The sequence below is a fragment of the Vanessa cardui genome, chromosome 16 (genome assembly GCF_905220365.1).
Source record: "Vanessa cardui chromosome 16, ilVanCard2.1, whole genome shotgun sequence".
Lineage (NCBI taxonomy): Eukaryota > Metazoa > Arthropoda > Insecta > Lepidoptera > Nymphalidae > Vanessa > Vanessa cardui.
The window spans coordinates 828575-1116932 of NC_061138.1; the positions used below are offsets into that span (position 1 = coordinate 828575).

At 31.9% G+C, this 288358-nt stretch overlaps 2 protein-coding genes across 2 annotated transcripts; one reads left to right on the forward strand and one right to left on the reverse strand.

Annotated features, from left to right (window-relative positions):
- Nucleotides 1-92311: 92311 nt before the first annotated feature.
- LOC124536363 lies at nucleotides 92312-93406 on the reverse strand. Its single transcript, XM_047112894.1, has one exon. The coding sequence runs from the start codon at nucleotides 93404-93406 to the stop codon at nucleotides 92312-92314; it is 1095 nt and encodes a 364-aa protein (XP_046968850.1).
- Nucleotides 93407-121039: 27633 nt separating this feature from the next.
- On the forward strand, nucleotides 121040-238677 carry LOC124536456 (protein embryonic gonad-like). Its single transcript, XM_047113002.1, has 3 exons — nucleotides 121040-121831; nucleotides 179152-179229; nucleotides 236548-238677. The coding sequence occupies exons 1-3, from the start codon at nucleotides 121784-121786 to the stop codon at nucleotides 237469-237471; spliced, it is 1050 nt and encodes a 349-aa protein (XP_046968958.1). The 5' UTR covers nucleotides 121040-121783; the 3' UTR covers nucleotides 237472-238677.
- The last annotated feature ends 49681 nt before the right edge of the window (nucleotides 238678-288358 follow it).

Genomic DNA, 288358 nt, shown 5'->3' on the forward strand with positions numbered 1-288358 from the left:
TTAATGAATCCTTATTACACAATGCCTGTATTGGTACTAGCTCACTCACCCTTTAAACCGGAACACAACAATACTGAGTATTGCTATATGGCAGAAAAATATATGAGATCAATGATCTTTTAGTAAACAGATATGTTATTAACGCCCAAAAAGTGAAGACTAGAAAACGTCCTAATTGGGACGTTTGCCTTTAGATTTTTTACGTAGTAATACGTTATAATAAATTATAATTACGTAGTAATACGTTTTGCGTAATTAAAATATCTAGTTGTCCCTTTTACTTATTGCTTTTGTCAAGCTATCCTTTTTACTTTTAACGAAATGTAAAATAAACTAAAATAAACGGTCCCCGGCGCGGCACACTTTTATCTGTTGTTTAGTATGGGTATAACATATCTGTTTATTAGAATATCATTGGAGGAGATGCTACCTTCCCAGTCGGACATAGATAAAGCCAATAAAACTTTATTAATTATAATATATAAAACATGTACTCATCAAGAAGCATAATATTGTATGTCGCTCTTAATATTTTATAAGTAAATACGAACTTCTTGTAAAAAGACTTATCTTTGAGAATGATCTTTAGTATCACAAAACTTACTTCTTATTTATCACTTATTCCATCGTAAATAAAACTGAAATTTATGTATAAAACGGTCATAAAATCCAAATTAATTTTAGTATTTATTTTAGCCTAAGGCAGACCGGTAGCCAGCATAAGACATGTCAGTAGCTTAATATAAAATCTTATGGTAATTTTCTAAGTAGAGGCGTGTACGCCCGCGGCGCCGTGCGTGTCACATTCTCGTTACTACACTGAAAACGTTGGCCAGAGGTAATGATTTGCTAGGTTTCGGTAATGACTCCTAATTGGTAATGATTTATTATACAACTCATTGCTTATATAATTAATGGGTAGGATTAATCGAATAAGTTCATGTTACTTTATGATTTGTGAAGTTCGTGTATTTTTATATTTCGTGTATTTTAAGCTTATAATTTTTTTTATGAGACAACATCACATACATTGCTCTGGTCCCATTGTAAGTAGCTAAAGCACTTGTGTTATAGAAGATCAGAAGTAACGACGGTACCACAGACACCAAACCCAAGATAACATAGAAAACTAATTATAATCTACATTGACTCGGCCGGGAATCGAACCCAGGACCTTGGAGTGGCGTACCCATGAAAACTGGTGTACACACCACTCGACCACGGAGGTCGTCAAAGTCATTAGAGATGGACTATGCTTAGAAAATGTGATATAATCGTCATTTCACAGTGGTCTTATAAGTCGGTCTAGATGGATGTAAGCTATTTGTCCGGGCTCTATTCCTGCCATCGAAATATCCTTTAAGGGTGGCAACGCAACAAGCTTACAAGCAAGTGGTAATGACTTATTGAATCACTTATATGAATCAGGTGAGCCTCATACTCGTTTGCCCCATATAACATAAAAAAACAAGTAACTAAATTTTGATGTTATATCTTCATGGACGGAGGTGATAGAAAATATAGCGAAGATCTTCAGATGTGTCTGAATTCAAGAAGGGAAGAAGTTCCACATCTCTTCTAAGGGGTAAGAGGACTTAGGTTAGTAGATATGCAGTATGTTTTTATTATAATTTTAGTAAAACCAAAAAAGTGCAAAACATTAAAAAAATAATCACACGTTATGCTTTTTTGGAACTGGTTCAAAATAATTTGCAAGTTTGCCCCACACATTTACATCTGTGTGATATGTAATTATTATGAAATAAATAAGGATGTACATATAATTAATTTACCTTATCTCAAATTCAAACTATTGAACTCTGACACGAGCAGGAGTCCTCGCATCGTGCGTGTCTAGCTGTTATTTATTGGTTTGATAATCTGACGACACGCGGAAGATTTCGTCGACAATTTCCCAACTCCGTGATTTATTGGAAAGTTACGGCGTAAGAAAAACAAAACGAAGAGTTACTTTGAATCAGCTCTTACTCAAAGAACGGTGTGTGGGAAAGATTTTGCAATTAGTCGGTTTAAATATTGCTGAATAATATTACTATGACGACACGAATTTAAAGCTAAATTGGTGCAAAGTACTAGTAAAGATACACATCGATTATTTTACGTACAATTTTTCACATATATTGGTGCAAGTTTTAGCTTATTTAAAATACATTCTTATAAATGTGGGACGGTAGCAACAATATGTACTGTATATTTTCCTCTACGCTGCTCCAATGCGGTTTGGTGGATTCAGATTTTAGCTGTTTAGACGCATGCAGGTTTCCTCACGATGTTTTCTTTCACCACCGAGGACGAAATAAGTTACAAACACATATTAAGAACATGAAAATTCAGTGATGCTTGCCTGGGTCTGCCCGCCATTATCAGTTAAGATGTACGCGTTTTTACCACTGGATCAATTGTTACAATGCTGAGTAAGAGAAATCCCACCATTTAAAAACATTGTTTGGCTGTCAATATGAAAGCTGATACAATCACATCCTGTGCTGGTTAAGATACTCGTGGTACATTTTCATCCAACAGAAGCTGAACAATATAATTCCTAATAATATTTTCCTTTATTACCGAGCTCAAGATATTTTATTAGTAAAATTAATTAATTAAAGTTATTAATTTCGGGATATTTACCATGTTTTTTATTTTTGTTCGGTTATGTCGTGAACAAGACATTCGTAGACAATGTCGAAATATCGAGCTCCACCGAACAAAAATAAAAAAAACATGGTAAATATCCCGAAATTAATAACTTTAATGATAAAAATAACCATGTTAATTTAAAATCTTATATAAAATTAATTAAGTCCAAGGTTTGAACCCGCAATTCGAAATTTAAGATGTACTTACTTACATGTAGGTACTATGTTAAGACATATTTACCGACAAGCATCTAGAATTGCTTCTCGATATATGTCTTGGTAAATTGAGAGTGACGTAACAAGGCTTATGATAAAAATATTTAAATATATATTTGATAATATGCAATTATTTATGTATAAAGTTTAATAGGATATATGCATCTAAAATACTAGGTAATAGCGTGTGTGGAAGATTCAAGTGATCACAAGTACATTACCACAGGTATTTTAATTGAACAGTTATTTAGCTTTTATACTAAACTCACGTTAAGTATATTCTACTGGATACCGTATTATTAATTCTTCTCAAAATTTATTTATTATTTTAATATTCATTTATATTCGTAATAAAAAATATTTGGTTTGGATATCGTTCGATGTTCGTATCGATAATATAAATATTATTTCTAAATAATATTTATATTTTAATTATATATGTATATTTATAACTGCACTCATAATATTTATTTAAATTTAAAAATATATCTTAATAAATAGATAAAAATATATAATGTCGATAAAATATTTCCTAATACAGTTTAATATTGCAAACACGAGTATGAGCTATAGGTTTATAAGTATGTATGTAATTTATCATAATTTCTAAGCAGCAAATCTCGTTACATTAACGGAATGATATCGGTAACCGCGTTAGTCGGATCGGCGGCGCGCGCGCACATCACTCTAATAATGATCAATGATCGCGAGGCGTCGGAAAAATGCCAAATATTCCATATATCACCGATGCCTTCAATATTGACAGGCGCATGATGTTTGAGGCCAGAGATCTATGATGAAATAGACACGAACAAAATACTTTTAGAAGTGTTTTTTTTTTCAGTTTAAATATATTCATTTATTTATGAATTATATAATGTAATGGTATTATGTCAATATTTGGTCCATCCTGGGTAGTAGTCTCCAAAACAGTGAGCATTAAAATTCGTCTAAAATAATCTACTCAGATAAATCTAATTTTGGAGATTTTGTAAACTTTTCAGAATAGAGTGAAGGCTTCATCCATTATATAAAATAGCTCTACTATTTTACTGATTTAGTGACAAGATTGTAATGCATCAATCCAATTTTAAGAAATATCATTTTATTGTGTATTTCAAACAGACAAAAAAAAGAAATCTTAATATTAGATAGGATTCAAATTGGTTGAATTTACACTCCAATATCTAGGAAAGCAGATAAAACTGCCCTTCCCCTGGGGCCATTTCAGTTGTAACGGATTTGCTGTTCCATTTTCCTTACGGGAGAATACTATAATAATTTTATCAAAATACAAATTAACTTAAAGACTATCTATGTTCAATGTAAGTAATACATTGCGGTTCAAATATTACAAAAAATAAATGATATGATCACTTGCATTAAGTATGTGAGCAGTGTATATTGAAATAATTTTGCTACCGCACTCGTCTAACTTTATCGCTTTTATCAGCATAGTGTATTTTGCATGTACGAGATTACATCGTCAAATAAACTAAAATCGACCTCTCACTTACGAATGTGTATTGAACATTAAGCTACCCCATTAAGGCGCAGTGCCTGTGTACGTTTCATTAGATGAGTATCTTTGACCCATCAGACATCTGCATAGGTTAGGTTATCAGGATAATAAATGGCTTTATTAGCTGGCAATACCTGGTCTTGTACCAATTTCGTTGGAGCGTCAATGGGAGATCTATGAAGGGAATTCATTCGTTATTTAAAGTTGAGATAAGATGTTATTTACTTTTATTTGGTATATCATTTATGGTTAGTAGATAAGCATTTTAAACAAATTGTTTCATGGTTTTGACCTACATATATGAACAATTTCATCTCACGACAGATTTACATCTTAACGCTTGCTATGATAATTATATCTGAATAAATACTCTGCTGACTCGATAAAAATTGTATTAATCTTCTTCCTTTAATGCACTTATTAAAATAAAAGGTATATTCTGTTAGTTTGGCTACAAATTTATTTCATAAGATATTTATGAGGATTATTTTCACGCGATCTGAATGTTATAAAGCTATAGGTAAACGGATTGCATCAAAATTAAATAACCAGCTACAAAAACTATCATTTGGGCTAAAGATTTTCATTGTGTTCTTATTTACATGATGTATATACGAGTCATTAAATTAATGTCAAATTCAATATATATTTTTTAATTAAATATTAAAATGCAGTCTATCAAAGACGTAATTCTATAAAAAAATCTCGTACACGAGGTCGTGTAACAAGTCGTTTGGCGATGTTACGTAGATCGCTTTGATTACTATTTGTAACGTGTATATTAATCCAATTGAACTCACCTGACGGTGTGATTGACGTAGCTTATAACGAATCTATTTTATTATTGGGTCGAATGCGGACGCAGCAATGAGAGATATCATTTCATAGATTAAAATATTAATAGATACTACTTATTGAAAAAAATATATTTGTAATTATTTAGTCGGTGCTACTATATTATATAGGTACATGTTTATATGTTTTAAATTTAACTATTACTATTCCTAAAAATTAAGACATTTTTATTCACAAGTTATTGTAGATCTATTAAATTACGAAGACGCGCCCTTCCTATGTAAATTATCATCTGTGTGTATTTGTATGAGTAAAGCATGTGCGCACAAGCTGTCTTAGTGTGCGTGATACGACGAAGAGTAAAACATACAAAATATATTATATTCGTTGAGTTTATTGTATTAAAATACAGATTAATTAACGTGATGCACCTTCGTTAGTGAATAGGTCTATAAGAGTCAATTTTCGATCACAGTAATAAACTTTAATTAGCGTATGATTGGTTAAATGATGCTCTATCCCCTTTTGTCCAATGTCAAATTAATAATGACAGAAAAAGATAAATTATCAGAGTTTACATAAGGTCGTAAGTGATCCGAATTACTCACGAAATGATCATGCATAGACAGCCTTTTTTATAATTGGTCAACTCTTTGGCACTTATGATAGAGTTTAAGTCATCGGATCGGATCCAAGGTCATCGGATTTTTTTTATTCAAATGAATGTAAGCGTAGTGGTTTGTTTTATTTGCATTATTTAACCATAATCGCGTTATTCAATCAATTTAATTAATTATAAATTATAATATAATGCTTGGTATTTGTTAATTATATTTTATTAATAATATTGTGTTTTATTTATCATAATTTAGCATTGAATTGAATAATAATGCCATTACACTCTTGAATTATTATACCGCAAATTAATCAGGAGTCCATCGGTTGTCAATTGACCGCAGATCGTGAGTAAAGTTCGTGGTCCAGTGGCTTGCTCAGACATCATGCAGATATTAGAAGAAAAAATGTCTGACATAAGAGAGGAAAATGTTTCATGTAACCTTTTTTTAAATTATATAAGTAAGTGAGCCAGTGTAACTACAGGCACAAGGGACATAACATCTTAGTTCCCAAGGTTAGTGGCGCAGTGACGATGTAAGGAATAGTTAATATTTTTCACAGCGTCATTGTCTATGGGTGATGGTGACCACTTACCATCAGGTGGCCCATATGCTCGTCCGCCAACCTATACCATAAAAAAAAAAAGCGGGAATACATGAGCCACCTGATTGTAAGAGGTCACCACCGCCCGTAAATAATGGCGAAAAATTTTAATTCCTTACTTTGCTAATTCACCAACCTTGGGCTGTTTTTGTTTTTGGTATACTATATATAATATATAAGTGGAACCTTCCCAGAGGGATTGCATAAAACCCTTCCAAAAAGTACCTTGCTCATCTATTGTATTAATTATAATCATACTTGGTATGGCAAGTTATTGGAATTTTTAAAACCATCTTTTTCATATAACAACACATACACATAATTATACTATTTTTTTTATAGTTCTTGATAAAGGTTATCGAGCCTTATATATAAATTATTTCACTTTTATACAACAATCCCAACACAAATTACTCATATAGCTATTAAGCCTTGAGCCACGATAAAAGATAAAATATCTATCTTTTCGTGTGGCATTTTGCTTCAACTTATCTTTGGACATTAAGCATAATGTTATAATCCAATGAAGTGCCATATCTGCGTTATAATCTCGAAAGTGATATTGACAACAGCCGCCAAAGCGCTTGACCCGAACCTCTGATCTTATTAATCGATGCCTCTCATTAGGAGATTATTAGTATGGCGGGGGTTTGGCACAGTTCTCACGTCGATCTAACAATGCCTTTAAATTATAATAATTTGTATGATACGTTTTGTAAGCAATTATACTCATTTTATAACGGTACTCGAATTGATTATTATTGTACTATTGATTTTTCTAAATGAGGTACTTTTGTTATTTTATAGATTAAATATAATAGAATATAATTTTAATAGTGGATAGAAAAAAAGCCTTGTGAAGCATTGCCCTCACTTAAAGCAAGACACAAAAAATATATAGAAACGTTACGTTTATCTCGTTCAAAGTAATTGACCTTAAAATGTTAATAATACCATGTTTAAATCAGTTTCACAATCTATTCAGCCTGCCTGCCTCAGAAGGGATCTATGATTTTCTTGGTGATAGGGCTTTGTGCAAGCCCGTCTGGGTAGGTAGCATCCACTCATGAGTTATTCTACCGCCAAATAACAGTACTCAGTATTGTTGTATTTCAGTTGGAAGGGTGAGTGAGCCAGTGTAACTACAGGCTCAAGGGACATAACATCTTAGTTCCCAAGGTTGGTGGCACGTTGACGATGTAAGGAATTGTTAATATTTCTTACAGCGTCATTGTCTATGGGTGATGGTGACCACTTAGCATCAGGTGGCCTATGTGCTCGTCCGCCAACGTATACCATAAAAAAATGAGGGTGATAAAGCTATTCTAGTGTGAATCTTGCGATATATATGCAGCCAAGATGTTTGTTACTTATTTTGGACGCGCTTATAGTATCGCTCGCATAAGATTGGCCAGTCTCAAGTAGTGTTCAAAAATTTCATCCAAAACTTGCAAGCTGTTTATTTCAATCAAGTAGCAAACATCCAATCATACAACGTACACATTTATAGAAGGACTTAAAATAATCTTAAAAATACTTGTTCGGTCAACAATTTGCGTCCAAGTATCAAAATTAAATTGTCAGACCATGACTAAACTACACATATTTTGTCACAAGACATTTATGATAATTTGTTCTACTGTGCTCACAAATTTGGGAACTAAAATGCGTAGTAACACTGACCCATTTACCCATCGAAATGGAACACAAGACTACTAAGTACTATTGATTGGCGTTAGACTATGTGGTGTGCTACGAGAGACCAATCAACTATGCAGGACATATTATGGTATTTGTATAAACGCAGGTGCACTCTTTATTCCAAAACTGTCATAATGGGATGAAAAATCCAACACTACCGGAAAAAGTTCAGGCGTTAAGTAGCAACGGCCTTGCGTGTTTTATGAGGCATGGGTGTTCAAACTCCCAAATGCTAGACCAAATAATTAATAAGTGATAGCTGTATGTAATATATTTTTACAAAATGACGATTCAAAATTCATAAACGCTCACTTGAATAAAATCAATTTAGAATTTTTGATTATAATCGATTAATGGTTCCCATATTTTACTACAAATTGCGAGCTGAGATGTCTCAGTGGTTAAAACGCGTTCATCTTAACCTAGGGATAGCGCGTTCAAACCCAGGCAAACACCGTTGAATACTCGTGTGCTAAATTTGTGTTTATAATTCATCTCGTGCTTGATGGTGCAGGAAGACATCGTGATGAATACTGCATGTTTCTAATTTCATAGGAATTCGAATTCCACCAACCTGAATTGGTACAGCGTGGTGGAATATGTTCCATACCTTCTCCTCAAGGAGAGAGGAGGCCTTAGCCCAGCAGTGGGAAATTGGCTGTTGATGATAATCATTGATGACTACAAATTGCAATATAAACTATACAAAATACCCTATGGATCCTGGATCTAGAGATTATAGACTAAATTGATTATTATTTCGGCCGTTAGAAATACGTACAACCATTATAAATGTATATAATTCACACCAAGATAATCTTAGCTATTATTAGAGTTAAAAAAAGGTAACAAAACGCCACGCTCCCCACACTCAACAACAAAAGGGCCCGTAACAAAAAAACGGTGGTCGTCCGAAGTCAAAATATTTTGTTTCTTAGAATTTAAGCTATTGTTTCGTAGCAAATTTTTAATTCCGTCCTGTTTTATACAGAGCGTTCGAAATTATTTATCATGATATTTTAACTGATTATTTGATTTTCTTTTTCATAATAAAAGATGAGATAGTAGTGCTAAATAAATAAATAGCAGGATTAGTAACAACAAGCTTTTATATGTAACATTCGTATTGTGAGGTCTTAGGTCATGACAGCCATAAAGATGCATTGTCATATAAGTAATTGAACCAACAAATTTAATCTCAAATCCGTAGGATGAAAGTAATTTGTTCTAATTAGGCAATAATTTATCAAAATAATAAAAAAAAACTAAAATCAAAGCACTAAAAGATATAGTTCACCGCAACCAAAAAAATATTATTATTATAATTTATTTTTAAATAACGGTCTGGATAGTTAGATCTATTATAAAGTCAAAGGTAATTTTAGTTTTGTAGGATACATTTTGATTTGACAGCCATAATTTTATGTAATTTTTAATACACGCTGTATAATGTATTATTTTAATTTTCGGTGCGCATCTCACGCTGATTTGAATAAAGAAAACTATAATGAGTCGTAAATATCATATAATCTGTCACAAATATGAGATGGTTTTGCTTGTCATTGGGATGCCTCGTGAGAATTGGGTTCCGTAGAAAATATATGATAAAAGTCATTTTGTGAATTATCCTGTTTGAATTTAGAATGCAAATATAAAATATGGCAACCATATTGTTGTTTTAATTGTTAGAAGATGGAAATTCGACTATAATACGGTAAAATAGAGGAGGTGGTTTAAAACATGGGAATGTTAATCGTCAATCGAGCTCTTATAAATTTTCGAATTATAATTTCTTTAAGCTTGTGACAAGTGAAAAAGAAGCTATTACTTTTATCTTGTTGATAAACGGAGTCATTTTGCAAGGGCTGAAGTTATACATTATAAATATTGGACAACATCACATACATTACTCTGACCCCAATGTAAGCAGCTAAAGCACTTGTGTTCTGGAAAATCAGAAGTAACGACGATACCACAAACACCCAAGACAAAATAGTAAACTAATGAACGTTTCCTATATCGACTCGGCCGGGAAACAAACCCGGGACCTCGGTTTGGCGTCATGAAACTAACACACAACTCGACCACAGAGTTCGTCTATATTAATGAAGATATACTAAACGTCTTATTGATATAACTTATTGGTATAAGTTAGTATAACGTTATTCTATGAAAAATCATTTTGTTTCAGAGAAGTATGAAAGTGGGTACCGTTTAGTTTTACCACAGAGTTTATTTGTGTAACTAGTCTGCGGCGGTTAGACAACGACATTAGATAGAAATGAATATTTTCACTACGCGGATCGACACCTCTTGATACTTTATATTATAAACTAGCGACCCGATCCGGCTTCGCAAGGATGCAATTCTGATACTAAATATTCTATAGAAAATGTTTATTTACTACATCACATTAGAAATATCTGAAATGATCACTCTATCTTATAAAAGTAACCGCATTAAAATCCGTTTCGTAATTCTAAAGATCTTGAAGAATTTGAAGAATAAATTGGATTTTTTTTTCTGTAAATACATGTCATTCTAATTCGCTGCTAACTACCGTAATTTAGTTACGATAGAGATTTTAGTTTGTGTTTCAAATCCATTGGTTGATCAGATTTGAGTCCGTGATATTTAAATTTTATTAACGTATTCCATCCATGTACTAAAAATTTCTGTTCCAAATAAATCAAACTCAAACTCAAATTACTTTTTTCAACGTCAAGTAGCATTACACTTTCTTATTGATGGTCAAATTAAACTCTACCACCGGTTCGGAAAAACACCCTTACCTGAGAAGAACCGGCGAAAGAAACTCAGCACGTCTTTTTTGTTTTTGTCATATTAATTACTATAGATATATGTATATGAATAGAAACAGCCAGGAGGCGATGGTTTCATTCCTCAGTAATTTTAATTAATATATAAAATAAATGGAGCCGAGATGGCCCAGTGGTTAGAACGCGTGCATCTTAACTGATGATTGCGGGTTCAAACCCAGGCAAGCATCTCTATATATAAGTGCTTAATTTGTATAATATAATTCATCTCGTGCTCAGCGGCGAAGGAAAACATCGTGAGGAAACCTGCATGTGTCTAATTTCATCGAAATTCTGCCACGTGTGCATTCCACCAACCCGCATTGGATCAGCGTAGTGGAATATGTTCCAAACTCTCTCCTTAATGTGAGAGGAGGCCTTTGCCCAGCAGTGGGAAAATTATAGGCTGTTACTTTACTTACTTTACATAAAATAAATGCCAAAATATCAAGTTGTTTTAATCTGTGTATAGTCTTAATCTCATTGCGGCTTTGTCGCCAGTAGCTCGGCGCGGAAGTGTTAAAATGTAATCTATTTTAAACATTTGTCGTGGCGCTCGCCTCCTGCGTCTCGGTAATGACGTGCGGTTCGCAACGGTTACATCGAGTTAGTATAATTACCTTGCTTGTATAACTATTCGAAATGTCGCTTATGTCAAGCATTAAAGTATTGTTTAATTGGGAGAATAACGACAACAAAATGAAAAAATAAGTTAACTCTAGAGAAAAGCAAAATGATTGAAGAACAACAAACAACAACATCCTGTAAATTTTTCCCTGCTGGGTTAACGCCTCCTCTCCCTTTGAGGAGAAAGTTTGCAACATATTCCATTACGCTGTTCCAATGCGGGTTGGTGGAATACACATGTGGCAGAATTGTTATTAAATTAGATATATGCAGATCTTCCTTCACTGGCGAGCACGAGATGAATTATGAACACAAATTAAGTACATGAATATTCAGCGGTGCTTGCCTGGTTTCAACCCGCAATCATCGGTTAAGATGCACGCGTTCGAACCACTGGGCCATCTGGGATCATTATCATCATTATTAAGGAATACTATACTATAATTCAATTGGTCGAAAAGAGTAGCAACGATATTTTATCGGTTCTTATTGGTAGAATGTCCTGATTCTGAATTTAAATTTACTGGAACAATAAATGTAATTCGAACTTTAAAAAAAAAAAGATTCAAACTTTATTCGGATAACTTAAAATATTTACCATAAAACCTACTTGCACTAAGCAGTGCGCCAATCAGCCGTACAAGCAGTCTGACCTCCCAAGATCTACACGAGTCGAGATACAATAATAAGGCAGGTTATTCCAATTCTTCTCACGGTGACCGCTAAAGACTTCACAGTGGATTTCCTCATCCCACAACTAAGTAAACCACTATGTAACGAACTCTTATAAAGGAAGCAAGTTTAATTTTTCGATTGAATTTTGAGGGGAGAGGGGTCAGGTTTGTTTGGTCATAACCTCGCTAACAGAAGTTTTATGTGTCATTAATATGGTTAACACCGTGAAGGGTTTCCCGTGTGAAGCTATTCTTAGGACGCTGTGTTGTGGTAAGATGTCTGTTTAGCGTGTTATATTAAAATTATAAACAATCGAACGGTTTAGTTTGAAATTTTGAAAGAATTCGTCATGTTCATAACTTTTTGGGACATAGTTAAGTGAAAATATTTTTATTAAAGTTTGAGGTAGTTATCAATCGTAAAAACCAGTCTCGTGATTACGAATAAAATCGTTTATGCCTGGATGTGTTTTTCTAATGTATTTCCGTTTTTTTGCTTCTAATAAAATCGACGACAAAGTAAAATAACGGAAGCTTAAAACACCTTATCTTCTTAAATTTGTTGGGCCCGACTTGTCTGTCTGATACATTTGAATTATATATGTTAATTATAAATCAAGGATCACGTGTTAATGAATTTTAATTACGTTTTTGTATCGCGTCGTTTATGTCCTTTTATTTCATGAGTAATAGCCTCCTGGCTATTCCATTTCATATTAATATATGAGACAAAAAAAAGTTTCTTTCGCCGGTTCTTCTCAGGTCAGGGTATTTTCTTTTCCGAACCGGTGGTACTGTTTCAATTGACCATCGATAAGAAAATGTAATGCTTCTATATTGAATAAAGCAATTTGAGTTTGAGTTTGAATAATAAACCTATTCCATTCATAGCAATAAAGACATATAAACGCAATTCGAATTGACTTGATAAATGATTCGAGGTCTTGAACAATATCAAGTATTAATTATAGATTTGTGAAAAAAGTTTTGATTACCAACGTTCAATATTGTATACAAATATAATTTTATTCTAGAACTTTATATAGTAAATAATTTAACTGATCTATCAGCAAAGAGGTTTATTATATACGCCTTTGATTGAAATCTAAGGTGATACATTTTTTGACGTTTCATTGGCATGGATTTCAATTTGGACAAAAAAACCCACACATAATATGATACGTGTAAAGATTTATGTTGCAAAAACGTTTTAAATAAATCAAAATTAAAGTTCAATTCGGTTCCAAAGCCAACGGAAGCCAGTGCAAATTTATATCGAATTAAAAAAGGTTACGGAATGCATTTCAATTATATTATTTCGGGACGTTAATAACATCGATAAAAACGAGTCCTTTAACCTATATCCTGATTTACCTGACATCATCTAATCAAACTTAAATTGCTTGAAAACGATCGAGACCGGACGATTTCCAGGCGTTTTGGACTAATTACAAAAAGTTTGAGGACCTAAAGAGTTGAGGCAGTGCAGACAAAAGACAAACGATATCGATTATTTTATACGAGATATGATTTTACTGTCAGTCATATATATTTTTAAATAAAGAAGTTGTTTTGTAAAATAGTTTTGAATATGTTGTAACTTGGCTTTGACACGCTGCCTCATGTCTAGATTTACTCCTTATGATTGCGTATTAAGTATGAAACTAAAATTTCTGATCTAAGCTTTGCTTGCAGAGGGGTATCAGTGTGTGTGGGTGTCTTTGGAGGGGATGTTTATTTCAGAATGATTTAAAAAAAAACTATGAAGTTACTTATAATGCAATAAACAAAAATTGTACCCTTATCTCAATAATAATTGATGGAAAAATTACTTTGTTGTTGTTTTTTTACCTATTCATAATCAAGTAAAATATAAGACAGTTTGTCTAATGTCTGTGCAGCCTGAAACACAAAATGCAATAAGTTTTTTGTGAGACACGACTTGATTGAGGAGAAAAAATCAATTATGTCCAACTCGTGCCATTTAGACTGCCTTTTTTTAATACGACTTAATGAAAAATTGAGTTGTATTCGAACGTGACTTTTATAGACCTTTTATTGCACAACTCGGTATTGAAATTTTTTTTTTTCGATATACTCTTAGTAGTTTGTGTGTTGCTTTACTGGCTTTTAATAATATTCTACTACTACTACTACTACTTTAGTTCAAGTAATTAAGACAATAGAAAGAATATAGATATGTTTCACATTCAAATATAGAAAAGTTATAATCTCTCTAATAATTCGTAACCATTTTGCATTATTTTGAATTAGAATTAAATTAAAATATGGTACAGTTTAATGCAAGCTACCAGATTAGGTAGCATCCCCTTATATGTTATTCAACCATAAGCGATAACCCAATGTAATAACAGGCTTATGTAACATAATCTCTTAGACTTTATGCCTGCGCAATAAAGATGTAAATGGCTTATATTTTTTAAAATCCGTGTTTCTTATGTCCTTATAATACTGGCTCACTGACCCTTTAAAAGAGAATATGATTCTGAGTCGAGATGGCCCAGTGGTTAGACCGCGTGCATATTAACCGTTGATTGCGGGTTCAAACCCAGGCAAGCACCGCTGATTTATGTGCTTAATTTGTCTTTATAATTCATCTCGTGCTCGGCGGTGAAGGAAAACATCGTTAGGAAACCTGCATGTGACAAATTTAATAGAAGTTCTGCCACATGTGTATTCCACCAACCCGCATTGGAACAGCGTGGTGGAATATGTTCCAAACCTTCTCCTCAAAGGGAGAGGAGGCCTTTAACCCAGCAGTGGGAATTTACAGGTTGTTGTTGTTGTTGTTGTTTGTTGTTGATCCTGAGTATCACTTTGGTTATATACACCGCTTTGTATCATGTATAAATTACATATATAATCCTAAGATTATTTATTTATTGTAAAAGTACCACCAACAACTTATCACTACACATTTAAAATTAATACTTGATATGGATGACATTCAAGATGATACATCTTTATAGGTGTAAATAACATCTTATAGTTAAAACTATTATAGGTAGGATATGTGAGTAATGACAGGTAAATACCTACCTAAATGATCCTGAACAAAGCTCTACAACGAAGTAATTACCACTTTTACATATTATTTTCCTAGCAGGATAGGAAGATTTATCTAAAATTATTAAGAAACTTTTAATGTTTTTATAAAGTTTTATAAAAAAAGTTGGAAATTAATTTTTGGAACTAATACAATATATTCTCATCCTATCATTAGCGAAGAGTTTGAAACCATATTGATTAATTATAAAAAATAACACCTTCTGGTATCTGCTACTGGTCGGATCAATATTTAAGAACAATATTTTCCTTAACTTGTTTATCAATTTTAGCGATTACAAAAACTACGGTGTAGTACATATATGTATAGTCAGAAATGGGATAGATTGGCTGGTATACCGATATTATTCAATTGAGCAATTTCAAGACATCAAATTCAATGCAATATCAGTATTTATTTCCTCGTATCCATGGTGATAGAAAGATTACTTTACTACGTGTTTAAGGGAAGACTTATACTACGTGTTTAAGAAGGCTACTTGGAGGTATGGTTTTGTGCAAGGCCGTCGGGGTAGGTTCATCATATTCCCACCACCACTCCACCCACCACACAACACAACCATCCATTCATCATATTCCTTTGGTGGTGGTTGGTTTATTCCGGTTGGTGGCGAATTGGCGATTAAAGGAATGGTTGATGTTTCTCACAGCGCCATTGTCTATGGGCGGTGGTGACCACTTATCATCAGGCCCATATGCTCGTCCGCTAACCAATAGCATAAAAAGGGCAAGAACAGTAATCCTCCAAAAGAATAATAAAGCTCATTCTTGCTGTCCGTGGTAGTCGTCTTCGCGTTTGGACTCCATTTCCACTTACCATCAGGTGGAGTGGAGTTTATTCCTAACCGGATAAAATAAAAAAAGAATAAAAAATCCTTGTAGCAGTTCAGGCGTTAATACTATAGACGTTAAAGTAGAGAGCAAAGAGATATATATGTCACTCATTGTAAAAGTGGTGTAACTCCAGATTTTAAAAAAATGTATTTTTTTGTTGGATTAAATCACATTTATTAATACCTGTCACTATAAAAGTCAAACAACTCCATAATATCTACCATAGTGCAATTGAAAAAAAAATTGTTGACTTTAATTTCTTTTTTCCTGTTCCACTATTTTGTTTTCTGATTTTATTAGTGTATTTTGTGACATGTCTAAACTAAACTTTTGTATTTCACACTTGTTTTAGATACACATATAGACAATAATGATAATTTTAATGAAGAAAAAACCCAACCAAATCTTCAACTTGAACCTGGGCCATCTAGATCTAGGAAAAGGTCACTTAACATAGAAAATTGGGCAGTTAATAAAAGAAAGATGCTACGTAACAGTGGAAAACATTATTTGACAAAAACCGGTGTAAGAATAAATGAAAAGAAGTTCGAAAATGTTGACTGCGGGTGTCCTAAAAAATGTTCTACACTGTTTACCGTAAATGAAAGGCAAAGTATATTTGACTCATTTTGGAATTTAAAAGATTTTACTTTGCAAAATTCATATCTATATGCATTGATTCAGAAAACTACAGTAAACAGAAAACGCCCAAAAGATCAATCACGTGCAGGGAAAAATGTGACCTTACAGTATTTTTTAAAGTCTAGTAACAAAACACAGTTAGTGTGTAAGAAATATTTCCTAAAAACGTTTCAAATTAGTGATGGGAGGTTGTATCGCTGTATTTCGAAAGATGATGTCTCTCAATGTAAGGATAAGCGTGGTACAACTAGTTCGCGAAAACTTGATGATTCCGATATCGTTGCCCATATTCAAAGTTTTCCTGCTTATCAAAGCCATTATACACGAAAAAATAATCCCAACAGAAAATATTTAAATCCTGGACTAACTATACGTAAGATGTATGATCTTTATAAAGAAAAATTTCAGACTGAAATGATTGAACCTAAGAAATTAAAATATTATATGAAAATATTTAACACCAAGTTTAATCTCCATTTTAAAACACCGCGACAAGACACATGCAAGACTTGTGACGACTTAAATTTGAAAATACAAGGAACCGATGATGAAAATATTAAGAACCAGTTTATGGTTCAAATAGAACTTCATCAACGAAAAGCAGAATCAGTTAGAGAAAACCTTCAGATAGATTCTAAAAAAGTTGATGAAGCATACATTCTTACTTTTGATCTACAGAAAGCTTTAGCCTACCCGAAATTAAGTACCTCAGTAGCATACTATAAAAGAAATCTTTATTTATACAATTTTGGAATACATTGTTTTAATAATAATACAGCATACATGAATGTCTGGGATGAAGTTGAAGGTGGGAGAGGTTCTCAAGATATTGCTGTATGTCTGACTAAACATTTAAATAGTCATGCGGCACTACATAAGCACGTTATAATGTATTCAGATTCTTGTACAGGACAAAATAGGAACATCAAGACAACCCTTTCTCTTTTAAAACTTGTACAAGATTCTGATACTAATATTGACACGATAGACCACAAGTTTTTGGTTTCAGGACATTCATACCTTCCCAATGACGGAGAATTTGGAATAATAGAAAGTGCTAGCCGCCGTTATGGACAAATTTATGGCCCAAACCAGTGGATCGAAATAATAAAAACAGCAAAACGCAAGGAACCTTACTTTGTTGTTACAGAAATGAAAAATCCTGGATTTTTAAGCACTGCTGCCCTAGAAAAAGCTATTACTAATAGAAAAAAAACAACTTGTGGCTACAAGTTCAACTGGCTTAATATTAGATGGCTAAGATTTGAAAAAAATAATCCTTTAGAGTTTCAATTTAAAGAAACATTGAATCCCGACATCCCCTTTTATAAAGTGAATTTGCATAAAAATAAACAAGGACGACAGCCCTACTTGTACAATATTCGACAAGACCCACTTTATACATCACGAAGACCAGTGACCAACGCAAAGAAGAAAGACATGCTTGATCTTTTGCCGTATATTCCACCAATTTACCACCATTACTATAAAAACCTTCCCGTGGATATGCCAACTCGTTCAAGCACACGAAATGCCGATGAGCGTTCATCCGACGACGAAATTACTTACGACTAATAGAAAAATGTCAGTATAATAGTGAAGTAAGTCCAAAAAAATAAATTTAAGTGCATTTATTAAGTTAGTTATTGTATTGTTTTCTAAATTACTAAAATTATTATAAACTTTACTTTGTAATGAACAATTAAAAATAGAAAAAACTACCTAAATACTTTTATTTATTTTCCTATACATTAATTTGCAAAAGGCTAATTATCTCAATACTAATGAATATGGAGATAATTCACTTTTACAATAAACGACACATATATGCAGTTCGTGGTCAGTTATTCGCTGACCGAAACAATTCAAATGTGATCTCCTACAACCTTATTGGAATATAATTTCAGATGCAAAAGATTTATTTTAAGACGATGGACAACAACAACAACAGCTTGTAAATTCTCACTGCTGGGCTAAAGGCCTCCTCTCCCTTTGAGGAGAAGGTTTTGAACATATTCCACCACGCTGTTCCAATGCGGGTTGGTGGAATACACATGTGGCAGAATTTCTATGAAATTTGTCACGTGCACGCGTTCTAACAACTGGGCCATCTCGACTCTCGATGGACACTTTATCTCATATTCAAATATTTTTCCTATCATCTCTTTCCTTTATATTTGATGTATGATTTTTTTAATAATAATTAAGTATCTACACAAAGTTATCTTTCGTATTATAATATAGTTTTTATATGTAGATCTATTTATTTAACACAAGATATACAAGAACATATTTTTTTATCTTTGTTTTGATTCGATTACCAAAATATGTTTCAATGTTATAAATATCGAAGTTAAATAAAAACAGAGGTCACATCATTGCTTCGAATTTAATATTTTAATTTTGTTTCGAACACGCTTCCTATAATTACATTAATCTGTCTAACGTTTTTATCGCACGTCCTCGTTTATTGATAAATAAAGTACTGTCAAAATTAGTCGTGATCAATCCCTATTATACAAAAATATAATATAATTCCATCTATGTTTCAAACGCTTTAGACTTTAATTGCTTGTGTATTTCATAGAGTGCAACGTTGAGTGTAAACATTGAGGAACATTGTATTGTATGTACATTGAGGAAACTGAAGTCAGTATTTACATCGTACAAGTATATTGAATTAGTAGATAGTAGGTACATATTTGATAGACAAATATATGCTATATTTATTGTATTGGTTGGCGGACGATCATCACGATCACGACCACCTGATGGTGAGTGGTCACCATCGCCCATAGACAATGATGCTGTAAGAAATATTAATTATTCCTTACATCGTCAATCTGCCACCAATCTTGGGAACTAAGATATTACGTCCCTTATGCCTGTAGTTACACTGGCTCACTCACCCTTCAAACCGGAACACAACAATACTGAGTACTGGTATTAGGCGGTAGAATAACTGATGTGTAGGTGGTACCTACCCAGACGGGCTTGCACATAGCCCTACCACCAAGTAGAGAAATAGAACTTAAAGAATTTCAAAGTCTTTGCAATTTCTGTCAATGATAGCTTAGTAGATTCACGTCAAAAGGTAGCTTGAATTTATTCCTCTCGTGATGTACCTAGATATATTTTACTTGTTGATATGACCGGCTAGTTACAGAACTAAACAGTAACAGTTAGTACTGTTGTTTGATGGAAGATAATCGGTTCGGAGGGTGAGCAAGACAGTGTCAGTATAGGTAATGATGTTACATCTTTGCTTCTAATTTTTATTAAATATTAACCATTTCTTATTTTCTTATAAGAAATGGTTAATATTTCTAACTCTCTGCTACCCTGTCTGCCTAGGTGTATAATACAAAAAAGGTCTTTTTGCGCTGGATACCACTTACTTTACTGCCTAGGAGTAATTTTGTATTAAGCACCCAACCTTCCCCATAAAACTCCCCCTTTTATTTGAAAATTTACAGACTTTAGTTTTATTTTGCCAAATCATCTATACATTTTTGTTTCAATTATTCATAATTAAAGACTGATTAACCCTCTCGGTATCCAAAGTTGATTCGGTACTTTAAAATTATCGTTAAAAACATTCTAACGCTTATGTTTTTTTAGTGTGGCAATACAAAAGGATACAACATAAAACAGACAACGAAAACTGCTATTAACAAAAAAATTATCGTTAAAAAAATTAGACGCCACGCATTCAAAACGTTGTACTCCAATCCAAATTCGAAATTCGAAATCGTATCGCGTCCTGACGTTTCCTCTACGTGCCGTTTCCGCTCCGCGCATGCGCACAACGAATCCCTAATCGCGCGCTTTTACATTATTTTTTATTTTTTTTTTCTCTGTGGCACCGATGTCTGGAGGATACATTTTTTTTTCTATAGCTCCCAACTATGCTATGTGTATCCTGTTCTTTTGATTGATGGCAAGGAGATAGTCTGTGGAAGGCCCCATTATAAGGTATACTCCGTGTCTTGATAAATTAGTGCGTTGTATTCGAGCCGCGTCCGCCATTTTGGTTCTTGCCGCGTCAATTTTATGTTTTGTTTATTTTAGGGTTGATTCGAAATGTTTTTTGTACCTGTTTTTTTAATATGTAAAAATATTAAAAATAAAAAAATAGATTTAAAAAAAAATATATTGTTATTTATCATCCTTTGTATACATTAATATTATTTTTAATATATTACATACAAGTTAAATTTGTTCATTTTGTAATGTCGATGTATTATTATATTACAAGTAATTACTACAATTTTATTATATTTATAATCTGTGAGCCACTTCTATTCATAGACTAATCTGTAAGCTCTTTAATATGTATCACGCCCGTGATTGACCGTTGACTGATGACTTCATTGCGCCCGCGCATCGTATCAATATGTAAATAAGTTTCTATACATTTTTATACGTAGTTGCTATGACTTAATGTTCGTAATGTCTAATTTTACATTTTGTTAGAGTGCGTCAAAAAATAGATTATGTATACTATATAAATGACTGACTTTGATATGTAATATATAAAAACGGTTTAAGAATATCGTATGGATATGGACGGATATGATTTTAAGATTAAGTATATATATTAATTTATAGTATTTGTATACGTAATCGTAATCGAATTCAGAATGCGATACGATTTCTCTATGAAATAGGATTGCTGACAGGCTTTTATGCCATCAGCTGGTAAATGGTTACCACTGTTACGATCACAGGGTAGTATCTACCTGGAAGGGGTTGCACAAAGCTTCACCAACGAATGAATATAGTTACAATGCAGGAATTATTTATCCCGTAGTTAGGCTAAGGCATGATATTAAGTATTAGATATTGGAGAACAGAACCTCTGGATCTAAGGCCTTATGTCAAGTCACTAAACCAATGAGACAATCAAAACTATAATACTTATAACGCACAATAACTACTTAAAATATCATCACTCAATTTTCAATAGGCGTCACGACATAATTATATAAATCAATGTCTTCATTTACGTCACATTTATATGTGTTACATTATACATAGTAGAATTGTCTATGTGTGTGTCTCCTACTATTGCTCACAATTGATGACAAGCTAAACGCCCACTGGGATTCGTTACACTTTATTCAAGTAGGCTGATCAAGGTACTTTATAATATAACAACATATAAATAAATGATTTAAAAAAATAATAATTGAAACACGGTATACCACATAATATTGTTTCATTTAAGATTTCAAAATGATGTTGAAATTTAAATATTAACGATCGATTTTACACGCTTCATTTTATAATATTAATCTGGGGTCTCGTCAGTACCATTTGCACATAATTCCAGACCGCAAGCAGCTTTTAATTTGTGCTCATTGCCAAGTCACTATAATTATAATATAAAGAAAACTATTGATACAATTTCTAAATGTTGATTTATAACTACAAAATAATTTGAATAGGACTTGGCTTCTATGAGATATCAAAACTTTTTACGATGGAAAGACTGCATCGAGAGAGTGGCATTTTTTTACATTTAATATTTTTGGTGGTATAATAATTATGTACATCGTATGACACCTATAAATTGGTATTTTAATGTAATTCAGTTAGTGATAATTATGTACTTATTGACCCTATATAGAATTGCCTTTATCCTGTCAAATTTTATTTCAAATCAAATCATTTTATTCAAGTAAACTTCACATTGAATCGTTTTTGAATCGTCAATAATTAAATACTATTACCGTTTCGGAAAGTAGCCTCTAGCGAGAAGAAACGACAAGAAATTCGCATAGTTGCTCTTTTCAAATAAACCAGTTTACAATGCTGCTCTTTAAAATGATTAGGGTCCTGTGATGGTCGGGCGTAATTTATGTTGTGATAACTCAAGGCGTTTTCTTCCAAAAAGTACTCTTTTAATGAATAGTAAGATTTATTTAACTCGTTAAGGGAGTTAAAGGAGGTATCTTGAAATCTAAGCAATTGCTTTATATAACTAGAAACCAAATAGAAAACTATTTTATCTTAAACTATTTGGTTCCAAATAGTTCATTCAATACTTTTAAATATCACAGAACGAATCTGAACCACATACCATACGATTGCAATAAGTCTATTTCTAATGCTGTGTTCCTCGTTACTATGCGAGACACAAAGCACCCGCTGACGATAGCGCACTTTAAATACAGAACAATATAATGATCTATATACGAGGTGTACACGAGCTAGTCGCCGCGTCTTGAATCATTAAATAGGATGTGTTTGAATCAAAGAATAAAAGAGAACACTCTGATTCATAGATGTAAAACTATGAAAGGGCTTAGAGTAATTATTTTACAGAGATGGAAAGTAATTACTATGAGTCTTGGAATTTGTGAAGCGTACTACTTAGTAGCGCTTTTTATTTATTTCGTGTAAATAAGTCGATGTGTTATTTTTATTGGAAACGCTGGGTATGATATTATTTAAAAAAAAAAAAAACAGAACTGTTTCTTTTAATTGTCTTTAAAAGTATCTTAGTATCGAAAGTCGTTTAATTGTTGTTTTTTTAACGAGGAAATGCTACAAAATGAGTACCGAAACAAAAAGGTTTTCATGTAAATAAATTAAAACTAGTTTACGAATCCAAGCCTTAAGGGAGACGCTCTGAAATAAATTGGTATACTGATCAAATGTTTTCCTTCACTCTTGTACACCAGATGATTTGACCACTCTAGATGCTTGAATATGTCAATTTAATAAGCAGTAGTATAGGCGTTAGTATATTATTAAACTTGTACAAAAAAAAAACACTTACTGTCTCTCAGAGGCATTTACTCGATGGGCATCAATCATAACATTGATATGATGTCACATTTGTGTTACAATAATATATTCATTGTCAATAAATTCTAAAACTTATTCAAATGTACCATCACAGGTTGTAAAGATAGAATCTTCATAAACGGGATTTCCGGTGTCCGCCCTCCGGCCTATAAATATGTCGCTAATTTCTCGGGAACTCTTGGATCATGCCTTATTTGCCTTTGGTATGAATTTTTTTCTATTCAATTGTTCGCTGATATTGTACACGTTTTGTTTATTAATAAGGTATCTAGATCTGACGAATGCTTTATATTGTTGCTGATTATTAGAAATATAAGAAGATATTTAAATATTATTATTATTATTAATCATACATACATATGTATTATTATTTAAGGCTGCTATATATACATAGTAATACGGAAATATAATAAATATATACACAGTAACTGGAAGTTACTGTGTATATATGATATAATAAATGACATGACACTTGTGACTATAGAAATAGTCACAAGTGTCATGTCATTTATTCGTAATCTGTGATTTATATTTTTTCACACATATGTAATTACCAATATAGGCTTAGTCTTAGTCTGGTTCTGTGATAAAGAAAGTGAAAAAAAGAAAATAAGTTGAGGTTCTGTAACTTAGTTAGCCATAATAACGACCGACCTACCACAATCAATAAAAACAAACTTCTCTTTGAACAGCATGTATTTTAGAGATTAAATTATTCTATATCATAAAATACTGATTTTTTCAATCTGTAATATTACCGTTTATAACTAGATATTTTTAATTATCAATCTATTTAATGTAATATGTTTCAAAAAAGGTTGTTTCTGATTATTGAAATTGGAAACGGATTCACATAAATTTAACGTTTTCGAATCAAATATTTTACGACTTAACTTTGTAGTTTATAACCGTATAGCAACAATAGGTTGGCGGACGAGCATATAGGCCACCTGATGGTAAGTGGTAAGTGGTCACCATCACCTATAGACAATGAAGCTGTAAGAAATATTAACTATTCCTTACATCGTCAATGTGCCACCAACCCTGAGAACTAAGATGTAATGTCCCTTGTGCCTGTAGTTAGACTGGCTCACTCACCCTTCAAACCGTTCAAACCGGAACACAACAATACTGAGTACTATTATTTGGCGGTAAAATAACCGATGAGTGGGTGGTACCTACCCAGACGGGCTTGCACAAAGTCCTACCACCAAGTAAATTTTGTGATTGTGATTTAATTATATTAAATAATATTTTTTCGAACAAAAATAATTAAATAAGTTACTTTAAAATAGATTTAGTAAGCTTAGGAGACAGTTACTATCGTATATATCTACAATTTCATTAATGTAGTATTGATAAAACATATTTTGCATGGAAAAATGTATTGCAGATTTTCACAGTTTTCGGTCAGCTAAAAAAATATTGAGGCCAACATTATTTGCACATATTTTCATGATGAGTATATGCCATAATTTCTCTTATTTGCCTTTCGACACTCACAGTTGAAATAGGATTGCTCCAGTACTGACTGATTTTTTACACATTATTTTCCAAACTGTAATTATTTGATGAATAATTAACTGTAACCGTCATACAAATTTATTGATTATTGTTATATCGTCATACAAATATATTGTTTATTGAACTTATTGCACTTGAAAAATAAACTACTAATTATTCGTTCAATATATTGAAAATGAAGTCTTAAAATGAATGAAAATAACAAAATATAATTTAACGTTTAAATGTCAAAAAATACACTGAATGGATTTATTAAACATGATTATTACAATCAAATCGTACTCATAAAGCCTAACCTATACACTTGATACGGTAATGACTACAACCTCGTTTCCTTAACCTCATTAAGTTAACTAACTTGTCAGGACCTGACTTTAAGCGGTGATATACTAATAGCCTGTTTAGTATTGGCCGTCGTACGTATCGTGTCTACGGTCTTAGTTTCATGCGCATTTGATTTGGATCGGCTGATCTATTCTAGGAAACGTGTCATCAAGTCATAGTTTAAACAATGTGTTGAGTACATTATGACAATGATTATTTATTCAGATGTGGCAATATTAAAAATACATTTTAATATCTATACTTTTTTTAGATTAAGTGAATTTTCATTTTGTGTTTATCACACTACGGTGAAGTAAAGCTTCATAAGTTAATGTGTCGGATGATAATCTGTCACATGTAAATATATCGATCAGCATTGGAGCAGCGTGGTGGAATTAGCACTATGCATTATCTTCAAAAGGAATGCATCCAATAGTCTAGGAGGCATATAACGCGTTTTTTAAAACTAATATTTTTTGTAACATTATTCTTGAGGATAACAAATAAAAAAAAATATTAATACTTGTCACTTCATAAATTTACAGTAGCAGTTCAGATAGTCATTGGTTTATTTTCAAGATGATCTTTTGTCATATCAAATTATAACTGATTTCATGTTTCTGTTGATAAATTTTCAGTGACAATCCGGATTCTGGAAGATGGAAGTATGTACGCTGCCGTGCGTTGTAAATCATGTCAAACCTTTGGTCATCACCAGTCTTTCCACTAGTGACAGTTTTATTATCCTATCGGATTATCACAATAAGAGAAGTTGGTTGGTCTCCCTTGTGATTGGTTGCCATTGCCAAAAGCAGTCAAGACGATATAATCATAATCACGGCCTCTGAGAGACAATTGAAGCATATGCATGAAAGTATTTTTACTTAATTGTGTTACATATTCATTGATCTATAATTGTATTATGGATCATCTGTACGAGGTGCGTGGGCGCCATTGAGGCGTGAGCGCGCATTTGTATTGATTGTGAACCAATTGTATCAAGAAATTAGTTTAGCTTACGTAATTAAAACGTTGGATGATCGTTTTAATTAACGATACGTGGTTTTATAATATAGTTATGATGTCATTTTAATGTTGAGGATAAGAAAAACGATTGAGGATGTTATTTTAATAACTATATGACTTAAAAAAACTTAACAGAAGGTTATAAGTTCATACCCAGGAATTAGTGAATTTGCATGAGCTTAATTTTTTTTATTTCTGTTATCATGCTGAAGGGTGAAGTAAAACATCGTTAGGAAATCTATATAATATGTCTGATAAAAGTTGTATGTTTACCATCATTAAAGAATCATCATCATCATCATCATCATCGGTATGATGTAATATGCTCTAAATTATTTTCTCTTAAAGAGATTAGGGAAGATCTTTTTTTCTTATATGCTATTCTATTTATCGATAAATATGATTACAATATCCATCAATTTCATATTTAACTTTTTTAAATATATGCAGATGGTATGCAGACTAGCAAATTGGTCACCTGATGGTAAGTGGTCACCACTGCTTACGACAGTGCCACTAATCTTGGACATTTACATATTTTAGTTATCGTCCTGTAGGTACTGATCACTTAACCTTTAAATTAGAACACAATAATACTTATTTATTGTTAGATGGTAGAAGGATGAGTTATTGTGTGGCTTGTAGAAAGCCCTACGTTCGAGAGAAATTTCTAGTAATTCCACAGTATATATGTATATAAAGAAAACTTTCGTATTTATAATATTAATACGAAATAATTTCAACTGAAATAAACGTCAAGACGTCAAACTTCATAGAATAATATATTTTAAAGAAAATGTTTTCACTATCTAGGCATCATAGTTAACGACTGTTAAAATTTAATTACCGTGTCAGTATTGCCATAGCCTATAAGCAGTCTATCCAGATTATATATTTTTAAATTCTTCATTGTTTTATGTCGTAAACGAATTATACAGGGTTATTAGTAAGTCGACGTATTCCCGTTAGGAGATGATAAGGGTGACTATTTGCTATAATTTTAACCCCCATATGCATGGTACAAAAATGGTTAGTTTTACGTCAAACTACCAATAACTCTGTATATATAATGTAAATATTTTTTTAAACTGACATTCTATCTAGTCTAGCTGTCGCTCATTCACGATCAAACCACTGAACCGAATTTGTTGAAATTTGGTATGAAGCAAACTTGAGCTCCAAGAAAGGACATCTGCTATTTTTTTGCCTGACACATGATAACCAACACCGTAAAATGCGAGCGAAGCAGCGGGTGACTACTAGTCATATAAATCTCTATTGTGTACATATCTTTTACTATATGATTATTATAATAAACACTTCTGTTGATGTTACGGCATAAAAAGCTTGACTTTATGTTACGAAATTAGTGGAGATCGTGCAGGAGGCTTTTCAGATGCAAAATGACCTTGGATATGCCAAAACAATACTGGGAAAATTGCAGATGCTTTACCAGTCCTTAAGAAAGAGTAGGTTATGTGTTATGGCTATGTTCTTAAAAGTTTGCAAATAGAAATTGCCTTTAAAATCGCGCTGTTGTTGATTGCACCAAACAATATATATTTAAGAAATGATAAGACTGCTCTTTATAATAAGCTGTGTCGGGACGTACTTAAGTGTACTTAACAACTTGGACACTAAATTTCATACAAAAATAAGCATATTTAAAACCGCTAACGATCGTTTTGTGGTAAGAGAAATAATTACTGAGAGCTGACACTTTAGTTTCCATCGGTACTTGCTCATTCAAAAACTCTCATTTCAATACTTTATTCTGGCATACATTATTATATTCTTAAGTTCTTTTTCGCTGTCCATAATTAACATGAATTAAACACTTTCTAAGCCGAGATGGCCCAGTGGTTAGAACGCGTTTATCTTAACCTATGATTGCGGGTTCAAACCCAGGAAATCACCACTGTATGAATATTCATGTGCTTAATTTGTGTTTATAATCCTTCTCGTGCTCGACGTGAGGAAACCTGCATGTGTTTAATTTCATAAAGATGTGTATTCTATCAACCTGCATTGGAGCAGAGTGGTGGAATATGTTCCGAACAATCTCCTTAAAGGATGCGGAGGCCTTAGCCCAGCTGTGGGAAATTTACAGGCTGTCGTTGTTGTTTGTTGAAACACTTTCCAATGTCTATCTTTTGGAAACTACGTCATTTCCATTCCATATATCGCATATTAAGAGTCTCAAATCCAAAATTATCATCATTCAGATACAAATGTCAATTAAATTCTAGAAATCGTTCATCATTTATCAATTTAAACTAATAACTTCGATTCGCGAGTTTTTTTTTATTAAAACATTTATTTCATGGACGATGCAATATTCATTTAAATATCAATTTTTGAAATAGATTTATTGCTCGAAACTACACAAACTATCAATCAACAGTGATTCCCACTAATTAGAAATCAAATTCGCAATTATAAAAACGTTACGGAACGATAGACAGTAAAAAAAACTAGTTGAAAACATAATATGTTATAGCGATATCATTTCCGACCTTTATCGTTAACAAATTGATACGTTAACAAATAAAACAAGAATTCATACGGTCAGCAAAACAAAATATCACGTTATAAAAAAACTTTTTATATTGTTAGTTTAAAAAAGAATTCATGATCAATTTCATTAATATTTTAAGGCTACTGGGGTCGCTTCTGACCTATCGTACTGAATTGTGTGCGTTTACGTTTTTATGCATTTCCTTTATTTGGTACGGTTGACAAAATAATACAAATAATTGCGGAGTAAGCATGGTATAGGTTTTGAAAGTTTCATTTGTCTTCTTGCTAATGGTATATATACAGATTAAAACCAGTCGATTTGGCGTAATATTTAGAAGCCTTTTCTTTACTATATTTTTCAAAGTAGTTTTAAAATCGAACAGAGATAGGTTTTAAAATGCATCTCTCTAATTATTAAATTGTTATTTTTGCGTCATTAAAGTGTTATTGGTTGGCAAAATCAACAGGGAATTGCCTTTTAAAAAAATATATATCAGAAATGTAATTGGTAAATAAAAATATGCAATGAATAAGTCATAACTTAGAGCGTTAATTGATTAAATTTAAGAATCAATTTCGAATCATACTTTTCTGTTCGCCGTACGTAAGTCGTGATGGTAGGCACCATATCGTGACCGCCTTGAGGTCGCAGACGCTTCCATCCGATTAAATTAAGAATCATCCGATGACGGATTCGGTTTGTTTATTGAATGAGTTTCGAGTACTGATGATCTAATTTCAGATGATTCGTGACGAAATAATATAGACCTAATAATGTACAGACACGTTATAACAGTTAATGTCGAACATAAACGGTTACTCGCAATTAATTATGTAATTAAAACATTATTATGTCTGCACGAAACAAATGTTTCTTAACTGTTTTATATTTTTATATTTTGAGTGTTTTTTTTATGTCATATTGAGAAATGGACTGGCAAATACTCCTGTTCATGGTAAATGGTGACCATATATAAGTTATTATTAATATATAGCGCCACTGCTCTTGGGAACTAAGATTTTGTGTCCCTTGTGCTTTTACTTATTGTGCTGACTTCTCACACTTAAACTGCAACACAACATTGCTGTAGAATATATGATGATGTGTATGGTAATTATAAAGATGGGTATAATTAGATTTGTCATTTTTTTTAAATGCAAGTATTAAACTTTTTATACTGCCAAAATGAGCAAGATTACTTCAATGCGTTTTAATATATGGATTACACTAACCTTTATTGTGGAATCTCTTCACCAGGTTTTAAAACACTTTATTTTTTTATCATTTTAGTGAAATATTTATTTAATATTTAATTTCTTTATGATTTCCATGTGCCTTTGTTGAAATGGTAAGAGATTTCATAAAAAAGTTATTTACAATATTTCTTGCGTAAAAAAAAAAACGTTCAGTTTATCCGGCATTGGATTCGTCCTCGTTATTCAATTTATCCTTGTCTAAATATCTCAACTCTGCTTGAGGAAGTTCGTGAAATAGGTCATTAGGTCTGGCACGATTCACTAGCGATTATATCAACAATCTTACGTATCAATATAAATCATAAAACAGGAGGTCAACAGTATATTTATAAAAGTGTAAAATCGTTAGTTTTTATTCAAAGCCATGCCCCGATAAGATACACTAAATTTTACAGCTGACTACTTACCAGTTACCCATCACCATTAAATAGGTAACAAGTAAGTCCTAGCTATTTATGTGTATTCATATTTATTGTGTCAGTATTATTATTAATATATATACTACTGTTTAAATTATTTGATGAGCAAAGGTATGCTCATGGGAAAACAATTAGCTTATTCAATAACGCTGTTTCAATGAGGCTTGGATACATTTCATCCAACACATAATGATTTCCTCCTTCTAATATCCTCAATATACACATGAAAATACAAGGATACTCGAATTTGAACTAGCAAACTTCGGTAACTATTCACGTGTTCTGTAACTTGGGCTCATCTAAGGTTGTATATTATTAACTAATAATCCTATTAAATTACCTTACGCAGTTTCCTCTCATATCGACTATTTTGTAATTATATGTTAAACGCACGCTGAGATACGTCAAAATGTTTATATATAAAATCTTAATTTCAGAGGCAATTTAATAGCAATTAAGATATTTATTACGAAATATTTAGTGTTAATATAGGAATCGAGCTATCAATGAATTTATTTATAAGAAATTTAAGAAGCGGGATAAGTTTGTAGTTATTTATCATTGAGCCGAGTTGGCTCAAAGGCAAGAACACGATTGCAGGTTCAAACCCAGGCAGGCACCACTGAATATTCAAGTGGTTAATTAACGGCATGGCGGTGAAGGAAAACGTCGTGACGAAACCTGCATGCGTCTAATTTCAACGAAATTCTGCTACATTTCAATCCACCAACCAACATTGGAGCATCGTGGTGGATTTGCTCCACCTTCTCTTCAAAAGGGAGAGGAGGTTTTAGCCCAGCAGTGGGAAATTTACAGGCTGCTGGTGTTGTTGTATTACTGACAGGTTTCCAGCCCAAAATATCCAATTGCTCAAGAAATACTTTCACTACATTCGGGAAGAAGAAGGTTTTTAGATTGCTTCACAAATTTATAGCATATATATATTTTTATATGTATATTACATAGTCATCATCATGTAATATATGTCATGATTTACAACACAGTGGTCCAATCGATTAATATTTTCTATGACATACCGTTGTAGAGAACTCTTTATTTTTTGGCTCTGTCTTTGAGCTTGGAGCGAATTCCAAGACTCTGCTTTAAGTTAGATTGGTGGGTACACATGCTGCAAAACTGCACTGAAATCAAACAAGCAAATTTCCTCGCAATAATAAGTTAAGATGCACGATTTCTAGTCACGACTCATTAAAATATTAGATGCAATTATATTTTTTAACTTGTTTGTCTGATATATTTTTTTTTCTATCTTTTGCTTTTGTGTACCTCTGTAATACAATAAGCTGTTTATACTAAAATTTATCTTTATGTATCTAACCTATATATCTATCTATGTATCATAAAAAAATCGCTGTCGAAGCTAATCAGGATATTGAATTTTAATATTATTTCTGTTCTTTTTGGAGTTTTTTTAATTAGTGTTTTTTTATTCGAACCGGTAGCTTTTGGTAGTCAAAATCTAACTTTAATATTTCATTATTTATAAACAAAAATATACCTAATGGTTTTCCCTTTTATCGACCGATTAGCGCAGGTAATGGATTTTATAAACGTATTCAATAACTCTTAACTAAAAACGAGTGATCTTTTTATTAAAGTTGGGTATTTGGTGAGACTTTTTCATTAAAATAAATATATTATTTTATTAATGTCATTCGAATAATAGAAAATACTTCGGAATGTCTTCAATTCATACTAAAAAATTTTTTTTTACGCTGAAATTAACGCATTTTAATTATTTCTGTACTAGTAGTCGCTCGTGGATTCGCTCGCGTTTTATTAGGTAACATGTGTTGTGCAAAAAAAAGTAGCCAAGTTTTATCAAATTTGGTTCAAATTTTGAACGTTATCGCTTCGTACTATTTGGAGGTTGTATTCACTTTTGTTACGTCAGTTTAATGTTCAGAACGCTTCATCCTACTTTTATTTTAAAATCTCAAACAACGGTGCCATTTTGTAAGCAATGACTTACACTGATAATAATACATATATCACGTTGATAACTAACCTAACCAATTGCCTTGATCTTGTGGTCAGTTTGCCAGATCTCTTAGCAATAATAAATAAAATAAAAATATTACATATATATATTTAAAGTTCATGCCTTGAAATCTTAACAATCTAATAAATATTCATTATTTATTTTTGTAATTCCTCTTAAATTTGCAATGAATGTATTATTAACGAGACGCTTGTCATATTGAAAGTAAGCCAGTGGATTAATGTCAATAACAAAAGAAATCCGTTATCCAGTAGTGACATTAATGAGCGGTGACTGTCCGAATTTACAACGAAGCCAGACCACCGCAGTATAAAGGAAACTCCTTGAAAGAATCATATCATTTCATTATGTCAAAAAATATAACAGTTGTGTGACCAAAGCTTAACAAATAAAAACTCGGTCCCAAAGTCGAGTGATCCTTGAAGTTATTTTTTGGAAATGAAGCGCGCTGAGTTCCGATTTGTTCGAGGACTCTCTGATGGGCTCTCGAATGAGCAAACAAAATACCTTGGGTCAATAGCGTAGAATGTGTTTTGGATTTCGACGTGGATGCGAGAAAGGATTGGATCGGCATTTATTGTAGGGCATTTGTATTATGAAAAATTGACTATTCCTTGTGAATGTTGATAAGATGTATACATTACGAATTATGCTTTAAATTTTATACAAGCCTTATAAATGACATTTATTAATGTTCTTCTTTAGCTAGCTACAAATGAATACATATTATTAACTTCAATGCTTAACAGGCAGGTAAAGTAAATAAAATAGTTTTATTTCTAGAAATAATATTCTTACTTGCTGTTACTGTCCACTTATCATAGAACTACTGCCAAATAGTAATCTATAATAATATTATAAATGTGAAAGTACCTGCGTCTGTCTGTCTATCGCTGTTACACGACCAAACCAATGAACCGAATTTGATGAAATATCACTTGGTGGCAGGGCTTTGTGCAAGCCCGTCTGGGTAGGTACCACCCACTCATCAGTTATTCTACCACCAAATACTCCGTATTGTTGTGTTCCGGTTTGAAAGGTGAGTGAGCCAGTGTAATTACAGGCACAAGGGACATAACATCTTAGTTACCAAGGATGGTGGCACATTGACGATGTAAGGATTAGTTAATATTTTTTGCAGCGTCATTGTCTTTGGATGATGGCGACCACTTACCATCAGGTAGCCCATATGCTCGTCCGACAACCTATACCATAAAAAAATTGGTGTAAAGCAAGCTCGAACTCCAAGGAAGGATATGGGCTACTTTTGTTACCTAACTCATGACAACCAACCCACTGAAATGGCGAAGTCGCGGTCGACAAATAGTATTTAATATATTTATGTTGAATGGTGAGTGAGCCAGTGTAACTACAGAGCCGAAGGACGTTATATCTTAGTTCCCAAGGTCAAAGCAATGTAAATAATGCTTAATATTTTTTACAGTGCGAGTGTCTACGTGCAGTGGTACCAGTTACCAGCTGGAAGCCTATTGCTTATTAAAATTATATAAAAATAATTAATAATAGAAACTTATGTCGTGTTCATAGTTTCGTAGCTCCATTTTCCGAATAAATTCGGTGTGCGCGTGGGCAATGTTATCTTAGAAAGCAGACTGGAATTCAACGTGTAATACCGGAATCCGAATTACAAACTATGAATAATAAGTACTATTATACTTGAAAATAAGTCTCACACAATCAGATATCGAGGCTAATTATTTATTTATTAACTCGAACATTCGAATGTGGATTATTTTAATCCCGAACTTAGTGGTTATAAGTAAAATTACATGAAATACTATATTAAGTTAAATTTTAACTTAGACTAACATATTATGAAGAAACTGTGTAATTAGTTTTGGCTATAAAATGAAAGTAAGACAAAACTTTAAAATCATTAACAATAAAATTATTTAACTCTGTAAGGGAAAGAAATATCGCGGTACCTGTAGAATGAAATTCTGCCACGTAGAAGTTTTCCTCGAAAGAACACGCCCGACTTCTTCGTCATTAATGGCACATTAATGGATAGTTATCCATTAATCTTGTATTATTAGATAGCTTTCATTTAATCTTGTTTTAAGCAACATCAAGAAATAATTCCCAAGATAAAAATATTAATATTTTTTATATGTTTGGTATTGATATTTATCGTCGAATTTAAATAAATCAATACGAGACAACATCACATACATTACTCTGATCCAATGTAAGTAGCCAAAGCGCTTGTGTTATGTAAAATCAGAAGTAACGAGGATACCACAAACACCCAGACCTATGACAACATAGAAAACTAATGATAATCTACATCGACTCGGCCGGGAATCGAACCCGGGACCTCGGAGTGGGGTTGAAATGAAACCCATGAAAACCGGTGTACACGCCACTCGACCACGGGGGTCGTCCAAAATGGAACCAAAGTGGATACTTACTTCCGCTTATCGTATAACAATTAAAAGTAGAAAAGTCCATTTTAATTTATAAATGGTAGAGTTATGATTTAACAAACAGAAAATATACAACCGAATCTTTCTTTGAAGTCGACAAACGTGTGTGAAATGAAAGAAAAAATTTAAGTAATATTGTGTCCAATCCGCAGTGATGGATGGTTACGTAAGCTGACACCTTCACGAGAAAAAAATATCCCTCTACTTTCACAAGTTTATCAGCATTATCATTACATAGTATGAAACAAATTCGCTTACCGCTCTCTGCTTCTATGTATGCTTAGACCTTTCAAATTACACAACGGATTTTGATGCGGTTTTTTTAATAGATAGAGTGATTCGAGAGGATATTTTTTGTAACATAGACAATATATTAAAGAAAGATGTCGTGAATAAACAAATTCTGTAGTATATTTAGTATCAGCAGTGCACTCGTGCGAAGACGGGGCGGGTCGCTAGTTTTACAATAATATTGAATTACAAATAATTTACTTAATAAACGTTCTGGTTATTTCTATTAAAAGTATGAATATATAAACTTAACGTAAGATGGCAACATTATATCGAGCTGCTTATGAGCTAAACCCGTTCCTAATTGTAAACTTTTATATCTACATGACATTTTACTGTTAAGGCCACAGCTATGAGTGTTTTGGAAATGGTACCGGCGATAAATATTGATTGAAATTTTAGTAAGATTATTTTAAATAAAAAAATAAATATGAGACAACATCACATACATTACTTTGATCCCAACGTAAGTAGCTATAGCACTTGTGTTATGGAAATCAGAAGTAACCACGGTACCACAAACACCCAGACCCAAGACAACATAGAAAACTAATGATAATCTACATTGACTCGGCCGGGAATCGAACCCGGGACCTCGGAGTGGTGTACTCATGAAAACCGGTGTACACACCACTCGACCACGGAGGTCGTCAATTTTAATACATAAGTCTGTCGAATTACCACCCCTTTATCAGATATTCGTGTTTAGTTTGTAGGGTTATTTGGCCAGTAGAGGCACAAGGAATATAACATTAGAATGTTACGGTCATCATCTCTCGCTTGCCATCAGGTAATTCATATGCACAGCCCTTTACTTATATCACTAAAAATTTTAAAGATATATACACCAGTATAATTTCATATTGATGTAATGTTTATGAGTATTTGAGCATCGATTATTGACGATTTACGAAAGGCGGCAGGCAGGAGTTGGATGCGAGTGGCCGGAGAAAGAACACAGTGGCGTGCACTTGGAGAGTATGTCCAGCAGTGGACAAACATGGGCTGATGATGATGATGTAATGTTAATATTATTATAATTGTTGAGGTTAGTTATATTAGAACAAAGAAAAACAAAACAGTATATAAAATGAACAAAAAATCTTACTTAAATATGTGCCATATTTTCACATGCGGGTTTTACTAAGTATAACATTAATTGTTAACACAAATAAAACACTTACATGGAACGTTTCTTTGAGTTTGCACTCACAATGATTAATTGCCATTAACGTGTTACAATAAATGTTACATCTCATGATCTCAGTAGAGATGTATGTTATAACACTGAGGAGGTATGCCACTTCCGTTAAATATTCTGTTCTTTATTTGAACCGCAGGTCACAAGTCGACCTAGCCGAAACGAGTGTATTGGAATCAAGTGTTATTTTATGTTTGTTAAGAAATATTTTCAACATACGAGTATTATTACGACGCTTCTTACACTATTAACTATTACAAACACGGTACTTGTTTAATTTGTGCCCTAGATATGGATGGTATTTAAAAAACTAATAGTATTATTATAATTATATAATCAAAAATCTTTATGGATGTAATTATTCTTTTGAATAAATGCGGAAGAAGCTCTGTTTGTTTGTTACGCTATCACGGATAAACCAATGAACCGATTTGGATAAAACTAAAAACAGATTGATCTACTTGGAAGGGATGATTACTTTTTAAAACTAAAATTTCTAAGAAGTCATAGGGCTCTAGTATTAGTTCTACATATATGTTTTAACGACAGTATTTATAGTTTCATCGATGATATTATTGACATATAACCACGTTGTATGGATATATATGTATTTATCGTTGTTTTTTGTATATTTGAAATTAATTTGGCACAGAAATAAATTGCAGTCTGGAATAGTATCTTGCAGCTTCGCATGTGTAATCGAAGTCGGTAACTAGTGAATAAATTAATTTATCGAAAGTACTTTTACATTGTCATCCGTTATTTCAAGCTGTGCACAGGCATACATATATCAATGGAAACTTTGAAGTATACAGTGTGTTTATTTTTTTATTTATTTCCTGATGTGTTCTCTTAATTTTCATATACAATATGTTTCTATGTAATTAATTTGACAAAAAAGGACCCGTTGACACGGTGGTAGAGTTTAATTTGACCATCAATGCTTCAACGTTGAATGAAGAAATTGTTGAATTTGAGTTTGAGTTTAATATAATATGTATGTTGAGTGACACATATATGTATTTATAGTGGTGCTTGCCTGGGTTTGTACCCGCAATCATTGGTTAAGATGCACGCGTTCTAACCACTGAGCCATCTCAGCTCATAATAATAATTAGTAATATATTTATTTCACCCATACTCTAAGTTGATATATTTTCTCATTTATATTCTCATAGTCAACATGTGTGGACGAAGCTTATCGTGTTACGTTTATTGTTCTAAACTCAAGAGAACTTCGGGATAACGTACACAATGGGAAGATGGGAACGAACTCACCGCACATAGGAACACAAGTCAGTCGGCCCCAACAACGATCATTTTCATCTTAATTTGAAATTTATTAAATTTCAAACAAAATTTAAACATAAATAAAATTTGCTTATGTAGCTGTATGTTAAGTTAAAGTAATAACTCGAAACAGAGAAATGAGAGTAAATGTAAATTGTTATTTTTATTTTAGTTACTCTTATGACGTCATCAAATTAACAATAAAACTTTTAAATCGTGTAGTAATAAATAATCGGCTTCTAAATAAAGTCCAATACAAAAGTTTGTATATTAATTAAAAACTTTTTAAATCCATATAAGTCAATGATTAAACGAGTCTGCCACTGGTGTTACAATACGTATTGTTAAACAAATTTATTCCAATAATATAATATGCAATAAATAAATATGTTATATTGTATTAAAACTCATAAACTATCGTTCGTTTCCAATAAATTCATAAAATTGCCTTATTAGTTACTTCAGTTGCCACAAGTACTGCGTGGTTTGTATCTGGACTCATTGTAGTATTTCATTTCAATGGATGGTAGACTAAGCGTTTCATTGTATTCCATCCATGTGACTCTGCATATTCCCCGCTACATTTATCATATATTATACCAGCAATGAATATTCCTGTGTTAACGTACTGCGTTTAATTTATTAATCGTATCCCTTGACCTTTGTCGAGATTTATGGGTCGGCCTTATCCATTAACACTTTTGATGGGCTTCAACTTGTTTTTAATTAATTTTTGGCGATAAAAGACTGAGCTTTTGGTAGTCCAGTATGTTTAAAGTCAGATGTTTTATATTGCGCAATCATTTGCGAACTTATACTGTGTAGTATTTTGATATCGCAAGTCTATTTACATGTGTTTGATTTATGAAATAATTTTCATGTTTTCATGTGTCATTTTTTCTTTAATGACGTCACAATCACGATGATCTCAACGCGGTACCTGAGTCACAGTCTTATGTTGATTACTGATAAAGGCAATAAAGCCTTAAATGAGTCCTATGCTCGAACGAACTATCGGATTATGAGCGAATGATGAGAGCGCCAGTGTCTTTGCACACTGTACCAGAATATTTCCTACGCATTTTCTTGTGGAGCTGAGATGGCCCAGTGGTTAGAACACGTGCACCTTAACCGATGATCGCGAGTTCAAGCCTAGGCAAGCACCACTATATATATGTGCTTAATTTTTGTTTATAATTCATCTCGTGCTCGGCGGTGAAGGAAAAAATCGTGAGGAAACTTGCATGTGTCTAATTTCATCGAATTTCTGCCACATGTGCATTCCACCAACCCGCATTGGCACAACGTGGTGGAATATGTTCCAAGCCCTCTCTTTAACGAGGAGAGGAGGCCTTATCTTAGGAAAATTTACGGGCTGTTACTTTACTTGTGGTCAAGAAGACATGATCTCTAAATTTCAGGTAGAAATCACTTTTTTGGGAAGAAAACGGTTCGGTTGGTATGATTGATATTTGTGTGAGTTTACTCCGAGAAGTTCCAATTCATATCCTTATTAAATAATCAGGAGCATTCTTCGACATCTAACATAAGTGATTCAGAATATTTCATCACATAACATCACATCATGATGAGAATTCAGAATATTTCATATTATTAACATTTTATCGAAAATACCAAATCTAATTTTCCAATTTCTTATATATTTTGCAGTTAATCAAACGTTAGCGCGATTCAGAAACCGTTTTATATACACATAAAAGGTTCACTTAGTACTGAAATTTATGTAATCCAAATATTGATACGTAATCAACAGACTCTTTGATAACAGTTAGCAGTTTTATACGATATTGCATTATCTTTACACTTAAAAGTTTATGTGTATGTAACTGCCAAAGGCTATTTTATTCGAGTTATTTTTATCTCTTTATATATTGCTAGTGATCCTCCCCGGTTTTGCATGAGTGCTATTTATTTAAAAAAAAATACTATTATGATATAAATATATTTTATATATATATAATAAATAATGACATTAAAATCTATATGCGTAAATTATAAGCCGCGCGAAAAGATGGCAAGAAAGCTAGCAGCATTTCAACATCAAACCGCAGATCTGATTCTCTGCAGAAAAAAATAACCAATCAGTGGAGGCGAGGTTTTAAGTATAGTAACGTAAAAAGTAAATATATAGGACAAATAAAAAATCTACAGGAGGAGCAGGATCTGGATACGTTGCTAGAGAAAGACCACAGTGGCGTGCACTTGAAGAGGCCTAAGTCCAGCAGTGGACAAAAATGTGCTAATGATGTAATGTGAAGTGATGTGAAAACATCTACATTAAGCTACAACTTTTTACCCGTATTTTAGAATTGATGCCTACGTTTCAAAGATTACATTATATAGACACGAACAAATTTCACTTCTTTATAATATTAGTATTTATAGATATTTTATTATGAGAAATAAAATTAAAATTATTGAAGTTTGTAACACTATTGAACACTTTATAGTACAAGTACTATTACAGTAAGTGGGAGTTGATCAATTTAGGAATTTCATTATCAGTTCCTTTCTCGTTTGATGACATAAGTGCATTAGGAAGTATAGCTGTACGGCTTATTATACTCATTTGTTTTGAAGGTATGTTTTTGTTGTGTTTTCATTATTGGCATGATTTTTAGAGTGAACTGGCGGAACATGGATATGCCTTCTCAACTGTCGATTTATTTCACTGTCTGTTATATAACAAAAAATGTAAAGAGAAGGCAACTTTGTTCCGTCTTTGTGTCTCATGACACCTATCTTTTTAATTTAGTCCTTCAACATTTTTTGTCGTTAGTCATTTCTTGTAGTTGTAAATAAACGAAGTAGTCAAACTCAAACTCAAACTCAAATAACTTTATTCAATATAGAAGCATTACACTTTCTTATTGTTCGGAAAAGAAAATACCTGAGAAGAACCGGCGAAAGAAACTCAGCGGGTTTTTTTTTGTTTGTCTCATATATTATATAAATAAACAATTTAATATGAGATAAAATAGCCAGGAGGCGATCGTTTCATTCCCAAATAGCCAGGAGGCGATCGTTTTATTCCCAATCTTTAGTACTCAATTTAAACATAGGATATATGTTATACCTGGCACGTACAACCAATCCCTAAAACACGAGCGAGGCCGCGGTCTACAATTAAGATATAATAAAATAATACTTTCACAGTTCACTTTCATGTTACCAATGACAGTTGCGTCATGTTAAAATTTCGTTAATGCGTAATGATATTTCTTTTGTTTTTATTTAATTGTTTTAATCATTCGAATCTTATATTTTTCTTAACAATGAATTAAGGTCGAATTTCGAATAGACCAATGGGTGACCGTTAGCATGAACATAAAAATATACAAAATTTCAACGTACAATTCTAAGCTCGTTAATATTTATGTAACTTACTGAATTATGCTTATATATAAGTACATATGGAGTGTGGATGGATCCTGCGATCGGCTAGCGGTACCGCGGTGTTACGACCTTGCACACTATTGTAAAATAATGAATGTATACTATAGTTATTCACTCATGTGATGTTTGGACGGGTTTATGCGAGATAGAGCATGATGTAAATGTCAGTACGATACATATTATTTAATATGATGGATTCTATAATAGGGTATAAAAAATATTATGATTAATAATACTGATAACAGTATGCCATTCAATATATTTTATTCGTTATATGTTTGCTAGCTCTTTTGCTAAAGTATCATGTGAAAATATTTACTTTATTTATTTTAGTAATTTATTGACTGGCCCTTTTTTGACGCAGTAGAATCCGTCAGAAGTTTCGATTTCCCACAGGTGGGTATTTTTGATTCTTGTTCACTAAAACCACTGTGATCGATTTACAGCATGGATCTCAGAGGCTGCGGAATCAAGTTGAACTAACGTATGCGGGGCCAGTTGAAGCCTCCACTCAATGGAGCGCTCCATATAAGGCAAAGGTGATCTCGCCCCCTCGCTAGTAAATAGCTACTCTATCCATGTTTTATTCGTTTAATTTATTTTATTAATTGACACCGATTTTTAAAATCAATATCGAATTATCGATACAATTTATTTATTTATTTACTGGCAACACCTGCTTCGCATTGGTGCTTTGTTACAGCCAGCTATCCGACCGTCCATTTTGTAGCGAAAGATTAAGTATTTTGGTTTCACATAATTTCAAAATCTAATTGTCGTCCAGAGATTTACAGTTTTAAGAGCTATTTATTTTCGACTTGTAAATTAGTTCTAAGTTCATGAGCATGATATATATGCAAGTGATACCATTTAACACTCAAGAATAATGTAGCTGTGTATAAATGAAAAAAAGAAAAAAATATATATATGTCTAACATTTTTTTTAATATATTTAAATCAATATATTATAATCTACATATAAGTCTATCCCACTAAAACTATGAAAAATCACCACGATACTTAAATCCAGAAAAACAAAGATACAAACAAAATTTGATGAAACATACATTTTAGTACCCAAAAAACAGTACTTAAATTCAGAATGCAACATTTCTAAGCAAGGTTGCGGAGATCATCTATGATATAATGAAGGTATACATCGATAATGTGACTTATAGCTCATATTGTCTGCGGTCAGTATTGGAACGTCGACGCAATACAACGTGGACCTCTCAGGTCACGGCGCGACCTGCGCATCTGAACACATTAGTGCGGCCTACTAGGTACGCAGACTCAAGACGAGATAGTCGTAAGGCATTAAATTTGCTACTGACTTAGTAACGTTTTTGATTTTAGAATTAAGTGATTAATAATTGTTTGGATTAATTCGGTCGTTGAATTTCACCTAAGGGGATATCGATGTCAGTCAGTCAGTCAGTAGAGTTCGATTTTTAATTTATCTTCTGCTAGCGTAACCACTCTGTGGAACCAGATTTCACTGGCGTGGTTTTGTAACAGTACAACTTGACAGCTTTCAAGAAAAGACGAATTCAAAGCCTTCAGATGAGCATCATCGCCCAAGAAGATCTGCTTGTTCTTAGGCGGTGATAGTTACTTTCCATTGGGTGATCACCCCACCCGTTTGCCACTTTATAAAAAAGAAAAATTAAAAACCGCCGTCACTCCTTTTGAAAATGGACACTTGGAATTTCTTACTTGTTTTTTAAAAAGGCTGACTTTGTATATTACTTTCCTTCATCAATAATCAATTGTAGATTTAGTAAATAAAATTTCAGTTATCATGTTTTTCGAAGTGATATGATCTTTCAAATGTACCGTGAGACTGTTGGTGCAATTATTAAGTTCTTTATTCTTGATGGGTTTAAGCACAAGGTTACACGTATATTAGTATGAGCCGATATAATATCTATGTATATACAACATGTATGAAGGTAATGCGTATTATATGTATATAACATCGCAAACATTAGACAAGACTGTCGCAACAGATAAATGTATTAAATGATATCAATATTTTTTTATTCTTTTTTCAAAATATTTTAATAACTTCTACTTCTAATAACAATTATTACTTCAATGTTAAAATATGGTTCATTTCACCAAATAAGCAAATCATTATTTTAAGTAACACTCTGTATTTTCTGTCATGTAGCTTAATTTAAAAAATTAGAAAATTAGTTATTATTGTTTTGCTGCAACATAAAAAGGGAAAATAAAGGAAAGATAAAGTTTTAACTTGATTCTGAAGATAATTTAGATTAAGAATAACAATGAATGTTTATTTTAAGTCTATTTAAATACCTTGGATATACAAAAAACACCAATATCGCTATGGCCAAATTTTATATAGTGATCGCATACATTATTATAGTGTGTTTATAATCTTAATTTGAATGTTCAACGTTATTTGTATTTAAATTTATTTACATTATTATAGTGTGTTTATAATCTTAATTTGAATGTTCAACGTTATTTGTATTTAAATTTATTTTGTTATTTTATCATTATCTTATTTCTTAAGCAACGCTCGATGATTTTGATGATGCATCATAATAGGAAGTCAAAACTAGTCTTTTTTTAAGTGAAAAGCTTTACAGAATATGAAGTGTTTTATTGATAAATAAACTAAATAAAACCTAGTCAATTTATAATAATTCGCATTATTAAAAATAAATATGATAAACGTTGACTTGTCGTTCGTCTGCGGTGAACTTAGCAGCAATAAAAGCTACGAGCTTTTAGTTTAAAGCCAGCCGTAAATAAGCGCGTCCATTGTATTTATGTGTTATGTAATTTGAACTCCGCACCGAGGATCGTCTTAGACGCATTGCTCAATAATTTCGTTAATATAATTCCTCGGCTGCTAATGAAAAACCTTTTAAATGACATTCAGAAAATATATTTCGGGGTCACTAAATAACGACAAAAATATGACTGCTATTGTATAGGTTTTAAGGTTCCGTCGTCAGAAGTCATATTAAAAGGTTCACTTGATAGTTAGGCTTTGTGCAGTCCGACTTAATCAGATCAATATTACTGTTAAACACCATTTAAAAATAATTTACACCGTCAATACGCCACCATGGGAAAAACATTGCTATATCTCATGTGCCTGTAGTTACATGACCTTACTTAGTCTTTAAAATAGAATACAACTATTCTAAGTATTGCTACTTGGTGGTATAATAAGTGGGTAAGTAACCTAGGGGCCTTGCCCAAAGCTTAAATTAGCTACTAGTTACTTTTAAATAATTATATCAGTCATATGCATTAGATAAAAATATTTTCTGTGTAATATTAGTTTTTTTCAGAGCACCGTGATTAAATAAGTTCCATGCTTTAGCCGACTTCAATGAGATATATTCAATTATTTTATAACTATTTTATAATGTCACTATCAAATTCCCAATACCTATTCATACAGGAAACTTCATTCGATTTCTACCGTTTTCATAAGGGCTTAAGCACCACTTGGTGTGATGTAGAAATAATTCAATTAAAGTTTAATATTATAATTTTTCCATCGATCGATGTACATATACATATACATACTAAGCTGTCAATATAATACCGCAGTGATGTCGAAACCGAGTATCGAGTATCGAAAACTTCATCTCGGATTTCACTTATTACCATCACAATCGTGAAACGATAATCAGCTTATTTCGAGAGTTAAACAAACTTACGCACATCCGTATAATTAATATGATACTTTGTTAAACTGTTTGTTTTTTCACTTAACCTATTCTAGATTTTAGTGGTTCCGTAGAGGTTTGTTTACTTTGATTTTTGACGAGTCTCCAATTTGTTATGATAATGATTATGAAGTTTTTTTTTAAGTGTAATAATAAATGTAATTGTTGTAACAAATAAGTTGTTTTCGAAAATGCTATTAAGAAACATTCAGCTTACTAAATGTCAAACATATTCGTATTTAAAAAAATGATTAAACTGCACTACTTAAAAATTGTATTGAAAAACGTTAGTGTAAAAGCCAAGTTATAGAACTGTACACATAGATCTTATTGCTAAGAAAAAATTACTACCATACAACAGAAGTTCAGCCGAAAAATCTTAAAAATTAAATTGCTATATAAATTAATATATAGAAGTATAAAAACAAACTCTCGAGGACATTTTTATTAGAAAAAATAATAAGCCAGATCTAAACATTATTAGTACTTCATTATGCGGTGAACTCAATATTTTATCTGTTCGAATCCTGGGCGGTTCGTTAGTCCAGTATTAAACAAACGATACTGTTATTATAGATACTCTGTTATCCTGGAGCTGACACAATGAAAGGAACAAGTCACTTTTAATTTCACTGACACCACAACCCGTCGATAAGATCGGACACGTGACCTTTGCTCGTAAAATTCGGTCGGGCTGGAGGTCGGGTGGGCTTTTAAACGAGCTGCTCTTACGGAATGCGAGTTTCTTGCCGTTTATTCTCGCTAGAAGCTGCTTTTCGAAACGGTGGTAGTATTTAATTATTGACGATTCAAAAACGCTTCATTGTAAAGTTTACTTGAATAAAATTGATTTGATTTGATTTGATTTGAATTTAATGTTATATACTTAAACTTCAAGTTACTACTGTGACCACTGTTTTAATTTCTGGACGACGTTTTATAAATATTTGATCTTATGTATATACTAGTTAAGCGTCTTGTTTTTGTACGGCTAAAATTATGAATTTAACTGGGGAAAGCTAAATTCAAAACGAAAAGTCAAATTTGTATTTAAAAAAATGCTTTCTTTTTTAGAGTTTATAAAATAAATCTATGGTCCAAAAGTATACGCTGATTGCCATTGGTTTTTACTATTTAATAGTTTATTTATGTCAACAAATTATTTTATAGCTATGAAACACAAAAGAAAATTGTATGTATTTACTTTTTTTTTTTAATTTTATTGGACATATCAATTGTATCGTAAAGGCCAGTCAGTTGTGAACTAAGAAGTCTGCTACAGTTGTAAAATCTAAATTTAAACCGAGTAAAAGGTTTCAATTTCATTAGCTGTTCCTTTGATAGTTTGTAGCGAGTTTTAATCGCTTACTTCGTGGCTCTATTTCTAATCTAAAATATAGAAAACAATATCAATAACGATGTAGGGCGGAGCCGCCACGCCCTACACGAATAAATATTTAATTAAACATACAACGGAAAAAAAAATATCCGGTTAAGAAACACAAATAAGCTTTTCGTAACCAAATATGTTTATTTTTAAGATATATCTTTTAGTCATGTTCTAATTTTGATCCAGATTTCTTAAGGTCTGTACAGTATGATTTATAGTTAAACTGTTAAGAACAATTACTTTTGTTCGCAATAAAAGTTGGGATTTAATATACATGTTCAAAAATTATTTTTAATTTTTACTAACGAAGCCACGTTGCTAGAAGAATTGACGGCCGATTGGGACGACGAGTTCTCGAGTGGTGATCACAGCTTGGAAGACGCAGTGTGGTTAGGCACGAGGTTGTCCAACGAACTGGTGATGGTCGCGGCGAGCCACTTGTTGTGAACTGTACAAGACCGGTGGTTGCGGCTATCTTTGGGGGACACCTTTGTCCAGCACAAACGTCCTACGGTTGAGATGATGATGATGACCAACGAAGGACTTTATGCTGGACTATGTAGGTACCATCACCACCATTCGTTATATATATACCACTAAGTAGCGATATTTAATATTGTTGTTTTCCATTGTTGGTGACGCACTGAAGATGTAAGCAGTTAATATAAAGACTGTATTATTAACAGCGCCAATGTCTGAAGCCGGTGGTGATTGCTTACCATCAAGTAGGCCATCCAGATAATTATTTTACATATAAAAAAAAACTTTTCATATTTAGAAAAATAATGATGATGATGACTGAATATAATGATAAATTTAAAGTAAGTTAAGAATTAAATATCTTATTTCACACATTCCGGAACTCTAAAGGTTCTCAATGTATACATATATTAAGACGTAATTATATTTTCTTTTTCACCAATGGTAGATACACAATAACAGAACGCGTGCATCTTAACCGATGATTGCGGGTTCAAACCCAGGCAAACACCATTATATATGTGCTTAATTTGCGTTTAAAATTCAACTCGTGCTCGGCGGTGAAGGAAAACATCGTGAGGAAACCTGCATGTGTCTAATTTCATCGAAATTCTGCCACATGTGCATTCCACCAACCCGCATTGGAACGACGTCGTGGAATATGTTCCAAAGCCTCTCCTTAATGGAAGAGGAGGCCTTATCTCAGCAGTGGGAAATGTACAGGCTGTTACTTTACTTTACTTTTTGTGAATGTGAAATAATGGTCCATACGCAATAGCAAGTTTGTTTTAATTTCAAGAAAAAGTTGAAATGCGATTAATTTTTTAATATTCTAATTCATGTCAATTTATACCACGCAAGTGTTTGCATATATAAACATATTATGTAATTTAATTCAAATGTCATATCCATGCTCATCATTTTCATCCGTTTTTAAAGATCCGCAAGCAGGCAATTATTCTATAGGATAAGAATGTATTACACGTAATATTACGATTATATCATTTTTAATATGTAATATGTATTAAAGATAAGTATTTTATTATGTATTTGTTAATATTTAACCATAAAGTATATTTATAGATGATATAATGGATTAGATCACATACTCGAAGCACGTTTTACGTCAATACCGGAGCTTCGTATACTTGATAACCGTCTATGTAATTATCTTTATAAGTTGCGATATCCTCGCGAAAATTATTAACAACATAATTGAATCCATTATGCATTATTGAAGCGTATAGATTAAATTATATGAATTTATAACTAATTTTTCTTTAACAAAGTAATAATTTGTAAATGTCCCAACTCCCACAGCTGGGTCTGTAGCGAATTCCTAGAGGGTATCGCGTGGGTTGGTGGATGTATTTGTTGTATATGTTTACTTGGTGGAAGGGCTTTGTGCAAGCCCGTCTGGATAGGTACCACCCACTCATCAGTTATTCTACCGCCAAATAACAGTACTCAGTATTGTTGTGTTCCGGTTTGAAGGCTGAGTGAGCCAGTGTCACAGACACAAGGGACATAGCATCTTAGTTCCCAAGGTTGGTAGTACATTGACGATGTAAGGAATAGTTAATATTTCTTACAGCGTCATTGTCAATGGATGATGGTGACCACTTAGAATCAGATGGCCCATATGCTCGTTCGGCAAAGTATACCATAAAAAAAATCAGATACACGTAGATATTTTCAAAACGAGCGTGAAATACAACCTTTATTCCCTTCCGTACCCTTGAATACCGGTGTTTACACTACTCGACCACGGAGGTTGTCAAATTATTCATAAATCAAACTATTCTTTATTCAAGTAGGCCCATAAGTACATTTAAATCATGTTACAGTGTTGAATTAAAATTAAACCTATTACGAATTCACAAAGTAGATTCTACCGTGAAGAACCAGCTAACCACTTTGTAGGAACTATCTTCCAAAATTTTTATAACAGAGTCAGTAAACAACAATATACATATCAATCATAATGTAGTTTCAGGTCTATTTCAGTCCGGATATAAAGTTGCGATTATCTGTTAATAATAAATTGTTCTATCTCCTGGGTCAGGCTGGCTCGTAATAAACAGTTAAAATAGAAATGTATTAAAAAATGCCGAATAAGATAGTTAGTATACCTAAAAGATAAAATTTTGCATACTTTAAAAGTCTTTACAAATGTATGTATCTAAAGAAAACTTACAGATTCTAAATGTAAAATACTTACATAAAATATAAAGAATACGCCCGTTATAAATGGCTAACTAATTAGTAACCTAGTCTGTATATTATCACAATTTATATCTAAAATTTGTTCACGAGAACAAGACATTCGTAGATTATGTCGAAATATCGAGCTCCACCGAGCAAAAATAAAAAAAAAGGTAAATATCCCGAAATTAATAACTTTGGTAATAAAAATAACCATGTTAATTTAAAATCTTACAATTTATATCGTTTAAAAAACATCTAAGAAAGTAAATGACATCCTTAAAAAACAGTATAAAAATGTTAGCATGTATTTTTAAATATAATAAATAAGCACGATATAGGTGATTCGATGCATTCAAGCATATATACGACACAAAAATGCGGAAGCATTCCAGTAAACGAAATTATCACCTTCTACGTAATGGAATGTGTTACAGTAGATTTCAAGGTATATACATGTGCTCACGGACCGCGGGGTCGCGGGTTCGTTTCGCGGTGGGCGTGTATTAATTAAGCGATGCACCACCCTCTGCGAATTGAACTACACTACACGAGTCTATAATGCTGTTATAATGTGTGGGAAAATATTTTATTACCGTGTACCATTCAATGAAACTATAGATTAAAATTACACATCGTGTAATATCTGGAAGAGTAGTTGTCGAAGTGAATACAAAACACCGAATGAAATGAGTACTACTGATAAAAACTAGCGAGAAATTCAGTAGGTTTTAGTTTTCATAATACATAGATAGTCAAAATTTATTGCTTATATAAGGGATTCAACGGTCATAATTACGTTTCTTCATTAATGACATTTTGTATTGTGTAATAAGATTGTATTTGTAGAAGACGTGCTTAATTTACTGTCAAAATTAAAATTAAAAATATACACACGAATATAGATATTTCCAGAATTTAAAGCGACCACAACTTTTGTATGTAGATTGTTCCAAGAACGAACAACAAATTCAAAAGTTACACGTATCTCATACTTGAATAAAATCCTTACAACAACAACAGCCTATAAATTTCCACTGCTGGGCTAATGGCCTCCTGTCCCTTTGAGGAGAAGGTTTGGAACATATTCCACCACGCTGCTCCAATGCGGGTTGGTGGAATGCACATGTGGCAGAATTTCTATGAAATTTGTCACATGCAGGTTTCCTCACGATGTTTTCCTTCACCGCTGAGCACGAGACGAATTATAGAGACAAATTAAGCACATGAAACAGCGGTGCTTGCCTGGGTTTGAACCCGCAATCATCGGTTAAGATGCACGCGTTCTAACCACTGGGCTATCACGACTCATATAATCCTTATTCAGATAAAATATATATACAGGGAAATACTGAAAAAAGTTTTGTATATATGGTATTTTACGACACGTACACAATATATAGGGTACGACGATAGGTAACAGGAAGTTTAATTATTTGATACAGAAAAGCCGGAAGCAGGTCTTTAATATAGTAATATAATATAGTAATAGTGTATATGACACTGAGGAATTAATGTCACGCTACTACTATTTTTAGTTGTGGAATACTTTAAGGTTGTAGGGCTTTGTGCAAGTATATAAGTACAACGGATATAAGTTCTATTGGTTCTCTAGGTTGATGGCGCATTTTCGATTTAAGAAAAGATTAATATTTCATACAACACATTTTTCTATGGACGGTGGTAACCACTTAATACCGTATGGCCTAGTTGCTCGTCCTACCTATGTAGTAAAAAAGTAAGAGAAAGAATATAATATAATAAGGAAATGGATATGCTGTTCCAGGAAGAACAAGTGCAAGTATGAACTAATAGTATGATTATCTGTATTTTCAGGAACAAAAGACATCAACGAAACCAACGCAACCCAAATAAATTTGATAAGAGCCTGAATTTATTATTTAGAAGTTCTTATTATTACACATTTAATTTACATATAAAATATGTTAATTTTAATTGTAGATTCGAATTTTATTTTTATTTGATTTCTTGGACTACAAGTTTCGGCTGGAGAAATTGATATAAATTATAGGCTTCAACCTTAAAGAGCTTGTCTTCATACGGAGTATACTTACTTCTTATTATTCAACATTTTAATAAGACATAAGATAACTAAGTATAACGATAAGATTGAATATATTTTTAAACTGATATAATTCTCTACGAACTAAAATAAAGTAAAATGTATGTTCAAAATAATTTAATTTAATTAAAATTTAATTTAGAAATAATTTGATTTATCTTACGACGCTTCTTTTTAAGTCTGGGTGTTTTATTTACTGCCGTATTGTAAGGAATATTTCGTTAGTATTATATTAATTTCTTACAACATACATGCTAACAATTCCACTAAAACTATAAATGTGAATAATTGATTCGTTTGATACTCAATCACCCTGGAATGACGGAACAAATTTGGATGGGCACAGAGACAGATGAAATATCCCAGCAGCCTTAAAATCAGCCCAGTGAACACTGGGTTGTAATGATTAAATAAGAGTTCTTAACTCACTTGTATATGCGTCTCCTGTTCTGTTAATTAACAAATCATAATAAAATGCATCCCCGGATTTGAAGTAACGATAAAATTCACGTTCTTTCTATGTCATCCCGTGAACGTTTAATTATAAGTTACAATTTTAATTACATTTGTTTTCCTCGTTCTATTTCCGTAATGTCTATTACTGTGTCTTTCATAAAATTTACAATGTATTGATTAAACTGAGATAACTTCCGAGCGTTTAATTAATTATTAATTATTATTCAAGGAATATTACGTTTGCTATTATAACACCTATTATAATGGGATTTTAATGAATAATTGCAATTACATGTTGCATTATTTGAAGTAATGGGTATTAATTACAACGTAGGAGTTCTTCTCGAACGTGTTATTATTAAATAAACATAATATTATTATATTATGATCGCAGTTGGAAATTATTCAAATTATAGTATAATTCTTTTGCTGGTTCTTTTTTTAAAATATTTTATTTAATTAAAAAAAAATATTATCGAAGTTAATTGTGAGTTGTGACAGTAGTAGTTTGTTGAACTGTTACCGATAATTCCATGAGCTTAATCTTTAGGTAGTTAAGAAGGAAAATAGTAATATAATCATTTTTAAAAGTAATGCTATTCATCATTCAACATGTGATTGATTCATTGAAGCTTTTTCAGGTGACTTTTGATCTTTGAATAGATTAAAAAAATATATGAAACAGTACTAATAACGTACAAAATACACAAGTCCGATTCGAATAACATCAATCAAAATCAAATCAAAATCAAAATAAACTTTATTCAAGTAGGCTTTTATAAGCACTTTTGAATCGTCATTTTACAATTAAGTGAAGCTACCACCGGTTCGGAAAGTAGATTCTACCGAGAAGAACCGGCAAGAAACTCAGTAGTTACTCTTTTTTAACATTTAAAAAATACAACGTCATGTTAATTAAATACAATTATTTCAATTAATGTATCCTGCTTGGAAGTCAACAGGTATTAACTCCACGCTTTTTTATCATCTACAAAAACATATTAATGGTATATAACACAAGCTGTCGAGTCACGCGCAGTGTATAAATAAATATCGTGCGAACTGAGCCATCACGCGCAGTATGATTCTACGTTGTAATCTAATAACGACAAATTAAGGGGAAGCACATAAAATATAAATATATAAAACTTAAAATTAATAGGTCTTATTTAAGAAAAAGAATGTTAATAAACGGGTAAAATTAATTTGCAAATTATATAACATATTTATATTTTTTATTATGAGTACAAATACTATTTTTCTTTATGATTTTAGTAAAATTTTAGAGAATTTGACATTTATTTATACAAGTATTTAAAAAAAAACTAATAGGTGTCGTGCATTTGTCGATAAGGGGCAAATATTTTTTGTTGAGTCATATTAATTCATTATGCTACCTTAATTCGACATGGTATATACTAGAACAGTTCAGGTATGGTAGCTATATTTTCTTTGATTATCAAACACGACATTGATTATAAATCTATTTAAGAGCAAAAAAATTGCAACAAACATGCTATGAGATGTTATGACCACCTGATTTGTCATATTTTTTCGTCAAATGCAAAAAACTCAAAATGCACCTTCAATTGAAATAGATATATTACTTTTACTAGTTGAAAATGTTTTCAATGAGACTCATTCACGAATAATTTCTTATTTTATTCAAGAAAACATACTACTTCCCCTTAAAAACGATGATACGAATAATCTCAGAGCAATGAGTTAGAACAGAAGCCGCTCCGTAGCCTCCAATTATTGTGGCCATCATTAAATAATAATAAAAATAATATAATTCAGTTTAGTCAAGTAGACAAATGATTACTTTATGCGGAATTGTCGAGAATGGGGAGTGCGAATTAATATTTCTATCGATATCGATAAAAAGCGAAATAAACGTAAATTAGTGTATAGATATTGCAAAAGCGTCATTTGTGTGGGTGGCACCGATATAAGAATAAAGAAGATAAATTTGTCTGGGGTATAGAAATTGGAAGTATATACATATATATACTCTAATGTAGCTCGAAGAGTATGTAAAGCAATTGTTTATGTACCTTAACCCTTTGTGATCATGTTGAATTTGGCATCCCATCGGATTATGAGAGTGCTCATGTATTTGTACTAACACCTATGCACTATAACGCACTATAATATATATCGTAATTGGCAAGCCTCCTGTGAAATTAACCGAACGAATACTTCTGAAAAAAAAGTTTTATCATTGGAAAATTTATACGTGAGTTTATCTGTACAGATTTTTCATACTATGTAATTTAAAAACACAATATATTGATAAAAAAATTATATTCAAAGCGAGTCTTTGATAAGAGAACTAAGTTAAAAAATAAGTATTGAAAATATAATTGAATGTACGTAACATCCAAATGTTGTCGATACTGCCCATCACTATCCCATTACCCCGGCGCCGTCTGTAATCCGGTCTCGTTTTATTTTCGCAAATAAGCTGCGGTGGGCTGTTGTTTGCGCTGCGAGCATACGGTAGCCAGGGCTCGACTTTTGATTGTGAGTCTGAATAGATGTATTACTATTTGTATATAATATAGCGATTGTTTTTTGCTTTTAAAGTTAAATGTCCTCTTCTTATCCATCTAATAGACTGTTCTTCGAGAGTTTTAGGTATTTTATTTAAATAAAAGGTAACAGATTCTTAGGTCTAAGGTAAGGTCAGATCAAGGTACGGATTAGAATATTAAAAGTTTTGGGATTCCCATTAATAAATTCACCACCATTCATTCCGACTTAGCACCACCTACCCAACTTTCATACAACCTCTCTCCTTATTGGGTTGTCTGGAAGGAATGGCTACCTAGCCATAAGACCGCCCGTTGTACTCTACAATATTATATATAATAATTGTAACATATTATAATGTGTAACATGTGGTGTACAATAAAGTATAAATAAATAAATAAAATAAATTCACACTATGAAAATAAGCCTTACTCAAGTAATAAGCACTTTTAAATCGTCATTTCACTGAACTATTATCTAAAGGCATTGGATTGAAGAAAATCATTAGTTACCTAGTCTTTTGTAATAGGTATTTGCAATACAAAGTTATTAACAGTTCAAGAGGCCAGAACTTAACAATATTCAAATTAAATCAAATCAAAACAAACTTTATTCAAGTAGGCTTTTACAAGAACTTTTGAATCGTCATTATATAATTAAGTGAAGCTACCACTGGTTTGGAAAGTAGATTCTACCGAGAAGAACCGGCAAGAAACTCAGCAGTTACTCTTTTAAATGCAATTATTTAAATTAATATATCCTGCTTGGAAGTCAACAGGTATTAACGCCACGCTTTTTTATCATCTATAAAATCTTGTATCGTTTTTATTTAAACTTCTGTCACTCGGAAAGCACAGAAAATTGTTGGATTTGTCATTCTATTTTCTTTATATATAAATGATACAAAATCTAATTATTTTGCGTACAAATTTGTGTACTCTAATATGTCCCGTTAAGTTAGCTAGTCCCTTTCAGAAATTATTTGGTCGATATCTGTCAAAACGGCATTATAATTTTTAAAATGCTATGTAGAACAACGAATTACGATGTTGTTATCTTGTCTTGGCTTGTATAGAACAATGTATGTGGTGAAATTTAGCAATTTAATTTTCAATCACTTCCGGACTTTCGAATTTAAACTTCTCACGTAAGAGAACGGATGACAAGACGATAATTTCAAGTACGATCTTACGAGTACTTTTGAAGTATCATTTTACAAGATATATTAAGTGTATACAGGGCTAGGATTGTAACATTTATAATATCCCTTATCCCAATTTTATTTGGGGTCAGCGCAGCATGTCTTCTCCTTCCATACTTCTCTGTCAGACGTAATCTCACAAGTAACATTCTTTCTAACCATATCGTCTTACACGCAATCCATCCATCGTTTCCTAGGTCGTCCTCTACCTCTATATCCATCTACATCCACGATCAAGGCCTTCCTTACAATATGTTCCTCTCATTTATACTATATAAAAAGATTTAAATGCAAATTAATATGAAAAAGACTCAATGAATTGTCTCACGATTTGCACATCGGAACGAGCTAGTAAATAGAACGCATGTATATTAAATGAAATGCTCGGGTTCTAGTATAGACTGCGTTAGAACAGCTGATCAGTGGACGTCTCAACGTTACAACTGAAAGTTTTGTATTTTTTTTTCTTAAGCTTGAAAAGCCTTATTGTCAATATAATAGAGCTGAGATGGCCCAGTGGTTAGAACGCGTGCATCTTAACCGACGATTGCGAGTTCAAACCCAGGCAAGCACCACTATATAAATGGGCTTAATTTTTGTTTATAACTCATCTCATGTCTCTAATTTCATTGAAATTCTGCCACATGTGCATTCCACCAACCCGCATTGGAACAGTGTGGTGGAATATGTTCTAGACTCTCTCCTTAATGGAAGAGGAGGCCTTATCCCAGCAGTGGGAAATTTACAGGCTGTTACTTTACTTTTTTTACTTTACAATATAACATTGCTTTGTTAATTAAATCAAAAGTAAAAATATATTGTAACTATTAAAAAAAGTCATAACTAAATAATCGTGATTGAAGAATTAAAGATATAAATTACAATCGTAATCATTAAGACATTGCGTCAATTTGGAGCAGTCAAAACAAATCACAAAGAACGAAAGCAAACAATCATCTGTCAATACTCGAGTGATTACATTGATTAACAGCGAGCGATTATTTATTCGAGTTATAATTGTTACGGGTAATCGATTTTATGCGTGTTTTTTATTTGGTAATGGGACCACCCGATGTGCACTCGATATTGGGGACATAGGTTTCGTGAGGATTTATTGGTACTGTGTACAGTCGTCCTCGTTAAAGAATGTTAATTATAGTATTGATTTTATATTTAAATACAAAAATAAAAACACGGCTAATATGTTAAATGTTAGCGGGAAAATCGGTCGTCGAAAAAATAAAATTATAGGTAACAGTATAAAATCTCTAAATTTAAATTTTAGTCATGAATAATTTAAATGTGTAAAAACATAAATATATTAATAATTAAAAAGAACCGAAATTCTATTAAAAAAAAAAAATAATAAAAACGTCTTAGTCAGTATAATGGATAACTATGACTAACCAAATGAGTCAATTTCCAGGGGTTTTACGAATTCGATTAGCAAGGTATTATGATACGCTATTTTGATACATATTCCCTTTAAATGTTATAGTTGTAAAGGTCATTATCGCATATCATGTTAGACATTTTAGGGAAATGTTATTTTATGGATTAGGAATGCGGACCTAAAAATGTATCACATGATATTAAGTAATAATCACCGTCCATAGATACCGGAGTTGGCAGGAATATTAACTATTTACATCATAAATTCACTACCAATTTTGGATGTATTAACCCTTGTGGCTGTAGTTACACTCACTCACCCTTCAAACCGGAACACAACAATACTAATCATTGCTGTTTTGCGACAGGATACCAGAGGAGTTGGTGGGTGGTACCCAAATGGGTTTCTACAAAACCCTATCAAAGTTCAAAATATCTATATTAATATTATAAATGTGAAAGTAAGTCTGTCTATCTGTCGCTCTTCCACGGCCAAATGCTGAACCGAATTTGAAGAAATTTGGTATGAAGCTAACTTGCCCTCCAAGAACTGACATTCTGGCTGCTCTTTTTGCGTAACATGACAATCAACACCCTAAAACGCGAACAAACCCGCGGGCGTTTACTATTATATGATAATTAGAAGATTGTTACTATAAATATCCTAGATTTATTTACGTTGTTTTGTACAAGTGATGGTGTGTAAAAATTATTATTGCAAATAGCTACGTTTATTTTTAAACGACTGTACTGTTTGAGTGGCCATTAGTTACAATGTACGGTAATGGTCGATTTATTTTAGTGTAACTCGTTTTTAGTGCTTTATATTCAGTAATTTTCATCTTGCAAGAAAATAATGTTCTAAATAATGAAGTCTAAATACAGGCAATTGATTGCTTACGATACATTATTTTGTTTATATCAAAGTTCAATGTATGACGACCTCCGTGGTTGAGAGGTGTGTACACCGGTTTTTATGGGTACGCTACTCCGAGGTCCTGGGTTCGATTCCCGGCTGAGTCGATGTAGATTATCATTAGTTTTCTATGTTGTCTTGGGTCTGGGTGTTTGTGGTACCGTCGTTACTTCTGATTTCCATAACACAAGTGCTTTAGCTACTTACATTGGGATCAGAGTAATGTATGTGATATTGTCTCATATTTATTTATTATTATTATAACGAAATGAAGATTTAATAACTGTAACACAAGATACATAAAAATAGAAAACTCGATTTAAATTACAGAAAGTAATATGCGACACTGACTGTATTCATATATGCTTATCAATTTGACGTAATAATTTTACGTAAAATTAGTATTGACGAATATTTTGCAGAATCGAATTTGCGAAGTGTTTCATTTAATACAACAGAGAGTTTGTGCAGACCCTGTGCAAAATATTTTGCGTAGTTCATTTAGGTCAGGAAAATAGTAGTTGTTATTTAAGCACAAAAGGCTTAAAGTTTTAAATATTACAGCGATATATCTTTCAAAATATTTTGATATATCACATGTAACATATATTTATAACATTTCTTTGCATATATAATTTTTCGAATAAGAAATAATTATAATTACACTGTTACTTGGCATTACATACTGGTACCACCCGTACGGTACTTACGGCCGTACCGTCGGAAATAATTTCAAATATAGGTAATCGAAGGTTATAATTTATTTCTCAACCTGTCAGTTTTTCATATGTGAGAACATGAAAATTATATGAATTACGTAAAGAATTATAATTAAGCAATCGAAGAAATTTTCGTCAAACCAATGATACAGTTACTCACGACATGAAATCTTGACGCCAATATATACAAACAATTGTTTTAGATAATTAAATATGAACCTTATATATACGATATAAGACACAATATGGTAATGACATGTTTATTGTAACATTTTCTCCGCGAAAACGATAATTGTTCGAATTTCGAACAGTCAAATATTTAAATTTGAAGCGGAAATCTCCCTACGGGTGCGTTCCGTGTTTCAAGATAATTTACCTTTTTTATTTAACAAACATCTTTACCATTTTATTATTTTTCACTGGAAGTATGGTCAATGTGTGGCATTTGTTATAGTGATTTTGTTCTCAGAACCTTATTTCACATAAGACATGATACCTACAGTATAATTTCATTTTGTTAATTATTGACAATATATGACATAGACATTATTGTCATTTTATAAAGACAATGTAATGACACATACAACCTTTTGATATTGTGATTGATCTGTTCGAATACTTTTAAATTATGAACAAAAAAATGTGCTTTAGTGTGCCTTTGTCAATGTGTGAGTGAGCGTGTACAATTACAAGGATATTATATGGCAAAATTGTAAACGTCTTTCAGTATTGCATAAGATATATTTGGCTGGGTTCTATTATTATGCACGGGTAATAATTAAAGCGATAGGCTTTGTGATTAACATACAGCATTTTGAATAGGAAACAATAACCATCGTAATTCGTTCGATGTTGCGTATTGTCTTCTAGTTGTTAATGTTAACGGATATATTAAGAGCTGTTAATACCTCCTAATAATATATTGTATTAATATAATAATATAATACATAAAGTGTAATTGTTTGTATAATATATGAGACAAAAAAAATAATAAACCCGCTGAGTTTCTTTCGCCTGTTCTTCTCAGGTCACGGTATTTTCTTTTCCGAACCGGTGGTACTGTTTCAATTAATCAATAAGAAAGTGTAACACTTCTATATTGAATAAAGCAATTTGAGTTTGAGTTTTTGAGTATAATAACGTAGACAGTTAATTAATAGTAATGGTACTTGGTGGTAGCCCTTTATGCAATCTCTTCTGGGTAAGCACCACTCATTTATTATTTATTCTATCCGTCGATTAGCAATAATTGGGATTGTTGGGTTTCAGTTTGAAAGGTGAGTGAGCCAGTGTTACTACGACAGCGTTTGTTATATTTAGTTCTCAAGATTGGTTGTGCATTGGCGATGTTGGCAATCATTTAAATTTCTTATAAAATCAATATTATGACCAGCTATTATCAAATGACCCATTTGATGTTCCGCCTGCCTACGTCATTAATAGTATATAATACAAAAGATGATGTAAATTTTAAAGTTAAATTAAGAATATATTTGACACATAAAAAAATTGAAATCACAGCCGAAGTTACTCTAGCAGATATATGAATGAATTCGTATACTTGTTAAGCGATATTGAACCTTAGTTTTAAATGGTTTGAGTTTAAAATCATCTCTATATAATTATCACATAGTCCACAAGGCTTCTATAGCAAAATAAAGAATTACCAATGGTCAAAGCTCTCGCGAGGTACAAATCGTTAATTTACATAAAACAAATACTGAAGTCACGTTTTCAGTATAAAAATCGTAAGTTTGAAGGCGATATTTGTTGATGCCTTATCTCTATAGCCGTGAGGTGAGATTTGTTTTAAATGATAAATGAAACGAATGATTCGAAATAAAACTATTTCGTCACTTACGTTTGTATGAAACTAAACATCCTTATATTTTGAAAATGGAATTACAAAATTTATTTATTTTGCTATTGTTTCGATAATTCTTTTACTTTTACTATAATTTATTTGTTTCATATTCGAAATTCAAATTCGTAGGTCAGGTGTATTCGTTCGTTTTCATTCGTTTTGACTGTCAAATTTAAAATTCGAATGCTATTTTTGAAATCTAGTTATATTGAAAATTATATTTATAAGAACAAACCATTTTAATTGTAACAAAATTATATAAGCAATTACTTTACGATAATTGTATATAATATAAGAAATAAATTATTACAACAGATTTGGTACTAGCGCAAGAATTAACCCAAAGCATACCTCATCTCGATGTAAGTATGAAATTTATTTTTTTAAAATTTATTATTGTGATTTGATTTATATATTCTACTATGTGGCTTCGCTCGCTTATACGGTGTTGGTTGTCATGTTTTAGGCAAAAAAAGCCTATGTCCTTCTTTGAAGTTCAAGTTTGCTTCATACCAAATTCTGTCAAAGTTAAAACAGCGGTTTGGTCGTAAAAAAGTGACAGACAGACAAACAGAGTTACTTTAACATTTATAATATTAAGTATAGATATTTTTTTTCTGATGAGTCTAAATTTTTGAGCTAAGATGGCCCAGTAAATAGAACGCGTGCATCTTAACCGATGATTGCGGGTCCAAACCTAGGCAAGCACCACTATATATATGTGCTTAATTTGTGTTTATAATTCATCTCGTGTTCGGTGAAGGAAAACATCGTGAGGAAACCTACATGTGTCTAATTTCATCGAGATTCTGCCACTTGTGCATTCCACCAACCTGCATTGGAACAGCGTGGAGAATATTCCAAACCCTCCCCTTAATGGAAGAGGAGATATCTCAGCAGTGGGAAATTTACAGGCTTACTTTACTAAATTTTACTATTTCATCCAAAAAATATTACAGTTCTAAGATATCCACACGAACATTTATTGCACAAAATAAAATAACTAAATTAAAGTCAGCCATTTTGTAATTCTCAAAGGAATTACTCTCGAACTAATTCCGCAATATATTACTGTGCAAATTTTCGCATACGCGTCAAACTACGGGTCAGTTCCGTTAATTGCGCGCGCACTGTTATTAGTACCCTATGGTCGACCATTGTAGCGATGTGAAATATTCTTTAATGGTACATGACCCGGGATCGTACGGGTCATCATGGGCTTAATACGAACATTTAAACGTGTTAGTTCTATATAACTATTCGATATATAAGGCTAGACTGAAAGGGCTTTTGAAGGATGGATGAAAATAGTTAATTTCTGGTTAAAGCGTATTATTAAAGGGAATATAGTTGTTAGGTTAGAAGTCAATTGTGTGGAGGAAGGGTTTGGACCATTTCAAATTTCACTGTAGGTAAAGGTAAAAGTAAAGTTAGTTATACTAAAATTGTACAAAAAACTGTACTTTTAATGTTAAACTAAACCAGCAACATTACAAGACATATGTATATATTTTAAGGCTATTTTTGTTAAGGGGTTTTTATTATTTTTACGTTATAGGTGAACAGGTCGGATAACTTATGAATTGATACAAAATAAAAAGATTTAATAGACAAATTTAATTTAGTATATAAAAATTAATATATGTTTTATTTCTTTTTTTATGGAATTGGTTGGCGGACGAGCATATGGGCCACCCGATGGTAAGTAGTCACCATCACATAGACAATGACGCTGTAAGATATATTAACTATTCCTTACATCGTCAATGCGCCACCAACCTTGGGAACTAAGATGCTATGTCACCTGTGCCTGCAGTTACACTGGCTCACTAACCCTTCAAACCGGAATACAACAATACTGCGCACTATTGTATAACCGTTGTAACACCATACCAGAAAAAATTATGCAAAAAATGCTTCAGGAAAGTTTCGCTCATACATTACATCCTCTTTTACTAAACGTTGCAATGATCTTAAAAAAAATCGGATTCTAACGACAAGGTGAGTCAAAAACTGATTCCTCTTTCATTCTCACGCAGTAAAATCTGAGTCGCTCTTAACTATTTAATACACGAAATGTACTTAACATCGGCGTTACGTGGGTGTTAACTCATCAAGTGTAGGATTTAAAAGCAATAATTACTTTCCAATGTTATAAAGAGCAGATGTACTATCCACTGGAATAAATAATATACTGTAATATATAGCGCTATAGTTCTTTATTCAAATTAAAAATTTGGACTTAGGATATATTGGTTTTAAGTACATAATAATTGATTATCATAGATCTATAAATAGGAACTAGAAATTAATTGCCGTTGTGTTGATAGTTTAAATTAAAACCGGGTGACACACGTAGTGCAGCTACTTATCTGAATATATTCAAATACTAGTTTCCGCCTGTGGCTTTACCCGCCGAACATAACAGTTTGTAATATCTAATGACAAATAACTTTGTGAACGTTATGTATAAAAACATTATGTAGTATGATATGGGTTTCTAGTAATTAAATATAGGCGATTTTAATCAACAATATTCTGGTTAAGTCATACAGTAACATGAACTTATTTTAACTTAATAAAAAATCTAATTTGATAAATATTTTACATTCATATCATATGTGAACATTGCACTCAAAGTAACAAAGCTATAACTATCAGATGTATTTCTGACTGACCGTATTTTGAAGGATGTACAGTATTGCATTCAAGTTTGTATTCGTAGTATTGAAGCGAGCTAGTGGGAGCGACCTTGGTTTGATTAATGTATTGTTACAATTGAATTCATTGAGCAGTAATTATTGAACTAACAATGAACTGCGCGAGGCGCTTATCGTATGACCGACACACGATGTATGGTCGATGAGTGTCGTAGGTCTATGTTCAAGGTAAAACTATACTAATAGTATAAATGTGAAAGTAACTCTGTCTGTCTGTAGCTTGGTGTTTTTTTGTTATTGGTGGCAGGGCTTTGTTCAAGCCCGTCTGGGTAGGTACCGCCCACTCATCAGTTATTCTTCCACCAAATAACAGCACTTAGTATTGTTGTGTTCCGGTCTGAAGGGTGAGTGAGCCAGTGTAACTACAGGCACAAGGGACATAACATCTTAGTTCCCAAGGTTGGTGGCACATTGACGATGTAAAGAATAGTTAATATTTCTTACAGCGTCATTGTCTATGGGTGATGGTGACCACTTACCATCAGGTGGTTGTGCTCGTCGGCCAACCTATAACATAAAAAAGCTCTTTACTCGCCAAATCAATGGACCGAATTTGACGGAATTTGCTATGAAGTTAACTTGAACTCCGAGTTAAGACATAGACTACTTTTTTGCCTAACACATGACAACCAACCCTCTTAATTATCAAGGTGACAACTAGTATTGCATATACCTTTTTTTTAAATTATAATAATATATTTTATAGAGTGTGTTCGGAATGAGGCTGTTAGAATAATAGATTAAGCGTAAAAATATATTTAGAGCTTAATCTATTATTCTAATCTTAATCTTTTATATATTATTAATTAATCTTAAATCTATTAATCTATTATTGAGGTAAAAGTGTTCTCGCTGACTCTATATCAGAACCAGCGCAAGTTTTGTACCAATTAGCGGCTGGAATTTTTAAGAATCGACGTGACTAAGCATTGTATTAAGTTTAATATTCAGTAAGCACTATGAGGGTGGCAATATAATGTTTTTATGAATTATACGTATACTTGTCCAGACTCTACCGGATTTAAAGTAAAAAAAATATCCTTTTTAATTAATTTTAATCGACATTTTCTGGACCATAATATGTATGTATGTATTATACACATATAATATGTATCCGCTGTATTAAAATATGTGAAGCATAACGGCGCGACTGTGTTTCATACTATGTCGAGTAAGGCAACCTGTCTACGTCAGAAGAAATTCAGAGGAGAAGAGTAGTGAAGCTCATAACCTTCTTCAGTGTAGAACAGGCCTTAACTTAACACTGGCATTCACTTGGTTACTCCGGCTTATAGTTTAGGATTTAGAACACAAATTTTATAGCCAATCACAAAATTATAAAGATAGCTCGGATTAAATTGACGCGATATCATTGATCGAAATTTGAAATCTGTGATGTACAAAACGGATTCTTAAAAAAACTGGCATTTTGAATAACGAACGAACCGGATAAGTTCGAGAAATTTCGGAATAAAATAAAGTACGAAATAGTGATGTATTCAAAATAAAGATATATTAATATAGAACTGTCTGTTGGTAGTACAACAGTGCTATTACCAAATCGCCTAGAATATTCAAATTTAAAGTTTGTTTATGTGTTCCTTAGATTGTAATAGGCTATAGAAATTCATGCGCCAATAATTATTTCCTACTATCGATATCATAGCTAGTCTTCTCAGACTATCGATAGAAATGAAACAATACCATTATAGATCATGAATAGTATCGACTGCATTGTATCTTGATATTCTCGATAATATCGATTACACTTTCGATAATTCTAAGCAACACTAGAGTCTAATAATTTCGAACAGACGTCAAATCGCTAATGTAATGGCATACCATCTCGATGAAACAAGACAATTAGTTCGTGATTGTGTGACTCACAGCAGTCTCACGACATAGGGTTTGTTGAACATAGTATTTCTATAGATTTGTTTATCGATAAAAATAAATATGATTATTTGTATCGATTTTTTAGGTTGGCGTATCAGTAAATAGGCCATTTGAATGCAATTGCTGACCAATGTCCAAATTATCTGTACGAAATGTCAACCATTTTTAGATCGCCAATGCTCCACCAACCTTGGCTAAGATGTTATGTATCTTATAGTTATAAAATCAAAAATCAAAATCAAAGTATACTTTATTCAAGTGGGCTTTTACAAGCACTTTTGAATCGTCATTTAACAATTAAGTGAAGCTACCACCGGTTCGGAAAGTAGATTCTACCGAGAAGAACCGGCAAGAAACTCAGTAGTTACTCTTTTTCAACATTTAAAAAAATACAGTCATGTTAGTTAATACAATTATTAAATTAATATATCCTGCCTGGAAGTCAACAGGTATTAATTCCACGCTTTTTTATCATCTACAAAATCTTGTATCGAATAATACGCCTTTTTCACCAATGTATTTTTTATAAACGATTTGAATTTACGAGACGGCAAAGTTAAAAATGTCTGTGGAATTTTATTATAGTATGCCACTGCCATAAAAATGAAATTGATGGTAGAATATCTGATGATTGGCTGATATACTTTCCTTCATCGCCGAGAACAGGATATAAACACAGATAAAGCATATGTAAATGCAGTTGTGTTTGACTGGGTTTGAATCCACAATCATTGGTTAAGATGCACTCATTCTAACCACTCGGCTACCTCAGATCTTATATGCCTTCTTAGTTAAGCAGATTAATGACATTTCATCAAACTATAGATATTCGAATATTATTGACGAATTAAAGTTGATCAATTTTTTATTAAATAAAGAAAGAAAAAAAGAACCAAAGTCATCGACATAGCCCACCGGATTAGTAAGCTGAAGTGGCAGTGGCCAGCTGGATGCGAGTAGCCGGAGAAAGACCACAGAGGCGTGCACTGGGAGAGGCCTATGTCCAGCAGTGGACAAAAATAGGCTGTTGATGATGATGATGATGATGATGATGATGAATTTTTTATTAGATTATTATTTGCTCAAGTATTTTAATGTAAATGATGTAAAATTACGCTTTGGTTATGATATTCATTCAATCTTAAGTGCAAATCGTTAATAATGTGCAAACGTGAAGATCACCGCAAGCGAATCAGAGATTAGTCTATTATCAAGGATATTTTGTATTGTTTATATTTCGTATCATTTAAAAGAGCGATTATTATAGCTTGATACACCGTTATATGTTTCATAGATCTAGATAAAACTTTATTACTTAATTTGGTTCCTTTTGTTCTTAAATACGTATTCGAATAAGGGATTGGGTCATCTCAGGGTAAGTTGTCACCAACGTCCGTAAACGTCGGCGCAGTAAATATTACCAAAACATAATGTACGATTTCATCTTCTTCAATCATCTTCAATGTGCCTCAAACCTTTAAACTTAATGGCGGAGTGTCCGAAACGAGGCAGAACGCCTAGAATTTTTTTATATAACAATTATGTAAATACTCTAAATATAGGAGTCTGAAAGAGTATTCTTGCGTTTCCAGAAACCGAAACAGTAAGAATGCTGAACAAACTGGTAATAATCGGTTATATTTTACTTCACAAAGAAAAATTACAATATATCATAGTTCCATTGTAAATATTTCCGTAAATAGAACGCGAGTAAATTAGCTCAAGGCTGAAACCGGCGCAAACATAACTGCATGTCAAATAATTATTGTATTTGGCGATAAAATAAATCTCATGCTCGGTGAAACATGGAAATAGCACGAGCATTCACGACTTAGTTCACCGGTCTAGCCATGCTGCAGTAAAAGTGGTGAATACCATGTGTTCTTATATGTATATATATATAAAGAAATACGTTTGCTGATTGCATAACGTTTGTCAAAAATGATGAGCAATAAAAATAATATTAAATCAATATTAGCGACTTTCAAGATCTTCTAAATCGTAATTAAATGTATATAATAATGGCATACTTAGTATATATATAAGATATACTAAGTATACCACGAGCTCGTATAGAGGTTCTATCGAGATTTATCGATTGATAAATTATGGACACTTTTTCGTAGATACTTTAAAATATATCGCGTGGACATCAAGAAAATGGACACGTCAAATAATTAACAATTATAACAGACTAGCTTAACCTGGAACTTTATCCGACATTTATGAAACACAAACTTCCAATCCCCGTTTTACCCCCATAGTCACTGTATATAGCGTGATAACTATTCGCAATACACTTGGTAATAAACAATTACCGAAACCGTATTAGAAAATAGTTATTTATCTGCAATTTACAGTGTTTTCTGATTTCAATTTAAATGACTAATTTATTTCTTTTAAGATTTATTCAATTTAAATTAATTTACAAAAAATAGTACAGATAACATATCCATTAAATTATATTTACAACGGTATACAAATTATCATGCGATAACTAACAAGCATAATAAAAACAGTCACCGAAGTCAGTCGATTTTTTTAGATCGTATTGTTTTTCATACTTATAAAGTGCTTTCCGAAACAGTGTAGCTTTACATTTAATTCAAGTGTATACCAAGAACATTAAAAGGTGCTTTTAAAACCCTATTCGAATAAAGAATATTTTGAAAGCGTGTGAAATTATTTCCGTTGAAATAATTCGATACCAAATTCACATAGCGAATTCACTATTAGTATAAAATATCGCAATGCGTTGGCGTGCGATCCGTCGCGGGTGCGGTGCCTCCAAGATCACCTATCTGCTTAATGATTATAAATCAATGTTGCTATTCTGTTATCCGATGTAAAACGATATTATCACGAGATGGTGCGGTTCGAACTCGGTTATCGGTGTTAAACTATACTATAAATATAAGGTAGAACATATTTTTAAGATATTTGATATGAAATATTGGGAAAAGATTAGACTTAATTTTAAATTCTTTATAATTAATCAATTTCATAACACATTATTATTTATTAAACAATACTTATATATACTGTACTGTGCTTATAAAAATAGTATAGTAAAAATTTATGTCAAAAAACCAAACAAATTTACTGTTATTTAGTCTTTAATTGTACATATAAAAGTTATGTTATCTTTAAGAAAATTTTAGAGTATATCATATACGTAATACAATTAAGCGGAATGTTAATTATGTATAATACATAGTAGTTTGATATATATCATAAAATGAAAGACATTATATGAAAATACACAATAAAACAAACCGTACCTCAGAATATGTACCCACTGAATCACAAAACGTTCGTCTGATTACGAACAGTGAAGTCAGATGGTAATGAGATCGTGATTCTAATTTATGAGGGTCCCGTACCTCTGCCCTCTGTGGGAGACATCTACCTAACCCTCAGTATAAATGTGAAGGTTCGAATTTGACTGTCATTTATGAGCTCTTTGTAGTCAACATCGACTTGTGAATTTGGTTATTGGGATTTAGGAGGATTTATATTCGATGTTTACATTATTGTGTTTGATAATTGTTAAAGCATTTGTTTGAATCGACGATGAAAACAATACTGATCGTTTTGGTAGACACTTGGTATTGTGTCTTTAAATATTTGTACTGTAATAATTTCCTAAGCTATTAATGTAGCCTTCCCTTGTTCCTATTATTATACTGGATCATTCACCAAACGCGAGAATATATTATTATATATATTATTGGACAACATCACATACATTACTATGATACCAACGTAAGTAGCTAAAGAAGAGTAACGATGGTACCACAAAATCCCAGACCCAAGACAACATAGAAAAGTAATGCTCTTTCTTTACATTGATTCGGTTATGAAACGCACCCGGGACCTCTGAGTGGCGTACCCGTGAAAACCGGTGTAAACACTACTCGGCCATGGAGGTATCAAATCATATTATAAAGTATTACTTTTCAGCGGTAGAATAATTGGTGAGTGGGCGGTACCCACTTAGACAGACCTGTACCTATATAATATAGTTCTTATAAGCAGACAATTATGGAATAAGCTTAAGCTATACTTAGTGATTAAACTATGTGAAGACCTACATAGGTACCATGATGACGATGATGATGACAAGTAATGTCATATATTTTAGGACTAAACATCAATATATAGTTTTGTTCCGGTAAGGATGTGAAATGTACCTAAAGGCACAAGATATAAAACGTCGTACTTCTCAGTGTTTATTTTACAGTGCGTATGTTTATGGGCAATAGTGTCCACTTACCATCATAATACAAACGCTATAAAAATCCTAATTAAATAAATTTGGCACATATACATTTAAATGATAGTAATAAAATTAATGCAATTTATTATAACTATATATGTACACCAAGATTAAGATTTAAAACATGATAGTAATGATAAATTGATATATCAAGAATAAGACTTTAGACTATGGGGTATACCAAAACGTCTTCTATTTTCTAAGCAGATAATAGTCAAAAGTTGTTTTCTTGAACTGTTTCACAAACCTAACCAATGTCAAAAATTATAATGATCTATACTTCTTTAAGTTATTTGAACTTTTTCATCGACCACATACTGATTTTGGTGTAGTGTTATAAAGCTTGTATTTAATTATAATTAATTATAATATATTTAATCTAATTACACAGGTAATATTGTAAATGTAATGTTAATTAAAGTGATACAGTATTGTCTTTGTCATATTCTTTGCCGTTGAATGTTGACCTAACATTACCCTTAAATAAGAAATTAGAAAATAAATAGAATTGTCAAAGCGATCGTAATGCATGTGTCAGATATAATTCTAAAATACCGTTAGGCGCACACAAAGTGTGAAAACGTGGTGCCGCCACCTATAATGACTTTGGACATTGTCGTATTCCCTACACAACTTTATACTTTCACACGAAACTGCAAAACGTAACCTTTATCCCATTTGATTAAAGTTGAAAATCATCTGGCAATAATTTTCCACATGAGTCATAACGTTGTCGTCAAAATCAAACACGCAAAAACAATAATTCGGTTTGTATGAGCTCTATTACAACTGTACAAGGTTTATAATCGTTTGCAATAAAGAAATATAGTTTTGCTTTGCACCGATCACATCAACGTCAGAAAGAAGTATTGTGACCAAGCCAAGGAAGACGTAGCAACCTCAAGCAATTATTTGCATAATAAAATTCTGTATAATATTTAGTGTCCGTGTAAAGTGTAAACTAGTGAAGTTCGTGACTTTCCGCTTTTAATAATTTTCACTATAATAGGAATATATGAAATAATAAAATAGTTGACCTTTAGAACAGACTGTGTTGATTTACAGTTGTTATACCTTGTAGGTATAATGAAGAGAGTTTCCAATAAATTAATCTTCCAAAAAAACAATGATTGTTGGTTCGAACACAGGTCAATTTTGAATTTTCAAGTGTCTTATTTATGTTTTGAACTAAATCATCGCAAGGACAGTTGCATTGATCTAATTTCAATAACAATCTGCCACATGTGCCATCAACTCAAACTAGGTCACTGTGAATGAATTAGCTTTAAACATTCTCTGTAAAGAGATAAGAGAGCTTAGCCCAGTAGTGGGACTAATTCACTATTTCACTCGTAATACAAAAATCATTGATTTGACTAATTATGTGTGTCATATTTATCAAGAGAAGGTGATCTTATCAGTCAGTTGTCATCCATGGCTGAGCATACGTCTTCCGCCATTCGGTCTTGCTATTTTAATTAGCTCATTTTTTAAATTTGGTCTTTGAAAGTTGGAAGATGTTGGACTAAAGCCTTGGCCAAATTAGTGGATACTGTGTATTTAAAAAAAGAAGACTGTAAGACTGAATATCCTCTTGGTACATTTCAGACACCATTCTCACGAAGTCTTCTTAAGGTCAATTAACAAACCGTACAGGAAATATGATTGTTCAAGTATGTGGTCAAACGCAGACACTCTTCATTCTTAGCTTCTTATGATATGCTGGGATGAAAATCAGACATGATGTGTCTGAGATACCAGCATGACTGTGAATTAATACCAAAAAAATATTATTACATAAAAAGTTTTTATTCACCTACCGCGTTTGAACTCAAGACCTCGGCGTTTGTAGTAGCATAAGCTATCTACTTCTATAAAGTAGGCATTAAAAAACAACAATATAATGAATATAAATTTAACTCAACCTTAGAATGTTTGGAAGCGACTTTAATGCGAATAGTAATAAAATGTTAGGAACAGTGCGCATGCGCGAACGGGCTCAGATTGATCTTTATCCGAATTCATGGAACGGTATATAATAATATGGATTTAATATTTTAAAATAATATATTTTATGTAACTTATTTTCACTTGGTGGTAGGGCTTTGTGCAAGCCTGTCTGGGTAGGTACTCACTCATCAGTTATTCTACCGCCAAACAATAGTACTCAGTATTGTTGTGTTCCGGTTTGTACGGTGAGTTAGCCAGTGCAACTATAGGCACAAGGGATATTACACCGTAGTTTCCAAGGTTGGTGGCAAATTGTCGATGTAAGGAATAGTTAATATTTCTTACAGCGTCATTGTCTATAGGTGACTGTGACAACTTACCATCCAGGCGCAATGCTCATCCGCCAACCTATACCATAAAAAATATTTTTAAATATTTAAGGTTAGTATTTTTTAATTGTTTATTAACATCGTGCATATCTTCTTATAATGCTAACAAATGTATCATTCGGCTAGTAAATAAATAGTCTGTTGTTACATCATCGGCTAAAACTATGACGTCAGTGATTTGTATCAATATTATTAAATGAGATTTTTTTAAATTTTTTATTAAATTATAAGGTTTTCTCTGTTAGACAAGGTTTCATTTTCTTAATTTAATTTCACTCGTCTTTGACTATTGTCGAGACAAGCGTAAACTTTATTTTTTTGTAAAATTGTATAACATGAAGTTACGTATATATATTGTACAACATCTCATACATTACTCTGATCCCAATGAAAGTAGCTAGCGTACTTGTGTTATGGAATATAAGAAGTAACGACGGTACCACAAACACCCAGACCCAAGAGAACATAGAAAACTAATGAAATTTTTCTACATTGACTCGACCATGATCCATGAAAACCAGTGTATACACCACTCGACCACGGGTGTCTGTGTTGCATACAACAACAACAACAACAGCCTGTAGATTCCCACTGCTGGGCTAAAGGCCTCCTCTCCCTTTAAGGAGAAGGTTTTTTGGAACATATTCCACCACGCTGTTCCAATGCGGGTTGGTGGAATACACATGTGGCAGAATTTCTATGAAATTTGTCACATGCAGGTTTCCTCACGATGTTTTCCTTCACCGCTGAGCACGAGATGAATTATAAAGACAAATTAAGCACATGAATCAGCGGTGCTTGCCTGGGTTTGAACCCGCAATTATCGGTTAAGATGCACGCGTTCTAACCACGGGGCCATCTCGACTGTGTTGCATAAAGATCCAATATAACTTTATTATAAAATGCATATATATATATATATATATATATATATATATATATATATATATATGCATTTTATAATAAAGTTATGTGTTGTCATGTCCATATTAAACCAGCGATAATACTGCGTAGGCGTCGATACGCGAGCTCATCTGTTGCACGACCCGACTCCCATCGGTCGACTGATAGCATTGTCATGGGAAACGCTACATCCGGCCATTTTGCCTACAACCGTGCTTTTTGTTACTATTTGAATTTTATTTAAATTATTGTGAAATATGGTCTCGAACCTACAGCGAAGCTAATGTTGCCTTACCTTATCTTGCAATGGATTCAGAATTTCGAAATTATTCAAAATATATTCTTGCATAACTAAACGGTTAACATCTGTTTTTTTTTTTTAATATATACTTACTGTCTTTGTAAGGCTCTGACTGACTATGTTTATCTCATAAGCTTATTGAAACATCATTTTACAACCTTTAAACTATATTTAAAGTTACCACCGATTCGAACTTCCAAATAAAGGGCCGGAGAGCGTCAGCGTCACTACAAGGGACATAGTATCATCTTAGTTCTTAAGGTTAGTGTCGCATTGGTGATGTACGGAATCTATACTTCTTACAGTACCATTTGATTGTTCATGGGTGGTGGTGACCACTTACCATCGGTCGTCATAATTTGCTCGTTCATCCGTCTTGTCGTCATAAAGAAGTATATATGTATAGATATACGTCATAAAGTGGTGTACCATACATACATCACTGCAATAATTAAAACTAAATAGAAAAGCGATTGGGTTTTGTAAAAGACAGTCAGGTTGACCATTAGTTTTCCTAAAAAAATTAAATACCTCGTATTACTGTTTTCCAGTAGTAAGTCGAATATTGAGTTAATTCAATGAAGGCGTAATAACACCATAGGTACCTGATTGATGATCTATTAATGGCTTAAGAAGTGGTCTACTAATTTACCAGTTAATATTGGTAATTTTGCACTTGCTAACAGATAATTTCCTCATTTATCTTCTAAATATAAATTAATAAAAAAAATATGCAAAAGATTCATTCAATTTTATGAAATTTTTAACTTAAAAACAGAATATAACAATATTTTTATAACAGTTTGAATTTCGAATGTCTTTAAAGAATTATATAGTGCAATATATAGTTATCAATATTTATTTCGTACATGTGCTATTATATGACCTATAATAAGTTGTGTCGTACTATAATCTCAGTTATACTTCACAGTATTCTAAGATTTTCAAATTATTTAGCAATCAAGAAGAATACCGTTAATAAAATAAGCCAGTTATGTGTAACTCTAGTAATGGTCTCCAAAATTACGTACAAGTAAATCTAATAACGTATAATAAAAGTTATAACGTTATTTCCCAACGATTCGATCGATTTAAGCCTTAACTATATAGAGGGGTGTCATCGTATTGTTATTAGATGGTATTATAAAGTGATCAGCGCCTTTACGTGAGAAATACCGACCGGAAGGTCGGTAACGGGTCACTGTTACATCCTACCACCTGGTGGTGAGGTGAAGAAATGGTCGCAAAGTTCACTTGTTTGTTATTAGTGGGTAATACCGTATCAATGGTGTTTTCTGGTGGGAAGTGGTTTGACTGAGTGATTTTAGATATGCGAACTACAGAAGCCCTTGTTTCTGGTACACAATCATCATTTATTTGAATTGACTAATGTCAATTCAAATAACAAGTATATAATTATAGTATAATGATGTATATTGAATATGTAAATATATTAAGTAAGTTAGATACAGCTATGGATGTATCGAAATAACAACTAAAGTAAGTCAATCATAAGGCTACAAATACACGGGATATATTTGTTTTCTTTATTTTGCCACTATAGTCTAACTTACTATTATTAGAACATCAACGTTTTTTGTGCAAAAACTATGACAGACTAAAATATAAATATAAAATTTTGACGTGATTTGGAGGCTTGGTCAATATTTCCTAGGAAACTAGACTATATAAACTAGGCTATGTCCTTCCTTTGGCAACAAACTTTTTATTCATTAAATACATAATATATCAAATTATGTTTGATGATAGTGAATTTATAACAGGCGGAGAGTCAGATAGTTACTTTCATATTTATAATATTAGTTATAGTAGCTGAAAAAAAAAAAAAAAAACATTTAAAGAGCCAGACCCTTCGCCTAATTATACGAGCTAAGCCTCTATAAGGACTCGTTATAACTAATCTAGCTGTAATAAATATGAGCTAATTTCAATATTACCTTAATGGCTTTAATAAGTAGCGATGTCGATACATAATTATTGAATTAATGTATCGTAAACATACGCCATTAAGGATAAATTGTATAACGTACGTTCTATTCGATACTCGGTGATCTTGTCGTATCGAATACTAATAAAATCGATTTTATGTCGGTCAAAGGTATACAAATCGAATAGATAACATATCTTGAAGTTTATTAAAGCTGTTTAGTAAATACTGAGGCTCGTTAATAATTATAATTTTCAATGTTACTATTTCTTGCAATATTTTGATCGTCAAACCGGTTAGTGTAGTTATAGCATTAATATATTCTGTTGTTCTTAAAAAATAAAGAGACGTAGCTAGACTTACACTAATGCATCATCTTTATTGCAGTATTGTTTTCACTATAAAATATGTGTGTAATTTAAATCATCGTATGATCATCACTTTAAGTTTTTTTTTTATTTTAGGAATGTAATCTAGTTTCAAATTGTATACGTTTGTTATTGGAATGTACAATCGGATTGTATTCTATTGGTGCCTATAAATCAATAAATACTAGTCAAAGTCAAAATATTACTACATAATATCGAACAAGGTACTTCACGCCATCTGTACCCTTAGATCTTTTAAACTACGAAATGGTTTTCAACAGAGTTTTCATCAATAAACAGAGTGATACAATAAGAACGTTTATTTTATAATACAGTCGTTTATTTAACGTTTATTTTGTAACTCAGTCCGTCAAACCATGAAACCAATCCCTAAAACGCGAACGAAACCGCTGGCAACAAATTGTAGTAGATAAAAGCAAATAATTTCAATTTTCGTAGTCGTAGAAAAAACAAACATTTTGTTTTTATTTTTTTTAATATTTGTTGTTTATAAAGTACTGTACGCATGTGAAATTCGCAGGAGTAGTTAATTTTATATGTATACGTATCTTTACCCTTCATGATTATCAGAAGTCTATTAACGTTCCGAAGAGAAACAACCACAGCTTGAGAAAAATTGGCGAATTAAACTCAGCATGATCCTTTTTAATAGCTCGTGCGTAATTTGTTTGACAATAAAATAATACTTATATAAAAGAAATTAACAGAGCATTTTACAAGGTAAACCTTAAAAGCGTTACATTATTTTGTCTTTTATGATATATAATATAAAGTCTAATATCGCTTAGCGGTTTGGACTCAAAGATTATTATTATAGTGTTTATTTTAGTGATAAATATGAACTTTTATTACACTATAAAGAGGTTGTTTGTTTTGTTTATTTGAAGTTATTTAAATCGTTCTTACTACTGTTTAATAAAACTATGGATCTTGAAATGTTCGTTTTAGCACTTATAATTTTATAATCTATACATAATTTTGATAGCCTTTATTATAATAGCCATATCCATATATTACGCAAGTTATCGTCGCGGTTTTGTCAACGTTGTTCTTCAGATATAAAGCATAAAAAGCCTATATCATTCTTCGGAGTTCCTTGGGTCATACCAAAATTAATCAAATTTGGTTTGGTGGTTTAGTTTGGTTGGGTTTATTTTCGCATGTATATTATTATAGATTTATGTTAAGATATCTATGAAATTTAAATACTTTGAAAAATTAGGTAATTTATTTTCAAGATATATCAATATTAATATAGATATTAGATGGCACAGTGGTTAGAACACGTGCATCTTAACCGATGATTTCGGGTTCAAACCCAGGCAAGCACCACTATATATATTTGCTTAATTTGTGTTTATAATTCATCTCGTGCTCGGCGGTAAGGGAAAACATCGTGAGGTTATGGAATATGTTCTAATCCCTCTCCTCAATGGGAGAGGAGGCCATTAGCCCAGCAGTGGGAAATTTACAGGCTGTTACTTTACTTTACTGGTAGTTAGAGTATCTCTATCTCAGTCATTTCTTACATAAGGTTATTATATACTATAATAATTCGATATTCTTGCCGTTTCTTCAGCGCTAGAGTTGAAATGTTGACTATTCAAAATTTTCTTTTAAGTTTGCTTCAATAAATTACATTTTATTGTATTCGGTTACTGCAGAGCTATGATCAAGTTCATCTGGATAGAGTGACTTAGTATTGTTGTGTTACGATTTGAAATGTTAGTTAGTCAGTGTAACTATAGGTGTAAAGGATTAAAAGCTACGATAGTTCTCAAGATCGTTGGTGACGTGAGATTGGGTTCATTTATTCCGGGGTCACTATACCTCGATCTTTATGTTGGCATAGTGTGAAATATTGTCAAATAAGTATGCACAACAACTACGTATTGAAAAGTAACACATCAAATTATATCCCTGGCTTTGTCTGTGTCTATGAAACTGATGTGTGAGTGTCACCCACACAACAGTTGGTTTTTATTAGAAAATATCAATAATAAATGCCAAATACTTTTATTTTTCGATATATTTTTAAGATTAATATGAATGTGAAGAAAGTAGCTTTTGTACTCATAGTGACATATAAACGTCGCAAGCTTTTAATCCACCAAGATTCAACCCTAGTGAGTACTGGATAAATTAATGAGGTGCTCACACAAGGTGCTTTGTCCTTACCTCGTGTAGGGTCCACTTTATAAATTGCTTACCGTAGCTTACTAGATGGTGCGATATATTGCAATGAGATAGCACAGCTCGCTCGTTTTTTAGGGTACCGTAGGCAAAAATAAAATCCATTTCATTTTATCGTGATACTCAAGCCGAATATACTTTATAGTTTTTATTTTATGTGTATAATTAAAAGCACATTTTTTATAACGAGTCTAGATGGCCCAGTTTTTAGAACGCGTGCATCTTAACCGATGATTGCGGGTTCAAACCCAGGCAAGCACCGCTGATTCATGTGCTTCATTTGTCTTTATAATTCATCTCGTGCTCAGCGGTTAAGGAAAACATCGTGAGGAAACCTGTATGTGACAAATTTCATAGAAATTCTGCCCATGTGTATTTCACCAACCCGCATTGGAACAGCGTGGTGGAATATGTTCCAAACCTTCTCCTCAAAGGGAGAGGAGGCCTTTAGCCCAGCAGTGGGAATTTACAGGCTGTTGCTGCTTTTTATAATGATATGATTTATATATCCGGGATATAAAAATAGATCTTGGCTTAAAAGTATTTGTTATTTTAGGAGTATACTTGAAGTCCGCACGTCATATCATTTTTTATACCAGTCGGCCGCCTCTTAGATACGTCAATGGAAGCACTTGAAATAATCTATATTATAAATGTGAAAGTAACTCTGTCTGTCTGTCGATCTTTCACGACCAAACCGCTGAATCGAATTTCATGAAATTTTGTATGAAGCAAACTTTTACTCCAAGAAAGGACATAGACTACTTTTTTGTCTAATACATGACAACTCTGAAACGCGAACGAAGCCGCAGGCGACTACTAGTTTCCTATATAAGTTGGTTGTGGCTTAGATATTTTAATGAAAGCACTTAGAATAATATACCATAGTTTTCAATTATTCGAAAACACCTTTGATGATTAGTATAGCATAGAAATATAGCGTACGTAATGATTTACGATATACGTTCTTGATACGATATTAGTTGATTTTTATCTTATTCTTATACGATCTGCAAAAGAGCACTTGAGGCAATTAAATTAAAAACGAGTAATTCTTATAATCGTTTAAGTTACACGGTATAAAATTGAACATAGTTATCGTCACAAAAACATTCATACATTGGACTTTACCTGACATTTTTTATTACTATGATTTTTTTGACAACTGAATGTGCATAAAAGTAAAAAAATATAAACAGTTCAATTATACACTGGCTGAATGTGCATAAAGATAAAAAAAAAAGATGAATCACACGCAAGATTTTTTTGAAAATTTATTAATAGTTTATATATAGTATAAAAGAATTAGAATCATTATCATTAAAAAAAACAACTAATGATCTTGAAGCATCTTAGTTAGAAAAAAATGATTATATTTATATAATTTTATATTTTGCTATTTAGCCCTCTAGCCGAGATGGCCCAGTGGTTAGGACGCGTGTTTAACCGATGATTTCGGGTTCAAACTCAAGTAAGCACCACTATATATATGCTTAATTTGTGTTTATATTTCATCTCGTATTCGGCGGTGAAGGAAAACATCGTGTGGAAACCTGCATGTGTCTAATTTCATCGAAATTCTGCCACATGTGCATTCAACTAACCCGCATTGGAACAGTGTGGTGGAATGTATTCCAAACCGTCTCCTTAATGGGAGAGGAGCCCTAAGGGTAAGTGGGTAATTTACAGGCTGTTACTTTACTTTCCTTTTATTTAGTCGTCTTATTCAAGGTTTGAGTTAAAAGTGGAAATGTTAATAGTCCCTAGGCCCATTGAACCTGTGACCTCCACTCGCGTCATTAGCATACGTTCATAAGTATTCTGTCTCGTCAATGACTTCTCTGCTCTGATATACAAACATCATCAGCGATCTAACAAATAAGCAATAATTGCTAAACATCATACACCTAGTCGGAGATGAACGCGATTGATAAGGTCACAGCCGTTCTAATATTAAAACGTTTTAATACTAATAGTTAACAATAAACTCGAACACGTACTTTATCAAATGCTAACATCAACGTGACATGGTCAACGTGTATTCTGTTAACATTTTTCAACACCTAACACGATTCGCAACACATGTTATAGATCGGCGCAGACTTGAGACTCGTTTATTTATAAACTAGCGAACCGCCAAAGCTTCGCACGGCTGTAATACTGATACTAAATATACAACAGAATTTGTTTGTATATGACGTCACATTAAAATCTTCTAAAATGATAAGATTTTTTTTTAATATTGTCTATCAGCTTATCAATTAAAACAAACCGCATCAAAATTCGTTGTGTAATTTTATATATCTTAGCAAACGTACGGACAGATAGGGGTGAGCGACTTTATTTTATACTATGTAATAATAAGTATTAATTTTCATTAATAATGAAAATTAATATTAAGTAAGAAATTTTAGTAACTGCTTACATCGCCAGTATTTACCTTAGTGACTATGTCGTCCCCTGTGCTTGTAATGAAGCTGGTTTATTTACCCTTCAAACAAGAGTTGAGTTAGTAGACTATATATATTAGGAGCGGGCTATTGGTACCCAGACGATTTTGAACAAAACCTTACGACCAAGTAGAGACACATTATTATGCAGATAATATTATCATTATTTAAAAAGTCACACCGTACCTATGTGTTTCGCAGCTACGTTTAAATTTCAACTAACGATTTTCGGTCGATCCTAAAAAGACAAGGAGTAGTCCAGAGTGAAAGTAACAGGCTGTTATTTTTTGATATTTTGTACATTTGTGTTTCATGTATACGAGAACAACGACTTTTTCTAGTAAATATATTGAATTGAATGGATGGAAAAAGAACAATAGTTATATTGTTCTTTTTTATGTAAAATAAATCAAACAGCAAACAGGTTTATTGTTTTATACATCATCAATGAAATAAGATAAAAAATATATTAAGACAGTCTTGTCTGAACAAAATCTTACGTCTGCATCGATAATAATTTGAAGAGCATAGGTTTATAAGATTTTCCACACATCATTCATATGTCATATTTATAATGATTAGCATATTGTATTACAAAATCATATAAGTGCTTTGGTAGGAACAAAGATTACGTTAAAGATTTATTGCATTAAAAACTGCGTAGCAGAAAAAATATATTAAATTGAGTTCTTTATATTGTATTTTTATAAAGAACTCAATTTAATATATTTTTTACAATTTCTTAATTCAGTTTGAAAGTATTTTTTTCAAAGTGAGGGTTTTTGAGTCAAGAACTAAAAGGACAGGCGTCATAACATCTTAGTTCCCAAGGTTGATGTTACATTGGCAATATAAGTAATGCTTATTTCTTAAGATGCTAATATATATTTATAAGTATGGGTGCCCATTTAGCTTTAAGTGTACCATCTCCGTCTACCTGTATGTGTTATATATATATATACCTATAAAAAAACTATGATTATAAAATACATGCAAAATCGGAAAGGACAAATATTCTGCCAGAGATGTGTAGTTCGATCGTTTAATTTCTTGAATATCATATTAATTTATAGATACGTATATGTATAAGTTTCCATAAAAGATTTTATTAAACGATTATATATAAGGATAAAAGATACAGTAGAATATTTAAAAGATAAATACATCTCAAACAAAATACGGGGACCAGGAAGGCAAATCGTTATGATCGGATTATTCTAGTGATCTGAGGTGATGTATACAAAAGTCCGATGAAAATTGCCGCATCCATTAACCACCGTGGTCACATTAAGCCGCACACAACAGAAGGGTGGAATAAGCTTGCAACCTACATTCATGTTGATGATATTATACGCAAAAATTAAATGTTGTTTAATAAAATCAGTTTTAATACAAAATACGTAGTGTTATAATTTATTCGTAGTAAACAAAGTACTCACTATGTGTTACACACTCGTTACGATAAATATGTATGACATCAGTCTGTATACATCGTAGTCATACAACGAAGGTCGAAGATTCTCCCACGACCTAGGAGTTCACGTGGGCAAATAGAATTGGACGAATCAATCATGCTATCGCTGTCATGTGCATCTCAAATCATACTTGCACGGTTATCTCGGAATTGGTAATCGTGATCATTTTGATTTTGAAGCTGGATTACTAATATGAATGTGAAAGTGATTGCATAGAGTTCAGACATCATGATTGTTTGCGGCGAATACCATAATTGTTATTAAAGGTAAATAAGACAGCCGTGATGGCCTTGTGGTTAAAACGTTTAGATCTTGACTGATGATCGCGGGTTCAAACCCAGGCAAGTACCAATGACTTTTCTAATGTGCTTAATTTCTGTTTGTAAAGGAAAACATCCCGATGAAAACTGCATTTTTCTAATTTAAAATTTGATTGGAGCAGCGTTCTGGGACATGCTCTTAACCTTCATCTCAAATGGAGAGGAAGCCTTGGTCCAGTGGGACGGTTACCGTTAAACTATATTTTTATCCATTATAATAAAATAGGTATCAAGCGTCTAATATAATCATAATGAAAATAATATTATCATATATATGTATATTGCCTTATAGTTTTGATTATATCGAAATTTAGAATTCGAGATGGCTCAGTGGTAAGAACGCGTGCATCTTAACCGATGATTGCGGATTCAAACTTAGGCAAGCACCTCTGATTCTTGTGCTTAATTTGTCCTTATAACTCATCTCGTGCTCAGCGGTGAAGGAAAACATCGTGTGAAAACCTGCATGTGACAAATTTCATAGAAATTCTGCCACATATGTATTCCACGAACCCGCATTGGAACAGCGTTGTGGAATATGTTCCAAACCTTCTCCCCAAAGGGAGAGGAGGTCTTTAGCTCAGCAGTGGGAATTTACTGGTTGTTGTTGTTGTTAGAAGTAGAATACAATGTAACGCTTGTTTCACACAAATATAACTTATAATGATTAACGTTACAAATTTATTTATCTGTAGAGACATTATCGAAGCCTAGCGATCCGCCCAAGCTTGGTGCAATATTAATACTTTATATACTACAGAATGTGTTTTAAGACATCAAGACAGATGGGTAATGTAATAACAGCTACTAGGGATATAACATCTTAACTTCCAATGTTGGCAATGTAAACGAGGTGGTTGATTGCCTGCCTAATTGCCTGCCTACCCAAGAATATAAAATAAAAATAAGAAACATATCACAAATAAAACTACAGTCCAAGAAATTACAAATCTTAATAATACGAAAACTGAAATGATTCAATTTTGTTCATTCTTGAAGAGCCATTTTAAAATAATATACTCGTAATAGGCAAATAATGCATTTAATTCGGCTAAGAAGAAATAAGACCTCCGAGTAGAACTTTCACTGCTTATGAAAATTAGACCATAAACATACCTTTTTTTTAATTTCATTTTGAATAAGGATTCGATCCCGGAACCTTAATCGTATTTTTCATGACTTAAAAAAATAAGGTTATCACTTCAGCTATTCCTATGTTTATACCTCAAATCAACCGTTCCGTCCGCATTTAAGAAAATGATTTAGAAAACTACGCTTTACTTGTTATTACGTTAGGTTATTATGGGGGTACATTTTAGATATAAAAAGTCTATCCTTCCTTATCATGCAGCATGCTTCATATCAAATTTCATCAAATTCCGTTTAGACTTGAAAGCATAACAAACATACATACAGAGTTTATAGTATATATAGAGTATAATATAATTATAGATTGACTGAATACGGGTAAAGTTGATGTGACGTGGTTTAAATAAAAAATAAAAAACTCGTCTCAATCTCGTCTCGCAAACGGATATTGCGATAAGCAAAAAATTGGTGACTTGCAAAAGGAATTAGGGTCAGTCAGGTCACGTACGGAGGGCAACACGGATACACTCGAGTTATGAAATATGTCATTGTTGTGTTAATGTTGACGTCAGCTTATTTAAATTTTTTTTTAAGTGAAATCTTTAAGTTCGTTGATCGTTCTTGTTAGGGACAAAATCTTGGGTTGCGTCATGTGCTTATAAAGAGCTAATAGAATAGATAAATTATATGATACTATAATAGTAACTTTATTACAAACAACTTTGCTTTGTAAAAAACTAATAGTATCTCGCGGCTCTCCTCGCGTTTTAGGGGTTTCGTTGTCCTTTCTTAGAGTTCAAGTTTGCTTCATACAAAATTTAATTAAATTTGGTTCGGCGGTTTGATCGTGAAAGAGCGACAGACAGATGTACAGACAGGATTACTCTCACATTTTTGATATTAATATAGATAATCGGTACATCAGATTGAACCCGCAATCTTCAGCTACGATTCAATTTTATTATATTCAACAGCGATCAGCCAATATAAGATAGTGGTTTTTGTGTAATTGGTAGGCGAACGGGCAAATGAGAACCCTTAATGGTAAGTGGTCACCGTCACCCATAGATATTTGCGCTAAAGGAAATATTAACTGTTCCTAACTTCACTTCAATACCAGACTTTTGAGCTAAAATATCATGTATCTTGTTACTCTCGCTCACTCACTCTTCAAATCCAGACGCTACAATACTGAGTACCGTTGTTAACTACCCAGACTGCACAAAGCCCTACCCAAGAGCCAAGTCTATTCGATTTCAATAGCAATACATTGTTATCATGTATCCAGATTTAAGCAGAAAAGGAGTCAGGATGAAGCATTGTGAGTTCTAACGAGGGAAACCAATGCATGGGATTAGTAATTGTAAACTATAATTTTTACAGTGCCAATATACATACATATATTTGTCGACCGCTATGGTCGAGTAGTGTGTACAGCGGTTTTATTGGGTACGACACTCGGAGGGTTCGATTCCCGGCCAAATCGATCTAGAAGTTCATTAGTTTCCTATGTTGTCTTGGGTCTAAGTGTTTATGGTACCGTCGTTACTTCTGATTTTCCATAACACAACTTTAGCTACTTACATTGGGTTTAGAGTAATTTATGTGATGTTTTCCAATAATATAAACAATGGTTAATCCTTTCATATATTTAATTTCCGACTGACATACGATATAGTACTTCATAACACTTGATATTTATTTCAATTTTGCTCAAGGCTTTTTTTTAATATATTAAAATAAATACTATAAATCTTCCGAGGCGATTACAAACAAACAGACAATCACTAATATCAATACAGAACCAGAAGTCAGGGTCGCGTTGAACAAAAACTCATCTTATTTTTAAATTATAACACGCCGCTGCAAATACAAAATGGCGTCGGAATTGCTATACGTTTGACGGCTAAGATCACGCAGGGCGCGTCAATCAGAGACGGTAACCACACTCAACTGGCTAATTTATTAAGTGGTAAGTTAATTAATTTAAAATGATACATAAACTTCAATGAAATTTTATTGTGGTTTGTTCTTTATATTTTCATATAGTACTTACTTTAAGAGTCATAGAATGGTTGATGACATCCGATGATTGGCACCGCTTATAAGTCATTGCATGACTTGTTTGACTTAAGACTTAAGTTGACTAGTCCTATGTCCCTTAGATGGGGCAGAGGCCGTCCACAGATGTCCTCCATCGCGATCGGTCCTGAGCTTCACGCTTCGCCACGCTCCACATCAATGCGATGCTCACCTCTGCCAACAGGGAGTGTCGCCAGGTTTGACGAGGACGCCCACGCTTTCTTTTCCTTTGGCGATTCCAGTCCAAAGCTTGTTTGATAATATGGTCCCTTCCACGCGTGTGGCCAATCCATCTCCACTTGCGACGCTTGATCTGACTATCGAGCGTCATTGCATGGTTTACATTTTTGTATTAATATTCCAATATTCCTTTTGACCTCGCAATCCTATAAAATGTTATGCGGTGTACCTCAGATTATAAAACAAAAGACCGATTACACGCTTCTTTATCGATACAATTTTTCTGTTACTATGTCGAAAGCGTTCACTACGTGACAATAAATTGATAATATGACAATGCATAAGCGATACTATGTTAAGGGTGTTCTATATTCCTGAAAATGTGTTCCTGTAATAAATTTTTATATTCTCAGATTCGATTATAAAAAGAATATTTTTTATGAATATTATTGCTTGGTTATTGATTACCTAACATACTTGATAAATTATTTTTTTTTAGACGACGTAACTTTGTTAGTATTTTTGTGGTATACTTAAACGATGCGTCTTTGAGTTGACCTTTCAATCATTCTATGATACTTCAGAGGCAGTTTTCGTCCTAATTAATTGGATCTATATAGTATATTTGTGTATCATCAAAACTGATTCTTATCTCTATATATTGGCAAGAGGAACCATTATTATATATAACACTAGGATACGTTTGCACATATATAGTATCTTAATACTAATATTTGATAAAAAAAAAAATAAGTAGAAATGTGATTGTAATTTTCCACGTGTTTTCCAAGAAGTATGGTCACCGTTCGCAAAGACATCAAGTGCACTAATGTCGGGACATTAAGATTAAGGACACATCTAGTTGCTTTACCGGAGATCGTGTTTTTTATATAACTATTATAAATATTTTCAATGATTGCATACAGATTGAATAATCTTTACAATTGTTGAAATGGATGCGGTGTTACAGCACATTGAATATGAAAAAAAAACAAGACATAAAAATCATAATAAAGGATTTTTATCACAATCAAACATAATTTCATTTTTGTTTTCATCTTAATTAATTTTATTGAAATTTTATAATCAACGATCAGATGGATGGATGGGGCACCGTCATCCATACTTTTTTTTGTCTACGGTCTCAAAGGAATTGGTGCTATCGAATAATGACACTCGCATATATTCCCATATTGCATGCAGAAAAAAACGGTAGCCATACAAGTATATATATTTTGGAGGCGGAGGAGAAAATATGCATGTTGCCTGCATTCAAAGGCTATGAATAATATCCAATGGCGTTATGTAATATCTAAAGACAGTACACTATCGAATAATTCGCACACATTAATTACAAATTAAGTTACTTAAAATTAAATTGCAATAATAAAAATACCGCATCCGATCCGCTGACATCGGCGTCATCTCGATCATTACGTGTCGAGCACTTTACAATCGGTCACCTTGACTTTTCCCGATCGGTATGAAATAATTTGACATAATACCGCATCTACCGTCATTAGCTGTTGTCATTACTTTGTGATGCGCAATAGTTCGCTTTTGAGTTTAATTTATGTTCGACTTTTTGTATCTTGTTAATGCGAATTGTTTTGTTACAGAATCAATGACAGGCGTGTGATAAAATACGTGAATTATAGTTACAAGGTTTGAACAATATGTACATATTTACGGGATGGGCAATGGAAGTGCTGGGGAAGCGATCCCGCAGCCTCTCCGTTACCATGCTGATGGCGGTCATCGCAGTGGTTTTTTGGGAGTACGACCTCACATAACCCGACATCCCCCTAGGAAACGGGTATCTATAAAAAAAGGGACGTTTACAGTACATTATTTGGACGCAAGCTATCACTTTAACTAGGTATCACCCACTCACCAGATCCTCATCAGATATTCCGGGTTGAAGGGTGAGCTGAAGACACAAGAGCATAACATCTCAGTTCCCAAGATTGCTGGCATTAGCTATGTAAGGAATCTACATATAATATTCCTAATAGCGCCAATGTCTTTTGGCAATGAGGACCACTTCCCATCGGGGGGCCCAGGTGTCTGCTCTACCTTTATCTAATTAAAAGGACATTAAATATAGGACATATGGAATTTGGCAGACTCCTAAATTCCAGGGCCAAACTCTAACGACTAAATTATTCTTAAATTTCCTTACAAAAATAAATTCAGTAGTTTTCTGCAGCATAGAAGATAAAAGTGCTCCCAAACCTCAGAAAATATGCGAATATGGGTCCTATTTATACTTTTTGCTGATAATGTTATGATCCAGATTTGCTGTCACTTTGCGTTATGAAAGTAGAATTTGCATTTTTATTTGCGCATCAATTTTTCAATGTCAAATACGGAAATGGTAAATTAATAAATTACATGAGAAATTAAGTATTTACCCCATTTTTTTGTAACGTTACTCATACAGGGTGTATACATTCGTTTCATTCAACTTATACTATATTAAACAATATAAAACGATTCCATCGTTAGTCACCATGACATAATGTCGTAAGCGCAACATACTACTTCCATATCTAATCAAAAGTAAACATATTTCATTCTGATATTAAATACTTGGTAGGGCTTTGTGCAAGCCCGCCTGGGTAGGTACCACCCACTCATCAGTTATTCTAACGCCAAATAACAGTACTCACTGTTGTTGTGTTCCGGTCTGAAGGGTTAGTGAGCCAGCCAGGCACAAGGGACATAACATCTTAGTTCCCAAGGTTGGTGGCACATTGACGATTTAAGAAATAGTTTATATTTCTTACAGCGTCATTGTCTATGGGCGATGGTGACCACCTACCATCAGGTGGCCTATAATCTCGTCCGCCAACCAATACCATAAAAAAAATAAAAAAATACTAACGGTTGCCCGTGACTTGCTTACATTTTAACAGTTAACGTTAGGTATTAAGTACTTACTCCATACTAAATGTCATCAAATTGGAGTCAGAAGTTTTGCCGTATAGGGCAACAGACAGTCAGAGTTACTTTCGCATTTATATTAATATAGATATATTTAGAAAAGTCTTTCTTTCTAGAAGAAAATTTGAAGCTTAATTGGTGATTTTGCTGTGTAGGGTCATGGGATATACCTATGCAGTTTTCTATACGTTTTGAACGGCGATCATAATGATAAATTATAAATACTCACTCGGATTTGAACTGTGACCTCCTGTTTTGATCTACGCATTCAGTCCACTGAGTCAGGTCCGGTTTTTAAATATGACATAAATAGATTTAATGAGCTAACATAACGTAATGGTTTGAATGATTTTTCTGTATTAATCACCTAGATGATTGGCATAAACGCGACTATTATAGATGATGCAAAACTTCTGCCCCGCGACCTCGATTTGTATGAAACTAATGAAAGTGTCTTCATTTAATAATGCTATTTATCAATACGTCATCAATACAAAATATGTATCGCGAGTATCAAAATCCTAACCACCAAAATGATACTATTGAGAAGTGTGATTTAAGTGTAAACGTTAAAACTCATTTTCCAAAATTTCATTTCGGCGTTTAAGCCTTTCTTCCTTTAAACTAACGATATAGTTTTAGTCGACGATTTAAATATTTAACGAAGCGTTAATATTTGGTTGTTTTTGATTTATGAATTTCGAATTTGGAATAGAAAGTTGTATTACGAATGGTTTGAAGTTTTTGTTATGTGATTATATGGTTTTAGCTTGCATTAATTAATATTTAACAATTAAAATAAAGAGATATTGCGATATATCTTTCCGCCTTCCTCCTATTACGAGCTTTATCTATATTAGAAAAATAAAAATGATTTGCTAATTATTTATTTTAAAACAATTTAATGAATAAATAAAGAGTATGTTATATTAATAATAGTATGTTATAAGAGTCAAAATGGCCCAGTGGTTAAAACGCGTGCATCTTGACCGATGATTGCGGGTTCAAACCCAGGCAAGCACCGCTGATTCATGTGCTTAATTTGTCTTTATAATTCATCTCGTGCTCAGCGGTGAAGGAAAACATCGTGAGGAAACCTGCATGTGACAAATTTCATAGAAATTCTGCTACATGTTTATTCCACCAACCCGCATTGGAACAGCGTGGTGGAATAAGTTCCAAACCTTCTCCTCAAAGGGAGAGGAGGCCTTTAGCCCATCAGTGGGAATTTACAGGCTGATTTATTTATTTATTTATTTATTTATTGCTTTAGAAATACCATCGGCATATTCACAAATCATATTTAGGAAAAACAACAAAAGAAAACTTGTACAGTGTGATACACCATTACAGGTATTTACATTTTACATTTTACAACTTACATGTTAACAAGGGTAACTAAACACTACACTCAAACATTTAATAAAATCTGTGAGACTAAATTTTAAACAAAAAAAAAAAATATCAGTACAATAGGATAACAAACAATCTTTGATAACAAAAAGGATATTATAATTATTTGACTTACCAATAACACTAATATTTTTAAATATTAATATTAATTACTAACTAAAACAGTATTTAAATTTTTCTTAAAACTATCACTACTTAGTTCGTATATGTCGATGACATGGGAGTCAAGTTCATTGTAGGATCTCATACAACGAATTAATGGCGAAAATTTTCCAACATTTGTGCGATATCTAGGAATGGCGAAGGTGCTTTTAATTGGATATCGAGGAATGGTTTTCGGAACATATAAATTTATTTGAGAAAGAAGCCTTGGAGAGTCTATGGAGTTGTGAATGAGCTTGTGTAAAAACATTAAATCGTTCAGAGACCGTCGTTTCTCCAATGTATCTAGCTTAAAGTATTTTAAACGTGTCACATAGTCTGCTCGATATGGACAGCGCCTGTCTTTATATGCTAAAAATCTTGTAAAACCCTGTTGAATTTTTTCAAGGCGACTTTTATAAATTTTGTAACTTGGACTCCAAACTGGTGATGCATATTCTAAAACACTACGAATCAGGGAACGATACAACGTTATAATAGCTTGAATATTTTTAAAGTGATGACATGTTCTTTTAATAAAACCAACGAGTTTCAAGGATTTTTCTAAAATGTTGTTTATATGATTACTGAACTGTAATTTTTTGTCAATAACTACGCCCAAATCTCGGACCTCTTCAACTTCCGCTAATTCTTTATTGTTAATAGTATAGTTACATGAAATGATGTTTCTGTTTTTAGTGAATCTGATATACTGACATTTATTTTCATTAAGTATCATTTTATTGTTATAGCACCACTGTTGTACGGAATTTAAATCGCGTTGCAGAAGTTCTGCATCGTGAATAGTTTTAATTGGCCTGTATAACTTTAAATCGTCAGCGAAAATTGAGTATTCACTATGACAAATGTAGTTCTCGATATCGTTTATAAAAAATAAAAATAATATGGGACCGAGATGGGAACCTTGCGGAACACCAGAATGCGTTACAAATGGTTTAGACTTGAAACCGTTTATAACTACTTGTTGTAATCTATTTTTCAAGTAAGACTCTAACCAACGCAGTAAATCCCCATGTATTCCGTAATGTTTTAGTTTCTGCAATAGGATAGTGTGATCAACCTTGTCAAAAGCACTACTAAAATCAGTATATATCGCGTCAACCTGGATACCATTATCAACGTGATTAGAGATATCTGAAATGTAACTAACTAAATTACTTACAGTTGATTTATTTTTACAGAAACCGTGTTGATTTGCCGAGATAACATTTGAACTATACTTTGTAATTATTTGGCATATAATACGCTCAAATACCTTTGCAAAATGACTTAAGATGGATATAGGTCTATAATTATCAACTAAATCTCTGTCGCCTTTCTTATATATGGGAACAACATTAGCAATTTTCCAAGCTGACGGAAATACTCCGGTTCTGAAAGATGTTTCGAAAATTAGTTTTAATGGCAGCGTAATATTGTTGTAGGTCATTTTAATAAAAATGGATGGAATCCCATCAGGACCTGCTCCTTTACTAGGGTCAATCGATTTCAAAATATTTTTAATCGAGCGTTCATCAAACTGTACAGAGCTTAAAGAAAATTGGTGGTAAGAGTTTTTAGATGAAAGAGGTAAGTTGTAAAAGCTGTTACAATTATCTTGTGTAAATATGGACGCAAATTTCATTCTGAAGAGGTTACAAATTTCATCTCCAGTTCCAGCAACAAACGAACTATCTGCATTTGCGTACTTCATTTCTTTGGGAATACTTGAAGAGTTTCCACGTGTAGCTTTAATGAAAGACCAAAACCGAGCAGAGTTTTTGCAAACAGCATTTTCAGTACCTTCTTTATAACTGGCATAACAACTATTCGTAACCCTAGCAACACGAGAATTTAAACATTTGAGTTCTAAAAGATCTCTTGGATTGTTATATTTTTTGCATTTGGTTCTGATTTTTTCTTTTTCGGCTATGATTTTTAATAAACTGGATGAGAACCAAGCAGGATATTTTTGATTTCTAGGTTTTGTCTTAGGTATATGATTATTAATAATTGTTTTTAAAATATTATAAAAAATTGAAAGCATGCCATCGACATCACCCGCAGCTGATCCAAGCTCTGATTCCCAATCAATCGATTTGAGTTTATCGTTAAGTAAAGCGTAGTCAGCTTTTTTAAAATTATGTGTAGCAAAAGTTTTGTCAATTAATGTACACGTATTATGAAATTTCAGTTGAATTTCTAAAGGTGGATGATGAGAATCAATTTTTGTAAATATATCAGAGCTGTTATCAACTGTAATACCTGAAAAATTTGCTAAAACTAAGTCGAGTATTCTACTATTACTATTTTTAACGTTATTAAATTGCGATAAATGATTTAAAGCCATGAAATCGTCCAACAGATACCCTAAGTATTTAGTATTATTATTTGGTTTTAACAATCCATCCTTGTGACTAGAAACCCAATCAATGAAACCTAAATTAAAATCACCTAATATAATCGTTTCACATAAATTACTTTCCATTACTCTGCTTATATTGTTAATAACATTTTCTAATGAATCAGGTGATACAGGTGGTGGTAGGTAAACTATACAGAACAAAACGTTTTTAGTTATTCCACTCTCACTTAAACGAACGGAAATCCATAAGTCTTCGTTTTTACTTTCAAGATGTCTTACGCGTTTAGATTGTAAACTACTCGATACTCCAAATAAAACGCCACCTCCTTTTTTCCCAGCCAATGATGTGGTGCACCTATCTCTTCTATAAATCGTATAATTTTTGTTTAAAATTTCGTTATCATCTATGGAATCATCAAGCCAAGTCTCTGTTGCAGCAATAATATCATAATCATGTGTTAGTGAAGCTAGTTTTATTTCTTGTAGTTTGGTTTTCAAACCACGGACGTTTTGATAGTATATATTGAATTTTTATGGTAATTTACGGACTAATATATAACGGTTTTTATGATGTTTCAAATGTTTTCTAACGCTTCAATGTGACGTATCTGCTTCGCTGGAGACGTATCATTTTTGCGCACAAAGATACGCCCATTTCGGATCCACACATATGTAACACCTTTTTCATGAGCTGCTTGTCTAGTACGGGCATACAAATATTTAAGATGGGGTGATAAATGTTCCGAAACGTAGATAGGTGTTTTTTTGGTGCCAAAACCAAGATGGCCAGTGTGCAATTTATTTTCTCGGTTTGATTTATTAAATTTGGAAACTGCGGCTAAAACTTCGTCTCTGGCTCTAGTACTATTAAGCTTAACAATAATGGATCTTGGTTTGCTACTTGTTTCGTCCATTTTCCGTACCCTTACACAATTTACTATATCAGCATCTTGTAGCGGAGCTGAAACAGTAGAAGCCAACTGCTTTATAATAGTAATTAGGTTCTCAGACTTATTTTCAGGTACGCCGCTTAGTTCTATATTGTTTTCTCGTGAATGTTGTTCCAATAGAGTCATACGATTTGATAGATTAATAATTGTATCAGACAGTTTTTTATTTTCTTCGGAAAGTACTTTCACTTTATTTTCATATGTATTTAGATCAGTCTTAACTTTATCGTAATCAGCGCTAATAAATTCTATTGTAGATTTAAGATCCTTTAAAGTGGCCAAATCATTTTTAATTGAGTCAAACTCTTTCGCGAAATAAAAACTTACAGCATTTTTGACAGCCTCAGCAACTGCACTTTGTATTTCTTTCCTGATTATAGGCATTAAATTATGAACAAAAGTAGGTGGAAAATTTACACTTAAGTCTTCAATTGAATTTTCAGAAGTAATGTCATGTTTATTTTTTTGTGTTATTAAAACATCGGTTTCTATTGGTGATTGTGTTGACTTTAAAGGGGTATTAGTATTGTCAGATTTCTTGTTTTTACACATATTACACTTCCATTGGTTCCTTTTTTCGATATCCATCAGAGAAAATGACTTGTCAGATATATTCGTACAGGCAATTTCAAAGAACTGAGAACATATCGTGCACCGTAAAAATCTTCGATCTTTTATAGCTTTTTGACAACCCGAACAGGTCTTTCGAGTTGTCGACATTGTTTGAAATTGTATTCACAATTTTATAAGAGTTAAGTTTATTGTTAAATTAACAAAACAACTCTTTATTCAAACAGAAAAAACGGATTGTTGTGCTAAAGACTCACATTAAAAAGCATACAGCGCTTCAAGTTTCGTCTAGGCGTTGGACGAGAACGGTTTTGCAATACAATTGAAGCGATGGAGCGCTTTATGTTTGTGGTCGGCTCGGAATGCTAAATAGCGTTGTATCCAGCGATGTTAGTGCTAGCGTCAACAACTAAGTGCGTTGGACGCAGTAACACTGCAGTGGTGAAGCGCTACAAGAGTACGTAGCACACCTCGATGTTGCGGGTTGTCGTAGGTCGTGAACTCAGCACTTATTAAGATTTTGTAAATTGTTTTTGCTTATTACTCACAATTAACTTATAATTTTAGTCAGATTTATACATTGTAAGTTAGCACTGTCCATTAGCAAAACTATGGTATAATTGTTATGAAATATAATTCACTTTTTACTTGAAACCAAAAAATAAACAACAGAGCGTAGTGTTAGCGTGTTAACGTTTTCGCGGTAATTTATGATGTTATAATACTGATGTTATAATAGTGGCTGTATGAGACACTTGCATATAGCAAAGCAACCTGGAGGCTGTGGCTAGACGTGGGTTAAAATCTGAAATACCGATAATAATTGAACATACTTATGATTTCTAGTCAATTTGAAATATTTTTTTAATTACTTAAAATTTATTACTTACTTATTTAAAAAATACTAAGTTGATAAGAATCTTCTAGAAAAATATTACGTAATATTTTGGTAGTATGGACTAGTTCTTTTGGAATGAAATACATCAAATATTCATCGATATAGTAGCATCACTAATGACATAACATTACTGGACAATTAATCGATATAGTATCGATACTATAAATATATCCTCATAAAATCGTATAAAACGATTAACGTACGATTTATATTCAGAAACCGTCGGTTTTAAAAACGAAAACTAGATTTTTAAATTCATAACGAACTGTATAAGTCGATAACGGCTCGTGTTATTGTGACAGATGTCAATAGACTTTTTTTTTAAATTTGTGTGGCATCTCGAAGGGGTCAAGCGAAGCTCACATAAAAAAATTTAAACGGCCCACTTTAGATAGGATATACATTTGGACGAACTTTGATTCGCCCACGCGTTTTATGCTTTTTTTTTAAATTATCATAATATAGTATTGTGCGACACAACTTAGATGTAGCATCGGCAAAAACCGATCACATCCGAATTAAGTACGTCATCCCAGATTATTAATATTTATTTTCTGATGTGAATATGATCTTCACACAAACTTGTAATATCATATGACCTAATATATTCGTAAATTTGACACGTCGATTATATAGCGATTGACGCGAGAATATATAGGCGCGATAGAAACCTATTTCTCTTGGTTGTATAAATCGGGAGTTATCGGTTTTATTAAATTTGCCGATGCTACATCTAAGTTGTGTACTATACACGGTTCAAGAATCATTCGACAAATTTGTTTCTAATTTCGAAATTCCGAATTAAATTCAATGTTCGCTTATCTTGTAATTGATTGGTCGAAGGTGTTTCTTCGTGTAAGTTCAGATAGCGCTATTGGCCAGAATTGACTAAAAACGCCTCGTTTTGTTTGCAAGTTTATGCTCAGTGATTCATCATTGTGATGGGAAACCTGAAATCTGTAGTAGAAAAAGCAATAGTTCATTGACCTTTCTTAAAAGGTAATAATATATTAAACCTGATCAATAAATTTGTATTTATGACACACGGCTTATATATATATTGTATGTTCATGTGTCGAAAAGTATGTTAGATGTTATAACGAAGATTTTATCTTTAAAAATGTGTTTATTATTTGTTTAAAATATATGAAGGAAAGTAAGGCCGGAGAAGACTTACTAGATTATGTGAATCTCTTTGAAGGATTAAGCTTATTGAACCAAATTAACTAAACAAATCTCCCCAGAATATTTTGGTAAGAAAATTTGTTTTAATTTTTTTTTATTATTTCCAGGAATACCGATGTATTTAAGTCGAGGCAGGGTATCGATTGGAGGATATGTAGATCAGCAGCAGGCTACGATATAGTAGCCAATCGGACAGGCTAATTTCTTCGATTTAAATTTTAGAAAAAGAACAAACTCACAAATATAATTCTCAGTTCAATAATATGCATAGTTCACAGCAGAGATTTAATTAAGTAGCCATTTGGAAAGCCTAATTTCTTTGATTTAAATTTAAAAAAAGAACAAACGCACACAGATAATTCTCAGTTCAATAATATGCATAGTTCACAGCAGAGATTCAATTAAGTAGCCAATCGAAAAGCCTAATTTATTTTATTTAAATTTAAAAAAAGAACACACCCACACACAGATGATTCTCAGTTCAATAATATGCATAGTTCACAGCAGAGATTCAATTAAGTAGCCAATTGGAAAGCCTAATTTCTTTTATTTAAATTTAAAAAAAGAACACACCCACACACAGATGATTCTCAGTTCAATAAGTCAAAATACAAGTCCGCGCTCCAAACGTATCCTGATGACAAACTACCCTTACCGATATTCCTTAACGCTATACGTCGTGATGATAAAACGGTAACACGGACCACCCATTTGCCGGACCGTGAACACGTATTACGCTCAGACAGATACGCTAGCTTAGTGTGGACATTGTTTTTATTGTTTATATTTGTTAAGTTTAATTATCTTAATAATATCTTAATCAAAATATTTTTACTTTATCAGAGTGAGCTATTATAAGCACTTTGGAATGATTATTTTATAACATTCAATTGAAGTAATGTTAAGACAGATTCCAGGATAAAAAAATTGGACGTAGATTGATTTGATTTGTTGTTCCGTATATATTACTATTTATTGATTAACTCTTTATTGCATCTAAACTTATAACTGAAACTAATATTCTATAATAGTAACTTGTTATTAAAATAAATTGTTATTAATCAATAAACCGTCATTCTCCCATGACTGGGCAAAAACCTCTTGATTGCTCTGAAGTTAACGACCTGTAACATTGCTCTGCTGTTGTCTCTTCATTTTAAGAGTAGACCGTGTGGTACCGTGTGGTGATCGTGTGGTATGAATTCTGATTTTGGTGAGACACGGTACACACAACAGCATTTCCTCATCGCCGAGCACATGAAACTCAGTAATGCTACGTGAATTTGCAGTCTTCGATTCCCGACCTTCTGATAATTTATTGTTTTTTAATTTAAATCTTGATATACTACAATTATTATATTTTGCATGATGTGATAGCCTATAATTAAAAGGACATTTAAGTTATTGTTAATAGTTTGATAATGAAATGAATGTAATAATGTTTTCTTTTGTTGGTTATCCAAATAATAAAAAATAAAAAAAATAAGACTAGTATCTTCTGAGGCTTATTCAAAAATTGGAGCCATGAAAAACAATATATTAAGAATTCGGGATTAATACTTGGTGACAGAAATATTGGTAAGTGACGTTTTGTTAACAGACTGAATATTTTTTGCTTTTATTATGGTCTTCTTTCTTTCTTTTTCTATAGACTAATTTATGTGTAATTACAGCATGTTAAATTTTACAATGGAATTTATGTATATATAATAAAGACCTGTTATCATATATTTTAAAAGAACACGATATTTATATATTTTCAAGAGCTTATCCATATTGAGATAGCTATTGCCTTTACGTATATCATTGTAATTGGATTAAACGATTCCATTCTGTCATTGTTTTCAGCCGCCATTGTTTATGTCTGTTTGTCTGTCTGTGTGCTAATAAGCTGTAATGTGGTTCAATATTTCATCGAGATAGTGGCGCATGATTCAATTTATTACAATTGTATTATTAAAGTGACTACTGACGTCTCAAAATATACATCCTTTTATTTTTTTTTCTAAAGCTTATTTACGTATTTCGAAAAGGTTGTATCTGCGACTTCAACTGTCGCATGAATTTCGGTTTCAATTTTCAATACTTGAGTGTATGACTGTATGTGTTTGTATCAAAAATATAATATTATGTTCTATTTCAGTTACAAAAGACCAATCAATACTGATATTAAGATCCTCATAAAATTTATTGTTAGATTTTATTTTAATTATAATTAATAGAAATCTTTTATTTGATTCCGTTTGGTTTTGAAACAAATAGTGTGTGATTTTTCAGATGACCCAGACGATCGGACTTCGGCGATTGTTGATAGTAATCTTATCACCATTTACCGGTCACACAATAGTTATATTTATATACCTACTAAGTGAAAAAGTTTTCAATGAAAATAAATAAATATGAATACAAAGTTACTAATAATTAATTTGTTGTGTGTTGTTATTTAAAATGTGTTCTACACTATCGTTATTTTTAAAGTTGATATTGGTTTAAAATCATTGACAGATTTTTTTTACATTATAAAAATACAAGATAATTTTAGGGTATAAAGTTTGATTCCATTGTTAATTTGATCGAAAGTTATGTTAATACTTATTTTTTAATAGGGCTCAGATGGCCCAGTGGTAAGAACTCGTGAATCTTAACCGATGACTTCGGGTTTAAAACCAGGTAAGTACCCCTATATACAAGTGCTTAATTGTGTTTATAATTCATCTCGTGCTCGGCGGTGAAGGAAAACTTCGTGAGGAAACCTGCATGTGTCTAATTTCATCGAAATTATGTCACATGTGCATTCCACCAACCCGCATTGGAACATCGTGGTGGAATATGTTCCAAACCCTCTCCTTAATGGGAGAGGAGGCCTTAGCCCAGCAGTGGGAAATTTACAGGCCGTTACTTTACTTTTTACAACTTTTTATCAATAATATATAAAAAAATTAAACATTTCTCATAAGAGTAATGAGCATTTTGTTATCGTTGAAACGATTCTTGAAGTTATATTTTTTATATGTAGAGCCACTTTAGCGACGTTTGGAATTTCATATGGCTTAAATGTTTATGGCTGGTGAATCCACTCACCATTGGACCTATTTTAATACTGGCAATATAAAAAAAAAACATAATGCATATAATCACAATCAAACCATATATGAATACGTGAGAATGTGTGTGTAAAATGTTCGAAAATTAAATATTGTACCCTTTACGCGTGTAACTAACTCCCATTAAATAACACTTTAAGATCAATTTTGCTTCCGCGTAATTGTATTAAGTATATAGTGTGGAATATTATAAATCGCACAAAATTAGTATCCACACATAAATTTAGCTATCCAAACTGTGACGCCATTACAGAACGGTATCCAATCGCCTTGTTTAATGTCTTAAAAAAAATTTAAGCAAAATAAATAATAACTGTAATTGTACCACTGTTAAGCTAAGGACTAGCAGTGGTTTCATAGACCGCTTGGATAAACGTACACTTAGTAGAATTACATTCATTATGAGCAAGGTCCTTTACTACCAAACAACTATATATAATAATATATAAACTCTAAAATTAAATTAAGCGCATACAAACTCTGTATCTTTGGCTGAATAAGAATCCAGAACCTTTGCTTAAGGTCCACGTATCCTATCTATTGAGCCATCTCCCATTATGGTAAAATAACTCCCAAACAGCTCAGACCCGATATATATAAATATAACATTGCAAATTATTATGCTTAAAATATCTTAAAAATATTTATTACTATTAAAGCCTAAGCCTATAGATCCTTTTAAAAAAAAGTATATCGCTTTTAAAAATGTTTCCGTAATAGCGTCATATCGATGGTCCGATTATTGCACGAATTATCCGTTTTGGTAAAAGGTAACACTGAATTATATCGAATCTGTAATTTGTGAGGCCGCTTCGATTCTCGTGATCGCCGATGAACGTGGCCCAGTTTTAATGGACCATAATCGATTTTTTATCGTACTACGTGAAATTACAATTTATGATATATTAATTGCGTATTTATACCTCTTAAACGAGTTTTTTTTCAAATTTATTACAGCATTTTTAATATTTTATTTATCCCTAGCAAAACCTGGAAAACCTCCTGTATATATAATGATGTGTCCTTAAAAGTTATTGCGATCGGTTTAACAGTGACGGATGTACTGCAGATCTAGTGGGGAGTTTTTTTATATAATGTAATGTTTGGATGGAAAAATGTGGCCATTGTGTCGTGTGGTCACCACTGCCCATAGCTATTGGTGCTATACACTCACTTACACTTCGAACCACAATACAACCAAGCATAACCAAGCATTGCCCATTGGTAGTTGTACAAACCTTGTCAGGTTGGCAATGTGTGTGTGTGTGTGTGTGTGTGTGCTATACATAAAACGTAACATTTTTGTTCTTCAAATAGACAAATGCCACCTTAGTCTACCCGTGACCACGAACGCTGTAATGTGCTCGAAACGTCGGGATGTCCAAAATAATTAATATACGCGATTAAAAATCCGTTATAACTAGTTTTATTTAATGTAATAATCGCGAAAATTTAAGACAACATTATGAAAACGTAACATTTTATGTTAGTGGCGCATTGACGTTAGGGATCATTAATATTGCATCCATTACAAATTTCTTTACACGAAACCTCGGTAAAGTTTTCTTGCCTATCCGCCTACTTACTAAAAATAAATCGTCACAATTGCAAAAATCTCTAAAATGACTTTTTCATTCCAAACGATCTCATTTCGTACATACTTTCTAGTGTAATATTGTCAGAATTATTGTTATATAGATGTCAATCAAAAACTATTGAAATAATTTTGACGATGTCGTTCTGGATTAGCGATATAGGCATACATATATAGGCCGAAATATAGATTAAAAGTTTATTAACATGTTGAATGCGGAGCGGGGTTGAATACGCCTCGTATATGGCTCCCTTGCGAAAAGAAAACATAGATTTCTCTGTATTTTGATATATTGTAAGTGATACATTATATTTATATGATGCCTATTGAAAACCGAATGTTATGTACCTACCCTTATATGGAGTCTCTTTAACGGGCTGAAGAAATAAAATTCGATCACATCACATCACTTCACATTACATCGAGTTTTAGTTTTATAAACGTTACGGGGTCTAATAAGCCTCGTACCGGTATTATGATAGTTGTATGAAAAAAAATGATGTCGCTGCCAAAGTGTTAATCGTTAAACATATGCGATAAGTGTTATCTAAATAGGCATAAATGTTGTTACACGTTCAATGACATATACAATAATATAATAAGGTAAATATCATGCAAATAAATGATTATTATGATTATAGATTAACACTTGCGATGCCATTACGACTTATTTGTAAGTCGCATTTAAATTAAGCAGCTGCTCTTATATCGTTTTGATATCGAGCAAAGATAAGAATAAAAACAGTGTAACAACAACACATGTGTGTGTAATGCTATGAGCATGTGTGCAAAAACACTTAACAAACAGACCTATAAAGTATAATTTATGAAAGTTATAAATATCAATAAAATTATTCGAACAAATAAATCTATTTTTAAATATAAACATTTATAACACAATTCGTATTCGAAATTCGAGTACGTTAAATCCATCAATATATCAACGCGATATTATAAATCATTCGCGACAGCAATCAATCAATCGTTTGAATCGATTGATCTCATTCGATTCATCGCTCGATCAGACTTTACGGTGCGAAACAATTTGAAAGGCTATATGAATAATTCACTTCATTATCTTATTTGATATATAGCTTTTGGATTGTTCCAAAACCTCTCCTGAATGGAAGAGGAGGCCTTATCTCAGCAGTGGGAAATTTACAGGCTGTTACTTTACTTTACTTTTTAGAAATAATAATAAAATCTTTGTTCAGTTCCGAGGTGCTTATCTATCTGGTGATAGATTTTTGACAATCATTAGCAAGTTTAACGTTTCTATATTGAATTGGTAGCTTCTAAGCAACTGTTAAGTATCTCGCCGGTATTCCTCGGGAGGATCTAAACTTGAAATGGTATGTAGTGGTAGTCGCTTAACATCATATTACGAATCATATTTCATTTCATTCATACATTTAAAGTTGTATGGTTTAGATTGAATCTCGGTAGATAGAGTATCTGGGAATTAAATGCAATTGTAATTTCACACAGAGAAATAAGTGCATGCATTCATACATGCATCTAGTTTAATATAATATTGTAAAATGACAATTCACTATTTGATCTTTATTTTTGATATGACGATTTCTTGACACTTTGAAACACGAAAGTAGAACAGACTCGTTTTCTCACTATGGGTATGCTTTCTGGGTTATTTATTCTTCAATGTTAGATAAGGAAAGCAATAGCTTAAATAAATAGCAGGGTTTGTGCCATACTTTGTTAAATCCAATATATAATGTGTTGAATTTCAACTCAGTGGGATAAGATCAACGACTTCTAATAAAAGTAAATTAACCAAAAATGTAAGATTAATATCGTGTAAAATGAACTGATTATAACGATGTGAACAGTGCATTATCACAGATACAATATTGGTTTACAGTAAATAATTTAGTTTTGAATTCTCAATACCGGTTGTTGTTAATCAGGATATATTAATTTAAATAATTGTATTTAACTACCATGACTTTGTATTTTTTAAATGTTTAAAAAGAGTAACTACTGCGTTTCTTGCCGGTTCTTCTGGTTAGAATCTACTTTCCGAACCGGTGGTAGCTTCACTTAATTGTAAAATGACGATTCAAAGTGTTTGCAAAGGCCTACTTGAATAAAGTTTATTTTGATTTGATTTGATTTGAACAGAAGTCAAATTAACAATTTCCAGTCCATATAGCACCTCGTTTTGCTGTAACTTATATTATGTACTTAATACCTAAAGCTCTTGTAAATATAACTCAACCATTCATAATTTAATATGCATTTGACTCTATCTGTCGTCGAATAAACTTCGATTTTCATATTATCTTGACACCCATAGTCCCATAACAAGAGCCAGTAACATGTTGCAACATAGTTTTAATAAAAATCAGTAATCGCTTTTGCATTGTCTAGTGCACCCACGCTGGCTCCAGATAAATTATTAATAGTGAATTTGTAATGACGTATAGATTAGACATATTATAGATAGTGTATACTTTGTTTATGATGCCTAACACACATACATATATATACATATTTAAAAGACCGATAAGTGAATCGGATCTGATGATAAAAAACCATCACCTCTCTCGTAGTTTATTTGTTAGATATCAATACTCCTGGATGATGATGGAGTTTGTACCAATATTGACAAAAAACCACGATGTAGTAATGAATATAGCTGTCATTTTTAGGAGGTACGTTATTGAATGAAGTTTATATACAAATAGATCCATTTTAAATTTGTGGTAATAATATTAGAGTCCGATTCGAGGAGGATATTTAAGTTAAAATAACATAACATCTATTAAATACATTGAGATCATCAGATAAATGAAGGGATCTTAAATTTTATATCCCTTCACGCATCTACAATTCTTATTTATCTACAGTTTTTTTATTCCTTACTTGCGGACATAAACACTACAGTATTACATCCAAAATTACAATATTCTTCGATCTTACATCTTTGTCTAACATGAGCATTATTTAGAAGAAATGTCATGAGAGAAGAAGACAACGCTATAAATGTCATTACACTTATAAATAAGATCATAAATAATGATCTAGCTTGGAAGTTTTCCTAACCTACATTACTCTTTGTCGACGTCTGGTCTCAACTGTTTCGGTGAGTTGTATTATGCACTTAGTCATACCATAACAATGGTTGTACAGTGTACAAAACTTAACATCAAAATTGTCATTCAATTTTGACTGCTATCTTAATAATAATAAAGATCAAAGTGTTCATGTTGTAGGTTGTACGCATCTCGTTCGGTGGTATCGACGCCGTTTCTACATTTGCATAATTCGACACGAATAGGACTCTTGTATAATAAATATGTGCTAAGATTCATTCAAGAATAAATATAGTTTAATAAGCGATTAGTCTTGTAAATTTCATTTAACAAGAAGGCTAGTAAATTATCTTGTGATTTCGTTAAGTTTCACTTGTCACCTTCAAATTTTGCTCGCCCGTCGGCCTCTTGTTGTTCATGATTATTTGGATTTTTGTCTAACATTGTTAATTTTTTTTCATTTTTTTAACCTTTTTATTTGCGTCACAAGTACGGGTAAAGATGCCTCTCATTGAGTGCGTTATTTGTATTTAAATTGTATACGTAGTACATCACTACGATCTTAGTGTGCTCAGCAAAACAAGAAGATAATTCACGTCGGCTCATCACCTAAATTTACAGGAGATAAAGGAGATAAAGATGAATATATAATATAATATAAGATACATTCGGCCTCTATGTATCTCCTCCGTACCAACTTCTTCCATTTATGAAATACCAACAACTTAAATAAAACGAATAATTCATAGTGGAGACTATGCTGAAATTGGGTCCAGATAGTATATATGAATATTAATGTTTTATGAATTTCTGAGAGAAATTTTACCAAAAAAAAGAAAAGGATGTCATATAACACAAAGATGTACGCAAACCTAGTTGTATTGTAATCCATAATCTCTTACTTTACTCTCATCAGATGTTTAAATTATTAGGAAGCGTAACACAGCCAATCACCAAAGTATTCGAAATTTGAAAATGTATTCAAATTACGATTCGAAATTTGAAAATTTATACAATATTGACAATTCGATTACATAATTCGAAAACGAAACTAATCAACAAACAATGTAATAATTTCTAATTTTATACAATGCAAAAAAGAAAAAAAAGAAATAAAATGATTGAAATCTCATTGTATTTAAGATGAACGGTTTGATCAAATCATAACTTCTCAATGACAGTCCGAATCTCAGGATTTTATCTAGTACCGATAAGTTGGAGTCATAAATAATGTGTTTTTTTTTTTCGTATTGAAGCTGTAAGCACATCGCCTGTATTTATGGGGCTTGTAGGCAACAAATCATCGCATTTGTACTTTTGACCGTATTTGAAAGCGACGAAGTGTTAAGATTTATGCCACTGTTTAAATTCTAGCGAACAAGGAATAATATAATTCGGAATCGGCTACGAACGTAGTTTTTACGTTTTCATGAACGTACTTTAAATTTCGCTACTGTTACATATAGCTTACCTTATTAACAGCCATTATTTGTATCAGGTTTTCGTAATATGACATTTATCATATTGGATTTTTAAATATTATTGATATTTCATGAGGTAGTTTTTGCTTATCTTTGTTTTACAAACTTAAAACTTTATATATTAACATCGATGTCTCATCCAGTAGCTGTTTTTGTTAAGTGCACTTAATAAATGTCAAAATATTTTTACCCCTCGACGTTTACGGGTTAACTGGGGTGGCGGGTATTTTGTAGGGCAATTGTTAGATAATTTTATTTATGAAGCGTGAGCTACTTCATAAAACCAAGATAACACAACGTACTAACAAACAAATGCCCTATAAATATTAATAAAATCAATACCATTGTATTTTAAACTTTATATCGTTGTAATAGAGTCGAACAATATTTTCGGAAATGGTAAATTTTAAGTGTTGTAAGATCCAAGTCTATAAATAAGTATAGAAACAGAATTGTAACAATTCGGTTATTTAGAAAGTCGTTACTTCAATGGGGCGCGACAAATCTGTACTATAATTCGATCTGCCTCTTAAATTACTATTAAATAGATAATCCTGACTTTTATGAGACCTTGATCGTTGAGTAATATTTATTGGTATCGAGTGAGAAATACGGTAATCGATACAATACAGGAAACTTATCGATATGTATTTTAATTGATAACTTTTGATTGAACAGTAACGCGTATCACTGGAATATTTTTATAAATTTAAATAGTTAACAGAAGCATTTTTTATCTGTTTTATTTAAAGATCACAAGAGCATTCTCTACACTATTAAAAATCAAATGAAATAGCACTGATTAATTTAAAGCTATCCTCGTTGTATAGAATGTTTGGTCATGTATATATATTTGACTTTATCTGTTAGAATACAACAGATTTTCCAGTTGTGTTTTATTTTAAATAAAAGTGACGATAAAAATATAGTTGTCTCTTTCAGTCTGCTAAGTAAATAATAAATAATAGGTGAACCAGATTTATTAGACAAGAACGAAACTATTAAAGGCACATACTATTAAATATAGAAATTACTATACACACAACACTTTGGCACAGAACGTAGTTAGATATATACAAAAACATACCTTATTGTCTGTTTTTATCACTTATACAAAGAATAACTTATGTTACCTATTTATTATTATTATTATCAACAAGATCTCTCGATGATTTCTTAGTTATTTATATTTCAATTTGTTTTAAGATGATTGAAATAAATCGTTATTTTAAAATAATTTATGTCATACGAGTAAACAAGAATATTATTCTCGTATGAAGTAAATAAATCAGATTTCTTGCTGTCTATATAATTACAGTTCAAATGTATTTCTGTGTAACAATATTGATCGTGATGTAGTTGTTTTTAATCATTATTTTTTTAAATTATTTATTTACATATGTCATAGTATGTTTTCAATTACAATATGATATTGTAAACTACGCGCTATAGTGTGTTAAGTCATGTAGAACTTAATATGTGCATCGATATAGTTTAGACACCTCGTTTTTAATTGAGGAACGTTTTTTTAATATGAAAGTCATATTCTTTCAGGCATATTATTCAATAAAAAAAATATCTAAATAAACTTTATTCAAGTTGGCTTTTGAATCGTCATTTTAAAATTAAGTGAAGCTACCACCGGTTCGGAAAGTAGATTCTACCGAGAAGAACCGGCAAGAAACTCAGTAGTTACTCTTTTTCAACATTTAAAAAATACAAAGTCATGTAAGTTAAATACAAAATATTTAAATAAATATATCCTGCTTGGAAGTCAACAGGTATTAACTCCACGCTTTTTATCATATATATTATTTAATGGACTAATACCATCTAGGAAGTTTCTGTCCGTTAATCTTAACGTCATGTAGATAATCGAGCTAATGTCTTAAAGATATGTCAATAAGTAAACGAGTCAGTAAGTCAGTAACAGTTGCATTTTGTACAGTCAGCAACAAAAAAAAATGTCATGTAAAAAATAAGTTGCGTACTTCTTGACACGTGAAAATAATAATAATAATAAATATGAGACAACATCACATACATTACTCCGATCCCAATGTAAGTAGCTAAAGCACTTGTGTTATGGAAAATCAGAAGTAACGACGGTGCCAGAAACACCCAAACCCAAGACAACATAGATAACTAATGATAATCTACGTTGACTCGGCTGGGAATCGAACCCGGGACCTCGGAGTGGCGTACACATGAAAACCGGTGTACACACCACTCGACCACGGAGGTCGTCAAAATCATCAAAAATAATCAAAACATTACATCCAAAAAAGTTACATTTAAATTATTCTTAATTTTCTAGATCCTTGTCTCATCCAGTTTACATAACATACGGTGAGAAATAATAAATACGTTACAATTGAACTGAATTATCATTCAAAACAATACAACAATTAACACCAGGCAATAACGATAAAGTACAGTGCAAGAGAAATATTGGTACGTCAAAAGATAGAAATCGCGTCGTGTATTAACATATTTCTATACAAATGTACCATTTCGTGGTCTCGGATAGAGTGTTATGACGCTTAGTCATCGAACTAAAACTATGCTAATAAACTCGGTTAGAAGTAAATCATGGTTGGGCCAAGGTTGGTACATGGATCTAGAAAGTTTTGACGTTTCAGGTAAATTTTTTTAAAAGTATTTTAGTAAACGAACGAGCTCGATTCATCCATATATTATGTCACTGCAAAATTTATACAACGTCAATATTCTGTTGATTATAGAATACATGATGCCTTATACCCATGAACGGATATATGAGTCGCAGTTGTTTTTTTTTTTTTAAATTAACAGTAGAAAGATTGAAAAATATTCTCCCCGTACATTTTTTGTTCTTAGAACAGAGTAATTTGTTGTACTCTTCAAAAAATAAAAATATTTATATGGAAAGTTCTATTGGAACCAGAAGATGGAATTGCAGTACGATACCTCATGTATTCATTCGATGACGAATGTACTCTAGATGTTTTTATTGCCTTGCGAAGTGTCTAGCTTCTAAGATCGTAGATCTCAAGGTTTCGAGACATTAAAACCTTATTGCGTTTTTGCGACAAAGCATTTTCAATAGCAGCGCGGAATTGACAGCTTACAATATTTAACATATTTATTTAACTTCCAATGATTGTGAAATAGTGTCGATAACTGCATTTGTTCTGTAGAACAGATGAAGGAAATTCTCAACGATCAAAATTCATATCATATTACTGTATATGAATTGGAATATATTACTAAATTCATTTTCTTCGTACATCTCTGTCGCTCGAATATATCCGTATTCAAATAGTACCCTATAGATAAATCACCGGTGTGCTGCCAAAGCATAACGCCTACGTATTAAATTTCACACTTCACCGCAAATTATATAAAACTAGAACTCAAAATATACGAGCACAAAATCTCATGTGTTATTATGACAGACTGTAAATGAGCCAACGTTGGTCTTGGCGATTGTTATAATGGGTAGATATCACCAACTCATCATATTGACCAAACAGCAATACTTAATATCGTTGTGAACCAATCTAATAGTTTTAGCCAACGAAATTACAAGGGATATCATCTTGGTCCCCAAGGTTGGCGGCACAAGTGCTAATGTTTATGAGCGGTTGTAACCACTTTCAATTTGGTGATCTATTTACTCTATATTATATTTAATGCAAATGCAGATCAGCGTAACTGCCACATAAGTGTGATATACAGTTGAATGAATAAGCTTTCAGCGAACAGTACTAATCAACATAATTAATTAATAAGACTATTCGTTTACTTTTTACTTTAGGGTTCCGTACTATTGTAAACGGTAAAAATCTTTTATTTGGGAGGTCCTCTTAAATAATTATTTTATTGTTTTTCTTTTTAGAAAATTTTAAGTATTACGTTCATGAGATACAGCTCGTTGATAGACGGTCAAATGGACAAACAGTGGAGTCTTAATAATATGGTCCTTTTGTCCTCTGAGTAAGGAACCCAAAAAATACTTCCGTCTTACTACGTAAATATAAAATACCGAAAATACTAATCCATACATGCTACATAATTATTCTTACATATAAAATTAAACGATATGAAAATTAAACAAGCGTTATTAACTAGTTCGATTCAATATCTACATTACACAACGTTGATTAATGAAACATAAATATTAAGCATCCGACACACAGGGTAACCGAGCGTAATACACATGTTCATGAGATAAAAAACACAGGCGATGTCTCGCGGACGCTAACGAAGTAGCATTGTTGAACCGTGCAGTAACATCTAACCATGAGATGTTGCTTGGTACAAGTCAAGAGACTGTCAAAATAAAAAGAAAATATTCTAGTCTTTTCAACAAGATTGGGGTCGAAAGGTCTTGATACTAGAAGCAAATATTATGTGTTTAATTAAATCATATTTTTGAGGTGACGAAAATCATCTATAATTCTGCCATGTGTGTCTAGAGATTTGGAATAGCGTGTTGTAATAAGGCAAGGCAGGCAAGCACCACTAAATTCGTGTGCTTAATTTATGTTATGTTATGTTTAAGTCCTATGGTTAGAACGCGTGAATCTTAATTTGTCTTTATAAATCATCTCGTATTCGGTGGTGAAGGAAATCATCGCGACGAAACCTGCATGTTTCTAATTTCATCGAAATTCTGCCACATGTGTATTCCACCAACTCGCATTAGAACAGCGTGATGCAATATGTTCCAAAACCTTCTCCTTAATGGGAGAGGAGGCCTTAGCCCAGCTGTGGGAAATTTACAGGTGTTGTTGTTTTTGTCGTTTGTTATATTTAGTGCACAATAATGTACCAAACAGAATCGCTATGCGCTTATAATTTGCGACGTACTAAAACAAATCCGAGCAAAATCGAACTACTGCCAAACAATAGCGCGTCCTCAATACAAAATTGACAAAGGCGAGTAAGAAACGTTGAATTTATCGCCCTCTGTCTCCGAACTATTCGTAATAATATACTGTGACTAAAATGTTTAAAAACGCCAAGAGAACAGTGTGTTTTGAAAATGGATGCTTTGATTTTTTTTCCATTTCGGGCATGTAAGATTGTATTACATGATAACAATATATGTAATAAAGTAATACACACAGTCAATCTCAGCTAGGCCTCTTCTTCCTTTGAGGAGGAGGTTTGAAGCTTATTCCATCGTGGTACTCAAATGTGCTCGGTGGATACACACATTTGGAAGAATTTCATTCAAGTTAGACCACCGACGCGCTAGATGAATTATAAATACATATGTCTTGACGTTTGCACGTTTTTTTTTTTCTACCAGTTTTAAAGCTAAAATACAATTCATGGTAGAGTTAAGTAAGATTAACCATATAAATTAAAATTAAAATCCAGCTTAAGTTAGCACTGTAATTATTTATTAAGACAAATATAAAATAAATATATTACGTGTATCATTAAGATGAACTTGTGGGATTCAGATATTAGTAACATATCTTTCTACAAGCTACTAATGATTGGATAATTTACAAATATTTAAAAATTAAGTCACCTGGAAACCTTTGAATTATATTTTCGTAGCCAAGAATAACTTTTATTATCAAAAGTTTCCTAGAAGATAATAAACTATTATTTAATTTTAAATAAGTTATACTGATTCTACTACTATTCGTTTTTTGCAACAGCCTGTATATTCTGTTAACTTCATACGAATCTTTTACTGCTGTTTTAAGATTATTTGTGAATATGTCGTGATTGTGCTATAGTCAACGTATCGTTTGTTAAGATAACCGTATACATAATGTTCTTTGTCATAAAGTTTTATTCGAGACTAAATAAAAATGTAAATATGTGACATTATTATTGATCTTAATTGTAAAATTATTTTAAGCTCATTCTAGTCGGTATAATTAATCTCCCAAACCATTTTACGTTTCAATTAAAAACGTTATATAAACAATCATCATTGCCCACTGCTGGACATAGGCCTCTCCAAGTGCACTGTGGTCACTGTGGTCTTTCTGCGGCTACTCTCATCCAGCTTCTGCCTGCCGCCTTGCGTATATCGTCACTCCACCGTGCCTGAAGACGTCCTACACTAAGTTTGCCGAGACACGGTCTCCACTCTAGAACACGTTTACCCCAACGGTTGTCATAAATTAAATCAATATATTTCATTCTCATCATATCCCACAAAAATATTTAAAAATAAGTAATTTATTTCATATTATTAATGAAGTAACTAAGGTAAGGATATGTTTAAAAAATAACCGTAACATAATATTACAAACACACCATAACAGTCACACGATTTTTTTACACAGATGTTAACCCTCTTACGAGCGCGATAACCATTCGCGTCTTGTATAATTTTATCAGGGACATTATCAAACATATTTATTACAACAAAAACTGTTATTGAATCGAATCATCGATAAAAATCGTCACCTGGCTCACTGGGGTCGTTAGTACCCCGTACCCACATATTTTGTGACGAAAACAGATGCTTATAACAATAGCTCGAATATTCGGTAGGCGGTGACGGATAAACAGTTTGAAATGTGGTCAGATAAAGTAGCTGTGGATAGAATAGAATGGATGTGCTTTTGTTGCTGTCTAGATCATTGCCTAGACTTATTCTGAAGGTTTATAGAATTATTGTTATAACAATATATGTATTTTGTTTTAATATCATCAATATTAACATACGCAACTATACTAATAACATTCCAATTAATGTTTGTTGCATTTAAGTTATTAAAGAAACAATACGTAAATATCTCATTCTCACAAATATCAAGTTGAGAGTTGCATTGATTTGATATCTTCGGTTAAGATTTGAATATTATTAGACCAACTAGAATGTCTTCGAATCTTGAATAAATTTTACTAAAAATAATATAACTTTAATGAAATCTTATTTATTTTATCTTCTAAAGACATGACAATATATTATGAAACTAGTTGTCGCCCGCGGCTTCGCTTACGATTTAGGAGGTTGATTGTCATGTGTTAGGCAAAAAATATAGCCTATGACTATCCTTGAAGTTAAAGTTTGCTTCAAACCAAATTTTATCAAATTCGGTTCATTGGTTTGGTCGTGAAAGACCGACAGACAGACAGATATACTTACAAATTTTAATATTAATATATATAAGTACTTATTAAATCGATCTTGAAATATAATAGACTTATCCATACAAACTTTCCTAAACAGTGTTAATCTACAAATTGTGCTATATTATCTGTGAATGACGATAGTAATTTATCTTCGCTGGCCACAAAGCGAACGAAAACATTGTTCAAAATATTGACACGTTTTTGTTCAATCGCATCGGGGTCGAAAGGACCCCCCACTTATCGCTTTATTGTCTCTCCAACATTGTACGTTTGCGGGTTGGTGTAAAATTATGCTCACAGCGTAAGAGAACACAAACGACTTTTACAGAAGTGTTTTGCAAATATACATTGTACAGAATACTAAAAAAAATATACGATATTTAACTTGTATTAAAAATATACTTGTTGTCGCCCGCGGTTTTGTTTTTCAGAGTTTGTTGTTAGGCATAAAAAGCAGCTCATGTTTTTCCTTCAAATTCGAACTCTTCAAAAAAATTTTCCTTCAAATTCGAACTCTTCAGAAAAATCTTTGAACAAAAGAGATATAAAAAAACGAAAGCTAAATAAAATAAATCGCTATAATCTATAACTTGAACCAATGCACAAAAATTGCACATTTGCTCTTAAAATATTTTGAAAGATCGTGTCAAATGATTCCATTATGCGTTATTGTGTTCAATAAAATGCAACTGTCTTTACATACTGTGACACTATTAAGTGGTAAATATATTCCACACCAAAATGGCTCTTAACGCATTAAGCATTAGACTACTTATCCTGTAGAATTGAATCGTAGAAAAATACAATGATATGACTTCAAAGTGCGCAAATTGAAAACGTATATCTTCAAATCATTAGTCAAGGCACTTAATTCATTGTACTTCTGCTCTTTGTCAGTGAAATATCGCTCTATATAGAGTAATTTTTTATACCATTAGTTACATAAAAGATTTTGAAATGTGAATTGCGGTTCGAAATATTTGTCATACTTTTTTTGCAGTAATAACTTGCCTCAAAATTTACTACATAAATAAATAAAAATATATTTACGGAGAATTCTCCCACGTAAACCATATGGGTTTTGGATGCTCCAAAAACGATAAAAATCTAACAATGAAACGAAAACATTAATCAAAATCGCAAAAAAATGTATCGTCGCGTGGGCGAACTATTTAAGCCCAAGGCCGAGTGTTTCTGTCTTAAAAAAAGATACGGACTCGTATTTATAATTACTGAAGTGTGTGAGTCATAATATGGTAAAAAAATATATTTATATTTGATTTAGTATAATCTATGGCAAATTTTTATTACATTTATTTTCGAAAATCAAACTCTAGTTTTTTTTTTTATTTACTCTCTAATTAAGCCAGTGCCACACAATAATATCTAATCTGAATAAGTGACAAAAATTGTTTTATTATCGCAGTGTACATTGCGTTGAAGTAACTCTTATGTTGACGCGGATTAATGTCGTAAAATAAACATAATTCTTAAAAAATACTTATAATATTTTCGAATTATGAATACTTATTCAAAATTTAAATGTGCAAAATATTTAAAAAGATTTCGATACAAATTCAAAGCCATTTATATACATATGGTATGTATTAAAAGATAAAAATTTTCTTGAAATAACATTATATACGTTTATAAAAATAATTTTGATTTAATTTAATAGAGTATATCAATTTTTCTTACATACAAATCATTGCCTGTTACGTGATATATTAATAAAAATACGATAGAGTTTGAGCTATTTCCTTGCGGAACGCTAAAATTTGAACGACATATTATTCGATACTTCTATTTTGTGGTCCGCATTCAACAATAAAATATGGAGCGATGTTTCGTGAAATTAATGATATTAGCTGCCCTCAGTGCCCTTCATTCTGAGTATCATATTTTTTATCATTCCCCGAAATCCGAAGAAGGCTCTCGTTCTCAAAAACAATTGATATCTTTGGCTCCGTTTGGTTGTTGAGGTGTCGAATTTAATTTATAGTATTTGTATATTGAGACGTGATGTCAGCTGGGTTAACATTTTTTCTATGAATTTTAATTTTTTTAAACGATTATTAGTATTTATAACTCAACAGAAATTATGACATTTATTTATTAAATATTCCTTTGTGAATCATTAAAACCGAATACTGTATCATATAATAATTATTCCATAGTAAAGTAGGTTATGACATATATGACGTTTCAGAATCTGTTGAGTCTATCAAAAGTCATAACTTAAAGTCACTTATCCATTATTTATTTATTTTTAAATATAGATAGTATTATTTATACTATATTTATAGATGATAAAAAAGCGTGGAGTTAATACCTGTTGACTTCCAAGCAGGATACATTAATTTAAATAATTGTATTTAATTAACATGACGTTGTATTTTTTAAATGTCAAAAAAGAGTAACTACTGAGTTTCTTGCCGGTTCTTCTCGGTAGAATCTACTTTCCGAACCGGTGGTAGCTTCACTTAATTGTCAAATGACGATTCAAAAGTACTTATAAAAGCCTACTTGAATAAAGTTTATTTTGATTTTGACTATATATACCCCCATTTTAAGGTGTTACTATTGGGACCATTTACCCGCCCAATTAAAGCAAGAGTGTGGTGAACGTGAGGATGAAAATAGCAAAAGGGGTAACAATCCTTTTCCATGCAACTTTTCCATCAATAGTCGCCCTATGACGCAATTCGCGCTACTGACACTACAATGTTTGGTTGAGATGATAGATTATATTGGTATTTTCGTCCCAAGCTGAATTTTACGCAGGCGAAACGGATTAACAGCCGAGATGCCCCAGTAGCTACAACGCGTGTATCTTAGCATATGATTGCGGGTTCAAACCCAGGCGAGCACCACTGATTTCTCATATGCTTAATTTGTGTTTATAATTCATCTCCTGCTCGATGGTGAAGGAAAACATCATGAGAGAACCTGCATTCTTGAAACTATTTTCAACGAAGTTCAGCCATATGTGTATCCATCAACCCGAATTGGAGCAGCGTGCTGAAAACTTTCTCCACAAAAGGGAGAAGAAGCTTGAGGCTTTAGCTCAGCAGTGGGGAATTTACAGGCTGTTAATGAAGAAAAAAAAGAGTTGAGTCATATAAAAGTTAAATTCAAAGTCATATTGATTAATAAATCATAGTTATTTTTTATAATTCGAATACAATAATATCTATAAAACAACAATTGTTACAATAATACTATTCTTTCAGATAATTCATACCACCTGCGATGTTCTTAGTATTTAGAATTAATAATTATTAATTGATTGAATTGACTATGAATAACTTTGTATCGATTTGAAACGATCGAGATGGGTTAAAATGATTTTTATTTAACCTTTATCTGTCTTGTACCACCTAGCATGTTCCTAGTATCGATATTGCAAACAAAATAAAACAATCAAATATATTTTTCGATATTTTAAGATCCTTTGTGTTTTATTAAGTGTGTTTTGTAATTTGAACTATAATTATAATAAGAACTATGTGAAGATTATAAACTTATGTGATATTGCCTTGTTCGTTGCTTTGCTCGACACTTATATCTATATATATTACTGGTTTCACTCGCGGTTTCACCCTCGTTTGTGTGTTGGTTGTCATGCGTTAGACAAAAAAAGTAGGCTATGTCTTTTCTTTGAGTTCGTTTTTACTTTCTACCAAATTTCATCACATTCGGTTCATCGATTTGGTTCAAGATTGCTTCATACTATTTCCGATCAGCGGTGGGTCACATTATTACGGAAATTTTAAAAAAGTCTATAAAATGTTTACCTTACTGTCATGAAGTCTTAGAGTTTTATGAACTTATGAATTCAATAAAATTACATAATTATCACATGTGTACATTTTACGTTTAATTTATTTGTATTAATATAATTTTGAGATCACAAAAATACCTAACAATTCCAAATGAAATTTATAATACATTTTATCTTTAAAAATTAAAACTATTATTAAGTAAGTAATATTTTTTTAAAGTAAGTGCTGTATGTCTTAGTTATCTTATAAATCGCAAGTTCCAAGATCATGACCCCTACCGCCATCTATCTGCAGCGTCGCGCATCACGTCGGCGCGTGCGCATGACGTTTGACGAGACAGCCTTATAAGCCACCACGAGCTTCCGTGCTTACGTGCGAACCGTATTGTTATGTGCTATATACAGGGCTGTCAGAATAAAAAGACTGCTTTGTAATGTGAAATTGTTTAATTCTTTTAAATGTATACCACGATGAGCCAATGGTAAATACGTTTGTATTTTAACAGAAAATGCGGATTCAAATCCAGCCTAGTATCTCCGAACTTTATTTTGTGTTTGTAATATTTATTTCGAGTTAAGGAAAAGCGTGTGAAGTATTATTGGGTGGTGTATTAGACATCGTATTTTCATCCTTCAATCTGTATTAGAATGGCAGTGTGGAATGAGCCTAAGATCATTAAAAAAGAGGCTTTATTTCAGCAATGAGACATTTAGGTCTTATTATTAAATTTATATTTTTTTTATTTTTCTCTTAATGTGTGTTCAAATGCGAAGTATTAATATTATTTGTAATGATTAGTGTAACCAATGCTAACAAGAATATTATGTGAATAAAACTATCAATTTCCAACTAGAAATTATGTAAGTTACTTCAATTTCTTATTCAGAAATTCTTACTCATTATTTAAGTTATATTAAGTACTTAAGTACAGTTTATTCCTTAGTTTATCTCATCTTAGTTTTACGGTTTCCGCGCGATTGGCCTTTGAGTCGTATATATTCTGCATTGCAAACAGTTTTTGATAATATAACATATCTTTATTTATTAAAACTCCCAAAGTTCTGATGAGAACTCTATTGACGATCAAAATTACACTTTTTCGCAAATTTATTTTTATCCATACTTTAATTCATCCTTTACAATCTTTAAAACGCAAATGAATGGAATTAACTTTACTTTTAGTTTTGTATGAAAATAAATCACATTCAATATTATGAACAAGTTCTTTTTCATATACGAATATTGAACTCTTATTAGCTAGTGTTATTCGTATAAAGATTAGAAACAGATTGATACTTTTATTGAATAAACTTATATTATTATATAAATATTATGTATTATATTTAGTTATTATTTTGAAAATATTTAGCTTAATACTGCTGTCGGAATGCCCTAGTAAAACTTTCTGGTGATAAGCTAAGTCTATGCAAGCACTATAAGAGCTTGATATTCTTCTTTAATTCCAATTTATATATTTGTATCTGTTACTAAATAAATACTATTATCTTAAAGTAATAGTGTTAACTAAATCTTTACAACAAAAAGCTCTGCTTGTGGCCTCATCTGATTATAAAAGTGTGTATTTGTCGCTAAATATATTGAAATTGCAATTCACAACTTATTTGCTACTGACGTATTTTACAGGATTTGTAGACTTTTGAATGTAATTTATTTTTGAAGTCTACATATAATTTATTTTAAATTTGTTAAATATTGCAATAAAAACATTCCTGCATTCTGAACGAAGTCTGATGATACATACATTTATCTTCTGATGTCGGGGTTGGTTGTCAGGTTATTAATCAGCATATAAATAGACTATGTTTGATGGAGTTCAAACTTCATAGCTAAATTTTATCAAATTTGGTTAAGGGATTTTGAATTCAGGGATTCAGATATAAAGCATTAGGTATTATCGCATTTATAATTACTATTGATAATATATAAATATATATTTAATTAAAATTCTGAAATATTATTGAATAGACAATCATTACAACTGAAAATCTCTTCAGAATATGTTTTATATTATTTATTCAGAAATTTTTAACTTTGCCGTTTGCCGTAAATTCAAATCATTGGTAAAAATGCATTGGTAAAAAAGACATATTATTCGATACAAGATTATTATAGATTATTATAGATGATGAAAAAGCGTGGAGTTAATACCTACATACATATATAATTGTATTTAGAGCCGAGATAGCGCAGTGGTTAAAACGCGTGCATCTTAGTCGATGATTTCGGGTTCAAACCCAGGGAAGCACCACTATATATATGTATGTGCTTAATTTGTGTTTATAACTCATCTCGCGCTTGGCGGTGCAGGATAACAGCGGGAGGAAACCTGCAAGTGTCTAATTTCCTCTAAATTCTGCCAAGAATCTACTTTCGGAACCTGTAGTAGCTTCACTTTATTGTTAAATGAGGATAAAAAATGCTTGTAAAAGCCTACTTGAATAAAGTTTATTTTGATTTTATATTACCTAGCCTATATACATTCTAGAAGAACCATAAAAAAATGTAGCCATCGTGAAAAAAGAAGGATGTCACATGCAGTCGTTTAAGGTTTTATATCTGCGTTGGCCCAACAAATTGAATGCAGATGTTTTTATAAGATACCATATATAGAACGGACGCGGGTGATCGTAAAATGGTAAACGATAGACAAATGTGAACCCCAGGTTATACCAGTTGATAGCGTTATTTGTAAGTGTAATCCATCGTTAAGTTTAGTATTTAGATATCTATCTCACATTCTATAAATATGCGACGATCTCCGTGGTCGAGCAGTGTGTACACCGGTTTTCATGGGTACGCCACTCCGAAGTCCCGGGTTCGATTCCCGGTCGAGTTGATGTAGAAAAAGTTCATTAGTTTTCTATGTTGTCTTGGGTCTTGGGATCAGAGTTTACTATTTATTTATGAATATCGGATATGATGATGAGCTCTAGGCCAGGCCCTGTGGTTACGTCGGCATCTCAACCGATGATTGTGGATTCAAACCCAGGCAAATACCACTGAGTATTCACGTGCTTAATTTGTGTTTAATATTTATCTCTTCGATTCGGTGAATGAAATAAAGCACTTCTGTTAAGGAAAATTAGAAGTAACGATGGCACCACAAACACCCAGTCCCCAGACAATATAGGAGAATAAATAAGTTTTCTTACATCGACTCGGCCGGGAATCGAACAGTCACCAGATCCTGAGTTCGAGGTTAGAGTTTGGAAGTTGATAGAATTTTCTCTCCCGAGCTTGCTCTATGCCTTTTTTCTTTTTCTTTGACGTGCAAACTTATCTCGTATTATATTATAAGATTCAGTGAAAAGACTGTGCCTATACTTATGCACTAACTAAGCTCTACAATATGCCACACACAGTTAGATTACTATCTATAGATGCTTTTGATTTTGAATGTCAAGTGCTTAGGTTTTAAGCTTCTTACTGAGCGGTGCGTTGATTACTTACAAGCGTAATAATAATAGTAATTTGCTTAGCTACTGTAAAATATATAAAGGAAATCAAAAAGAAAATTAGGTAGTATGAAATATTTAGTATTGTCTCAATTTGTGGATTTTTTTTTATTATATATATGTTATATACTATACAATTAACGAATACATCCACACATGTTCAGGACTGAATAAGGCAGACGTTAATTGTAATACCAGATTTTAAATAAAATAATATAATATTTTGTTTAACATGATTTCAATGAGGAAGATTCGATTTAAACTAATAGCTACTTATGAAGTACATTATAAATTGAAATATCATTAGAATTATTTATTTGAGTAAGCTAATATACGTGGCTTCCTATCTTAAATGTTAATTGCATTCCATTTTTAAACGATACGACTATAAATATAGATAAAAGAGCAAAGCAGTAGAACGCTAATATTATTGTAGATGATACTATTACATTATTTATTTTTTTATATCACAGCTACACATATTTGAGCAATATCGTCATAATTTATTCAATTCCTACCGTTCAAGTGCATTTGACCTATGAGTTTTATGTACCTACATGTAACCTCACAGTGGGCGCTTGGCACAGGTTACGAAGTTTACGTCATTATAAAACCGCTCGGTATACTGGTTTATAATAAACGCTTTTACTATGTCTGTGATATAGTTTTAAACTATTTGTAATAAGCTTGAAGCTAAAATATTTGAACGCGTGATATTTATTGTTAAAGTTTCATTGAATTTGAAAATACATGAAAGGTTTTCTTGTTATGGTTTATTCGAATTTGCATTTGAAAATCTATTTGGAAGGTTTTGGAGTTGTGAAATTCTTTTAATTTTAGTTTTATTTATAGTAAATATGTAGGTACTAGCTGTCCATTCTGACTTCGTCCAGATGAAATAAGATTTTATCTATGTTTCAATCATAATGGGTCCATTCCAAATCATCCATGGATGTACAGGAATACACGCAAAAGATTTCATCCAAATCGGTCCATCGTTAGTAGTAAATGTTCAGTTACATACAGACGTGAGGAAGATTACGATACGACCTTTTAATTAAGATTACCTAATTAGAATATTATAATTTTAGGAAACTAATTTGGCAGTTTTATTCACCATGATATTTAGACACGAAATTTGATAGGATAAGATAGGAAGCTCAGATGTTACGTTCCTCGGTTACAACGCGTCGCTCAATCTTCAAACCGAAACACAAAAAAATGTACTGATGGATAACAAGAAGGGGTTGCCCAAAGCTAACGCCTAATCTAGGCTTATCTCAGTATTCTAAACATTTGACAATACTTTATATTTATTTAATTGTTGAAGAAAAGAAGATCATTTTAAGTCTTGCATTTTAAAGTAAAGAATATTAAGATACTTTTAATTTATAAATAATATAAATATACCTCTGTTCCTAACAATGTGTCCTTTACGAATCACTGTTGTAAATTATGGATATACATTAATATACCTCACGAGAACTTATCAAATAAATGTTTTGGGATCAAATATTAAAATCAATATTATTATTATTATTGAACAAAAGTTAATGTAAAAATAGTTAATTATGATAAAATATATCACAACTTTTAAGTTCCGTTTTCATGTCCCATCCTTTTGATTCTTTGTTTTAACCTAATATTTTAAACATACATGTATTTTGCATTAATAGGTTTTATATTAATGTTTTTTTATGTTTTATTGTATGTACATAATGTATTCATGTATTATTAATAGCAGCGCAACAGGAAATAAACAGCTCAGTCACAGACGCGTGTCAGTTCCGCGTCCATCGCGGATCTTGTTATTTATTATCTAACAATAAAATAGCATCGGTCGTATTAATTAAATGGCGTATGTCACCGCTCCCCTCTTATATTCATTGATCTACAAAACCCCCACTTTAGGAGGGCAGTCATTGCCCCCCTATAACGGTACAGGCGGGGCTTGTGCCGTTCACGCCAATCGCCGCGAGTGCTGCGCGCGCGCCGATGATCTAAGCGAGTGATCTAGCGTACATGTCATTTCGCGAGCACCCGATTGGTCGGTGATAAATTTCGCCGCCGCTCGATTTCGGTGATCTAGTTTTGTGCGCGAGCGCTGATTTATCGCTCGTTAATGTCAACGCAGCTCATTTACGTTCTTGACTTTTTGTCAACTTTGACCTAATTTCATTTTGGAAACGCGACTCATAAAACTTTATGTCGAAACAATGAGTTTCATAATCGTAAACAACCGTTATTCGACCTGGAAGCCCTTTAAAATAAGCGGACACACCTATAGCGGGCCATCAATAAAATATCGAGAGAGGCACCTGCGCTCAAATAAATAAATTACCAAGAAGCATCGGCGGCTCGACAAAATAGCGGGCGTCATACGGTACGTGTTTTATGGTACGACGCATAGAGAAAGTAACGGTAACTGTGGACGCGACCTTCCCACCCGGTGTCCGCGTGCCGACTGACAGATGAGCGCGGTTTAACCTCTGATAATAAGAGGGAGGGGGACGACGATAGATCACGACGGGTGAGCGAGAAGGACAGCGAATGTGTCTTCTTCGGTGATCGTGAAGTGCAAGATGAGTGTACAGTCACACACGGGCCACATCCGAGTGAGCCTCGGGGACGGTTTGAAAAACGAATCGGGTGACTCGCGTTGCGCGTACGCACGGACGCGCGCGCTCCAATTTTGAATTCGCGCGATTTATATCGGACATTTTTTTTTTGCAAATATTTATAGAAATAGTACAATTACATTTTCTGTGTTCCGGTAATTGTGCGCAAAACTAGTGTGAGTGAAAACATGATATGATATAAAACAGTTGAGTGGAAAACGATCAAACTTTTTTTATGAAAACATCGGAGTTGCTGTTGTTACCAGATTTTCCAAACTTCACGGTAAGTTTTTAATATTATAATCAATTTTACAATGTAATTATTCCTTTAATAATACTTAGATCATTCATTGCATTACTTTTTACCAAAACATTTTGGTAAAATACTTACTTTATGAAGTGAATTTAACTTAAACACCTACGATAAATTTAAAAAATTTGAAGTAACATCAATATAACTCACAGCGGTATAAAGTTTTTATACCATTTTTTTAATTTGTTTTATAACTAAAATTATTATTAACAGTATAGATGATAACATTAGAAAAAATATACAATTTCAATATCACATCTTTTTCCTTAAAGTAAAACACATATTAATGATTTCGAAACTCCGACCCTAATACATCTATTACACGTTCGAGAATCGAATCCGTGACCTGTTGTAATCAAGTAATGTTTGCATTGGATAATCCCTATCACAGATCATAAATGATTGATTACGATACCATCGTAAGTATATTACCGTAATTTTTTTACACGTAACCTCAAATTGGCCTTGTAGTTACACAATACTATATTATTTTTAATATATCGATAATATATTGTATCATATTCAATATTAATTTTAAAAGATGTATTGATTATATTTCTTTAGATATATATTTAAGGCCAATAGGTGTATGAATGCGGCTATAGTATAAACTTAAAAAGATTTCGATCGCTTGATTATTTAAATCAATAAAAATACAATGTTAACAATTTCAAAAAAGAAGCGTAGGTATAATTATTTACATGCGTATATGTTACTAACATTTAAATACAATTTTTATGAAACTACAAGTTAACTAAGTAATAAGTTATTTATTCAATGTTGATATAAAAACTCTTTTAAAATTATTTCCATATTATTAATGTCAAATGATGAGATCAGCTGTAATGAGATTATGTTTTAGTTCTAAGGATTATTCGAGTCACGTTGCTATCTATCTTTAATAAAGATACTGTCGACCCACGGCTGCAGATTATTGATAAAGAATAAAATTTGATACAATTATAAGTTATATATTATAGGACTCAGGAATCATATAGCTTTATACCATTGGATATGTTTTTATATTGCCGGAGTTTATCCCTATATACAAACAAATGAATTTTACTTCTTTATACTGTAATTACGATATATATTGTGTTTATAGATACTAGTTTCTTGTGTGTCACCACTAGGGTATTCAGATACAAAACATTCTTCGCCACCTTACAATATTTTTTTCTTATTAGTAATTTACCCATAGACTTCGCGCCCGTGGCACTTTTTCAATATTCAATTTGTCTTTCTTTTATTTCGTTCCAGTCACTTGGTATTGATTTTTTATATATAATTATCCACATATAATTAGGTCTATTTAATGTCAAACTTACTCTTAAATAGCATTAAATTAATTAACTTACATTAGTAATTAGTTTTAGACTTATTTACTAAAATTATATTTCCTATCTTTTCTTGACTAATTATTAAAAAAGAAAAAATAGGATTTTAAACTTAAATCCATAGATTATTTAAGTAAGCTTGTGTGTGCTTTTTTTAATGGTATAAAGGATTAAATAACCACCAAGCCCTAATGTAAACAGATTCGGCGAAGACGTTATCTGCGGATAGTTACACTTTTTTAATAATTAACACATCTATTATTAAAGCTTCAATAACTTAAAGTCACACACACAGCCAGTCAATTATACTGTTTCTTTCTCTTTTCTCGAGGAAATAGTTTCGAGCTTAACCACCACGATTCTCTACTTCGTTAGGCTATACGTGAAACAAAATGATATATTACATATGAAGCTTATGATGTTATTTATTAACCAATCGTAACATTAATTATAAACATAAATTTAGCACTTGAAATCTCGCATCTATGAGTTCTATCTATCTACTCGAAAAGTGTTGTCTCTAAGATATTATAAAACTATATCATATATTAATAACTACAACAACAAGATGGAAGGTAGGATTAATAGTTAGATATTTTTTAAATTACGTTCATTTTAAAGAAAATAATGCATTGAATATATAATTTATTATTAATTGAATAATTTGTTAAAAACAACAGAAGTAAAAATAAATAAAGCTAAATATTTCCAATGTTCCTTGTGTAGGATTACAAAAATTATGTATAAAATTAATAAAAAAAAATTTATAATGTGGTCAATTTGTTCAGAAATATATTTTTGAAGCGATAATGATCGATTTAATACTATAACTTAATTTGTATTATTATAAATATTTATTTCACAATAAATGATGACCATACCATATAAGGAATAGGGACCAGGTGGTCAGTGTATAAAATATTTTATGAATATGTTAAAATCTTTATTTTCTTTAAAAAATATTCGAAGTAAAAGATATATTGTTCTTTGTAACTTTATGAAATATAAAATATGTGGCAAAAAAATAATGAAAATTATATTAACAAATAATTATTTTATTGCGATCTATTTATAACAACAATCTCAAGTATATGCATTTTAAATATGTGTATATCTTAAGAGAAATGAGCTGCAGACAATAGATTCCAAATGAATTATATGTTATTTTTCATTAATCTTGCTTGACACTTTGTTTTTTTTCAACTTAAATAATCTTGTCGTCTTTTGTTTTTGTTTTTCCTTTTACTATTTGTCATTCAACTCAATCGTAAACTTATTCTGTTTCAAGACAAAACATAACGCGTATATTAAACGTTACGTTGCGAACTATGCATCCTGCATATAGTTCGCAATTACAGAGATATATAAAATATAATTAACGACTAATCGTTAAAGTAAAACATTTAAAATATAGAGCGCATAATTCTAATTACATTTATATATTGTTTTAATACAGTAATTAAATTATTTTAACGTGATGATACTTTTAAAACGGTAAAAGATAATTATGACCAATGTATTTTGAAGATTAGAACCCATGGTTAGGACAATTATAAAAAATGGACTGTGTTTTGAAAAGAAGGGCTTATAAAGATCATTTTTAGAAGCAAAATAATATTGATACCAGTTTGTTGATCTTGTCATAGATATTTAATTTAATAGTTAAAATTGGTACTTTTAAAAAGAGTATGATGAAAAGAAACGATAAATAAAGAAAGAAAAAAGTTGCACCGTGGGACAAGGAATGGCTTGGATTGTTGAGTGCTCTTTATTATGATAGTATTACACTAATAAATAGAAATAAATTAAACGAAATCTATTCATTATTAGTGGCATGTTATTAATTTTGAACCAAGTTTACAAAACTATTTAGCATTTAGTAAAATATATAATTTTTTTATAATCTATGTGTAGATCTATAGAATCTATATACGGAACTCATATCACACTCAATAAATCATATTTTGTTCAAAAAAATAAAATGAATAAATCATATTAATTTAGTTTTCGTAAAAGGTTACCGAATTAAATAATAAGTAGGAGGTGAAGATGTCAAATCGTAAGGTTGTATTTGAACGTCCAATGTTATTGGTTGCGAAAACGGACGAAACTTTTAGTTTAGTTTTAGTGACGTTTCGTGTCAGCGTTTGAATTATCAAAACAAAGGTAGCTATATGATTTTCTTATCATATTCGTACAAAAAAATGTTGACTGTTTTAAGTAATTTACTGGAAATTATAAGTATGAACATATAGTAGACTTAGTAAGTTTTGTAAATATTTTTACACTTAGTGGTTAGGCTTTGTCTGTCTGGGAAGGTACCACCGACTCATCAGATATTAGACCACATCAAGAGTACTCAATATTGCTGTCTTCTTGTGTGAATAGTAAGTGAGCTAGCATAGCTATAGGTATAAGGGATATAACATCTTAGTTCCCAAGATTGGTGCATTGGCGATGTAAAGTAGAGGAATGGGTAATAAATATTTCTTAAAGCGCTTTGTCTGTGGGCGATGGTGACCATTTATCAGGTAGCCCAACGCCAACCGATCAATCTCCATCGTGTCATCTCATATAATATTAGTATGGCATAGTTTCTGGCCATTTCTCCTTCCAAAGACTATTTCAAAAGCTTAACTAATACTACGTTGCAATAATATTATGTACACGTATTACATATATTATATATACATGAATGATTTATACAAATCAATTCATATTTTAAACTCTTAGCGAAATCGTTTTCTGAAAAAAGATTGCCAGTAATAATTGTATTAATCAAACATTTGACAATTTAAATATCACTATCATGATTTAAACTCATAATTATTTTGTGTATACCTCGTCGTCGTTTGACATTTAAATTAATTTACAAAGTCGAACAGAATTATTTAAAACATAGTTGACTTTTTGTGGATATTTTGAATTTCACCTCTCTTCGAATGAGATAGATAAGTTTAGATAGATGAAATCAGAAAAAAGATAAAATATCGAAATGTTGCAATATTGTTTTATTTATTTTTCAAAAATATTTCGATGCTGTCGAATATTGTGCATCATAATTTAATGGATTATCGATTTAAAAGGTCAGTCTTGAAAATGACGGAATATGGACGAACGCGTTGAAGTCTTTTATTTGCACAAGCCATTCAAGAGCTTATTTAAAACTTGCACTTTGTATTTAAATTAAGATATATTACAATAATGGTGTCACTATAAATTTTTTGAAATATAAGTTATTTACTTGATATTGATAACATTCGTTTTTATTAAAAAAATGTGATATTTAATATTTTATAAATAATTTTTTAAAGTTATTATTATTTTTTGAAAAAGGAATGCAAAAAGTTCAAGAATACCTACATATTAATTTTGTTTCATAGTAAATTTTGATGACATTTATAAAAAGCATTTAACAAATTAGTTATATTTTACGATCAGTTGTTACGGTGTACACGCGACATGACAACTTTTACAAATTATTGATCCGCTCATACAGAAAATATCAGCTTAATTTCAATTCTATTAACTTGCTTCATTACATTATTTTTGTATAAAAATATAAGTAAATGAAAAAAAAACAAAACTTTTGTATTATCATTAAATGTTGACAATATAATTATTATACAAATGTTATGAACGTAGGTAAAAGCGTACCTTTGATACAATGACATATCAAGCTAGCTCAAAAACAAAATCAAAAATAAACTTTATTCAAGTAGGCTTTGAATCGTCATTTTACAATTAAATGAAGCTACCACCGGTTCGAAACTCAATAGTTGCTCCTTTTTTATCTGAGCTGTGTATTCATAAAAAATCGAATTATACGAATTTAAATCCGTAACTTGTGTCTACAAACTTCTTGAAATTCATTCTCATGTGAAATTCAAACGGCCATCAACAACACGACAAGTGTCGAAACACTTGAAAAGACTTAGTCTCTGTGGGACGTAAAACTGTCAGTGCACTCGCTGAGAGTAATTTTCCAGTGCGAGTTTAAACGGAACCAATAAAAAAGGCCGACATAAAGAGGTGAAAATGCCGTCATATGTCCCCACTGACCGACACACCCTGTTGTAAAAACTTAGACGCAAAACTTTCTACTTTGTTCTGATGGGTTTCGTTCCAAGCGATGGGAAACAGCGTTTTAATATTGAAATAAAATGTATGTATGTTAAATAAAATTTCAGTTGACTGTATATGCAAATATACCTATTAAGAATATTATTTATAAATAAACAGGAGAAGGGACAGGAAAGACTAGTTAACTTTTCTGAACATAAAAGTAAATGTTATGAACAAAATACTACTCTTACTACTACTCCGGCAATGTATACTAGGAAAAAAAAATTAAGTGATCAATTCATCCCATCAAGCACGGGTAGAGCTATCCTTGGGTGATCAGGCGTTGATTAGGTTATATCCTTTTTTGTACCCCAACCAAGTTCATGCAAAAAATCTATACTTAGTAGTTAACGTAAGAGCTTAACAAATATAGGAACTTTCGCATATAATAATCACAAAAAATATATATTACTTGGACTTGTTAGACGCTACAACTGCTACAAGATAAATAGTAAGCATTGTCTGGGAATTATTTATCAAATATTCCCTCTGAGTATTATTTCATCGCTTGTCGCTTATCACATAAAATAAAAGGTTACATAAATATCTTGTTTCGATCATGATTTGTTTAATTATACATATTGCACTTCAAATACGATTTAATATTAAAATATTTTCTATCGACGTACCGTAATCATAATGAAGTATTTTCTTTGATTAACTTGAGCATAAATCGTCGTAGCTTATAACACAGAATGCCTCGAATTCTATAGTATAATAAAACAAATCACGCAGTTAAAGCCTCGAAAATTGGTTTAAATCAATAAATTCGATGTTTGGTTTAATTTAGCGAATATTTGCCCACTTAAACTTCAATTAACAAATAATATATACTGTCGGCCACGACCAACATTTGGTCAAATATTGGGCATGTTGTCTGCTATAACAAATATGGCTTTGTAAATACGCTACCGAAACGGTTGCGTATCACCGATATTCACATGTTGGTATTACCAGAAAACTAAATATGCTTCGGAAATTAAGTGAAAGGTAATATTAACATGAAGCTTACCAACAGAATGGCGGAGCTTTATGTAGTGTTAAGTATTCCATCACTAATAACCGCATATATTTCTATTTCTCTTTTTGAATCGAGACTATCAATTAGGATCTTATGAATTTGTGGTGTCAAATGTTTGGTAAGTAAAAGTTGGTACGAACTTTATTATAGAAAAAATTATTGATAGTTAATATTAGCAACTGGTATTTTATTTTATAATTAAAATGATTTTACTTGTAACATAATAAATACCCGTCTTATTATATTAACGTGTACACTTCTTTTAAATTAAAGCTAAGTAAATAATTTAGCATGAATTACAAAAAAAATTAACAGCTTACAATCAAGACTTTTTGAAAGATATTTGTTTTAAACTCCACTTGTTACACAAATAGTATAACGATATGTTGTATAATAGTTTCTGTTTTAATTTATTAAGTTAATGATTTATTGGTAAAATGTACCCAATCAAAATCTGTTTTCTCGTTTCCATAATACTGACTTTCATTATTGGGATAATATTTCATTAAGGTTGTAATCAAAACATTGTTGTTACAAAACGATTATAGCCGTGTTTTATTTTTAACGCTCCAATTTCGAATCAAATCAGAGCTGCACGTTCACACGTGTCTGACATGTCATGTCATGACACGAAGCGTCAGGGGTCGCTCTTCGTGAAATATGCGCGTGACCCGGATCGTTTAGTCAGAACGTTTAAATACTGTCTGACTGATTATGATTATGAAATTAAATTAGTATCGGAATTACGATTTGTACCTATCAGCTTGAATAATTCAAGCTTTCAAGCAAGGATTTAAACAAAAAAATAAAATAAATAATTAATGAATCATAACAATAAAAAATATATAACATTTATATGAGGTTATGTAGCTATTTGTTTAAATAAAAAATGCACTGTGTTCATCTGAGAATCACTTGACATATATACTCGAATCATGCGTCATATCGAATCAACATATTTTGAGGTGCCACAGTTAACAGTCACTACACTAAGAATATACAATTATATTGTTTTATTTTAAGACGATAAAATACTTCTTATTCTATATAAGATTTTGTAGACGATAAAAAAGGCTGGAATTAATACCTCTTGACTTCCAGGCAGGATACATCACTTACATATATAATTGTATTTATCTAATATGATTGTATATTTTACATGTTGAAAAAGAGTAACTACTGAATTTCTTGCTAGTTCTTCTCGGTAGAATCTACGTACCGAACCGGTGGTAGCTTCACTTAATTGTTAAATGACGATTCAAAAGTGCTTGTAAAAGCCCACTCGAATAAAATTTATTTTGATTTTGACTTACTCGGTTATAACATGGTATTCATTTAATCTGTAATCTAATTTAAATGATATGATAAGATCTGAGAACTATTTATCGTCGAAGGCTAAACGGGAATTTTTTTCGAAGCCAAGAACACAAGACGTGCGTGCGTTGATGTATCACGTCAGAATTACGAACACACGAGTGATGGACGAGTTAATTTAAATGATTCGAATGCATCGCATTATTTATTTCATCTTATTATTAATAATATTTCATTTAAAAAAGGTATACATACTGGCAAATTAATGGTATTTTATGATATTTACTTGGTGGTAGGGCTTTGTGCAAGCCCGCCTGTATAGGTACAACGCACTCATCAGATATTCAACCGCCAAACAACAGTACGCAGTATTGTTGTGTTCCGGTTTGAAGGGAGAGTGAGCCAGTGTAATTACAGGCACAAGGGACATAACATCTTAGTTCCCAAGGTTGGTGGCACATTGACGATGTAAGGAATAGTTAATATTTCTTACAGCGTCATTGTCTATGGGTGATGGTGACCACTTTCCATCAGGTGGCCCATATGCTCGTCCGTCAACCTATACTATAAAAAAAAAAACATCCAATAATATCATTTGAATGATAAAAATTATCGAAAAAGTGTAAATAGAAAGATGGAGTATTCAAATTCGATGACAATACATACGATTTACGTAAGTGTGGATTATCACGAAATAATAAACCGATACAGTAACGTCATAAACGGTCAATCGTTATTTTCCTTATTATCTAACATTACAAACATTCAGAGTACGACCACACGTACATTGTATGAAACGAACATAGAAATATAGCACGTTAAGAAAACTGTGTGACTAACAATAGAGGAGGTCGTAAAACAGTACTCAACCGCCAACACTTTCTTTGAGTCGTAAAACAGGGAAACTTCAGGCTTGTAAAACGATACAAAGAACCCGTAAAGTTTGTTGCAATCTCAACGCGGACGTGCAAGTTTGTACTGCAACTTCGCTTTCGAATATTGTAATACGAAACTCCAATTATTATCTTAAATAATTTAATAGCCCTTTTTGATAAGACTATTTAATTGTTATTATTTCTTTATTTGGAGATATGTTTTCACTATTGCAATTTATGGAAACATTTAATGAAACTCTATTGATATTAAATTTTATGATAATTGAATAAGTAAAACAGGCAGGCAGACAATTGTACATATTCATAATATTAAATGGATACCCTTTTTGTATATTGTAACCGAAATAATACAACGTAACGTATACCAATAACCTTTTTTCAATCTAGTTATATATATCATAAATGCGAAGTAACTCAGTTGCCCTTACTTTAATTAAACTTGGTATGAAGCAACTAAAAGGACATAGGCTTTTTTATGCCTAACGCCTGACGAACCCCTATGACGCGAAAAAAGCCGCTGTTGAAAAATAGTTTTATTTATTTTATTTTATTTGGGAAACAAACAGTACAATAAGTCTTAATATTAACAAATACAAATTAAATCACAAGCCAATCAAGTTTCCACTCATAAATTAATATACAATATTAGAGCAACAAGAAAAAAAGGAGGATATTACAAATTACAATAGCAGCAATTACAATTTTGTTTTAATTTAAAGGATAATTTATATAATTAATAGAATTAAACTAATCTGAGTTTGTCTATAAGATAAACTATGAAAACAATAAGCAATTATCAAGATAATAAACATTAAAATTATAAACATTAAATCAATTATGTAAGATACAAAATTATAAATTAAATTAGTAAATTAATAGAGGCAGCAATTTTAAATTATAACGGATTTAAAAGAATAACAAAAAAAAATTTATATACCTATATTATTAAATTATACATTATTATTATTATCATTAAGCAATTGCAATATTTTCACTTTCAATTTATTAGCATTATCTACTTCAAACAGATCAATGTTATTAAATTTAGTTAACTATAACACTAAATAATATTATATTACAATTAATTTGAATACTGTTATATGTAGTTTAAAGCGCTTTCGGCTTGATTTTCAGAAATATTATTTCAATAATTGTTGTCAATTTATTTAAGTGTGAATAAAGAGTAACTAGTGATTTTCTTGCCGGTTCTTCTCGGTAGAATCTACTTTCCGAACGGGTGGTATCTTCACTAAATTGTAAAATGACGCTTCAAAAGTGCTTGTAAAAGCCTACTTTGAATCGATTAAAACGAAACGGAGTTTTGAGTCGTACTCGTAACAAACAAATATTTAATAAAAACAAAATATTATTGAACTATAAAATCTACATAATTTTTCTTTGTATTATATCTTGCGTCGAGTAATTTTATTGTAAAGAGTGGTGTGTATACCCTATATATGGAGACCCCCCTTTATAAGATATACGTAAACATGTAAGCATGGAAATTAGCTACCATTTAACGACATATTAAACTAAAATAAACTTAAATCGGGGTTAGGCGACGTCGAGAACCCATCCGACCCGACGGTTATACGTTCGTTCTTTATGGATAAGACGTTTGGCGTAATTTATAAACTGTTTTTAGAATATCAATAGATGATTATAATTACTTTCCATAGTCGAACACATTGCATCCCAAAGTCATTAAACTTAGTTTCTAGATAAAATATTGCGACATGACTATCATTTTTTTTATTTCAAATATATTCGTATGGATTGATTTTAGCATTTTCAATTCAAAACAATAATAATAATAAAGCTTTTACTTCACATTAGAAATAATTTACACTTCAAATAAGTGTAAATAATTTTGAAACTACAATTTATACGATTGTTTTTTTATTTAATTAGAATTGAATTTCCTTAACTGTGCACTATAATATGACCTGTGTTATTGGTTATAGATGGACTATCTAGAACAAATCAATAAATGTTGAAAAAAATAATTTTTAATAAAAAAAAAAACTTAAAAAATGTTATCTGATTTGTAACTTTACTTTTAGTCAAGGAGATATCGCCATTATAATATATGTATGTATGTCATCATTATGTATGTATAGAATCATTTATATAAAAACTCTACCTCTCGAATTGACCTCAAGGGGTCAGGGTTTGAACCTGCGACTCGAGAACCATTGCGCTTTAAATATATTCGTTCCTGACTTAAACCACACCTCCTCTTAAGCTTCAACAGCTAACTGCTTATTGTTACGGACAATTAAAGGTTTCCTAATTAGTTTTAGCTACAGTGGCACGCGGTAAGAGTAATGCATCTTGAGTCTTTGAGATCACAGCTTCCCCTTTTATGGTGCTGAAAGATCAGGCCGACATTCACTGTGTATGTTAGCTTAAGTTTATCGCGCAATGATAACCTTTAAGGTTTTATATTAATATTTTTAAGGAACCCCTAATTTTTTTTTATCAACATCAAATATATACATATACGCCATTCGAATAAGGTCTGAAAACCAGTTTTGATCATTTTATAATATAAAATGTGCTTACTTTTGCACATTGTTAAATCTAGGTATTCTATTTGAAAATCAAAGTAGTAATACGGTTTGGTATTAGAAACAATAAAAGGAATTTATTTTATCGTCAATATAATCTTGTTTCAAATTATAGTACATACCTACTTGTTTAATAGTCTTAGATTTTACACACAATTGAAAAATTCTGACGGTATAAATTATATTCGTATATCCTATTATTACATAAGTATACTGTGTGTGTATACATATGTAATATATGTAGGATATACGAACGATAATGTTGGTATTTAAATGTTTTAAACGCAATGTTGTCATACGAGTTGAAATGAATGCGGTTCTTATTTAAACTCTTCGTGCGAAGTCTAAGTCAGCCATTAATTGTTTTCTTGTTTATGTGTCTTATTAAAACGTTCATAAAGTTTATTAGTTTGCTCCGTGTGAGTTATTAATTCTATACCTTTAATTAAGATACGAAATATATACAGTTAATTGACTTCAATATTAGATTTGTAGTTATATACACACACACACACATGCAAACATACAGCGTGTTAATTTTTTACCACTGGATTCTTTTCTTTTAGAAGAACAAAACATTCGGTAAAAATTTACGTATTGTAGCAACTAAATCATCTCGATATTTTTAATAGGAATAAAAGCTTACTGTATTTTTCTAAGTGATTAATTGTGATACTAAAATGTGAGACCAAATGTATATTTGTTGTTGTAGACCACACATACATATTATAGTAAAAAAGTAAAGTAAAGTAACAGCCTGTACATTTCCCACTGCTGAGAGAAGGCCTCCTCTTCTATTAAGGAGAGGGTTTGGAACAAATTCCACCACGCTGTTATAATGCGGGTTGGTGGAATGCACATGTGGCAGAATTTCGATGAAATTAGACACATGCAGGTTTCCTCACGATGTTTTCCTTCACCGCCGAGCACGAGATGAATTATAAACACAAATTAAGCACATATATTTAGTGGTGCTTGCCTGGGTTTGAACCCGCAATCATCGGTTAAGATGCACGCGTTCTAACCACTGGGCCATCTCAGCTCTCACATACATATATATAAATATAAACACTTACTATAGTTTATATCATATATTGCTTACCAATGGCGCTGTAAGAAACTTTACCTATCTATCGTAAAAATAATGTATGAAATAATTTTTATTTGTATATAAAGTCAGCGTAGGCCACGTCTTCTAAGAAGACGACTGGCTCGAAGACCATCGAAGATCTGCTGATGTTCAGTAATGAGATAAAATATAAAACGTTAAAATATATTAAAGTAAAAATTAAACGAGACCGTGGATGTTTTTTTTTATGGAATAGCTTGACGGACGAGTATATGGGCCACCTGAAAGTAAGTGGTCACCATAGACAATGACGCTGTAAGAAATATTAACTATTCCTTACATCGTCAATGCGCCACCAACCTTGGGAACTAAGATGCTATGTCCCTTGTTCCTGTGGTTACACTGGCTCACTCACCCTTTAAACCGGAACACAACACTGCTGAGTACTGTTGTTTGGCGGTAGAATAACTGATGATTTGGTGGTACCTACCCAGGCGGGCTTGCACAAAGCCCTACCACCAAAAAGTGATGTTGTTAAATTATACACAAATGAATTATGTCTCGACACCTATCAGTAATTCTATTACTTTAATTTGTATATTTCACTATTTACTAAATTATATAAAATCATCACCAATGTATATATCTAAAAGAAGTGAACGTAAGTTTCGTCAGTTTGACGATATTTTTCGACTGTAATTTGGCAATTAGGTTACCAGCAACCTTCTTTTATATCTATTTCGTTCCTTCAATGGTACTAAATGATATGTACTTATATATAATAATCGTTATCATTCTAATGTTTCATAAATATATCTTTTACTATATCTCCTAATTATACACTACTGTACACAACTATTCATTATAATGATCAGTTAAACAATATTATTTAGTAAATATGACACGTGTATAACAATATTATTAAGACCAAGCATTACGTCTTAGAGTTCAATTTAATATAAAAGTAACAGCCTGTAAATTTTCCACTGCTGGGCTAAAGGCCTCCTCTCCTATTAAGGAGAGGGCTTGGAACATATTCCAACACGCTGTTCCAATGCGGGTTGCTGGAATGCACATGTGGCAAAATTTCATTGAAATTAGACACATGCAGGTTTCTACATATTTTCCCTCACCGCCAAGCACGAGATGAATTATAAACCAAAATTAAGCACACATATATAGTGCTTGCCTGGAACCCGAAATCATCGGTTAAGATGCACGCATTCTAACCGCTTTGCCATCTCGGCTCTTCATTCGAATTTTAATCTAATTAAGATCTGATTGTTACTAATTACGAGATACGTATAATATCTCGGCGGTTCTAATCATTTTATTATAAAAATTTTAAGTACCAAGTTTAGTATATTTTTATTTGAAACAGTAGTTTGATCGCAAATACTCTTCCACATTTAAATAATATATAAGCAACAAAAATGAAGTCAATATAATTATATTAAATTATAATTTAAAATCGTCATGTTACGTAATTAAGTTGAATGAAGCGATGCCACCGGTTCGGAATGTAGAGTCAACCGTTACGCGTCGACAAAAATAAACTCAAAAATAACTCTCCCTTTCGAATGAAATTTCATATTCAACTATGTCCAAATATATGAATACATCTTGTATCGAAATTAACTCATACTAAAATTAGTCAAGTCATATGAACTGTCAATTAGAGTAACAACTCATTCAAAAAAAGAAGACAACAATTTCAAAGGTTTGTAGTAAAAGTATGTGAACTATGTAACTGTAAAGCTAGGCCCATACCGGTGACCTCACTGTTTCGTAAACCTGTTACTAATTACGATAGAGAGTTTAGACCTAATGAAGATCCACTCGTCCTCGGACTGTGAACTTTCTAACTTGTTAAGAAGCATATTGTTCGTGCTATTTTCATACATTAAATATTTTATTTCAATCTATTTATAAACTGCATGTATTAAAACTTTGCATAATACTTGAACGTTATGTAAAAGTGAGTATAGTCCTTAAATGTCCCTCTGAAGAAATTACTCCTTTCTTAAGGAGAAGCCTTAGAGCTTACCCACCAAGCCGATTTGCCACTTGAAAGTAATATTTAATTAGACGTTTAGACAAGACTCCTCATGATTATATTCTTTCGACACTGAGCTTGACATAACATGTAAACAATTCGTATTTATATTAGAAGTACTTGAAAATTTAATGATATTTTCTTGGATTTGAACGGATTAAAATGTAGTCATTCGTTCCATAGAACCTCAGCTGCTGTAATGAATGGAACATAGATTTTTTTAATATAATTAAAATATTATTTTTATCATGTGACGTCAGTACAAAACAAAATTCGAAATTCAAATTATGAGTCGCTGAATGATTAAATTATAAGTCACTTGCCAGTCACACTTTTGTTTTTATACTATATTTTATATCAAGAATAGGTTCTTTTTTCAAAATTTAAACAATATTGATAGATCTTCTTCTTAATGTAAGTGACAATCAGAATGAACATACGTGACGTTCGACCTGCAACCCGCGCGTGATCTCTGCTTTAGGGTCTCGTAATGAGACAACGAAAGCGACTCTGTGTTGTACTGTGTTGCAATTTTGTTTGCGTTAGACGAAATATTACGGCTTAAAGATTCTTTGTTGGAAAACATTTAAACATTGATTACTATTGGACAATCGAATATTAAGGTTACTGGTTTTTCTATTAACAAATAAATTATTTTTTAATGTGCGTGTTTTAATCGTTAAGTTTATGTGTCAGATTTTCTGGTGACACATATAAACCTAAACAAATTATTACACAATAAGGTTTTCTGGTTATATATAATTAAATTTAAGAATATAAATATATAATTCTAAATTAGCTTGAAGCAACGATATCTCTAAGTTCAGTAATAATAATAGAAGAATCTTAAAAAATATTTAAGATTCACACAAGCAAGCACTCTTAAATGGCTGATAAGTTGTTTACAGTTCATCTGACTTCGATAAAAGAATACATTGTGCCATATGTACCAACTCGGTTTGGAGAAGCATACTGGACTTAGCTCCAAATCTTCTTATCATTGTGGAAATTGGTACTAACATTGGTACATATAAAGTTACTATCTGTTTTTATGTCCGGAACCCAAATAACATATGTAAGTGCATCAATCACTTTTGGTTCATCATAAATGTCAGTTAAAACTAATTAAAGTTAAGTCTGCGTGACAAGCGCGCGAGCAATCTATAACGTTATGTCGTAATGAAACTTAATTTGGATTATAAAATTCTACGATAAAGTCACGGTTTATTTTTGAGGTTAAATTGCGTTTAGTTAGCGTCGCTATTTAGAGAGGCGATGGAGTCGTGTCGTGGGTACAATGCATAGCCTTTTTAAGGTATTAGTTATTTTTTTAATTCATTTGTTTTTAAAGATCGAGTGAAAGTGTTGCCAGTGTAACGTTAAATAGCCTAACAATACAATATAATCTATAACATAATCACTGCATAAACAATGATGCAATGAATTAATTATCGGAGAATTGTTTTTTATGTAAAATGGGTAATTTTTTTGAATAGATATTGGCGCTATAAGAATGAGCAATCATTTTTAACATCACCAATGCGCTATTAAAGTTTGGAATTTAGATGCTGTGTCCCTTGTAACTGCACTAGTTCACCTTTAAAATTTCAAAACATTAAAAAACAACAAGTACCTAATAGGTACATAGGTACCAAACTCTTTCGCAAACGCAAAATTTTAGCACGTGTTACATTTTTTTAATGGTAGGTCTTAATTAATTACGTTATACACATCAGTGGTTTTGTATCAGTTTATTTTCACACGCATGATAATATTATTATATGTTAACAAAAGTTCGCACACGTTTTCGATATTATTTAGATTTAAAGTTTTATTTAATTGAGTGTCGAGTGTACATAACATAAATATAACTAGTGACAATGGTAGGGGTGAAAGTGACAATAGTTGTGGTGACCGGTGTTTACGCAGACACGTATGAGAAAGGAGGTAGTCCGATATGGACACATCTAACATTATCATCATCTACCCGCAAACATCAGTCTCGTGAACTAGCATTCGTAGATATTGTCGAAATATCGAGCTTCACCGAAAAAAAAAAATAATAAAAAAAACACGATAGATAACCCGCGATTAATAAGTTTATTTAATTTGTTTGAAAATTAAAGTAACAGCAAGTAAACTTGACACTACTGCTCTTGTTACTGAAATATGCTCGTTTTCCCACCATATTTTCCTTCATGCCGAACGCGAGATAAAATATAAACACAATTTAAACAAATGACGACTCATTGGCGCTTGGCCGTGTTCCACTTCAACTGTCACCTGCGTTGGTTTTCCTGGAAATAAGTTTAGGAAATCAAATCTAATTAATAGAACAGTTTACTGGTTAATTCGTTTATATAAATACTTGAATATTATTGGTTGTGTAATCGTTTTACCATATAACTAATTAAAATATATAAAGCCAGTAGTAGTTGTTAGGAATTTCCACCGCAGTCTCCTTTTCTTATCTCAAATCGCTATTTTACTTAATAGTTACGATCATTTTATATGAAGCTTATAAAGATCATTAGATAAATGATATATTAATATTTTTATATCTTTTAGACTTGGCCATTTAAACTACTTCTGGAATGATTAAATCTTATTTAATAGTCACGAAGAATTTTCATTTTAGGATTTTATATTTAGTTAAGAGATAAAAGTTGTTTTGACGTAAAATTAGATTTTTGATAGATTTTTTTTTATAATTTAAAAATATTTCAAAACTTCATAATCAAAAGTCATATACTTTTGATTATGAAGCTTTGATATATAAATGAAGTCATATGTGATAATTCGTATTGTATTTATTTGAAGAATAAAATTCAAAGTTGAACTTTAGTAAAGTTGAAAATCAAAACACATTACGATTAGTTATATGGGTCATGTTTTCAAACATGATCAGTACAAACAAGCTATGGCATGCTTTAAAAATATTCGGCAAGGAGAGCTGTCGTGCGTACTTTTTCCATATTTTAATGTTTAATTTGTTTTTCGGTTACTTTCTATAATTTTATCGATGTTTAAAATTAAATAAACATAAAAATGAATTAATATGTTGAGCTGACGTCCTTTTGGATAATGAAACTTGTTCAGTGAATATGAAAAAATAAAAATAGTTTTTTATTTATTAATAGTATTTTATGTTTGAAACACTGACCGCTCGAAAAACTGTTATAAATATTATTTAATGTTGTTTCGTAGAAATTTATTTGTAATATATTGTATGTATTTAACTGGGTTTTACCAAATATTTTTCTATTGTATAAAATTTCTATAAAATATAACCGAATGGCGTGAAATCTGTCGATTAAAATCATTATTAATTGTTAATATATTATGTTTGATTTTGAATATAGTTTCGTAAATGACAAATTGAACTCTATTTTAAGGGCATAGAATATATATTCAATTGAAATAGAATTGTAATTTATTAATCGATTTTAGTATAAACACCAATTTATTTGCAGGTTAATATTCGTTACAGATATAAGGTATGACTCATCATAGTATATCTGTATACTTGCGGATAATTTGTCGCATAATAAGACACTTTTGTCTTGACTTTAATGAATAAATAAATAAATTAACATTATTTAGAACGTTTTCCATAAATTAACGATCAATACTAAAAATATTACTTTGTTTTTTTTACTGTTTATAAAAAAGTTTTTAAATTTAAAGTAAAGACCAGTTACAAATTATCTAAATATAAACTGAAGGTTTAATTAGTGAATGAAATGGCGGCGACTGTCTTGTCGCTTTGATCAGTCGTATAGGTTGTAGTAGATCATAAAATGATATAAATTGAAAATTTATTTAAATCGTTGAACTATTTATGAGCTAAGTTTTTAAAAGGCCTGTCCTCACTACGTATTTGTTGATAACGGAAAAAGGTTACGCAGATACAGTTAGTAATATAAATATATTAAAAATCTATTGTGTGATTATGCTTAAATAATATTATTATTTCATAAACATTAAAATTAACTTTAAAAATCCATACATAATATATCACTAAGAAAAGGTTTTTGCAATGAGCAATGAAGGTGTGCATTAATACGTACCCTTTAATCCAGGTTGCAAATTCCTGGAATTGCACCAACTTTCTTCATATGCCAAACTATAGACACCACTCCCTCGCTTCATTAATTCATAATAGAGCCTCATTACCTTTAATAGGAAGAACAAAATCTCTTGAGATACTTTGACATGTAACATGTTATTTTAATAATTATAACCATCCTAATCCACAATGATACCTATTATTAATGAATTATAACAGTTAACAATAAGATTGAATGATATTATGTCTATTTATTTAGCTCTTTATATTTCAATTTCCCTTTCTTCTACTTCTACTTACCTGGGTTTGAACCCGCAATCATCAGTTAAGATGCATGCGTTCTAACCAACAGGTCATCTCGGCTCTTCGCTAGGCTTAAGTCGTTTTGTATTGGTTGAAGAAGAAATTCGAATTAACGGAATAATATTTAGACCACAGGTGGTCACTGGTCATGTATAATATTCGTTAAATAATTCTAATGTAATACCAAAATTAATTTATTAATTTTCTATATCAGAAAATACGAGCTTCGAAATTAATATATGTTTTAAGTGTCATTATAACTATTAATTTACATAATTAAGGCTTTGACGGAACTCGGATCGATCTGGTTCGATTAATAACGTACCTACTGGAATATGATTATATTTTGCGATACAATTTTCATAATACTGTTATTGTACAGGTTTTATTTTAATATCGATAGGTGAATAATTAAATGCGTCACGTTTGGTAAGTCACCACTGCCCATAGACTTAGGCAATGTAAGAAATATTAACAATTCCTTACATCGCCAAATAGCCACCAACCTTGGAAACCAACATATTATGTCCTTTGTGCTTGTATGGAATTCAACAATTTTAAGTATTGCTATTTGGCGGTGGGATATTTGATAAGTGGGTAACTCTACCATCAACAGTGCAGCAATAATTAAACAAAATCCCATTTTATTTTTTGAAAAAAAGGGCTCCACTTATTTAGTTAACAAATATTCTATCATTGTACTTCTCTATCGATGATTTTGCTTTTATCAGTCACTGTACACACTTATAAAGCACTTACAGTGTTTCTAGCACATAGATATGCACTTGACCGTTTTGATTTTATTTTAAAAACTAGCAGAAATAAGATTTTTTTATTTAGAATACAAATATTTGCCAATTGAAAACTATCTATATAATATACCTGATAAAAATACACAAAGTATACATTAAGTAATCTAAAGAATGAAAAGAAAAACCATTGACTGCAATCTTGTCCCAAATGGGTGTAAATAAATAATATTCTAACTTTAACTATTCCAACTAATAAATACAGTATCACAAGGTACTATAATGCTATTATTTTCTGTATGAAATTTCATTGAAATCGGTTTAAACCCGCAATCATCGGCTTAAATGTACGCGTTTTAACTATTAGTATATATTTACTCAATAATATTACCCATAAATAATTATGATCACAGAACCAGTCATTTTCTTACCAATATATTGAAATACAGTAACATAAATATTGTATTCATTCGTAATTAAATTACATCTGACCGCTTACGGTTCGCCGCGTAAATAAAGAGTAACAAGTAAATAACATGTCAATCTTCGACCCAGAAACAGTTCCCATATAAGTGTATAATCGCGTCATACATCACAATCATTGTCTTTTAAATTTATTATAGAACGAGTCCATAAAAATTGACTTCTGGTCCCAACTTCATTGTGTTTATATGGCGTAATATTCAAATAATGCACTCTTAACCCCGTGTTACAATATTAACCGCTTTGTTCGGACCGGTTTATTTGTTTCCGTATAAATATATTTTTTTATTCATAGTGTTATTGTAATGAGGGTAATCGGCCGAAATGAGAACGGGGTTCTGAATATAATCTTCGCAAACTATCGAGTGTCGCAAAAAATGTAAACGGGCTCCGTGCGGTGTGTTTTGTTATTGACTAGCTAATAGTCGAGTTTTTTGGTTCCGTGGTAGAAGATAAAAATGTAGTCTATGTCACTATTTATACGTATAATGAAATTGGAGTGTCTTTGTGGAATACAATTTTTGCCTCTCTGTTTGTTCCGGCTAATCTCTGGAACGGCAGGATCGATTGTGACTTTCACTGGCAGATAGCTGATGTTATAAGGAGTAGCTTAGGATAATTATATATATTTTAGAATTATATATAAAATTTCAGTTTAACTCTAACACGCACGAAGTCGCGGGTATAGCTAGTATAAACTAATATCATTAAGTAAAACTGATTACAATAGTCTTTAATGCTTTGAAAAAAAAAAAAAACAAAAGATCATACTTTTATTACGTCTATACTAATATTATAAATTTAGAAAGAAGTATTTATATTTTAGTATTTTAATATCTGACTTCTAATATGGAATACAGTAGAATGTGATAATCTGAATTATTAATAAGAATACGTATTGACAATTTAATTTTCTCCAAATAGTTCTTACTGAACATGAATTAATTTTATAAAAAATAAATTGTAAGCTGATGTAAATCGCGCCTTTACAACAGTTCGTTTTATTATCTGTTTTCTTTGATGCTCCTTTGTTTATATGAACTTATTGTTAACAACCAAATTCGGAACGACATGACTAAATATATGGAAAACGAAATATTGTGTACGTAACACCTGAATACTGAATTTAAATCTTACAATAAATGAAGTATTGTATACGACATATTTACAGAAGTAAGCGTTAAAAAAATTTAAACACCCACAAGCATTGATATGTTTTTTTTTTTTTTTAATTTATAAAGCCAATGCTATGACGTTGCATTTTATACCTTTGCCTTATTGACATTCGGAACCGTGACGGGTATCTTGTCATTTTATAAAAAGCTTAGTTATTAGTTTCCTTTAGTATAACCTATTGTGATTTTATGATGTGTCCGATCACCGTACGACGTCTGTAACGGTTCAAATAACATCAATGCCAAAATCGTGTCAAATTATGCGAGAGATTTCATCTTTCGAATTCATTTGTCAATTTAGAGACTACTATTTTGTAACTTATCTACTTCATAACATTTTAAGAAAGAATTGATTACGAAAGTAGATAAACTTTAGAAGAGTTATCAAAAATCATCATTCTATTTTCAAAAATCAAATTTTAAAAGTTATACGGAAATTTGTTATTTCTGATATTAATAATATAGAAAACGGTGTATAAGATTATGCTTAAGAGTAAAATATAGCTTTTCTGAAATTTCATCAGCTAAGAAGAACAAAACTAAAAATAAAAAAAGAAGTTCGTGATTTTAGAAGAAAAATAGATCAGCGTTGAAGGTTTTGTAAGCGTAATAGAGATATAGTTTTACAATGGGATAACCCATCGAGTACACAGCGAGTGTTTGGTTGTTTTAATAAAACTAATGAACGTAAAATAAAACTTATTCAAAAGTACTTCTCGATTTGGTCGGCTTATAATTTTTAGGATTGTCATTACCGTAAATCGGATACGTAATTATTAAACTTAATAAAAATGACAAAGCAATAAAAATCCAGCGCCAAACAAGACGTAATCATCAATCCTTTGCGAGAATGAATTTAGGGCCCGCTCTCGATCTGTATCATTTTATTCAACAACAATGGGAACAAATGCATTGTACCGCAACAGGAGTTTACCAACAAACTGTTGTGTCGCGTGATTAATTTTACAAGTACCGCTTTGTGCACCCCATTTCATTGTAAGGTTTTATCATCAAAAGTATTGTTGGTACTTCTGACGACATTCCCCTCGACTTCTTACGAACGAGGGACGATGTTTGGAAATATATCGTTGCTTACTCAAACTATTGTCGGACGTTTAACATATTTAAATTGTTTATATGTTCAGAAAACTATTTTTGACATTTGACATTAATTATTTTTCTGTTTAATTTTTTGCAATTATAAAAAAAAATTAAATCAAAATCGTGATTTCGCGATCATAAATGAAACTTTCCACAGATTGCAATTTCTTGGGACTTTAGTTTTTAAAATAATTTAGGTCATAATAATAATGACAGACATTACAAAGTCGTTGATGAATCAATTATAATTATTTAATAGTAATTTACAAACTCTAATTTAATAACTCAAATTAAGTAATATATTATGACATTTATTTTGTCAAATTTATTAATTTTAAGAATTAATGAATCAAATATGTACTTGAACATATTGATTTGATTTGATCATTTGAACGTATTACATTAATAATTTAAAGCAACGTGTCATTAGAGCATTATACTAGTTTTCTATTGCATATAAAATGATAGAAATGTCGGTCTGTTACTTCATAACATAATTCCTTTCAATGCTGTTTATAGTAATGTATATTAAAATCTGAGATTAGTTTATGTATATGGAGAGATATTATAGCGGCACTTCCTCTTATGTTCTAGAAAAAAAAACATTGAAAGTTTGTCTTACATCTGGTAATGAAATCAATCGCTGCGATTTTATCTCAGATTCTATTTAAATATTAAGAACAGTATTTTCTTTATTATAATTATTATCCAGATTAAGATTTTTAATAGCAGCGATATTAATAATACTATTTGTATTATTGCTAAATAAAAAATATGGCGAACTATTTAAATTTCCATTAAGATTCTCGATCATTACTCACCCTAAGGATTTGCACGTCAATTGCACAAAAACAGTTGACGCAAACAAATTGAATATTCCCACATAAGAAGGTGAAAATCCAAAGGTAAATATGGGATCACGTTGATAATAAATGATCATTGATACCATTGATACAATTTCAGTCTCTATGACTAATTGTATAGATATCAAAATCGTTTAAGATTATACAAACATCGTTAAGGAAGAAAGCATTATAGTTTACAATCAAAATGCATTTTCGTGTGATCCACTGAAAAGAATAGTCGATCCGCATGTGTTCTATTTGATTAATGATGTTGCTCTCGAAACACAACCGAAGCCGGAGGAAGCAGGACAATTGTCAGTATAATACAATCGTGTGACAAAAAAGACTACCGTGACTCTTCGCTGTCACTTACTTAGAACAGAATTATATATGATCCTTATCGTATTGTAATAGAGTTCAATTTGCATCTATAGATTTTCGCATAGCTATTTCGATTGACATTCCGGTGTTAATAAAAAAGTTGACTAATGATTTTGGTTTAGGATCAAATATTCATGCATTTTTTTCAATTTAGCGACTCGTTTTGTTACACTTAACGCTTTTTACTTCGAGCATCTGTTTAATGATATAACGACATTCTTTGTGTTCAACTTTTATTGAATTCACTTTTTGTGTATTTGTTTTGTTTGATTGTTTTATTGCGTATCGGGACGTATGTGTATATTCACGTAGGCTTTGGATGTTTAATAAGACATTTAATTTGGAATATAATGTTATTAATTTTACTTTAAATTTGAAGTGTCATTGGTGTGAAAGCTGATCCATAATGAAGCAGTTTATCAAAAATTAAAAATTAAATTTGAGTTATAAAAGAAAATTCAAATATAATAAAATATAAGATAAAAAAATATACCTTTATTATCGATGTTCAATTGCCTTGTTTGAGAAAATTCATTTGTAGCATCGAATGTTAATGACCTTAAATAACTTCAAATTATGGAAAATGCTTATCGATGCTTATGACTTTCCCATCTAAATCATTCTAATCTACATTGGAAGTAAATTGCAGAGATGGTCACTCTCATGTCCTAGTTACCACGGTCTGGAAGCTAAGTCCACTTGGAAACCACAACTCAAAAGCAATATATACGGGTGAAAACAGAGGACCGTATTGCAATGAGATAGAGATCAAAATACAACTAAAAATTTTAAACCACTTTCCATTTTACCGTCGCAACTAACGAATACCGATGACAGTGTATTAAAACTTTATAAAATGGAAATGGGCGTAATTTTTAAGAGCATTCCATTTGACGATTTAAAAGAGCAACTTATACTTCATGAGGTATTTTATAAATTAAGCATCATGTTATTCTTTGTAATCTTACCGATTCGAAATATATAATGGGCGTGATATAACATCATTTCTTTTTTATCCATTAATATTATATTGCCTTCAAAAATTACTCTTTAAATTCTTAATACTTAAAATCATCTCATTAAAAAATATAATCTGTCAACTTTTACGCCGATCGATCAAATATGTGTCTACCTACGTCTATTTACCTTGAAATTGAATATATTTTAAGTAATTGAAACATTAAGTTTTCAAGATAACATTCTATGCTTCAATATTCAATAAAACACCATTACTTATAAAATAACCTCCATCGAAATAAATACTAAGGCTTGACAAGTAAATTTGGCGTATTTTAATGAGATTCAAGATATGGTAGAGGATCGTTAATAACGGTTATCAATGCTTTATATTTGTTTCACACAATATATTGTAGTTTCGATGCAATAAAATCTCTTATGTTGATTACATTGGCGTTTAAGTATTTACATTTGGACGGTAAGTATCGATCAGATTTAAATGGTATATTTTTATCAGTTTCAGCTCCTGGACTTGTTTATTTTGTGGCTTAAAATGACGTAATTGCTTTGATAAGTTATATATTGGTAACTGTTACCTGCCTGTATCCTGTAAATTATAAGTAAATTCTGGTGGTTAATGTTTTACTTTGCTTTTGAGGAGCAGGCTTAGAAAGTGTACAAGCATTTTGGTCTAATGCTGTCTTACGATACCCATAAATATTTACATAAACTAAGTATATGAAAAATCTGAACATTTTACTTGAACGACTTAGTCGAGTCAGAAGGCACTCATCTCTAATAAATAATTAATATTTGTAGGCGGACTGCCCATTTGGCATTTCACACACTTTGGCGCAATAGGCAATTTTAATCAATCCTTACATCACAAATGCACCAACAACCTTGGTTACCAACATGTTATGTCCCTTCAAATCAGAACAAACAATACTAAATATTGCTTGACGGTTTCTGATTTAAAAATCCGAACATTTAAACAAACGTGCGCGTAATGTACTATATATAAAATCAGTAAGTCACATTAAGCCACCTCATGGAATTTATTAATTTAAAAGAACACAGGAAACTTAACTTCATTAATAATGATACCTAAAATTTCAATATTCATAAGCTTAGCGGTCACATCTTAAGGGATATTTGAATTAACACGTAACATTTTAAGATGCGATATGACCACAAATCTTATATACAACCTCTTTATAAAATATATGTGACAGGCAACGTATTAGGAGAGAAATTTGTAATTTGTCTCTTTTTAAATTAGTCGGATATTAATGGCGCAATATTATGGGAATTGATAATCTACTTAAAATGGTACATGTTTTCGATATATTTTATTTATCTTCTAAGTAAGCAGCTAATAAATTAATTTTTCTGTTTTAAGGCAATTTAATTACAAGAAGATTGAGATGTTAATCAACTATGTGGAATTAATTAGCAATAGCAACTTGCGTTATTGTTTCAACGTTTTTATTGTTATTTTAAAGTACGACATAAATGACAGTCAATATTGCTAACTTTAAATATTTTATGATTTATTTAGTTACTGTTAGTTTAAGGTTACTTTAATGCTTTGAGCTTAAGTCCTATTAAATTTGAGTTATGTTACTTCATTTTAGTATCTTTATTGATTACTGTGTTCTAAAAAGTGATTGAGAATATTTTGTTGCAAAAATTATAACTATTTTGCAAATCATTTTAATCGTTTTAACTTCTAGGGTTAATGACCTTACTAAAATTTATCTAACCAACCAATATTACCCTAAAAGACTAGGACGGCTTTATCCTATATAAAAATGAGACAACTCCAATAACCATTATTTCCATAAGTAGAAAAATCTTATTGAATTTCCGATACGTATCAAAAAGATTTATAATTTAAATTGGTCTATACGTAATTAATGATTCATCCAATGAAATACAGCGTGGGTTTTTTAATGACTGTCATTGTTTATTGGTCTGTTGGGATAACGTTAAGATTTACTGGTCTATGTTTAAGTGGCTGGAGATTGCCTAGTGGAAATTATTTAACAAAAAAAGTTGTATAGTTTCAAATTTGATTAAAATTTTTATATTTTTGGTAGTAGTTCTATGAAACTAATTCTTAACGATTTGCAGAATTTTCACAAAATCAGGAACCTTTTCTATATGCAAAAGTTTTTATCTGAGTTTTGTTGAAAATAATCTCCCAAAACGTTAGACTTAATTTGGCAAATATTTTTCAAATGGCCGAATATGATCTTAATTTGCATTCTAACCTTTTACTAATTTAAAAAAATAAATGTTTAGAAATAAGTTTGTATTTGTTTATAACGATGACTATATCCTTAATAGTAACCAATTTCTGGAACTTTCGCAAGTTAATTTAACAGTCTGCTTAATATTTGCTTGATTAATGATTTATGTTATACATGTGGGTGGTCATATTAAGCGTAATATTCTCGTTAATTTATACAAACGAGGGAAAAAATCTGTCATCGGACAAATACGACTCGCGATGACGGCCGTGCAATTCCTTTAGAAAAATCATTAATAAATATTTACCCGACATCTGTTAAGTGATAAGAATTTAATAAAAATAATTAATTTAATTTAATTTTTCGTCAGAAAATGAACCTTAATACTATCGTAAGAAAGACTACAACTGCAGCTGATAATTTTCTAAAAAAGTTCCAATATTAAAACAAACGAAATTAGTTCATAACAATAAATATTCAGAGTTTATTTTCCGTTACAACGAAAAAAAAGAATTTCAACAAGTAGTACAGGAGCACCATTTGATAAATGATATGGTATTAGACACGCATAGCGCAAGAGCTTGGGAATTTAGCTGATTATATTCGGGACAAGTTGGTTTTACATCCGCTCTGTTTTTATATGCGGTTGTTTAATATAGTTAGAATATTACTTTGGTTGTAAAGGTCGCTTTGGTTGCAAAAAACAACACCTTGCAACATGCAAGTTTATAATTAAATCTTATTTCTGTGGTTACATGCTCGCTCAAACAATAGATCTGGTGGAACTTCTTTTGAACTTCATTTAGAAACTTCTAGATGGTTTTATCAACTTTATACAATTTTATTATATACATGAGATGACGTTTCGAATGCAATAAGGATCATTGTCTTTTTCGTCACAATATAATACATTTGGTCATATTAAAAAAAGTATTTTTTATGGAAACATATATTCATGATTCTTTTAAAAAGCCGCATACAATAAGTCTTAATACCATTTAGTATGTTAAACCATAACCATAAATAATATAATCAATAAGTTCAGAAATATATATCGGGTCACGAATGAATACGTTAACAATTATAACACTGTTAGAGGTATTCGTTTGTCTTGACATACAACTAGGAAATCCAGTAGGTAGTTCTGAAACTGATAATGATGATGACGTAAGAAAGACTGGACATAATAAGTTTTCATGAACACAATTTCATTATCTTCTCGCTCTCATAATCCGTTGAGATGAGAATCTGATACAGCTGGAAAATGTTTAAACGAAGGACCTTGGTCATACTTTTCACTACTAACATTTTTTTGTATGGTATAGGTTGGCGGACGATCATATGGGCCACTTGATGGTAAGTGGTCACCATCACCCATAGACAATGACGATGTAAGATATATTAACTATTCTTTACATCGTTAATGTGCCACCAACTTTGGGAACTAAAATCTTATGTCCCTTGTGCCTGTAGTTACACTGGCTACTAAATCACGGTCTGATACTAAAAATTACTCGACTTATTATTGAAATTATTGAATTAAATACTATCGATTCAATAACGATAAGTTTAAACTTAACAGAAAGCCTTAACAAAACATCAATGTATTATACTTAGGATTACCATTAGAATGATCTTACGTACACTTCGGACCTAGTATTACATATACGTTCAGAGTCGTGACCTAATAGAAGCTATATTTATATTCATCGGATTAGACGGTCGTAAAGGCTGAGCAGCCTCGTTACGATCTGCTTAGGCCGTGAATATGTATTGGACACGTATCAGACCATAACCTATTTATTAATAAATTTTAGAATTTAAATTCGAGACGGTTTTTAAACGATTATGACGCAAGAGGTGAATAAAAGTTAATTGAAAACATTTGAGATAGAGAAGCTAAGTTAAGCATCTCAACGACTAATGGTAGATTTGGTTTTGTGTAAATACAAATTGTTCTACGGAAAATTATTCCATATTTAAATAAATGCACAAATAATAGTTTGTGCACAGTTATACATGTAAAATAAAATCTAAGCAAAAAAGGCTGATACTAATAATAAAATAGATAAATCAAATGATCAAACTAACACAGTTAATGACATAAATGAAATTTATTTGTTGAATTCAAATGATTTATTATAACCCATTGGTGTAAAAGCAGACCGTAAATGACTCAGTGACGGTAAAATTAATTTATACAAGTGTCGTCGACTGATCGTTATCAAATCTGGAGCGACCATAGCATCAGGCCTATCAATATAAGTAAATATAATTAATCTCATAGTTTATGGTCGTGGAATAAATTATAAAACTCGACCACTTGATTCGGTGCTTTTAGCTCGGTCGTAACTAGAATGTTTTTCGTAGAAATTGACTAATTTTGTATTAATATGTAATGCTTATAGTGTACCTATATTTTTAGTATTTTAGGTTATTTTGTTCTATTCCTTATTGCTATGATTGTTTTCCTCATTGTTAATAATTTTAGCGCTTTTTATCCTTAACATATTACAGATAATTTTAACATGACCTGTGTTGTTTACTTAGTGGTAGGACTTTGTGCAAGCCCGTCTGGGTAGGTACCACCCACTCATCAGTTATTCTACCGCCAAACAACAGTACTCAGTATTGTTGTGTTCCGGTTTGAAGAGTGAGTGAGCCAGTGTAACTACAGGCACAAGGGACATAACATCTTAGTTCCCAAGGTTGGTGGCACATTGACGATGTAAGGAATAGTTAATATTTCTTACAGCGTCATTGTCTATGGGTGATGGTGACTACTTACCATCAGGTGGCCCATTTGCTCGTCCGCCAACCTATACCATAAAAAATGAAAATAAATAAAGTTGTCACGATTTAGTTCTTGTTAATTGAAATTTGCATTGCTCTCAGATTTATTCTCATTAGGAAGTCGTCGACTCGTGTAATCAAAGGTCTGTTCTAGATTATGTTTAGTTTAATACACGAGGTACATCTCGGGATATTCGTGATGACTTAGCACGAATTTATGTATTCAACTCAATAGGTTACCGTATCTCCCTTAAACCTAATAACAAATTCCAAATAGATTTCGAATCAAGGTTAATCCTTACTTGAAACCATTCCAATAACTATTCAAATTGCAATTTAAATCCGTTAACAATAATGGAACTTTTATATTGAATAAGAATGAGTGTTGACTACTCGTAAGGTATGGTGCAACTAGCTTTCGCCCGCAGCTCCAACCGTGTATGATATATGGCAGATTTTGGATAGCCTTTCTGTTAGGTCAGGGTCTAGACTATCTAAATTCCAATTTTCATCCCAATCTCGACGTTTTTCCGTGCATACAAACATCCACATTATATTAGTGGGATTCTCATTCGAAAACTTTAAATATTTGTTTGTACACTTAGAATAAACGCTGGTTATCGTATTACCATATCTTTTAGATTACCAGATTCACCCATATAGTGTGGAAACTCATTTAGCCGTCAACTTTAACGCACGTCTACAAATAGGTGAGAATGTTAGCCTAGGATTAGTGTCGTCGGATTATTTAAAATATCGAACTAATGTATGAGCGACCAGCGGTTTTCATTGTACGTGATAAAATATGATTTAGGTTAGCAAATTAATTGATATGGGATGGTCCTTATCAATTAATTGGCGAAACCATTGGTGACTACCACAGACCATAATAACCCCACACTATAAAAAAAACACATGAGAGTCAATAAATAGTTAAATTTTGCGTGTTCTGGTTATAGCTCAATCTCTTCATCGAGGCTGCAATTAAATAAAATAAATATTTGAAGTTGTTTATTAATATCAAAATACAAATAGAAATAGAAAATAATATATCTTGAATCGACTACATTTTAACTGGTGTAACTACAACTTTCAATGATGAGTTTCCTTCCGCATAATAACGTAACAGATTTATAACTTTTATTCCTTAATCTGACATTTGGAAAACTGATAAAATCTATTCAATGTCTTCACAATTTCCTGCGACCTTGAAAAATGTAAATAAAGCATGTTATTTATGATATTTATCAAACAACAGTTTCCTGAATCAAAGCGACAGGGCAAGCGTGAAATCAAGGACTTCTGCAATGTTTAACTCACTAAGCATGATTGTGACCGCAGCTTTACTTTTGACGATCACATGATTCCTTGCTTTGTTGCGCTGGTCAGTTCGCTGCAGTATGATCTTTTGTAACTTATACCACATACAGCCGTGGGTGGTTACGAGCTATAGGAATAAAATCATCATTTCCATTCGCATAGGAATTGAGACACGACGCGATAATCGCATTGACGCGTTTGGCTTATTGACTGGAAACTGGCACATCAATTAAACAGATTATGGCCTAGAATCGCGTAATGCATTCGCAAATTTATATCCATACTTTTCCTGACCGCTTCATAGAATACGTTTGGTTCTTAACGATCCAGCTCACATCGTTTTCCTTTATGATTTCCTAATAATTTTCTCATTAATGCAGTCTCCTTGTCTTGGCTTTATGATTCAGAGATAACTTAGCAGTTTTTATTTCTATACCCTTTAGTTGATAATACTGGTAGCGTGATTTCAATTGCATTTTATATTGTTTTACTGATTCTCCTCGAATGCTGTTGGTGTACTTAATACCTTTTTCGTATTAAGATTATCGTTTTGTATTGAATATTATATTATTATTATTGATCTATAAAGTTAAAATGACGTAGTTTTGTTTGTATTTAATTTTAACTATATTTATAAGTATTCCATCTCGTCTGTGTTGACTTTTACAGTAACCAAAATCAATAAATTTAGAGTATGACATCTCTTATTTTTTTATGAATTCAATGATTATTAGTATCGAAAATTTATTTGTGTAAGATTTTTTCTCAATATTGTGAAAATGTTTTGTTAGTTGATTCAGACTACTTTGGTTTTAAGTAACCATTGTAACTGGGACGAGTAACATAACATCTAAGTTGCCAAGGTTGTTGGCGCATTCGTATTGTAATAAATGTTAATACTTCAAACTGTGCCAGTGTAATGAGCGATCGTGACCACTTACCATAGGGAGGAATATTTGCCTGTCTTCCCCAACAAAAAAAAATCCATTGCGATTTTTAAATTAATTAGATGTCAGGCTTTGTAATAAGTCTTAAGTAACTTATGATGTAAGTAAACACATCATAATCTGATGCTTTGCCCCAATTGACAACAAATGCAATCTTAAAAGGAACATTAGCAAGTAAATCGTAAATTGCTTGCACTCTCTGTTATTAGAATATTTAATAATATCAATGAATGCCCTCGTAAATATGTAAGCGTACAGAAACAATTTTCGCCTTTAATTGCAAACGCCTCAAACCGTTAATTTTACGGGCAAATTTTAATGAACTAGTTTTATAAGGGCAAGTGCAGAACGCGTCTTGATTTTTGTAATTTAATATTAAAATTGCAATTCACAGGATTGACTTATTTAATTCTACATTTAGGTTTCATATGTATAAATTATATTCTTATATAAATGACTTTGCAAATATGACTTCCAAACCAAATTTAATTGAGTGCACTTGAAATATTTTAGAAGTGACACTCAATTTATCTAATTAACTTTAAGTTTTTAATTTGTATTATTCATTCTCAACATTCATATATCTTTAATATCCAATCAAATATAAATAACGTGTTATATCCGTCTATGAATACACGATTATTATTTTTTATTTTCTTTAACCAAATTTATAGATTGCGAGTTTCAGAAATATACATTATAGAATTACTCCAACATGGATTACTGTACAGCGTATTAAGAGGTCTTAACTCGTGTCAACACAGCCTTATATTTACATTTACAGACAGTGTGATAAATGACCAGCAATTTTATCAACGTTAAAGAAAAAAATGGCCGAAACTCGAAGGGTTACAATCGGGAACCAAATCTGTTATTAATATGAGGGTGTGTCGAACGATTTCCTTTGAATGGAACGAAAAATAATTTTAATGGTACTATTTAATAACGCAAACTATATTTTCGAAACCTTGCAATCAATATCTGTTGCTTATGTAAATGTTTCATTTAAACTAGTTTTTTTAAATACATTTGTAGTCTATTAATTAAAAATTCATCTGATTTTCTTTTGAAAATTTGCGAACTACGAAGGCAATTATTTATTATTTTACGTTTTAAATTACAAATAAAACGTTATAATTGATTTTTAATCGATAAATCATTCGAATAAATTAACTATAAGGGACAGTAATAGAATTATCATACCGAAAGGTTACGAGGTTAATGGTGGTATTGACCCTAACAATTTAAATTCCCGAATCGATATCATAAGTAATTGTTTTTTTTTACAATCAGGTGTACGGAGGTGTCGATGTAATAAGATATATGCGACCGTTACTTGCAAAATGTTGGTGGTCGAATCGATTTTTATAAATGAATCGATATGCAATGAATCGATGATTTCTTTTCGATCAAGCTCCGGTGATTGTATGCACTTTTTTGGACATGTTATTAGCTCATAATATCCTTAATGCATGTTTAAATAAATTTCAGAATGATTTAGCTTAATGTGATTCTAACAAGATTTTTATTCGATTCCAATAAGAAACATATTTGGATACGGATTTCTTAAATATCACTGTTATAAGGTGCTTTACAATTTACTACTACTTTAATTACTTTACTTGTGACCATCCCTTTGGTCGTTTGGTACGTTCATAAGACTGGACTATCTAGATCCAAGTTTCAAACTCCAGATCGGATCAATAAAATGTTCTTTGATTTTTCTAATAAGTTTAAATTTGGAATATGACTCCGTTTACACTTTCGGTCCAAGAAAATCACTTGTAAAATCGTTGATTCTGTACCAGTTAGTTCCAGTTACGGAAAAGCTGATCAACATACATAGCTACCAACTATTTTGCAGTAATCTGACTCGTAATTGGTCTATAACATCCGAAGTCATAAATCAACCAATAAAAATACAGTGTTAATACGAATAAGAAAGTTTGATATTGTTGGTCATTTAATTAATCTTAACACCTTAAATAACATCTTAATCTTATACAGACACCAAAAGTACTCAACAAATTTGTATTCAAGCCACACACAAAGAAACGTATTATTCGAGAGATAAATCATTGAACGGAAAATGTCACAAGTTATTTGGTGAGAGTAAATTGCGTATCGGCAAACTCACAAAGTCCGTTCCGTTTGGCCGTTATGCTGTTGGGACTGTTGGTTTTTCACACAGCCTCGCGTCAACACCGGCGGAGCTTTGAGCTTTAGCAGACGTGCAGTCACATGGACCAATTGGTTACTAAATAAGGTCATAGCATAACATTGCAAGCACTATTCCGGTTTCATATATACTCGTACTCGATAGCTCAGTAGTTTGAACTCGTAAACATTTAAAAGAGAAGATGTGCGTTCAGAAACGTATTATGTGCTTAATTTGTGTTGATAGTTTATTTGGAATGAGCGTGAGAATTTCCGTCACTCTTCTAAAATACTCATAAATTGAGTGTAGTATGTTTCGGTGTATAGTCGGGGTAAGAAAAGGTTCGTCACCTTAAGATCTATTTTCGTGTGCTCAGTTTGAGCGATAATCTGCTTTACCGATTGAAAATTACGCATTAGGTCGCAGTAATTTGATGTTTAGATTCAAAAGGTACTAAGAGTTTAAGACTTGATAAAGAAATGAATTTTAAAACTGACGAAAATTTTTTTACTCTGACTGTATTGTCACGGAACAAAGAATCGAGAACAGGCTTATAAATTTGATGAAATCGAGGATTTCTTTAAAGATTAGTCAATAATAAAATATTCTTATATATGACAATGACACTGATTCAAATTCGAATCAATTAGTTCAAATGAATAGGTTATATTCATAAATTGATACCATGTCAAAGTTGATTATTAAAATTTAAAATGTATCTATTGAGTAGTTCTATCGTTTGTTCATGACTTTTTGCATACTTATTTAATAATTTATGTGAATATTATAAATATATTTAAGTTCTTTGTTTTTAAATTCCATTAAATTGGTTATAAATTCTTTATCTCGATGATCATATCAAAATGTGATCATAAAGTTTATTTGAATTTAAATTTATTTAAGAACAAAAAATTACATTTGAACATATTATTGATCAATCAATTCACTGATTTATATATGTTTACAACTTAATAATTAATTGGAATTTAATTTCATGATTGCTTCGATATTTCCATGATTTTTTTGCGAATTAAATTTTAGATGTGTGTTGGAAAATGTTAGTAAAATAAAATTTCTCATTATGATTGAGATTGATAATATCGATTTCCTGATTAATAAAAAGTGAAACTACTCAGTTCCTCAGTCAGCTTCTCACAATACATATGTTTTACTTATAAAATGACATTTCAAAATATTTTTGAAGAATCTTCTTAGTAAAATTTCGTAAAACATTCACCTACAAATATGTTTGTCACTTTTGACCTAAGTCTACTTAGTTCAAAAGTGGTGGTCTATAGTGCTATCCGGATAATACGTGAATGGCTCTTGTTACGTTTTAAAATAGAAACACATAGATTCTATATTCGAAATACCCTATCGCCATTGTCTACTGTTTTTATTTACATTTTTTATGCTTTTGCTTCTAACCACATTGTTACACAGATACAATATATACAACTTACATCATTAATCGTGTATCTTTCTATAATTTTGACCTCTAGAACTGTGAGAATAAATTTGAGTAACAAGAAATGCTATGTGATGTACATTACACAAAATTCTACTTTCAAAGTTCAAACGAGCCCTCGAGCAAAAATTAAAATCAATCAAGTATGGTTTGATTTAAACACTAATTGACAGCTCCAATAATTAATTATAATTGAAGAATGATTCAGCTGTTTTTATTGATGTAATGCAAATATCAAAACGATTATATAAATAAAACGTTCTCTAAGCAGATTTTTACGAATGCCTCGTGGGTATAGTAGCTGTAAGTTACAGTTCTCGAGGTCCTGGGTTCAAGCCACAAGCCGGCCGTTTAAATAATTGACGGATTTTTCTTATAAATCATCAATACACACAGAATAAAACAAAGTCGCTTACCGCTGTCTGTCCCTGTTCTGTAGGGTTTTTGTATATGATACATGAACAATATAGCAAAGAAACACGAATAATTTTAGAACTCTGTAATGTAAATTCTGTAGTATATTTAAAATCATTGTGGCATCCGAACGAAGTCGGGCTATGCTAGTTTTGTATAGTCGACTGATATGTCGACATCATTATCAATGTATTAAAATTAGCTAATTATTAATATAATTAATTTCATTGTATCTTTTATCTATATTTGTTCGTTCAGAGTATTTCATTCTTGAGACCTTTCCTTTCATATTAATTATATATCATCGTTAGCCTTTTACAGCTACTGTTATATTAATATATTACATCTTGATTAACATTGATATTTAAAATGTTAATGGCATCAGTATTAATTGCATATAACTTATTAGTTGTTTATCTTTTTATTTATTGAAAATTGATTTTTTTGTATCGAATAACTCAAATTATACACATATATCTATAATATGTTTTTATAAATATTTTGTTTGTTTATTGGTACCTTATGATCGAAGGATTTGTCATTTTGATTATTTTCATTGCTATTTGATTAAAAAAATCCCATAGGGTTTATGAAATAGAACTTTTGGTGTTGTATCTTAGTGACGTCATAATATTTTATATCAAATTTTGCTACCATTTGCTACCATTCCACCCGGTCAAGATTTTATATAAACAAGGCTCTTTACTAATTAACGCTTCATAGATTCTTGATGATAAATGTCTCATTCGTGGATATTATTTTTGTTTTTTTGGGATGATAATTCGACTTTCATTTACTAAAGGAACTCCTACTAGCAGGATTCCAGACTATGTCCACCGTTACAACTACATTTACGACTACACTAAACGAGCAATATGAAAATGTAGAGATGCGATTTTTTTTAATATGTATGCATTTTTAATCAGTTTTATCGATAGTGAAGAGTTATCAAGTTATTATTATACATCCATTATTTTTAAAACAAGTACTTACATAAGATTATATCAATATTAATAATATAAAGAGTTTTTTTGTATGTAGAGGGTGACCTCCGCAATTAATGATCCTATTCTAGAAATGTGTTCACTGTTGAAAAGCGACCTTATTCTCGATAACTTTAAGGTTTAAATTTTATTGTTATCATATCATTTTCCTTATTAATAAATTGCAGCCAGGCTTTGCTAGTCAATTATACAATTGTTACATACAATTACATTACAATCAAATGCAGTATTACATTTAAAATGAATAATATTCGAGACAAATCGACCGACTTTCGCTTATTAATAAAAATCTGAAGTGTTTTTTTATTCTCAGTGTTGATCTCCTGGTATTATGAACCTTGGGTTTGATTAATGAATACGTTGGAAATGTCGGTTTGCCTTTTTACACCACAGGTTGGGTAACCCTTCAGGGCAGTAATTAGTGAAGATTGAATATTTTGAGCTACTTTTGTATACATTAAAATTTTGCGGTCTTTTTTTTTCGAGTAACACATTCTTTTCGATCATTAAGGATTTGGAAATATTCGTTGTAGAGGAAATCAGTTGATAGTATTTCTAAATTACCACCCACGTGCTATGAATCGGTACTAAGTAACTGATGTATTAATATGCAATTTGCGTTTTTATTATTTGAGCACTCTGTATACCCACCCACCCGAACGTCGGAGAGCAAACATCGTAAAATCCAATATGTTTTACGAGAGCAAAATTCTTCAAATTTTCTATTTGCATATGCAAAGAAACCGACCACAAGTCGAATCGAAATAAAACAAAGCATTGTCTGAAAAGTCACTTATCGTATTGTTTTTAGAATTCAAATTCCTTTGCAGTTTAATATTATTTTTTGTCTAAACTGGTGCATATAATTTTACGTATAGCATTGGACATTGACCTTAAAGATTAAACACCACAATACGTGCTAAGATATTGAAGCGATATCATTTGACACTGATGTATGTTTGACGATTTTTTGTCTAGATATTGTGACGTATGTATTAGCACCAAGGAGAAGTTTGACAATAAACTTAAGGAAATGATTGAGAAACGTGTGTGTGTGTATGTGAGTGTGTGTGTGTGTGTGTGTGTGTGTGTGTGTGTGTGTGTGTGTTTAACGTATATAACAACTGTACCGATTTTAAAGATGATAATAAACCTTGAGAAAGAACGTTTGCCTTGGAGGCATTTCTCATCAAATATATGACGTGATTATTCTATAATCTGTTATTACAGATACTACTTGTATTGAACTTTTAATTAACCGCTGTCGTTCAAACTAATATAAATCACTATACTAAAACAATTCTTATGATATCTGACAGTTAGAAATTGAAACAAAAGTTAGTTATTACGGATTTTAATCGCGTATATTAATTATTTTGGACATCCCGACGTGAACAAAGTGTTCTTTAAATAGACAAATGCCACCTTAGTCTACCCGTGACAACGAACGCTGTAAAGTGCTCGAAACGTCTACGTCGTATTTAAATGTGTAATAATCGCGAAAATATAAGACAACATTATGTCAAAAGTTGTTGATAATTTGTTAATACCTGAATAAAAACAATAATTAAATGACAGCTCTTTTAAAGTATTTACAAGAAGATGCATCATTTTGGATTACTGGGTATATGTATTCGCTTTGACGCTTCTTATGATACAGCAAATGAAAATAGTTATAATATAACAAATGTTATCTATCGCTTAGCATTTCTTACAGAATGTACCCGATTTGAACGGTCTATATTTTTTTCTAAGTATCCTAATAGGTGTTTTGTTTTTATGTTTCCGTCAAAGGAACAAATAGTTCACGCTACTATTTATATAACATTAGAATTCAGAGCGAGAAGCGTAAAATTATTTTTTACGTGAGTGTGAAATGTGTAGCACACGTCTCCGTAAAATAACAGTTTTATTTTAGAAATACTTCGCCTTGCAAAAATACGAACGAAAATACTTAGGCTGTGTTCTATAAGATTACGAATATAAAAAAAATTATTGTTAATTTTCAATAATAACAATTTCACAATTGAAAAATAGCTCGACAAAGTAGATAAAGTAAAGTATAGTAACAGCCTGTAAATTTATATCGTAAATATCTATCGATAGGGCCTCCTCTTCCATTAAGGAGAGGGTTTAAAAATACAGACGAATTGATAACCTCCTCCTATTTGAAGTCGGTTGAAAACGAAGTCCCCTTCTCTGTCCCTATGACCCTTTGTATGCTTAAATCTTTAAAACTACGCAACGTATTTTGATGTTTTGTTTTTAATAGATAGAGTGATTCAAGAAGAATGTTTTCGTCTATGATCCAAGGACAATATAGTGAAGAAACACTGATAATTTTAGAAGTTTGTAATGCGATGTCTCAAATAAATAAGTTCTGTTGTATATTTAGTATCAGTATTGTAGTCGTGCGAAGCCGGTGCGGGTCGCTAGCTTAGAATATAATATAATCGTAAAAAAGTTATGGTATTGTTTTTTGTATTGCACAAAACTTTATCTGCAAAACCATCAAATTAAATTTACCACTGTTAAACGTGATTGTAAAAAATAAAGGTTTAAATATTAAATAAAAAACCAAACTCATTTGCATTCTAATGAGTATTTGTCCGTTCGTCAAATTTTGCAATGACGTTGAGAAATGATATGTCTTTATGTGAAACAAAAAAACGACTGTCAAAGGGCGATCCTTTATCAATCAACGGTAACTCTTAACCACAGTAAATGTTAAGATATTCAAATGGATAATATAAAATTTAATATTCTAAATTTTAAATTTCGAATCTATTTTAAAAAAATCTGTTGCAAAGTAATAACTTTTTTGGAATTAAATAAAAAAAGCTGCTAATATTATGAATATCTAGATTAATTTTATCATAAAGAAATAATATTTAAACTAATTAAATAATTATTAAGAAGTACGTTATGATATGTTCAGACCAAGTAATTCGTTAATTTATGTCCACGCTTGTTACTTTAATAATAGAAATTATAGGGACAAAAACTACAAAGCATTATATATAATGTATTAGTTTAGTATTTTTTTATATAATTATATGATATCCAAAAAATATATGATCGTTTGTTAACATTTTTTTTTATGGAATAGGTTGGCGGACGAGCATATGGGCCACCTGATGGTAAGTGGTCACCATCACCCATAGACAATGCTGTAAGAAATATGAACTATTCCTTACATTGTCAATGCGCCACTCACTCACATGGCTCACTCACCCTTCAAACGGGAACACAATAATACTAAGTTATGTTGTTTGGCGGTAGAATATCTGATGATGAAGTGGTACCTACCCAGGCGGGCTTGCACAAAGCCCTACCACCAAGTAAAGATACATAGATTATGATGGTACAATGATAATGATAACCACATTTATATCTATAAAATGTCACCAATTTTAGCATAATATGATATATATATTTTAATCTCTAAATCAGTACTAAAATATCAAAGGATTAAAGAACAAGATTAAAGGGATCTCGTTAACTCATCAAGTAGACAGACACGTTAAAAAATAAACAAATTGAATATCTCGTATACAAATTTTAATCCAGTAACAAGGAAAGCATCATTGAATTCCGTTTTAAAGCCTTTATACTCGTAATAAAGTATGTAATTACACTTTGATAGGCCTCTCTCTTGAGGCGTGGTAACATTTAGCTGTCAGCGTTCTCCCCTTACTTGCTCTGTCAGAATTTGGGTATGCCCTTACTTGTAATTGGTTTAACCAAACATACGCGATCAAATTGTTTGACAGTTGACTTAAATAATCACGTATCGCTTACGTTTTTAAAGATGTAGCGATGACAGATGATGTGAGTTGAATTTTAGTATTTCGTTTATGAAATTTAAATTAATAAAGTAACAATTGCTTGAGTACTTGCGGATAATTGATTTATTAAAAAAGGTGTGAATAGTTTTTTTTTTGATGTATTATTATTTATTAATATATGCTCGTCCCGTTGTTATATAATATTACTAATAATGTTGAATTAAATTATTTTATTTTAATGTACCTGCATTTTATTATCATTCGACATCTCAATTTGAATTTTTCGATTGCAAATTAATGTCAAGAGTTTGCATTGAATATGAATTGGATAGAAATCTCTTGTGCAATTTGCAGATCGATTACAATGCACTTGAATTATATATATATATATATATATATATATATATATATATATATATATATATATATATATATATATATATATATATATATATATATATATATCGTCATATATATATACATATATATATATATATATATTTAGCCATTTATTATTTATTAATAATAAGGTACTTGAAACTACTTTTGAGTATTGAAACATATGAAAAAAATTAGTAGACTCTTGAAAAGTATTAGTTCGTAATTTTATCAAATTAATGCAACACCAAGCTACTTACATTCACACATACATAAGTATGTCTATTTATTATTTTTGTGTCGTATGTTTCAAAATAATTAATTAGTAAACGTGAAATTTAATCATGATATTATGAAACTTTAATTATCTGTATAAAATAAAAACATATTAAAGACACACAAAGAACACTGTAACCCTTTAATAAACAGAGTTTTGTTTTGGTTCAATAATTTTCAAGCAGAAAACAATAATGTCCATTATTTATTTAGGAGTGATTGATTACATCTAATAATTACAAATGTCAAATTAAATTACACCTAGTTAATTTGGGATCATTACATTTTGTAACTGATGCGTAACAAAAAGTTAGTTCAATATTGTAATCATTGAAGGTTTTAATTAAATTCAAAAGGGCACGCTTCAACCATATAGGACGGCAAGGTAATTGTTTTCCTAAGTATTTACAACACATGATAGTTAATTGATGAAATAGTATTATTAAGCTCCAAGGTATGGTCATTTTCGTTGATTATTTTACGCCATATTAAATAACATCAATCAATTAATTTAACTATCATGTGTAATCGTTCAAATATATCCTTTTTTGTAACGATACTTTTACAATTATATTGTAATCGATTGATTCCATTTCTATAGTTAATGGATATCTTTACGACTGTTTACCCTTTTATGGAAACATTTAAAGCAATCCAGTTAAATGAAAATGAACAGGAATTCATATCGTGTACTAATACTAAGGATAAATACCTATAAATAATATTAACGTCGTATATAGTTAGTAGAATGATGTCTTATTTCGAATGTCAAATTAATAACGATATAAATATTCCTGTATTTAATTTAATCTAAACAATGAGCCGCTAATAAAACACAATAATAATATAATTAGATGTTGTAGGTACATTCGAAAATGATACTTGTGTATCTGTAAATAAAAATTACAAATAGATAACAATATGACATATAAATTGATAATAATAATTAGAATAAGAAAAAATTAATACTAATGAAGTAAAGATAAATGCAAATTTATTCAAAGGTACTTTTTAAATTTAGAATCTTCCAATTGTATTTTTATTAACGTATGTACTGTTAGAAGCAGAATTAATGTAACTCTTAATTGCACAGCAATAAGAGCCATTTTTGCTAGTGTTTCAATTACAAATGATACATTCTCTAATTTACAATTGTCGTATTTCGTTTTAGAGACAATATTTGGTACAACGTGCAATATTTTAACGATAAATAATTTACATGCCAAAGAAAATAAAGAGAACGGCGTGTAATGTTCAATACGCTAGATTATATTGATTGTATTGTTAATTTAAGAAGTTAATTTAAATCCTTCGAAATTTTCTTAACGTTTCATGTAACAGTAAAATGGACCACATTGATGTCTTTATTCGTTGCGTTCAGTCAATTACAGATAGGGATCGTTAATTTGCAGTTAATTGTGAAATTGCCATATTCTATAATAATGAGATTTCAGAAAAAAAATGTATATAAATTTCTCTATTAAAAACGAAATGATTTGTGGAAGAATTTTAACAAGCACGCGAAATTGGTTTAATTGGCGTCCTATTATTTTAGACTTTTTGATTGAGGAGTTGACAGGCCCCTTATGAAGTAAGTAAAAAATTATGAGTTATCTTCATCGCTTTTATTTAAACTTTTCCGGTAAATGTTTTTCGAAAGTAAACGTTGAGAAATTTTAAGATTACTAAGTAAACGTACCAGTAATTATTTCATTGAAGCCAATATTTAGTAAGATATTTTTTAAGCTTCACCATTTTAAATTTAATGAAAGCGTTTAATTATTAATCTTTAAGATAATTATGTAATAAATAATCATTTAGTTTTACAATAAATTTGACATTCTGATTTGGATTATAAAAATGCCGGAGTTGAGGTCAATGATTTTGTGAAAGAAATTTAGCATAGGGTTATACTTAAGGCATGAGGCATTTCTAACTGTAGATCAAAACGAATTTATTCACTCAGTGTCTCCGGTGGTGGCATTATTTTAAAGAAAGAAAGAATACTAGGAAACATTTGTAAGCTCTTTTGGGTATATACTACACCACTCTGGTGAACTAATTTGATGAGGTGAGTGAGCCAGTGTAATACAAAAGGTACGTTTACATATTCGATACTATTGTCGCAGCGTGTTGGTTATGTAATGCATGATTTACACTTTCTAAAATTCCTTTGCCTATGGGCCACCGACATTGGTGACCTCTTACTAACAGGGGAAACTGCTCATCTGCTTTCATGCTAAAATAAAAAAAGTTTTACTTGGTGGTAGGGCTTTGTGCTAGCCCGTCTTGTTAGGTACCACCCACTCATCAGTTATTCTTCCGCCAAATAACAGTACTCAGTATTGTTGTGTTCCGGCTTGAAGGGTGAGTGAGCCAGTGTAACTACAGGCACAAGGGACATAACATCTTAGTTCCCAAGGTTGGTGGCACATTGACGATGTAAAGAATAGTTAATATTTCTTACAGCGTCATTGTCTATGGGTGATGGTGACCACTTACCATCAGGTGGCCCATATGCTCGTCCGCCAACCTATACCATAAAAAAGGTTAAAATATAATCAATATCGAAAGAAAACGCACAATTATCTAGTTAAAATAACATAATACGTAATACTTAAATGATATACACAATGCTAACCATAACAGGAAAAAAGGCAAAAAACAACATTTGACAATAAATCGACGCGATCATTGGTCGAGAGTTTGATTAATCTATGATATTTACTATGGATTGAATTTTGAACGTCGACGAAACTGGTATCGGATTTTTGTATTTAAAAATAAAGTGGAAAAAAGTAGCCAATGGCGTTGAATTATAAATAAATAATCATAAACTCTTAGTAGTGCAAATTTTAGCTGAATAATTAGCAAATCGCAAGAAAGACGTAAATCTAAGGTTTTTTTATCTTAAAACACTCAAACTCTACAATAATCAATGAACTAACAGAAGGATACCATAACCCTTCAATTCTTCAGTCTGTTGACTTCCAAGCAGGATACATTAATTTATATAATTGTATTTAACTAACATGACTTTGTGTGTTTTAAATGTTAAAAAAGGGTAACTACTGAGTTTCTTGCCGGTTCTTCTCGGTAGAATCTACTTTCCGAACCGGTGGTAGCTTCACTCAATTGTAAAATGACGATTCAAAAGTGCCTGTAAAAGCCTACTTGAATAAAGTTTATTTTGATTTGATTTGAATAATAATTATACTTAATACTACGAATGTGGAAGTGAAATAGAAAAAGTTTGTTTGCAATACGTAATGTCTTAAGTAACTAAACAATCATGGTAAAATTATAAATTGGCCTACTTTATGCACTTACGTCCTTTTAATTGTAATTGGTATAATTTACTAGTTTGAACCGGTATTTATTAGACGATTCTTGTTAATTTTCGTTAATCCACATCAACGTGACATTTGTCAGTTTTGTTAACAAGTGATTGATTGCTTGTTATCGCTGTTTGAACTTCATTGACACAAGATTATCCTAGCAAATTTAGTAGCATATTATCATTTTGATTACCTTCGAAAATTACTACGGTAATTGATATTATTATAATATATCTATGAACATGCTCAGGTAATATTTGTTCGGTTTAGGTATCATTTTGATTGATCTTCATAAGTGACATCGATGTTCCCATAATGTTAAATACGTTTATCTTTGTATTCGTGTAACCACAAGGTATAATAAGTTAAAAACCTTTACGAAATTTCCACCTGTACAAGAAATAATTAATTCATTCATCAATACAACGATTCAAATCAATCGAATGAATGGATCAGTTGCGTATGACCGTTATACAAAACGTTCATTTTCATTTACAATATCCATAAAGATTTGGATGTTTTTAACTCTTGTGCAATATTTCGTCATATGTGCTATAAATGACATGTTGATATTTATGACTCTTAAAAATGTTCTAAAATCGAATTATAAAACACAATTCGAATTTCGGTTCGAAATTTGAAAATGTCTATATAAAATGTTTTTCATGTGTCCAATGCAATATGACTCTTCAAAATGTTCTATAATCAAATTATAAACAAACACAATTCGAATTTCGGTTCGAAATTTAAAAATGTCGTTACAAAATCTTTTCTATACGTCCAATGCAATATGACTCTTTGTAATGTTCTATAATCGAATTATAAACAAACAAAAATCGAAACTCAGTTCGAAATTTAAAAATCTCTATATCAAACTATTCTACGTGTCAAATTCAATACCACAAAGCCATCTTTCTTTGATCTTCTCACGACCTTTTAATCCGAGCATTTTTGAATTTCTCGTTTCATATATCGAATTAATTAATTTATTTTATTAACGCCACGTTCCATCCCACAATAATTCAAGTGTAAACGTTTGTGTACCGTTGATCGTATTATTTATTACTTGTTGCTTTGACCGTTAAATTTCCATTTATTCAATGTATTCATAATTCGTTAATACGTTATTTATGTTGTAAAACGTTAACGTTACGAGTATTGTTATTGTGTCGTTTGTAAGGATTAGACACGATAATTATTTAATATTAATTAAATTAAATTCCTTAATAACCATAAAAAACTAAATAAGAAGCGGTATCAATACGCTCATCGTAAGTTTTATTATAATATATTTTTTTTATTTACGACTTAATTAATGTGTCACGTCAGTATATGATTATGTGGAATATTTCGACGGAATTATTCCTTTAGAAAATAAGCATATTTATAATTCTATTCTTGAAATAGTATCCATTGTACAAAAATAGAAAACCATGCCATGATAATCTATACTAATATTACAAATTCGAAAATAACTATGTGTGTCTGCTTGTATGTGTGCCTCTCCATCAATTGCTCTTTCATACCAAATGCACTGGACAGAATTTGGTTTGAAGCAAGCTTGAATCGAGAAGCAAGCCCTGGTTTACAACTCTTACACATCAAACATTTAACCGGGGCTTGAATCTCGTCGTTGAAGCGATTGATTTTATTATATATTTAGATATGAGCAAATATACAATAAGCATGCGCACACACATGATCGTTGAAATTCCAGGCTTTCTCGGGCTTGATACAAAGCATCTCTCGTGAGATTTCTCTCTTATACTACCACTAATCAACTTTTCCACCAACAACTATTATATATGTGCTCCAGTTTAAAGGGTACCAGACACCAGAGTCTGTTAGGATTTGAATTAAGAATTAATTTTACTGGCATGATCCAGGCCAAAGAACCAAAGTCATCGACATAGCCCACCAGATTAGCAAGCTGAAGTGGCAGTGGGCTGGTCATATTTGTCGTGGAACCGACAACCGTTGGGGAAAACGTGTTCTAGAGTGGAGACCGCATCTCGGCAAACGTAGTGTAGGACGTCCTTAGGCGCGGTGGAGTGACGATTTACGCAAGGCGGCAGGTAGGAACTGGATGCGAGTAGCCGGAGAAAGACCACAGTGGTGTGCACTTGAAGAGGCCTATGTCCAGCAGTGGGCAAGATCAGGCTGATGATGGTGAAGATGATGATCCAGAAACCAATGCTGAATAAAAAAAAGTTGGTATAAACGCAGTTACCATGACAACAATATATAAACATAAAGAATACGGTCCATATCACGTTTACAAGATTGATGAATTTAATTCATGTAAATATTTAAGTCTATAGGAAAAAATGTACAGTTAACCCCTACCACGAACGATTAAGTTTTGGGCTATCGTACATATCATTATTATCCTTTAATGAATGCATACAGGCTTTTTTTCGTCGTTACATTGTCCCGCCTTCGAAAGATTTATGTCGGTAATCGAGTTGCGCGAAATTAGGTCGACTTTGTAGCAGGTGATAGGATGTATTGAGGTGTTTAAATGAATTTATGGTTACATTCGAAAATGGAATATAATTTTTTCCATACTAAGAATTTTTGGTAGTATATTTTGTATTCATCTGATTTTTAAATTATGTTACACCTTACGTTTGCTGACGCATGTATAGAGTACAGTATACCCCAGACACTTGGGTTATATTCTTATTTAAATGTAGGCTAGCCTATTATTAAATATTCATGACCATTTCGTACAGAAATAAATAATTTATAAAAAAAATAAAGTGACTTAAAAATAAGAAACAGCTAGTGAACTAAAAATAAAAAATATATCCATGCACTTACTAGACCGATTTTAATGAAACTAAGACTGTTTCATAAGTGTACCTAACTCAGTACCAACTCGTACCTAACCCTATTAAATATTATCATCTCAATATGACTTCTAGAATATGCATGTCGAATTGTTAACCTCTTTTAGAAGTCGATTAAAAACAACAACTAACTGAGGCTGGAAACTTTATATCTTTGGTCCTTGCAACTTTAAATTCACCAGCAAAGGGGATAAACATTGACCAACTAATCTTTCCCTTCATTCGCATATACTTGCATTGTAAGAATTTTAAACGATTTCCTACATTGTTAATGCGAGGTCAACCACAAGAACTAGGCGTTATGTTACTTTAACCTGTAATAACACCAAATCTCTTACCAATTTAGCTTGACTCTTGAGTAAGTTACAAAGTATGTTTGACGGCGGAATAATAAGGGGTGGTGCTTAATTAGACGACTTTACTCGATGATTTAGTTATTATATACAGACATTCAAAACCAAAATATACTTTATTCAAGAAGGCTTTTATAAGCAATTTTGAAAGGTCATTTTATCAACTTTATTAAGTGAAGCATCCACCACTTCGGTATATATATTCTACCGAGAGGAACTGGCAAGAAAGTTACTTTTTCATTATTAATTTTTAAAATACAAAATAAAAGTAAAATGCACTTATACATGTATGTATTTTCCTGCCTGCAAGTCAACAAGGATTAGCTTCACGCTTTTTTATCTTCTATATAATCTTGTATTGATGATCTTGCAGATACCCTATTTGTTAGTTCTTTTGTATGTAACATTTCTGACTTTGTTCGATGAAAATTTTCTTTGAAGTAATTCTAGATTGATCGTGATCTGATTGGATTAAGGAGCAAATCACCTTAAGTTTACTGGCTTCTGCAAAAAATGAGAAAATTATTCGTTGCGATATCGACCGATTTCAGGGATAACATTGCGTTGCATAGAAGATAATTTATATGAAAAAAAGGCTTCTCGTATACTAAGTGCTTAGAGTTCTATAAACACGGAACTGATTTTAATGCAGTGTCCAATAAAAACTCAGCCAAGGGAAGGTTTAATTGGCCGAGTAATTCGATCTTCCTAGTCAGAAAAATAGATAAGATTTATTCTTGTTCTTCAAACTAACACTCTTTTGTGACCTACTCGTGTGGAGCCGGTTAGCCTTTCTTTAATAGTGATTTGAATAGATTATTACATAGTAATTTGTACATGTGTATTCGAATATAATTTTATATAACAGCATAATTAAAATCAAACGTTAACGCAACGCGTACGTTAAATATTTTTCCACGCAAGCCACTTATATAGTCATTATAGTTGAAAAGGCACTTTACAATACACACATCTTCGAACATGTTACGTTATTTACTTGAAACTATTTGCAAGTGATTCAATGAATGCCTATAACATTATAAGTAACAGAGTTGTGTGAAGAATCAACTCGTAAAGTGGTCAGGGAACTTGCCTTATACTAGGCCAATGATTCGTGTTCCATTTTTGAAAATTTAACGTTCGAATCTCAAAATATATCCAAATTTGAAATATGATAAATGCTATTTAAACAAACAAGAATACAAATATTAATTCTTTCGACGAACTTCAAAGGTCATAAAAGTGATTACATCTGCCCATTGTCAGTGTAACATCTGAAGTTATATTACCAATATTGTCGTATGGGATCTAAAATATCTCTTCTATGAATGCTGCCTTGCTCAAAGCGGAAATTTTCAATCAATGTAATTAACACATAATAAAAGATTAACATATTTCATACCTTATTCATATAGTTACTCATTTTGTGACAACAATTTAATTACTTGTCTCGTGATAATTGTAGTTAATGTCGACAGTGTCCATTCGTCTAGTAGAAGGCTTGTATCCTGAGGTCCTGTGATCGAGGATAATTCTAACAAAAATATATTGGTTTTTCCCATCGAGAAATTTTAAGGACTAGTCCAAAAGTAGAAGCAAGAATAGAAACACTTTTGCTTGCTTCACGTATCTCGTAAAGACAGTTGTTCCAGTCCTTCAACTATCAGGTCCATATTGTGGTAACTCTTCACTTATGAGCGCTGGGGCCCAACAACTTCTGTTTCGTTTCTTCATCGACATATATATACATAATAGACATATCATATATAGAAACAGGATAGCGTTAACTTGATTCTGCTAGTTAGTGAAAAAAAAAAACAATCAATACACGATCTTTGGAAATTTTGAGTCAAATTAAAACTATATTAATAATTGAGTTTATTACACAAGGCAATCAATGAGCAAAAAATACAAAGAATATTTCACGATTATTTAGTTTTTTTGCTTGAAAATCATTCAACTATCATGATGTCACTATTGATTTATAAATACGGTAGCTGATATCATTTATAAATATAAGTGTTATTGTATTACAGCTAAAAAACGAACGAACGATCTGTGGTTGAGTAAAGGTAGATACAAATCATTTTGTTGTCTTAAAGTTTCGCGATTATTACACATTGAAATAAAACTAGTTATAACGGATTTGAATCGCGTATATTAAGTCAGTATACAGTCTACCCGTGACCACGAACGCTGTAAAGTGCTCGAAACGTCGGGATGTTAAAAATAATTAATATACCCGATTCAAATCCGTTATAACTAGTTTTATAGCAAATCATTTTGTTTTTAATTTAAAACGCATATTGTTAGTATGCGTTTTAAACACACTCTTTTAATTTTTAGTTTAAAGTCAAAACAATATCCATTTATATTCAATTAATTTTACAATTTTTGTGCTTATTAGAAGTATAAGTACTTAAAATTAGATTCAGGCGTGAGTTTTATTATTGTCTAGTGACTCGCCCCGGCTTCGTATGGGTGCAATGCTGACACCTAATACACTACAGACTTTTTCTTGCTTCTTTACTATACCATGTATTATATACAAAAACCTTCCTCTCGAATCCACATTAATATTCGTTGCGTAATTTTAAAGATCTATCATATAAAGGGACAGATAGCGGAAAGCAATTTTGTTTTATACTATAGATTAATTTTGGAATCATACTACATACATGTGTATTGATATATGTATTGATATACACATGTATGTAGGCTATTGAAAATATACCTACTGTTAAGTAACCATAAGTTTATAAAGACACTTCTATTGTAAGAAGTATCAACCATACCTTATATCTATCGAACGTCATCTCCTTTATGCCAGTAATTTCCTGGGCTCATCCTTCAAACCGGAACGGCGTTACGCGGTAATATACGGTCACGATTAATTACCCACACAGACGTGCTTATGAATAATGTCTGTTACAGATTCCTATCAACATATGGCAACTCTGAATCTGAGTAGTATTTAAAGAACTCCCAAATAGCAACTGCTTTTCCTCATGAGAAGGTTTGGAACTTTGTCAAACTCATGAGAACTAGTCGATACTCCTGTGGTGGATACATACCGTTTTTACGATGTTCTCCTTAATTATTGAGAAAAATACACATATTAAACATCTAACTCGGACTTGTGACCGCAAAAATCGATTATTAGCGCATCTCTTAACATTACCGCTGAGACAAAAACACATAACTATGTAGTCGCTTACAACAAAGTCAAGCAAACATTCCCTTAACGATGCAACAAATAAACAGGACCGGAGTTTAAAAGGCCGTACATAGACCCTCAGGTGCCAGTACGTGAGACGATTTCTATGGGTTTTGATGTAGACTGAATCCGATGGTATGCAAAGCAGGGCACGACGGCCAAGTTTAGAAACGTTACCTTTTAAAGCTCTTTCCTTTCTTGTAATGTTTTCACACTTGTCAATCGTTCAAGACAAACGTGGTGTGGATAATCGCTGGTGATTCCTGCAATTGGAAGCAATTTAAGACTTCAAATTGTACGAAAAGAACTTTACTTTTCTTGTCATATTTTGAAAATAGAACACGTATGTTTAAAATAAAATTGATAATCATTGCCAGCTGCAATATTTGGTATCGATTAAATTTCAAATGTCTTTCGAATTATAAAATTTAATTCGAATAACATTCGAAATACTTTAATCATAAGATGTCGAACTTATCTCCTTGGGTTCGAGCTGCTACTTATTTTTACAATAAAAGAAACGCGGTATAATTGATCAAAGGGAGATTACCTTTTGATAAATCACAGTAATTTGTATGGTATTTCAAAAAAGGATGAACATAAGCGCTCGCGATTGTCGATGCAACCTCGAGTTGTGACCGATATTACTTAATTAACTTGATCACTAAAAGGGATAATCAGATAAAATTCATAAAAATTCAACCCAAATTTTAGACTTTGATATATTATTCGTGTTCAAAGATCGCCGGGGAGATTAAATCGGCACAATTTATATAAGAGTTTGACAGTTCACTCGATCGTGGAGTTTATTTGGTAATTTTTTTTTTTTTTTGGTGTAGGCTCTTTGATTTTTGCGTGGGCACGAAATACGGTGTTTGTGTATTGTGTTAGACATAACTCCTCCTATAAATGATTGCGATTTATTTAAATAAAATAATTTTAAGAATTATTCCGACTTTAAACATCAAATATTTAATAGTTATTTTTTTTATATTTTTTTAATAATTAAATTTTAAATTTACTTAAAGTTCAATAATTATAAAGATGTACCTGTTAATTTAACAGTTACAATTAAGGTCAAAAGGAATACAAAGTGAAATCGTACTCTGCAGATTATAAGCCATTATTAAAAATATAGCGTGTTACGTAACCGCGTTAAGTTATACTCTTTCGAGTTAAACACTTCAAGTTTGATAGTTAATAATTATAATTAAACTCCATTTATATTAAAGTAAAAATATATATAAATAAGTATATTAGCTATCAGTTTTCGAATATGAACATAGCAAATTCCTTACATACCTATGAAATCAAATCAAATAAAAATATACTTTATTCAAATTGGCTTTTACAGGGATTTGAATCGTCATTTAACAATTATTTTAAATGAAGCTACCACCGGTACGGAAAGTAGATTCTACGCAGATGAACCAGTAAGAAATTCAGTAGTTATGGTAATACAATACATGAGCTAACTAAAATCAATGTGTGTGTTCAATTATATTCAGTAACGAAACACTCACACATATACACGTTGCCTTAATGCGAATAACCGAAAACTCTTGACACGTTACTAATGAGTTAAGTAAAAAATGTTATACACAAGGATAACTAATTGATACAAGCGGAGTAATTTCAGAATAAGGACAGGAATTCATTATACCAATGACCTGTCGTGTTCGAGTCCCGTGTGTTTTGGATCTGTCATCGTTAACTTTAATAATAACATGGGTATGCTTGTGTGTGTGTGTGTTGCGTGTTATATTTTTTTATATATAAACTTTTTGGCAGTATTTTTTTATTAATATTTGAATTTAGAATTGTTACAAATTTCAAAGAGTTGCATTATGTGAATAAATTTAAATTTCTTTAGCGTAATATATCAGAGACACCGACTCCAAATTTAACAATAATTATAACTACATGATATAATCGTTAATCGACTTTTAAGTAGTCTAATATTTTTCATTTCATTTAACTTAGGAAGACTCTAAAAAATATGTTGAATACGCAATTATTTTTATTACTTTTTCGTGCATATTCATTTGTTTTAAAATAGTGTTTTGTTTGAAGTCGGTTTTTCTTTTTGTTAAAATTTTATTTATTTAATAAAGTCGTTGATTTAAATTACTAGGGACACAGATTAAAGAAGAAAGTTATAAAAACATATATAACGCAAGTAAGACGATGCGATGTTAACTGTTTTTAATGATTCAATATTTATTTATGAATTAAAATAAAAACAAAATATATATTTTAATTTAATTCTTCTTGTTTTACGAATCAAAGGTCAGTGTATTGAATAAAATTAACCTAAAACTAAATTATCGATAAAACATATACAAATTTATTAGTTGAAAACAAATTGAATTGTGATAAGATTTTATAAAAAACACTAAAAACAAAGGTCACAAATGTATATACATATAGTTTAATAAAAGAGAAATCGTGTCTAATTTAGTATTAATATATGTTAGACATAAAGCTTTACGGAAACGTTAAATATAGTAAGGTACCACTCACTGATAACATATACTACCTTTGAGCATGAGGTTCGATGAGTAATCTAAAAATGTAACTATAGACAAAAGGGACATAACATCTTACCTAGATTGTTGGTGTATATCGATTGGTTATTATTTCGTAAATAATATCTATGTAGAATGGCTATGACCCACCATGTAGCACATTTGCCTGTATACCAAACTATTAATTAAAAAAAAAAAAACATATCACACCCAAACAGTATTCTAAAATCAAATCGTTAAATTTTAGGATTTTTTAAAATTCGAATTCGTAATTTAAAATTACTTATCCCCTGAGCAAAGTCAAGTATAAGTAACATTGTCGAAACGAAATGAGTGATATTATGTTAACAGTACGGAGTCACGCCATCCAGTTAACCCTTACCGAACGTATTATTAACATACATTTATTTAATTTTTTAAGAAAATATCCGAACTTATTTCTCGTTATTTAAAATTGTTTAGTAAAATACACATTGTGAACACGCGATGATGCTCGCCAACGTTCGCAAGTCATTTCATTTGATTTAAGTAATACCGAAATGCTACGTCACTGCCATTGTCATATTTCGATCATTTAATATCATTATACAAACTGTCTATCGTTTTATTACTAACGAGTATAATATTTGTATCACAGATAATATAACAAGTGAGGCTGTCTATCTTTTAAATTTCCTTCACTAGCTTTTAACCGCGGTTTCAACTCAGAAGGCCAAGTGTTACCTTTTATTAAATACATATTATATAATTGTATTTAACTAACGTGATTGTATTTTTAAATGTTCAAAAAGAATACCTAATGAACGGGTGGTAGCTTCAATTAATATAGCTGTTAAATGACGATTCAAAAGTGCTTGTATACGCGTACTTGAATAAAGTATATTTTGATTTGAAAACACTATGATTAAGTAGTTAATACGTTAAAGGGTAACTAATTTTCTTTTTCTGAATTTTCTTTACTAATGACTTCAACTCCACTAACAAATCAATTTGCCTCACAAGTGAAATGTCATATATACTCATACGAGGGTACGCTATTTTGATACGTATAGCCTTTAAGTATTGTAATTATTATAGTCAATATCGCATGTCATGACCGTCGGGATCTGTTAGAATATTTTATACAAAACAACTTCATCTTTTTGATAACGATATAATATATGTCATCAGCTTTTGGTCTCGTTTAAGGTGTTTATTAGGGGATAGACACAAAACCTCCTTGCCGTTTCAGCTTATGTATCAAATATCATTAAATTTATTCAGCGGTGTGGAATACCACACAGACAGACAGCGTTTATTTCGCATTTATAATATTACTATAGATAATGATTTGGCACTCACAGTTAAAGATAAATTAAAAAATATATATTCAAATATCATTGTCCATATATGGACATAGATAATATATTGTGCAAGTGCATAATACAAACGATCGTTATTATGAGTACAGAGTGTTTCTACATAGAAAAGATCACGTGACCCAACACTCATTATTATCTAATAAATTAAAAAATATATTCCGATATAAAACCTTCATGTACGTTGCGCTACATATTGCATTATCATTACATAGTATAAAACAAAGTCACTTACCGCTGTATGTCCCTATATATGCTTAGATCTTTTAAATTACGCAACGGATTTTGATGGAGTTTTTTTTTTTAATAAATAGAGCGACTCGAGAGAAGGTTTTTGTGCAGTGTAGTAAACAAACACTGATAATTTTAGATGTTTCTAATGTGGTTTCGTAAACAAATAAATTCTGTAGAATATTTAGTAAGAGTCGAGATGGTCCAGTGGTTAGAACGCGTGCATCTTAACCGATGATTGCTGGTTCAAATCCAGGCAAGCACCGCTGATTCAGGTGCTTAATTTGTCTTTATAATTCATCCTGTGCTCAGCGGTGAAGGAAAACATCGTGAGGAAACCTGCATGTGACAAATTTCATAGAAATTCTGCAACATGTGTGTTCCACCAACCTACTATGGTAGATTCCAAACCTCCTCCTCAAAGGGAGAGGAGGCCTTTAGCCCAGCAGTGGGAATTTACAGGCTGTTGTTGTTGATTGTTGATTTAGTATCAGTATTGCACCCGTACGAAGCCGGGGCGCGTCGCTGGTTCTGTAATATCACGATTCAAAAGTGTCTTATGGGTCTCGAAACTTGAATAAGGAATATTTAAATTGATTATTAAATATAACTGTTATGAATGTTATAATAAAGTTACGTTCACATCAGTTAAATTCAAATAAAAAGCATTTCAATAAATTAATATAAGTATGGTTTGAATTCAAACACTCTTCGAAATTAGCCTTCGAAACCGTCACTAAAATATAATTGCGAATTTCAATGGATAGTAATAATTGCTAAAGTGATATAAATTATGTATTTATACGACCAAATGAACCATCTATTTGAGAAGGTTATGACTAGCCTTAACAAATCCATAGAAATCGTATTACGTAAGGCGACGCAAATGACATCTTTAATTTAACTGTGACATACATTTAAACCTCTTCAATTTACAAATGTATACGAATAAATTGACCTTCAATGATCTCTTCATGCTACTCGACTTTTCAGTCAGTACATTATTACATCCCAATATGACCTTTATGTTTTGAGACGTAAGGTTCAATTGATAAATAAGGCGTTCTATACACGAACGACGTTTAGTTTTTTTAAGATGTAACAACATAATTTCGGCTCTTTAAAAATCAAAACACTACTCGAGTCGGCAGTGATTCAGTGGTTCCGAATGTTTTCGTTTTATTATGGATGTGTCACGATTTTTAACTCAGTGCGGTTGTGGATAGGAATTAAACGTCACTTTTGACGTGTATTGCTGTTATAGAAATACTATTTATGTAAATATTAGGTAATGTAGATATAAAATTATCGTACGATCGTAAGTAGAGATGAAAACGTTTGTGGTTCGTTTTGACAGCTCTATAAATTGTCAATGGAGATGTTTTTTATTAAAATGTATTAGACACTTTTAGAATATTTAAATATTTACGAAGTTAAATTAATTAATTTTAAATGTTGTTTAGGAGATTCGTTTAACAATATTATTATTTTTATTCGATTTTCAAATGGAGTTAGAAAGAGATAAGTGTTTTACTGAGCACTAATTATAAAATTAAAATCATTAATATATTAAAGTATTTGCGTAACCGTTTAGTTCTGTGGTCTTTTTCTGTAAAAACCAACGTCGCATTTCATTTGCCAACTGACATATGGTGATACGCTTTAGGTGTATCCTTTGAATTATTAATTAATTATTGTAAGAAGTTAGTATCACGTGTTACTTTTTTACATTCCGATGATCTGCGGATTTAAGTTTGTTCTTGCAAATAGAGTAATTTTATTTGAATTTTTTTTTTATTGATAGGCTTATTACAAAGTTTCTTTCTTATACTGAGTGGTTCTGTTACTGGTTGATTAATCTTTGATTTTATTTTTAAACTGAGTGCTCTAAAGATTTACCCGTAGAATTTATAAGCAATAAAAAGCATAATTTAATTAATACTTAATATTTGGTTAAAGGAACTACAGTTTTAGTGTACGTCTGTGTGTACTATTTTTATCGTTAGTTAATTGTTTTTCTTTTACATTACAGGCTATTATTTTTTGTCCATTATAGGGTTCACTAGAAGAAAGTTCCAACGATTAAATTCATAAAACAGATACTTAGTACTACTCGATATATGTTTTAAGAATACTATAAAGTTTTTATTCCTTCTTTCAGATGAATCAGCAATGTAAAGTCTGCGGGGAGCCTGCAGCCGGTTTTCACTTCGGCGCTTTCACGTGCGAAGGTTGCAAGGTAAAGTAATCTTTATTTAATATTAAATTAATATTAAAAATAGTCCTTATTCCTGTATCATTTTTAATGACATTTATATTCAATGTGATTTAACCAGGGTTCGGCTGTCCACCCTACACGTTTTACCAATCTGAGATATTTTTCTTGAAAAATGAAATATTAATTGTGTCAACGTGAAAGAATCTGATTCCACAACATATGGTATCAACTATTTGTTTTTAAACGTTTTGCGGCTTCTATTAAAATTAAGTACAGTAACTTTTTAATCTTAGGTTAATACGTAAATCACTTCCACTGTAGTTTCATACCTGAGGTCAACAAAAAAAGTTTGAATTCAACCTCTTTAGGTATTTTCAATGTCTATAAACAGATAACTTATTATTAGACAGCCTGCCTGTCTTCCTTACGAATAAAAACTGGATTTATGCCAACCAACGTCTACTGCTTCCATATTGCCATTCAAGTGTCAATCGTAGGATTCAAATGGTAGTCTAGACATGTTTTAAGACCTACTTCCAAGTCTACCGCATTTTATAACTATAAAAAGGTGTTAAAATATTTGTATGTGGCGAGTGTACGACATAATTTATCAATCTACTTTTATGTGATGAAAATTTATGAAGTTTTTTTTAGGTTATTCTTTTTTTGAATTTATCATAAGACCGTGACTCGATTTTTCATTGTATTTATATATCATGTTATAAAGGCTTGTGTATATAACGATAGATTTGCAACTTAGATATTTTATTATTTATTTTTCCTGTGAATTATTTGTGAGTGAGTATCATATATACTTGGTGGTAGGGCTTTGAAGATGTAAGGAATAGTTATTATTTCTTACAGCGTCATTGTCTATGGGTGATGGTGATCCATGCTCATCTGCCAACCTATTCCATAAAAAAATCACATCAGGAAACTTTACTGTTCAAGTTTTAACTATTAATATAATTTTATAGTATGTAATATGCCTTATTAATCAATATTTTAGTGACATAATATTCAAATTAGAACAAGATAGAGTCTTATTATAGAAACGAAAACCATACCCCAGGAATAATGTATATTGACTTTGCGTTACATATAAGTTGATATCGAGATATAGTGTGGTAGTCGATGCTAAATCAACGGTAGATAGTCTGACAGTATTGTTATATAAAATCGTTTATGGCTTAAAATTATTAAAAAACGTTATGCGCATGCGTTATATTATATGGGTGTGAAATTTTATAACAGGTTCCGTTTTAGTGTTGCAACTTTTTGTAGCGATTATTTAAAAAATAACTTCACATTTCAATTCGTAAATATTTCTTTAAATATGCTAATACCGTATCAAAACAATAGTTTTGGATTGTTTATTGTATTATATATGTTTGAACACGAAAAACAAATCCAAATTGGAATAAAGCTTTAATAATATTAATTAATATTTCTCGTAAGAGTTTACTCATACATATATATTAGTATTATTAAATTACATTCTTTTTTATTAAAATAATATTATAGTGTAAGCAAACACAGCACCTCATTCGCAGTGGTTATCTTTAATACACATAATATTTTACGATGTATATTTTTGTACAAGATATAAATTATAGAAATATAAGTGGTTTCGAACAAGAAGTGCGTTAGATCTATAAATTATTATCAAATTTATTATTGGTCACAAGTTATGTTCTATGATTAATGACGGCGTCGGTGCACGTATTACGAATAACGATAGTAATAGGCAAGAGAAACTGTCGCTATTAATAATTTTTAAAATAGAATTTATTAAATATCGATAAATATTATAATTTTGAATTATATTATAATGTATATAATATATACACAGTTGAAGAAGAAGTAATTAGTTATGTACGATAAATCAATATCGGTAAAATGATTGGTTATTAGAAATGTATTTATGTATCGTTTTATAAATTAAACTAGCTGTGTCCGCGACTATGTACGCGTTTGACTTTAACAAAAACATATATAAATGTAGCCTAAGTTACTCTTTATTATATCAGTTATCTGCCAGTGAAAGTCCCGTCAAAATCAGTCCTGACAAAAATTGTAAAAAATATTATTTTGGTATGTGCCATATATGTATACATACATATGTATGAGCAATAAAAGTGCTATTTAAATATTACAAACAGACTCCAATTTTATTATATGTATAGATAAAATAAGTTCCCCGTTGCTATCGCATTTAAAACGAGACGTTACTCGAGATCAAGGCGCGGCGGCAAATTGTCGCGTCGGTCCGCAAGCAATTTACTACCCCGAATCAATTTGCCAAGTTTTTGTCGCGATAATGTCGCTCGATTCAATTTTCTGTTAAGTGCGCCTCAGTAACGCCCCCTGGACGGTTTTGCGCTAACGGATCGCTACTGAGTGTACTGAGATCTACAAGAAATTATCGTACTTTCAATGCTGATACAGTTTTGTAATATAGATTACAACGATTTAGATGGGATTAATATGCTTTTTATATTATGTAATCTATACTTGTATACGAATATTATAAATTTGAAAGTAGCCATGTCTGTATGTTGCTCTGTCAAGCAAATTTAACCTCTACTTTTTTATCAAACACATGAGAACTAAACGTTTAAAAAATGAGTGAAACCGCGGGCAATAACTAGTATATGTTAAACTGTCTGATTGATAATTTCAATACTCGTTCCCTATTAGTAATGATCATAGTATTAACTCGAACCGATTCGAAAATTATATATAATCAACGAAGTAATGCCAAAAGAAATCTAATTTTGTATCTGTTTTCAAATGTAAAACACTGCGAAGGTAAAAACACATTTCATCTTGATAAATAACATTACTAAAATCGAAATAGCTAATAATAATATAATAAATACTAAAAGTTAATTTTGTAATTAGTTAATAACGATTTACTTATTTAATACCTACTTATTAACTATACAAGTGCGAATAGTTTACATACAATAATATATTTACAATCAAAAAATAGTTAGAATATTAAAATGATTCGTAACCTAGTTCTACTATTTGTTATAGATTTTTTATAATATATTATATAAATATATTAATATATGTCGAAAAGGTGAGTCCACGAATTTAAAACAACATCAATAAAAAATATTAAGTTTAACTTATTGTGGAAACAATTTCAACATTTCTATATTAACCACGTAATGGTAATTAATCAAACCATAAAAGTAATAATATTAAATCAAATGCAATTTAATAATTAATATTACAAGAGACACGTAATAAGTTATTTCACGTCAATAATAATTTAAGTTTGTGGGGACAGGTTTTAGTTGTCAATATAATTATACATTTCACGAGTTTTTAATCGTCAGTGATGAAACAAATCAAAATCAAAATAAACTTCATTCAAGTGGCTTTTACAAGCACTTTTGAATCGTCATTTTACAATTGAGTGAAGCTACCACCGGTTCGGAAAGCAGATTCTATCGAGAAGAACCGGCAAGAAACTCAGTAGTTATTCTTTTTCAACATTTAAAAAATACAATTGTATTAGTTTAATACAATTACATAGGTATGTAATGTAATGTCAATTAATAACAAACTGAAAATGTATTACAAATTTATCAAACGTAGATCGAAATGGAGGTTATATTATCGAGGTTTATGATATAGATTCAACTGAGGAAAAATTAAAAAAAACTCAGTAGTTACTCATACAATTTGAAATTCTATATATCCTACTTGAAAGCCAAAAAGCAGCACCACGCTTTTTTGTCATTTGTACAGAATTTAATTCAGGAATAAACTCAATAATACTCATTTCTACTAAATATTTTACACATAGTAAATAGGTATATAAAAACAATCTTGACTAATTTATAAATGTATAAGCTTATCATTGATGAGTCGTGTTGCTGTAATTCCTATTGAAAAATATGTTAATTTATAAAGAATCATAAAAATAATTATATTATTTTATGATTGTTGTAAAATTAATTAAGAATTTTATTTGTCGGTAAAATATAATTATCATTTTATTAACATAAAACAATTAAATCGATTGTTTTTAAATGGGTCAAAATATAATATATAATCATTTCATTATAATAAGACATAGTATATGTTTGTATATTCATGCATTGGAACTGGTGGAAAAACTAACTACTATACTTTTTTACTATATTTTATTTTTAATTTTCCTTTTCTATGAACATCAAACCCATGACCGCTTAAACAGATTGCACCAGAAATAACCAAATCTGAAGAAGTCATTACAACGTGAAGCGTGCTAATTTGATCTCTATCTGAATGATATAAAGTTAATTTTATGTAAGCTGTCATTTAAATTCATCTATTTATGACTTCCTCTATCTTGTTTTGATATCAGTAATTAGGTAGACGTTTTAACGCACCTCACATACGAAATTAACATTCGCCTCCGCCATACAGTCTGTTTGTTTTACGATTAAGGATCGTTATCCACTAATGAAGTAGAGCTGAGCGATGCGATTGAAAGATATTTTTCTTATGACCTACAAAATTCTATATAAGTATTAGATTGGATTCTGATTAATACCTACTAATTATGTTTGTATCATAATGAATGACGATAATGTTCATTTGAAGTAATTCATTCAGTCACGGTAACTACTCTCAAAAGAGCCCAACAATCTGACGTATAGCCAAAAAGAGATCAGGTGTAGAACTAATAGCTTTTCTAGGTATGGTAGTAGTAGTACTTACAGTATTCCACCCTTGAGTCTCCAGAAATTTGTCGATAGAAAAACCCAATAAATGCTGTACTCTAGGTTTGAAACAAAAACCTAGGCTATAAAATCTTATGAAATAGAACGACTTGTTTCATTTTTGATTTATAAAAATTACATATCATGACATCGCAACGCATTGCATTCGTCGTTGATGTGAAACAGACCTCAAAAACCTCATAGCTCTTGATAAGATGTTTAGCATAATTAAGAATTTATTCAAATTAATTTAATAAAACACAACCAGTGGACAATGAGTGGGCGTATAGGCCGATATGATAAGGTCTATCCGAATGCGTTCGGTGTCATATTTCATAGACATAGTATAGAGAGGTATGTGCATTTATTAGATAAAGATATGTTATATTACATTATAGAGTAATAAAAAAGAGTAATTTACTTGGGGGTAGGGCTTTGTGCAAGCCCGTCTGAGTAGGTACTACCCACTCATCAGTTATTCTACCGCCAAACCAACAGTGAGTGAGCCAGTGTGACTAGAGGCACAAGGGACATAATATCTTAGTTCCCAAGGTTACTGGCGCATTTACGATTTAAGGAATAATTAATAATTCTTACAGCGTCATTGTCTATGGGTAATGGTGACCACTTACCATCAGGTGGCCCATATGCTCGTCCGCCAACCTATACCAAAAAAAATCCATACATTATTTCAACTGGTTATTTATGTAATAAAAAATCAATGAAAACAAATTATGAAAGTTTGGAGTGTTTTGTTTTTACTAGCTTTATTTAATTAATGAAGTTTATGATTTGACTTTCTATGGATATTCCTTCACTATCATGGAATAGTGGAGAAGACGAATATGATCGTCAGCTAAGGCGAATTTAAGTCTTTACTTACTCATCTAACCATTAACGGAATGAGTACATTATTGGGAATAAACTTTTGTTATGTGTAAAAGGTATATTTGTAATGTTCCGAAATATTTTATGTTTTAGACAATTTTGCGTATAACAAATGATAATCATCTCATCATTCTCCTGCCCTTGTCTCAATTCTACTTGAGATCGGGGCAACATGTCTTCTCCTTCCATACCTCTCTATCAGACGTCATCTCACAAGTAACATTATTTCTAACCATATCTTCTTTCACACAACCCATCCAACGTTCCTTGGTCGTCCTCTACCTCTTATATCCATTCACATTCATACTCAAGACCTTCCTTACAACATGGTCCTCATTCCTCCTCATAATATGTCCATATCATAATAGCTGGTTTCCACATAATCATTCCAAATGATAATCGTCTAAGTCAACAACAAAATAGGTTTATGGTAATGACAAAATCTTATTCATAATAGTCGAAGTGTTTGAGTATCCTTGATGCAAGGGTTTTATGGCAACTTAAGGGCGCTTTCAGACACAGGACCAAAGCGTTTAGGTACTCACTTTCAGACTTGGCGTTTACGACGTTTTGTCAATGGAAAAGATAAACTTTTTTTTAGTCCGATCTAGGGTTTGAATTTAGAACCTTGGTGTCCATCACCGATTGTCTGTGCAAGGATATTTATAATTATAGTGTCATTAATATTATTATATTTCGAATATAGTCTTCTAGAATACAAAGTGGGTGTCTTCAATAGCCTAATATTATCGACCGCCCGTAGTCTCGTCCAGATCACATATATCGATTCTAATTAATAGTTGAATTATTAATGAGGTTATTTTATTTGCGATATGTGACACGTTATTTTATAGCTGTATAAATATGAAATCGAGCATTTAACTAACACATTGCTTTTATTCGATCACCGATATAAATATGTCATGTTATAAAGTTTAATTAGTTTTCTTTTTCTATAATGATTTCATGATTTGTTATTTATAACACTTAATATACAATAGTTCAATGAACTTTTTGATCATTTCGAGAATAATCCGATATTAATAATTATTCCCGAAATCAGATTGGATGAGATTTCGAAACCAATATAAAGAGTACAAACGCAGTTCCAAAGGTTTTTCAGCCAGCTGGTGTAATTATTGCACGAAGAATATAAAAATGTTTTGGTCAAAATAACTAACTAAAAATGCCTTACTACTGACTACAGGGCTTTCCATTGCTCTTAAGAAGATATTGAAATATTTGACAACGGTTTTCTTATATGCTAAGACTTTATACAAAACCCAGTCTGTATATATTCCAATGCCATCTACAATACTAAATATTTCTGTGTTTTAATTTAAAAGGAGCCAGAGGAAGTACAAGACATAACGTCTTAGTTTCCAAGAGGATTCGTCAGAATGTTTTCCCACCACGCGTATGAGACAATGTTCACATAAATTCGAAATTTAAAAACTGAATAATGATTGTATGGGTTTGAACTCGCGTTCCCATTTAGAATTCATGTGGGTAGGTATTTTAGTCGCTAGGTTACCAGCCTCTTAATTAACGATAAATAAAAATAAGACAAGTAAGACAAGACCTTTATTTTTTAACAGCTTGAAGATTAAACGTTGGTTTAGTAATAGCAATCAACACTAAAACGTTTATGATAAGATCTAAATACTACGAATAAGCACTAGTGTCAGAAATGATTGGCATCGAATTTAGTTTGAAAAAATAAACAAGATCATAACTCAAGAATCAAACCAAGTTTTTTAACGTATTCTATAATATGTATATTGGTTTTAAAATTATTTAATGCATGTGATATGAAAACTAGCGACCCGCCCGGTTGCGCACGAGTGTAATACGGATAAAATATAGTATAGACTTTATTTAATTACGACATCACATTAGATACTTGAAAAATTATCAGTGTTTTTGTTTTACTATATTTTCCATGTATTATATACAAAGATCTTCCTCTTGTATCACTCTATCTATTAAAAAGAACCGATAAAAATCCATACATACATAGGGATATAGAGACAGAGAAAGCGACTTTTTTATACCATGTACTATATAAGTTAAATGTAATTATTTATTATTTTTCCTCAAACGGTGTAACTGTTTTGTTAACGTTCACATAACATGTTTATTTTAATTTTTCGTATTAAAATACATTAAAGGAGTATTTAATCAATTACGCGCTTTCTTCGTTCAAGCATGAAATCAATATACCATAAAGAGTAAAATCAGTGTTTAACTAAACACCAGTTAAACAGCGTTTATGAGAAAGGTCGTATTACTAAATACCAAATTACGAATATTATACGAAACGTCAATGAAATTTCAACACAATACATTAATTATTCATAGCGTGTAAGCACATTATACATAATTATATCAAGCCGATCCCCCAATTTAATACACTTATGTTACATAAAGTTTTACACGAGGAAAGATCGAATTATGATAAAATTATATTTCATTTTAAAATATTATCATCATCGCAATCTATTTAAAAGGGATCGATAAGTTTGTTCTCATTTAAGTTAAGACAATTTGGGATGAGATGGCCCAGTGGTTAGAACGCGTGCATCTCCGATGATTGCGGGTTCAAACCCAGGCAAGCATAATTAATATATGTGCTTAATTTGTGTTTATAATCCATCTCGTGCTCGGCGGTGAAGGAAAACATCGTGAGGAAACCTGCATGTGTCTAATTTCATCGAAATTCTGCCACATGTGCATTCCACCAACCCGCATTGGAACAGCGTGGTGGAATATGTTCTAAGCCCTCTCCTTAATGGAAGAAGATGCCTCATCTCAGCAGTGGTAAATTTACAGGCTATTACTTACTACTACTAAGACAATTTAAAAAAAATATGGTTACTTGTATAAATTGCAAGATCTTTTCTTGCAATTTATTTAAAGCGAGCTTAAAATATCTTTTAATTATAATTAAACACTGTTTCTAACGTGTAAACAACTAATTTGATATCAATGAACAAAAAACGATCTTCAATAACAAGTGACGCACTAAATCAAGAATCTAATTAGACGTGAGATATCCAACAATGAATTATAAAAATCGATTTCAAAAGATATTCAAACACATAAGCAATTTGTATCGGCTCCCGCGTGATTCCACACATTTGAATGTCATTATACATACAAAGCTATAAAAATTTGATATCCATTTGATGAAAGGAGTGAAAGTCAACACACGTATTAGCTGAGAACGATAAGAATTTCGCTCGGTTAAGTAACATCACTAAATCAGACGCAACACCAAATTTAAGCGTGGTTAACGGCATCAATACTTTCATTTCTTTTGTGGACGCCAGGACAGGGCGTAGAAATGTCGATCATTCAATCGATTCTGAATCGATTCGTTATTAAATCGAATACGAATTATATCAATGCACTAACGGTAGTGATTTGTGATTTTCTAACGCTGATTAGGTCTATTGTTAAATTTTTTGGTGTTCAAATAGTATGCTCATTAAAATCCAGGTATGAAACGTGGGCTAAATATCATCGATTGATCATTATTGAATGATGTAGAAGTTTTGTGGGTTGATGGAATCGTAGAATGTTTGCAATTATATTCGATTCTAATGAATAATTTTATAATAGCGATCGTTGTGAAGCTCAAAGTAATTGAAATACGGTTATGAAAGGATACGACGTATAACACTAGAAGTTATAGTAGCAGTAATAACTGTCGTGTCCCAAGACAAATATAAATCAATTTTAGATTCAAAATTGAATGATTTTAATGATTTAATGTTTAAATAATGACTTCTTTGTGCCACTGTTGAGGATACTTAGATGTTCCAAACATGTGGTTATTTTTTTTTTTTTTAAATATAACTAATATTATCTATTTTTATTGTTTTGCTGTCCTTACTTTTAACTGTTACAGCTAGACATCGTGTAACTCAGTTACAGCTTAGACATTACTATTTTAAATATAAGTTACAAATCTTAAATCTATTGCATATATTTATTTTATTTCCTTAAAATGAAAAATAATTTGATGATAAAACTCTCTTATTCATATTAAAACATATGATTCATTTTTATAGAAAAATGAAAGTAGATCACACATACATAAGATAAAAAAATGTAAACTTAAAAGCTCTGAATCACACCTTAGCATGCGAAATATTTATTACACCATCAAGAAGCCTATTTGCTTATCTGCCTTCCTAATTAGATATAAAAATATTGATTACTTTTCTATGAAAAATATATTAATTAACATAAGAATTAACAACATTAAATGCTTAAATATATATATACAAATATGAACTAAAACTAGTTACTGTATAAATCTTGACCGCGTGGAATGGTGGCAAGAATGCTAGCAGCATTTCCCCGTTGAATCGCAATTCTGATCCTCTGGGCAAAAAACGAACCAGCCCTCCCGTCACCAGTGGAGGCAATGAGGCGAGGTGTTATACTTTTGATGAAGCTTTTTGCACCACTACTCCAAGGGCCAAGCGTTTCGACAGCAAATGGAACAAAAAAGTAATTAGACATAATACACGAATATTTAGTTATTTTTTTGGCTTCAGCTTTTTCCGCAGCGGCACCGGCTCTTAACATTGTTTCTCGGATATGAGATGGGGCCAACGTGTCAACACATGTAGCGTCCCACACAAGGGCCCGACCTCGTTCCCAGGGAACCAATGTTAATCCATCAGGTCTCTTACCATCATCACGACTAATTCCACGAGGCTCAGTAAGAGCAGGAACGTCGATGGTGGCAAGATTTAAAGATTTCTATGAAATGTTTAATATTAATGTGCGCCAAATTCGGTAATGGCGGAAGTTTTCAAAGGATACTGGCTAAGTGTCCAGTGCATAAAATTCTCAAAATTGTGTGTGCAAATATAATTACACGCACTCTTCCCTCTTACAAAATTCGAAATTCGAATTCAAAATTCGGCACAACGAATCAGATCTGAAAAAGATTGAGAGGCAATTCGTGCTAAGATATTACCAAATATTCCAATAGTTTTTTATTAGTCCAATTTAACTTAGGGCAAGTCGGGCTCCACATATAAACTAGATACTGGACTATCGTAATATTAACATTTAAATTTCGTATTATATAAAAACGCAGCTAATCCCTTAATACGATGTAACCAGGTTAAAACATGCTAATATAATTTTAATTCCATCAATTTCATCACAAGATTAAATATTAATAAGAAGTTAGTTGCTTAATAGATCTTATGATTATTGTATTAAGAGCTAACAGCGGTTTAACTAGGGATGTAAGACTGCTTACACACTATCGACAAGACGATATCTTAAATGATTTGATTTTAGATTTATTTTACTCGAACGCGAATTCAAAACCTAGAAACGATTAAATTATTTAACGATTTAAATGATTCTATAGGCGTTTAATTACTTTTGACATGTCATATCTAGCGGATGTCATGTCATGACATGACTTATGACAGCGGTCGCGTAGTAGTCACTTGATATGAATTCGGGTTATATATGTATATACATATACATATGGATGTGTGTGTGGAAAAGAGTTTTTTAATTGTACTTTTAGACATACCTATCTTAGAATTATCAGTCTGATTTGAATGAAGTTCATTGCGTGATATAGTTCATTTATTGAAAAAGAGACTATATGTCACGGTACGTTCTAGGGTACCGAGTCTTGTATATATTAAATCATATTCGTCAATGGATAGGAGAAAAGACTGAAGAGCCAATAATAGTATTTTGGAAAATGTTATTTAAAGTTAAATTAATAAGCCTCATGTTCCAAATTCAATAAGTTTAATAATTACATTTTCTGTTTAATCTTTATTCGTATAAATAACTGCGTAACGATTGGATGAATCTTTAGAAAGAGCAACTACATATTTAAGTCTTCGTATTTTTAAATTTATATACCTATAATAATATTAAGTACAGTATACAAGATATTATTTTAAAAATCAATCAAAATTCAATAGGGCTGTCTTTGGTGTCGTAGTGTGTGCGTTAACCTTTAATGACATGAAATTTCGAAGGCCATCGTCACCTTTCTCGGAAAATAACAGGGAATCATAAATAAGGTTGCAGTAATTGTATCAAATTGTTGGCAATCACAAGAGCCGACACGACCCACCGCCGAGATCCGATCGAGCTCGTAACACTCAATTTTCTTACGAAAATTCGATCGAGGCGAAATTTTGATTAAAATAAAATGGAAAGTTCGTTTTTTTTGGACGTTCGTTTTTTGAATTAAAAAAAAATTGTAATGACAAATTGACATTTTCAGTCTTGTCACATTTGGAACAATGAGTTAATTATGTAAATGTTATGTGTTACTTGATTTAAGGAGATGTATAAAAACTTTAGATATCATATATTTTATTATGAAGTTAAATTTAAAGAGTCTACATTACTGCTATGCATACATGAAATTCGATATATAAAACGTCGAGATTGCCTAGTAAGACAACGTGGATCTTAACCGGTAATTGTGGGTTTAAACGTAGCACAACTGAATTTTCATATGCTTAATTAATAATTCATCTTGTGCTCGAATTTAAAGTATTAGGAAACCATGTCTCTAATTTCAAATAATTTTTACCCTCTCTCCATCAATCCGCATTGTAGTGTGGTGGAGTAATCTCTATATCTTCACATCAAAGAGAGAAAAGCCTTAATCCAACAGTTGGACATTTATAATGTTACTTACGATTATACAAAAAGGGGTGAGATCTCTTATAAAGGGAATCTCTTGGATCTAAGCCTTGAATTTTTAATTTTAATTACGCTGATGTTAAAAGAATACATAGAACGCGTAACCCTAAAGCTTACAAGTATCAAATCAATTTCTCAAACATTTTTGTATGCATGTTTCACGTTAGAGCCTCGTATTCGAAATTATCCTCAACAAAAGCTATTTGCCAAGCCAATTTGAGTTTTATATGTAACAAAATATGATATTCATAATTTTTAAATAACCTTCTAGAACTCTACTATAACTTAATTATATTTTAGCAATAATTATGTAATAAAACATCATTGTTATATAAATAAGACGATAGCGAATGAGTTAAATTGATCACATAATCGTGTTTCAATCAAAAATTCTGAACTATAAGTTGAGATGGCCCAGTGGCTAGAACGCTTGCATCTTAACCGATGATTTCGCGTTCAAACCCAGGCAAGCACCACTATATTATTTGTGCTAAATTTGTGTTTATAATTCATCTCGTGCACGGTTGTTAAGAAAAACAACGTGAGGAATCGTGTGTCTAATTTCATCGAAATTCTGCCACATGTGCATTCCACTAACCCGAATTGGAACAGCGTGGTGGAATATTTTCCAAACCTTTTCCTTAATGAGAGGCTTTAGCCCAGCAGTGGGAAATTTACAAGCTGTTACTTTACTTTTCATCAAAAACTCAGTAGAAGTTAATCAGCATGCTACGTCATACTTTATATGATAATCGCGTTGATTTTGACATTTTATAGTTTTAATAAGTCATAAAATAAGGTTGTAAAGACGTTATTTATTGTGATACACATCGGATTTCAGTGGCGTCTCGAATCTGTTTAGGCGTAAGAATTTCTTCATCAACGGTAGCGGCACTTATGTATGTAAAAATTTCGAACGTAGGTGTAATTAAATGCCCGATATGGCAAGCGTGGTGATCACTCTTTACTAATGATGATCGTGAATTTGTTTACTATTTCAAATATTTTATAGTATATCTGATCGAGTTGGTATTAGTAATAGTTTTGCTTGGTAACAAGTACAAGAAGAAGAAACAAACAGAAATCTCGTCATTTATATTAGTAGTTATGAATATATCTCAAACGCACTATGCTAGGGTCCCTGCCCCTTTACTGGGGTCTGATTTTTTGAATGAAACAGTTTAGAAACTATCTTCATCTTTCAACAAAAATGGATTTTATCTCACAAAATCATCGATAATTAACTTAAGTTTTATGTAAAAAAATTGATAAGATATGGTACTTATATATATAAAACTTCAATCACTATAAATAAATAACTTATAGTATTGTTAACTTTGCAGATATACTGACTCGTTAGTCTAGTACCTAACTATAGAATCCTTAGTTCAAACTGATTACATTCTTGTATATCCAATAGTTCGTAAAGCAGATCCTGCATCTGAACTTTGTTTAGTCGACCAGACTAAGGGGAATAAAGTAAAACAGAGTGCATTCAAGATTATGCACACACGATTAAAATGCAATATGATTTTTCCAGAAAAGTAGCCGCTCCTAAATAGTGAAGATGCCATAATTAGATCGATGCGATCCACAAGCTTACTTAATCCAGCAGTGGAATACTTACGGGCTGTTACTATGCATCTTATTGTGAGTGACCTTTGTTCCGTCTGTCTGTGTTCTGCAAATAACATTGCAAAGTCAACCTTGAGGCCGAATGGTAATTTTCCTCATACATGTAATTAGATTTGTTCACTGCATTCATACGGAAAAAACTGCCTCGTTGTTTAGCGGCTTCAGAGAACTGGTCTTAAAGGTGGTCTTGCACCAAAATTAATTATTGGGTGTATAGATGTTATTGCGCTTTTATGACTAGAGTTTTCTTTACAAGGCCGCAGTATGGGATTTTTTATAGTATCATTGACGTGTCAGATTGTAAATCCAACGAATTTCGAGAGTATATTCGGGATTCCGTAGATACACATTCATAATAGTTTTAAGAATGACTGTCTTGTCTGAAATTCGATCTTGAAATCTATTATTATTAAGACGAGTAGTGTGTACATCGATTTTCATAGGTACGCCACTTCGAGGTTCCGGGTTCGATTCCCAGCTGAGTCAATGTAGAAGAGGTTCATTAGTTTTCTATATTGTCTTGGGTCTAGGTCTTCTGATTTTCCATAACACAAGTCCATTAGCTACACATTGGGAACAGAGTAATGTATGTGATGATGTCCAATATTTATTTATTCCTTATCATTAATACCGAATAGGACAATGCTATGAAAATTGAAATGACTAATAAAGACTAATGAAGACTACAATATACATAGCATATGCAGCACTCAATCACAACAAATTCGAAAGAGAATGTCATAAGAGCCTCATGATGTCTGTCATCATGACATACGACTGGTTCTTCCCCCAAACACACTAATAAACGTTTCACATCGTCCAGATTCGAAGATCAAATTAAGAACTTATTAAATCCTTATATAGCTTAATTATTTCATCAGACGAAATAATTGCTTGTTAATAAAAACAAAAGTAATTTATAATTCAATAGACAAACTGGTCAAGATTCACAAGGCGGTCACCTGAGCATCATCGCAGCAGGCGATTGTCTCGTGCTGGGTTCTTGCTGATAGTCCCACTGAGAACGGCTACGTATGATAGACGTTTAGAACTAACGTTAAAATTATAATCATTTATGCCCGTGATTATATTTACAAATGACAAATATTTAATTAATTTATTTGAAATAAAATAATTATTGATATCCATGGTCTCTGAAATTGCTAATAACTTTATTGACTTATTTAATCACTTCATATTATATAAGATTTTAAATTAACATGGTTATTTTTATTATTAAATTTTATTAATTTCAGGATATTTATCATGTCTTTTATTTTTATTCACTGGAGCTCGTGAACAAGACATTTGTAGATAATGTCAAAATATCAAGCTCCACCGTATAAAAATAAAAAACATGGTAAATATCCCGAAATTAATAACGTTACTACAGATTATAAATCAAAGGCCGCGTCTGTCTATCTGTATGTTCGTGATAAACTTTAAAATTACTGAACGTATTTTCATGAGGTTTACTATTAGACAGAGGGATTCGTTAGGAAGATGTAGGTATATAATTTTTTTATGTACATATATTGAATTAGAACGACAATTATTAAACTTTGGAAAAATCAACAAAAAATATACATAAATAAAAGATAAAAGTTATGTACGACCGTGCGGGCTTGTTATTGTAATATTTAATACAATAACGTTAAATTCAATGTTCTTGGATGATATCTTTTTGTCGCTCTTATTTAAAAAAAAATATTACAACCAAATTGAGAGCACTTTTTTGAGACCCTATTAAAATAATCATTTCATGTAAAACAATAAGTTTTATTATTAGGTATATAATAATAGTTAATATTGGTATAGCCTCGATCTGAAGGTATCTGACATTGCATTGGTACAAATAAACTGCCAGCAAGCTATGAGAAAACGTTCCCACTCTTCAGACGCGAAGTATTTGTCATCGTGGCATACTCTTGCCACTTAGATGACAAATTTATTGGACGTGCCATCGAAATAAATAAAAATTATGTCAAAATATTATCGAGGTTATATTCGTGTAAGTGTATTCAAAGACAGATTCGGTTGTAATAAATAATCATTATATATGTTTGGTAATTAATCTTTGTGTTCTAAATTCAAATTATGTTTCGACCGTTAAATTTTTTACCTTCTATTCTTAACATCCCTCAAATTAACTTGTATTCTATTTACTCACGAAGCTGCTCATCTTCCACGCTTAATTATTATTGGCGTACAACTGTTTGAGCGACACTCTTGTTAAGACGTCTTTGTGAAATGTCTAATCATTGTAAATTACATGATATTTGTTAATGCATGCCAATAATTTAAAGAAGAGGGACTCTATATGTCACTAGCAATAATAATATATAAAGAAATCTAGCGCTTAAACTCTAATATTTTTCCAATTGTTGTACCAAAGTACAATGAGGAAGTCAGGAGATAAATAGCGGATCTCTTTATTTTCAAACGTATCTTTATCATCATAAATATATTTGTACAGAGACTGTCAAATAGTATACAATATTACCACAAAACTGAAAATCGTTCCAAGCATGCTTAATCAAAACCAAATGCAAACAAAATGCATAAGTCTGATTGGTTGAAATTAAAATTTTCAAAGAAAAATCCCTCGTGTTCTTTTTTTGAAATATCAAGTATTATTTATATGAAAGTTTCTCTAGCACATGCCATTTCCATTTTATGTTCTGTTCTGTGTTTCGTACACTTGAATGGTGTTATTTGCGATGTACTTTTAAAATTTATTGTCGGTACCCGATCGTGAAACGTTTATAACTGCGAATGTTAGATCTTCATATATTTTGAATACTATATATGTATGTGTTTTCTTATTCAATTATAGATTTTATATTAAACGTTTTATATGTAGCTTTTGAGAATAATTGTTATCTTTCTGAAACATTGAACTGTTGATTGTGATCGATGATATTATCACTCTCAGCATTTTATTTAACTTACTTTTGTATTACTACTATTTTATAAAAAGCATTGCAAGCATTTTTTAATTATTAAAGTAATCTTAAAAACTGCCTGGCAGTTAGATCGCGTGCATTTTAAATGATGATATTCAAATTTGGCAGCGAAGAAAAACATCTACATCTAATTTTTTCACGTGTATATCCAACACTGGAACTTGATAAAATAAGTTCCAAAATTTCATCTGAAAGGAAGAGGAGGATTTAGCCCATCTGTGGGACGTTTACTGGTACTTTATATTCATAAAGCCTGAAAACATGCAGGTTCCATGCATCCAATGTCACTTTATTACGTCAAAACATCCCTTATTGAGTTATTGTGATGGAAAAAGATCCACATCTTTGTTCTAAAAATAACGCCTTTTTTCGTGGAGTGGAAAAAAAATCAAACGCATGAGCTAGTTAAACAGCAATCTTTACGCAAGTAAACTCACGATGCGCATTTCATAATAAAAATCACACGATCGTATTGAATTTATAGTAATAATATTTAATTGAAAACAAGATAATGACTGATATTAAGATCTGTTACTCGTCTTATTAGCATGCCCATGAACATTCTACAACTAAGTGTTTTGGTCATTTACATAACACAAATGTTAATCTATAAAATATCCAATAGTAATATAAACTCTATGGTTACTCTGCTATTGTGACCTTTATTGCTTGCGTAATAGGATTTAAATAAATAATCCAAACGAATATAAGGTATAACATCTAAGCTAGAATATCGATGTATAAAGTTGGAAATAAACGTCGTTTTAATTTCAATACAATAATCTCACGATCATGGCAACACTGTAGCAATGCACCGTAAAATGCGAATATGCGTATCCGAACACATTACGGACTTGTCGTTTTATTATTGTTTTTGTTTTATTGTGAACTATACTTATTTCGTTTGATTTTCTGCGAATATCATTTGTTTTTTTTAATTGTATGACGTCACTTTTTGTATCTGGCCAGTATAAAAACGAAAGTTAATTATTATTTATTGAATGACTCGCTGATTTATTACACTCATTAGTCAAAATCGAGTGGAATATTGTTTTGTAATTATTAACTGTTATTGTAATAGTTCGATTTTGTGCAATATTAGTACATTTTTGGGTTATCTATTATTTACATACAATCATTTCCACTTGAGTGATTTTTAGTAATCTGAATAAGAATGTGTGCCCCTTTTTTGTTTATATAAGCTTTTAAGAATTACAGTTTTTCATAAGATCTGTTATATCTTGAGTGATATCAACTAAATAAGTTTTTGAAACATTTTATTTAAATAACTAATTTTGATTTAAGGTGAATAATTGTCGATTTTGATCAATGATATTATTTCTCTCACTATTTTATTTGTAACTTAAGTAGGATCTAAGATTTTATGTCTCTTGTGCTTATAACTCGTTAACCTTTTAAACCAGATCACAGCAATAAAAATATTGTTAAACAATACAAATGCTAAAAACTCAGGAAATTAAAACCTTTTATCTCCAATCTTAATCAATAGATTTTCAAGTTATAGTATATTTATTTAAAAAATTATATTTGATAGAAATCTTTATTGCCTACTTTGTGTAAAATATAACTATAAAGAATCGAATAACTTCTAAATTCGAAATAGTTAATATAATATATCGTTATATACGTTACGATTTAAAAAGAGTTCCTATTAGTTATTAATGTTGCCAATGTATCGTACTAATTAATAAAAATGAATCATATCAAATAGAAAGCCAGCGATGCTTTCAAATCTCTAACTGTTTGTAAACGTAAACGTAATAAACGTACACAAAAATATATAACGAATTCAATTCATTCGTGTATCTTTAAAACAATATAAATTCCAATGCATAAAAGACTGTTTATTTAAGTATACAAAAACGTATTATAATCAGCTGGTAAATTGCTTTTAATATAATTTATCAAGAAAACAACTTAGCTATCGGAAATCGAACTTTACCGAATCGGTAAAACTTCGTATGGGTGGTCCCATTAGCCGGAGACATTGGCTTACTTGCCTAAGCCTCGTTTACATATTCAACAAACATAAATTGTCATTACACCAATCACTCGGTACATTGAATCGACTTCAATCGATTCGATATCGATTCACCGCTGGGCACCATTAGGTAGGCCGCATACATCGTTCACGACAAACATATTATATCCAATATGACTATTCTATTAGAATTATACTATCTGCTCCAAAAATGTTTTGAGATAAATGTAAACTTAATTAATTGCTTCAAATTACATACTCATCTTAGATACAAAATGAATGAAGTATATCGTGTAACAAAAAGGAAAAATATAAATTCGAAAATGTGTTCCAAATTTAAAATTTTATTATAAATATGAATACACAATTGATAAATGTCGTAAGACAGTATTCTTTCACATTTGTAGCCTGTGCGCGTAGTTTTACATAAAAAAGAAAAATATAAATTCGAAAATGAGTTCCAAATTTAAATTTTTTATTATAAATATGAATAGACATTTCATAAATGTCGTAAGACAGTATTCGTGTATCATCGTAGCGTGTGCGCGAAGCTTTATCAAACTACGCTTTTCAATCTATTTGTCTGTAATATATGATTTTTTATTTTCTAAAGTGTTGCCGTTAACGTATTTTATATGCACCTTCATTGTACATTATCTGTTTATAACCCTTAATAAATAATGTTTGGAACTATTTTTATCACCGGTCAGACTTTTCGAATGAGTGGCGTACATATTTTATTAGATATATATTTGTAATATGCAATAAAATTTGTTGACCACCTCGATTTCTTTCTTTGTCATCAATTTCGAATGTATTTGAAATATGCCTAAAAAATTTTTCTCTTTATAGGAAAAAAGTGAAAATTTACGATGCGTGATAAAGCTTGCTTGTATCTTTTTGTTTTATTGCTAATTTATGCTAAATACGTTCGAGATTCTGTGTTATAAAGTTTAACAATGAAAATTCTTTTAATGATAATAATAAATAATTAGATAGCGTTCCTATTTTGTTTTTAATGTGTTGTAATCTCGTTTTACCTACATAATAGCGTTAATGAGAATAGGGATCGGACTACTAATAATCATTTAAGTGGAGCCAACTGCAGGAAGAGCTCAGTGAGATGAATGCCTTAAGAGTATTTCCTGCGGAAACGCACCTCAGTGTGACACATTGTTGTACTCTTTTTGTAAAAGCGGAGACTATATATACTTTTCGACAAACCAAACGCTAGCGTGATTCAGAAACTAAATAAAAAATTTAATTATTTTATATTAATCTCGTCTTTATAAAATAGTAGCGCTCCGCCTCGGCTTCGAACAGGTGTAATACTGATACTAAATATACTAGAGAGTATGTCTTTACGACATCACATTAGAAACTTCCAAAATTATCAGTGTTTCTATACTATATTCTGCATGTATTACATGTAAAAATCTTCCTCTCGAATTACTCTGTCTATTAAAAAAAAACTTCATAAAAATCCGTTTCATAATTTTAAAGATCTAAAGCATACAGGACAGACAGCGGTAAGCGATGATGATGATGATATATAAGCTTCTTAGTTATTGATTTCTCTATACCCAGTTGAAAGATATTTTCAGAGTTAGTTGACATAAACGTAAAAACAATTCACAGTCGATAAAACGTAAACGAAAAACAATAAAGTCCTTACGTTACGAACGATCAAAGAGCGAATGCACACCTAAATCGTGGATGCAATGCTGAATAGTTTCGATTACATTCGAACCTAAAAAACCTACCGAATAGTAAGTACATTGACCTATTAATCTACTTAAGCTTACATAACAAAGTCGCATATGGAATAACAAGTGACAATATATTCATTTTTCTCGCGTGCTCCACCGTCATTGTACCGTAGTAATTATCCATGTGACAAAATCTTATAAATATAAACCGTATACTTTAAAAATAAGACTCAAAATCGTTTGATACGTAATGTGATATGGGATGTTTCGAATTGGGTACTGGAATCCGTTTAAACTGTGGCGTTAACTTGGATTTGCAGTGTGAATCGTAAATGTGTATCAAACGCCTGTTAAATTGTAATCAAGTACTTAGTTGTATCTACGCTCACCAAGGTGTCGGAGTGGATAGCGCATACAAATCGCCTATTCCACGTGACTTTTGATAAACAAAAACATTTAGCATTGGGTGACTTAATAACGATAAAATTTTATTTAATTCAAACGACAGTGACTATGTTTTTGCGGTGTATGGATTTTAATAATAATTTCCAATAGAAAAATTGAAAATATTAATAATAGCTTTGTTTGCTCTGCGACTTCGTGTGCCTTTGAATTAAACTGAAATTTAATGTGTAATTCTAAAAGAAAACGTAGTCTAAGTTCGTTCTTATTACATCAGCTATCTTCCAGTGAAGTGCCAATCGAATCGGTTTAACCAGAGATGAGCTGGAACAGTCAGACACACAGACAGACAGACAAAAAGTAATAATTGCTTTTTTGGTATATGCACTGTGTATTTATGCATTTAGTAAGAAACGGTTTTACAAACAGACACTCCAATTTTATTATTTGTATAGATGTCGCCTGAGGCTTCGTTCGCGTTTTAGATATTGTTCAATATATGTTCACATATATGTTCACTTGGTGGTAGGGCTCTGTGCAAGTCCGTCTGGGTAGGTACCACCCACTCACCAGTTATTCTACCGCCAAATAACAGTACTCAGTATTGTTGTGTTCCGGTTTGAAGGGTGAGTGAGCCAGTGTAACTACAGGCACAAGGGAGATAACATCTTAGTTCCCAAGGCTGGTGGCACATTGACAATGTAAGGAATAGTTAATATTACTTACAGCGTCATTGTCTATGGGTGATGGTGACCATTTACCATCAGGTGGCCCATATGCTCGTCCGCCAACCTATACCATAAAAAAAAAAAAAAAATATATATGTTAGGTATTAAAAAGGCTATGCCCTTCCTTGGATTCAAGCTTATTTCATATTTAATAGTTCAGTTTCCCATGAAAATGTGACAGAAAGTGTGAGAGGTGACTTTCGTATTTGTAATAATAGTATAGATGATTTCAGCTCATTATAACGCCGGGCCATATTCGTGAACTTGCGTTATTATATCTACGTAATGTCACTTGCAAATAAGTACAAAAGTCACCTTCGAGAATACTTAAGTGCGGTATCTTTGCCATTTTAATATGATGTCATGATAGTATCAATACATTCAGATAACATTGTAAGTCACATAGCGTTGTGTTTCGCATTTATTTGACATCGCTTTGATAAATAACACTTAGGGCCTTTACATACGGAGCTATCAATAAACGGTTGACACGAAAATAAAATGTAATATTTTTTAAGGAATGGGGTATAGCTCATTGTACCAAGCCGCTGAAATACAGAGCTGAGATGGGCCAGTGGTAAAAACGCGTGCTTCTTAACCGATTATTCAAAGCTTCATGTGCTTTTCATTGACCTCGAGCTTGATAGCGAAGGAAAACATCGTGAGAATACCTGTATTTGTCTAATTTCACCCGCATTGAACAAGCGTGGTGGAATATCCTCCTAACTTTCTTTTCAAAGGGAGAGTAGGCCTTAGCCCAGTAATGGGAAATTTACTGGCTGTTACTGTTGCTGTTGTTGTTACTATATAGCTTGTAGTAGAATTACAACAAAGATACATTCTGATGATTAGTGATCAATACCCATATACATTGGCGCTGTAACATATATTATTCAACCCTTTGTTATTTTTGATTGATATTTACCTTTCAAATCTAAACATAAAAAAATTAAGTATTACATATCAAATCAAAAATAAATAACAAAAATACTTACTTCTAAGCTTTTGTAACCTTGATACAAAATTTAGCAGGGCAGAATTTTTTTACTTGGTGCTAGGGCTTTGTGCAAGCCTGTCTGGGTAGGTACCCACTCATCAGTTATTCTACCGCAGCAATAGTACTCAGTATTGTTGTGTTCCGGTTTGAAGGGTGAGTGAGCCAGTGTAACTACAGGCACAAGGGACGTAGCATCTTAGTTCTCAAGGTTGGTGGCGCATTGACGATTTAAGGAATAGTTTATATTGCTTACAGCGTCATTGTCTATGGGTGTTGGTGACCATTTACTATCAGGTGGCCCAAATGCTCGTCCGCCGACCTATACCATAAAAAAAGGTTATACTCAATCAAAGGTTTTATTATTAGTCTGCGAGTAATCAATTGAGTATATTATTTCACTGCCTTATATATCTGTCAATTGTTTTCGTCGTCCGCGGCCGCGCGCATCGTGCGTGTTCGTCCTAAGGTCAACAATCACATCAATAAATAACAGATGGCGCTGTAAAAACAATAGATTGTGTGATCGACATGGAAATGGTCTCATTTGATTGTGCAAAAACGCCGCGCATTCAAATTCGCACTGAATTCGTAACTGTTGCTGTATTGAATGTTTAAATAGATTAGCACCTCAAGTTGTATGTAATATTTTATTACAAAGTAATCGTTTTTTAAAAAATAGTGGACCTGAGAGGTGGTGTCGAATAGAAAAAGAATGGCAATGCAAAAGGGAAATTAATTTTTTTATAGCCTTAATGTGAAAAATGGTATCCAAGACTTTATATTATATTAAGTCGAGTTGGATCAATGGGTGGGAGGACACTTGAATTTTATCCATAGAATTTGGATTCAAATCCGTAGAAATAACAAATAATTTTTCATAATATCATACACTACTAAACTTGTTCTGAGAAATATTGTTAACTTCTAAGAAAATGTACTAGTTTAAAAGCCAAAAAGGATTAATGTTCAAAGAGAAACGTCTGAATAAATATTTATGAATATAGGTTATTGTACCACAAGGTCTATACCTATATAGATACTTTTTAAATATTTTTTTTTTGTGTATAATACATAAATTATTCCGGTAGGCTTTTATATGTACTTATGAATTGTCATAAATAGTTCTAAATTAACATTCGGTTAGAAACGTAGATTCCTCAGGGAATAAATCACATTTTTATAATAATTATTAATACAATAGATCCCTTTATGGTACTCTAGACCTAGGACCTAGGTGGCTAGATTAATATACACAACATTCCCGTACATTATATTACATTATAATTACTGGATTTTTATTGAGATATTTTCGATATAAAAACCCAATCGTCTTAAATCTTAATTACTAACTGTGGTTAGTAATTTTCAATGTGTTTAATTGTGTCTTGTGCGACACAATTAAACACGGTGAAATGTATATAAAAGTAGCATATAACATCAGTACAGAAATATACAGTAACAGTCCGTAAATTTCCCACTACTGGGCTAAATCCTCCTCTCTCATTGAGGAAAAGGTTTGGAGCATATTTCATTGCGGGTTGGGGGAATGCACATGTGGCAGAATTTCGATGAAATTAGATACTTGCAGGTTTCCTCACGGTGTTTTACTTCACCGCCGAGAGCGAGATGAATTATAAACACAAATTAAGCACATGGATAATTAGTGCTTGCCTGGGTTTGAACCCAAAATCATCGGTTAAGATGCACGCGTTCTAACCACTGTGCCATAATCAATTATCGCTAAATGTGATTGAAAATAGTAAAAGAATGTGAGCTTCAACACTTACCAGGTGATATGAGCACGCAAAATTAATCCTTACTCCCTTATACGAGACGTACGCTGCTTACGAATTGCGTTTAATAGGCACGCGCGATTTTAGGGTTGCCACTACTTAGTTTTTTTTTATATTTTTATTATATATTTAATTGGAAACGTTTTTTGATGGAACGAGATTAGTTACGTCGATTTAGTTGGTTTTTTAAATCTGTAACCTTATTGGATATTTTAAATTACTCAAAGAATTTCTCTGACATTTTCAACACAAAACAAAGTTATTTAAGAGAAACATATGTATAATACATACATATTTAAGAGGATTGTTTTAAAGAAAAGCTGATACTATAAATTTTCCTAGACAGAATAAAATACGATTATTTCTTCTTGTTTGTTCTTCAATCTGAAACTAGTATATAAAACAGCTTATATGTTATATTTTTTTCTATTAATTTTGTATAATTTAATACATGTATAAATCTTCAGTCGATATGTATGTATCTCGTCCTAGGCAACTGAACTGATTTCATTGTTATTTTTGATTATAAATGGTTGTTTTTATTACCTCTACGATAACAGCACTGTGATTGGAAATAAAAAAAAAAAAACATAAATCTCATTTTACTCCGAACTCAAAATAGGTAGCCAACATGTAATGAAATGTCATATTATAACAGAAAAATATTTTTGTATGGTATAGTATTATAAATTGAATAGGCCTTTAGTAACTTAGCAAAATTATTTATTTATCAGTTTCTACGTAAATAAATCATACCATGTCAAATTAAATAAATTTTAAATTTAATTTCTTTCGTGTGACAACCCTATATCGACACAAGCTGAAGGATATATCGCCGTTCAAATGCTTTCAACTTACCGACGTCACATATACGATTATTCGCAACTGGCATTGTACTGGCATTGTATTTTAATTCAACCCGTGTTAAGATTCAACAAACCATTTGTTCCAACGATATTGAACTACGAGTTACGCGATTTCGAACTCTATTCCATTAACTTAAGTGTCACTGTGAGTGTTAAATTAAACTGTTCTCGTAATTGTAATATATTTCTGAGGAGTCAACTGAATTATTATTAAGTCTCACAATAGATTGAGATGAACTGGCTGTATCAGCGGTTTATTGGTTGGCTATGAAAAGGGTTCGGTTTGATTTATGTTGATTTAGATTACCGGTCATATATTCTGCGCGGGCGCAGAATTCAGGTGTATGAATGAAAGTTATTGAATTTTGATTGAGTTCATTGGACAACTTATTACCTATATTATGATTTATTAAACGCGTTTTGATTTTTCGTTTTATTGTATTTTATATGCGGATACAGTTTTCAAATCGACTACGAATCTTATATTTTCTATGAAGAGTATTATTTATAACAAATCAGAAACATCGATAATATATTGGAATTATTTGCAAACATATAACAAAAGGTTTTTTTTTTCATGGTAATGAGATGGCATATCAGTCGTTTTTATGGAGGTCCGTTACCTAGTAGGGGAAGTACCGCAGTATTGTGGGTGGTGGGTGGTGAGTGTAAATGATATAAGTGATAGTAACAATTTATACAGCTTTTATTAAATACAAGTTCCCGCGGCTTCGATCGTATTTTAGGGTATTTGTTGTAATGTGTTAGGCAAAAAGCAGTCTATATTCTTTCTTGGAGTTCATGTTTGCTTAATACCAAATTTCATCAAATTCGGTTCAGCGGTTAGGTAGTGAAAGAGCGACAAACAGACACACATACAGCAGACTTATTTTCACATTTATAATATTAAGAAAATTTAAAAAAAAGAAATGTTTCGCAAAGACTGACTTTTCATTACAATTCACACACACTTACGCAAACACACACACACAATTATAATACCATTATCAACGATCAAGTTCCACTGCATCCGAAAAGTTCACTATTGGTAACAAGCAAACAGACATAAATACATAACCGAAGTATGTGGTAAAAAATGTCATATTTAGTGATCACACCGCATATTCCCATCTAAAGTAATCGGCCCACCACCTCCCGCGTTGACGACACACAACAAGAAAATCTTTTCAAAACAACATAACGGGTCACTAAGTGGCCGAAGGTGCAAACAAGGGATATATATAGTTTGCATAACCTGTACGATCTAACCGACGATATGCCATTCAAATACCAACTGTATCACTCTTAAAATACGATCGAAATCAGCTTACATGTGTCGTATATTGTTTGCTTAACTAATGAACGCTAAGAAGTGCTTGTAATCTGTGGTCGCTTGTCATTAAGCTCTGTAGCTTGTTCTTCTATTTGATTTTTTCCAGCCTGTAGACCAGTCGAGCGTTCTCCGAATTAGGACCGCGTACGGTACACCACAGCTGGATGTTTTATAGTATTCTTGTTAGTACCATTCATGTTCATATTTACATAATATGTTAGATGAACTGTGCGCTATAAATTTTATACTTCGAAGAAAATAACGTTTTTTTGCTCGGTATGTCAAGAATGTCATGGCTTTTTAAATTAGGTTAGTTTAAAAAATTAATATAAACTGTAATGTATTCCATTTCGCATAATTTCTTCATTTCGTATAGAGGCATTACGATTGATAGTGAAATCTACAGCTTACAAAGTAAAATAGGGAAAATTTATCGCAAGTTTTAATTTAAACTTAATTTTAATTTATAAAAGCCATAAAAAACCCCTGCTGAGTTTCTTTCGCCGGTTCGTCTCAGTTCAGGGTAATTTCTTTTCCGAACCGGTGGTACTGTTTCAATTGAACATCAATAAGAAAGTGTAATAAATCTATATTGAATAAAGTTATTTGAGTTTGAGTTTTGAAACTACAACAACTATGCTTAGAACAAATAAAAGACTTAATAAAGTATTTTCAAATGGTTGCTACTTCGTTGTTTTGGCCATTATCATCTATCTCGTGCAGGTCTATAATAGATCCGATCAAAGTCTATCAAAATTGTAGATCGTAAAAAAACAACGATTTTCTTAGTCGATGACATGTTTCCGCAAAATTCGTATAATCGAGATATTTCGATATCAAATCCATGAAATTCATAGACAGGACAGTTCAACGTTTCCATGTTTACGTGTGCGTTCAAAAAGTATTTTCCTAACAATAATGTTGTTTCGTTTAGTTTTATTTATCGTAGATAAAGCCGGGGCTTTATCGAGGTGTCCAATATCATATTTATCACATTTTTTTATTTATTATTATGACAGCAAAACTAATGGCGTTTGCTTCGAATTTTAGAACAATTGACTTTTGTGAATTAACCTTAAGACAACAACCGCGCAAAAAATTTGTAACAATGTACTGATCAAGGCAAACTGGATTATAACCTTTGATCTTTACGTGTTATGTAACACGACGTCCGGCTCGAAATCATCTTCTAATATAATTTACGTTTAATCTATAAAAAATTAACAAATTTATAAACAATCTCATATGAGCAAAAACCGAGATGAACTCGTTTCAATTAACTATTTTAATAGGCGTGAAATAAAATTGATTATTGATTGGATTTTTATTCTTGACTGTCCAGAGAAGGGTAATGCGTTTGCTGATTAGCATACATGTATGTTCTTTTAAACTGGTAGGTAGATCGGCACTTAGGACCCTGAAGGTATACCAGCAGTAATAATCAATATCAATATATTGACAGCATAGGATTAACCATGACATTGAAAATGGATTAGAATGGAAAACCAAAATGTTCCTTCTGCATGTAGTTACTGTAGGTCAATCAATCTTATCGCTTCTCGGCCTTTTGGCTAAAAGTGTAGTAATATCTGATCTTTTCAGCTGAATATCTGGGTCACTCAATTTTCAAACCGTAACTGTAGAATCTATAAGAAGTAATAGGTATCCTACCGTAAAACTACCCAGGCTGGTACAAAGCCCTACTCGGAATTGAAGTTAGTTTCATTATTTTACGCTTTACATTTAACTGCCTGATTTCAGTAGCTTCAATTGATACAAGTCCTAAGAAGTCCCAAGTTCGATATCGAAATATCTGCTATAAGATTTAATAATACGCTACTCCATCTACTTTTTTTGTATTGACATAGGTCAGAAACTATGATTATGACAATACCTTCTTTAGTAATACCATAACAATTTAGCTTATATGTTTTACATACACATATGCACGAATATCAAATACACACAATCATACATTCGATGTCAAACTTTTATTCAAATAGTTCCAAATTAATCTATTATTTACGTGTCTGAAGGAAAAAGTTTTTATTGCTTATCTACAGGTTCAATACGAGCATCGTTTACTCCTTCATATGTTATCTGGACTATAGTTAAATCTTTATTATATTAGCCCACGTTTCTTTAAGGAAAACCTTTAAGGAAAAATTGTTTTTTTTTTTTTTTAATAATAAGAACTCATTTTTCAATTTATACAGCAGACGAAACTAAAACTATATGGTTAAAAAACTTTTAATTAAACTCAGTAATAAATCAAAGCCCTTGTTCGTCGGTTTAAGACCGCCTGTGATGTGTATATCTTAGAGGTGTTTGTCATTCAAAGTCATTACTAACTATATCTACGGTTAATTGATGCTGTGGCTCTTAATATTATCTTGTAATACAGTATTTCCTTTATTGTTTTCTTTAATAGATTTTTTTGTAGCAGTGTGTCAAAAAAAAAAACAAAAATATTATCAACTAAATAAAACTAGTTAAAACGGATTTGCAACTACCGCCAACGACACCAATTGAGAAATCGTTGGCGGTAGTTGCAAATAATATTTTTTTTTGTTCTTCAAATAGATAAATGCCACCTTAGTCTACCCGTGACCACGAACGCTGTAAAGTGCTCGAAACGTCGGGATGTCAAAAATAATTAATATACGCAATTCAAATCCGTTATAACTAGTTTTATTTAAATGTGTAATAATCGCGAAAATTTTAGACAACATTAATATTACCAAACATCAATTATTCCTGTGCAAAATATTTTTTTAATAAAATACGAGCCGTTTAATATATTTTTTTATTTAAATTCAACCATTGGAATCATTCATTTTTTAAAAGTAGTTGATTTTTGCTCATGCTCCTCTCTTCCCTCGCTATGCAGTTCCTCTGTGTATATTGCGATGAAAAACATATACTGGGTATAATTATCCCTCATTCCAACAGTATCCTAACCTGCAGAGATCCCTTGTCACAGAAGATACAGTAAGGTACACCCTGAATCTCAGTACTCGGCGTCCCAACTTATAAATAAGGCGTTTAATTATGTACTCAAGATTCGTCAAGGAGGTTTTATATCCACCCCTAGCAAAAAAATCAGTTGGTAAATTAATTTCAAACCCAAAATTTGCTACGCAGCAAACGTACAAGAAAGGGGGCAATCCCATATGGATACTTCTAACATTATCAACATCTACAAGCAAACTTCAGTCTCGTGAACAAGACATTCGTCGATAATGTCGAAATATCGAGCTACATTAAATAAAAATAAAAAATAAATTAGGTTATGTATCTCAAAGCCATTTTGGATAGTAACAAACGTTACGGCATTGTGACGATCATTGAATGTTACTCTAATGTAGTTATCGATCTTCCTAAAAAAAATGAAAATATCGTTTGCAGACAATTAAAAATTCCATTAAACAATCACTATTTAACGTATGCTAATAATTTATAATCGTAATTAAATATCGAAGCCGTGAGAAGACATGAATTTATAGCGGAAAGTAGAAAGGCGTTGATAGATTTGCGTGTGATTTTTTTTCATATTCAACGTCAACTTACATTCATCGTATTGATTATTAAACATTTATTTTATTGATGAATTAGTTAAACCCGCGAACTGTACGCGTTTGAATTAAACACAAAAAAAAATATTGTAGCCTAAGTTACTCCTTATTATATCAGTTATCTGCCAGTGAAAGTCCCGTCAAAATAGGTGGCCGTTCCAGAGATTAGCCGGTACAGACAGACAAAAATTGTAAAAAATGTTATTTTGGTATATGTACCGTGTATACATAGATATGGATTGAGTAAAAAAGGGTTATTTTAATATTACAAACAGACACTCCAATTTTATTGTATGTATAGATTAGATTATATAGATAACATAACGATGTATATAAAACTGAATGAATTTGAATTTCGAATTTCGAACAAATACCATTGATGATTATGATGCTGTCCTGACCGATTTTTTTAACAGTGGTCAGTCTCGGGGATCAGCTTACTACGCGGATTGTATTATAGTGCCCAGATACAGGTGTAGACAGTATGAATGGCATGAACGAAAACATCTCAGAAACAGGACTACCGGCTTTACGTGCTGCCTATAGCACAGAGCACACAATTCCAATTTCCAGACTCCATTCATCACTGAGATTTTTTCGAAAGACAAACCCAATAGCTTTTTAAATCCGACATGATCATGAATTCAACATCTCGGGATATGTTTATACCACCGAGGCATTCAAAATCCATTTGTCATGAATACCATTATATAATATATGTATCTTTATTAAAGTACTATACTAGCAGATCAATCAAAAGTAAGGCAAATAAAAGAAACAATACGTCCATGAAAGTAATTCATAAATCCAGAGATAAACGGAATGAGAATGAGTTAAACGTTTAAAAAATAATCGAACACCAAGGAAGAGCTAATTATTAAATCATAATTTAAAATATGAATCGAATAATCAATATATCAATCTTTTTATATCGAATCATTAAACCATAAATATGAAACTCTCACGTTTCAAGTTTTCTTCCCCCATTCGATAATCATTTCGAATCGATTCGACACACATTAATCTAATTTCAAATCGAATAAAATCATTCGTAGATTAGCCGTTAAGTCTGTAGTTAATCCAAAATATAAACACAAGATTATATTTCATAATGACTTAATCAAAATTTATTAGTACGATCGTGATTTCGCGTCTTTAAAACCAATTCGTTGTATTGATTAGTTTTTATTAACATACTAATGAAAGAAAAATTAATAATTAAATTTTATTTCGTAATATAAAAGATAGCGGACGCATTTGAAGGTAACAGTTCATTTTTATTGTATCGAATATATTTTAAGTTTAAAATAATATTATGTTTATAATTTTTATGTTATTAAAACACGATTGATTTTGTTTTGAGGAGTCCGACGATCGTTCATTTTTTAATTACTATGATAACAAATCGATTGGCTGATTCATTTAGATTAATACTTTATAAAATTAAATTCTATTTTAATTTGACAAAGTTCTTAGCCATTCAAAGACAATGAGAGCAGTAGAAAGATTTAAGTATTTTATGGAACATTGGGGAATTACGTGTGACATTAATATGATATATAAAGATGCGTAGACAGTAATATTGTATATAGATACAACTTTACAGCCTAAAGCATCACTACTTTGTAGTGTAACTACCGACCCACACCGGCTTCGCACGGGTGCAATACTTATACTAAATATACTAGAGAATTTGTTTATTTACGACATCGCATTAGATATTTAACTATATTGTTCATGTATTATATACAAAAAGCTTAGTCTCGAATCACTCCATCTACTTAAAAAAAAAACACATCAAAATTCGTTACCTAATATTAAAGATCTAAGCGTACATAGGGACAGACAGCGGTAAGCGACTTTGTTTTATACTATGCAATGATACATTTAAAAAACAGCGCATTCCACATTTATAAATTAAGATTAAGGTAGTCTAAGTACCGCGTCATCTGGGCTCTATATATGGATAAAAATTTCCAGCATCTGATTGTATCCATATAAAAAAATCGTTTTTATTTTATACAAACGGGTCCCACCATGTAGTACTCGATACAAAGTTATTAAATTAAAACCTACCATTATAGCTAATTGCATCGTTTATATTTTAACGCCTACTATATACGCATAGAGCGGAGATGGCCTAGTTGTTAGAACGCTTGCATCTTAACCGATGATTTCGGGTTCAATCCCAGGCGAGCACCACTATATATATATGTACTGAATTTGTGTTTACAATTCATCTCGTGCTCGGCGGTGAAATAAAACATCATGAGGAAACCTACATGTGTCTAATTTCATAAAAATTCTGCCACATGTTTATTCCACCAACCCGCATTAGAGATTGCTCCAAAAGAGAAAGGAGTCCCTTAGCCCAGCCGTGGGAAATTTACAGGCTACGTTTACCATCGATAACCTTTATCAATAAAAAGGATATTAAAATATTTTTCGTTTAATTTTAATTTCATACAGTAAAAATTTTAAATAAATAAATTATTCGATTCTATAATATTAAAGCACGTGAACACATAAAACACAATACAGTAGGTTTCTCCCATTGTAAGTAATGTCTTTTTCGTTTGCAAAATAAATCAAAGCCAATAATATTAGTAAGCAATTTTAATTTACCAAGTTTTCAACCACAACAATAAATTTTCACATTAAAATAATGTGTTAAACAAAAGTAATAAAAATAAAGTTTTAACTTGTTGTCACAAGCGACTTCGCTTGCGTTAAGAAGTCGATCGTCAGTTGTTAGGTATGAAAAACTGCCTATGTTCTTCTTTGCGGTTTCATTAAATTTGGTTTAATGCTTTGGTCCTGAAAGATCAGCAGACACACAGACATATACACAGATAGAGTTACTTTCGCTTTTATATAATTATAGCTATATATAATATAACTTCGTGCGCGTTAAGATTTAACAAAAAAGTTACCTTTGCAAACTAAGTTGCTTCTTATGACATCGGCTATCTGCCAGTGAAAGTCCCTTCAAAATCAGTCGAGCAGTTCCGGAGAGTAGCCGGAACAAACTCACAGACAGACAAAAATTAAAAAATATATATATTTTAGTATATGTACCGTTTATTTTAGTATTACAGACAAACACTCCCATTTTATTATTGTGCACGGATATATGTTAATCAATCATAAAGCCTAGTTAAAGGTCCAGATAAGACAATTATGGTCCAAAGTTTGAGGATTGAATGTCTGACTTTCATAAAGCAAGATAGCGTGTATACCATTGGGCTATAACAGGTTTAAGTCCACATTTAACATACAGTACGGTAAAGCAATAAAAAAGAAATCAAAAGTCAGCTATTATTAATAATCTGAAAAAATATACAAAGGAGATCTAATTGGGCAATCTGTTCATTATTTATTTATGAGAAAAATTGTTCAAATAATATTCTAAAAAGTACTTACGATAAATCTACTAATTACAAACGTACACATATTTTGTTATGTTATCGAAAAAAAAACACAATCACCTATCGCGTCTTGTCAAAAAACCACCGTTATATCTGAAAATAGTAAAGTAACCGAACCGACCTGACTTCCCACGACCTCAGAGCTTCGCTGTGCTCTATCCAATTTTACTTCCTAGTATATTCAAAAATCGATCTTATCACCCGATCATAAGGCTTAAAATCAATTCAGCAAAATCAACACCCATTCAAAAGCGATGCCTCGTTCACACATGCATGGCTTGACACCTTCGATTTGTGTGGGTGATGATCATATTTTGAACTGCAATCTAATTTGAATTTTATTATCAGTGATATACAGCTCATATTTATTTATATATGTAATTACATATGTGCGTTTATTGACCAATAGTGTATCATTAATACGTAAATCGTAACTTAGAACAATAAAATATAGATGTAGTATGTCTGCGAGTTGAACTAACCTTAATGGCAGCTTTGTATATTAAAATTATGCTTACAAATGATAAGTGTATTGAAACTAAACAAAACTATTAGAACGGAATATTATTAAAGAAATAAGTTTTATTAAAACCTCTATGGAATATAAATCTATAGAATCGCATTAACTAAAAAAAAAAGTAAAGTAACAGCCTGTAAATTTCCCACAGTTGAGATGAGGCCTCCTCTTCCATCAAGGAGAGGGTTTGGAACATATTCCACCACGCTGTTCCAATGCGGGTTGGTGGAATGCACATGTGGCAGATTTTTGACGAAATTAGACACATGCTGGTTTCCTCGCGATGATTTCCTTCACCGCCGAGCACGAGATGAATTATAAACACAAATTAAGCACATATGTGTGGTGCTTGCCTGGGTTTGAATCCGCAATCATCGGTTAAGATGGACATGTTCTAACCACTGGGCCATCTCAGCTCTCTCATTAATTGTACACACAAAATTTAAATATTTGTATAAATAATCAAATTTAGTATAATACTATTAACCGTCTAAATAAAGTATACAGTATAACATAAAATAATTGAAAGTAACTTGATACCATCTGATGATGTAGGCTTTAAATTAAATAAATAAATAAAAAAAAAAAACAAGAAATAAATTTCGGTAATGAGAGATGATTGTAATAGAAATAAAAAAAAAACTAGAAGCGATTCATTGATGTTGTTCACGTAAATCTGTAAATTTATATTCGTTGTCGCTTCCAGTGTAACCTCTGTTCTGAGGTCGTGGCAGGTGATATTACGATGCTCTATAGACTGTGCATGTGTAGAGCCTGAGTATACCTTTTAGATTGTTACAATAGCGAGCGGGGATTTTTGTATCTCACCGACATAAAGTAACCGAAGTAATTAGAACCTTTTTTTAAATGATTTAATCTTGATTGTTTGTGCTTTAATAAAAAGCTTATTGGATTTTTGTTGGATTTTTATACTTATAAGGTAACATTTTTGATTGAACATATCACCAATAGTTTCATAAACTAGTCATAACCGGTTATAACCAGTTATATCGAGAATATTATTAAACATTTTTATTGTAGTATTATGATAATTATGATGCATATTCGTGTGTAAATACACCTTTACTTGTGACAGTGGGCACGAGTGGCGCTGCAGGTGAACTTACGTCTGTGTGCGTGAGGTCACTGTATCTGTACACAGTTGTCATTCGCTTGTGTTTAATCTAAGCACGTGTTCATATAATAGCTCTTACACTTTGAATTAAATGTTTTTTGGGGAAAATATTTTGTTATAATTAATATGACTTTTATATTACCTAGTGATTTGATAGAATATGTTATCAAAATTTATATTTTCAATTAATCTTTAATATATACGCACATCAAGATTTTACGAAGTAATAGGCTTTTGTAAAAACCAACACAAATAAAACATATGATACAAATACAACATGTTTAATATAAATTATTAAAAATTATGATAATTTTAATTACGGCATTATACATTTATTGTGCAGTCTTAATATTACTTTTTTATTAACGTACACATATTGTATGACAAACTAACGCTTGGGATAATATCACGAAGATGTAAATAGAAGATGGTAGACCACGTCGAATCAAGAGTTTCGTGTACATAATATGAGAGGACCATTACATAGAGATTGCGGGTTCAAATCCTGGAAAGTATTAATTTTTCATGTGCTTAAGTAAATTATAAATCAACTGTCATCACCTAATCCATTAGAGCAGCGTGGTGAATTAAGCTCCAAACGTTCACGTTACAAGAAGATAACACCATAGCCCAACAGTGGGAAATTTACAAACTTGTTGCTTTACTTAAAGTTAGATACAATTCTGTCACATTTATATCCACCAATCAGCAACCAAATCATCTTATCAACTATTGCTGCAGAGACAATCACGGGTTCCCATTGGTGTTAAATAAATCATAAACTCATACAAAACCCCCATTTAAAAGACAGTGCGAACTAATTCACACAAAAAAAAAACACGACCAATAAATCATTTTCAATAGCAGCTAAGTATACGGTGTTAAATGCTCCGATTATTATTTTCTACTTTGCAATCAGTAAAAACTGTTATACACGTTTCTAATACCATACCGATAATGTGATAGTACGGAAACTGTCGTAATTAAAGCTATGCTATAATATATCAAAGCGATGTTATTTTAGTATCTGTTACAATCTTTCAGGAACTCCTTATTTGTAATTACATAGGTATATAATCATTAAGGTTAAAAAAAACTTTGTGTTTTATTTATTTTGAACAAAATTTGAAAGCCATCGTATACTTACTAATTTTATTAACTTACCAATCGAAATATGCCTGCTATGCCAATCGCGGTAGATACCACTATAAATATAAGCTATGCACAAGCCGCAATCATTTTTATTGTTTATTCGTCAGCGAAGCAGAGTAAATATAAGCATAATGGACATAACATCTTAGTTCCCAGGGTGGTACATTGGAGAAAGAAGGAAGGAAGTCTATGGGTAGAGGTGACTACTTACGTATATCATTAAAAAAGTTTAAATTTCAATTTTTTAAATTGGAACAGTTACCACTTAAAGTGACCCTTTTAAATAATGAAGGAAACGAAAAAACAAAATAAATAACTATAAAATTTTAAATTTTCAAAAATAGAATTTGAGTTTATTTTTGTTTTCAATTGCATATCCGAACATCGTAAGCAATATCTTAGCTCGCGCAAACAAACACCAGACGCTCGTACATCTAATTTCACGTAACAACCGGTTGTAGTACTCGGCTTCATAATTACAATATACATGCTCATTAAGTGTTACTTTATAATTTAGCTAACACTGATTGAGCCGTCCGATTGATAGACATGGGAATTTCTCGATACAAGCCTGATAAAGCTTAGTTACGTGAATCTTGAAAATCTACGAAATTAATAAGCATTTAAAGAAATATGTAGGGAACGTTATGATTGGTCGATAAGATCTCTGCGTTCAATTTTAATTGGATACTGAAAGATTACGTCTAGATTTTTGTAATATTTACAGTGATTTTATCTTTAGAGAATTATCATAATTATTTCTTACAGTTAATAGTAAAGATTTTATAAGATTTATTTATAAGGCCCCACGTATAAGTCTCTACGTTACATAGGATGTATTCCAGGTGGCAATCTTTGTGCTCATCCAGGCTGCAACAAAGCAAATCCACCCTTATTACGTTGAGAGAAGGGTTCGTTTTATATTATTTTAGATTTATATTAATCCGTCTAAGAATCTTTCCGTCCTCTGTATTTAAAACAGTGTCATGTTTATGACTAATTTAAAATTCATTGCAATGCGTTGTATAATCCAATATTGCACAATGATTTCCATGAACATCTTCTTGAGTACTTACGACGTTTTCGAAGTCGTCATTTCTTGATATTCTGAGAAGCACAAATAACGAAAGGAAATATTTATTAAAATAATAAACTGAAAATGGTGTTCAAATTTAAAACCGAATTGTTTTTAAATTAAGAATGTAGTGGATGATGAATAGAAGACTGAGAATTATGCTAATGTCAAAACATGGAACTCTCTACCAGCACACATGTTCTCTTCCTCTCATAACCTGGGTGCCTTCAAACGAGACGTGAAGAGGCATCTTGGTATGACGAGGATGACCAATGCAGCTCATTCATTACTGTACTGGTCCTTTTCGCGTTAAGACTCCATTTCCACTTACCATCATGTGTGGTGGTGAAGTGGAGTCATATATGCCTATTGCCTACCGTGAAAGAATGTATAAATTAAAAAAAATAACCTGATATTAAACATGGCAACACTGATACTGCTTGGTAAACAAATATATTATTTGTTCCATTTTTGAATTTCGAATGATATACGAAAACATTCTTAGTTTACTTGCTTCGATATTTAAAATAGGAATCAGATCAACCGTCCATCCGTGTCAGATACTCCTACAACATTAATTACATATAATTAACGCGTCACCCAATTTCACCGCTAGTAACATTCCGCTTCCATAACATCAAAGATTTAATAACATATCATAGAAAAATTTAAAAGACAATTATCAGAAATGAGGGTCTATCATTATTGAATGATAAAAGAAGTCGGATCTATACATGGTGTTGAGTAATTTATCATTTCTGTATCTGATGAGATTGATATCTTTTTTTTATTAATAACAGGAGGCAGTTGCTACCGAAGCAATTGTTAGCGCCCGCGGCGATTTTCTATTTCAGCTACTCGCTTATAAAAATCGAGATAATTCTGATTTATTCGATAATTTGAAAGCCTTTAACGAATTATTTAAGGAACGTAACTAATTCGCGATGTTTTTTGAGATTAATCGATTCGTTAATGAACCTTTTTTTTAAATTTCGAATCGATTAATGGAACTGTAGTATAATTTTTATAACTCTTTTCGTTGATACGTCTACAATAATGCCGGCTTGATTAAGTTTTAACGAATCATTTTTAGCGATTAATTTTACAGTATATTTTTTTAAGTCTAATTTATTTTTCAATATTCACTGAAATAAGAACATTTAAATTACTTTACATGAAATTGAAAACCAACTAATTAATAAGTATTTAAGATATTATTACTTATCTTCAACTAGATAATAAGATCTTAAAATTATCTTTTTAGTTGAAGTAGACTGTTAACTTGTAATACGTCTAACGCACCGTCGTATTTTAATATTTTTTTATTAAAAAAGGAAATTTATTTTAATGACTGCCTTTAAAAGGTTACTAGAATTATTCTTTAGGGCAATTTATATCCAAACATTTTTAATAAAACAGTCTTTAATTAAACTGCTACTTACTCTAAAAAAACTGTATATGTAAAAGACTAAAGTGAGTGAACCCAATACAGAAAAAACTTCTCAATTAATAAAATTAGTTAAAGTCGGCCTTAGTAATAGGAAAGACAATGTAATATCATAAGTAGTATTAAGTAACTTAACTTTAATTACTCTAATGTTAATTTTACAGAGTGGCATATTCGTTTTAACGAATAAATTCTTTAAATAAAGAAAAAAAATATGTGAGTGAAAAGTCACTTTATTTTGGTCTCAACGCTTAACATATTAGCAGAAGATTTACTTTTAATTTTAGTCCGAAGCTGTAGATCCTCTTCACTTTTATTTTTTGTTAGCAATTCTAGATATATATGTCACAGCCAACTAGTTTAATTAGCCGTTTAATTAACAGCTAAGTTGTTTTACTACGCGGCGCCGTTCAACCAGTGGCTGAATGCTATTCAGCCAATGCATCTTCTGATCATAAAAAATAATAACAAGCTTGACAAGTTTGAATAGAATTTTATAAAACTTTAACGTATAACACATTTACACCGTAAAAAATGCAATTTGATTTGATTGAATCAGACCGCTGATTGAAAAGCTTAGAAAAAATGCTAGGCTGTCAATTGAAAGGCTAATTAGGCTAATTGCCTGTGATGCGTGCACATCTAATAGTATATCTTGTCTGATATTACTGTGTTAAAAAATATCTACACAATCAGAAAACTGGAAGAACACTAACACATATTTTATGATCCGTCATTGCTTTGACTGACATGACTGTATTTTTTAAATGTTGTAAAAAGAGTAACTACTGAGTTTCTTGCCGGTAGAATCTACTTTCCGAACCGGTAGTTCACTTAATTGTTAAATGACGATTTAAAAGTGCTTGTAAAAGCCTACTTGAATAAAGTTTACTTCGATTTAATTTGATTTGCAATTCTACTTCTGATAAAGACACAGACATTCCATGCCTCGTAACAAAACATCTGTAGTTCAATTTTACGATAACTCATAATATTTTTTATCTCATAATCCATAATATCGAATCGCGGTATTCTTTGATATTTACACTTCATTATTAAAGTCACATCGGCAGCTGTTTAATCCCATGTAATAATATCCAATTAACGATAAGACACGCTCGATTTTCAATAGACAGACTGACAAGCTGAAATATTGTTATAAATGTTTTATATTTTACGTACGGTGAAAACAATTACCACTGTGATCGGGCGTGGTGTGTTTTAAAAGAGTTCGCGGGTCATTGAGCTAATTGATAAATTGATTGCTTGACGAATGGTTTGCGTTTCCGTAAAAACATACAGACAATATCTTTAATATTTTTGTTGTTTGAGAAATAATTATTGGCTTATAATAAATACTGTATTATACTATTATATTTATATCACGTTGTATTGGGTCTGGGTAGGTACCACCCACTCATCACATATTCTACTGCGAAACAACAGTACTTAGTATTGTGGTGTTCCGGTTTGAAGGGTGAATGAGCCATTGTAATTACAGGCACAAGAGACATAACATCTTAGTTCCCAAAGTTGGTGGCGTATTGGTAATGTAAGAAATGGTTCATGTTTCTGACATCGCCTGTCTGTCTGACATGTCTTTTGGCTGTGGTCACCACTTACCATCAGGTGGCCCATAATTATGTCCGCGAACTTATACCATAAAAAAATTCATTTACAATGTAGGTTTGGGTGATTGTTCATTTGAAATAAAAGAATCGTTGTAATTTATGGTAGGTATAATAAATTACAATTATATAACCCTTGTCGAAAATTATAGGATTCGGCTGGCCCGCTGATTGTTATATTAAAACGCTTTCAGTTTATAACTCGGAATGCCTGAGAATCGTATTTAATATTTCGTACACGTATGATTGATTTTGAATTGGAAACGAATTCTAAAGTGTTTTTTGACGGTCGATATTTATTATTCAAGTGAAGACTTTTTTTTAATTTTACAAGTAATTAACGCCTTGTTATATCTTTCTTTCTTTGAATATAGTTTTTAATATAAATAGAGCTGTGAGTTGCTTTTATGTCCTTGCTTGGATAGACATTACGAATAGAAGCCGCAATATTTCACATTACTGTACCTATTTCAATTATTTACTTGGTGGCAGGGCTTTGTACCAACCCATCTGGGTAGGTACCACCCACTCATCAGATATTCTACCGCCAAACAACAGTACTCAGTATTGTTGTGTTCCGTTTTGATGGGTCAGTGAGCCAGTGCAACTACAGGCACGAGGGAAATAACATCTTAGTTCCCAAGGGTGGTGGCGTTGAAGGGTCAGTGAGCCAGTGCAACAACAGGCACGAGGGACATAACATCTTAGATCCCAAGGTAGGTAGATAGGTAGCGCATTGACGATGTAAGGAGTGGTTAATATTTCTTCCACCGTCATTGTCTATGGGTGATGGCGATCACTTAATATCAGGTAGCCCTTATGCTCGTCCCCCAAGCTATAACGTAAAGAAATATATATATGGCATATACTACGGTTATAAAGTGGTATATTTGTCACATTGATAAAGTCTATGGACGATGGTGAGTACGTTCCATGAGAAAGCTAATTTACTTGAAAAGGTAATATATGAAACAAAAATGTATTGTACATATTTTAGTGGAAAGAAAGAACATCTTAAGCGCCGAAATGATACTTTGAATAAACGACGTTTAGAGTTCTACTATAAATTCCATTGTTCATCCACAAACGATATCAAGTTACATCATTATCTAAAGTTTACATCTATATTGAATTTAATAAGCTGACTTTTTATTAATTAAATACAATCGAACATTTCTCTACTACAATTTTTTAACCTTACATTCCACGGATACGATATATATATCTATAGCGCTGCATTTATCGTTGAAATAAATTGGCTTTAAATCACATTCAATTACGGATACAATAAAAACTACGTTTTTAACATGCCACGTCAATGTACGACGATCAAATATAATGATTCGAAGAATAAAAGTCGTCACCAATCTTATCAAATAGTTGAAGATAACGATGTACACATTCTAAATAATTTATAGCAATTTATAAGAGAAAACGACTTAGAATCTTGTTACTTCGTTAAAGTTTAAGTTAAGTAATCTAATTAAAAATGTAAGGAAAGCCGATAGTTCAGTTATCTGTGGTCGACTATCGGCCATTACCGCGAGGCGGACGGTCAAAGGTGGATGAGAGTGAGGTGATAAGCGGAGCGGGGAGCGTATTATTGTTATCTTAATTTCATTGTTTTTTGAGTCGATGTCAGAATGACAGAAAAAAAAATTATTTAAATATTAAATTACGATCATTTAAATGTCACATAAAAGCTTCAGATAAATATATATGTTGTATATTTGATACAATAAAATTTAATATAGACATAACAACTACTATATGTTAATTCTGTCAAATCAAAAGATACTTTATTCAAGAAGGCGTTTACAAGAATCATTTCAATTAAATTTGTCACCAAACGAATTTTCACTTTTAGTATATGTATGTTCGTAGCTTCATTTGTAAAAATATTGAACAAATAAACATCAACCTCGGCGTAATCATAATTGATTTTGTAAAAAAGACAGGGAGTTTTTTTAATCTAACGTAACATATGAACGTATGCTTCAATACCTATGAAGCAGAAAAAGATAGATAGATAACTAAGTGTATATTTATAATTATGTATATAGAATTAGCGTCAATCGCGTCTCTTGTTACAGTGGTCACCGCACTCTCATGTAAGCTTTAACCGTGTTAAGATAACACTTCACTCACTCCACGATTTATAGCTCAGGCAATTGTAACATTTTACATTAGGATGCGTAATTACTTCTATAATTTGTTATATAGTCGATATAAGTGGAAAAGTGTTATTGGCAATAATATATATTACAACAATATCCTCATAGCGGTTTCGCTTGTGAGAAGTTCAGATGTTAGGCAATTCAAATTACTTAATTAATTTTTATTATAAAAAATAATGAATGCGCTGCCTCGTTATCTTGTCTGACCCGCGCCTTAAGAATTAAGTGCGTCTAGATAGCATATCAAGACAAGTTATAGCGCTCACAGTTGTAACGACGCCCTAATCTTGCGACGGAGCTAGATTGTGGAAATTCTAGCCTCTGAATGCCTCTGACTGAGCTTTCTAATTATATGAAAGTATGCGAGATATTTTCGGTATGTTGTTAGTGTTATAAAACCTAATTCCGAATTTAAATTTATTTAATATAGCATTAGAATTGATGGTCAAAATAAAAAGTAAAACGGTTCGGGAAGGAAAATGAACAGAGAAAATGAAACAGTGGTTTTTTACTAGCGTGAAAAAAAACCTCTTTACTGTACATAATGAGCCGAACGAGTCGAGATGTTCCAGTGGTTAGAACGCGTGCATCTTAACCGATGATTGCAAGTTCAAACCCAGGCGAGCACCACTGAATATTCATGTGCTTAAATTGTGTTTATAATTCATCGCGTGCTCAGCAGTGAAGGAAAACATCGTGAGGAAACCTGCATGTGTCAAATTTCTTAGAAATTCTGCCACATGAGTATTCCACCAACCCGCATTGGAACAGCGTGGTCGAATATGTTGCAAACCTTCTCTTCAAGAGGAGAGGAGGCCTTACCCAGCAGTGGGTAATTTACAGGCTGTTGTTGTTGTTGTACATAAAGGCATTTCAAGCAACTAAACTATTTTTCATCACAAACCTTCATTTCTGAGACTACTTAATTATTTTCTAAAAATTCAATTATTTTACCAGAGATGTATAAACTTTTCATTTCAAACTTTCACATCAAAACACAAATGTGTTAAATAAACAAAAATCCTACTAAGTAATGTCAATGACCGGGTCATAATACAAAAAAACCTATGGCCCTATTCCGCGTTCCATTACCACGTGATAAGGCACAATAAATTTATCACCACACTAGCAAGCATTAAATCTTGACAATCTATAAAAAGTACAATATGAAAACGATCGTGCCCAATGAACCTGAAGAGAAAAAATCGTTAACTTTATGTACGTGCATGTTATGAGCTTAACGTATATAAATATATCATAATTTATGAACAATTTATAATTTCATTGAAATAGATGATTTATTTTCTGGTATAGCGTTAAACATTTTCAAGCATTCAGGTAGATTTTGTTTCCATTATAAACATATATTAAAGTACTTGATTTGACTTTGTTCAAGCTCATATAGGAAGTTCATTTACCGGTAAGCAAAAATGCATATAATTGTTGTATTCCGGTTCTAAGTGTGAGTGTCAACATAATTTTTTATAGTCATTATCGAGATTGAAGCGTTAGTATTAAATATTATACTAATCTAACTGTCCTGAGTTCAATTCCAAAATTGGACCAGTAATACATTTGTTTTTTGTATTAATGTACTCAGTAGAAGCCTAAACTTTAGTATCGTTTGTTATTGGAACTATGTTCTTTGTCTTTATTAATTGATGTCTTGTCAGATTTGTAACACGAAAATACTAGTTTTTTTTTGCGCACACAATTGAGTACTATTATATATATTTTAGAACCAGAAGTAGGAAGTAGGCTAACCTCTAAAAGAATTATCTTTAATTTACAATATAGTCTACAGCAGACATAACCATCAGTAATCACATTACACCGTAATAATTATATTCGCGATCTTAATGTGTCAGCCACGAATCTCCCGCCTTTTTTTTTTAATGGAAGTTGTGTGACTTGACGCAGATGTTGCTTGTTTATTCCAACAATATATTTATCCTGCGATGCTATTTAGTTGATCTTGATACAAGGTAAAAAGAAGTTCCTTGAATATTGATATATTTTAGTGACTGATCTATCTTGACTGTCATGTTTACTAATATATATTAAAGCGTTTATTACTTGTACCACACGATAGACGTCACTCTATCGACTCGTGCGGGATACAAATAAAAGTGTATATAAAAGCAAGGCGCACGAAGGAGCTGAATTAATTAACAGAATTTTGATGTTGACCGCAAACGGGACATTTCACTGACATACGACAAATTCCTTTAACGTGTGCGGACGGTGATATGCGAGAAGTAATAATCGAAAAGTATTCACTACATTTTTATTATAATACGGTAAATTTTCAAAAATATATCAATGTAAATTTTGTCTACAAATGATTTTCAAAAGTTGAATTTGAACCAACCTCTAAACCAATTTGAACCAATCTTATAACCAATGCCTATGACTCTATGAGAGTAACTCTGCCTGCGAGTTGCTCTGGCCAAAGCACCGAACTAAAATTGATAAAATAACAAAAGTTTTTCATGTCAACCTCAAAAAAACCTCGAATCTGCGTGCAAATACTAATGATATAAAATAAAAATAACATGCTTGTTTATCAAACTAGAATTTAATAGAGAAAAAGTGACACAAATATCAGAACATATTTCAAAAATACAAGGTAATATATCATCAAACATCGTATAATAATAAATTAAAAATTAAAAACAATTTAGTATTCCATTAATCATGCTGTTGTCGTTGCATACAGCGGACCCTGCCCACGCGCATCCATATTGTCAAATCGGATGCTTACCGCGTTTATAATGTTTATGAGTATTTATACTGTTCAGCATATTGTAAAACTCTGACAGTCGCCGCGAGCGAATAAAAAAATAAATTTTACTGTTTAACTGTCGTATAGAGTTACGAAATGTAATAAAGTACCATTTCGTTATTAAATGGATGTCATGTCTATACTTTTAGTATATCTATAGCAAGACCTTATGGATTTATTCTGTAAATATAATTTGTTTAGAACGTTATTACTTTGCATCAAGTAGTATACGGATTAATTATTTTATTGTCATTTATTTTACCTAATCCGCACGTGTAGTTAATTAATTCTATAGAATTTAACAAACAAGATATAATATGATGTTTTGTGCAGTCATCGTTACTCAGTGATATGAATTCTTAGGGAATCACTACATAGTATAAAACAAAGTCGCTTTCTCTATCCATATATCCCTATGTATGTTTAAATCTTTAAAATTACGCAACGGATTTTGATGCGATTTTTTTAATAGATAAAGTGTTTCGAGAGGAAGGTTTTTGTATATAATACATGAACAATATAGTTAAATATATAATGTGATGTTGCAAATAAACAAACTTTGTAGTATATTTAGTATAAAGTAACCAGGGCGGGTTGCTAGTTATTTACATTTAAATCAGAGATAAATGCTAAATAAAACTCTTCTTAAAAAAGTCTCCAGTACAAATTTATTCATGAAATTCTTAATTCGTTAGCTGTCATTCCGATTCTTAAAATACAACTCATAATTCGTATTAGGAACGGAATCGTAATCTAGTTTGAACACCATTTTTATTATATTAACTGGATTTTAACATAATTATTACTGTGATATGATTCAGAGAATCTCGATAGGAAATCATGAGGTCAGCGTAGACAAACGTTATTAAGTTTTTATTTTATACCATCGTTTGTTTGTCGAGTTTACAACAGCACTTATGCTAATACCAGTAAAATTATCCTCGTGATAAGCATTTGTATGTGATATGTCTCATACGAGAGCTATCGTACTGAGCATCGTCCATATATCAGAAAAGAGTTATATTCAATTAGACTGAAAGGGACATAATACTTTATGAAATTTTCAACGGTAATATTTATTTTTCTAGAGTTGATATAAATTATATAAAAAAAGCAAAAGGCACATACAATTACACAAAACCTAAATTACAAAGTAAAATACCGAATTCAGATAAATCTACTACAATAATATAAGTAGGTACATAAATACACAGCCCTAATACCTATACCTACACAAAGACACTTATATTATTATTTTATAATAGTTATTACCAGAGGCTTCACGTATATTCCTTGGATTTCAAACTTATTTTATACAAAGTTAATCTAATCAAAAGACAAACAGAGTGGCTTTCGCGTTTATAATATTAGTAGTCGTAGTAGATATATATTGTATGCATTAAATCTTAATACAGTATTAACCAAATTAAGCAACATTACACAAATTAGTATCAATAAAAACGCACTTATCAAATAAGCGATACATGCTATAATCATTTCATAATATTCTCGAACGTAAACAATAAACTTCAGACTTTCTTGAAAGCAGTGTCTTGTTCGTAAACACTTTACGATGTTGTATAAATGTTAAAAAAAAACCTCCCGATGTGTTTAATGAAGCATTAATTTGAATATGCGTTATAAATCCCTTGTTTTTACATTTTATTGCGAGTTTACACGGCACGGATTATTAATATGAAATCATGGATGCTTTCGATGTTACACAACAGAATTTTGTTTTGATCATGTTAACATAGCTTAAATACGTAACGTCGATGATGTTTATTGTAAATTAATGTTTGTGTGAGGTATTTTTTTATGCCATTGGTTGCTATCATGTAGGCCACCTGATGGTTAGTGGTCACCGTCCATAGACAATAGCGTTGTAAGAAACATTAACCATTCATTTCGTCGCCAATGCGCTACCAACTATATTTTATGTCCTTATGCCTGTAGTTACACTGGCTCATTCGCCACTGTTGTTTGGCGGTAGAATATCAGATGAGTGGGTGGTACGTAACAACAAGTTTTAATTATAATTTTAAAACTAGAACGATTTATTCGATATGTAATTAAATATAAGAATGTCTTAAGACAGTCTTGTCTATAGTCTACGCTTGCGTTGTTTTTGTTGAGTCATCGGAATTTCTACTCCATTTGACCATATCTAGATACTAATCAGTCACGTTGTATGTACATAAATCGTTACATATTACGAGCTCGATTCATGGAATAGTGAGTTCTTTGAGCGACTGCATAGTGCTCGGGTAACGAGGATAACATGTAAAAACATGCATATGCTTTTGCATGTTTTTGAAATCGCAAAGGCGCCGGTCGTCAGCGTTTACCTGACTATAATCAGTAATCTATTCAAAGGGCCGCGAGATTTATCTGAACCGATATTACTAAGTTAGATTGCGTTTTGATAATATCAAAATGTTTATCAAAACGAAACATCAGGATACGTTCTAGGGATATTTGTAGCCTCATATACAAACATTAATAACTAGCTGCGGCGCGCGGTTTCGTCGGTTTATTGGTTAGATATAATATAGGTCCAGATTCCGAGGTTCTGATTTCAAATCCCAGGTCGGAGCGATAAAAAAATATTTGGTTTTTCTGTCGAAAAATATATCATTAACAGTCCAGGGTCTGGAGTATGATGTGTTAGCATTCCCTTGTCTCGTTGTCTCGTATGCACGTAAAGTCGTTAATTCCCAGTCGTGTTGTATTTTCCATCCCATCAGAATATAAGAGTGCACCTGTCTTAGTTCACATACTGACGGAGTGAGCTGGTCTGAAACTGACCACCCCAACTGATATCAGTCAGAAAAATACCATTATAACACAAATGAGTTAAATTTCGATTTCATAAATAAAACTTAACCTTTTCGAAACGAGACTTTGATAAACAACAATAAAATGGAAAGCGTAAAACACACCCAATTTGCATACATCAAGTATGTGTAGGCGCAGGTCACAGATCAAATGAAATACCATACAGATTTTTTATTAGTTTGCATCGAATTTGGTTTTTAATGCTCCAATTCACTTGTACCCTGTCGAATTTGAATTTATGAACTTGTTGCTCTTTGGAAAAGCGAAGTAGTTTATCTTTTATTTTAATTGGTGTTACATAAACGTTTTGTAATATATTAGGTTGATATAAGATTCTTGGTGGAACGGCGGATTGTGGATGATTTAAATAAAGATAGCGAGGTCATTTTTAAATTGTATGTTGAATTATGTTTAGTTATTAATCTAGTTCAAATAAGTCACTTGATGGTGATTGTGGAAAATATTGATAATTCTATACAGGATATGAGACATGAGCCCAAATGGACTGGTAGTTAAAATAAGTGAAGCTTAATTTATGATGGTTTTGACGATCAGATTTCTAGTTTTGACGGAAAAATACTTCTATTCAAGTTCAAGCCATATATGTGGGACATATTATGCTGAATAGAACCTAGATAGGATTTTATGCAAGCTCGACCGTGGAGGTACCAGGCAAACAAATTCTATCGCCAATAAGAAATACCTAGTATTTGTATTCTGGTTTGAAGGGTGAGTGATCCAATGCAATTACAGATACGGGATTTAGTTCCAAAGATCGATTATGGATTGTTAATATATTAACAGGACCATTGTTGATTAATAGTGATGACTTACCATCGGATAGCCCATTTTCCAGTCCACCAAAATACATGTCAATATTTTCAATGTGTGTTTTATAAAACACAACACCTTACATGGCGTTGTATTTAAAGAGTTCGCTTGTCATGTTTGTTTTATTGCACGCAATGTAGACATCAAAATTAAATATTTGCAAGCACTTGACATCGTATGTATGATGTTATGTAATTACATTACGTACATACGTCGAGTTGTAACGAATAATAAGAATCATACAAAAAAATTATGTCTTTTTAAAAGTAATTATGAATGTTTCCCTTTAATATTATATTGACTAATAAAATTAATTCTCATTTTAAAAAAGTTCTTTGTGCCTAACTTGAAGAGTACTCCGTCTTAGAGCGATATGAGATTATGGCGAATCAACATGGATCATCGTCAGATGAAGGCCATTTTTTTTAATGCGTGCGAGCCCACGTGTGTCAATTACTTAGAATAGAATAGCAGTTCTTTATTCAAAATTCAAAAATTCTCAAAGGTAATGCTTAATTTATAACAAGCTAGGAACCACAACGTAGTAAGCTACTAGTAGGGACTAGTACTTGTGTTCGGATGGCCCGCTCATCCACAAACAATAACAGTTTTATGACTACATATGTTCCTAAGTCGGTACCAGCGATCATAAACGTGGAATTAGCAACGTCACATCAATAAACACGTCATAGATTCAACAAGTTATCATTTAGCGAAAGCCAAAACGATTTATCGCTCAATCAAGTCGCGCGTTCGAGTCGTTAATGTGTAAAGTTCCAAAGAGATGTAACGGTTGGTTCATGAGTACGATAACTGAGGCATTATGAGGCTGATTCGTCTTTCATCGCGAGTGACGTAATCATCTTCGATTGCGCTATTGTTTGTTCAGCATTTAACCAACGATATGAACTTGACGATATCGTACATGTAATTTTGTATGTTGATATTACCTAGTGGATATAATGTATGTATAATTAAACGCATGTAAAAGCTGAGATGGCCACGTGGATTTTAAAAGGTCGCGAGTTCAAATCCGGTTAAGCACCATTAAGTATTTTAAGTGCTTAAGTGACTTATCTCGTTCTCTGAGGTGAAAGAAAACATCGTATAAACTTACATTTTATCTGGAGATATTCTATAAAAAAATGGAGTAGCGCATTTTTTTACTTTTTAACTTTAAAGGCTTTTGGTCAAAAGGCAATCGTAGTTATAATATTTTAGAGTCAACAAAAGTGTTGTGCCAAATTCAAATACGGAACCATATTCGGAATAACGTAAAGCAATTTCGACAAATCTCACACCCTTTCGAGAACGAGAAATACATCCAGGAACTAAATATACCGACACGACCAATACGAACATTTACGTCTCAAAGATTTAATATCCAATGTGGTTTAATAAATGTCTTGTTGGTAATCCACCATCGGGACACTTACAACCTCATCCGTTAGACCTCTAAACACGTGTAACGAGACATCTTTGACATTGCCGTACATCGAGCCCGTCGCAATAGATGCCCGGACATTGTATTGAGAATTCGATGTTCGAACTACATTATTCTGTATTAGCTTTGATAACTCCAAATAGTCTTATCTTAACCTTATTCGTGAGTTTTATTAATACCTTCTGATCATTGGGAAATATGTAAATAGCCTGTAAGTATCCCAACGTGGAAAGACCTCATAGCACCGTCTTTTGTTATGAGAGGTTCTTACGGTATTGAAGGTTTCCTTAAAAACCTCGATTTTCAAATATCACGAAAATATGTCAAAGTATTTTTTTCCATAAATTTATTGAGATATTAAAAAAGTAAAAACGGCTATGAAATATATTATATAAGCTGGAAAAGACCCCATTTCCTCTTATGATATAGATTTCAAGATTATCAATCTAACACATAGATTAGGAAACCACGACGCTGTTTCGATGAGGATTATTGATCCACCATCACACATGTGAATTAAAACGGAATATATACGTTTCTATCTACTTGATTATGTAGGCTCTTAATCGCTGTCCAATGTACTTGTTATAAATTATTAATCGTGGAATTATCCCCTTTAATATATTTTGTTGATATTTCAACATCTCATTACTTCAATCCTGTGAAAGGTTACTAGTTTTTACACACAGCGATCGCCATCTGACATCTCAGCGACCTTTGACACGACAAGTTGTCTGCCTTTAAATGACTCGTAATAAACGAAGTTAGGAAATTTTCTTAATTATTAATTACGACCTGCTCTGCCCTTAATTTGTTTATATAAAATAGTTAGACAAATTGGCAAAGTGAAACCTGATTTTAGGTAGCTACTGCGGAAAGATATTGGTACTTAAAAAAGTACCCTAATATATATTTTTAGAAGAAGAAAGAAGTTGCTAATATTCTTATTTACCCCTTTTAAGGTTATCACTTCGCTTGCGTTAGGAGGGGGTACGACAATAGCCCGAGAGGTCATGATCGATCCTGCGACTTTTACATCGCTAGGCGGCCCGTAAACCATTGCGCCATTGACACTTCAAAGTATATTTATAAAGTCAATGTACCTGATGTTCCAACTAGAATGGGTCTTGCGCCTAGTATACTTGCCCTCTCTACAAACGAGAAAGGAACAGTACTAAATTTTGGTGATACAATATGTGATGAGAAGTCAAAATCTACATAAGACGATCTTGCACAAAAACCATACCTCCAGCATGATCTTCACGTTTAAGTACTTTTCAATGTCTGAACTTTCTTTTTCTAGATACCTCTTCAAGTTGGCTTTGTTCATTTGAAACAGAATTTACGGCTTTTCACTGTTTGACTGGTCTTTTTATAACATTTGTTTCTATAAGAAAGTATCGTCATTGCCTTAAAGTTTACAATGGTGAAATATTAGCGACCAATAAAATACGGCAAAGGTGAAAACCGAAAATATTATAAAAAAGTGCTTTATTATTCAAAGGCCGTGAGAAACAACGGCACGCCTACGGCACGCACAAACAGAATTCTTAGAACATTTGTCATACTGTAGGTGAATTATGCTATTCGAATTTGTCGAGATGAGCGTCCAACTTAACGGATTATTTATGGATATTCTTCACGCGATTTCGTTCAATATTTTATGAATTTAACGTTACGATTTTGTAAATTTTGTAGGATTAATAATGGACATAGGACATTTTAATTTTATACAACAACAACAACAGCCTGTAAATTCCCACTGCTAGGCTAAAGGCCTCCTCTCCCTTTGAGGAGAAGGTTTGGAACATATTCCACCACGTTGTTCAAATGCGGGTTGGTAGAATACACATGTGGCAGAATTTCTATGAAATTTGTCACATGCAGGTTTCCTCACGATGTTTTCCTGCACCGCGACAAATTAAGCACATGAAACAGCGGTGCTTGCCTGGGTTTGAACCCGCAATTATCTGTTAAGATGCACGCGTTCTAACGACTGGGCCATCTTGACTTTTATTCGATTGAATGTAATCCAAGAAGTTCGGGTCTAGATAAACTTAATATTATTTATGCACTGAAATATTAACAATTAATCCTGGAATACCATTCCTTATTTGAGTATTATAATAAAGCTGCATCATAAACGATATATCAATAGATGGTAAACATACCAAAAATTCAATGAGTTTAAAGTAGTTATGGTATGTTTGAATTATTATTATTATATATTATTATTAGTTTAGCTTACAGCTGAATAGTAAACATTTAATGCCCAAAATCTAAGAGCATAAATCCTAGAACAATGACGTTTTATATTCACATATAAATCTTCATAAGAAACATGATGTAAAATCTCCCAGCTCTTAAATAGACTGCACGATAAACAATATTTTCAATCAGTTAAAGCATCCATTACATGCAGCTAGCTTGTATAGCTTAATCTAGATATCACTAACTAGCTCGTTGAAGGCAGCAAAATTGTTGCATTCATAGATCAAGGCTATAGAAATGGCATTATCGGCATATCCCAGTATTATCTTTAAATCATAAGTAAGTTACCTTGTAATGGAAATGACAATGTTTTAATAATTTAGTTTTACATGGTATTTTCTTTTTTAATCATGAATTAGTATTGATTAATTATTTCATTGCTATAAGTTATATTTACTAATAATTATAAGTAAAAAAATGTATATAATATAAAATCTTTTCTCTCATTTTCCTCCAATCAGTGAGTGATTTCGTGAAAAGGTACGAAAATGTGTATCCGAAGGAAAGGGCGTGTTTGATTTGACCAATGAGAGATATTATTTCAAGACGCGAAAGGGTGCGCTATTTCATTTGACCAATGGGATTGATTGTTGAATTTATCGCCTGTAAAATGGCACTAACTTCTTTTCTGAGTGGATATATATATTAATGTTGCTTATTAAAGAGATGAAATGTCAAATTCAGAGTCAAAAATCTTCATCCAATAAAGAATCGTTTCACTTGCTAATTGGAAGTCAGGTGTGGACACGTAATATGTGAATACTGTAAGGCTCGTTTTGTCTTCTTCATTTAATAGTATAAATCTCTGAAGCATATAAACCATCTAATGTAAACTTGAACAAAACATGCCACACCAAAACTACCTAAACATAATTTCGTCGCCAAGTAACGATGCTGTATTTAGATATTGACAAAATGAATGAATGTAATTATATAGAGATTTTAAATAATTTACCATTTCTAAACTCTTCTTTATTCTATGATTCCCTCGTCGACGAATCTTGTAGTCTTTTTATTAACTGGTAAAATGTGTGTTGACTAGAGTTTATGCAAGGCGGATTTATGTTATTGCATTTCATGGGTGGCATGGCCTAGTTTCGAGTTAAACGATTTCCCAAGTTAGGCAATCTGAGCCGAGACTCAATGAGGGAAGTTGAATTTTCATACAATATAGATGTGAATAATTTATTTTGAAACTAGTTGCCGCCTGCAGCTTTGCTTACATTTAAGGGGTTAGTCGTCGGTTGCTTAGCATAAAAAATCGCCTTCCTTGAAGTTCAGATTACTTCATATTGAATTTCATCAAATTGGTTAAATGATTTGATCGTGATATACTATCAGACAGACTACTTTCATATTTATAATATAAGTATAGATAATGCTGTAGAAATTCAAAATATACTTAGTCATATTTACAAGTCACATTCAAATCGTTTTTTAATAGATTTAAATGTCAGATTTACAAAAAAACCGTCAGTTCTTATTCAACTATTTTACAACTTTTCCACGCTCATTATTATTATTAATAAACTTCAGCGAACATCTTAAAGCGTTGCATGTTGAAATAATGAGGCTCATATGTTACAGCGATGTTTCATTCAAGAGATAAAACACAACATAAACAAAACACGGTAATAGAAACACAAATTTTACGTAATTTTCACGTCTCATTCAAAGTTAAGCCTCGGACGTGCTCATAAATCGAGTGCTACTCGGAATGGCCGTTTTACCTCATCTCCATACTCGTTGAACGCAGCCTCCGTGACGTGTGATGGACGCTATAAATTCTTTTTAACCGAAGCTATCTTTAACATCAAATCAATTTGTTAAGTTAAAAAATAACGATGTTTCAATAAAATATTTTTTTAAGGTTACCATTTTTTGTCTTGGCAACCCAAAATTTTTTTTTAAAAGTTATCATTAGTTTATTATGTAAATGTGAAAGAAACTCTGTGTTTGTCGGTCTATCACAACCAAACCGCTGAACCGAATTTCATGATATTTGGTATGACGCAAACTTGTATTCCAAGAAAAGAAATATGCTACTTTTTGCCGAACACATGGCAACACCCTAAAACGTGATCAAAGCCGCAGGCGACTACTAGTTGAATATATAAAAAAATCTTGTCCTTAAGCATTTAATTTTATAAAATATTTGAATTTAGAAAACTAAAATCAAACCAAAAATTTTATATACAGTGTCGAGCAATTATATCGGTCAGATCGATATCTCTGTATAAATTCAATCGTGCTGAACTGTTTTAGGCATTGGCACCCAACCTAGGAGTAACGAGAAGTGACAGCTATCCATTATTCATATTTCCATTGGAATAATTCAAAACTGTATCATTTTCCTGTACATAACCCATATCATTACAGTTTACTGGAATAATGAGCTTTTTAATGATGTGAAAATAAATATTATCGAATTCTGCGACAATTTAGATAAACATCTAAATTGTCGCAGAATTCGATAATATTTATCCACGTGGATAGTAGTTACGTCAACATTATTTTAAAAATTTTGGTGTATTTGGAGTACATTTCTTATATACGTGGATAAGCAGCCTTATTAGGCTGCTTTTGGCTACTTATTAGTAAAGTTTTTTTTCTTTATAATTGCAAATCTATTTAATATTGTTACCCGGAAGAGTTTGTTTGTTTGTCTGATTAAATGCGCTAATGTGAAAAAAATATTTCAATGTTAGATGTAGCCCATTTGTATAGTTCTACCAATGGCATAACAAATAGAAACAAAATCATGTACAACAGAATAAGTAATAAAGCAGTTAAGAGCGAAATCGCGGTGATCAGATAGTATATAAGATACGCCTACTGTATTTTTAGACTCCAGCCAATGCCAAAAGTGAAATTCTCTTTCCGTAATTACAATTTAATCAAGATGTTAATCTTTACAAAAATAAATCATTCCATACACCGTATCACAACATGGGCGGCAATAAAAAACATCCTGGTACAATTATCGCTAACATTACTAAACAGAAGAAGTGAATCGAGTCACGTAGCGAGACTCTCAATTAGAGGGTCGTATCTGTAACGCGGGATCCGCGCCCATAACGAAGAGGCACTTATCTTAAATTTCTAATCTAGTGACTCATATTCATGTTCGCGAAATTACCTCGGCTCACTAACTGGACATAGGTTATTTGTAAATTGACATTACATCACGTATTTTTGGGCGTCTCAGATTTGGACCACTAGATGGAACAGTTTTGATCCTAGATTAATTACTAGAAACGTTTCATGAATTAATTTCACTACCGCGTAATGTAGGTCGAAGCCAACCATTAAACAGGCATAGTTGTGATTCATAATTTGAATTATTATCTAGATCGCAAGTTGTATGCTTACCATAAATGCAAATCGTGGGTGTTAAAAGTCATAACTGACATTTAAATTAGTACAATGTAAATGAAACTATGGTTTATTTGACAAAATAATACATTTAGATATTTGCGTTATTATAGTTAAGAAAATATATTTCACATTCAAAATATAACTTCAATAATTAAGAAAGGCATAAAATATGATCAAAATCTTGCTTTTAATTACGTAACTCTAATTTGTATGGTTATTAGCAAGACTGTAAATTTAAGAATTAATGTATGCAAAGCCCAAACTATACAAAAAAGGAAATGTAAGAAGATGATACAAAAAAGGGTTCCGGTCAAATGCAGTATGCAATCAAAAATATGATTATAATCCCAAATAATGTGACAGATCGTAATTTTGCTTAAAAAGCGTACCGACCGCACTGAGAAACGGTGAAACTGTAGCACAATGACATATTTTACGCTTTTGTACGAATTTAATTGAGTAAAAAATGAGACGAGGCCGCTCTCAGCGGGGAAACGTCCAAATTTAACCAAAAAAATCTGAGAAGCACTCCCATTATTTACGTCGGGGACGCAACAGGACGTAAGAGTGCATCTGCAATATTAAGTGTGAGATATAACCTTTTCTGCGTTGACCCAGATTTCGATACGCCGCGCAATGCTCTTTATGATGACTTTTTGAAAAATGTACTTTTTAATTCCGACCAGAGATGGTCTCGTTCGAACAAGCCCGCATGCGACTTTTTAACTGTAAGGCCTATAAATTACTATTTTTTATGCGAGAGCCACGGAAGCCTGTCGATATTTTACACTAAATTAATGCAGCCGAGTTTATAAAATCGGTGCCGTCATTTTTTTCATACTAAATCGGATGCCCTTATTTAATTTTCCTTTATTAATATTGTAATTCTCTCTTGTTACAGTCGTTCTTCGGGCGGACGTACAATAACCTGTCCTCGATTTCTGAATGCAAGAACAATGGCGAATGTGTCATCAATAAGAAAAACAGGACGGCTTGCAAGGCATGCAGGCTACGGAAATGTTTGCTAGTCGGCATGTCCAAATCAGGCTCAAGATACGGGAGAAGATCAAACTGGTTTAAAATACACTGCCTTTTACAAGAACAACAACAACAACATATGCAACAAATGCAAACAAGTAAATCGCCACCCACGTTCAATACTTCAATAAGTCCATCTTTTCTGCCAAGCAACCTTTTGCCAGCAGCGGCTTTAGCGGAATATTACAAAAACTCAGAGAAGAATGCTTACACTGAAGAAGTAACTAGACAAAGTGTGTCTCCATCTGACTCTGGTGCATCATCAGCCGATCCAGAAGATGATAATAGCTCTAGGAGTACTAGTGGCTTAAGCATTTTTAGACCAGCATCGTCACCTAGTAGCGAAAAAGATATACGATTACACGCAATTAGACATCAAAATAAAGACGTAAGAAGAAAAAGGCCACCAACTATAATACCATCCGCATTTGGCACTATCACAGCGTCGCCAAGTTTTGCCCCAAGGAATGGTCCATTTTTACCAACACCAATGCAAAACATGAGACCTATACCGCCAGGACTAGCTTGGCCAAATCGCAATGGAGGAGATTTGCTTCTACATTCACCAGCAGTTGCAGGCGTTGCAATTGAACAAGACCAACCTATAGATCTATCTATAAAGTCAACCGCTGTGCTATTTAGGAGTCCGAAAAACGAAGAAGTCAGTGATTCAGAACCAGAGCTCAGTATCGATCTAAATGATGACAACGGCAAGGATATCATGAAAAATCCTCTAGATCTGAGTCTTGTTTCGAAAAGAGTAGAAGAAGTTCCCATGACTGGTTAAAAGGATTCTTACGCTAGTATTAAATACGTGATTCTCCAGTCATGTATCTCGCATTGCTATTTATATGTAAATACGTAATTTGGTTATTATTCCTAATTAGATAAAAGTTTCATTACTTCTATTTTGTTTAAAATACTCCGCCGTACAGTATTTAAGTGATTCTTACATTCCTTCTTTTTAGATTACCTGATCTTGCTACCATAATGTTGAAGTTGTTTTTATATTTAGTTATGTAGATAGTAGATAATTATATTATTTGAACGAAGTTTAAGTTGCGAGTGATATAAGAATGTGTCATACTTTAAAGTGAGGAGTTGATGTCTATCTTGATTACACAAATCCGTCCATTTAAAATATACATACATACTGCATATTTTATGCTTAACTTTATAAGATAACCATTAATATTTAAATCAGTGAATTATAAGTTACGTGCTCATAAGTTTTTACTACATCCGATTTGTTCAGAAAAATTGAATGATATTTTAACGTAAGCATTAACGATGGCATCATTTCTCGCTGACATTCCTTTTAGAAAAATATATATTCGTGCCAGTTTTCTAAACAATGCCAGTTTTAAGTATATTACCATTTTAGTTTAATTTAGTGGGATTACGGCCAGTCGATTATGAAGCTCAAAATTTAAATGTACAAATAAGTAAGAAAAATTGTATAATATTAGATGATTTGCTGAAACAGAAATTATCTAAGTATTTATTTTAGTTAGGCCAGTTTATTGAGTCATTTTAGTTTAAGGTATAATAATTTCTATTTTATAATTTATAGATAGTTCATTTTGTGTTTGTCCCGTGTTATGTATTTCGTTGTTTGTTTGTAGATTTATATAAATGTACATTTATTTCCTGATGATGCTTTCGAATGAGCGTTGTCATTTGTACCGTCATTTGTTTTTCCTTTCTCATTTTATTTAAATTCAATTACTAACTTATGATTATAATTTTGCGATTTGTTGATTTCATATCGTTTCAATGGCCATTACGTAGCTTAGACATGATTAATGTTATTGAATATATTTTATGCCATACGTCGAATTTCATATGACAATTTTGATGAATTATTTGTTTTTGACAATTAGATATTAGCTCAAATTTAGTAATATGAATGTGAATTCCTATGAACTCTTAAATATGTATATAAGTTATATAGTTATTTGTTATCAGTGTGATACAATATTTTTATCGACGTGTTTATATTTTTTTACGTTTATAAAATCTTAATATATTTGAAAGAATAAATTGTGAGTGCCTTTAAATGTATGTTTTATTTCATTTTCATCTCCTTAAGACATTTTTATATTCTTAAAATTATTTTATTCATTTAAGATATGACATTTTTTTATTCTAAGTAAAAAAGACAAAAAATTTGAATACAAAAAATACAAAATTAGTATTTTCTTAAAATTACGTTCAACCCATAATTTCATCAGTTTATAAACACACTTAAACTCTTGTAGCTTTAAATGAAATCATATTTAAATTGAAGCCAATTTTTAATGTCAACAATTCACTATACACTTCTGAGAAAGTAAAACTCACAGACGATTATGTGAAGGACAACAACGCGTACAAATAGAAAACACCACTTAAATATTCATACCGGACTACTAAGTTGAGCATTTCTTAAAACATCTACATTGTTCTGCATAAACTAATACAAGTTTTATAACAAGCCATTATATGTCTTATTGTATTTCTCGATGGGTTAATATCGCTTGCAGATTTGTCACAAAAGTTACACACACATTGATTTACATTTTTAAATTATTCAGTATGGCTACTGTAAACTACTGTAATATTTTGGTAGTACAAAAACAAACAGAGGCCCTAATTATGAGTCAGGTTTGAGGAAATGAACAGTAGGTGTTTATTTGGACATAGGATTCTTCACAGTAGTATTAGAAATTGAATATTAAGAGGAATTATTAGGAAAGCTTTATGACTTACGAGATATGGCCCAAGAAATATATCAGCTATTTGATGACAAAGATTATAATTATGTAAGATAATATTTACATTTATAAGTCGCAAATCACGGGGCAATACTGATAAATAATCAAACTATAATTAACTTTTTTTTATCAACTTCATTAATGATGGATATCGAGCATTAATCAAAAGGATAGTACACGAGTAATAGAAAAATATTGCTAGTATATGTAGATGGCTAAACAGGCTTTGTTAGTATACCTTCAAATATTATTTACTACCCAACAGGGTTACAGGCAACCTGCCTAAAAAAAATTCACATGTGTAAGTTTTAATAAAAATTATTAAGAATTAAATAATAATAAAATATATATATACCTATTCAGTAAGAATATTAATTCGATAACTACATATATTGTAATTTTAATCAAAATCCTTACGTAAAATATGACTATTTCAGTACTTTTAATTATGATTTTACATAGTTAAACTAAATGTTACCATATTTTTAAATTTTAAGAAATTTAGTTTAAATTAATGTCGTGTGTACGACTCAATAATTTAACACTAGTACTTGTCTAGATGAGATCCTATAACCTTCATTCGTCAATATTTATTACATTATATAATTAATCTCTTTTTTATTTGAGTTGTATCAGTTACTATTTATATAGGATATATGTATGTTTAAAAAGAAAAATCTTACCAAATACTTTCGTAATCTATGCGTCATATATTAACATAGTTTATATTCTGAAATTAAATTACGTACAAGAAATATAATAATTTTATATACAAAGGCAGTTACTCCAGTTAAAATAAATGAAAAATGAAATATTTTTAAAATTATAATTATATAAAATGCTGTTGTTTTAATATAACTTCTTTTAAATATAACTCATAATTAAAATATGATGGAAATATGAGTATATGAAGAATGATATTCTTATAAAATTATAGATATGATTTAATTAAAACCTCTTTGGTCAAAGGCACCGGCAAACGACTGCTCCCATTAGTTAGTGCATAACTGTATTCATACTAATAAGGCGAGCACAATAAACCCTTAACAGATTTAATTGATATTATTAACTCTTTCCGTTCTCGATCCAACACCTTAAATACTCAATACGAATAAATAAAAATCACCTTTAAATCAAACGCCTTAAGTCGCTATACAAGCGTCGTCAACGATATTTCTTTTGACAAGATTTTTGTCACTCAATTCGCGCGAAGTCATGCCGCTGTGAGAAGTAACAAATCATCATTTTTTCGGTATGCCCGGCGGTCAGTCATTCCCCCATATAGCCGGCCGTTTGCTGGCGAAAAGAAATGTTGCTCGTTAGTGCACATAATGGCCGCTTTGCATTATTGAGTGGTGAACATACGCGGAGAAAAGTGCTATAGACATACCATCTCGTACGGTCCAGGTGAGCGATGGATTATCGATGCACTTACGCATTTCTAAATACTGAATAAGGTATTAAAAAAAATGACAACTTTGCACGTGATTATGCCTTAACTACCAAAGATAAACTCGGTTACGGAAGTTTTAAATAACGCCCCGCTGAGCTTAGACGATTAGAAATACGAGATCTACCCTGTCAATAATTCTAAGAAATGAAACAAAAATGGCCGAAGACATTTCAAAGTTGTATAAAGAATATCACAATCACAGCTGTTGATTATGCTAACTCGATATGCAATAAATTTCCACATTCATTTCATTTCAAGCGATACGTTTATTTTTAAAAAATATTTGAAAACGTCGATCGAATGCAATTTGCGTTTAAATAAAAATATTAAGTATCGCTTATCGAATTTCTCGCGCGATGATATCATCCAAAAGGTACAGCTCAGTCCGATTTTAACGAGGAAATATATCGTCTTAATTGAGATTACACCTCGTATAGGCGTCCAAAAAATCATGTCATTATAACCTTACATGGTCCTGATTTATTAAGACGTCTGCCAAATAGTTATTTTGAAATTGGAGCAGCGGATGCCTATGGTATCTTTGTTCTACTCGAAATATTCGGTCTTAATGAAGTAATCATCTTGTTTACTGTTGAAAATATATCAACGCGGATTCCAATTATTGAGGAAATTTAATGTGTTCGATTGCAAAGGAAAACATTGGTGCAATGAGTAACATAATCTTCTTCACTAAAATTCTTATCGGTAGATTATTAATGAAATCTATACATATAATAAAATTCTATATCATATATATAATTTATATACAATTCTATATTCATGTATATGTATATATACACGGCATATATACCAAAATTATGTTTTTTGCAATTGTTCGTCGGTCTGTCTGTCTGTTTGTTCCGGCTAATCTCTTAAACGGCTGGATCGATTTTGATGGAACTTTCACTGGCAGATAACTGATATAATAGGAGGTAAGTTTGGCTACTAGTATTTTAGTTTATAGTTTTATAGTATAGTATTTTTTTGTTTGTTAAATACAAACGCGTACAAGATCGCTGGCACAGCTAGTTATACAATAAAATTACTTTTGTAAATTGCAAAAAGTTAATATATTAACTATCGTAAATGTTTTTAATGAAGATTCTGCACGTTTTTTTTCAAGATGTCCTTCCAAATTGAGACAATTGATTTGACTCATGTGTAATTATTAATGTTATAATTTTATAAATAAATCTAGAATGGATTTATTTAATGGTTATATATTTAGTTTGTGTCGTTTTCTTTCAAGCGGCCATGGCTATAACATTTTTCATTTCAACGGGGATCTGTCAGCAGCTGTCACTTAGCAACTGTCAGTTGCTTGGTCGCACAAACGGACGTACGACTTTTTCTTTGATGGGACCCAATAATCTTAATCGATTATCGGATACATATGAAATATATTAATATAAATTTCAGAATTATTATTATCAATAAAATCGATTTTTTTACTCGATAAAAATAAATTCAAAAATGTGACATAATTTTATCGATGTAATAAATTTGCTTATGAGCATCTAAGTTGAGATGTTTTATAATTTTGTTCAATTCTAATAAATTTAATTTCTAATCGTCTCATCAGCTTTCTACATCCAGATCCATAGGAAATTCTTCTATAAATAGCAATATAGAAAAAACTTAACTATGTTAGGCTGACAGACGTTTTACGTTATTCCAGGATGCCTTACAATTAAAACACATTTATCTAAGATGAGATCTAAATGATTGCGAACATTGTATATCCTTTGATCTAGAAGACTACCGAATGGATTGATCGTTAATATCACTTATACAGGGTGCACAAAAAACATCCGAGCTCGTTTAACAGCGCTTCAGGGAACACTTTTTCAAGTGTTAAATGCATCTCATTGATTGTTAATGTTGCTTAATTGATACTTTTAATGGTTTCTATTTCTTGTATAAAGTTAATTATTGTATCTATTTTCTGTAAAGCCTTTTCTGTGGTTAGATCTACTTGTGTTTTTTTCGAAAATAATTATCTTAGTTTTTCAATGCAATGTTCGAGTATAACGGTTATAACAATTATTGGTAATTGAAATTATTTACCTTTTAAGTTCATTTGTCAATTGATGTAATTGTTCGATAAAAAAACGAATGCCTTCTTTTTCCTTTAAAATTTCAACTCAATCAGATAAAAGTCAATAAAGGAACATTATCTTTTATATATACAAACATTTTATACGTATATAGATAACATATGTTTTAAATGAATATATGTATTTATTAGCTTGGTAGTCCAGCTATACGTAAGCCCGTCGTATTACCGCCATGTACAACCTTCACATAATATATTCTATCGTCTGACAACAATTGGGGGAGGCCTATCTAACCAGTGGATTGTATACATTGCATATGTTGATGATGAAACAACAATATCGGTATTGTTGTGTTCCAGTTTTAAAGTGAGCCAGTACAGGCACAACATAACAAGATTTAAGACTCCCAAATTTGGTGGTGCATTGGTATATGTGATATGATTAAATCTTTTTAAAGTACCATTGTTTATAGGTGCTGGTGACTATTTACCATCAGGTAAAAGTAACAGCCTGTAAATTTCCCACTGCTGGGCTAATGGCCTCCTCTCCCATTAAGGAGAGGGTTTGGAACATATTTCCCCACGCTGTTCCAATGCGGGTTGGTGGAATGCACATGTGGCAAAATTTCAATGAAATTAGACACATACAGGTTTCCTCACCATGTTTTCCTTCACCGCCGAGCACGAGCATCCAACGTAGAGCGGCTCGAGTTATCGACGATCAAGCTCTTTCCGATCTCCTTGATCCTTTGGCTTTGCGTAGAGATGTCGGATCACTCTTCATCTTCTACCGAATTTTTCACGGGGAATGTTCCGAGGAATTGTTCGGATTAATTTTGTCCGGCTGCTGAATTTCACCTTCGGACATCTCGCCAAAATTCTAAGGTTCACCCGCACCACCTTGATGTCCGAAAATCCACAACAGCGCGATTTCTCAGACATTTTCTGCCTCGCACAACCACTTTGTGGAACCAGCTTTCGCCGGCGGTTTTTCCGAACCGATACGACATGGGAACCTTTAAGAAAAGAGCGTACTCCTTTTTGAAAGGCCGGCAACGCACCTGCAAGTCCCCTGGTGTTGCAGGTGTCCATGGGCGGTGGTAGTCACTTTCCATCAGGTGAGCCTCATGCTCGTTTGCCACCTATGCCAAAAAAAAAAAAAAAAAAAAAACGAGATGAATTATAAACACAAATTAAGCCCATATATATAGTGGTGCTTGCCTGGGTTTGAACCCGAAATCATCGGTTAAGATGCACGTGTTCTAACCATTGGGCCATCTCGGCTCGCCATCAGGTCAGCCGTTTGCCAATCCGATACTATATTGCATAATAAAATTATATATGACATATTAAACAAAAATGCTTTATTGTAAATTTAACTTCAATAAAATACTTGATTTGGTTTACATACTTATGTAATGTATTTCACATAACATAATTCGTTTATGATTGTTGTATTCTGATCAAAATAATTACATTCGTATCACGTAGAGCCTTGGATGTCATATAAAATAAAAATATACTTAAAGAGAGCTACCAATATTCTAAATGACACTTTGTAATATAGTGTTATGAGATTCGATCGTTTTAAATTAAAACTGAAATCGGTCAAGAACGATTTGTAACGGATAAATCGTTTGTCAATATTAACGTATGTGGGTAATTTTCTTTTGATGGTTTTATTTTCACAGTATTATGTCATATGGCATATTACTTTGGGGTAATGCTGCAGATATTGAATCAGTCTTTATTTTGCAAAAGAGATCAATCCGGTGTATTTATAATCTTGGAGCTAGAGACTCTCTTCGGTATGTTTTTAACAAAGTATATTACTACTAAAACTAAAATAATAAGAATACTCACTGTTGCGTCACAGTATATTTACAACAATATTATGTATATTCTAGTAACATTGATTACTTTGATAAAATCAGTGATAATCATTGTATGTGCACTAGAAGTAAGGATAGGTAAACTTATAACACCAAGTTTCCGACCCCGCAAAGTCAGTCATCATTAAGCATTTAATTAACTTCACTTTGACTTCAACTTATATTATTATATTTATAAATAATTGTTGTTGTTGTTGTTATTTTAATATATATAAACCTATTTCTACTACTACAATACTAAGGGTTCAAATATATTGGTTGAAAAATATACGATAAACATATTAACATATCACATAAAACGACGTGAATTTTTGAATAATTTATTATTGAAACAAAATAATTAAGTCTTTGAATATTCATAACAATAAAAATACAATAAAAACTTGGTAATACGCGGCTGAACATAATAAAATTATGTCTCAGAATATTTTTTATGGTATAAATGAATACATTTATATGTATACACAAAATTTAATTCGTTTGTCTGTATGTTATCTCCAGTATTAGGAAGAATGAGTCTTTTCTATTATAACAAAATTAATATACAAAATATTATATATAATCGTCAATGGAAAAAAAACAAACTGTTTGAAGGGTGAATGAGCCAGTGTAACTACAGGGACATAGCATCTTAGTTCCCAAGGTTGGTAGCGCATTGACAATGTAAGGAATAGTTAATATTTCTTACAGCGTCATTATCTATGGGTGATGGTGAACACTTACCATCAGGTGGCCCAGATGCTCGTCCGCCAACCTATTCCATAAAAAAAAGGTTTTTTTATATAGTAATATTAAAAAAAATGTATCAAAATATAGGTGACTATTATAATAACATTTTTTAGGAAAATATTATCTGGCAATAAACCAGTTGTTTTTTAAATAATCTCCTGTAATCCCATTGAGGTGTTTTCTCAGTGTTCGGGTCTGAGCAGTGAGCTGTTTATCAAGGCAGTGTAGAGTTCTGCAAATTATTAACCGCGTCTATGACGTTTGTTTATTTATTTATTTTATTTATTTATTTAAGAATCACCAGTGGTAAGTACATCAACACGTACAAAGGTATACAATTTTAATACAACTTAAAACTAAATGCATTACCTATTAAGGTGAATACCACTTGCAAAGATACAGTTGGAGATGACGAACTTACAAATAATTAATTGTTAGTAAATCAAGGTTAATTAAAAATGACAAGAATTAACAATAATAGTAAAATAATAACATACAAACAAAAAAAATATATATTAAATTAGTTAGCCGACAATTTTGACAATATTTTTTTGTGAAACTTGTTATCAAGTACAATCATCATCCCTGATTCTGAAGCGATTGGCAAATTGTGCGGCTTTTAAAAAAAAAAATTATAATTGTAACACAGATTAAATAGACTTTAAAACATAGCTTAATAATTGGTAATATGTGAATTTACAAAATCTTTATTTGAATCACAATTACATGAAATTCACGTCATGTAAAACAATATATAATTATATTCTATGCTAATAATCCCGAAACACTGAATATTTTTTTTCTCGCTGGAAGAATGCGTTACGCGCTTCCCCCACGTGGAAAGTGGGGGGGGGGGTGTGGGACTCCCCGGTTCCCTGAACGCCAAATGCGCCAAGGTTCACCGGGTTTATCCACTAAAACACCAGCGGTACCCTCTCCGTCTTTCGGCGGGCGCCACGGGATCGCTTACCGTGAAACACTGCACATACTAGAAATATTAGTATTACATATATTGTTGTAATAGATTTTGCAGCACGCTTTATTTTTAATTTTATAATTAGCTTTTCTGTTTTGTTATATACATATATATTTTACATATGTTAGTCTGGTTTCTATTTTTGAACGTCAATATTGTTTTTACGTATAAAGATATATCACCTCGAACGTCACCCATATTAAATATTATCTTTAAGTGTTTAGTGATAAGTTGGTGGTGTAACTTTTACAATAAAATAAATAAATAAATATTATAATATTGCGTTCTTACATAGTATAGACTTAAATAGCAACCATGCTACTTATCTGAACCAAATCGCTTGCGAAATACCGTTAAATTATACAATTGTTTTAAATTAATATTCATAATGATATAAAAATTTTATTATATTCAAATTTGAGACAAGGTCGATGTCGAATAAGATATTAATGCCAAATTATAATTTAAACAGTAGTTATATTGTCCACTTTGACCCGGATATCAAACAGCACGTAGTTTGTTATAAATATTACATATATAATAATATACATTCTGTTAACGTTCCTCTGTTAGAGTCGTCCTATGATTTAAGGAGAAATTAAAAGATATGTGGAGAGGTAAACTTAGTTAAACTAAAATCTAAGACAACATTATGTGAACCAGTACGGACTGGAAACATCAAATAAAATTCGCCGGTTGGAGTACCTGTTAGTTAAACTACTTTGGTCAACGCCAGAAATCCTCACAATACTCCTTCACAGTCAATCATAGTAATCTATTGTAATCGATCATTCAATAAACAAAGCCAATAAACCCTAACCCTAAAAAGTTAGATCGCGTACGCGGGTTCAAACTCTACTTGATTTGTGTTTATAATTCATCTCGAGCTTGTAGGTGAAGGAAAACATCGCGAGGAAACCTGCATATGTTTTATTTCATCTAAATTCTGCCACAAGCCACAACCTTCTTATCAAAGGGAGAGGAAGTCTTAACCCAGCAGTGGTTTAAAAAGTGGTAAATTTACAGGTTGTTACTGCAACTATTCATTAAACATTTGAAATAAGGATCGACGGACTCATTAACCAAGTTTCAGTAATTATCAACAAAAGAGTTGTGTTCTATTTTCAAGTGAGCCAATTAAAAGCAGAGGGGAGATTTTATCTTAGCTCCAAGATTTGTATTGACGTTTTAAGAAACAATAAAAATCTTACAATGAAAATATCTGTGGTCACAACTTACTAGCAGGTTATGATTTTCCTCCACCGGTTATAATCGTCCTCCTACACAGACATATACTTTTTTAAATATAATATATGTTTAAATTTATTTATTTATTTTTATGATGACATACTTTCTTATACTAACAGCGGTGCATTTTCGATTGAAGTATATAATTCATGAGATCTTCTGACGCTTTTATTAGTATGAAAATACCATAGATGAAATATAGACAAAAAGGTTTATAAAAATAACATTTATGACTTTAAGGTATAAAAATAAACTCTACATTTAAACAATTATACGATCACACACTATACAAGCACTGTGTGTGCTTATGAGCTTCAAGGCATAGAATCCTATTCCCCGTTTTCTAATATAAAAGCCCAGTAATATACATAATTTCAACATATATTATTCAAAGGTCAAACATCATAACACGCCCCGGGGTGTCCTTTATCTGTTTCCAATACCATTCAAATGTAGCGACGCCAGCTTACTAAAATATATATGCTGTTTGATCACACATTATAATCGCATTAAGAAAATGTCAAAACAATTATGATCATTAATAATTTTATTACATAAAATATAGCACTAAAAATAATCTATTTTAATCTTTCAATAAAAATAACTTTGTTATTTTAAAAAATATTGGATTCGTGTTAAAATATTAAATTCGTTTTAATAAAATTTGATAGTGTTATTTTGCCAATGGAACGTGTGGAATACCAGAGTGAAGCTATGAAAGCGAATTCAAATTTCCGATAGTAATATGTTAAATGTTGTAACAGAACGAACATATACAAATAATCACAAAGAGTCGAAAGTAAAACCTTCATGCACGATATAATCCTCGAATTATAAGTAGGTATTCAAACTCAAACTCAAATTCCTTTATTCAATATAGAAGCATTACACTTACTTATTGATTGTCAAATAAACACTACCACCGTTTCGGAAAAAGGAACACCCTTACCTGAGAAGAACCGGCGAAAGAAACTCAGCGGGTCTTTTTTTTTGTTATTTTTTTTTTTGTCATATTAATAAGATACAGATTAGATATAGTAGTATATGATTAGAAATAGCCAGGAGGCGATCGTTTCATTCCCAAGGTGTGCTATCAAACATAAACTCGCAAATAATAATAATTGTATAGTAACCTTTTGCACACAAGCGTTCCTTAACAAATTTTTTTAAATTTGGCAACAGAAGCATTTTGAACGCTTTCTGGGATCCTGTTGTAGAAGCGTATACATTACCCCACAAAAGAGTTACTGACTCTATGCAGTCGATTAACAGGAGTAACAAGATTGTGTTTGTTCCTTGTACCAATGTTATGAGAATCACATTTTCTCATAAAAACATTACAAAATATGTATTGAGAAGCAACAGTCAATACCTTAATTTCTATAAATCTATACCTTAATGATTACTATTGGTACAACTATCACTATTTGATGTTAAAATAAATAAAGGAGGCAACCAGATATTTTTATTTTTCAATAGGGTACATAACGTAACTATAGTATTCACTTAGTAGTATTTTAAGTATACTCAGCAATATTCATATAGGTAAATTAAGGACTTTTAAATTAATTTTAAATAACTAGTAGTATTAAATGTAAATTTCGCAAAGTGACTGTGTGTGAGTGACAATATCCATTAGAAATAATTTAAATAAAAATAAAAAATCACATAAGCATATATAATATTAATATAGAACATTATTATTATTTACTAACATAAAAATTAATGACCTTAAGTACTTAAATATATACAAATATGAATTAAATAAAAATAGCTACCGTATAAATCTTGACCGCGTGGAATGGTGGCAGGAATGCTAGCAGCATTTCCCCATTGAATCACAATTCTGAGAAACAATGTTAAGAGCCGGTGCGGTGCGGAAAATACTGAAGCAAAAAATAAGATCTAAATATTCATGTCTTAAGTCAAATTACTTTTTTGTCCCATTCGCTGTTGAAACACTTGGCTCTTAGATTAGTGGCACAAATCATCATCATTCATCAAAAGTATAACACCTCGCCTTATTGTCTCCACTGATGAGAGGAGGGCTGGTTCGATTTTAGCCCAGAGGATCGATCGATCGGTATTATTAGTATTATATTGAAATTTTTTTTTTATGGAGTAGGTTGGTGGATGAGCATAAGGGCCACCTGATGGTAAGTGGTCACTATCACCCATAGACAATGACGCTGTGAGAAATATTAACTATTCTTTACATCGTCAATGTGCGACCAACCTTGGGAACTAATATGTTAGGTCTCTTATGCCTGTAGTAACTACAGGCCCACTCACCCTTCTAACCGGAACGCAACAATACTGACTACTGTTATTTGGCGGAAGAATAACTGATGAGTGGGTGGTACCTACCCAGACGGGCTTGTACAAAACCCTACTACCAAGTTACTACGCATACCTGAGCACTCTTTTATCCTTTATATCGAATTAATATTATATTTTTATAGTAATGAACGGTCTAATTTCAACCAATGAATGGACCCTAAGTATTCGTTATTATTATTCTAAATTATTCCCAGTACATTAAAAACAGCTTGCTAGCTTTAAACGATTAATTCGACTTTCTAATAAAACCATTATATACTAAATATTGATTAGAGATATTATTGTCAATAAATTAAAAATAATATTAACCATTCCTTTTTCTCTTTCGTATCTTCATAAACGTCTCGGACAATTATTTTCAAATGTTATTGGTTCATAATAAAAACCAAAAAAAAAAAACAACCAATCGGAATTCAGACAAATCGTTTGTCCGCATCTTTGTATATTTTGCATATTTTATGCATTATACGGCCGAATATCTTTTAAAAATGACCAAGCCTTGATCGAGATCGTATCATGAATCAATGCCTGGGATAAGGGTGTATCACACGGAACGGACGCGTTACTATAGGTACAATGCTTCTCAACAACAGCGAATTACAAATACACCAAGAAATAATTATCTTTAATATTTTAGTTGGTACTTCCAAGGGAATGTGTTTTGTGCAAGCTACGTCCATACATAACACCTACCACAAAATAGCACTTCTTAGAATAAATGTATTTAAGTTTAAAAGGTCAGTGACCCTGTGTAGTTATAGATAAAGGGATATATTCATAATGGTCACCACCGCCCATAGACAATGGCAATGTAAGAAATATTAACCATTCCTTATATAACCAATGCGCCACCAACCTTGGGAAGTAGAATGTTATGCCGTGTGCCTACAGTTGCACTGGCTCACTCAGTGCTGAATACTATTGTTTGGCGGTAGAATATCTGATGAATGAGTGATACCTACCCAGTCTAAGGGGCTAAGTCATTTCTATATTAGTTGCTTAGCATTGCAGTTTTTATGGACAATAACCTTAAATGTATGAGATTGAGCGATTCATTCACATATAAATAAGATTGCTTGACACTAATAATTTGTCAAGAGAATATTTATTTCATTATAAAAACAACAACTCGTCTCAATTTTATGGGCGACTTTAAACGTTAGTGATAATTTATTAATAACTTAAAAGCAATGCAGCGATCATATTATGCAATAAAAGAAACGTAGTGCTACCTCAATATATTGAATGATAATCTTGTTTAAAAATAATAAAAAATGAAGGGTATAGTATTTTTAAATATTCTAGATCCTTTTTGTAGCGAGCGATTGCTATAATGCCACTGAATATAAGAGCAATATAATCAATGCAACTAATCTTGATACTTACATATAAATAAGTCGTTATTTTTGGTAAAATATGCAGTTGTGAAGGTCATTTTATATACTCTTTTAATTGTACTACAAACCAGGAACAACAACTGTATTGAATACATTGGGAAAATACCTTATTGGAAATTAGTTTTAAAGTAGATGTTATAAACGTCATTTTCTAATATTATTAATTTTGTACTTGAGCTTTTCTTCTTTTGAAATAAGTGTAAAGCGACCACAATTATTTCAGACCGTTTGTGTCAGTAATTAAGATTATCTGTGCTAATATTATTAATATTATTAGTTACTCAGTTTTTTTGTCTATCTGTTGTATTTTCAGTGCCAAAACATTAGACCGAATTTGATAAAATTTGGTATGAAACCAGCTTTGTCTCCAAGACATAGACTCCTTTTTTTATGGATAATAAATGATTAGCGAACAATAAGACGCGAACGAAACCGTGGATGACGACGAGTTGATAATATATTATTGACGTCATGTTATTTTTTTTCTATAAACACTTGTGTATTCAAAATTATGTGCCCCATATGGTCGTATTTGTGCAAGCCAGAACACCCATTTCATATTATACTTACAAACTCCATATTATTTGTGTTATGGTTAGAACGTGAGTAAGCCAGTTTAACTAACAAGGGACATCATATCTTATTGCCCGAGGTTGGCAATATATTGGTGATTTAAGAAATGGTTAGTATTTTTTTACGCCAACTTGTAATAATTAATCAAGGAGCCCATTTCTTAATGTTTTGGAGAGTAACTGTGGTCATCTTAATAAGCTATTCCGTTTCCTGCATTCGTCTTTTTTTATTATTATATAACAAAGACTAATAATAGTATATTATATTGCTTGTATATACCACAATAATATTCAAACTAATAAATCATGTCTTTTAAGATGCTGTTCTTTTGTATCCATTAGTCAGAATTTCTCGTCTGTATTAACTGTCGCGGTGAATACATAAGTTTTCCTCATACTAAGCATATTTTACTGGCGAACTCAAAAGACCTAACGAGTCATCGTATCATCTACTAGTATTATTTTGAAATTGTTTGTTTGTTCAAAGAAAATATAGAAGATAAAAAACAAAGGAAAAGATTTAAAAATGATAAAAAAATTGTGTTCGTGTTAGTTAATATCGTTTTTCAATTCAGACACAAAATATTAAAAAATATTTTTTTTTCTATGAAGATATTTATACATCAGGAAAGTGTACCTTGTATAAAATAAATTACAACGTAGCGCCCATCTCAAACTTAAACACATGCATGTAATATTTTATAGTGCACAAGGAGAACACACACACTTTTAAAGTCCACGAATAGCAAGAGAATACTAATTGTGTACTTGTTGTGTATTTTTTGGCATAAAAACTATTCTTTTGGAATTTAAAAGCAACCATATAAATTGGTCACTATACCAAGAGAGTTAGCTACAAAAAATACAAACACCATACCTTCCCAAAAACAAAAACAAAAAGAGATTTAATGTCACATACAAAAAAAGCACTTAAAACCATTTGTAATAAACCGTAAAAGTATAACTGCACCTACAACCACCTCCAGTTAAGCATAAGAATATTTCATTACATAGCAAAATAAGTGAACCATATTAAAAAGTGTAATTAAAATATGAAGGCAGATTGGAGATTAAAAAACCCGATAGGATGTAGCGAAACTCGTAGAAATTGGCGCTGAAAGAATTGTTAACCACTCCAGTGAACACGCTACCAAATTGGAAACTAAGATGTACAGGTTGTCCGAAGTAATATTGGCTCATTTACCATTTAAACGAGACCAATACGATACTAATTGCTATTTGGTGGTATATAGGTGATGAGTACGTGATATCTCATAGGCTTGCACAACACCAACAATATTACAATAACAATCAAAGTATATACTTAAAACAAAGTCAGATCATAATCTCTAGTTTACCATAAAAGCATTATGCACACGAAAAACACCATATCTCCAGCAGTAACCTGTTCCAAATCGCGGAAGTGTAGACCGTAGCATAACGATTAATTATATGCGACACAGATTAGTTTGATAGCAGATAAGGCATAGCATTTAAATGTTATTGTCGTTCAACTGTAATAATAAAGTTTATCTTTTACATATGGAAAGAGCATCAGTGTACAAACTTGATGGTTGGATGGTTTATTTAAATGAACCGTAAAATACATAAGGCATCTCCTTTAAAATTCACTTTAGTTTGTCTTAAATGTCAGAATGAAGAGTTTTGAATTAATTTCATTAAAATGATTTCATTGTTATAGCTATGTTATATTATATATGAAATCATAAAAGAGTTGTAGTATTTGAAATGTACTTTGATAGATACAAGCCTTCGATCGAAGTCATCAGTTGAGTTATTCGGTAAGAAAGAACTCGAACCTCACTGCAGAATAAGCGTGAAACGTCAAAATGTGATATGCGACATACTTTCCTTGTTTTCAAGACGTTTAATATTACACCAGTGTGATACGAGAAATTCTTGACAAATCGTACTACAGCTGGTGTGACAAAATAACTACTTTTTACAACAATAGGTAAATGAAATGTAAAGGTACCATTCCGTTACATTGTAGTGATTAGTATGTCTCTTATCCTTACGTTAAAAAACATGCATCCAAAGCTAATTGGTGAGCAATAGAGAAAGTGCGTTTTGATTGTGACTTTGTGGTCAAACTGAAATTCGAATTATACTTTAGTCAAGTAAGCAATATTTCCTTTCTGGAAGTCAACAAGTATCATCTATATAATTTTGTGAATAATATTTTTTTTTTTATTTACTCATAGGTTAATTAAAAATCAATGCATTTACTTACTCTTTATAAAAGTTTTACGCTCAGTGCTGTTATTTGATACTATAATACATATACATAATGTGGTATACTTACATCATTCAGCACTCTGAGGCTAGACGTGTTAGGCATAATACGAGAAATCAAAACCTATCGGTTGCCTTCTGTTTATCTATGTTAAGCCAATCACAGCCATCTATGCTCAATAAAGGCAGCTAATTACAATACTGTCGACACTCTTATATCTTCATTACCTTAAGTTGACTGATGACTGTACTTTGATGTGCCGTTGGAATTGGTCCGGATTGTCCTCAGAACAGGGATTACAATGGATATGACATAATTACACCAACGAAACCGTCAATAGCTCCTATTTTTAACTAGTAGATAAATGATTTTACAATTTCAACGCTATCTCGGCAGGTATCATTCACTTATTTTATCCTCAATAATAATGTTATATTTCGATTTGAAAAATGTGAGATCTAGTGTTACTTTAAGCGTAAGGGCAATAATATCGTAAAGTTCTTAAGGTTTTTGAGTAGTTGACAATGCTGTATGGCTGTGTAGGATGGTTAACATTTCTTCCTGTGCCGTTCATATCGATCGATATCAAAAATAGTTATCTATTAATATCGAGCGCCCTATTTACAGATCTACTAAGAGTTTTAAAGCAAGTACTCCAATTATTCAAACTTGTAGTGAATTAAAAGCGTCTGCAATTCGCGGGACGTCTCAGTGCGAATGGTCTTTTGGTGTCAGCAATTTACACGACTGTTGCATTCATATGAAGTCTTCAGATGTGTCAGATTAATAAAAATTATCATAGGTTTTTGAGTAACAAGATCGCCTTAATACCAATTGGATTCTTTTTGATAGAGAGCAACTAGTGCTGCATTCTTACTGACTGTATTGGTCGTCTTCGCGTTTGGACTCCACTACCACTTACCATCAGGTGGAGTGAAAAAATTATAGAAAAGACAGATTAATGATAAGTGCTTACCGCCTATAGATATCTGTGCAACAAGAAGTATTCACTACATACATAAGTTAATCTATATAATCATTTATATCTATAAAAATGTATTCTCCACGGTACCATTTCTCCATACTGATCTGAGGTTGAGCCTGTAGGAAGGGCATTGAATAGACTAATGCGCTATGCCATTTACTCCACACCGCAATGATTCGTGGGAAAAGTTTACTGTGTTAGAATAATATTACGCTATTTCTTGGAAGTATTGATATGAATCAATATGAAAGTTGACTGAATATATATTTATTAAGGATCACTATGTACTTTTAAATACTATACTAAACGTTGAGTTTTTTTAAATACTTTTTACGTTTCTCTGTCTTTTGTTATATAGTCTGTGCACATTTATGTATATATCAGCTTTCTTTAATTATAAATTACTATTGACCCGCCTCGGCTCCACACAGAAGCAATACTTATTTCGATATATCTTGTAAGGTTCAGACATCATTTGCAATGTAAGCGCAAAATTTACAACAGCATATTATGTTCATATACAAAAACCTTCCACTCGAATCGCTATATCTATTAAATAAAACCGCACCAAAATTCGCTACCTAATTTTAAAGCTAACTAATTATAAGCGACTTTTATTTTATACTGTGTAATACAACAACAGCCTGTAAATTCCCACTGCTGGGCTAAAGGCCTCCTCTTCCTTTGAGGAAAAGGTTTGGAACATATTCCACCACGCTGTTCCAATGCAGGTTGGTGGAATACGCATGGGGCAGAATTTCTATGAAATTTGTCACATGCAGGTTTCCTCTCGATATTTTCCTTCACCGCTGAGCACGAGATGAATTATAAAGACAAATTAAGCACATGAATCAGCGGTTGCCTGGGTTTGAACCCGCAGTCATCGGTTAAGATGCACGCGTTCTAACCACTGGGCTATCTCGACTCACTAATACTATGTAATGATCAATTATTATCAATCAACAAAAACATTGCACATACACAAGCCCTTGCACCAATTAGTTACAAAAAGACACCACGATAAGAAAAGAAAAGAAACAAATATTTTTTCACATTCCTGGAGTTATGAATTATTAATAACATATTGCGTAAAATGGGCATAGCCGGCTGTAGCTTAAGCATAATTGTGTTATTTATGATATAATAATCTTTATTACGAGAAAAGAGTAATCAGTAAAATATACGTACATTATAGAAAGACTTGTAAATAATGCGTATTAGCGAATAATAACAGGTTAGCTGTAAAAATGCAATGAAACACAGATTGCAGATGGGTTACTTTTGTCACTGTAATAATTGCAACCTTACGTTATGACAGGAAGTCGTTTTATGTACTATAACAGTGACTTTAGGTTGTCACTCAGCAAGTGTATCTGTAGCATTATAATATACGGTTTACTTGATTGATTAAGTATGTCTAATGTTTTATTAATGTTATTGTACCCAAAATAGCCTATTTCAATCGAAGTAGGAATATATGCAGAGTGATTTATACCAAAAAATGCTAAGTTATTGACGAAAAATTTATATAAAATATAAACAGCAATTTTAACTTAATTTTTATAAAGTTTTGTTTTCTTGTTTATGTTGGCAAATGAGTATTTTAATTATTAATTAAACCTGTTGCTTCATATTTTAGTTTTATTTCGTTTTCCTTTTTTTATTAAGGTTAATATAATACTTAGGGTATAATTTTAATTGCAAAATTAAGACGACAACGGTCAAAATACAATTATTTGCAAAATCACAATTAATATCATAGATTATTTACGAACTGTTTATTTGGTTCTTCTTTATAATTGGAACAGCCTATGGATTATATCATTTCTAAACACTTCATTATTCATATATATATATAAGAATAATACTTTTTGTTCTGTAACGTTAATAATCACATTTAAACCCTTAATACTATATTTGTACGAAACATAGAAATTCTTATTTTATAGAATAATAAATTTGAAATAAAACCTAAAATCCGCCTGTTGCATGCAACTTTTGTCTATCAAAAATGTTATTTTTAGTTTTAAGATTGGGTGCAATAAAGAATATAATTATCCGTCAATAATAATTACAATCATAAAACAAAAACATTTTCATTTCACGTCAATCTCGATTTTCGATTTTATAAAATTGACATTGAGCTATAAACAATTTATTCATTTATTTCAATAAGAAAGTGCATTTATTATCTGTTATTCAATACGTAAACAAAACACTGGTTGTGGATATTTCTTAATACGATAAGTTGCCCTTTTTCGAGCGCCGCTCCTCCAGTCAGGGGTCACAAACATTTATCCGCCATTAATCTATGCGTCGTCATTTATCACAAAATTATAATTTATTGTGTACGGATAAGTAATCGGCGATGCTTTCGTTATTACTTTAAATTAATTATCAGTGGTGAGAAATTTGCTTTTTCACTTTCGAGGGGTATTCCTCATTTAGACGCCGTAATAATCACTTGGCTATTGTGTCTGGTATAGTCCTTGATAATGTTAATCCTATAACGGGTACAGTCACAGATTTTAGGGAGTGAGTTTATGATTCATAATTTGTTATATTCGAAAAAGTTTTGGGTCAATAGGATTTCAAAATGGCAGATAATTTTAGTAGATTTTTAGTAATAGATGGATTCACTTGAACGTATAATGCAAGGCAAATTACTATTTAATATAAAATAAATTAATAAGAAAATGTTAAACATAATTAAAATGCTAATTAAATATTAGTAACTATCTGGCCTGACCGACATTTACTTGTCGTAGCTGTGAATATTAAATTTTAATTATGATAAATAACAAAAAATAAAAACCTTGTTAGCTACCTGTATGAAGAAAATTTGATAATATTATTGAAATCATATAAAAATAAAGAACATTAATTCACTTTTAACGCATTTTTATCAGCGGTTTCTTAGCCACATCCTTATTGTTGCCCAAATTGTCGTCAAACATTGTATCTTGGATCATGTAGTTGGAACGTTAACATTGTTGCTATACCGTAAAGAAATGATGCTTCACTCAACAGGCACAAAATAACAAATCGGAATACCTCATTCGAAAAATCCTTAACATAATTATATAATCGATAAACGATTCCTGCTTAATAAATAACAATTTGTGAAGATCGTAAGTTACAAAGTAATGAGAAAATTATAGTTCACCGCGGAAGCTAAATAGTATGAAATAATGCTCGAACATGCTTATTTATGGTGAAAATTTAATCACACTACGTGATAGACGACTTGTGACTTCAGGTCAAAGATCAATGACTATATGATCAATGAACAGGGAAATATTGCTTCTTAGCACGTCTTATAGTGTCTAACTTATTTAACAATTGATTAATAACGATTACACTATCCATCACAACATGCAGCAATAGATTTTATTATTACTAAAATTACAATTTAAAAAAAAAAACATTCCATATTCGAATTTTAAAATTATACGTTCATTTAAGTGGTTCTGTTTTTAAAAATGCTCTCAAATGTAAACAAAGGTTGAGCACTCCTGACTTCGTGCAAGTCGACTTAATTTTCACGATTCACCGTGAGCACGCAACACGGTAGCCGAACAGTTTCTATCACTATTAACAGGTTTAAACATTGCTTTATTATTATGAATTTATATTTCGTTAAGATATCATATTTATTTGAAATTATTTAATAGCGAAATGTTTTTATTGTATGCATTTATTTAAGTATAAAAATGAATTACATCAGAATTTCACGGTAGGGCTTTGTGCGAGTCCGTCTGGGTAGTTACCACCCACTCATCAGTTGTTCTACCGCCAAATAACAGTGCTCAGTATTGTTGTCCGATTTGAAGGGTGAGTGACCCAGTGTAACTACAAGGGACATAGCATCTTAGTTCCCAAGTTTGGTGGCGCATTGACGATGTAAGGAATAATTAATATTTCTTACAGCTTCATTGTCTATGGGTGATGGTGACCACTTACCATCAGGTGGCTTAAATTCTCGTCCGCCAACCTATACCATAAAAAAAATATTACAAATAATATGAATTCAAACCTAATTGTGCTGTAATGTTTATAAAAATGGTATAGTTGGTGTTATAAATAAAATATAAAGTATTTAAATTATTATTATATCCATCTATACATATAATAAAATTGGAGTGTCTGTAATAATTAAATAACCGATTGTTACTGTTACATATGTATTTAAACACGGTACATATACCAAAATAACATTTTATACATTTTTTTTGTCTGTATGTTTGTTTTGAATAGAGTCTGAAACGGCTGAACCGATTTTGACGGGTATTTGAGCTGATGTAATAAGGAGTATCTTACTACAAAAATAATTATTTTGTTAAATTTAAATGGGTATAAAATCACGGCCACACCTAATATCAAAAGAAAACGTTAGTTTTATTTTATGATATATAGCAATGATCACCAACTGATATTATCATTTCATTGGTTACTAAACTTTTGCTCGAAAAAAAATTTACAGGATAAGGATCAATAATACTTTAATATACACAACGTGTTCCTTGTGGATTATAAGGCAAATTTGAGTGGATCTTTTGTACATCTCCTTGGTAATTTTGTAATGTTAATAAAACACAATAAAACAGTGGTATTAGGGCAACACTGACCCCTCAATATCACTTATTCCAACATCCCGACATCAAGTTTAATCAGCAAGAGTTGAAAAGAAATTCAATGACTTAGCGTCTTCCGAATATTATTTGTATAAAAGTACATAATATAAAGTGACAGACGGCCAGCATCTCGTCAACTGAGATTTTCTTATCTTCCTTCATTTTTTCCTTGCAAATCAAGCGAAATTGATGACCCACAGTCATCTGATATCACTAACAAGCAGTAGCTGATACGCACGTGAGATTTGCTTGATCACTCCCCAAGGATGCCTCTGCATAACCAGAAACATGAGCGAAATTACTTGATACAGTTTTGACATTTTGCTAATTGTAATACAGTATATTTTGGCGTGCTCTATTTTGTTATATTGGACAACTATCACGATTGTACTGACATTATGAACTTTATGTTTTCGCATATTTTTGGGTGCGTTTTGCAGTCAGTGATATTCTGCATGTCATTATATTACGCTCAATTTTAAATGTCGAATTAAATGGATAATAATATATACATAAGTTTAAAGTACCTTTGTTGTATACTGAACTTAATTATAAAATAACGTTTAACTATGAAGTTGACTTAGTCTAATAATTAGAGAATTTAAACCCACAGCAAATGACTGGTTTAAGCGTGTATCACTTTGAATGCATAGTTTTTTAATTGTTCAATTCTTTTATAATTCGTTTGCCCTCGAGGGTGAAAAATAACCACCGAGAAAAAAACTGAAATCGTATGAAAAACTGCCGCATGCACTATTCGTTAACTGGCGTTGACGTTTCGTTATGGAATATCATCTAAACCCATTCCTCAAATAAAGGCCTTAATGTACAGCAGGGTTATATCAACATGTAGTTCGTTTACAGGATTCATAAAAAAAAAAAATATTTAAGGTTTTTAGTGTTGAAATAGTTACTAATGTCTGAACCGAGATTTAATGCTTCAATATATTCCAAGCCTCGCAACAAATGCACTCATATCATTAGTAAACCAGTGCCCTTGGTTGGGATGTACGGAACCTATCCAATGGGCCATCTCAGCTGTATCCGCGAGGTTATCTGTGCTCTCGTGTAGTTGCGTTGTAACATTATTGTTGTCGCTAAAACTCGAATGCACCAAGAGGATGAAACTTTCTACAACTTAGGATATATCTGCACTACAAGTTAACTTTCCCATTCTTACTAAACTAGACCCTCTAATGGGTTAATTAAAAACTTCGATAACCATATTTTCTCCTTGGTAAGGATTCTTGCAAGTCTGTTTAAATAGGGACTACTCCTATATTATACAATCGGGTAAGTGAACTAGTGTTAGTAATCAAGGTTAATTGTGTTGTACCTATATGAGAAGTAATTATTTTGTCAACGTTTCTTCGAAAGAATTATTATATATAGTTGTTTAAGCCCTAGTTACCGATGTTCATATGCCATCTGATGATGTAGTCATGATCTTCCAGTTTTATGTACATCGGTCTGCTTTCTAAGTGGGGGGAGGTGGTCTTGTTCTTTCAACAGATCCAGTGACGGATGTGTTAAGACATAAAAAATAATAGTTACATTTAAATTATATTATATTAAATAATATTACGATTCTAAAAGATCTTGAAACAAATTAAACGCACTTTAAAGTATCATTGTATGTTCTATATACTTTTGGGCCATCTGATGGCAAGTAATCACCATCACCCATAGACAATGATGCTGTAAGAAATATTAACTATTCCTTATTTGTCAATGTGCCACCAACCTTGGGAGCTGAGATGTTATGTCCCTTTTGCCTGTATTTACATTGGCTCACTCACCCTTCAAACCGGAACACAACAATACTGTTATTTGGCGGTAGAATAACTGATGAGTGGATGGTACCTACCCAGACGGGCTTGTACAAAGCCCTACCACCAAGAAAATACTATAAACAATCTCAAATAGTCTTATTATATACGGGCGATATTCGGGTGACGTTTGATGTTATATTTATTATACTTTTACTATAAATGTAGTGGAATTTCATTGGTGTTTGTTTTATTCATTTTTGTCATTGATAAGCGAATTATAAACTTTTTTATACTTTAAATAAAAAAGTAACGAATTTAATCTCGAAATTAGCGAAAATGTGATAAATTTAAATCGCACCGGGCAGCATCCCGATTCGGACAAATTGTTTTAAATGCAGTGCGGTTCGTAAAAAGCAAATCATCTGGCAATTAGTCGATTAATTGTTTAATTAATTGCACCCTCTGTGTCGACATTAAAAACTTGAACGAGTTTCTTTCGAATGACAGTGATTTCAACTGTTACAGTTATAATGGTTTAAATTATAAGAAATTGCGGTTTTAATAGCTAGTTGATGATTGAACGGAAGATAAAGAGAAATGTGCTGTAAATTTTTATGAATAAAATTGTATTATTTTTTAGAGAAAATTGGATGTTATTAATCTTATTAGTGAATTTTGTTTTGAAGTGATGTTCCCACTTGAATTCAAACTTCAGTGGCATTATATGTATTATATCTACAAACAAACCACATATGTATTAATTTAAATGAAGTATGAGATGGCTCAGTAGCGCTGAGAAGGCCCAGTGGTTAGAACACGTGCGTTTTAACCGATGATAGCGGGTTCAAACCTAGGCAAGCACCACGATGCATATGTGCTTAATTTGTGTTTATAGTTCATCTCGTGCTCTGCGGTGAAGAAAAACATCATGAGGAAACCTGTATGTGTCTAATTTCATCGAAATTCTGCCACATGTGCATTCCACCAACCCGCATTAGAACATCGTCATCAACATTTACAGGCTGTTACTTTTTTTACTTTTATGAAATCTAGAAAATAGCCTGATAGTAATTAGTTCTCATAATAGCGACGACCTTATCAATATTGTTAAGCAACTTATGCTGAGTTAGTTTTATATTGTCTTAGATTAAGGACTTTAATAAAAAAAGCCTGTGTGTAAATTAATTATTATATAATGAATTACAATCGAAAGACGCCTATTCATTCCACCATGTTGTCCACATACGTAGAATATACTGAGAAGAATTAAGAATCACTTGTTTTATCTATGTTGTGACTCGATTCTGTTCATAAACGTTCTTGTAAAATTAATAAGTAAACAATTATTATTAGACAATCAATCTACTTGGTGGTACGGCTTTGTGCTAGCCTGTCTGGGTAGGTACCAGCCACTCATCAGTTATTCTACCGCCAAATAACAGTACTCAGTATTGTTGTGTTCCGGTTTGAAGGGTGAGTGAACCAGTGTAACTACAGGCACAAGGAACATAACATCTTAGTTCCCAAGGTTGGCGGCAAATTGACGATGTAACGAATAGTTAATATTTCTTGCAACTTCATTGTCTATGGGTGATGGTGACCACTTACCATAAGGTGGCCCATATGCTCGTCCGCCATACCATAAAAAAAAAAATTAATTAATCAAGTAAGTATAGTCCTTTTCTCTTAATGTTCTGAAAACCATCGTAATTGTAGCAGAATTCAAAAGTGCTAAATAGAACTACTTTTCTTAATTCTGATGAAATAATTATCAAAAACCTGACCATTAATTTTTCAGTCACCACTTCATATAGACATAAATTATAATCAAGACAAAATAGTTACTATTTACAACACCAGTGCGACACAAGTCTTGGTAACTAAAGATGTCCTTTTGGTTTCGTAGTAACATTGGCACACACACGCAATATAACAATATGTGATGAGGCTAACTTACACAGAGAACTTATAGAAATAACAAGTAATATGCGAATGTAAAATAAATCTTGAAGTCGACTTTTGTATGTTTCCCAAAACTTTGCACCCAATAAAGAAATCGGGTTAATTTTTAACAGTTTTCGCTTATTTCCTCCAAATGTCAATGTTCGCAATTATTTCTTCGAAATGTAGTATCGATGATTGACAGCGACGTTAACGCCATCCATAATTGTTATGATAAATACGAGAACGAACGTACGATCGGTCAAACTCATCTATTATCATTAAGTACAATCCGCGAAGGTCAACGAAAAAAAAAAAAGATTAACCAAATCCAACAATTTTGCACATGGATATAGAGCACAAATTTCCGTGTAAAGATTTGGAAGGATCGATAGTCGTATCGTACGAGCGGAACTGACTTTCTTGAGCTATAAAAGTTTATGGGAATCAAACCCGCCGCCCAGCGGGCTCGAGCTCGTTTTGTTGTACAAAAAACTGGAGCATACAGCGCTCATGAAAATTTATTGTTTCTCAAGAAACTCTCTGTCGGCGTTTGCGATTTACGAAATTTTTGCTCGCAATTTGTCGGGTTCCGATTCATGGATGTAAAAGGGCAACGCATTTACTGTAACGGTAGTTTAAGTGTTATATTAAAAATATACTTTAAAATGAATGAAGATAATCTTATATAAATGAATTATATAATAGTATTGGCACTGTTTTATTTCAGACGCATTACTTGTATTTTGTCAAATCACAAACGACATTTTGGTTTTAGATTTATTAAACGATGAGATCAAACTTAGAATATATACTTTTTTTAATATTGGATAACATCACAAACATTACTCTGATCCCAATGTAAGTAGCTAAAGCACTTGTGTTATGGAAAATTAGAACTAACGACAGTACCACAAACATCAAGACCCAAGACAATTTAGAAAACTAATAAACTTTTACTACATTGACCGGAATCGAACCCGGGACTTCGGAGTAGCTTACCCATGTAAACCGGCGTACACAGTACTCGACCACGGATGTTATCGAATTAGATTGAGTGACTAGAGTGGTTTCAATATCAAAAGGTAACACACACCATCATTTTACCATTACTGTTCATATATTAGTCGAAATAACATCCATAAGACCAATAGAAAACCACATACTACATATATATTCTTAATAGAAATCTGTTACAACAACAAATTAACGACTATTAACCATCAATCTTCACTGTTGTAAACTACAGATAAGATGCTGATGATTGCTTACATATTTGACCATATTTAGCTATTACTAGTCGTATCGGCTATTTTATTTGCACATATTATGAAAATATGAATGTCTTTTAAATTTTTGCTGTATAAGGCATTTAATACTAGTGACGATTTGATACTAAAATCGTATCCTGGACCATGAAATATATAAACGTGTAATGATAATAAAATGTAAGTAACTATATCTAGATTTTAGGTCGGCGGACGAACATAACATGAGCCACCTGATGGAAAGTGATCACCATAGACAATGACGCTGTACGAAATATTAACTATTAAACAACTAACCTAACCTAACATTGTCAATTTGCCACTAACCTTGGGAACTTATGATGTTATGTCTCTTGTGCCTGTAGTTACACTGGCGCACTCACCCTTCAAACCGGAACACAACAATACTGAGTACTGTTATTTGGCGGTAGAATAACTGCTGAGTATGCGGTACCGGTACCACCAATAAGTTTGTATATGTTTTAAATATCCTTTATATCTATAACAATACGTATCGCTTTTAACATAATACACCCCATTTATATATAATATATTAAAAACTTTCACGCAAAAATAAAGCATGCAATTTCGTCCGAATTTGGAAATTTTTATAAAACATCGTTGGGCCCTTACTGAAGATGGAACAGAAAATAATTATAGCAATTATTTTTAATGAATATTTTAAATAAAACACTTTATGCGTTTTATAAATTTAATTATTTATGTACGTAATGTAATTTGAGTGCTGTTTAAGTAAATAAAATTATATAATTGTTTGTTTCGCCTTTTAATATGGGTAAGACATTCGCGATAATGCATTTACGTATAATGTAGATGTAAATTTCGTCAAATGAATTGTTTTATCTTAATTATCTTTTAAGCTAAACACATTTAAATATATTTATGGCAATATTGTCTTGTTTTTGCATTTCATTAACATTTTACGTTTATTTAAATTTGAATTGTAAATATCTTTATGTGATTAATTGTTAAATTAGTTTTGATGTTAAACATGCGTCGTCTGCCGCGGTCCTACGACTGAATCGTATGCCGTGACGTCAAACGGTATTACTCTCTGCTGTGACGTCATAACCTCTGGCTGCCACTCTACTCTATCACAGATGCATGATTCATATACTGTATTCTTCGTTGCTTTATCGTGTATCTGCGTGTGAATAAATTTGACAGTTTGATTGTGTTTACGTCTCGAAGTCGGCGGTGATGGAAAACATCGTGAGGAAACCAGCATGTGACTTTCAACGAAATTCGGCCACATGTGTAACCGACCCGCTTTGGAACAGCGTAGTGGAATATCCGCCAAATCTGCTCCTCAAATGGGAGAAGAAGCCTTAGCCCAGCGGTTGGAAATTTACCGTCTCTTGATAATGACTTGACTATTATACAATCTTTAAAAATTATCTGGTAATTATTATACCGTTTGTATCAAATAAATCTCTCATAATCAGATTCCCAAGCGATATCATAACCGCTACAGCGTCCCCAGCGAAATTGTTCAATATATCAAAAAAAATAAAATTAAGTGAAACACGAAAACTCGATCGTACATCGCTCGCCTTATTCGGTCCAGCGGGCCGCATAAATGACGCGAAATTGTTTCCGCAAGCCCGTGACAAAAAAGATGTGTCACAGTAATAAATCATTCGAGTCGAGTTACTCGATTAAACGAATCGATTGCCGATTCACGATTACACAGATGGAGAGAGAGAAATGTCACTCGACGAAACTTTTGGCGACTTTTGAAAGCATCGATTTTTTTTTCCATACGTATTATTAAATTATTCTCGTTGTGTTCTAGATGTTATGATAGCACTGGGGATGAATTCTGATGCTTATCTTTAAAACGTAATTATAAATGCCACGAATAACGCGTTCTTTCGACGATTTCGTCAGTCAATCTTATTATGTATAGCGATATTTTTTTACATCTGTAATTATAAACAATTAATTTTTTTCTTTGTCAAGTCCGTAGTTATTTCAACGGTACGGTTACAGTCAGACCTCGTTTCCGTTTAAAATTGCTTTTGACCAGTAGCACGACTTTTTTAATATATTTAAGCGGATAAGTATAATGACCACCTGATGGTAAATGATCACCAATGACCAAATATACTGGCAAATATTAACCATTCCTTACATCGCAAATGGATGTAAGGGGTTGTAAGGGGATGTAAGGGGGCGCAGGGATGTAAGGGGGCGCAAACTACACCTTAGTGCCCCAAGCCAACCTCACCTGCCCGTGGTGCATCCTGCCGACCAGCAAACGAGGCTCTGGCGACCGACTGATGGCGGTATAACCATCAACATAATAGGCGTAGCTAAATACCACAGGCCGGTGACGGGCAGCAGCGTCACCGGTGCGAGAAGCTACGCCCTGCGATCGCCAACCCGCCTGCCCAGCGTGGCGATTATGGGCACAACCTCCACATACAGCACACACGCAAGCCACGGCCCCCAGTTCCCGGCAGCCCCGCTATTCCTCGTCATGGTGGCGACGATGGTAACGGCGGGACGGGGGGTGCTAAGAATCACCGGGCTACGGGAGGCCACCACAACCGACTGACCCTTGCGACGTACAACGGACGCACGCTACGGCTTGACTCGCATCTAGCGCAACTTGAGGTAGAACTTGGGAAAATTAGGTGGCACATATTAGGGCTATGTGAAGTCCGTAGAGAGGGAGAGGACACCGTAACCCTCGAATCAGGCCACCTAATGTACTTCCGAGAGGGTGACCAACAATCCCAAGGTGGCGTTGGGTTTCTGGTAAATAAGTCCCTAGTTGACAACGTGGTGGAAATCTCCAGTGTGTCGAACAGGGTAGCGTACCTCATTATAAAGCTCACCGAGAGGTACAGCCTCAAGGTGGTGCAAGCGTACGCACCGACCTCGACACACCCGGACGATGAAGTGGAAGAATTATTCGATGACATATCGAGGGCCCTCCACTTCACCACGAAAACCCACTACAACGTTGTCATGGGGGACTTCAACGCTAAAGTGGGAGTACAGAACTGCAGCGAATCGGTAGTAGGACCCCATGGACTTGGAAGCAGGAATCATAGGGGGCAAATGCTTGTCAACTTCCTCGAACGGGAGGGGCTCTTCTTGATGAACTCCTTCTTCAAGAAGCAGCCGCAAAGGAAGTGGACGTGGCAAAGCCCCGACACTATGACGAAAAACGAGATCGACTTCATAATGACGGACAAGAGGCATATATTCAGAGACGTCTCAGTGATTAACAGGTTCAATACCGGTAGTGATCACCGACTCCTCCGAGGCTCTCTGAATATCAATTTTAAGGCCGAGCGCGCCCGTCTGATGAAGTCCACGCTCCGACCAAAGCTGCTCCAAACCATTGCGGGATCTGAAACATTCCAGTCAATCCTGGAGAACCGATTCGCTGCCGTGGAAACCACAACGGACGTAAACCAGAACCTCGAAAATGTAGTTCAAATTCTCAGGGAAGAAGGCACGAGATATTGTGGCATGCAGCGTAAGGGCAGGAAGTCGAACCTTTCGGAAGAGACTTTGGGGCTCATGAAGAAACGACGTGAAAACCCACCTGTCACTTCGTCAGAGAAACAGCAATTAAACCAAGAGATCAGCAGGCGCGTACGACACGACATCCGGTGCTCCAATACTCTTGCAATAAAAAGAGCTATTGAGCAGAATCGGGGGTCTAAGGTGTTCGTACAATCTCTTGGAAGGAGCCACCTGACGAAGTTGACCACAGCAAGGGGAGAAGTCGTTTCTTCTAAGCTGGCAGTACTTTCGGAAGTAGAGGACTTCTACGGCCGGTTATACGCATCGCATGCATCTCGACCTGATCCCGAAAATGAGGATCCTAGAGCTACATTAACACGCCATTTCTCCGAAGACCTGCCTGAAGTCAGTATTGGCGAAATCGAGACTGCTCTTGGACAGCTTAAAAATGGAAAAGCCCCTGGAGAGGACGGCGTTACCACAGAGCTATTAAAGGCGGGAGGTAAACCGGTACTTAGGGAACTTCAGACGCTTTTTAACTCTGTCCTCTTCGAAGGGAGAACTCCGGAGGCGTGGAGTAGGAGTGTGGTCGTCCTGTTCTTCAAAAAGGGAGACAAAACCCTGCTGAAGAACTATCGTCCCATATCCCTACTGAGCCATGTCTATAAGCTGTTTTCAAGAGTGATCACGAACCGTCTTGCGCGAAGATTCGACGAATTCCAACCCCCGGAGCAGGCCGGGTTTCGGACCGGATACGGCACCATAGACCACATCCATACAGTGCGGCAGATTATACAGAAGTCCCATGAGTATAATCGGCCCCTGTGTCTTGCATTCGTGGACTATGAGAAGGCCTTTGACTCGGTTGAAATCTGGGCTGTTCTGGAGTCCCTGCAGCGTTGCCAAGTTGATTGGCGATACATCCAAGTGATGAGATGTATCTACGAAGCTGCCACCATGTCCGTCCGAGTACAAAATCAGCAAACAAATCCCATACCATTGCATCGAGGAGTGAGACAAGGGGACGTTATTTCCCCCAAATTGTTCACTAATGCAATGGAGGATATGTTCAAGACGCTGAACTGGAAAGGACGTGGCATTAACATCAATGGCGAATACATCTCTCACTTGAGATTCGCAGACGACATCGTCATAGTGGCAGAAACGCTGCAGGACCTACAACAAATGCTGAACGAGCTGGCTGATTCTTCTATGCGTATCGGCCTACGGATGAACTTGGATAAAACCAAGGTCATGTTCAATGAACATGTTCTACCGGAACCGACTACGATACACGGTACCGTTCTCGAAGTTGTTCAAAAATATGTCTACCTCGGGCAGACTCTGCGATTAGGTAGAAACAACCTTGAGGACGAGGTGAATAGAAGAATTCAGCTGGGTTGGGCAGCGTTTGGGAAGTTACGTCGAATCCTAACATCGTCGATCCCACAGTGCCTTAAGACGAAAGTCTTCAATCAGTGCGTCCTACCCGTCATGACATACGGAGCCGAAACGTGGACACTCACGACAAGGCTGGTCCACCAACTTAAAGTCGCTCAGCGTGCTATGGAAAGGGCTATGCTCGGCGTTTCTTTGAGGGATCGCATCAGAAATGAGGTTATCCGTCAAAGAACCAAAGTCATCGACATAGCCCACCGGATTAGTAAGCTGAAGTGGCAGTGGGCTGGTCATATTTGTCGTAGAACCGACAACCGTTGGGGAAAACGTGTTCTAGAGTGGAGACCGCGTCTCGGCAAACGTAGTGTAGGACGTCCTCAGGCACGGTGGAGTGACGATATACGCAAGGCGGCAGGCAGGAGCTGGATGCGAGTAGCCGGAGAAAGACCACAGTGGCGTGCACTGGGAGAGGCCTATGTCCAACAGTGGACAAAAATAGGCTGTTGATGATGATGGTGATGACATCGCAAATGCGCCATCAACTATTGGAGCTAATATGTTACGTCAGAACTCAAGAATACTGAGAGTTGTTGTTCTGCGGTGGAATTTCTGACGATTGGGTGGCACTCTGGATGAGTTTAGAGATTTACCTTCGGGAAGTGACGTTTAGTGGGACAATGCATAGACTGAAGCGTTGTTTAAGTACAGTTCGTTTGATTAGTTTTATATTTGCCACTTGGGACCAGTCAGCAGACTAATTATAACGAGTTGTTCTTGCATAGAAATGCTCTTTAGCATATTTACAGAAATATCTAATTTTATTATGGATCTATTACTTTTTGACCGAAAAAAAATCCTGACTGTAACATATCATGGACTGATTTTGTAGTGAATTCTTTAGGCAAAACTCGAATATTTACTCAATTCATTTATTATTATGTTGTTGGAAAACGGTGCGGTTTTCTTGGCACACTAACGCAACATCTAAATAGAAAAAACATTTATGATGAATGTTTATTAATTCGTATGTGTAGATTAAATTATCTTCTTATAGAAAAGAATATATAAATTAATACTACGTCAGAATTAAAAAATATATATATTTAAAATGCAAAAATTCAAGTCATATTTCACAATTTATTTCTTAACGTTGAATAAAATTACACGATATCAAATCTTACACGATCCACAATGAAGCTAAAAATATTATAATTATGTCAATTTATCAACCCAACGTACATTCAACTTCAAATATATTTACTTCAAACTCACCAAAATTCACTTGATACAATGATGACATAGCTCGAAATCTTGACCCGTAATCTACGTACCACTGTACATCAAGTAATCAATTACAGACCCATTACTAGAATACAATGGGATGAAAAAAATATCACGTTTTATAAATGATGATCAATTGCTATAATTATTGCGATGACAGTTGAATGCGTTTATTATTACACATTATTAATAGGCGTTGAAATCGATTGGTTCGAGAATTAAATTCTATTTGACAAGATTTGTTTTTAAAGCACTTGTTAAGCTTTTTGATTGACAACATTTTTAATTTAAATTTAAAAAAAGAATTTTAAAATTTACAAAAAAAAATTGAAGTGCTAGTTCTCTTTTGTTTTTTTTTATAAGATCACGATTATCTGTCAAGAATAAAAGTGCCTGTAAAATTATTGTGATTCATACAATTAAATAGTATACGTTAGACGTAAATTTATAAATCATGATTCAGAGACAAAGGCTGGTCGTAAAAAACTATATTGCCCAACTTACCATACCAGAGTATCAAAAATATAAAAGTACAGTTACATCAAATTCCATTAACATGCGTTCGACCAACAAAAAAGCGATTCGATTGGACAAGAGAAGACGAGGTATCGTTCCAACATATATGGCAGCTACCGAAAATGTCAACTCGTAAATAATCGTGATGATAAAATAAAAAGATCAGCTTAATAATTAACTTGGCCAATGCACCCATGAACTGTCTTCATTCTCGAAATAACTTGGCGCGGGAAAAATACACTACAAAATTGAGCCATAAATTTTCCAGTTAATTTTAAATTGCCGAATCGTTGGGCATTTGCATTACACTGTTGTAATCTCGTCGAAACATATTATGTTTTGTATGTTTGTTTTTATATGAATGAATAGCGTCGCTTTATTAAATAAAAAAACCTGTAATTTTATTATGAAATATTTAAATGAATAAATAAATTAAATTTCAGTTTTGAGTTGAATACAAAAATGTTTCTATCACCTATACAATTAAAAATAAAATGTAAGGAGACTAATAAAAAACACAACCCTTCAGATTCTATATTAAAAAAATATATAAAGATTGTTCATAAATTTCTAAATTATAAATGCATATAAGGGGTAAACTCCGGTAGGATCCATATATCAGTTTATTTCACTGGTAGAAAGCTATATTACTCCTGTATGTCATAGAATAGAAATTCCATGTATGTCACAACATTTTTTTATTAATAAGTGTGCATCCGGGGTAGGTCTCAAGTAATGCATAATATGAACTTATTCGTGAAAATCGTCGCGAGGAAACCTGCATGTAACGAATAAAAATATTTCTCTTCTATTACGGAAAGGTCGAAAAGTAAGCTTCAACCCTCTTTAAAAAAAAATAACCAAAAAATACAGATTGTCACTTTTGTATTATATTGATAGTTAAAAGGAAGAAAGGCAAAATCACCAAAATAAGTTTTACCTTTTAAAAATGACACTTACCAACTTAATTATAAAACCTCATCTACCAGAAGCTCTACTTTGGCGCTTATGCTTTTATTTACTGACTGACGATATTAATTATTTATCTATATAAATAATATACGATTCGAATCACACTATTATTTTCTTAAAGTAATACTTGTTTTATTTTTATCTGTGCCTTTTTTGTTTGAAAATGTTCCATGTGGAATTTAAATATATTTTTTATGTCATTACTTGAATTTCAAATCAAATAAAACGATAGCTAATAAAACTGGATACAAAATTGAATCCATTCTTGTATCGTCCATCTGAAAAGTGACCTAGAACGTTGATTTATAAGCAATTCACACCAATCTGACGTGGAACTATCAGTAAAACATCAATTAAAGACAGGGCGTGCGGGCGCCGGTTCGTGACTACTGTTCGAATGTTTAATAGCTCTGAATCGTGGGAATAGCAGGATAGTGCTACTACTGTGACTTGTAAATGAATTCGCGAATTTAAAGCGATACAGCTTTGAGATATTGTTGCTGAATTTCTTTCGAACCGTCACGGAAAATAAGGCCAGTTACAAAGTTTTGTTTTTAATTTAATTAATTAATTTAAGTGTTCTAAATTTAAAAATACGTTTTGTATATTTTATTTAAATTTTTAATTAAAACGAAGGACTCCGTACATATACATATGTAATTTCTGCTGTTAAAGTGTTTATTACAGTGTATTGTAGAGTATCAAGAGGTAGTAAGTGTGTCCTACACACACTTACTACCTTTTGATACCCTACCTTTTCAACAATAGTCATCACTACATAGTATAAAACAAATTCGCTTACCGCTGTCTGTCCCGATATATGCTTAGATCTTTAAAATTATGTAACGGATTTTGATGCGGTTTTTTAATATCAAATATGTTTCGAGAGTATTTGTGTATAATACATGAACAATATAGTTAAAAACACTGTTAATTTTAGGAGTGTCTAGTGTAATATTGTTAATAAACAAATTAGGTAGTATGTTTAGTATCAGTATTGCACCAGTGCGAAGCTGGGGCGGGTCACTAGTAAAATAATATAAAACTATATCCTTCGCGCGTTTCACTACTTTTTGGTCATGGGTAGTTTAGCATTATGCTACCGCAAGTTGCAGCGTGTTATTACAATAGTCCCTAAAAATAACCTTTCCCAATAAACACTAACTAAAACAAGAATAATTGTTTCAAATTTGAAACGTCGATCCTCAGATTAGCATATTCAAAAAATCTTCTCAATTTTATTCATTAATATAGATTATGTAAAAATTAATAAACAAAGAAAAATTTTGAAATTTCATAAATCGATCGTTCGAAAGAGGTTTATGCAATTTAGTAAATACTTCTTATATCGAAAACCAGTCGTATCATCATGGAATCTTGTTTCTTAATAAAAAACCATATTGGACAAGAACTTGTACATCTGTCGCTGTACAAAGATTTTATTTATCGTATAAATTATTTTATTTCATGTTACATGTCGATATACAGAATGTAGTCATACTATCCATATAAATATTATAAAATTAAAATACACAACGGGTACTAGATATTTATCTGTGTGAGTTTCCCACACAGAGATATACGGAGGAAAACACTTATATTAATGCTAGTATGGTTTTTTAATGATATATGTTGATGGACGAACAAATGGACCATCTTATAGTAGGTGCCCCCCCCCCTATACTTTGTCACTGGGAACTAAGATGTTATGTCATTTCAGCCTGTGAACATTAACTAGCTGACCATTCCAATCAGACATAACTGCTATCACTGCTGTTTGTCATGTACTTACCACTTACTCAGACGTGTTTGACCAAAGCCCAGTCAATTCCGCCAAGGATTGTTACCAAAGTGACAAAGCTTGGCCGAATTGATCACTAAGTAAAATATAATTATTGTAAGGTGTGTTATTACAAGGTTACAATACATTTTTGATTATATTATAGTATTTATGATGTTCTTTATTAAACAATTCTCCCCTAACAAAATTATATTAATCAAAACAAATTTATTCTTTTATTAATTTTCAAGTGAAAAACCTAATACGACACTATGTATGAAGTGTAAAGATTATCATTATATTAGTTGTTCACTCGCATTTTAAGAGGTTTTCACATTTTAGGTAAAAAAGTAGCTTATGTCCTTCTTTGGAGTTAATATTTTTGTTTCATTTCCAATTTCATCAGATTCGGTTCATTGGTTTGGTAGTGAATGAGCGACAGACAGACAGAGTTTCCTTCTCTCTCTCTCAATTTTTATAATCACTATCACTACATATCATAAAACAAAGTCTCCAGCAGCGTCTGTCTGTCTGTATTTTCGCGATAAACTTCAAAGCTACTAAACGGATTATCATGCAATTTCCAATAATAGACATAGGGATCATAAAAAAGGTTTAGGTATATCATTTAATAAGGTTTTTGTGTAAATAAGTTAAAATAGAACGGAAAATGTTAAACATGTCCAAAAAAAGCAACAAAAAATAGAAAGAAAAGGTAAAACATAAAGAAAATATTACGTAAATATAGATGATTTTTAATGAATTACATAATAACTGTGTTTTTGCTAGAAAATCATACAAGTAAATGAAACGTAGCATTAAATAGAATTGACTGCACAGTTCCATAGTAAGTGTGGTCATGTCATGACGTGTGGATGTGTGATAGCATCTCTTCACGATTTATGGTTCCAATGATATTGAATATTTCAAATATTAAGCTTATCACACGCTTCAAGCAATCCGTGGACAGTTAGACGAATACGAGACCATTATATAACAGCCTTTAATGGTGAAGATTTCAACTTAAGTTTTACGTTGTTCATGATTTATAATACTATTCATAAATATTTATTAAGTACTGTGATATCTTCTACATATGTTATGAGTGTGTATGGCTTTTTAAGTGTCGATGTTTTAGGAGTTTCATTCACCGTGCTAACTAACCGTGGATCGGTTTTTAAAGTTATCGCTTATTTTTATTTAAAATTGATCATAAACATGCCACACGACTCTATTAGTACATTTCAATAAACATTTTTTATTACTTAGTGTTATTAGTTAGCGTTCTAAACACTGAGCCAAGATAGCCCAATGGTTAGAACGCGTGCATCTTAAATGATGATTGCGGGTTCAAATCCAGGCTAACACCACTCAATATTCATGTGTTTAATTTTGTGCTCGGCGGCTAAGGAAAACATCGTGAGTGCATGTGTCTATTTCATTTCATAGAAATTCTGCCACATTTGTATCCCAACAACACGCATTGGAACAGCGTGGTAGAATATGTTCCAAAAACTTCTCCTCAAAGGGAGAGGAAGTCTTAGCCCAGCATTGTAAAATTTACAGGCTGCTGTTGTTGGTGTTGTTGTTGTTGTAGTATACTAGATTACTGCAAATTCATTTGTATCCGACATTAACCAACAAATGGTCAATTTGTTCACAACTGATGATGGCATTAAGGCTTGCTCACTTTAAATGTCTTTCAAATTTTAATTAAATACTACTTCCCTGTTTTTGTAATAAGTATTTTAAAATGGTACAAGTATAAAATTGTTACGTGCAATTTGTAATCGAGCTGGTTCGATTCCCGGATGAAGAATCTTAGCGTGCTTGCAGGCAATTTGAATGTCCCCACGATATTGATTGCCGATCGTCTAATAGAGGTCCTGGGAACTCGGAATTAAGTGATTTTCTAAAAACTCGTTTTTACAAACATATGTGTAATTAAGGATTAAAGTTTAATGTACTAAGTATTATTTTAGTTTATTTATTACATACACTATAATGTATATCAAAGAAAAATATCGTAAGGAAACCTGCCTATGGGGGGTAAAAATCGACCACATGTACAATACTGACTGCTATGAATTCCAAAACCTCTAGAAAAAAAGCTTTAACCCAATATGGGCGGGATCATTACTATAACAATATTACTATATTCGCTTAGAGTACAATCAAAAACAAACTAATCAATGAAAAGTAACATCACATACAGCATACTTCAGAAGACATTGCCTTAGTATGACATTTACACTTACCTTAGTATGACTTAGCTTTTCTCTGTCTTAACATCGGACGTGATTATTAAACGTGATCGGGAATTTTATAAGAAACACAGAACAGGAAAAGAGTAAAGTTAACTATTTTTTACTTCGAATTCAATAATAAACAAACTAGCGGTGCGACAAACTACGTAGGGCTTCTAGCTTCGCACAGACATAAGTGATTGTTATGTTTTTTTTTTTTAATTTATACCTTTCTAGTTGCCTTTTGTGACATGTTCAACTATGGTCATTCTATTTCAACTTATTTGTAGAAAAACTGATATAAATTATATACCTAACCCTTCCTTATCTCTATTAATTAAATTCCGTTCAGTTTTGGATTATATCGAGAACATACAGACAGACAAGCATGGATGACTCTGTTGTATAATATATAGTGATAACTCTCACAAATGAAACGTAATATTAAGACAATAAAACATCATATGAATGTTGAAATAAAAATCGACAGGCGCGTCGGGTCCGATTAATGTCAAAAACAAAGGAACGGTTCGAAAGAAATCCGGCGTTTTATGACGAGTTGCGTTAATAAAGATAATATTATAAGGGTTATGTTAAACTTAACGTTTACGACGCGGCGTTTAAATGCTACTTAAATTTCTTATTTAAGGTGAAGTTCACGTTACTCACGTTATAAATATAACTTTATATATTTTCTTTATGCTTTTGATTTGCGGACCCGCGTATTTGCCACCTGAAGTGATCACCACGACAATGGCGCTGTAAGAAATATTAAGCATTCCTTACATCGTCAATGTGCCATCAACCTTGGGGACTAGGATTTTATGCCCCTTGTGCCTGTAGTTACACTGGCCCACTCACCCTTTAAATCGGAACACAACAATACCAAATACTTACGTTTGGCGGTAGAATATCTTAAAGGAGGGTAGTACCCAGACGGGCTTGCGCAAAGCCTTACCACCAAGTAAGATTTGTGTAGTGTTTTTGTTTATATGTATGTTACGCTTTCCATAAGTACTGCTTTGATATTATAAAGGTTATAGAAAAATCGTAAATGATTTTATGTCTCAGTCACCCCAGATGTGATAATTATCGAGTTTCATCGGTTAGCCTTAACTACAAACCTGTTAATTTCCCACTACTGGGCTAACGACCCCTCTCCGTTTCTGGATTCACATGTTGAAGAATTTCGTTGAAATTAGACACGTGCAGGTTTTCTCACGATGTTTTCCTTCATTGCCGTGCACGAGATAAATTATAAACACAAATGAAGTGGTTGGTGTGTAGTTTTGAAGAAGGTGTTTTATAAATTTGATTAACAAAAAGCATATTTGGATGGTAAGGGAATTAAGATTGCCAGTTATTATATCGATTTGATTAACAAATAAGGCATAATTAACACAATATTATGTAGAACATGAAAAGGTGGCTCAATATTTATTAATTTACGAACAGAACAAAATCGTATTTAATTTACGTACCTTGTTAATTTAATTGGTGTAAAACAGCTACTAGCTTTTTAGTTTCTTTAGGAAGAGCCTACATTCCTGACTAGTCATAGCAATTATAACTTTACACTAAATATATATTGTAAATTGACGTATCAAAAGGGCTTGATAGATTCTTAAACACCATATGCAAATTTCCACAAGATAAATAATAAATTATTAAACACAAATTACTAGTGCTTGCTCTGGATTTGAACTCAGAAACATCGGTTATGATTCACGTCTTGTTACCATTGAGCTACCACGGCTCAATTTATCAACGAATAATAATATAAAACAAATAAAAACTACGCCTTAAAGCCTTCGTCTCTCACTCAAGAGATCGCACGATGTCTTCAAAGTGCGTCGTAAAGTCATTTTTATAATGAAATCATGAAATACGAATAAAACCCTTAATCTCATCATTTTAAATATTACACACATTATTGTTTATGGTTTCTTTATTTAGTTAACTGTTTTACTGTCAAGAATTTTAAGAGGTGTTTCATAATATATTAACAAGTTAATAAAAAATGTGACGTCACCGGAGCTCAAAATGCTCGGATGTAAAAGGTCGTAAGTGATAAAGCATTTATAATTAAATAATATCAATTAATAGATATATGTAAGGGTCGTTGTGTAAAGTGAATATTTATTATCTATATAAATATTATAAATGCGAAATTACTGTATGTATGTATGTCTGTTTATCTGACTGTCTGTTGCTATGTCATAACTAAATTTGATCAAATTTAGTATGATTGAATCTTGAACTCAGGGATTTTCTTAGGTTACATTGCTGTGTCTCAAATTTTGATTGAATCCAAATGTAAAATTTAGTTTATAAATAAAGATGACACTGATAGACCAATATTAAAAAAATAATATTTAAGACTTAATATAATTATAATTATACTAACGATCTCCGCGGTCGAGTAGAACACCGGCCGAATCGATGTAGAAAAAGTTCTAATTAGTTTTCTATGATGTCTTGGGGCTGGATATTTGTGGTACCGTCGTTACTTCTGATTTTCCTTAACAAAAGTGCTTTAGCTACTCACATTGGAATCGGAGTAATGTATATGATGTCTAATATTTATTTATTCTTATCATTTATTAAGCTTTATAGCTTCAGCTAGTTCAAAATGCCTTATAAATAGATAGTCATCTTATTATAGTAGTATTATAATTACGTCTAAAAGTCTAGATGAACTTAGTGAAATTTCATTCACGTAGGCAAGTTGGCGCCTGGCATCGTGTATCGAGTTTCAACAGACGTGCGGCATACCTGGCCTTAGATGTAAATTAGAATCTAGATCTATTCCACTATTACTATTTAGTATAACTATTTCATTATTTGTTAATAAACTAGATAGAGTTGTGTAATTCTCCATGTAATATCGAGCAATTTATCAGCGTGTTTTAAATTTATTATCAATAAAACGTTTTGCTGAGAGAGTAAACTAAATACATTTTTAATTTTTTTGTTTTTGTTTGATCGACTTGAAGTCCCAACAGCGCAATAGTTTACAGGCCGCCCAGCGGTGTAGAAAGTCGCAGGTTCGATTCTTACCCCTCGGGCTAATGTCGTTCCCATTCCTAACACAAGTGATAAGCTTAAAAGGTAAATTAGAATATTAATAATTTCTTAATTAATGCTCAATGCTCAATGCTCAAATTAACAAATGCTCCAAGCATTATTACAATTCTTCTTTAAAAAGAAACAAATGCTATGATTCTTAGATTTTATTTTGCTACTCTTTATTAAGAAAATATATCCAGCATGCTGCTCAAATGCGAAATGGTAAACACGTATCTCAGAACATATGTAGGTTTTCATGATTTCAATTTACCTAGCACAAAATTACTTACTAAAACAAGTTGACATGACAAGTCTAGACTATAATAATGATACTATAAAGTCTTAATATATTTCTACTTAATTCTACTAGTACTATAATTTGTTTACTGTAAAGTTATTCAATGGTTGTTCTGTGTAAATTATCTGAATAGGCCTTTGAAATACAACGAATATATAGGCCATATTTTTTTTTATTATTACTAAAACATGTCCCTATGAGTGAAGGATATCAAGTACTTTTTCGTCTAGGCAATTTGACATTATCGGCTTTTCTCTACTATGCTATGTATATAGTATACAAGTAAATCTTCATTTTAAATCACTATTTAAAAAAAATCTGTTGCATAGTTTAAAAGATTTGCAAATTTTGCAAATTGATAGTAATATTAATCGTTACTTTTTGGCGGTAGAATTTCTGAGGAGTGGGCGGTATACCCCGACAAACTTGCCGCAAAGTCATCAACTTTTAATAGATGTTAAAAAACACATACATTTTTAACTAAAATTGCATTCATAGTCTTAGCTTAACCGTTTGATGAAATCGTTTCAAATTGAATAAAGGATTTCATTCAACCAAACACAAATATTTAAACTAACAGGTGAAGATAAACAAATGATTATGACAAAGTCCTTACACCGACAAGACATTAAACAACAAGAACAGTTCTACGAGAACTGTTTTCAACTGCATTCAATATTCCAAGACTTGACATAACGTAATACACTAAGAATCGATTACTTTAGTCATTCATTGCGTAAATATTTTGTGAGAATTGGATTTTAATCGCTGGAACAAATTACAAGGCTTAACAAAACTATGTCGAGTGATATTCAAATAGACCACACCCAAAACATTTGTAAGGCTAACCATAAACGTAAACAAGGAAATGGATTAGTATTATATACAAATAGTTTTACGGGTAGTGAGGGAGAAGGGATTATATCCTTTATCATATACATATAACAAACAACAACAACAACAACAACAGTCTGTAAATTCCCACTGCTGGGCTAAAGGCCTCCTCTCCCTTTTTTGAGGAGAAGGTTTGGAACATATTCCACCACGCTGTTCCAAAGCGGGTTGGTGGAATACAAATGTGGCAGAATTTCTATGAAATTTGTCACATGCAGGTTTCCTCACGATGTTTTCCTTCACCGCTGAGCACGAGATGAATTATAAAGACAAATTAAGCACATGAATAAGCGGTGTTTGTCTGGGTTTGAACCCGCAATCATCGGTTAAGATGCACGCGTTCTTACCACTGGGCCATCTCGACTCTATATAAATACAAAAAATTTATTATGATTGATTCAGTAGTTAAGCAGTAACAGCAAAAACACTTTGCATAATTAACAAAAGCAGACTTAGTAGACTTTACAAAATTAGACCAAACGCGTTCTTACTATACATCTGTTGTTTTAAGAAAATGTTCGGATAAATTTTTCTACTTAATAACAAAAAGGCTTCCACGTAGACGAACATCGAGTCAATGAAGTAAGAAAAAGGAGAAAGAGACAAGTAAAACTATAGTAACATAAAAATGTATGTAATTTCAGTAGTTCGGTATGGCCAATATAATATTATCGTTGTACAATGATGCTCCAATCTCTCTATCTTTTGTTAGAATGCCACGCTATTGTCCAATTGTTTTCTATTAACAGCTCAATCATATTTAAAATAAGAAATAGTGTTACGTACCAGTTTTAAATGCTATGCCCTATAAAATAATATTAATTACAGTTTTAATAATAATTGTGTATAATAAAGTAAATTCAATAGCCCCTAGCTATATTCACAATATGCAAAATTAATGTGATATAAATTATGATATTAAATCAAATGTCATAACACCGTATTGAAGGCTAATTTTACTCTTGTAACACGTAATATAAAGTAGTTATAGAGGCTTCTATGATAAAACAACTAGATAAACAAATATCAGAAATACTATTACATATGGGTGTTAACTTTGAAGATATTCTATTCATCGAATATGCTATATTTCGTATATACCTATTTATGTAATGTTTTGAGACCGACTCGACCGTCGACTTTCAACATTAATCTGGCCATAAATGAAGATTAATTTAAGGTTTTCAAATAAAATCTTTATGTAAATGTTTTAATTATTCAATAAATGTAATTTAATAGTTTGATGAGATAATAAAAGGGACTATTACAATAATACTTTTGTAGCGGTATTTATACAAATCAAATAAAGACATTGGATAGAAAATATTTTTTAATTCAACCATTATTAAATTTTGTAGGAACTTCAAATCGGACACAAAAATTTCACAGTTTGCGGTTTACCTTAAATACATGATTCAATTACATTTAAAATTATGGTCAGAGTATGATCTAAATGCGTTCGATTGCGCCTTATCAGGGTAACATATTATCGGCTGGAAAAACTGCCGCCAAACTGAGGCAAAGTGTTCTGTTCCAATTATGACCAGTTTGCAATCGTTCTTAGATTACATTAGAATTTATATAAACTTTCTTTTCAATTATTTGGACATAAATCACTGTCAACTGACTTCCAAATTAGTCTTCAAGCTGAATAATCATTGGTTGCTGAAAGCTGACGTAATAATGACCAATGAGCGTTCAGTATTTTAAAAAGATTTTTTACAAATGTGCTAATCGTAAAATTTGATTGTGACCTTTATCGCACTAATTATATCATTTAAAGCAAAACTACATACCAAAATGACTGCACTAATTGAAAACATTCTACAGCTATCTCTTTTTCGAGTATGAGGTTGAAAGTTATAGCAAATATGTCTATATACATTTTGATAGAGCTACCAATATTTATGATCATTAAGTTAATCGTAAATTGAGACTCCAAATCAATGACAATAATATTGAAGTATCATCTGACCATTTACATAGCTGTTCTTTCTTTCTTCGATAAATCAATAAGGCACACTTATATTCACGATTTTTGGGGATCATATTTCTGAATACCAGTATCGGGCAAGAGCTTGTTTTGATTGGCTAAAAATTTAAATAAAATACCAAATAAATATAACAAAATAAGGCGCCAAAAAGAACAAACTACTATAGCTTCGAGATACATAATATATCAGATATATTCCACACATCCAGATCACCTGCGACCAATAAATCAGTCCAAACCAAATATAGGCAGGATACCTTCCATTTAAGGCACAACGATCTAAATGTTACGCGTGTAGAATAACGCATGATCCTGACGTAAATTTATAGAGATTTGATCTGTGGTCTGAACCAATAAACAGTTGTCGCAAAAAGGGATTCCTTCGCCCTTGAATGGTCGGAATAAGTGTATAGAACTGCTGACACGTGTCTCTTCGCTTAGATATTATTGTATCAGAAAGTTATGGATAAACTCTTAGGAGCAATGTTTTTCTTTCGCACCAGTTGACATGCCTTACGATGCCCTTATGTTTATCTTCTATTCATTTATTCTTTGTCGTACTTATACAAGATTTGTTCAGCATGATACGACGTGTTTATAACAAGAATATATTGAACATCTGATGGTACATGATCACATTTGTATATGGGCTTTGGTGATGTTACATACATGATGTACAGTGTCAATAAAAAGCATTATTGCTTTGTAGTTGATAATAACTAACTTCAATTGATCGGTAGTTTGAGAGAGTATTGGTTTATTAATGATTGAGTTGATATTAGGTTTTGTAAATAGAATTATTAAAATTCTGAGGAAGTAAACAATACTACGTCTTATTTTGAAATTTAAATGAAGATGCCAAAATGGAAGAAAATATTGCTTAACTAAACAAAATGAGAACATTTACTGTACTAATGATTTATCAATATTTTATATTTTATTATATACGGACTAAGTTCGGCTTGAAGGGTGTGAGCTAGTGTCACCATAGGCACAAGGGATCTAGCCCAAAGTTGGTGGCGAATTAGAGATGTAAGGAATGGTTACAATTTCTTACTGTACCAATGTATCGACGATGGTGACCACTTCCCATCAGGTGATCCCTTTGCCTGTTCTTCTATTTTATTAAAAAAAATTGACATCAACGTTTGTTTGATCAACAAAAAAGTTCACACATTTTTCATTTGCACACATACATATATATACTGAAAATATGATAACAATTACTACCTATACTTAAGCGCATATCTGATCGTACCGTTAGGGACAAACCTGTTTAAATATCTTCGATCTTATTTCAAATGGTAAAAAAACACAAATCTTTAATGAAATATGAAAAAAGATATCCTACACATTTTCGCAAACGCTGTCATAATATATTAATTCGTCTCATATGTAAATACGTGAAACGATTCGCGATTATGAACATTACAGGGTCAATTTAATTCGTAAGGATTATATATGACAATATTTTTCCCTAGTACGTTTTATCTTAAGGATTAAAAACACTGACTCAATATATAGGTAGCTTAATTATTATGAGAAAGTATGAAGGTATCAATGGTACCCAAACCTTGACGGCCATCTTCAGTGTTAAACTTTAAAATCGATTTACTTCAATTCAAAATATTCTGTAATATGATTTCTGTCAAAATGACAAATAAAATGTAATATTAAGTACGCGATTATTGTATATTATATTGCAACTTAAAGAAAGGTTCGTATCGAAACTAATTATCGATGTCAATGGAAACATGTCTTAAGGGGAGATGCTATCTGACTGAAATATTCATCATATTCATTCGATTTTTTATTTTGTTAATGTCGTGTTAATAGTTAAAATGAGATTTTAGGTTTCAAAAAATCAAAATAATCTTTATTCAAGTGGGCTTTTACAAGCACTTTTGAGTCGTCAATTAACAATTAAGTGAAGCTACCACCGGTTCGGAAAGGAGATTCTACCGAGAAGAATCGGCAAGAAACTCAGTAGTTACTCTTTTTCAACATTTAAAAAATACAAAGTCATGATAGTTAATACAATTATTAAAATTAACATTTATTTTGTATACTAAATTATTAATATTCTAACAAAAAAATTAAGTGTAGTTTCTGTATTATCTCTTGAAACAAATAAGTTGCAAGCACTTTAATTATATATTTGATTTTAGATTGATCAATTCAAAGATTCGATATTTAAATATATAATATCTATATGACACAACGATATGACTGATTATTTATTTTGCCTTTAAAATATTTTGAATTGAAGATTTTATTTATTTAAATATTGATAAGTGTGGAAGTTTTGAAGATCAGATCAGAGATAGTTACTTTTAACTTATTTAAAAGGATGCTAGTTCGATGTTGGATTTGTTCAGATTAAAATATTAGATCTTTATCAGAGTCTACTAGAATACTGAAATTCTATTTAAGGGCTATTAATAATAAATTATATTAGTAGCTTTGTAATACAAAAGTTCCAAAATTAAATAAGAAAAAAATAATCAATGAATTAAAAATAACAGCATATCCCTTAACAAAAACATTCAATCTCAAAGTTATAAGGAAATTGAAATCATATACATATCGATACAGGTATGAACTCCGATTTTTTAAATTTCCATTAAAATCGATACATCGATATTACTTATGTTAGTAACAAGACCATACATTACATTAGCGTCAGATATTAAATGGAGGAAACAATACATGATTAAGAATAAATAATGAACATGTAAAAATAAATGACACCTGTCTGAGACATCGGCAAGATATCCTACATATTATGTTGATGGTCGCGAGATACTCGATTTAATATTTGTATTGACACGAAGCATGACTGTGAGTCGTGTAAAAACTGAACATGCGAGGCCTTGTATTGAAAGTCTATGTATAATGTTGATGGAAATTGAATCGTTAATCAGTCGTTTTGAATTTCGAACAGCTTTTCTGCAATTCATACTTCAGGTTGCACGTTTTTCGTTGATATGACATATTAAATATAGATTCAAGATCTTTAAAGAATTGACTGTGTGTCTGATTTAAAGGTTCGATGTGAATATATATTTTTTTTCATAAAATATTTTGACTTAATTGAATGAATTAGAACGCTTTTTTCCATGATAAAATCGACGCCTTTATCTAATCTGTATATTGATAGTGGTCCTAATCGTATGGAGATTTCAGGGCATGGTATTTAAATAAAGAAGCAAAACTGATTGACAATTTTACAAGTTGATAACTTCGTGTGTTTGAATGTAAAGGTGAAATGTGTCATCTGAATTTTAGACCAGTTCCACCAAAGAGATTGAGCTAAAACACATGTTTGGAGATTGATGGGATAATTGATTATTATTATTGTGTATTAAATATTTGAATAATACTTACAATAGTTATTTAAAAACCAATTTTTGAATTTCGAACGAACAAAAAAATCAAACCATATTAAACGCTACTTACAATTCGAAATTGGAATACTAGTAAAAACTTAGACGTGAAAGTAGATCGACCGGAAACTCCCAAGGATTACAAACGACGAGGATTCGAACATAATTTTCTCGTAGATGTCAAAAGCGACGCATGCGCAGACTAACAATGAGCGGGTGAATATTCTCTGAATCAACACCTGATGGTGCGATAAAAGTGAATAATATAGGAGCACGTGATTTCGCGGTAACCTAAAGAACGTACGAGATTAACAAGATAGCACACATGGATTTCCAAAAGTATTGTCCCATATTACGTGATCACATACAAACATATTTCAAATGTTGAAAATGAGTAACTACCGAGTGTCGTGTATTTTTCCTCAGAATCTACAAAACTAACCAGTTATAGTTTTACGTTGAATTGATGTTAGATGACGAATGAAAGAACTATTGATCCAGTAAACTCGAATCAAACAATACCTTACATTTCGTAACAAAACGACGACAACTATAGCGCGATTTAAAATCCTACTAATGCCACCTATTAATGACAACTAAGAAAAATAATTTGATTAACATAAACATGAACAGACTATCTGAGTAAAGTATAATTTCATTTGTTTGAAACAATAAACTTATAAAACTGTATAACGTTTTTTATATCGATTGTTGTTATAATTAAACCTATATTCATTGATGATAAACATATCGTCTTGGCCAATATCGGCAATGGTGGTTTTTTCCAATGGAGGATAGCCAAACGCTAACAACATTACTACTAGTCTGCTGATGTTTTTAGTAAAACTATAAAGCTAAGGGACTTCTGACGTGATCAAAAATTGATATTGGATTATACTAAAAAAATACTTAGAACCCAAGAAATTTGACTTAATGTTATAGAAACCTATTTGTAATTTTTATGAGAAACAAAGTCAGTGATAACTTGTATATATTAAATAGAAGGAAGCCTACAAGTAAAGGACTAAATCATAAGCGTATCGGCTAACCGCGACTATAAATGTCCCTTATGATTTGTAACGCTCCCGCTAGCGTACGTGATCACATGTTTTGGGTGAGACCACTGTGGCTTATTATTGTAATTTTTACTCGTATAAATATTCAACTAAGCTCACAAGATGTATTACAAGCAATGTTGCTTTTATATAATTATGTTATTTAAATTGTGTATTTTAAATTTCGAACGATTTCGATACGTTTATAGGTTTGTTTAATGTAAAGTGAGAAGATATCGAGTAGGTAGTAGAGCTTTGTGCAAGCCCGTCTGGGTAGGTTAATACCACTTATCAGTTATTTTACCGCCAAACAACAGTTCTCGGTATTGTTGTGTTCCGGTTTGAACGGTGAGTGAGCCAGTATAACTACAGGCACAAGGACATAAGATCTTTGTTCCTAAGGTTGTTGGCGCAGTGACAATGTAAAGAATAGTTTATATTTCTTACAGCATCATTGTCTATGGGCGATGCTGACCACTTACCATCAATTGGCCCATATGCTCGTCCGCCAATCTATTCCAAAAAAAAAAGAAATTAAATTACGAACGATTTCATAATTTATAGATTTGTTGAATGAAAAGGGATGGCTATGCTTCCCTACTCCCAGATCTTCTTAAGAAGTGTTTGACATTGTTGACATTTTAAAACATATGTGTCAGAATTTTGACTTTCACAGAATGTTATTAATATTGCCAAGCTATTATAAATTCTTGTATAACCTAAAATTTTATTTGGAGATGCACTAATTCCATCCTATGATACATCACGACATTGTTTAACATAATATAATAAAATAATAATAATTATTTAATAATACCACTCATCATAACGGTATACCCTAGATAATAATTGTCAAATCGCTCCTCCCATGACCATGTTCTCACCGAACTGTACACCGTGTAAGGCCCATGACCCGCTCCGCTCATGAACATGTCCTAAGCGCTTTATGTCATCGGATGTCCCGGTGGGTCGCGTACGTGCACCCATAGGCCTTTCTACAGGTGTG

Bases quoted from the DNA above. Each gene is read 5' to 3' on its own strand.
- LOC124536363 (XM_047112894.1), bottom strand. From the start codon at position 93,406: ATGTCGACAACTCGAAAGACCTGTTCGGGTTGTCAAAAAGCTATAAAA.
- LOC124536456 (XM_047113002.1), top strand. From the start codon at position 121,784: ATGAAAACATCGGAGTTGCTGTTGTTACCAGATTTTCCAAACTTCACG. The intron at 121,832-179,151 runs GTAAGTTTTTAA...TCCTTCTTTCAG, and splicing joins CAGATTTTCCAAACTTCACG to ATGAATCAGCAATGTAAAGT. The intron at 179,230-236,547 runs GTAAAGTAATCT...CTCTTGTTACAG, and splicing joins TCACGTGCGAAGGTTGCAAG to TCGTTCTTCGGGCGGACGTA.